This window comes from Humulus lupulus, chromosome 7 (genome assembly GCF_963169125.1).
Source record: "Humulus lupulus chromosome 7, drHumLupu1.1, whole genome shotgun sequence".
NCBI lineage: Eukaryota > Viridiplantae > Streptophyta > Magnoliopsida > Rosales > Cannabaceae > Humulus > Humulus lupulus.
In genome coordinates this window covers 106,531,299-106,819,656 of record NC_084799.1, presented here as the reverse complement: position 1 = coordinate 106,819,656, position 288,358 = coordinate 106,531,299, and the positions used below count along the sequence as shown (strand labels likewise).

The window sequence follows — 288,358 nt, the reverse complement described above, 5'->3', positions numbered from 1 at the left end:
AATACTTCTTCTTCAATCTATTGGTCGTAGATTCTCGCTTCCCCTTTATTCTTCTCAGATTTTCATGCACGATCCTTGAGGAGGTGAAAGGCCAATAGAAGATGACCTTCTCACACTGTTATTTGAGGATCAAGAACAGCCATCACTTTTTTTCTCTAAATTCCCATCTTCACAGCAAAACCCTCCGACCAGCCCTCCGACCAGTCAACCTAACATGGGTCGCGTGAAATACATTGCTCGTAGAAAGAAGAAAACAACCAACTCGCCTTCTAACCAACCTGCCACTTGCGTCGAGGACCCTTCAACTAATCCTCAGCCTATAAACTTTGCACTACCTGACATTCAACCCAAAGCCAGGCCTCGCAACGGCCCTCGAGCTGAAGACAAAGTTGAGTGGTATCTTGCACCTCCTAGTGTTATATCAGCCAGGATGGTAACGAAATATCTCAAGAAGTACAACCTTCCTGGGATTACATTAATTGAGCCTACACCCGACCAAAGGGTAAAGTTGCCTCGGGGGGCCTTCAGCGCCTGGTCGAGGTTTCATATCGAGGCAGGGGCAATCCTGCCCTTGCACAACTACTTCTGAGGGGTGGCCAACTACTTTGAGGCCGCCCCTTTCCAAATAACACCCAACAGATATAGAGTGCTATCAGAACTCTATATCCTCTACAACCACAAAAAATGGCTTGTGCCAACACCCCACGAGATCAATTACCTCTTTGATCTCAAATCTAACCCCAACTAGAATAATACGAGGTTCTTCCATTTTTGCCACCAGGAAACTACTCGTGTATTCCTGGGTAATGTTACCCATAAATCCAATGTGGGAAAATACTTCCTCATGACATACCTGGTCGCTGACAATCTGGCCTTCATGCGAAGAGGTAAATTTCTCAATTTCTGGTAGTGTGTTTTCTTATCAGTTTTTCCTTCACTATCCTTAGAGCATTAGTGTTGTATCTAGGCCCATGGTATCGAACAGACCCCACTCCAGAGATGGAGATCAGGGCTACAACACTGGCCAGCATGAAGAACATCAAAAAAAGCGTCAAGGAGCTGATTACTGAAATCAACCTTAGGCTGGTAGGCCTTCTGCCACCTCACTAGAAAGTGAGGGAGTCCACCGGGGAGTGCCACTGAAGAGGGTACCGGACTAGAAATCCCTGAGTAGCAGCAAGATGTGTCACAATCCCAAAGGCGATGACCAACGGGAGTGACCATCTGAGAACCACCCAGCAACACTCGAGCTGCTGCTACCCATGCCCAACATGGGAGGGAGAAACAAAAATTTCCGGAATACACTGGCACTATATCTGAATCCTCTGATGAGAACGGTATAGATCTCTCGCTTTTAGATGGCTTGCCCATCCCTTATCATCTATTCGATAGGGATGGGAATTTTAATTTTACAACCAGAAATTTTAATTTGGACTTCTTCGAGGCAAAGAGTGAGTGTAGTTGTAGTTCTATAGATAATATAGCGACCAATAATAATTGCTCGGGTATACTACTTAGAATTTCCCTTTCTATTATTTTATTGCTTCTTTAATTTCTTTATCTGATCATTTGTTTCTTTTTTGTAGTCATGCCTTCCAAAGAAGCCTTTGACATCTACACTAACATCGGTGCCAAAGCTCTTGCGAGCAGGAAGAGAGGAAGCAAACGACACCCTAGGGAGAGCAGTAGCGACCCCTCCAAGAAAAGGGCTCGAACAGAGGACCCTCCAGCACCAACACCTTCCAAGGACATGACCCCTCCTCCATCTCCTTGCAAAATGACTCCTCCAACTCTTCGCGACACAACTCATCCTGAGCAGTCAGGAAAAACTCAGGTCAAGGCTATCTTGAACACTGCCTATAGCTCGGCTAACGACAAGCTGCAAAAACTGTCAAGACACCATCGTAGCCAGGAAGCTTTCAGCAACATCCCCACCATGAAGACCAACCGGATTCTTAGTCGCGCGTTGAATGAAATACTCAGTGTAAGTTGCAACCTTTGTTGTGTTTTAGCTAACTAGCTCGCCCTTTCGCTTATACTAACAGTGTTACTTTTTCTTTGATCGCAGGGTGTTCTGACCATGAATACTGGTTGGTGTCGCTCTGAGGAGACTGATGCCAAGCATGCTGAGGAGATCAAAGCATGCAAGGAGAGGGCTAAAGCGTGCAAAGAGAAGGCCAAAGCATGTGAATAGCAGGTTGCCTGTCTAAGCGAAGAGCTGAGAAAGAGCCAAGAAGCGGTGGTCAAAATTATTGCTAGAAAAAAACCAGTTCAAGGAAGCTTCGGAGATTAATTTCAAAGAAGCGTCCAAACTTCAGGATGAGCTAGTGGCCTGCTGGCATGAAGTCACCAAGCTGGAGGGGCGAGTAAAGCTGCTCGAGGAAACAAATGCTCGGAACCTGGAGAAGTTCAAAGGGGCAACTTTCAATTGCTTCTACTATTCTAGAAGAACAATCCAGAGGTAAACTTCGACTACCTTCCTAAGCATGCAAGGCAACTCGAGCTGACGAGATGCGCTTCTTGCCTAGAAGAGGAGAAAGCCCGGGAATCTCCTGAAATCTCCTTGGCAACCGACATCGAGGGTGTTGAAGAAGAGGCGGGGACCACAATCAACCAGCAATCCCAGCCACTTCCTCCTGCTGCTCAGTGATTTATCCCATTATTTTTTATTTATATTATTTTTTTGTAACTGGGACATACGAACTACGGCTCATAGTGTCAAGACAATCTTTTGTTGCGTAGGGTAGCTTCCTTTTAATCATTAATTACATCCGAGCAGCAACTGCTCGCGGTGTAAAACATTTCATTTTGATATTATAATATTTTCTTTTTATTATAACATCTGCTCGTATGACCGAACTTAGCCTAACACTTTGTTTTCATCTTACAAAATCCCCAAAAATTTTGAAACATATTCTAAGTGGCGTAGTATGCTTTCCCTTATTTTGCTCGTGTGTTTACATATGCCTATTGATATGCCTTGCTCACTTAGTATCTTATATTCCCCCCAAGTGATCGAGGAGCTCAAGGTCCTTGGTCACTTGCCATGACCAAGTCCTGTTCGAACTTTACTTCTTGCACACTAGTAATAAAAACGATAATATAGCAAAACAACACACGTAATGAGCAAATACTTGTAATAAATACAATAATTGGCAAGAATAACTAGCTGTGCACAGTTCCTTTTATTTCTCGTAATAAATGGACAAAATCGTGTCTGTACGAGTGACCAAAAATTGATCTTACACTTGTAAACGACCAGTCATATAATTGACCAGCCCTTATCATAAACTTGTAAAAAGTGAAATTAATACAAGCCAGTTCTTTAAAAAGAACTGTTTATTGATAATACTTGCGTAGGTGTTCTCCATTCCAATAGCGAGGAATGAGATCTTCATTTAAGCGAGCAAGTTTATATGTGCCTGGTTTAAGAACTTCTTCAATCTGATACGGACCCTCCTAGTTAGGTCCGAGCACTCCGGCAGCTTGATCACGAGTGTTGAGAAAAACTCTTCTAAGTACTAAATCTCCCACGTTAAACTTTCTTTCTCGTACTTTAGAGTTAAAATATCGAGCCACCTTTTGCTTATAAGCTGCCGCTTGAAGCTGAGCTTGCTCGCGCCTTTCATCAACCAAGTCCAAAGACTCCATCAATAACTGATCATTAGTACTCTGATCGTATGCCAACCTTCTATGTGACGGTGGGTTTAGCTCAACAGGCAACATGGCCTCATACCCATAGGCCAAAGAAAATGGAGTATGGCCTATTGCTGTTCATGGGATATTCTATATGACCAAAGGACTTCTGGTAGTTGTTATGGCCATGCCCCCTTTGCTTCTTCAAGCCTTTCCTTCAGGGTGTCCTTCAGGGTCTTGTTGACGGCTTCAACCTGCCTGTTCGCTTGCGGATGAGCTACCAGTGAAAAACTCTTGATAATCACATGCCTCTAGCAAAAATCAATGTAAAGATCACTGTCAAATTGTGCGCCATTATCAGAGACAATTTTCCTTGGCAACCCATATCGACATACGATATTCTTGACAACAAAGTCTAATACCTTCTTGGTCGTTATGGTTGCCAGTAGCTCAGCCTCATCCCACTTTGTAAAGTAGTCAACAGCAACTACCGTATACCTGACATTCCCTTTTCCTGTGGGTAAAGACCCGATCAAATCAATCCCCCATACTGCAAATGGCCACGGGCTTTACATTTGTTTGAGCTCATTTGGGGCTGCCCAATGTATCTTGGAGAATCTTTGACACTTGTCACATTTTTGAACGAAATCCATAGAGTCCTCATTCATGGTAAGCCAGAAATATCCTTGCCTTAGGATCTTTTTTGACAAACTCTGCTCCCCAGTGTGATCTCCACAAAATCCTTCATGGACTTCTTTCATCAATTCCTTGGCCTTTTCCTTAGAAACACATCTTAACAGAAGCATCGAGTACCCTCTTCTATATAAAATTCTGCCAACCAGAATGAATCGAGTCGAATGTCTCTGGAGGGTCCTTGCTTTGTTTCTTTCTACTAGCGGCAGTCCTTGCTCAAGGTATTTTATGATAAGTGTCATCCATGTGTTTGTAGCTTGGATCATCAGTAAAGACTCTTTTGCTCGAATGCTTGGTGCTGACAAATGCTCCACTGGTACTATGTTCAAGGTGTCAGCAACCTTCGTGCTTGCTAACTTGGCCAAGGCATCAACATTTGAGTTATGATCGTGAGGTACTATCTGGAGGGTATACTTTTCAAACTGTGTCAATAAGTCCTTTGCTTTGTTCAAATAAGCAACCATCTTGAGACCTCGAGCTTGATATTGTCCTATAATTTGATTAACCACTAGCTGGGAGTCACTGTAAATCTCAAGTGACTTTATATCCATATCCTCGGCTAATCTTAATCATGCGAGCAGAGCTTCGTATTCGGCTTCATTATTGGACGCTGTAAAGTTGACTCTGCTTGCACAATGGAATCGATGTCCTTCGGGCGTGAGTAAGATCAAACATGCCCCTGTGTAGTGCTAGTTGGAAGAGCCGTCTACGTACAACTTCCAGGAAGGAGTTTGACTTTGGAGTCCAGTATCCTCCATCGGTTCGATAGTTTGGATTCCAGTGAATTCTGTGACAAAGTCTGCTAGAGTCTGTCCTTTCACAGCTGCTCGTGGAGAATAAGAAATATCGAACTGCCCAAGTTTGACTGCCCATTTTAATAATTGATCGACGACTTCTGGTTTCTACAAGACTTGCCATAATGGTTGGTCAGTGAGTACTACGATGGGGTGAGCTTGAAAGTATGGTCGCAACTTTCTAGAGGCCAGAATCAAGCAATAGGCTAACTTCTCTATGGGTGTATACCGCAACTCTGCTCCTACTAGCCTCTTGCTTACATAGTACACAACTTTTTGAACATGGTCCTCCTCTCTGATCAAAACAGCGCTAGCAGCATACTTTGTGACTGCCAAGTAGATGAACAAAGTTTCTTTTTCAACTGGCTTGGACAAGATTGGTGGTTGCAACATTTGGGACTTTAGCGTCTAAAAATCCTGCTTGCACTCTTCCATCCACTCGAACTTCTTATTGCCCCTGAGTAAATTAAAGATGGAACGCACTTGTCTGCTGACTTAGAAATGAATCTACTCAAAGTGGCAATCCTCTTGTTAGGCTTTGAACATCTTTAATTTTGGCAGGCGACTGCATCTCGATCAAGGCATTGATCTTTTAGGGATTAGCTTCGATACCTTGTGATTTTACTAAAAATCCCAAAAAATTTCCTGATCCAACCCCAAAGGAACACTTGAGGGGATTTAGCTTCATCTGATATTTGTTCAAGATGTTGAAGCATTCTCGCAGGTCCCCGATGTACTCTTTAGCCTTCTTCAACTTAACCAGCTTGTCATCAACATATACTTCAATGTTAACACCAATCAGCTCTTTGACCATATGGTTGACCAATCGCTGGTAAGCCGCACCAGCGTTTTTCAAACTGAAGGGCATTACTTTATAATAGTAGAGCCATGTGTTTGTTAGAAAGCTAGTGTGATCCTCATCAGGTGGATGCATACTGATTTGATTGTACCCAGAGTATGCGTCCATGAATGACAAAACCTCATGCCCTGATGTAGCATTGACCACCTGGTCGATCCTTGGCAGTGGGAGACAATCCTTCGGGCAGGCTTTATTAAGGTATGTGAAATCCATGCACGTCCTCCACTTTCCATTCAACTTGGGAACCAGTACAGGATTAGAGACCCAAGATGGATAAAATGCTACTCTAATGAATCTTCTCTCCTTCAGCTTCTCGATTTCATCTTTAACTCCTTCGATCTGTCTTTGTCAAGCAACCTCCTTTTTTGTTGCATTGGTGGAAAATTTTTGTCTATATTTAAGACATGGCTGATAACTACTGGATCAATCCCAACCATATCTTTATGCGACCAGGCAAACTCCTCCTAGTTCTCCTTCAAAAATTCCACCAGTTTTTTCTTCGTTGTTGTCTCTAAGATTTTACCGACTTTCATAACCCTTGTCGGATCTGCCTCTTCTAGTTGGACCTCCTCGAGGTCCTCCACGGGTCCCACATTTTCTTCAAAATCCCCAAAGCGAGGATCTAAGTCTCTATCCTCACTTTGAGAAACACCCTATTTGGTGACATGTTCACCTGCTGGGCTTGTACTTCATTTGCCAACAGCAACCTTTTCTCGAATTTTTCCCCCTATCCTCCTCTTTTAGCCTTGGTAATCAAGGAATTATAACATTCCCGCGCTTCATGCTGGTTTCCCAACACGCATCCCACTCCTGCGTCGGTTGGGAATTTCATGGCCAAGTGCCAGACCAAGGTCACAGCTCATAGGTCGACTAGAATAGGCCTTCCAATTACAGCATTATACACAAAAGGACAATCAACTACTATGAAAGTAGCAAGTAATGTCATGTTCGTAGGTGCTAATCCTGCCGTGACTGGAAGTCTGATCGACCCAGTTGGTGCGAGCCCTTCGCCGAAAAAACCATAAATGGTTTCATTGCATGGTTCCAAATCTTACACTGATAACTTCATCATCTCTAGTGAAGATTTATACAGAATGTTAACTGAGCTTCCTGTATCGACCAATACTCTCTTGACCATCATATTAGTGATCTGGACATCCACGAACCGAGGATCTAAATGGGGGAATTGAACATGTTGAGCGTCAAGCATCCGAGAAAGTTATCGATTCTTCCTCTATTCGAGATTTTTTGGGAGTTTGCTCCTCTATGTTCAACATTTCAATATCTTGGTCATGTCGTAAGGTTCGAGCATATCTTTCTCTCGCCTTTCCACTGTCAGCCACTAGGTGTGGGCCACCACAGATGGCTAGCAATGTACCAGCAACTGGAGCTGGCTGTAAAGGGGGCAAGCGTTGGTGTACAGGTGCCTCCTCATTGCCTCCTTGATCTTCTCGCTGAGAACCTCCAGTGGCTCACACATATCTCCTCAGGTATCCTTGTCTGATAAGGAACTCAATCTCATCTTTAAGCTGGTTGCACCCGTTGGTGTCATGACCATAGTCGTCATGAAAACGACAAAACTTAGTAGTATCTCTCTTGGAGATATCTTTCCTGTTTGGGGCTGGTCGCCTGAAGGGAACAGTGGTGTTAGTGGCCTAGTACACTTCTTCTCTGTTATTGACTAGGGTTGTGTAATTGGTGAACCTCGGCTCGTATCTGTTACTTTTAGGGCACTTTTTCCCAAACATTCATGGTTCGTGGTTCGTGGTTCGCCCTTTGTCCCCCATTTTTCCCATTATTTTTTCCGTTGCCATTGGGTTTTCCAGACCCATTGGCGACTTTGGTGGGATCTTCTTTCGGGCCCTGGTCGTCTGTGGGTGACTTCCCTTCGTTGGCAATGGCCTCCTTGAGCTTGATGTACTTGTTTGCTCAGTCCATAAATTCTTGGGTGCTCTTGACCCCATTCTTCCTCAAACTGTTCCAAAGGGATGAATGGCATCGTACTCCAGCAGTGAGAGCCATCATCTTTCCTTCATCACCAACTGTCTTAGCCCCAGCAGCGGCTCACATGAATCGTTGAGCATACCCTTTAAGGGTTTCTCCCTCCTTCTGGTGTATTTCGACCAGCTGATTGGCCTCGGTCGGATGTACTCGACCAGCATAAAACTGTTCGTAAAACTCCTTCACGAAAATTTCCCAAGACACTATGCTAGCCGGAGGGAATTTGAAAAAACACTCCTGAGCAGTCTCGGATAAGGTGGCTAGAAATATTTTGCACCAAGTGTCATCTGACACCTTTTGGATGTCCATTAGTATCTCGAATTTGTTCATGTGAGATACAGGATCTTCTAATCCAGTGAAGTTAGGCAAGACCGGTATCTTAAATTTGCTTGGAGTCTCAACCATCGTGATTCTTTGCACAAACAGAGTGCCATTTCTCCGGTCAAATTCAATATGGGATGTCCAGTTCCCCACTAGTTGCTGGACGGCCTGATTTAAAGCATCGAGCTGGGCCTCTACAGCGTCTGGCACTATTGGAGCGATTGGTGCTGGAGGTGCATACTCATTGTGTCTTTCTCTTCTGTCATTGAGAACATCCCTCAAATCTTCCTCCCTACGTCTTTCCTCGCTCGCGCCCAGTCGATCAAAGACGTTGGGCTGTCTAGGCTGCCCCCCAGCAATCTGGCTCATCGGTCGGTTCTCTCTTGGTGGAGGGTTCTGTTCTCCACCCCTCTCTTCTTCCCGCCGACCAGCATTTCCTCTGCCTGAATCTACCTCATTATAGTCATGGCCATCTCTAAATTGTGACTGATTACAGTGCGACATGCTGTTCGCACTATTTCCCCCTGCCCTTGCTGGCATGTCCCGACTGACAGGTGAAGGATTGCGTTAGTCGGTAGGTCCTCGAACATTATTATGCCATGGAGGACCCCTGACCGCAGAGCCTGATTCAACCTGCCTTCAGCTTGCAGAAGGATGTTGTCCCCTGTTTGGTGGGTTTGGCTCCTCAGCAGTATGGCATCTAGGGCTCTGGGGATGCTGCCCAGCCCTACTCTGCCTTTGCTGCTGGGGATTATCTCGACCAACGCGAGAGGGTGGTTGCTACTCAGGATCCTGGAATGGCCTAACCTGTTGAGAAGTAGGGGGTTGCTCCGGCCTCTGAGGGTTTGTCGGTTGAGGCGGAGTGTGATGATGTTGGTGATGATCTGATTGTGGACCTTGCTGTGGTTGCGTACTAGGTGGCTGATCCAATTAGGAATCCAGTGCAGGTTGTCCTCGAGCCAACTTAATGGCTGCCTCTAGAGCGGCAGTGGCATCCCTTTGCCGGTGGTCCATGTCGTCTTACCGCTCATTCAATTCTTGGCATTGCCTATCAATCTCCCTCTGCTGCAGCGCCATTGTTTCAGCCACATTTTCTTGATTAGCCCTCAGATTGGCTAATTCCTCTTGCAACACAACCAGAGTCGTCCTCAAAGTTTCAGAATCCATCTCCTCCTCTTCCAATTCCACTTGTAGCTCATCCTCAGCCACATTTTATGGAAGAGGTTGGGTTGGCGCAGTACCCGAGGTTTGCCCAGTCTTCCTAGCTGTTTTCTCCATTTGATCTTCTTGGAGGTCTTGAGTTTAGCTCGCAATGAAAGCACCAAAATGTTGACCCTAGATTTGTTCAACGAAACAAATTCAAGTAAAACGATAAAAACAAGATGAATTCAAGCCAAAAAGGTAAATGACACCAAAGTTTTAGAGTGGTTCGGCCCCAAGTAATGGTAATAACCTACATCCACTTAGTGTTCTTATTAATGTAGAACTCCAAAAATTGTGATCAATGAACTAGGGTTCACGAGTTTTACAAGCTTGGAGACAAATACAAATTTGGCGGATAAAAACACTATATTTCTCTCTCAAAATCCCCAAAGTCCCCCTTCTTGAGCCCTTTGAGTCTTATTTATAGGCTCAAAGAGTTCTTCATGGGCTGATGGGCTGTAATTACATTTAATACAAGCGTATCTAAATAATAATGGAAATCACAATTATTACATAAATGTGAAATTACATATGTGTAGAAAATATCTGAAATGCTGTGACCAGACTGGTCGCCCATAAAATATGTCGTCCGCTGAGTGAATTCTCTTTTGGTCGATGGTCGAACAGAACGTACTCAATTAAACGGTCACGTGTATCCCATGTGCATGTTAATTATGCCACGTCATCAGGTAAATCTTTTTTTGGTAAACAGATCCCATCACAACAAAACTGGTATCTACATGAAATTTCCTTTTGAGCCTCGATAAACCACAAAACAAGGCCATTCTTTGTTCTTTCCAGAGACGAGAACAACAAGGCCTAACCTAAGAAGTATAAGGACCTCCATAAACCAAACATTAATAAGACTGAACTTTACTATCCCCAGTCCTAAGAACAGTTAACACCACTTAATTAATGCTAAAAGAGGAAACAAAAAAATGTATACTTGATTTTTTTTTCTAAAAAAAATGTATACTTGATTATTAGAATTATTTGACGTATGCTTGATGACCAAGTATGCTACAGAGGTCTTCAAACTTTCACCATCTGACCATTGTAACAATTATATCTATCTAAATTATGATGACACTAAAAAAAAAGTATACAGACAAAATCACGAAATATTTTTATTTTTCAATTTATTAAAAATATAGGCCTATTGTTCGTCGTTGTGGGGTGCCAGTAAATTAGAGGGAACACAAAGCATGCAAATGGGCAATCCCTCCAAAAAATCTGAATCCACATCAACATTGTCGATGTAGGTTGCTAGAATAATGGGGGGAAAACTCGGCGCCAAATGGCTAATTCCTCCAAAATTCCAGGGTCTACAGCGATGACTTAAGGGACCCAAAAAAGAGGAGGGAAAGTTCACCGCCAAGAAAAATCTGCCAAAATTTTGTTTTCTATAGCAACGACATCTAGATCACTTAACTAAAATGGTGCAAGTGGTGTTCCATGATGACCATATAATACCTTATAGCAACGACATGTCGTCACTATAGAAGCCTTCGATATAACCCCCCATCTCAAGCCCTTCTTCCTCATTTTCTCACAATCTCTTAAATTACAGAGACGAGAAACCGTCCCTCTCCACCACAGACCATCGTCCCAGGGTGTCCCAGCCCCATTTTTCTCCCTTTCCTCCTAAGATTTGTCCATCTACACCCCATTCTCTGTATTGTGCCCCTCAAAATGTAGTTTTTATTACTATATTTGTGAATTTTTTATTTGGTTGAAATGGGTTTTTTTTTTTTCAGATTGCATTGGATCATCCCGAGTCCTTGGGTAACCCCCAGCCCAAGCCCTTGCCTTTGGTTACCCCCAGCCCGACCCCACCTTGGGTATTTTTTTTTTTTTTTTTTGTGATTGATTAATGTATTGATAAAGGGTTAATTTATGCTTTGTAATTGTGTAATTGGTTATTTTATAAAGTGTTAATTTTTTTCATTTCAAATTGGATGTTTGTTAATTTGATTATATTTGTATTTTTTTAAAAGAAATATTGTAAAAAATTAATTTGACATAAAAATATTTGATGGTTGTTTAATTTTTATTGTAATAAAATTAAATATTATGTTATAAAAAAATATTAGGTTAGATGATATAATATATATTTTTTGAATTGTATGCTAGTTAGATAAATCCATGTTAGAAGTTTAATGTTATTTAAGATTATAGTTTATAAAGAAATGATGATGATTTATTCAAAAAACTGTAAGATTTTGTATTATTTATTTATAATATGTTTTTTTGTTGATATGGGAATTTAAATCATTTTATTCAATTTTATGTATGTTTTGTGACTGGTTTTGTATTTTTTATGTAGATTTTAATTTTTGGGATAGGTTAGATTACTGTTGTTATGCTTTTGTACTCATCTGTGATAGGAGGCTCTTCTTCGGTCTCTTCAATGAGTATGTCTTGAGATGTTCTTGTGAGGATGAGAGGAGATTCCTTTGTGCATGTCATAACATCTCCTCCATTTTGGTGTTGAGGAAATGGTATTTGTTTCACTGCATTTTGATCTTTGATGATTTCTCCTTTTCTCTAGTCTTTAAAGAAAGATCTTTTTTAGAGTATAGCATCTCATTGTTAGGTGGTTAACTTTTTCATGATAATGGTAATGTAATTCATGTTGTTTTTATTCTAGAGTAGGAAAATTTGCAATAAGTGGTAAGGTTAATTCCTCGTCTCGAATCCATACTTCTAGCAAAGCAAACTCTTTCTTTGTTGCAAGGAAATTCTAGTGGTTTATTATTTTGCTTGGCTTTTTTGCGTACTTCAAAATTTTGTCTTTCTTGAGCTAGTGCTATGTCAACACCGCGTTTTGATCCCTTCCATGAATGGGGTGCTTGATCATTGGGGTTTGTTGGTTTGGCAATGTGAGATAGAATGGCCTCAGGGTTTCTTAATTTGGCAATAAGTTTTGAAAAATTATAGATAGCATGATTCTCAATATGCAAACAATACTCGTCAAGCATTCCTACGATGCACATCTTAACCAGATAATTTTTTGGCATAGTTTCGGCTCAATCAAGAGCCTTTTCTCATAATTTTTAACATAGTAAATAAGTCTTTTTTTCATGTTTTGTCTTCCTCTTGAAAGATCGGCTATAATCCATTTATCTTCAACCATAAAGAATTTGGAACAAAATAAAGAGAGTAAATCATCCCAGCTTCGTATACTCCCTGGTGGCAAGCTTGCATACCAAGAATAAGCCTGATCAAAGAGAGACTTTGAAAATTCTCAGATGCTTAGGTCAAAATCATGTCCATAGGATCCCAGATCATCAATAAGTTGGATAACATGTTCCTTGGCATTGCTAAATTTTCCATTATATTTTCAAAATTTTCAGCATATAGCCTCACCTATACAATTTGACTGCAACCTCCATGGGTAAGGTGGATGAAAACCAATAGAAGTCACAGTTGATGATGGCTTACCTCTTTTAGCCTTAAGAAAGAAAATTAGCTCAACCTTTGTAATAAATTCAGAGATAGATCGTGCTTCTTAACTGGTTTACCTAGCATTGTTGGGTATTACTTGGATACATTGTTCAGTAATATTTATGTTCCTCACTAGAGACCCATTAATCCCTCATTCCTCTAGCAGGCCAATTTTATTGGCGGTAGCTTCTTGGTACGTTTGTGCTAAAAGGGTACTTAGTAACTGCATCTTACCATCTTGAGCCCTTTGAAGTTTTTCAAGTCTCGCTTGCACAATGATGTTTGTATTTGTTAAATTAACATTGTTGTTGTTGTTTTCATTTTGCGGGTTCTTTGATTGATTATGAGTTTCTTGCTCGTGGATGTCTAGAGAGGAAGACATTTTGATATGGATAAGAGAACAAACTTGAGTACTTTCCTTAGTATAGATATAAATATGTAAACATATGTGTGTTTATTGAACCCTGAAAATACGGGCTAAATTGTCTTGTTCGAGGTACAGTTTTCGAGTAATAAATGAAGGTTACAAGACTCTAAAGATATTTCCTTAACTCCAGATTAAATAGCTCGAGATTACATCATTGAGTTGGGCTATCATGAGATCCTCCAGATCGCCCTAAATTTCTGTGATAGAGATCGAATAACACAGCGTTCAGATCGCCCTCATCAATCCTTGAGCATTACTCGGGTTAAATCGACCTAGCGTATAACCTCCAACTCACGGCAGTTCCGTGACGCGCATAAGGGTGAATCCCCACAGACTTGGAGATTCTTTATACGCAATTAATACTTTTAATCGTTATATAATAAATGTCTGATATCATGACAATTAGCATATTTAAGATATTTATGTATTTGGGAAGTTACTCGTTCTTGTAAATTACCATATATTGTACGGTTACCCAATATTGTTCACCAAAATTCCCTATAAATGCAGAGGAAATTGACAGTAAAAGGGACCGAATTTTGTATGCAAAAATTCTACAGAAATTGTCTTAAACAATATCTTCAAGAGTTCATAACACAAAATAATATAGACTCATGGACTAGATGGATTTTAACCACAGAACCACGTAAAATTTCCTATGTTCTAATTTTATGGTTTACAAAATTCTAATCTCCTTTATTCGGATTTCTTAATCTATTGTTGGCGAAACACCACATCAACAGTGTGTGTGTGTGTGTAACAGATTAAGGAAAATAATCCCCAGTAGAGTCGCCAAAATGTTCAGGGGTTCTAGCTGAACATTTAATAATGTGAACAATATTATAAATTATTAATTAATCAATTCTTAAGAACTAATAAATAAAATAAACAAAATACAAATTTATGTGGTTCAACAATATATTTGATTATTGCCTACACCCATTGTAGCAAATACTATCCTCTTATTAATAGGAGATTACCAAAGAAACAAAGAGTATATTCTCTATCGTATAGAGAGATTAGAAGGATTCTGATGGATTATGCAATGTTGGATGTATAAATATATGTATATATATATATCGATGTATATTTGTTGGGAAAACTTATACAGAATCTTAATTATTCTCATGTAAATCATATATTAAACACATTAATATAAGACAACCTAGAACATGTTTCTACAATTGAATTTAAACAGAGATGATGATAAGAACACTTACATTATATGCAACGGAATGAATGAGTCTTTCCTTCAGTTTCTCTAACCCTTGAATCCTTTCTATCGCAGGGTATCACTAAGAAACTGAACTGATCTTCAATTTCTTCACAGTCTTCCAAAGTATCCTTAGAATCACCTAGACTAGAGTGAGAAATTCTCAACACATGAGATAGATACAAATAGAAGAAGAATAGAAGAGAATATTGAGGCTTAGAAAAGGACTTATGTTGTAGAGAGAATATAAGACCTGGAGCATCAAAGCTAGATCTTCAGATCGTCTTTCTGTAATCCAATTTCAACTCTCACTTAGCATTTCTTTTATAGGCTCAATTAGGTCATTTATTTTAATTAAAAAAATCAATAGAATAATAGATAATATCAGCCATTAGGTCGAAATTCTCATGGGCTTTAGGCCCGTAAAGTTTCCCATTTAATTATAAGCTCGTTGGACTTAAAATCAAGGCTTGTATTATTTTTCTATTGATTTAATTAATTAAATAATTATTTAAATCCTTTATCAAATTAATTACTTATAATTTTAACCTTGATTTAAACTTATTTATTAATTTAGACATTAATTTATCTTAATTAATAAATCTTCCCTAAAATCTCTTTTCATCTCTAAATTGTATAACTCTATGAAACTGTAATGCCCCGAAATCCCTAATGCGGTTTAATGGCTGGATTAGTAGGCCGGGAGGGCAATAATTGTTTTATTATGCCATTAAATGATTATATGCATGTTTATGTGAATTATATTATAATATGATGTTAAATGCATGCATGTGGGTCTACATTTGTTTATAAGGGTATATTCGTAATTTGGCCCGTTGAAGGCATATTTGTATATTTTGGTGCATGTTTGTGATTAATTGTGAGGCCACATTATAATGTGTATTTGTTTGAGCTATTCGGCATGAGAGGATCTTTGAATATAAACTATCGGTTTGGTCATAACAGGCTTAAGCTCGGGGCTCGGGGTGAGTCTCGGGGTATTTCGGTGATTAGAGCGTTACCGGGAATTAAAGGGTAACGGGTTGTGAATTATTGGTATTTGATGATATCGGGAATTGGAGAACGTTAAGTATGATTAGGCGGGAAAGGACGGTTTTACCCTTGGGAGTCTTTAGAAACCTTTAAATGACCTAGGGGCAAAATAGTCATTTCACTCCTAAGATATATATCAGCTTTGTAGATAGTAGAAGCTTACCAAAACAGAGCAAGTTCTCCCCTTCTCCCGTACATCCTTGCTCCTTCATTTTCCTTTGCAATTCTTGACCTCAATTTGAAGAAACAAGCGAGGAAATCAAGGATTGGAGTTTATAAACTTAGTTCATCCATTGAAGAGGACACAAACCCAGCTTGAGGTAAGAATTCATCCATGAATTTAAGCTATACTCTGTTTTTCTTATGGTTTTTAGTCAAGAGATTTTGATGTGGTTAGTTGGGAATTAATGGAAGTTTTTTAGTAAGATTGCTTGGGTTTTGATGCTTGTATGGTGGGTAAGTTGCAGTATCAATTGGTGGCTTTGCTTGGTGATGTTGGGAGAGATTTTATAAGGTTTTTGAAATATGTTCGAAGGGGAAAAATAGAGGTTTTTGGCTGAGTTTTGAGTGGGGCCACGGCTCTGTTCTAGAGCGCCGCGGCCTAAGCTTGTTGAAGAAGAAGAAGGTGGTGCTGAAGGGGCCTAAGGGTTACGGCGCTTGGGGAAGGGCCGCGGCGCTTGAGGCAGGTGCTTGAGGTGGGTTGCCTCTGTTTTTGGCTAAGGGCCACGGCGCTTGGGGAAGGTCCGCGGCGCTTGAGGGCCATTTTGGCCAAAAGTGTGTTTTTGACTTAGGGATTCAAACCTTAAGCCTCGAGATCGTTCCTACTACCCGGTTTAGTAGGATTCAATGTCCCGGAGGCTAGGTCTTGGTCCAGGAACATTTTATTATTCATTTTATTGATGGAATCCCATAATTGGTTATGACCAGGCAACCGCTAAGGAACTAAAAGACAGATCATTCTCAAGGGTCGTTCTTTTATTCATTCTCGCTCGAATTTGAGGTAAGAAAACTGCACCCTATATGTGACATGAGTGGTTATTATAAAGGCATGTTGGTTGTTAAATGTGGACATTGATTGCATATTAAATTCTTAGCAAATCTTGCTTACTTGTGTATGGTACAAACTATTCAGAATCGCCACTGGTCACGTATTACTGACCTAAGAGTCACGAACGGCATAAGCGTTAAGAACGTAGAGCCGATAAAAGATTAGATCTAATCGATATCAGCGTTGAGTGACTCTAGGAGCACTAATGCTGGACCGACCCTAAGGTCGATGAAAATTATAAGCGCTTGACTAGTCTATGACTAGTTACTCAGAGCCAGGGCCAAAGGCCTAGATGACTGTTTGTCACATGGCTAAGGGAACGGAATCCCACCGTTGTGACTCTATGGTCACTCGATAGGGTTATGTTAGTGACTATTTCATCAGATACCTATCTTGTTTAAGCTAGTGAAAGGATCACTTATCTGAAAAGGGAACGAAACCCACCTTAGTGACTGTTACAACTGTCACTCTTCTATTTTGGACTGGAAGTCCTGAATGATTATTATGATCATTGTTGATATTACATTCATGCAGTTTTATGTTTTCTTGCTGGGCTTTGGCTCATGGGTGCTATGTGGTGCATGTAAAGGGAAAGAAAACCTCACCCAGCCTTGAGTGGAGAGCTTAGGTGGTGATGTGTACATATGCAGCCGCTTGACCACCACGGCCAAGGAGTTCTCAAAGGAACTAGGGGGTTTACCCTATTTTTGCTACTTAGATCGGCGGGTTGTAAATTTTACACAGCAGTGACCATTTTGCATTGTAAATAACTCGTAAACGTTTTTATGGGATCATGAACAGTTTTATGTTTTAAATAAAATATATCATTTCCTTTTGATTGATTTTCCACCTTAACCTATTAATAACACCTAGAAGCACGTTTTTAACCAAAGAACTCGGTTAGCGAGTTAAATTCACGGTTCAACATTCACCGTAACGGTCTTGGGGTAACCAGGGCGTTACAGAAACTATCCAAAATTGACTTGGTCAACTTTAATAATTCTAATTGATAATTAAATGAATTAATTGATACTATCTAGATGATTTTATCCAAGGTATAGTGGGGACCATAGGCCTATGAAATCAAGCTCCAATAAGTAATCATAAATTTAACAAATAAATTTACTAACTTATTAATTCCTCGTGACTCCACTAAAGACTCAGAATTGCACTCTTGAATTCATAGAACGCTCTATAAGCAATATAGATACGTTATTAATTATCCATTGTTACAATCATAATTGTCACTCAATCCTCTATAGACGCTCTACAATGAGATGGAACTAAAATACAATTTTATCCCTCATTGTATTTTATCCATAAAATACTTAGTTCCTTGTAAATGATATTTCACTAAACTAATATTAATTATTGAAATGAGATCTCTATCATTTAGCACCTTGAACCAAACTAAAAGGAAACCATCATTTTACTTCTTCTTCAGAAGCTATAGATGTCCACATCTATTATTAACACTCCCACTCAATTATACTACTGAGTTCCCAAGATGTAAGTATGGGCTAGTCTGTAGGGTAAGCTGGTAACGAACAAGTCAAAGAACTCAAATAATACAATCAGTTAGAATACTAACCACTCATAATTGAGATTGAATTGACCTATGATCAACTATATGATATGACTATAATAGACAATAACAATATGTTTACTTATCCTTTCTATTGTCAATATCGGTCCTGTCCGATGTAACAAATACATCTGATCTTATCTACTTTGCTAATGTTCTGGAAAGAACATAACACTGCGATGTGTAAGTAGATCATATCCTAGACTGGCAAGTTTGTGTAAATCATGTGCACTAACTAATCTTAGGACTAACTTATTTTGAACATATAATCATATTTATATTCCACTATGATTATGTCACTATAAATACGATTAGCTATATGCTCAGGATTTAATAGAATTTATATTAAACAAATAATCATGAAAATAAAACATGTGAGCAAAGTGATTGACCAAGTAAAAAAATTGATTTATATTTTTTTATTGATAATAAATGAGATTACAAAGAAATTGGGTTTTAATTAGGGCATAAAACCCCAACAAACTCCCACTTGCACTAATTGAAACTGTTGACGCAGTTTTTCGCCAACAATGAATTAAGAAAATAACAAGGTTGAATTAGTGCTTGATGATAAACCGAAATAAGAAAATAACTCTCAAGAACACCGATATTTTTACGTGGTTCAGTGGTTAAAATCCACCTAGTCCACGAGTCTATATTATTACTGCTTTTCTCTCTCTATTTTGACAGAGTTTCGGTATTACAGAATCATTCCCCCTTTTCCTGTCTAGTATTCTCAGTATTTATAGAGAAATTCCTTGGACATGTTTGGGTAATCGCATGAGTCAATCACGGATTTACATATTTATTACATTTAATATGAAATATTCCCATTTATATTAGGATATGATCTGATCATGAAATAAACAGTCTTCTAATATCTGGGACATTAAATATCACAGGTTGGCCATAAACGATCGTATACAGTATCCGGGTCTTCGGGGATCCGCGGACACGCCATATCTCCAGATTACCACAAGCTGGATATACCGTCGAGCTCGTACTGTGGAGGTCATGCCTTATAAATATTATAAGCTTTCCCTTATCAATTTATGCATCCCTAGCTCGGACAACCATCATGAAAATCGTGTTGTCTATGTGGAGAATACATTGACTCCCAGGCTATTTATTCCATGCATTTATTTGCTAGCCGTACACGGTCTGAGTGAAAGACTCGTGCTGAAATTAGGATACACAGAAACTAATGCCTTAATTCTAATAATCTCATTTCCTTAATATGCTTATCAAATGTAGCTTCTAGTAGTGTCTTTGTAAACGGATCTGAAAGATTGTCTTCAGATGCAATCTTCATAACCTTCACATCTCCCTTGTGGAACATATTCTTGAATTATGTGATACTTCCTTTCTATATGCTTACTCCTCTTGTGACTTCGAGGTTCTTTCGAGTTGGTTATCGCTCATGTATTGTCACAAAACAACACAAGCGGTTTATCCATATCCAGAATAACACCAAGATCTGAATAGAACTTCTTTAGCCATACTATTTCCTTAGCTGTGTCAGACGCAGCTATGTACTCATCCTCCATGGTGGAATCTGAGATCGCAGACTGCTTTACGCTTCTCCATATCACACCTCCACCCCCAAGAGTAAACATCATTCCAGAAGTAGACTTCCTGTCATCGACATCAGTCTAAAAATCTGAATCGGTGTAGCCTATAGGGTTCAGAACACCACCCTTGTAGACTAACATATAATCCCTAGTCAGTCTTAAATACTTTATAATATGCTTAACTGATATCTAGTGTTTCGGTCCTGGGTTTGACTAATACCTACTCACTACTCCCACTGCATAGCAAATATCTGGTCTAGTACACAACATAGCATACATCAGACTTCCAATTGCAGATGCGTAAGGAACTTTTCTCATTGCATCTTCCTCTTCGGGAGTCTGGGGAGACTGCTTCTTTGAAAGATGAATTCCATGGCGAGACGGTAGACGTCATTTCTTGGAATTTGTCATTGAGAAACGTTCAAGCAATTTATCTATGTAAGCTGCTTGAGATAGAGCTAAGAGTTTGTTCTTTCTATCCCTAATGATCTGGATACCTAGAACATAACTTGCTTCACCCAAATCCTTCATCTGGAATTGAGTGTTCAGCCAATTCTTCACATCTAACAATTTCTTAACATTGTTTCCAATGAGTAAGATATCGTCTACATAAAGATTCAGGAATACAACTATTTGATTTGCCTTCAATTGGTAAACACAAAGCTCATCAATATTTTGTTCAAAGCCATAGGTTTTGATTATTTCATCAAACCTAAGATTCCAGGAACGAGAAGCTTGCTTAAGTGCATAAATGGACCTATTCAACTAGCAAACTTTTCCTTCTTGTCCAACTACTTTAAATCTTTCTGGCTAATCCATATAAATGACTTTGTCAAGCTTCCCGTTAAGAAAACATGTCTTGATGTCCATTTGACAGATCTCGTATTCGAGAGCGTCTGCTATGGATAGGAGGATGCGAATGGACTTGAGCATGGCTACTGGACTAAAAGTTTCCTCATAGTCCATGCCTTCTCTTTGGGTATAACCCATTGCCATTAATCGAGCTTTATAAGTTTTGATATTTCCATCAACACCTCGTTTCTTCTTGTAGATCCACTTGCACCCAATGGCCCTAAAGTCACTAGGTGCTTCCACAATATCCCATACGGAATTTGAGTACATGGACTCCATTTCCTATTTCATGGATTCGAGCCATGGTTCCATTTCAGGGCTAGCCATTACCTGTTTGAAAGACAACGGATCATCGTCACTAGTGCACCAACAACCATATTGGTTTCATCATCAAAACCATAGTGAACTGGGTTCCTAGAAACCCTCCCACTACGACGAGGCTCTGTGACGAGGCTTCATTTACTTGCATCGGTTGGACATGAAGAGTGGGAATTTCATCATCAACTTGTGTTGATGATGATGGAACATTGGTTGGAGTCAATTCATCAACCATCTCCTCTAAAACTACTTTGCTACACGGTTTGAAGTTTTGGACAGTCATTTTCCAAAAAAGTAGCATTCGTAGAAGTAAACACTTTCTTTTCTGAATGGATATAGAAAAGTTCACCCCGAGTGCCTTTAGGATAGCCAACAAACATGCAAACTTCAGTTCGCAGTTCTAGCTTTCCTTCCTTTTTCCTCAGGACGTGGGCGGGACACCCCCAGATTCTAAAATGACGTAAGCTAGGTTCACGACCATTCCAGCGCTCTAAGGTGTTTTGGGGATTGATTTCGATGGTACGACATTTAGAATGTTGTTCAAAGTTTCAATTGCATGTCCCCAAAATGAAGTTGGCAGAGTTGAGTAACTAAGCATTCATCTAACCATTATAAAGTTATGTTCCGGTGCTCCGCTACACCATTTTGTTGCGGAGTACCTGGGGCAGTAAGTTGTGATAAAATCCCAAGTTTAGTTAAATGATCTTAGAATTTCATATCCAAATATTCTCCACCCTATCAGATCGCAATATCTTTAACGTTTTACCTAATTGGTTATGAGCCATTGCTAGGAATTCCTAAAACTTAAAAAATGTTTCTGATTTCCTCTGCATTAGGTAAAGACATGAGTATCAAGAGTAATTGTCAATGAAAGTGACGAAATACTCAAAACCACCCCTGGCTTGTACATTCAAAGGTCCACATGTATTTGAATGAACAAGTCCAAGTGGTTCGTTGGACCTATCTCTAACGCCCTAGATAACCAAGACCGTTACATTGTGTGTTTAAAATAGTGCAGGACTTGCAAATCAGTCTTTCAAATGAAAACGTGATCCTATAGTCATAAACAGGTTAGGTTTAAAAGATTTTGGTCATAAACAGATAATTCTCATTAAAATAATTGTTTAGTACATGGGATCCCAAAACAGGGTTTAAAGGACATATTTACAAAAATCCCAAAATTATAAATAAACAAGGCCACTCTAATGGAAAAATATATATTTTAGGTTTCTGTCCCTGTACAATCCCTCGACCGTGGTGGCTGAGCAGCAGACAGTGTACACCTCACCCCCAGAGCTCTCCAACTCATGGTTGAACCATCAAACCCTTGCCTTTACCTACACCACGTAGCACCCGTGAGTCGAGGCCCAGCAAGAAAACTATAATACATAGCATAATAAATAATAGTAATCAGATAACTCACAGATCATTAATCAAACACTCAATAGACCACATCGTTCACATAATAAGTGATATTAGTCAACAAACCAATAATTAACCATCCAGGTAATAAACATGCCATAATTGTCAGATTAACATCAATAAACATATCATACAATATCCAGGGTCGACGCCTTTAGGCCGCACCCTCTATTTAACCCACTGACTCCGGCTCACTTAGGTCGAGCTCAGTGATTATATTATTAACCTCAGCTACCAGCTGCCGAGTCGAGTCCTTGTGCGCCAATATTAATTCCGGCACTCTTAGGCCGTTTATTTCATGTTCACATGGCATAATACCATCATACAACATTGCATACAAATATAGGGAACTATTAGTTCCAACATAATCACACAACCAGGTGCAGTTTTCTTATCTTTAATTTCCGAGCGGAGAAAGTGAAACAGTTTCGAGCACGACCCTTAGCTCCAAGCCTTGGCGATAAACCTAGTCATAATCCATAAACGGTACTTTGATGAGTTCAAACTCCAAAGGACCATTCCGGGACCACACACACGCACTCGGGACCCCAAGTTCCACCAAATGAGGTGGTAAACCCGTCCCCCGAGCTCCCAAGCAAAAACCCTAAGAAAATACCCAAAAACTAATTTCAAGAGGCTGAGGAGCACTACAGCGCTACAAGGTGGGTGCTACAGCACTATAGACAGAAACCCAAAACCCCCAGAAAACACAGTCTAGCACTACAGCGCTAGTACTAGAAATGCAAATTTATGGGTTTTTTTTCTTCGAACCTCCCCAAGCAAAAGCTCAAAAAATCCACTCCAAACCTCAACTAAACTCAAAATTGAACCTACAATACACTATAGTTCAACCAAAACACCCACATAACACCAAACCTTGCCTAACAACTTCATCAAACACAAAAATCAAACTTGAGCTCTAAAGTTCAAGAACACCATCTAAAACCAGAAAACTCAAAACAAATAAGGGCCAAAAATGGTTACCTCAGTTGGATGATTCCGACCCTAGCCTCTGGATTTTCCCTAACAGCCACCAATTCTTCCTTTCCCTCCAGCAACCACCAAAAATCAAACCTCTTTTCCCCAAATACCTAGAACACCATAAAAACCAAGGTAAGAACTCAGGAATTAAACTCAACAAACTTAAAGGCTTGACTCCTTACCTCAAAAATGGCTGAATTCTCCAAATTCCTCTACTGGATTCTCTGGTTGGCTAGCCTTAAATCCACAAGCCTTCCCTTCATCTTTGTCGAAGCCAGAACCAATCTAGTTCCCAGCCAAAATTTTGCAGCTCTTCACCTTAGCTCAGAAATCCTAGTCAAATACCTAAGCTTTTTCCCTTCTTTTCCCTTTCTAACCTTTGAACTAATTGAGAGAAAGAAAGAAAGAGGAGAACGTGAGGAAGAAAGAGCAGGGAGGTTCCACCTCTTTCTGCTTTATTCCACTTAATTCAGAACATATCCTCTAACATCCAAATGACTCACTTGCCCCTCTACCCATTTAAATCTTTCAAGAGTGCCTAAAGGGTAATTTAGTCATTTTGCTCCCAGTTCCCATTAGCTCCTTGAGTGTTCCTATTATTTACCACTTAAATCCTGTCATCTAGTTAATCACCAATTATTTACCCAATGTCTAAAAATTCCCAAATTATTCTCCAAATTCCAAAAATACCCCCAGGCTCCCCCGAGCCGAGTATAAATCCCCGTCGTGTCTATTTCGCCAATCTGCTCACTAGGACCGTCTCGAACCATATGCTGCAAATATATCCACATAATAATGTGGTCTCAACAATTAATCACATAAAATTACATTTATGCCCTCTACGGGAGAAAATTACAAATATGCCCTTATAAGAAAAACAGGGCCCACATGCATATTTAATACTCATAAACATGCACTTAATCATTTCCTCGTAATCATATAATCATGAATTAAATCATATATTCACATAATTACCAATTATGCCCTCCCGGCACACTAATCAAGGCCCTTAAGCCTTATTAGTAATTTTTGGGTCGTTACAACTATCCCCTCCTTATAATAATTTCGTCCTCGAAATTTACTCAAACACATCAGGTAACAAATCTCATACCTCTGACCATAACTCTAGATTCCAATTCTTTACCTTTAACCCTGCAATAACACTCTTACCAGAGTGACAATCTTGTTCCATAAGATCTTATTTTATAAATGTAATCTTATTAACCTTTCCTTACTCAATAATTATGCTAAAACCCCAAGGTCGGCTTATCTAATCAGCAGTCATTTTCCTATCTTGTCATTGACATCAATACTACCCATAAGCCACCACCCATACCAGGGTAAGGCAAACTGGTAGGCCCTTTGCCTAATCCTTGGTACGATCTCGGGATCCTTCTCAATTCAGAAATCCAAAAGTCCTTCTTTCTTTCTCAAGGTGTCGTACTCTTCCTTGTCTGCAATGCTTGGAGAATTTCAAGTCTCCCGTTCTGGAATTTTTGTGTTCCGATACTTGAATCTTGCGAACTATTATGTCCTTTCAGGTAGGCAGATCCTTCTGCTTTAATAATTCCAACAACTTCATTGGTTTCCCCCAAACCAATACTGAACCATGACACTCATTGCTTTTTATTTCCTTACTTAGAACCAGCACTTCTTACTTTCTATTTTTCCATATCTTATGTCGTGTCACCTTAGTCGTAATCCCGCATTCTTCACTGTGACAGTTCCATCAAGGGACTATACTTTTCTTAATATTTCCCAAATACTTGCACCTTCAATGCATAATTCAATAAAATAACCACTAATTCTTCGGGTTGCCATTCTATCCATAGACAGTCCATAATTCTAGGTTCCAACCTTACTCCCTTTGTTCTCTATTTCCTTTCCATAACTTGGAAAATTTAAGGGCCTCAACCCAGCATTGTCAATTACCATACCACGTCACCCGTTTATACGAACCCAAGTGTGTTAACTCAGTCTGCTGAGTTGCAACCTTTCATATCCAATCTTCTTACTCGTAGTCTAGTGTAGTCCATTCCTACGGTTCATCACTATACCTTTTTACCTTCCAGTATACGAATATCAGATCTTGTTATCCACTTAAGCTCCCTGACTATCATATGCTTAAGGAGGTAGTACAATGTCCATTTAGGATCTCCATCCCAACACCAGGTTCCATCAGATCACTCATCCGATCTTCATCCCTTAGTTCATGCTACGATGGTAGGATTCTTAACCATTCCCACAAGATTCTCTTTTTGAATTTCATTGTCCATAGGGATATATATCGGTCCACAACCAATCACAAGTGCTCAATCAATCTCAATCATTACCTTACTGTAATCCATGGCGTCCTACCCAACTAACACAAAACTTCCCAAATAAGATATCAGCTTCCAAATTAATTCTCCCTTGTACAGTCAAGGGTTTCTAACATGAATCACCCATTAAGTCTCACCGGATCCTGGTCTCAGGGTTATTCCTCTACAAATGACCAAGCGCTCAAATCCCTTACACTAGGCATTCACCGTCAACTCAATATTCCCTGTATACCGACCATGTTCCCATTTTTTCACCTACCGCTAGGCTCAAACCATCATCCATTCGGTCTATATCTGGGCGCATCTCAGACTTTGATGCATCGCTTACAGTTTCATGTCTTAACAAAAATAAGGTCCTTCGTATCCACTCGTTACATAGAGATTCCTATATCACAGAGTGCTAACCAATCCTCATCAGGTCTTCTAAAAATCTAATACAAAATCATCCATTCAGTCTAACCTTAGGTTCTTCTATCATTCCAATCTCCAGTGTAGTTGTCTTCAAAGATACTTCAGGTAGTAGATGACATGTCCACTGGTCTCGTTGTGCTTCTTATCCCTCAGACATTCTTCAGTAACTTTTCTGTGGCTTCTGACTAAATCTCTTCATACCTGATCCCTTCTCTTCTTGTAGCGTGACCTTGAATACCCTTGGCGAGATCGAAACTGACACCTTCTGGAGCCTTACTTGTGATCCTGCTTCTTTAGTCTTAACATCACCAGTGTAGTAGGCGTTCGCATTCCGCTTCTAACTGGGGAGTAGTCCAACACATCCTTAACGAACCTAGATGTGACTTGTTCATATCATTCATGTACTCTCTGCTTGTCGAACTTACCTGTGTTGTTGAAGTTTAAATCAGCTAAGAACCTTAACTAATAATCCATCACACCCCACTGGGTACAAGTAATAATTCCTGAAATGTCTCTTTCCTTGATCCTCAGCTGGTAATAACTAGATCGAAGATCAATTCCTGAAGACATTGTCCTGTCTTGTAACTGGGCATTTAAACTCTTCATCCTTAACATGCGATGTCAGCGAATCCCACGATACGATGCTCCGTCTAATCCACCCCTAAGTCAGATACTTCTTCAACTGAACCAATAATTCTTTCTGCCAAACTAATACCATTCTTCATATTGTCCCTGATACCAAATCTGCCCACAGCTAAATCCTGAAGCGTACCCAACAACTCCTTACATACTCATCTGAATCCCTACCGACCACTTCAGTTTCCATTCAGTCCAACTTATATAATTCAAGTGATGTCCCTCGCAATCCATGGTTGTCTCTTAACAAATTAGCTCTTACTCAGGCTCATAACAAGGCTCTCATATGACGAGCTTAATTACTTTCACTTCGAACCTCTTTATTAGTTACGTTCAAGTTCCTCTTTTAGAAGTTCCTAATTCATCCCCAACAAGAACTATTATCTCAATCCCCTCATACAATAGCCTTGAGACATAAACTTCACATCTAAACCTTTCTTGAGAGATACGCAACACTGACCTATTTTCGCTCGTTATATAACCAAAAATGTGAACTATCAAGTCAACTGGTCACCTCCGCAGAACTAGCCTCGGGCTTCAATTGTAGCAAGGCATTCTAATCTTCCATTCTTTAATCCTGGGCAATCCCAAGTCCAACCCAACGTACTAAACCATTCCATGTAGATAATGTATCCCTACCTAGCATCCTTCCAAATGGTGTCTCCTGCTTCCAGTGCATATAAAATAACTTCATTAGATCTCAATACTATCCTGACGACTATCTTGTAAACTAGACCCCTTCCTATCAAAACCAGCTGCCATAGAACTATCAGGGGTCTTTCTATTTTTATTAATGAGCATCTGTCTTTACTACATTCCACAAATGGAAATACCATCATCTGCATTTCTTGCCCTACAACATTCGCGCTCTATACATCATTCCTTATATCTTAAATAACATGGTCCTCCCTGGTGCCCAAGCATAGATAAACATCGCGTGCACTGGAGCGTCCCTGATGCTCTGGGCCATCCCAGAGTTAAATCCTTAAATGAATCATCATTTCCGGCTACATCCGCTAGTATCAACTTCCAAAGCGGATCGACTAACTCACCAAACTTGTTGACATACTCTGTCGTTGTCTTACCATTTTAAACCACGTTCATAAACTCATTAGTCCTTGCAGCTCCAACTACTTCATAGTAACCTCTTCTATCAAATCACTGTCCGACTTCCTCCCAACCCATCATGCCAACACTTAGGGTATGGGGTACCATTTCTGGGCATCCCGCTGCCACAACTTCTTAACACAACCACTCTGTCACGACCTATCATCTTCATATAATCAAGGATGGGATTAACTATGCCCATCCATTAATCAATCCTCAAGCATACCCAAACCCTTCTCAAAACTAGAGGATAATGCTTCTAAAGCCTTCCATATAATAATTCCAATCTGTCTTCACCCTCAGGTTAAACAAACACTGGTGCCTTTACCATCAAGGTATACAAAGAAGCTCTTTTCCCCAGCAAAACCCGTTGTTTCACTCATCTAATTCCCTCTATCAGATCTAACAGCCTTTCTCACAAATCAGCAAACATCTGCTACAACTTACAAGGGAAGTGGAGGATTCCAATCCTTGCTATCACCTGTAACCCCCACTATAACATTACCAGGTCCACTTAACCATTCTGAGCACAACAATCTGAATTCATCCGCCATCACCGACTAAACCCCTCAACCCTGATGCTCATACCCAGAACCATCCCACGGCCAAGTCTAAACTGTTGGGGTTTTATTCCCTAATTAAAACCCAAATTCTTTGTAATCTCATTTTATTATCAATAAAAGAATAGAAATCATTTTTTGACTTGGTCAATCACTTTGCTCACATGTTTTATTTTCATGATTATTTGTTTAATATAAACTTCTATTAAATCCCAAGCATATAGCTAATCTTATTTATAGTGACGTAATCACAGTGGAATATAAATATGATTATATGTTCAAAAATAAGTTAGTCCTAAGATTAGTCAGTGCACCGGATTTACACTGACTTGCCAATCTATGATATGATCTACTTACACATTACAGTGTTATGTTCTTTCCAGAACATTAGCAAAGTAGATAAGATAAGATGTATTTGTTACATCGGACAGGACCGATATTGACAGTTGATAAGATAAGTAAACATACTGTTATTATCTATTCTAGTCATATCATATAGTTGACCATAGGTCAATTCAATCTCAATTCTGAGTGGTGTGTATTCTAACTAATTGTATTATTTGAGTTCTACGACTTGTTCGTTACCAGCTTACCTACGAACTAGCCCATACTTACATCTTGGGAACTCGGTAGTATAATTGAGTGGGAGTGTTAATCATAGATATGAACATCTATAGCTTCTGATGAAGAAGTGAAACGATGGTTTCCTTTTAGTTTGGTTCAAGGTGATAAATGATAGAGATCTCATTTCAGTAATTAAATTAGTATACTGAAATATCATTTACAAGGAACTAAGTGTTTTAAGGATAAAATACAATGAGGGGTAAAACGGTATTTTAGTCCTATCTCATTGTAGACCGTCTATAGAGGATTGAGTGACAATTATGGTTGTAACAATGGATAATTAATAGCGTATCTATATTTGTTATAGAGCGTTCTATGAATTCAAGAGTGCAATTCCAAGTCTATAGTGGAGTCACGAGGAATTAATAAGTTAGTAAATTTATTTGTTAGATTTATGATAACTTATTGGAGCTTGATTTCATAGGCCCATGGTCCCCACTGTACCTTGGATAAAATCATCTAGATAGTCTCAATTAATTGATTTAATTATCAATTAGAATTATCAAAGTTGACCAGGTCAATTTTGGATAGTTTCACAGAGTTGTGTAATTTTGAGAAGAAAAGAGAAATTATGGCTGATTTATTAATTAAGATAAATTGGTATCTAAATTAATAAATAAATTTAAATCAAGGTTCAAATTATAAATAATTAATTTGATAAAGGATTTAAATAATTATTTAATTAATTAAATCAATAGAAAATAATACAGGCCTTGATTTTAAGTCCAATGGGCTTATAATCAAATGGGAAATTTCACGGGCCTGTAGCTCATGATAATTTTTACCTAGGGCTTCAAAATGGCTGTTATTTTATTGATTTTTTAATTAAATTAAATGGCCTAATTGAGTCTATAAAAGGAGTGCTTAGAGAGAAGATTTCAGAGACGGCAGATAAGTCACAAGTCAGATTTTCTGATAGTTTTATATTCTCTCTAAACACAAGTCCTTTTCTAAGCCACTTTGTTATTTTCTCTTCTTCTCTCTATATCTATCTCATGTGTTGAGAATTTCCCACACTAGTCTAGGTGGTTCTAAGGATACATTGGAAGATCGTGAAGAAAATAGAAGATCGGTTCAGTTTCTTGATAATACTCTGCGACAGAGAGGATACAAGAGTTAGAGAAACTGAAGGAATGACTCTTTAATTCCGCTGCGTATACTGTAAGTATTCTATTCTTTGTTTCTCTTTAAATTCAATTTTAGAAACATGTTTTAGGCTATCTCGTATTAATTTGTTTAATATTAGATATACATGAAAATAAATAAAGATCATGTATAAGCTTTTTCCAACATAAACAACCACAATAATCATGCACACATAAAGCATAATAAACACCAATCTACAATACAATGCATTTAGTTATCAAATTTCATTGCTACCAGGTACATTCACACTTACCATGATATCTGTATACCAATAAACATGTATAAAAATATAAGTTCAATTTAAAAAATTTACCACCTACCATCAGTACGCAAACCATTATCCACATATTCATCCACATACAATAGCAATGCTAATCATCACGCCTCAATATCATCACAAAGCAGTCAAGGGCCAGGCCCTATCAGAATCTCATGCTCCTTATTAACTAAACAAATTAATGCATTAAGCATATAATCTCATGTATTCAATTACAAAACCCTAAGTCGAGCTTGTCTTTAGCGGCAAGTGTACATGTCCAGCCAGTCTTCAGGAACCCTTAAACCTAGACCGCTCTGATACCAAGTTGTAACACCCTGGATAATCAAGACCATTACACTGTGTGTTTAAAATAGTGCAGGACTTACTAATCAAGTCTTTCAAATGAAAACGTGATCCTATAGTCATAAACAGGTTAGGTTAAAAGATTTTGGTCATAAACAGATAATTTTCATTAAAATAATTGTTTAGTACATGGGATCCCAAAACAAGGTTTAAAGGACATATTTACAAAAATCCCAAAAGTTATAAATAAATAAGGCCACCCTAATGGAAAAATATACATTTTAGGTTTCTGTCCCTGTATTGTAGAGTCTCAGAACTTTACTTAGCTAGTTAGATAGTAGTATTAGTAGTAGTAGCTAGTAGTAGTTATAGTATGATAATTGTTGTGGATTTTGGTTCAAGTCGGGACTTAATTGAACACTCGTAGCAACACTTATAGATGTTATAATTTTAACCTATAGTTTAAGAATATTAATTATAACATAAGGTTTGATTAATATAGTTGATTATAAAGATGTCATTTATTATACTATAAGGTTTAGATGGAATTAATAAGATCATGACGCTTGTCGTGTGTAGGTTTATTTAAGGATTTAATTATAGTTTAAATAAAAGAAAGTTCAAGAAAGCTCTAGAATCTTCCAAGACCATTAAGAGCATGACATTTGTCACAATCTTGTTTATTTGAGGATTTAAGCATTTTAAGTGGATAATTCAAAAATAGAAGTTTCTAGAAGCTCTAGACCCTTCCAGAACTTGTTGGAATCTCGTATTACTTAGTCAAACCTGATTAATCAATTCAAATTATGCTGAAAAAGTGCAATTATGTGTTTAATATATTCACGTGTGCCGATATATCGCAGCATAGGAATCGATGTATCGCCACACGGGGAATACGAAAAACATGTCAACTTCGCACAAACGAAACCATAAGCACTCGGGACATAGGGCCAGGCGATATATCGCCTATGATGGGTGATATATCGACCTTAGGGCCATAATTTCAAATGTTATTGAAACCGAGCTTGATTCATTCCTTAACGTCTTGGCTAGCCTCTGAACGTTTTGACCGAGTCTTCAGCACCTATTGACTGAATATTCATTTAATATTCATTATTTTTATTCAAGCTAAAAGGAGATTGTTCCACTCCTTGAACTCTATAAATAGGACCTAGTACCCAGCCATTTTTCTCATTCTTCAAGCTGTGTTCTGAGCCTTCAAGCTGCTAAAGTTACTATAGAGTGATAAACACTTGGGTTGGGATAAAAGCTTTATAAACACTTGGGAAGTGAGATATAGAGTGTGTTTTCAATATCGAGGTGTAGATCGATTCTAGTACATCCAAAGGTATTCTTATTCTCAAGTTCATTTCTGTATGGTTCTTTAGTTTTCCTTAGTTTTCTTTACTCAAATCCTAACTCGTTGTTTTCGATTCTTGGTTAGGCATATAAGTTCTTTGAACTTATAGTTTCTTTTCGGTAAGTCTCTTGTTGGTGGTTTAGTTCTCTTCTTTCCATCTCTTGTCTTTAGAAATACTCACCATTTTTATTGTTGGTTTTAGGAGTGTTCCAAATCCCATCCTTGTTCTCAAATATCCCGGTGTTGGTGAGGAAAATAGGATAGTGCTTATGTTGTAATATGTTATGATATGTTATATGATTATGTTTTTATATTGCTTAGGGGCTCATAGTTGCTTAGCTAGCAAACCGCAATGTATTTTGAGGCTCATTGTTGTTACCTAGCAAGCCCCAAATGTGTTTATGTTGCTTAGGGGCTTATAGTTACTTAGCTAGCAAACCCCAATGTATTTTGAGGCTCATTGTTGTTAGCTAGCAAACACCAAATATTTACCATGATCATGGGTTAGAGTTGTGATATATGTTGTATAGTATATGATTTTGATTTAGTCTTATGTTATGTTTTATGTTGTATGATTGATTAGTAGATTTTCCTTGCTGGGCATTAGGCTCATTCCTTTATTTTTTTTATGTATGCAGGAAAATAGTAATGGCAGCGGAAGGATTCATGGTAGCTTGGCTTGTGTATTAAGGATGAAGGGATTCGATGGACTGCGTGAACGATTCGAGGACGACGTTATTTTTTTTTAGTCTCTTTAAATTATGTTTCTTTATGTATTTTCCGCATTTATCTTTGTAAACAATTTCCTTTAGTTTAAAGTTATATTTTATTTCAATATTTACTTTGGAGTTTTTAATAAAATTATGATTATTTCTTATGTATGATTTCTCAAAAATAGTGGCTATGTCTAGTAGTTTTAATGGTCCAAGGTCTTAGAATTAGTTGGGTCATTACATGTACAATCCCTTGACCGTGGCGACCGAGCAGCTGACAATGTACACCTCGCCCCCAGAGCTCTCCAACTCATGGTTGAACCATCAAACCCTTGCCTTTACCTGCACCACGTAATACCCATGAGCCGAGGCCCAACAAGAAAACTATAATACATACCCATAATCAATAATAGTAATCAGATAACTCACAGATCATTAATCAAACACTCAATAGACCACATCGTTCACATAATCAGTGATATTAGTCAACAAACCAATAATTAACCATCCAGGTAATAAACATGTCATAATCATCAGATTAACATCAATAAACATATCATACAATATCCAGGGTCGACGCCCTTAGGCCACACCCTCTGTTTAACCCACTGACTCCGGCTCACTTAGGCCGAGCTCAATGATTATATTATTAACCTCAGCTACCAGTGGCTAAGCGCGCCCTTGTGCGCCAATAAAAATTCGGGCACTCTTAGGTCGTTTATTTCATGTTCACATGGCATAATACCATCATACAACATTGCATACAAATATAGGGAACTCTTAGTCCCAACATAATCACATAACCAAGTGAAGTTTTCTTACCTTTAATTTCCGAGCGGAGAAAGTGAAACGGTTTCGAGCACGACCCTTAGCTCCAAGCCTTGGCGATAAACCTAGTCACAATCCATAAATGGTACTTTGATGAGTTCAAACTCCAAAGGAAAATTCCGGAACCACACTCGCGATCTCGGGACCCCAAGTTCCACCAAACGAGGTAGTAAACCCGTCCCCCGAGCTCCCAAGCGAAAACCCTAAGAAAATACCCAAAAACCAATTTCAAGAGGCTGAGGAGCACTATAGCGCTACAAGGTGGGTGCTACAGCGCTATAGACAGAAACCCAAAACCCCCAGAAAACACAGCCTAGCGCTACAACGCTAGTACCAGAAATGCAAATTTCTGGGTTTTCTTTCTTCGAACCTCCCCAAGCCAAAGCTCCAAAAATCCACTCCAAACCTCAACTAAACTCAAAATTGAACCTACAATACACTATAGCTCAACAAAAACACCCACATAACACCAAACCTTGCCTAACAACTTCATCAAACACAAAGTTCAAACTTAAGCTCTGAAGCTCAAGAACACCATCTAAAACCAAAAAACTCAAAACAAATAAGGGCCAAAAATGGTTACCTCAGTTGGATGATTCCGAATCTAGCCTCTAGATTGTTCCTAACAGCCACCAATTCTTAAATCAAACCTCTTTTCCCCAAAACCCAGAACACCATAAAAATCAGTGTAAGAACTCAGGAATTAAACTCAACAAACTTAAAGGCTTGACTCCTTACCTCAAAAATGGTCGAGTTCTCCAAATTCCTCAACTAGATTCTCTGGTTGGCTAGCCTTAAATCCACAACCCTTCCCTTCAGCTTTGCCCAAGCCAGAACCAATCTAGTTCCCAGCCAAAATTTTGCAGCCCTTCACCTTAGCTTAGAAATCCTAGTCAAATACCTAAGCTTTTTCCCTTCTTTTCCCTTTCTAACCTTTGAACTAATTGAGAGAAAGAAAGAAAGAGGAGAATGTGAGGAAGAAAGAGCAGGGAGGTTCCACCACTTTCTGCTTTATTCCACTTAATTCAGAACATATCCTCTAACATCCAAATGACTCACTTGCCCCTCTACCCATTTAAATCTTTCAAGAGTGCCTAAAGGATAATTTAGTCATTTTGCTCCCAGTTTCCATTAGCTCCTTGAGTGTTCCTATTATTTACCACTTAAATCATGTCATCTAGTTAATCACCAATTATTTACCCAATGTCTAAAAATTCCCAAATTATTCTCCAAATTCCAAAAATACCCCCAGGCTCCCCCGAGCCGAGTATAAATCCCCGTCGTGTCTATTTCGCCAATCCGCTCACTAGGACCGTCTCGAACCATATGCTGCAAATATATCCACATAATAATGTGGTCTCAACAATAAATCACATAAAATTACATTTATGCCCTCTACGGGCAAAAATTACAAATATGCCCTTATAAGAAAAACAGGGCCCACATGCATATTTAATACTCATAAACATGCACTTAATCATTTCCTCGTAATCATATAATCATGAATTAAATCATATATTCATATAATTACCAATTATGCCCTCCCGGCACAATAATCAAGGCCCTTAAGCCTTATTAGTAATTTTTGGGTCGTTACACTATCACCCTTTGTAGAGAATGGACGCTTGGTCAGTTTGCTTTCTAGACAAGATTCATAGACAGGTAATTGACCTAAGGTGAATTCCCTCAAAGGCCCGTCCTTTGTAAGTCTTTGAATTCTATCATAGCCAGTGTGACCTGGTCTCAAATGCCTTAAATACGTCATGTTATCGTTATCAGTCTTTTGACGTTTATTGGTCCTAGGTTTAGCTACTTTGAATAAATCATTGTTAAGAGTGAGGGGTTCATTAGGTCACAGAATATAAAGATTTTTTTCCAAACATGCAATACACAATTGTGATCCATTGAAAGAAATAGATATATTATAACTTGTGAAAGTCATAACAAATTGTTCTAATTGCAACATGGAAACTAAAATTAAATTTCTACTAAAATCTGGAATAAAAAATACATCTTTTAAAATTAAATATTTATTTCCAAACTTCAGGCGAGCTCTTCCTCTAGCTTGGACCGTAACAAACGCTCCATTCCCAACTCTAAGATTTGAGCCACCTTCATCCACTTCCTCCCATGATTCAAGAAGCTGTAAAGATTTACAAACATGGTTAGTAGATCCAGAATCAATAATCCAAACGGATTTATCATTCTCTAAAACACATGTTTCTAAGATATATGAACTATAGTCATTGCCTTTGTTTTTCGCTGCTAGAAACTTGGGGTAATCCTGTTTCCAATGCATATTCTCTTTGCAATGAAAACACTTACCTTTACCTTTCTTATTTTTCTTTTTCTTCCCCTTAGGTTTCTATGCACTAGGTTGTGCACTCGTCTTTGCAGCCTTTGCAGGCCTAGGGTTGTTGTTTTGTCCGTATTTCCTCTTGTTTCCAGCTTTCAAAGATGAAGCTTGGTTAGCTTCAGCCTTAGCTAGATCAGCAGCAGCAACAGTAGTCTTCTTTTCTCCTCCCTTACTTGGTCCACCCATGATAGACTCGAAAGTCTAAAGCTCGTTCATGAGCTGCGTCAGACCATAGTTGAGTTTATTCATCACATAGTTTGTGGTAAACAAAAGGAAAGTTGGAGAGAGACTATTGAGGATTAAGCCGACTTGAGTCTCCTCATCTATAATTGCTCCATGCAGTTTAGCTTCCTGAAAGAAGTTGGTCATCTTGATCAGGTGATCATGAACGTGTTGAGATGGTGCCATCCGAGCATTGGCATATTTCTTGGTGGCCTCAAAACGAGTCTGCACAGACTTTGCACCAAACATGTCTTGGAGCTGATCCATGATTTCATAGGCCATCTCACATTCTCCATCTTTGTCTTGAGAGTGTCAACCATACTAGTCAACATGTAGTATTGTGCCTTATTATTAGCCATCTGCCAACACTCATATTTGTCTCTTACAGACTTGGTAGCTCCTTCAACTGGAACTTCTGTTGATTCCTCAATCATGATGAACTTGGCGTTGTCACCAATCAACACTATGTTGATATTCTGCTTCCACTTAAGGAAGTTTTCTCCAGTGAGTTTCTCCATCGAAAGTTGAGAAAGGATGGGAGTAGACACAAGCATGCTTAAAACTACCAATTATCAATAAAATAGAAATCAATCACTTTTCCTCAATAAGTCTTCTATTCACTCTAATTTCAAGAAATAGCACAACATATACCATAAATATGTGAGATATGGAAAAAAAATCAAAATAATCATATCTCTATTTCTCTATGTTTTTAACTATTCTATGATATCATTGTCCCGGTTGGCAAGAGTCAATAAATATCATTAGTTAAATAGAGTTGTAAACTCATTTAATAATGGACACCATTATTAACAACCTACTATTCGATCAAAATAAAGAAAACAAAATCTCTAATTTTATAAGCTAGACTCACGGTTTCAATAATCAATAGATTTAGTCCTAGTAGTCACCATAGGGGTGAGTCTAGTAGAATTTGTCCTAAAATTATCTATCTTTTGAAATCTAACCTTGTCAAAATAACTAATGAACCCTTCAAAGCATCTCGAGGCCCCATTAAGTTATTGACCTTGTTAAACCAAGGATGGAGATCGAATATAATTCTTAAAATAAGAACATTATAAAAAATAGTATTTTTATTATTAATTTTCGAAAATTAATGACTATGATTCTCCAAAAAATTGTAAAATTAAATTTTTAAAACCAAAGTCCTATATTCTTCTATTAATTCTAAAGTGTCACATTGAAACAAATTCAATTAAATTAGAATTAATTTGTTGCTAATCAATATTTAGGTTTAACTATTATAATGAACTTATACAATTAAGTCCAACTCAGGAAAATGAGTCTTAACAATTGGGCTTGTATGGAAGAGGATTAGGTTCAATATGTCGTTCCCACTACTAAGGCCCTCATACTTTCATACAAGGTCCAAAAGACAGGAATTTAACATTCATTTTATTAATTGTTATTAATTGATTAGGCCCACTATAGTCATGCAAAGCAAATGGGCCTTCACAAATAGAACCACCCACAAGAGAGGAATTTAAACTTTACATTTTCTACTGAGCCCAAATAAAACCTATCATTTTATGAATGTTTTATTTAACAAAATCCATATATTAAGCAAACATATGGGTCACTATATGCATCTAAGCCCAATTGCAAAAAATCACATATGGTGCAAACAGACATGCTATAATTGGATGGGCCTAATCATGTTACTATATGAGCAAGTCTATGAATTTATGCAAAATTACCACAATTTATTTCATTTTCAAAAATATCACAATTAATTTTCTAGAATTTATCCAAAAATTCGAATTAATTAATTTTTTGCAAAAATAAATAAGTCAATTTAAATTAAATTTATCAACAATTAACAAAAAGTTAATTTAAATTTAATTTATGAACAATCAACTTAGTTTAGGTCATTTTGAAAAATATTAATTTAATTTAAATAGGATTTATCAACAATTAACCAAAGTTAATTTAAATCTCATTTATTAAAAAATATTTTATTAATTGGTTTGAAAAACGTGATATTTTTACAAATTTAACCAGTTATAAATTTTTAAAACAAATATTATCTGCTATTTTTTAAAAAATATCTTAAACAATTAAACAAATTCAAATATCTATAAAAATATCTAGTCAACAAATTTTCAAATTTCAAATTATTTAAATATTAAAATCCATAGAATAATCAGATATGTTTATTTTCAAATAAAAGATTTCAAAAATATCTTTAATATCTGATAACTTAATTATAATATTTTGATGTATTAAATTATTTAAAATTAATTAGTTAACCTATTTTTAAATTTGAATTTGAATCTTTGTAGAAAATATCTATTTTTTTAAAGACCAAACAACAAAAATATCGTATTTCAAAAATAATTTTTTTAAATAATAGAAAAAATCTGATATTTTTGTATTAACCCATTAAAAAATACATTCAAAATTCTAATTTTAAGAAAATATTTATCGCAGGTCGTGGCCAGTGAAAAAATGGTCGTGGCCAGAGCCTAAAAATTTAAGAAAAATTAATCGCAGGCTGCGGCCAAAGCCCAATAAAAAATTAATAAAATTTTGCGTAATTTTTCAAACCAAAAACGTTTTCTAAATAATTTTTACCATGTTTTATATAAAATAAAGCATTTATAAAAATTAATTGCGTATAAACACAACAAAATAGCACAAATTTGCTAATAATCACATAAGAATCAATATGCTTCATAAAAAAGCGTGAAATCCATCCAATTATTCAACACATCAAATAATTCAATTTTTACTATGTTCATGCATGAAAATAAAGATTACCAAAGGCTCTGAGGCCAGTTGTTGGGAAAACTTATACAGAATCTTAATTATTCTCATGTAAATCATATATTAAACACATTAATATAAGACAACCTAGAACATGTTTCTACAATTGAATTTAAACAGAGATAATGATAAGACCACTTATATTATACACAACGGAATGAATGAGTCTTTCCTTCAGTTTCTCTAACCCTTGAATTCTTTCTGTCGCAGGGTATCACCAAGAAACTGAACTGATCTTCAATTTCTTCACAGTCTTCCAAAGTATCCTTAGAATCACCTAGACTAGAGTGAGAAATTCTCAACAAATGAGATAGATACAAAGAGAAGAAGAATAGAAGAGAATATTGAGGCTTAGAAAAGGACTTATTCTATAGAGAGAGTCCAAGACCTAGAGCATCAAAGCTAGATCTTCAGATCATCAGTCAGATCATCTTTCGGTATTCTAATTTCAACTCTCACTTGGCATTCCTTTTATAGGTTCAATTAGGTCATTTATTTTAACTAAAAAATCAATAGAATAATAGATAATATCAGCCATTAGGTTGAAATTCTCATGGGCTTTAGGCCTGTGAAGTTTTCCATTTAATTATAAGCCCATTGGACTTAAAATAAAGGCTTGTATTATTTTCTATTGATTTAATTAATTAAATAATTATTTAAATCATTTATCAAATTAATTATTTATAATTTGAACCTTGAATTAAACTTATTTATTAATTTAGACTCTAATTTATCTTAATTAATAAATATGCCTTAAAATCTCTTTTCTTTTCTAAATTGTATAACTCTGTGAAACTATCAAAAATTGACCTGGTCAACTTTGATAATTCTAATTGATAATTAAATCAATTAATTGATACTATCTAGATAATTTTATCCAAAGTATATTGGGGACCATGGGCCTATGAAATCAAGCTCCAATAAGTTATCATAAATTTACTAACTTATTAATTCTTCGTGACTCCACTAAAGACTCGGAATTACACTCTTGAATTCATAGAACACTCTATAAGCAATATAGATACGCTATTACCTATCCATTGTTACAACCATAATTTTCACTCAATCCTCTATAGACGGTCTACAATGAGACGGGACTAAAATACCGGTTTACCCTTCATTGTATTCTATCCTTAAAACACTTAGTTCCTTGTAAATAATATTTTAGTAAACTAATATTAATTACTGAAATGAGATCTCTATCATTTAGCACCTTGAACCAAACTAAAAGGAAACCATTGTTTTACTTCTTCATCAGAAGCTATAGATGTCCATATCTATGATTAACACTCCCACTCAATTATACTACCAAGTTCCCAAGATAAAAGTATGGGCTAGTCTGTAAGGTAAGCTAGTAACGAACAAGTCAAAGAACTCAAATAATACAATCAGTTAGAATACTAACCACTCATAATTGAGATTTAATTGACCTATGGTCAACTATATGACATGACTATAATAGATAATAACAGTATGTTTACTTATGCTTTCTACTGTCAATATCGGTCCAGTTCGATATAACAAATACATTCGATCTTATCTACATTGCTAATGTTCTGGAAAGAGCATAACATTGCAATGTGTAAGAAGATCATATCGTAGATTTGCAAGTCAGTATAAATCCTGTACACTGACTAATCTTAGGACTAACTTATTTTGAACATATAATCATATTTATATTCCACTGTGATTATGTCACTATAAATTCAATTAGCTATATGCTCGGGATTTAGTAGAAGTTTATATTAAAGAAATAATAATAAAAATAAAATATGTGAGCAAAGTGATTGACCAAGTCAAAAATTAATTTCTATTATTTTATTGATAATAAATGAGATTACAAAGAAATTGAGTTTTAATTAGGGCATAAAACCCCAACCATGTTATGGTAGGATAACGTTGGTGTAGGTCTGATTTTATAGCAAGCTTATTTGAGAGAAGCTAGACTATTTAATTGGGTTGAGAGAAGCTGGCTTATCTAATTGAGTGAAAAAGAGTAGGCTGAATATGATGATTGCTAAATCGTTGATTTTCTTTAGGTTGTTTATCTTCTTTTTTAACACCATGTTTTTATAATTAAGAAACTTTGAAAATAGTATTTTTGAAAACTTCAAGTGGTATTTTTGGAAAAAAAAAATTGAAGGACAGTAACAAAGTTAAGAAGAATATTATAAATCACTTGCAATTGAAATGACTAATTACTTTGCTTATTTTTTTTTGAAATGATGAAATTCTTCATTGAAAGACGACTAAAGCGTCAAAGATCATACAGGAGACCAAACATTAAGGCCACAAACAGACTAGCAAATCAGGCCACCAAACAATTGCATTATCTAAGGGCAGAGCTAGTTTCGTAAGTGAATGTGCAAAAGAAATAGAATTGAATTGCACTTCTAATACATTTATGTCCTGTATAATCCTACCAAAATCAGAAAAGGAATTATTACTATTATGAAGAGCTTGGCCGACTCTAATGCAATTTGTCCGAGCAATGATGTGAGTATACACCAGCCATAAGCAAAGAAGAAGTCCCTATAGCATTGTAGATACTTCAACCATATGTGGAGGCATAGTTGAGACTTGGGGGATAGAGGAAGACCCCAAACACCAACCGTCTTGAGCATGGATGACTAGTCCCAATCCAATTTTCATCTTATCATTATCCACCCCTGCATCTACATTCAAATATACAACTTGGCCATCACTTGGTGGGATCACGTTAGCTTCCAGCCACAACCATTAGAATTTTTTGCTTCCATCCCAAAGGGTGTTGTCGATTACGCTGCTTGGTAACAGGCCAAGTATTACAGTGCCCAACTAGTGACAAATTCATCCACAATCAAGAGTTTTTCATGCACATATTTATTTCATCTAAACCACTCTCCAAAGTAGGATAATTAACATCTCCATTTCATGTCTAGAAAGAGTTACCATGCATTCAAGAAAGAACTCATAAAAGTCATAAGAAAGAGGCTTAATGAATCCCTGAATAGGCCAAGAGCTTTTAATATTTTCCAAAGTTTGGCATCCCCATACAGCATGGAAGGTGTACTCACAAGCATCCTTACACATGGGGAAAAGTTTACTTGTAGATATTCCATGTATCGCAAGATTATTACTGGTAGGAAAGAAATTCAAGGAAGCTTTCCAGATAAATATTTTAACCTTTGGTGGCAACTGAAGAGACCATAGAAACTTCCACAAAGGCAATTGACCTTTTGAAGAGGACACTTGACCATACCCCAAATCTCGAACAACCTTCCAATACCCATTTTTAACCATCTACATGCCTGAATCATTATAATGCCAAATCAATCTATCAGAAGCTGGAGTAATGGAGCACGGGATTGATACAAGCTTCCTCAACTGAGAACCACTTGACAACCAGCTCAAAGTTCCACCCTCCCAAAGGATGCTTCAGATCACTCACCTTTATCAAATTTTCAGCGCAATGGAAGGAGAGTGTTCGCCCCACTTCAACTTTCGGTATCCAGAAATCCTTCCTAATCTATACCATGGTACCATCATTAATGCACCACCTAGCTCATGTCATAAATAACTCACGCCCCCATATCACACTTCTCTAAAGATAAGAAGCACTCTGAGACAGCTTAACATGGAGAAAAGATGAATTAGGGAAGTAGATGCCTTTCAACACCTTGTTGGCAAGTGAATCAGGACAATTGTAAATTATAGTTGCTTGCTTAGCTAGAAGAGCTTGGTTTAATAGATGAAGATTCTTGAAACCTAGCCCCCATCTGACTTATGCCAACACATTCTTGACCAGGTACACCAGTTCATTTTTTCATCTTGTCATTGCCTCCCTACTAGAATCTTGCACAAAGCCTATGAAACTCAACCATTAAAGCAATAGACAGTTTAAATAAATTCATGGCATAAGCTGGAATAGCTTGAATAACTGATTTAAGGAGCACTTCCATTCCTCCTGCTGATATTAGTTTTGATTTCCAGCCAAGTAGTTTACTCAAAACTCTATCCCAAATGGACTTAAAGAGACCACTTTTGCTTCTACCAGCAAAACAAGGCAAGCCCAAATACTTTTCAAGAAAACTTGGCAGTTTTCCTTTCCCCTTACCTACACCACATAGAACCCGTGAGCAAAGGCTCAACAAGAAAACTTAAACATGTGCATGAACAGTAAATACATATTCCAGATACAAATCTAGCATGCCCAGCAGTAATAACCTAATCATGCATGCATACAATTACATATAAATTATCATTGGATCATTTTGGGGCCCGCTGCCCTGAATAGATGACCTTAGAGTCACCTAGGGCCCTTTCCCTTAGCTCTGAGTAACTAGTCATAGAGCTAGCCAAGCGCTTTGTTTTCCAACGACCATAGGGTCGGTCAACGTAATAGTACATCCCTGATTGGGCCTAAGCCTCTCGACCAGCTCACAACGCGCTATTTCCGCCCATGACTAATAAGTCAAGGCCTTAACCAGATATTCAGATAACCAAACAAACATATACATATAAGCATACTTCAAACAATACAAGTATGCATACATATTATTCATATATCTCAGTCAATTAAATACAAACATAGTAATAACCATGTTCCTTAATGTGGTCGAACCCTAATTACGAAGACAATGCAAACAATCATTAAACAGTTATCTAGACACTAAACATTCAAGCATGCTTAATCAACGAGCACAAACATAACTTAATCATGCTCGTTCTCAGGGGCTCGAGCCCTATTCATAGTTATAATCAACAATCGGGCCAAGCCCTATTCACATATATAATGTATTAGGTGTAGCTTTCTTACCTCAAACTCGAGTAAAATGTATATAAAGAACGACCCTCGAACACGATCCCGGTTCTAACGCCCTAGCGATAACCTAGTCATAACTATAATACAGAATCCCATTAAAAATGAGCGAATAAAGGCTTCCGAAACGATCCCTAACCTTTGGGACGTCAAATTCTACTAAACTGGGTAGTAGGATCGATCCTGAGCCCTTAGGTTTGAGTTCCTGCACTCAAAACCCTCTCGAGGCTCAAAAACACGTCAAGCGTCGCGGCTCAAAACAAAAAAGTTGCGAGCTGCCCCAAGTCAGAGAGCCCAAGGCTCTCCTCTATTTCCACACGTGCCACGGCGCACCACTACAGACGTCGCGACTCAAATGGGACGACCACACCTGCTTCTCCCTGAGCTCATGAGAGTCGCGACGCCCCAAGAACAAGGCCGGGGCTCCACATGAAAACTCATAAAATTCCTTGTTTTCTTCAAGCCAAAACCCAGCAGAAACCTATCCAAACATAGCTAAATCCCCAAGGTAAAGTTCCCAATCGACTCAGCACCTCAAAACACACAAAAACCCAAGCCTAAACTTTGCCAAAACCTCATCAAATCCCAAAATTCAGAACTGAGTTTCTGAACTCCAGAACTTAGCTAAAAACCAAAGAAATAGAGAAATTCAAGGCTGGAAATCATTACCTCAGTTGCCCCTAAATGATTATAATCTTCTTCCTAAGCAATCCCAAGCCTAAGCTAGCCTCGATTCCTCCTAAATCGTGAGAACTCCCAAGGAATATTGAGAGAGAGCGTGTGAACGAGAGAGAGAGATAACTCCTCTGTTTTTCCTGTGTTGTTTGGTTATGAGAGGTTACTTAGAGTTCAAGTAACTCTAAATAAATCTCGAGGCTCGGGGTATCAAAAACGCCTTTGAGGGTAAATTGGTCAAAATCCCCAGAATTCCCTCCTAATCTCACTAACTCCGAATATATCCTCGAATATTTATTCCCATTACCTGATAACCCAAAAATGTACTAAATACCCAAAATACTCCTTGACTCATCCCGAGTCGGGTTTTAGGTCCCGTTGTGACTTTCCCGTTAATATACTCCCTAGGACCGTCTCATGCCGAGTAACCCAAATATACCCACATAATAATGTGGTCTCACACATATATCACATATATGCACATATATTCCAAATATACCCATAACATGGAAAATTAAGAAAATTGTCCTTCTAATAAGAAATAGGCCCACATGCATATTTAATACACCTAAACATGCATATCTAGTCATATTATAATATAACTCACATAATCATATAATGGCATGCATATACATCACATATACACATAATTTTCCATAATTTTCCATCATGGCCCCCTAATCAAGGCCCTAAGCCTTATTAGGTAATTTAGGATGTTACAACTATCCCCTCCTTACAGAAATTTTGTCCTCGAAATTTTACATGAATGACTCGGGATACTGATTCAGCATATCTGCCTTCAACTCCCAGGTTGCTTCCTCGACCTTGTTGTTCCTCCATAATACCTTAACTAAAGGTATAGTCTTGTTCCTCAAGACCTTGTCCTTCCTGTCTAAAGTCTTTTTTGGCTACTCCTCATAGGATAAATCTGTCTCATGTTCCAAATTCTCGTAACTCAACACATGAGTCCCATCTGATACATACTTCCTCAGAATGGAAATATGGAATACGTTGTGCACACTAGACAGTGTAGGGGTAAGGCCAACCTATAGGCCACCCGACCAATCCTCTCCAGGATCTCAAATGGTCCAACAAACCTAGGGCTCATCTTGCCCTTCTTCCCAAATATCTAAATCCCTCTCAGTGGTAAAACCCTAAGGAAGGCATAGTCTCCCACGTGGAACTCCATGTTCCTCTATTTTGGGTCTGAATAACTATTTTGTCTACTCGGAGATGGAAGCATCCGAGCTCTAATCTTTTCAATAGCCTCAATGTGTTAGGAATAGCTTATACAGGATCTTTATTTATTTTCATGTATATCTAATATTAAACAAATTAATACGAGATAGTCTAAAACATGTTTCTAAATTTAATTCAAAGAGAAACAAAGAATAGAATACTTACAGTATACGCAGCGGAATTAAAGAGTCCTTCCTTCAGTTTCTCGAACTCTTGTATCCTCTCTGTCGCAGAGTATTATCAAGAAACTAAACCGATCTTCTATTTTCTTCACAGCCTTCCAATGTATCCTTAGAATCACCTAGACTAGTGTGGGAAATTCTCAACACATGAGATAGATACAGAAAAAGTCCTCTGAACTGCCTCAGAACCCAAATATTTTCTCTCACCCAGCTCACCCCAGTGAATGGACGATCTACACTTCCTACCATACATCATCTCATAAGGTGCCACTCCAATAGTCGACTGGTAGCTGTTATTATAGGAAAACTATATCAGAGGAAAATATTTACTCTAGGACCCTTCAAAGTCCAATACGCATGCTCTCAGCATGACCTTCAGTATCTAGATAGTCCTTTCAGACTGTTATACTGAACATCAGCTGGTACCCATCACTTTCTGTAAACTTCCCCAAATACTTGGAAATAAAGATAGGATCCCTATCAGACACGATAAACCTCGGAGTCCCATGAAGGCGTAAAATCTTTCTCACATAGAAATCTGCATACTGGTCAACTATGTAATTCATCCTCACTGGTAGAAAGTGAGCTGATTTTGTATACCGATCCATGATGACCCAGACTGAATCGTCTTGGCTCACTATCCTGGGCAATCCTACCACAAAATCCATCGTAATGTCCTCCCATTTCCATTATGGGATATCCAGAGGCTGCAACAACCTTGCTGGTCTCTGATGCTCTGCCTTGACCTGCTGACAGGTTAGACACTTCATGTAACGACCCAAATTCGCTAATAAGGCTTAAGGGCCTTAATTAGTGTGCCAGGAGGGCGTTAATGGGATAATTGTGATTTAATGAATAATTATATGTTTAATAATGTTTATGTGATAATTGACTATAATATGTGGTAATATGATATGTGATATATGTGAGAACCACATTATTATGTGGACAGGTTCGTTGAGCACGACTCAAGACGATTCTAGGGTCAGATAGCGTGAAAAGACACAATGGGGTTTAAGATTTGACTTTGGACAAGTCGGGGGTACTTTTTAGATGGTGGATAGAGATTTGGGTTACCGGGACATGAAAATAAATATATGGAGATATATTTGAGGTTAGGATGTCTAGGCGGGAACAATGGGGGATTTTACCATTTTGGCCTCGGGGACGGTTCCGGCACCCCGAGCCTCGGGATTAACTTAATAGATAAGTTAGACTTAAGGAAGCCTTTAGAAGAAAAATAAACCGACTAAACACTTAGGCTCTCTCTCTCTCTCACGCTCAAGGAAACACAAATAAAAACACAAAGGAAACCAACGGAAACTAGCTGGGATTTCTGAGTTTGGTGGTGAGAATTTGGAGGTCTAGCTCAAGGATTTATCAAGCACTAGAACAGGGATTAAGGTAAGCATCTAACTCTGTTTTCTGTGGTTGAATTATGAGTTTTAGCTGGGTTTTAGTTAAGTGATGAAACAAGTTTAGGTGTGATGTTCTAAGGCAGAATTAAGAGGGGAAACTTGGGAGCTTAGCTTGGTCACAGCTTGGTGAAGTGATTCTACAGCAAAGGTGAGTTTCAACTCCTGGTTTAGAGGCTTTAAATTGAGTTTGATGGCTGGTTTGTGTGTGTTTTAGCACTTGGGTTTCAGAAATTGAAAGGAAGAGATTGGAGTACATTAGGCTGTGTTTTCTTGGGAGTTATGTTGTTTAGGTCATGCTAAAGAGGTTGGGAATTAATTGGTTAAGTGTTGGAGAGTTTTGGGATGGTTTAAGGTAAGGTTTTGAGCTTTAACATGGTGTAAAATCTAGGTTCGAACGGGAGGGTCGCGGCTCTGTTCTAGAGCGCCGCGGCCCTAGCATGCAAAGAAGACAAGGAGGTTCGGCCAAGGGGGCGCGCCGCGGCGCGTGTGTGGTTCAGTGAGGGAGTGGGCTCTATTTTGAGGAAGGGCCGCAGCTAGGCTTAGGGGGCCGCAGCCCTTGGTTGCACACTTGGGATTTTGAGGGTTTTAAGCATGGGAGAGTGGTCTTGGGTGCTTGGGTTTGGTTTCACCACCGTTCTTGGTGGAATTAGGAGTCCCGGGAGTTAGTTTTGTAACTGGAAACCTATATTTGATTATTTATGAAACCCTATGCTTTGGTTGTGGCTAGGTGATAAAAGCTTAGGCTCGGGAATGGATCGTGCTTGACGGGCGTTGCTCGTAATTCGATAATCGTACAGACTAAAGGTAAGAAAACTGCACCTGGTTGAATATATGTGACGGGACTAAGGGCTCCCTATTGTAGAAGCTTGAAAAGATGGTATTATGCCATGCAAGCCATTTAGTGAACCAACGGCCTAAGGGTGCCAAGGGTTTCACTAGCGCACAGGGCGCGGCTCGGACACTGGTATCCAAGGACAGCTTATTATGCACTGAGCTTGGTTTAAGCGGGCCAGAGTCAGTGGGTTAAACAGAGGGTGCGGCCTAAGTCGTCGGCCCTGAATATTATGTGATATGAATGTTATGTGTGATAGAATGTATCATGGATTGGATTGTATATGTTGATTATCTGTTGTGGAATATCTGATAAGTATACATGCTTACTGAGCTATTTGTCTGTTGTTATTGTTTGAGTTACCTATGATGTTTTCTTGCTGGGCCTTGGCTCACAGGTACTACGTGGTGCAGGTAAAGGCAAGGGAAATTTAGATCAGCCCTGACTAGAGAGCTCAGCGAGCGGAATGTACATAGCCAGGTGCTCGACCGCCACGGTTGAGGTCTAGGCAAGGACGTGGAACCTAAAGACCATCTGTTTTGCCTTAGTATGGCTAGCAGTTATTTATGTACTTTTGGGAGTCTGTAAACTTATCTTAACTTTGTTTTGTATGGGATCCCATGTTTACCACAGTTTAAATATATGAAATGAGTCTTTTGAGACCAAAACCTTTTTAACCATAGATCTCACATGTTTAGAAACACATTTTCAAATTAATGACTTGATTAGCAAGTCCTACACTTTTAGAAGTACGCAGTGTAACGGTCTTGGCTATCCAGGGCGTTACACTTCACCACGTACTCAGTCACATCCATCTTCATCCCAGGCCACCAATATAAATTTTTTAGATCCTGGTACATCTTCGTGGTGCCTAGATTTAGAGAATAAGGGATAGTATGAGATTCATCCAAAATCTCCCATCTGATCCTTGTACCTCAATAAACCCATGTCTGACATTGTATAGTCCTTAGCTACTCCATCTAGGATGTCCCCTCTGATCTTTCCTAACTGTGGATCACTCAACTCCTTCTCCTTGATCCTCTCTAAAGGAGTATTCTGCAGAGTGATGTTGGCTAACTGGCCCACCACTAGCTCAATACCTGCTCTAGTCATATCCTCTACCAACTCCCTGGATATCTGCCTAACACTATACAATTGTCTCGGACCCTTCCAGCTTAAGGCATCTGCTACCACGTTGGCTTTCCCTAGGTGATAGAGGATCTCACAATCATAATCCTTCACCAGCTCTAACCAATGTCTCTACTCATGTTCAAATCATTATGAGTGAAGAAGTATTTCAAACTCTTATGATCTGTGTATATCTCACACTTCTAACCATATAAGTAGTGTCGCCACACCTTTAGTGCAAAAACTATTGCTGCAAGTTCTAAATCATGTGTGGGGTACCTCTGCTCATACTCCTTCAGCTGACGTGATGCATAGGCAATCACCTTCCCTGTCTGCATAAGGACACAGCCTAGGCCCTTCCTCAAGGCGTCACAATAAACCAAAAACTTGTCCTAATTTGTAGGAAGACTCAGAACTAGAGCGGAGATCAAATTCTTCTTTAGTCTTTGGAAACTGTCCTCATACCTGCCTAACCATATGAACCTCTGATTCCTGCGTGTCAACTCTGTTAGTGGTGACACAATCTTGGAAAACCCCTCCAAAAAGAATTTGTTTTAACCTGCCAATCCCAAAAAACTTCTGATCTCTGAAGCATTCTTCGGCCTTGGCCAATCTCTGACCACCTCAATCTTCGCTGGATCCACCATAATTCCATCCTTACTGGCTATGTAACCTAAGAAAGTCACATGTGGCAGCCAGAACTCGCACTTCTTGAATTTCGCATATAGTATGTGCTCTCCCAGCCTCTGTAGTACCAATCTGAGATACTGCTCATGCTCTGTCTCTGACTGAGAGTATACCAGTATATCATCGATAAGGACGATCACAAAATGATCCAGGTAATCTTTGAACACCCTGTTCCATAAATGTTGTTGGGGCATTAGTTAGTCCAAATGACATCACCAAAAACTTATAATGCCCATACCTAGTGCGAAAAGTTGTCTTCGGTATATCCTCCTCCCTGATCCTCAGGTGGTGATAACTAGATGGAAGATCTATCTTGGAGAATACCGTCCCACCCTATAATTGATCAAATAGATCATCAATCCTTTGCAGAGGATATATGTTCTTGATAGTCAACTTGTCCAGTTCTTTATAATCAATACACATCCTTAGAGAACCATCTTTCTTCTTCAAGAAGATAACTGGTGTGCCTCATAGCAAAAAACTGGGCCTGATAAAACCCAAGTCTAGTAACTCATGTAATTGAACCTTTAGTTCCTTCAGCTCCGCTGGAGTCATCCTATAAGGTGCCCTAGACACTGGCTCTATCTCTGGCGCTAGTTCAAACACAAACTCTATCTCCCAGTGTGGAGGTAACCCTGGCAGATCCTCTGGAAACACATCCAAAAACTCACAGACTAATCTAGTCTATCCTGGTCCCACTGGCACGACCTGAGTGGTATCCACCACACTAGCTAAGAATCATATGCATCCCCCTGCAATAGTTCTCTAGCTCTAAGTACAGATAACATAGGTATATGGGGTCCATGCACAGTGCCAACAAATACAAAGGGATCCTCACTCTCATGCTCAAAGGTTACCATCTTCTTCTTGCAATTGATTGTTTCCCCATACTTCTCTAACAAGTCCATACCCATAATTATACCAAAGTCACAACTCTATCAAGTCAACTAACAACTCCCTGCCATCCACTGTCACTGGTAGTGATCTAACCCATCTCTTGGAAATCACTATCTCCCCAGTAGGTAGAATAGTACCAAACCCCATAGGATAAAAGTCAAAAGGTCTACATAGTCCATCAATAATCCTACTAGCAACAAAAGAGTGTGTAGCACTAGTATAAAGGGTTCTAGCACTAGAAAGCTGACCTATAACCACCGAGGGACTAGCCTTGGCCTCTGCATGGGTTAAGGTGAACACCCAAGCTAGCGTCAGGTTGTCCACCTTCTTGGGCTCTTCCTTCCTAGCTTTCAAGAAATCCTTATTCAGGTGTCCCACACTCCCGCAGACAAAGTAGGCCTTCACTCGACATTCCCCATTATGGCACCTCCTGCACCGAGTACACTCTAGGAATGCTTTCCAAGTTTCACTGCCAACCTAGCGGCCTATCTGTATGGCTCGTGGCCTCCTATCTGGCCTGGTGCTGCAACTGTATCAAGAGTCTTTCTCTTTTGGTCACTAGGGCCTCCACCCCTACCAAAGCCTGCAAAAGGAGGTCCTGACCTCCTAGAATCCCTTTTGGCCGCATTCTCGCGCCAAATCTTGTTCTCTGCACTCTCAACTGTAAGCGCCTTCTCCACAGCCTGTGCATAAGTAGTCACTTCTGGCACAATGGTGATACGAACATCCTGGGCTATCACAGGTTGTAGCCCTTGGAGAATCCTCTCTCTTCTGGTCCCATCAGTGGGCACCAGATCTCCAGCAAACTTTTCCAATCTGTAAAACTTTAAGACATAATCAGTCACTGGCATGTTGCCCTAGAGTAACTTAATGAACTCTTTAGCCTTCGCAGCTTTAACTGCATCGTTGTAGTATTTCTCATTAAACAGAGTTCTGAATTCCTCCCATTCCATAGTATTTACTGCCCTGGTCTGGGATACCACCTCCCACCATATTCGGGCTTCCTCCCAAAACATATAAGTGGCGCATGCCACTCTCTCATTACCACCTACCATAATGAATCTAGGATGGTTGTTATCATAGCCATCCACTGCTCAGCCTTCAGTGGGTCTGAGCTGCCCTCAAAAATCGGAGGGTGCTACTTCTTGAACCTTTCATACAGGGGTTCTCATCTATCTCCCCCTGCTTAGGGCTATACTGCCCCTGGTACCTCTGGCTGTAACACTGCCGGTATTGTGGGCTGTAGGTTCCCTACTAGAACTTGTTGCTGTCTCAAGAGGCGAATCTCATCTTCCTGCCTTTGTAATCTAGCTTGCATATCAGTAAGCACTTGTTGCCAGTTCTCTGCAAGTGGCCATGGGGCCTGGCCCTGGTCATTCTCTTCCCTGGCTTGTATCTCTTGGCCAGCCAACCTATTTGACCTTCAAGGAAGCATACTGATAACTATCCCACTCTGCAGTGATCAAATCAGTCGTTAGGAAAGTAATAACTATACCTCTTGCTGCTTGACGGTCCAAGACCGAACAAACAAACAAATGCAATGCTAATAAGCATGCCAACACGTAATACATTCAATCATCGTGCTATAAGCACTTCCTGATATTCATCAGCAAATAACAATGCTAATAAGCATTTCTAGCATTCATAAGTAATTAACGATGCAAATAAACATGTTCAAGCATTTATACACGTATAGCAATGCTAATAAGCATATTCTTTACTCCATGCCAATAGTAACAGTGTTAATAAGCATTTCCTAGCCTATATGCAAATAACAACACTAATAAGTGTGTCCTGACCTACATGTCCATATAACAGCGCTAATAAGCGGTTCCTTTGCATTCATAAGCAATAACAATGCTAATAAGCATATATTTATCATTCATGCAACAATCAAAGGCCAGGCCCTATCAGAATATCTCATGCTCCCTAATCAGGCATGCAGACAAGGCGTATACATTTATTTAAATAGGTAAGCACGTAATCACATAAGTAGTTACCAAACCATGAGTCGAGCTTGTCTTTAGTAGCGAGTGTATATGTCAGACCAATCTTCAGGAACCCTTAAACCTTGGCAACTCTGATACCAAGTTTTAACGTCCTCCTAATCCAAAACCATTACACTTTGTACTTTAAATAGTGTCAGACTTACTAATCAAGTCATTTGGTTATAAACATGTAACTAAGGTTAATGTCAAGGGTTAGGGTTAAAAATTTTGGACAAAGGAAACGTTAACTTTTCATTTAAAAGTTTAATACATACAGGGGATCACAAAATGTTACAAACATATGTTTAAAAGGGGTATATACAAATCAAAAGTTACAACCAGCCGGCCTAAGCGGCAAAATAAGGGATACAACCCTAGTTCATCTGAGATATCCTCGGTCGTGGGGGTTGAGCTGCCGCATATGTACACGTCGCCACTGAAGCTTTCCAGCTCATAGCTGGTCCAGTTTTCCTTTCCCCTTACCTGGACCACATAGCACCCATGAGCAAAGGCTCAACAAGAAAAATTTAACATGTGCATGAACAGTAAAAACATATTCCAGATATAAATCTAGCATGCCCAGCAGTAATAACCTACTCATGCATGCATACAACTACAAATAAATGATCATTGGATCATTTTGGGGCCTACTGCCCTAAATAGATGATCATAGTGTCAACCCGAGGCCCTATGCCCTAGCTATGTGACCAGAGAGTCACTTACAACCCTTTTCCAACGACCACGTAATAGTACGTCCCTGATTGGGCCTAAGCCTCTCGACTAGCGCACAACGCGCAGATATTTAGATAACCAGACAAACAGATATAGATAATCATACTTCAGACAATACAAGTATGCATACATATTATTCATATATCTCAGTCCATTAAATACAAACATAGTAATAACCATGTTCCTTAATGGGGCTGAGCCCTAATTACACAGACAATGCAAATATTCATCAAACAGTTATCCAGACACGGAGCATTCAAGCATGCTTAATCAACAAGCACAAACATAACTTAATCACACTCATTCTTAGAGGCCCGAGCCCTATTCATAGTTATAATCAACAACTGGTTCAAGCCCTAATCACATATATTATGTATATGGTGCAATTTTCTTACCTCAGGTCTGAGTGCAATGTATATAAAGAACGACCCTCGAGCACGATCCCAGTTTCAAGCCCCTAGTGATAACCTAGTCACAACCATAATACAGAATCCTGTTAAAAATGAGCGAATAAAGGCTTCTGGACTAAGTCCTAGCCTCCGAGACGTCGAATTCTACTAAACCAGGTAGCAGGATCAATCCCGAGCCCTTAGGTTTGAGTTCCCGTACTCAAAATCCTCCCGGGGCTCAAAAACCCTTCAAGCGTCGCGGCTCAAAACAAAAAATTTGCGAGCTACCCCAAGTCAGAGAGCCCAAGGCTCTCCTCTGTTTCCACACGCGTCGCGGCGCGCTACTACAGACGCCGCGACTCAAATGGGATGACCCCATCTGCTTCTCCTTGAGCTCATGAGAGTCGCAGTGCCCCAAGAACAAGGCTGCGACTTGACATGAAAACTCATAAAATTCCCCGTTTTCTTCAAGCCAAAACCCACCAAAAACATATCCAAACATAGCTAAATCCCCAAGGTAAAGTTCCCAATTGACTCAGCACCGCAAAACACACAAAACCCAAGCCTAAATTGGCCAAAACCTCATTAAATTCCAAAATTTAGAACTGATTTGTCAACTTCAGAACTTAGCTAAAATCCAGATAAATAAAGAGATTCAAGGCTGGAAATCGTTACCTCAGTTGCCCCAAATGATGCTAAGCTTCTCCCCAAGCAATCTCGAGCCTAAGCTAGCATCGATTCCTCCTAAATCATAAGAATTCCCAAGGAATATTGAGAAAAAGTGTGTGTGAATGAGAGAGAGAGAGAGAGAGAACTCCTCTGTTTTTCCTGTGTTGTTCGGTTATGAGAGGCTACTTAAAGTTCAAGTAACTCTAAGTAAATCCCGAGGCTCTGGGTACCAAAAACATTCCCGAGGGTAAAATGGTCAAAATCCCCATAATTCCCTCAGAATCTCACTAACTCTGAATATATCATCGAATATTTATTCCCATTACCTGATAACCCAGTAATGTACTAGATATCCAAAATATTCCTTGACTCACCCCAAGTCGGGTATTGGGTCCTGTTATGACTTTCCCGCTAACTTTCTCCCTAAAATCGTCTCGTGCCGAGTAACCCAAATATACCCACATAAGAATGTGGTCTCACACATATATGCACATATATTCCAAATATACCCATAACGGGCCAAATTACAAAAATTGCCCTTCTAATAAGAAACTGGCCCACATGCATATTTAATACACCTAAACATGCATATCTACTCATATTAATGACACACGTATACATCACATACACACATAATTTTCAATAATTTTCCATCTTGGCCCCCCTAATTAAGTCCCTAAGCCTTATTAGGTAATTTGGGATGTTACACGAAAGGCCTTTAGCACAAATCAGAAATAGGAAGCGTGACAGGGGATCACCTTGTCGAATACCTCTGGAAGGTACGATATTTCCTCTAATTTCACCATTTACATTTAGCGAATAACGAACAGGGGAAATGCACTTTTGAAGTAATAAGATCCATTTCTTTTGGAAACCCATATTCTCCATAACACCACTCAAGAAGGTCATATCTACTCGATCATATGCTTTTTCCATGTCTGCCTTGTATGCTAGAAATTCCTTCCTTCCTTTTTTTCCTTCTTTTAATAGCATTCAATCATTCAAATCCCACCAAAGCATTATCTGCTATTAGTGATCCTAGAATGAAAACACTTTGTTGCTCTAAAATACCATTTCTTAGAACCTCGTGCAATTGATTAGTCAACACCTTTGCAATGATTTTGTAGAAGACAATGCACAAGCTAATCAGTCTAAAGTGTGTGGTTTTCAGAGGCTCATTCACTTTGGGAATTAACGTAATGATGGTATCATTCATGCACCCCACAGAGCCACTTCCATTAAAAAATTGAAGGCAAGTTTTACACACATCTGCTTCTACCACCTCCCAAAACTTCTAATAGAAACCTGCCCCCGTGCCATCCTTCCTCGGGCTGTTCCTGGGGTTTATTTGAAACAACGCAATCTTCACCTCTTCATTTGAAAAGTCACATAACAAAGTGCTATTCATGGCTTGCGTTACCCTAGTTGGAACTCATGAAGAACAAGATCTAAGGTCTCTTAACACGGTTGGACTGAAGTGAAAATATTCACATAGTATCGTTGAAACACACAAGCAATGCCCTTCGGGTCCTCCACCCATACATCATTTTCATCAAAGATACAATTTATGGTACTTTTCCTTCTTCTCTAAGTTGCACTACAGTGAAAGAAGCCAGAATTCTTGTCTCCCAGGCACAACCAAGAGTCTTTTGCTCGGGATGCCCACTACTACTCATCTTTATACATAAGAAAATCTAATTCCTTCTCTGTCTTTTTGTACTTTTCCCACGAATGAGCATTGAGTGATCAGTCCAAAGCACCCAAAGTTTTCTTTTTCTCATTAATGGCTACTCTGGTTCGTTTATAGATGCTATGGTTCTAATATGCTAGCAACATCATCTTCTTTTCCTTTAATGTTCTCAAGAGAGGCGCATTTAGTAGGATGCCATTTTTTTTTACTATTTCCACACAATCATCTTCATCTGATCAAGCCATTTCAAAAAAGAATCTATGCTTGATACGAGGATACACCCTTTGATCTCCATTCAACGTAATCTGAGTGAGGAGTGCTCTATGATCTGAGCCCCAAAGTTTGAGATGAGAATCATAAGACGTAGGAAATAAGTCTATCCAATCCTTGTTGCATAACATTTGATCAAGACATTCTTGTGAGAAGGATCCAACATTGTGTCAATTACACCAAGTAAATTGAGCCCCTTTATACCTCATATTAAAGATACCAATGTTGTCCAAAGCTTGGCGAAAGTTATTCATGAGAAATTGGGGTTGTAATGGTCCGCCACTCTTTTCGTGATTGAACAACAATCCGTTCAAATCTCCCCCACATAACCAAGGTCCTTTATAATCATGAGCCAGATACTTCATAAGGTCCCAAAACATGTATCATAAGCTACTATATGGCTGCCCATACAAGCCAGTAAATCTCCATCGAATAGTGTTATGTGAGGTAACCATAACATATATATGACTCCTTGTATAACCAATCAACTCAACGTCGACATTTTCGGTCTAGAACAAACACAAACCACCGCTTCTCCCTACTTTGTCAACCATCAACTTACCCACAAAATCCAGCCTTACTCGGATAATCTCCAATGCCGACTGGTTAGAAAGAGTTTCCGATAGAAAAATGATATCGGGGGCGTGTTCCTGAACATGGGAATGAAGAATTTGGAACGTCCAATCATTTTCGAGTCCTTGGACGTTCAAAACTAGGCAATTTATAATGCTCAGTGGTCTTGCTCCGTTCCAGGAACCATTGTATCATCTGTAACCAGAGCACCATTCCCAACCGATTCTGGTAAAAGAGATGGAGCCAAAGAATTTTGTACCGCCTCTGCCACACACTCAAGAGTAATCTTAAGAGGCCCAAGAAACTCTTTTGATCCTTTTTTAATGGGGTTTTTTCTTATATACACATAAATTGTCCAATAATAACATTTATATGGGTACACGAATTTTTTAAACTTTTATACGGTACCAAATATTTTTTTACAAAAATACTACCTACTCTTAAATAGGGTCTCGCACGTGAAGGACTTCTCCTACGCTAATCGCCCATGACAGCCAACGAAGATCAATAAAAAAAAAACTCTATGAACGCTGGTGACGAAGCTTCGAAAAGCAACAATAATTCAACCCACAACAAGATCTGGGTGAAAACTGGAAAATAATTTCATAAAATATACTACAAATTAAACAGGCAAACAACGAGACCCAAACTTTCAATTTCAAAAAATTGAATTATCAAAACCTTTTAGATACCTTTTGATCTATCAGTTTTATTTGTAGATACTTTGGTTGCTATCTAATTGTTTTGTAATATTTATGGAAAACACTGACTTGAAATACTGGGAAATATAATGAGGACAGGGAGGTTATTTTGAAATTTTTATTTATCAAAACATTAATATTGTGATGCTGTTGTGTTGTGTTTACATTGCTACCACAAATAATAGATAAATAAAATCAAAACAACATTCTAGCAATAAAACAACAACATTAAATCAACTACACAGCAACAACAAAACAAACACAAAATATTAAAGGAGGTAGAAAATAACTTATAAACAATCAACATAACCATTAAAAATCTAGAAAAACTCCTGAGTCAGAAAGGAATTCACCACAAGTACTAAGCTTGTAAAACTACATCTTGTCACTCATTTCCCTATGCACTCTACTATCGCTCCATTTATTTCATTTTTAGTTTCTACACATTTAGCCATTATTTTCAGTGATATTAAAGTGCATAGGTATATAAGTGGATTGATTGTGTAAGAAAAAAGAAATTAAAAATATGAACTAAAAATAAAATAAAATAAAAACGGGAAAATGTAAAATAAGCTGCTAGTGTGGAAGATTGTGAAAAAAACTGTATTGAAAAAATGATGAAAAAGTATTGAAATTTGTACAAAATAACTATAAAGTGTATATGGTAGGGAATAGTGGTGTTAAAAAAAAAAAGCTAAAAATGATGTAAGCCGTATAAAAAAAAGGCAACAAAGTTAAAAATGAAATAAAATAGGAAGATTTACATTCACACACTTTATATTATAAATAATTACTAATTTTTTATTGATATTTTAATATACCCATATTATAATATTTATTAACTTAAATAATAAATATTCAAGTTTTATTTACTTATTTAGTATACCCACTACTTTTTTAATATAAACTAATTTATTAATTCAATAATTATGTGTATAATATACCCAATTAGAAATATTAATTTACTACATTTCCTTAATTAATTGCTTTGCTAATTATGACTAAGTCAATTTTTTCCTTATTTTCTTTGCTTTTTACGACTGAGTTTTCAATCCCTAATTTTTGAGTTCTATGTTTTTTTAAACAATTTATAAGTAGTAAATTTTTATTTTGAATGAACAATGTTCCATGTTTACTTCAATATTAAGAATTGATTTATTTGGATACTATTTGGTATTCTATATTTTATTTTGTTATCATTTATTAGTTTAGCTCCTAAAAAAATCACATAAACCACTAAATAGTATCAAAATAATAGTTACTTTATAATCATTATTATTCTATTTCTCCATTACTTTGTGTTGTAGTATACTACTACATAATTAATAAAACAATACTATTTAGTATCCTATAGAATTTGTTTGTTTGTATATCTTATAAAACATTTACTATTTAGTATCTTATCGAATAATATATACTACCATATTTAACTACTTATTGGAGATATCATATACAAGCTAGTATATACAATCAGATATTTGTTGATATCATATGTAATTTGGTACTAATTGGTATCCAAAATAACTTGTTATGAGCTAATATGCAATCTGATACTTATTGGTATCATATGTAATTGTGTATTAATTGTTATGCACTTTGGTATATATACTAGTTGGTATCCAAAATAACTTATTATGATCAGCTAGTATACAATATGATATTTATTGGTATCTTATGCCATTCGGTACTAATTGGTATCCAAAATAATTTGTTATGAGTTGGCATACAATATTTGTATGATATCCATTGGTGTCATATGCAATTCGGAACTAATTGGAATCTCTTAAATAACTTGTTATTGTGTATAGTATGCAATCAAAAACTACATAATATCATACTATAATATATAATTACATGATATATTTTATAATGTGATAACGTATTTCCACTTTAAAACGATTAATAAGGAATATTTTATTATATTTAATAATTGTTTTAATGAGTGTTAAATGTTTTGGAATATGTTATTAATAATGAATGAGGATATGAATTAGTTATGGGAGATATTTGTCATGAATATAAAATTTGTTATATTTAATAATATTATAGTCCATTTGGGTATATTATTTTTCTTATAACAAACTTGTAGTTATTTTGTTATAGTGGTATATTATTGTAAATTTCCCAAAATACCGCTCAACCTAATTAATGTAGGGAAAATTGCATTCTCCACGGTAATTGAAAAAAAAATTGATTTATACGGTAATGTAAACTAATTACTAAAATACGGTGATTACTATACCTTCCCTAGACTAAAATACCATCATAACAAGACTGAGGTCATGGTATACCCTCATTTGCCAACAACCAAAAAATCAGCTGACACACATCCATTAGTCTAACTAATCCATTGACCTTGGGTCGGAGGAACTATCTTCCCTCAGCCCAGGAGAGGTTGGGGTTTTCTCTAATATCAACTATCTTCTACTTTTTTATTTTATTGTCTTAGTATCGTACATAAAATTTCTAATTAAATATGTCATTTTTCACTTTTTTTTTCTCTCCATTAATATTACTTTTTATATTTAATTTATTTACAGTCCTATTTTTATTTAAATTGATATAAATGATCTTTCAATTTTATTATATATATTCATAAATTTTTGTAACATATATTAATAGTAGTAGGATAGATAGTGATAAAAAATATTATATTGTTTTGAAAATCATAGCTAGTCAAATCTCAACACTCAATGTTAAACTAAAATCTTAATCTAGTCAAAGTTTAAGCTTTGTTGTAAAAATATATTTTAAAGTTAAAAAAATAATTTTGTAAATTTTTGTAACAATCATGTTAAATAAATTTATAAATATTTATGTAAATATTAGTTACAAAAATAAACTTCTTGATTGTGAAATTAGTTTTGCAAACTATTGTTACAAAAATGTAAAACTTATATATAAAATTATTGTAATTCACTACTCTCTAACTGTATTTTTATATAAATATATATATATATAATAAAGTGTGTTTATAAATAATGAATAAATTAAATTTATATTTTTAAGTTGTATAATATAAATTTGATGTTTACTGTAATTTTTTGGTACAATATTATAACATATAGAAAATTATAATATTTCTATGTAAATTTTGGTTACGATTTCTTAACTATAAATTATTTTTGTAAATGTTAGTTACAAAAATATATTTCCTAGTTATGAAACTAGATTTGTAAACTATTGTTACAAAAATAAAAAATTAGTTACGATTTTATTCGTAAGTTTTATGTACAAAATAATACAATTTTAAAACTAATTTTTGTAAATATTATTTACAAACACGTACAAGATATTTACAATTTTTTAACAGATATTTACAAGTTTGTAAACGTTGATCACAAAACATTATATTTTACTGCTTTTATTTAAGATTTAAAAGTCACTCCGTATTTACACTTTTGCCACTCCGTGCTTTTATCTAAAAATTCCATATTCTTATAATATACCGTATTTTTCATATTTTTTTTAACTTTTAGTACATTTTTGTAGATTTCCCATTAATGTATATATTAGGCTCATTTAGGTGCTCTTTCTAAAAAGCCCTTTTTTACATCTTCTTTTTCGACTTAACTCCCAAAGCTTCTTGAAAGCTAGCATGTCCTCTCTTTTTCTTACTCAAAGCCTGAGACGAAGCCATTTTTTAAGAGGAAATTAGATTGTGTGCCCAGTTTTTCAGTGTGTTATATATTTTTACCCATATATCAACTTTGTTTTATTTATACCCAGTTTTTTAATCAGATTTCCCATAATACCCTTTTATAAAAGTTAAGTTCTCTCCATTTTTTCCCACGTTTCCTCTCCTTCATTCTGTTTTCAAAGTATTCATTCCGAGCCCCCCCGATCACCAACCCTTGCTTTCTCTCTGCCGAGCCCCCCCGATCCCCAACCCTTGCTTTCTCTCTGCCGAGCCCCCCGCCCCCCGATCACCATCTTCAACATTCCTCTGTTTCCAGCGTCGAAACTCACCCAGCATTCTAACGGCAACGCCAGAGCCCATTGCTTGAAGTTGTTGTCCAAGTACAGACCTGTTCTTCTTTTTTCAAGGACACAGTCGTTCTTCTGTCTTGATTTTGTTTCTTTTGAGGTTTGTTTGTTTCTTTCTCTCCATTGGTTTGATGAAAGTTTCATTAATTTTTGTATGAATAATTTATGTTCTTATATGGTGTTTTTATTGTTTGTTTTGATGAAAGTCATCATTGTCTGAGCCGCTCACCCTGTGCAATTGATTGTTGAAGCTTGATTTTCTTTAGGTATGCAAATGAGTTTTGTTTAATTCTTTGCACCCCATATGTTTGATGAAAGTTCTATTAAATTTTGTATGTATATTTCATGCTCTTATATAGTTTATCTTATAGTTAGGTATGTAAAATAAGTTGTTTAATATGTGGCACTCCATTTTTTTGATGAAATTCCTCATTAAAACATCAAATGAAAAATTTCCATTCTTATCTGGTGTTTTCATTGCTTGTGTTTATTTTGATGAAAATACTCATTGATGTTCATTTTTTTTAATATATTTTTTCTTGGTTTTGTATTATGTATACACATTTATGTGTATGGAAATGTATAGGAGTAGTACTAATCATTTGTGTCTTTGATGAAAAAACAAAATATCAATAGATAAATTGATGTTTCTATCGTAAACTCCTAAGTAGTGTTTTTAAGGGTAGAATGAGATATGTGACTAATAAACTGAATAATATTGAGCTAAATAGAATTATTAGCTAAGTTTGAGCATTAGAAAGAGTGAGTTAGAGTGTTTTTAGCACCAATTACACATTTTCTTAAACGAACTGTACTAAAGGAATGTTATAATACAAATGAAGAATACATCCAAAGTCTTGAAAGCTTACCCCAGAACCATTGCATAAAACCATTGCATCTGTTTGTTTGTTCTTCTTATCCTGAGATGTTAAAAACTATAGTCAGAAATACTACAAGAAGAAATTTGAGAAAATTTCATCACTATTTAGTATGCATCTTTGTAAAATTACCAAGGATATGCTTCCGGCCATCCTTCGCTTGTAGAAGTGCTTTTCTCATAATAGGTAAAGTAATTCCAGCCACCTAGAAAAATATGGTCAAGTGTTACTTCTTGTTATTACATACACATGACCAGTGTGAGAATACATCAAAATTGCATAATTTAGGCTTTTATATTGAGAGAATTATTGGAATAGAACAATAGGATGAATATTGACTAACCTTAATGTCCATCTGAAAAGCAGTTACACCATCTTCATTTCCTGCGACCTGTAATCGTTGAATTATTGGCTACATTCCACTTGTAAAGTTTGGATCCTACTAACAGTCACAGGCTTTATAAACTTATATTTATTAGAACATTTTTCGATGAGTTTAAGTAAGTTTAAATATAGCATACAAGTTCAATAGAAATTTAAACAACACTTCAGCAAAAGACCTTAAAATCCATATCTCCAGAGGCATCTTCAGATCCAGTTATGTCTGATAGAATAATTGGACTACCATCGCCACCAAATTCTTTAGTGTCCAGAACCAAACCCATCGCTATGAAGAAGCAACAAAGATAGCTTTCTTCATATTTTGTGATCGTGAAGAGGAAGCAACAAAGCTAGCTTTCTCCTTTTTTTGAATTGGTTGAGAAGAAGAAGAAGCAGCAATAGCTTTCTTCTTCTTTCTATTTTGAGATGGTGAAGAAGATTTTCCTTTCATCTTTTAGTCTATCACTTGCATTGACTTGAATAGTAGTAGTAGTAGAAGAACTAGTACTAAAAACTATCCTACAAGTAGGTATTTTTCAAGTTATATTAAAAAATTTGTTTCTGAAATTTTTTAAGGTCCATATTAACTGTTTAGATTCTGTAAATAGATTTATTTAGGTGAAGCCTAGTTGAGTAAAGTTGAATGTATAAACATTTTAAATGTTAGTTAGCATTTCAATAAAGAATAGTTTAAGGGGGAAAAAGAGCGAGCATTCTCTATAAAATCGTAAGGATGAATACCAATTTTTAAAAGAAAAAAATTTGCAAATCGAAATGAAAAGAAACAAATTGAATGTCAAGTAGAAAATCATACCAGATTTGAGTAAAGGATTTGAAAGGCATTATAGAAGGTCTGATCTATCCATCAATATAGTCAGATACATGGTGGGATTAGATTTTGGACCATAAAAGTCCATTGCTTTTTGCTAGTTCTTTCCAGCAACAGATGCATACTACTTGCCCCATACGAGACTGTTGCCTTCACATTTACCAAAGTTTCTTTTCTTGTGACCTGTCTCTATAAACTTCAAACTACAATCCCTCTGGTAGCAGGCTAGCAAAATATAAGCATATGCAGTCTCTTGTTTGTCGAATTCTTCTAGTGATTCATACGCAGACAATGCCTCTCTAATGGCATCATTAGCTAGCCTTGTAAAATAAATATTGAACTTCTAAATTGGGCAATGAGTTTCAAAATACAGAAATTGAAATTCTGAAAAGCTCATTTTCTTGTAAAAGGGCAATCAAAGTTGAGTGGCTAAAAAGTTAAGCGATTAATATGAGATAGAGTTTTTAAACCTTTATGCTTTATAGGTTGTGTTTTAGATTTTTAGCCAAGATTTTTTCATTTTAAGTTTTGTAGTTTACATTTTGAAGAGTTGTAGTTTAGATTTTAAGCGTTGCAGTTTACATTTTAAAAGGACATGATTTGGAATTTAAGTGTTGTAGTTTAAATTTTAAGCATTATTTTAAATTTAAACCACTAAGCTTTAAATTTAAACAATGAGGCTTAAAATTTAAACCACTTGCCTTAAAATTTAAACCACAAGCCTAAAATGACTTAAAATAAGATCAACTAAACTTAAATGGCATCAAAATTTAATCCCCAAGGTTTAAGTTTTAATCCTTTAGGCTTACATCATAAAAATACTCATTTAATCTATATATTGTAATGTGTGTATCTAATACAAAATCTTTATAATTTTAAAACAAATGGCTTAAAATTTAAACCACAATTTTATAAATTTGAACCATAAGGCTTAAATGGCATCAAATTTAAACTACAATAAATGACATCAAATTTATCATTTTATATTGTGTGAGCGATGTTAAGTTATTCTCTATAAAGAAAAGATAGCCGCGGCTCGCTAAAATTGCAATTAGTTTCTTGTCGCTGAGCGCCACGGCGCCAAATTGCAATAAAAGTCTACCTTCGCTGGGAGCCGCGGCACTACATTTCCAATAAATTTCCTTGTCTGCGCGCCGCAGCTCAATAATAGAGTGCCGCGGCGCGACCCCGAGCCCTCTACTTTTTATATACTTTTCTAGATCTCATTTATTCATTATTTCAAAACATCATATTCCATTTTAGGGTTCAATCATCTTTTCCGGGTTTAGAACTTTTGTGTGCCATCTTGGAAGAAGATTTTCAAGTAAGTATATGTATTATAATTCTTATATTAAATCTTGTATGAAGAAAATTCTTTGTTTAGAAAAAATCTATGTTATGATGTTAGTTATTTTAGGGGTGTTTTGTTGTTAGTAGAGGAACTTTTATATTGGTTTAAGTTGTTGTTTGTTTCTTAGTTTTTGTTGATTACTGCATTTTATGTTTAAGTTTTTGGGCATTGCATTGTTGGAAATCAAGTATTGAAGGTTGTTTTATTAGTGTGCCCACCAAGTGTTTGTGAAATTGACTCAATGATGTTCTATGTCATAATTTCATTATTTTTGGCCTAGATAGAAAAGGTTTAAGATGCAACGTTGTGGCATAAGGAAACGAAAAGAGACAAACATGTATTGAATGAGAAGAAGACATTTGAGTTTTCTAGATTATTTAAACCAAAGAAAAAAAAAATTAAAAAAAATTGTTTGATTGAATCGTATAAAACAACATATATGATATGAGACTGGGAGTATTATTTGAGGTTAATATAGAATCTCTTTCACTGATAAATTAAAAATATTTTACATGAATGTATTCTTTAAACCAAAGAAAACATTGCTTCTTTGATTTCTAAGGTTCGAAGCATTGAAACTAATAAAAAAACAAAAAAAATGTTCATGTATTATAATGAATAATAATAAAATGTCTTTTAGTGTAGAAACTAAGAACCCATTTCATGTATAAAGCTGCAATAGAGAAATTAAAAACATTAGTATTTCAAAGATCAATCATGATAAATAAGAATTCGTAATATATGGTCAAATTTTCAAGAATCATTCTAGCAATCTACTTTCTTTACTTCCAAATTACATTTTATGATATTTTCTAAGCAGAAGATAATAATTGTAAATTATATGAAACATAATTATGTTTAGGAGAATTATATGTTGTGAGCTCATTGATTGCTTGTAGAATTATATGTATTGGAGAATTATATGTTCTGAGCATACGATCTGTCTCCACCTTATAATTACACATTAAAGCCCATTGCTTGCTTTTTATGTCTTGGAGAATTATATGTTGTGAGCTTATTGCTTGCTTTTTTTATCACCCCTAATTTTTAAACCTTTATGCTTTATAGGTTGTGTTTTAGATTTTTAGCCAAGGTTTTTTCATTTTAAGTTTTGTAGTTTACATTTTGAAGAGTTGTAGTTTAGATTTTAAGCGTTGCAGTTTACATTTTAAAAGGACATGATTTGGACTTTAAGTGTTGTAGTTTAAATTTTAAGCATTATTTTAAATTTAAACCACTAAGCTTTAAATTTAAACAATGAGGCTTAAAATTTAAATCCCTTGCCTTAAAATTAAAACCACAAGCCTTAAATGACTTAAAATAAGATCAACTAAACTTAAATGGCATCAAAATTTAATCCCCAAGGTTTAAGTTTTAATCCTTTAGGCTTACATCATAAAAATACTCATTTAATCTATATATTGTAATGTGTGTATCTAATACAAAATATTTATAATTTTAAAACAAATGGCTTAAAATTTAAACCACAATTTATAAATTTGAACCATAAGGCTTAAATGGCATCAAATTTAAACTACAATATATAAATTTTATGCATTTAGGCTTAAATTATAGATCAAGTATATTTAAACCTCTAGTTTTGAAATTTTAACCACTAAGCTTTAAATTTAAACCACAAGACTTAAAATTTAAACCACTTTCCTTAAGCACATATTTTTTATAATGCCTATAAAGCGTGACATACACATTTACTAAGATCCTAATGCACACGATGACTCTTCTCAAGTGCATTTGTCTGCCATGTAGGTATACCAATAAAAAATTTCTTTCATCCATATTTAACTAATAAAGCTAACAAACACAAAAATATTTTTAATTAGTAGAGATTCAACCTAGCTAATTGAAAAGATAATTAGATTCAATATTGATCAGTTATGAATACCTTATACGTTTTGATTGTCCAAAGTACTTATTTTCTTGTTTCTTTGCCTCGAAAATCATTAACTACCAAAAACAAAAATTAAAAGCATTAGCACGTTAATGCAGAATTTAGTTAATAAAAGCTTATGCAAATATCTCAAGCAATAAAGGAAGAAAACAAAGAATTGCATTTTTCTCATGTTTCTGCAATTGTGTACAGTCTCTTTGAGTTTTTCTTTGTCAAGAAATTGAAGTATGAAAAACACAAGCTAGTTCTCATCTTTACATTGACCTATTCTAGTCTTACTAATAAAAAGCTCTGCAGTAAAAGAACAAAATCAAAAACTAAACATAACCATGTTTGAAATTTAAGCTATCACAGCTTTTAATATATGCAAAAGACATCTTGAAATCAACAGTTACTAAACCAAAATCATAAATTAATAAACAAAAACTGTCATCTCAAGACAAATTTAAGTGTCAAGAGACAACATTACGAAAAGACTATTATAACATATTTATTTGAACCACAATTTGATAATTTTTTATCCATCAAGCCTTAATTATAAATTAAGACCTCTTAATCCACAATATTTTTAATTTAAACCACTAAGATTTAAATGTATACCACAAGGCTTAAAATTTAAACCACTTGCCTGAAAATTTAAACCACAAGACTTGGATAGCTCAAAACATGAGCCTAATGGTTTAAAATTTAGGCAACAATTTACAATTTTTTTATGCTTTTAAGCTTAAATTATAAACCTTGTATCTTTAAACCCCTAGGTTTGAAATTTAAACAAAAGGCTTGAAATTAGAACTTCTTGCCTTAAAATTTAAACCCCTAATCTTAAATGGCATCCAAATTTAATTCTCAAAGTTTAAGTTATAATCATTTAGCCTTATATCATAAACATTGTCTTTTTAACCATTATGTTTAAACTTTAAACCAACACCGTCTAAATTTAAAATTCTACCCTTAAAATTTGAAACAAATTTTTTTTCTTGGTTAAAAATTTAGACCCCAAGTTGTGTTTGGCAAAAAAATTTTGAACCTTAAGGCTAAATATCATCAAATTTTGATCCACAAAGCTAAATATCATCAATTTATGATCCATAATTTATGAATTTTTATCCATTCAGCTCTATTCATAATCAAAGCATCTTTTACCCTCAATGTTATTAATTTTAAACTATTACGCTTTAAATTTAAACCCCTAAGGTTTAAATTTATACCGCTTGCCTAAATCTTTAAACCACAATCTAAAAGGCATCAAATTTTGATCCACAAAGCTGAATGGTATATAATTTTTATTCATTAACCTTTCTTAATAATCCAAGTTTCTTTAAAGCACAATAGTTTAAGTTTAAACCAGTGAGCTTTAAATTTAAACTCTTAAGCTTTAAATTTAAACCATTTGTCTAGAAATTTAAACCAGAAAGCAATTGGCATCAAATTTTAAACCACAAGGCTAAATGACACCAAATTTTAATCACAATTTATAAATTTTTATGCATTAAGCTCTATTTATAATCCAAGCCTCTTTAAACCACAACCTTTTAAATTTAAACCCCTATTTTTAGATTTAAACCAATTGCTTAAAAAATTTGAACCACAAGACTAAATGCATCAAATTTTGATTTACAAGGCTAAATAGTATCAATTTTTGAACCATTATTTATAAATTTTTATCCATTAATCTCTATTTATAATCCAAGTTTCTTTAAACCAAAATGTTTTAAATTTAAACCCCTAATTTTTAAATTTAAACGACTCCCGTAAAAATTTAAACCTTTCTTATTGAATTATATGTTTTATCCATTGCTTGCTTTTTATGTCTTGGAGAATTATATGTTGTGAGCTTATTGCTTGCTTTTTTGATCACCCCTAATTTTTAAACCTTTATGCTTTATAGGTTGTGTTTTAGATTTTTAGCCAAGGTTTTTTCATTTTAAGTTTTGTAGTTTACATTTTGAAGAGTTGTAGTTTAGATTTTAAGCGTTGCAGTTTACATTTTAAAAGGACATGATTTGGAATTTAAGTGTTGTAGTTTAAATTTTAAGCATTATTTTAAATTTAAACCACTAAGCTTTAAATTTAAACAATGAGGCTTAAAATTTAAACCACTTGCCTTAAAATTTAAACCACAAGCCTAAAATGACTTAAAATAAGATCAACTAAACTTAAATGGCATCAAAATTTAATCCCCAAGGTTTAAGTTTTAATCCTTTAGGCTTACATCATAAAAATACTCATTTAATCTATATATTGTAATGTGTGTATCTAATACAAAATCTTTATAATTTTAAAACAAATGGCTTAAAATTTAAACCACAATTTTATAAATTTGAACCATAAGGCTTAAATGGCATCAAATTTAAACTACAATAAATGACATCAAATTTATCATTTTATATTGTGTGAGCGATGTTAAGTTATTCTCTATAAAGAAAAGATAGCCGCGGCTCGCTAAAATTGCAATTAGTTTCTTGTCGCTGAGCGCCACGGCGCCAAATTGCAATAAAAGTCTACCTTCGCTGGGAGCCGCGGCACTACATTTCCAATAAATTTCCTTGTCTGCGCGCCGCAGCTCAATAATAGAGTGCCGCGGCGCGACCCCGAGCCCTCTACTTTTTATATACTTTTCTAGATCTCATTTATTCATTATTTCAAAACATCATATTCCATTTTAGGGTTCAATCATCTTTTCCGGGTTTAGAACTTTTGTGTGCCATCTTGGAAGAAGATTTTCAAGTAAGTATATGTATTATAATTCTTATATTAAATCTTGTATGAAGAAAATTCTTTGTTTAGAAAAAATCTATGTTATGATGTTAGTTATTTTAGGGGTGTTTTGTTGTTAGTAGAGGAACTTTTATATTGGTTTAAGTTGTTGTTTGTTTCTTAGTTTTTGTTGATTACTGCATTTTATGTTTAAGTTTTTGGGCATTGCATTGTTGGAAATCAAGTATTGAAGGTTGTTTTATTAGTGTGCCCACCAAGTGTTTGTGAAATTGACTCAATGATGTTCTATGTCATAATTTCATTATTTTTGGCCTAGATAGAAAAGGTTTAAGATGCAACGTTGTGGCATAAGGAAACGAAAAGAGACAAACATGTATTGAATGAGAAGAAGACATTTGAGTTTTCTAGATTATTTAAACCAAAGAAAAAAAAAATTAAAAAAAATTGTTTGATTGAATCGTATAAAACAACATATATGATATGAGACTGGGAGTATTATTTGAGGTTAATATAGAATCTCTTTCACTGATAAATTAAAAATATTTTACATGAATGTATTCTTTAAACCAAAGAAAACATTGCTTCTTTGATTTCTAAGGTTCGAAGCATTGAAACTAATAAAAAAACAAAAAAAATGTTCATGTATTATAATGAATAATAATAAAATGTCTTTTAGTGTAGAAACTAAGAACCCATTTCATGTATAAAGCTGCAATAGAGAAATTAAAAACATTAGTATTTCAAAGATCAATCATGATAAATAAGAATTCGTAATATATGGTCAAATTTTCAAGAATCATTCTAGCAATCTACTTTCTTTACTTCCAAATTACATTTTATGATATTTTCTAAGCAGAAGATAATAATTGTAAATTATATGAAACATAATTATGTTTAGGAGAATTATATGTTGTGAGCTCATTGATTGCTTGTAGAATTATATGTATTGGAGAATTATATGTTCTGAGCATACGATCTGTCTCCACCTTATAATTACACATTAAAGCCCATTGCTTGCTTTTTATGTCTTGGAGAATTATATGTTGTGAGCTTATTGCTTGCTTTTTTTATCACCCCTAATTTTTAAACCTTTATGCTTTATAGGTTGTGTTTTAGATTTTTAGCCAAGGTTTTTTCATTTTAAGTTTTGTAGTTTACATTTTGAAGAGTTGTAGTTTAGATTTTAAGCGTTGCAGTTTACATTTTAAAAGGACATGATTTGGACTTTAAGTGTTGTAGTTTAAATTTTAAGCATTATTTTAAATTTAAACCACTAAGCTTTAAATTTAAACAATGAGGCTTAAAATTTAAATCCCTTGCCTTAAAATTAAAACCACAAGCCTTAAATGACTTAAAATAAGATCAACTAAACTTAAATGGCATCAAAATTTAATCCCCAAGGTTTAAGTTTTAATCCTTTAGGCTTACATCATAAAAATACTCATTTAATCTATATATTGTAATGTGTGTATCTAATACAAAATATTTATAATTTTAAAACAAATGGCTTAAAATTTAAACCACAATTTATAAATTTGAACCATAAGGCTTAAATGGCATCAAATTTAAACTACAATATATAAATTTTATGCATTTAGGCTTAAATTATAGATCAAGTATATTTAAACCTCTAGTTTTGAAATTTTAACCACTAAGCTTTAAATTTAAACCACAAGACTTAAAATTTAAACCACTTTCCTTAAGCACATATTTTTTATAATGCCTATAAAGCGTGACATACACATTTACTAAGATCCTAATGCACACGATGACTCTTCTCAAGTGCATTTGTCTGCCATGTAGGTATACCAATAAAAAATTTCTTTCATCCATATTTAACTAATAAAGCTAACAAACACAAAAATATTTTTAATTAGTAGAGATTCAACCTAGCTAATTGAAAAGATAATTAGATTCAATATTGATCAGTTATGAATACCTTATACGTTTTGATTGTCCAAAGTACTTATTTTCTTGTTTCTTTGCCTCGAAAATCATTAACTACCAAAAACAAAAATTAAAAGCATTAGCACGTTAATGCAGAATTTAGTTAATAAAAGCTTATGCAAATATCTCAAGCAATAAAGGAAGAAAACAAAGAATTGCATTTTTCTCATGTTTCTGCAATTGTGTACAGTCTCTTTGAGTTTTTCTTTGTCAAGAAATTGAAGTATGAAAAACACAAGCTAGTTCTCATCTTTACATTGACCTATTCTAGTCTTACTAATAAAAAGCTCTGCAGTAAAAGAACAAAATCAAAAACTAAACATGACCATGTTTGAAATTTAAGCTATCACAGCTTTTAATATATGCAAAAGACATCTTGAAATCAACAGTTACTAAACCAAAATCATAAATTAATAAACAAAAACTGTCATCTCAAGACAAATTTAAGTGTCAAGAGACAACATTACGAAAAGACTATTATAACATATTTATTTGAACCACAATTTGATAATTTTTTATCCATCAAGCCTTAATTATAAATTAAGACCTCTTAATCCACAATATTTTTAATTTAAACCACTAAGATTTAAATGTATACCACAAGGCTTAAAATTTAAACCACTTGCCTGAAAATTTAAACCACAAGACTTGGATAGCTCAAAACATGAGCCTAATGGTTTAAAATTTAGGCAACAATTTACAATTTTTTTATGCTTTTAAGCTTAAATTATAAACCTTGTATCTTTAAACCCCTAGGTTTGAAATTTAAACAAAAGGCTTGAAATTAGAACTTCTTGCCTTAAAATTTAAACCCCTAATCTTAAATGGCATCCAAATTTAATTCTCAAAGTTTAAGTTATAATCATTTAGCCTTATATCATAAACATTGTCTTTTTAACCATTATGTTTAAACTTTAAACCAACACCGTCTAAATTTAAAATTCTACCCTTAAAATTTGAAACAAATTTTTTTTCTTGGTTAAAAATTTAGACCCCAAGTTGTGTTTGGCAAAAAAATTTTGAACCTTAAGGCTAAATATCATCAAATTTTGATCCACAAAGCTAAATATCATCAATTTATGATCCATAATTTATGAATTTTTATCCATTCAGCTCTATTCATAATCAAAGCATCTTTTACCCTCAATGTTATTAATTTTAAACTATTACGCTTTAAATTTAAACCCCTAAGGTTTAAATTTATACCGCTTGCCTAAATCTTTAAACCACAATCTAAAAGGCATCAAATTTTGATCCACAAAGCTGAATGGTATATAATTTTTATTCATTAACCTTTCTTAATAATCCAAGTTTCTTTAAAGCACAATAGTTTAAGTTTAAACCAGTGAGCTTTAAATTTAAACTCTTAAGCTTTAAATTTAAACCATTTGTCTAGAAATTTAAACCAGAAAGCAATTGGCATCAAATTTTAAACCACAAGGCTAAATGACACCAAATTTTAATCACAATTTATAAATTTTTATGCATTAAGCTCTATTTATAATCCAAGCCTCTTTAAACCACAACCTTTTAAATTTAAACCCCTATTTTTAGATTTAAACCAATTGCTTAAAAAATTTGAACCACAAGACTAAATGCATCAAATTTTGATTTACAAGGCTAAATAGTATCAATTTTTGAACCATTATTTATAAATTTTTATCCATTAATCTCTATTTATAATCCAAGTTTCTTTAAACCAAAATGTTTTAAATTTAAACCCCTAATTTTTAAATTTAAACGACTCCCGTAAAAATTTAAACCTTTCTTATTGAATTATATGTTTTATCCATTGCTTGCTTTTTATGTCTTGGAGAATTATATGTTGTGAGCTTATTGCTTGCTTTTTTGATCACCCCTAATTTTTAAACCTTTATGCTTTATAGGTTGTGTTTTAGATTTTTAGCCAAGGTTTTTTCATTTTAAGTTTTGTAGTTTACATTTTGAAGAGTTGTAGTTTAGATTTTAAGCGTTGCAGTTTACATTTTAAAAGGACATGATTTGGACTTTAAGTGTTGTAGTTTAAATTTTAAGCATTATTTTAAATTTAAACCACTAAGCTTTAAATTTAAACAATGAGGCTTAAAATTTAAACCCCTTGCCTTAAAATTAAAACCACAAGCCTTAAATGACTTAAAATAAGATCAACTAAACTTAAATGGCATCAAAATTTAATCCCCAAGGTTTAAGTTTTAATCCTTTAGGCTTACATCATAAAAATACTCATTTAATCTATATATTGTAATGTGTGTATCTAATACAAAATATTTATAATTTTAAAACAAATGGCTTAAAATTTAAACCACAATTTATAAATTTGAACCATAAGGCTTAAATGGCATCAAATTTAAACTACAATATATAAATTTTATGCATTTAGGCTTAAATTATAGATCAAGTATATTTAAACCTCTAGTTTTGAAATTTTAACCACTAAGCTTTAAATTTAAACCACAAGACTTAAAATTTAAACCACTTTCCTTAAGCACATATTTTTTATAATGCCTATAAAGCGTGACATACACATTTACTAAGATCCTAATGCACACGATGACTCTTCTCAAGTGCATTTGTCTGCCATGTAGGTATACCAATAAAAAATTTCTTTCATCCATATTTAACTAATAAAGCTAACAAACACAAAAATATTTTTAATTAGTAGAGATTCAACCTAGCTAATTGAAAAGATAATTAGATTCAATATTGATCAGTTATGAATACCTTATACGTTTTGATTGTCCAAAGTACTTATTTTCTTGTTTCTTTGCCTCGAAAATCATTAACTACCAAAAACAAAAATTAAAAGCATTAGCACGTTAATGCAGAATTTAGTTAATAAAAGCTTATGCAAATATCTCAAGCAATAAAGGAAGAAAACAAAGAATTGCATTTTTCTCATGTTTCTGCAATTGTGTACAGTCTCTTTGAGTTTTTCAATTAAAAACTACACAGAACCATGTTTGAAATTTAAGCTATCACAGCTTTTAATATATGCAAAAGACATCTTGAAATCAACAGTTACTAAACCAAAATCATAAATTAATAAACAAAAACTGTCATCTCAAGACAAATTTAAGTGTCAAGAGACAACATTACGAAAAGACTATTATAACATATTTAACTATAGCTTAAAATATGAACCGCTCAACTTAAATGGCATTAAAATTTAATTCCCAAGGTTTAAGTTTTAATCCTTTTAGTCTCAAGAGATGATGCGTTCAACAAACAAGTTCTAAATAGGAAGAAGTGAGGTCAAAAGCAAGGAATGATCATCCTTTCTTCTTCATAATTGACAGAATAAAGAATAAAATAGCTCAGCCAATCAAAATAAAGAATATAGCCAACTAGATTCAAGGTTTAAAATACAAAAAATATCATATTAAACTAAAGTCGCTAGTTTTTAATTCTTTCCTAATTTTTTCTGTTCTCCTCTGGTATACACATAGGACAGTTTTATAATTATGGTTCCTGCCATAAGCTATCGAGTGCACATATCCTTTTCTGTTGCTTGCACTGCTTCTACTGCTTGCCCAATCACTCTTGCAGCTGCAGTTTACCAGAGAACATGAACTACAGTTCTTCATATACTGCCCGAGCTTCTTTTTGAGCCTTTTAACTTCTTTAACAACCTCAGATGCTACTTTCAACTCTCTAGTAGAAGATTTTGACTCAGAGTTTTGTCCCACCAACAATGTGTCTGTTGGTTCCTTAAAAATTTGCAAACATTAGTAGATTAGTAATTTTTTTTTGGTAGTGATGGAGGGGTTTGGGGTGAGGCTTTTTAGACTAGATTAGTAGGTATTGGACATATGGAGGTGGAGATTACACAAGTCATTTTCCAACTTCTATTTTCAACTTTAGGTGGGAAACAAACATAATAAAATGCCTGATGACACTTTCAACTCCTCATTTTATTCAGTCCTTGTTTTGCTCATGTCAGAAGTGGACATTTATTGTCATCCATGTTTGACTGTTAATGCCTCTATGGAATGGAATCTCTACCTAGCCACACACTCTATCTCCTTCTGCTTCTTGCTTTGCCAGTGTCAAAAAAAACTCTCCCAATCTCATGAAAAATAAAATAAAACCCCTAAAAACCCTTCCCTCAATACTGTCTAATAGATGGAGCCACACTTGAATGAAATCAACAGAATAAGAAGAAGAAAATGAAAAGGGAGAGGCATATATTAAGTTATTAGAACAAATATTAATACTGTACTTAAATTGATTGTTCAGTTGTTAGTGATCATGCTCATGATTTGGTGGTTAATCTCCACGACAAGATAGAGACTTCATTTTGGATGTTTTGTTATTCCAATATTTGTATTGGATACACATTTTCTTTTGAACTCTATTATTTGCTTTTGAATACACACTAAAATTAATTCTAGGTCTTTGACCATAAATGTTGTTTTTTTTATTACCTTTCGAGATTGAATGGTCAAGTTGAGGTCTTGAAAAATATGAACATTTTGTCTATGAATACTTGTTTCTTACTTTTCATTTGTTCAAGTACTTTTATTATGCAAAATAAAGAAAAATTGAGTAGCTCAAATCATTGTATGTCCTATATGTGCTTTAATTTTGATATTTTTCTACTAGCAAATTTTTTATTATTGTTTATGTTTCATGGCATCTGTTTTGATTGAGCATTATTTATTCAGAAATGTTAGATACATATTTACTATTATTGTTATTTTTTTATTAATTGTTTTTTTTTATTTATGCATATTTCAGAAATGTCTTCGAAATCTTCAATTAACACAGATAAGAAATCATTATCAATTGTTCATCCAAAATCAAACGAAATGTTTCAAGTAAGTATTTTTTTTTTGTTTTTTACGTATTTAAAAGTTTTATCATCTATAAATTTATCTATTTTTTTAAAAAAAATTGTTGCTATTAATACTTCTTTCTATAATTAACATATGTTTTTCATTTTCATTTATTTGTGCAGTATTTAAACGAAGATAAATTACTTTTTGTGCATTCCAATATTCGAGCTCAATGCTATTGGAGTGATATTGGATGCATACAAAGTTTTCTCAGTAATGAAGAAGTACAACAGCTAAAACAATCTTGCCTTGGGTTCATTCTAGATTTGGATCCATTGCTTGAACCATCGCATATGATATTGCATTCTCTTCTTCTACATGAGGATGGCAGCTCTAATGGGAATGAGCTTCATCTAAATTTTGGAGGTAACAAAACAAAATTTGGCATTGAAGAATTTGGAATTATAACAAGTTTAAATTGCAATGAAATTCATGTTGACATGGGGTTAGCAATGATAATAATCGATTACTTGTTAAATATTTCGGTGGAAAATCATTAATATCTAGAAATGAGTTGAAAGATTTCGTTAAATCTAGAAAGATAGATATTGATGCTGAGGATGCTGTGAAATTAGTGAAAGTATATATTGTGGAAAATATATTAGGTAGTAAAAGAGGAGATAGGTTAGTAGACAATTTTGTCTTGAGTTTAGTAGATGATGTTCAAAAGTTTGAGGCATATCCTTGGGGTCGCCGTTCTTTTAACGAAACTATAAAATATCTCACAAGCGCCCTAGATTCATCAAAGACAGGATATGAGCTATGTGGCTTCCCTATAGCCTTCCAAGTTTGGGGTTTTGAGGTTATTCCTTTGTTGGCCTCATCGTTTGCAATTCATGTTGGTTCAAAGTTCCCCAGAATTTTGAACTGGAAGACAGGGAAGAAGAGTTGTCATTTAAAGACAATTTGGAATAAAGTTTTCAAAAAATCAAAGGTAAAAAATTTGTTTTTATTTCTTATTGTTTTTAACTTTCTCTCTTATTTTTTAGAATTGTTGTATTAATTTTTTTTATTTTGTTTTATGTATAGGTTTATGCTCCTTTAAACTTTTCTAATGATGAAAGAAATTCATTTCATCATGCTATGCTTTGTGTCTCTTCAACTTCTAAAAGAGGGAGAGAAGAAGATTATCATAATTCAAAAACCAAAAAGACAAAAAGTTATAGTTCAAGTAGTTCTAATGAATAAATTATTTCTTTGTTGAAGGTTCGTTTTTTTTTTTTTGTCTAGTTTGCATTTTGAAAATATGTTTTTTGCAATTTCTTATATATTTTAGTTTTTTCTGTGTTATTTATTATATATTTTTGCCCTTCTCAAGAAATGAAAGAAGATAATATTTCTATGTTTAAGGTTCGTTTTTTATTGTTTCCAACTTTTGTCCTTGTTTTTGTTTTTTGTCTAGTTTGCATTTTGAAAATATGTTGTTTAAAATTTCTTATATATTTTAGTTTTTCCTGTGTTGTTCATTATATATTTTTTCCCTTCTAATTTTTTTCAGGAAATGAAAGAAGAAAATACTTCTTTGTTGAAGGTTTGTTTTTTACTGTTTTCCAGCTTATGTTTTTGTTTTTGTTTTTTTTGTATAGTTTTCATTTTGAAAATATGTTCTTTACAATTCCTTATATATTTTTGTTTTTTATGTCTTGTTCATTATATTTTTTTGCCCTTCTAATTTTTTTTTTCAGGAAATCAAAGAAGATCATATTGTAATGAAAAAAGACATTGCTGATATGAAAACAAAGATGAATGACATTGAGGACGGAATGAAACGTTTCTTTGATTTTATGGAGGTTTTTATGAAGAAACATGATGCAAAGAAGGAAGTTCCTGGTGAAGGGCAAGGAGAAGGAAAAGAGGAGAAGGTGAAGAACAAAGATCAGAAGTCTTCTTCTCAAGAGGAGAAATTCTTATTTGAAGATGATTTGCATGAAAGTATGAATGACTTCAACACTGTAGAATGTGTTGCTCCTTTAGCAATTATCCCGGTATGATTTTCAATCTATCTTTGAATTGAAAAACCTTTTATTATTTTGTGTTTTATGTTTTTACAAAATGATTGCTTATTTTTCTTAAGTTGTCTGTCTAATTCTTATTTTTAGGTTTCCAATGTTGAACCAATACAAAATGATCTTGAAGAATTTTCAACAAAGAAATTTGATATTGGCCATGACAAAGATTTTGAGACGACTCCAACTTTTAATATTTTATCCCAATCATCAAATGACAATTATGAGGTTAAGAAAAAATACTCAAGAAAGAAAAGGGAAAGGAAACCAAGTAAATTTGTTTCTTCTCCATATACTCATAATTTGTCAGCAATTGTTTTTGGATTGTCCAATGAACGAAGAAAAAAGAAAGAACATTTTGTTGGACGATTTCCTTTCGAGAGCGAATTTGATGATATGCCTTCAACGGAGTTGGAAGAAAGATTCATGTCATGGTACAAGCTTGGCCTTAAGAAGTATAGGTAAATTGGTTTACTTATTGAATATTTACGTTAATTATATTGTTTTATATATTAATACCATTGGTTTTTGTTTTGTTTTTTTTAGGACTAAAAAAGAACCCTTCCATCCATTTTATGCCACAATGCCTGGGTTTGTATATGGCGATCAATACATTAATTATAAGAAGTGGTTCTATGATCTATATGACAAGAATGGCCTCCTTGATGATAGTGTAAGATTAAATTTTTTTTTTATCCTGTTTTATACTTTATGAAAATTTGTATTCTTTTTTATACTTTTTATGATTTTTTCTTGTCCTTTGTTTTTTCTTATTGCAGCATATTTCAATATCACTTTATTATTTGAGAAGGAAGGCTATTTGTCATACTTGCTTGCCTTCATTTCAAAACTGTACTACATCGGACTATATTTTTCATGCATTTTTTAGGCAAGTAACGGTTAGTGAAGAAGAAATAGAAAATTATAATTGGAATAAGGAAGTGATTATAATAGATAGAATATTTGGCAAATCAATGCCATGTGGGAAGTCATGGTTAGAAGTCGATTTTGTATATCTGCCATTTTTTATTTTAGGTGAAACTCACCTAAATCATTGGTGCTTAGGTGTTCTTGACATTGATAAAAGAAAAATCTGTATTTATGATTCTTACTACCAAGATGGTGAAGAAAGCGTAAGAAATCATGTAAAGAAATATTGCCAACTTCTTCCGTATATTTTCGACTTCTTACGTTTCCATGAAAAAAGAAAAGGATATACTTCAGGTTGTGAGGAGTTCCAGTATTCATGGGTACAATGTCCAGATCAAGTTAATATGTAAGTTTTAAATTATAAATTACTTTTATTATTTGTGGTTTTTATTTATAATTAAAAATCTTCTGATATGATTTTATTTTTTATGTTTGCAGGATTGATTGTGGGATTTATCTCATAAAGTTCGTTGAATTACTGATGGCAGGGAAATCAGTTTTTGAAATTGGACCAGATAATGTATTTTCTATGCGGAAGAAAATGGCAATAGAATTGTGGATTCATGGTAACATCAAGCACATGAATGAAGGATATGAAACTCCCACTAATGATGTATGCATACATTAATTATAGAAATGCACCATTGGTTTTAATTTCAAAGATTATAGACTTTAGAGTTTTTCATTTTGCTAAAACTTAGAGCTTTGTAATTTCAAAATGTAAATAAACAAAACAAAAAATTCTTATAGTAATTCAATGGAAATTTTTGCCTATTTATCTTTCATTGAAAAGTATAATTGCTGTTTATTAATTGTTTCTGAAAAAATATAAATATCTATTATAATTAAAGTATAATGTTTGAAATTTAAACCACTTGACAAAAAGTGTTGAACCCCACGGCTAAATGACATCAAATTTTGAAGCACAAGGCTAAATAACATCAAATTTAATCCAACATTTATAATTTTTTATCAATTAAGCTCATTTTGTAATCCAAGTATCTTTCAACCACAATGTTTTTCATTTAAACCCCTAAGCTTTAAGTTTAAACCGCAAGCCTTAAATGACTTAAACTACGAACCATTAATCTTAAATAGCAATTAAAATTTAATCCACAGGGTTTAAGTTTTAATCCTTTAGGCTTAAATCATAATAATTATAATCTAATTAACAATTTCATTCAAAATTTAAATCCTTATCCTTTAAATTTAAGTAAATAGGCTTAAATTTTAATCCAAGTTTCATTATTTGTCAAAATTTTAGAGCTCATGTTCTGATTGGCAATGAAAAAAAAAATTATATTTAATAGAAGTTATATGCTCTGTGCGCCGCGGCTCTAATAAAATAGAGCCGCGGCGCACAGAGAAAACACGATCAAATCTTTCTTTTTTTCCTGGGCGCCGCGGCCCTATTGTTTCGCAATGTCTGTGCGCCGCGGCGCATTCCCTAGGCTTTAAGCCACAATATTTTCAACTTAAACCTCTAAGTTTTAAATTTCAACCCCAAACTTTTAAATTTAAACCACCTTTTTAAAATTTTAAACCACAATATAAATGGCATCAAATTTTGATCCCTAATGCCAAATGGCATCACGGATTTTGATCCACAAGGCTAATTGGCATCAAATTTAAACCAAAATTTATAAATTTTAATCCATTAAGTTCTATTTATAATCCAAGTCTCTTAAAACCCCTAATTATTAAACTTAAACCGTTAGTCTTTAAATTGAAGCCACTTGCTTAAGAATTTAAGCCACATACCAAATGGAATAAAATGTTGAACCCCTAGGCTAAATGACAGCAAATTTTGAACCAAAATTTATGAATTTGTATCCATTCAGCTCTATTTATAATCCAAGTCTCTTTAAACCACAATATTTTAAATTTAAACCCCTAAGCATTAAATTTAAACGCCTAAGCTTTAAATTTAATCCACTTGCTTAAAATTTTAAACCACAATATAAATGGCATCAAATTTCGAACCACAATGCCAAATGGCATCACAGATTTTGATCAACAAGGCTAATTAGCTATTAATAAATTATCTATTATATTATATAATTAATTAAATATTTTTTATATATATAAATATTTTTTTAACTGAAAAATCTATTAACCAAAACAAAAATATATAATAAATTTATTAAACTAATAAAAACTACTTATTCAAGTAAAAAAACTACTTATTAATTTTTTTTTTAATTTTTTTAAAGACAACTTTTATTTTTGAAATTAAAAACCCTAAAACTATAACCTACTTTCCCACTCTCTTTCTCTCCATATTTCTTTCTGCCGCCTATCTCCATATTTCTTTCTCTCCATATTTCTTTGAACTCCCTCAGTCGCACTCTCTCTCATTGATCGACAAAGGCTCGGGGGCTGCGAGGGTCTGGACGACGCAGAGGCTTAGGGGTTGTGAGGGGCTGGACCGACAGAGGCTTGGGGGTTGCGAGGGGCTGGACGACGCGAAGGCTTGGGGGTTGTGAGGGGCTAGACTGACAGAGGCTTGAGGGTTGCGAAGGGCTAGACGACGTGGAGGCTCAGGGGCTGGACGACGCAGGTGCTTGGGGGCTCATTGGGACTGGACGACTCAGAGGCTCGCTGACTCGTTGGGATAGACGATTTAGAGGCTCGGGGCCTGGATAATGCGGAGGTGTGTGCAGGTAAAATCTCTGTCTCGTTATCTCTCTTTCGTTTTCTTCTGCAAGATGTGGGCTGACCTTGGAGAACCATTAGCACATGTGTATGTTTCTTATTTGTTTTAGATTTTGAATTTTGAGTTGCATCTCCTACTTGTTGTGTTTGAACACAAAAGTGCTTGAGATTGATTTTAGCAAGTGCTTCATATGTTGTCTGTTTAGTGGGTTTGAATTTTTGTGATGTTATCCGAATTTGGAAATCCAAAATTTCCATTAGTTCATTTGGAAATCCAAAGATCAATCATGATACATAAGAATTCATAATATATGGTCAAATTTTCAAGAATTATTCTAGCAATCTACTTTCTTTACTTCCAAATTACATTTTATGATATTTTCTAAGCAGAAGATGATAACTGTAAATTATATTAAACATAATTATGTTTAGGACAATTATATGTTATGAGCTCATTGATTACTTGTTGAATTATATGTATTGGAGAACTATATGTTCTGAGCATACGATCTGTCTCCACTTTATAATTACATATTAAAGCCCATTGCTTGCTTTTTTATGTCTTGGAGAATTATATGTTGTGAGCTTATTGCTTGCTTTTTTGATCACCCCTAATTTTTTTTTAGGCAATTCAATATTATATATATATGAGTTATTATAGATATAAATATATGTCTATTTGAAGATTATTCAATGTTTTGACATCATTGTTTTTGGTATTGTATTTTTTAGGTAATTTTGAAGAAATAATTTTTGTGTCTTATCTTGTGCAAATGGCTCCTAAAAAGAAATCAAAGGTATCTACTGAAGCTTCTACTTCTAGGGATAAAAATCCAAAGTTTAACTCAGATAAGTTTGTTAGTGAAGAAGCTGAGAAGAGATTTGATAGTATGCGAGCAAAGAAAGTATTGGGTGAACGAGGCATGGAGTTCGATTCTAGGCTAAAACATGATCCAATTTACAATAGTATTCTTGTTAATATTGAGCAGAGGGGGTGGAAGACTTTAGTTCAAGTACCTTATGGAGGAATAAAACAATTGGTAATAGAATTTTATGCTAATATTCCGGACTGCCGCAAAAATAAATGTTTTGTTCGTGGAAAATGGGTGCCTTTCGATATTAATACTATAAATGGTATTTTCAAGTTGGTTACCTTAGATCCTGAGGAGGATGAGTATGTAAAATTTATAGAAGGACAAATTGATTTTGGTGCAGTGATAAATCGCTTGTGTAAACCAGGCTCTCAATGGGTTATGTCTAATGGGAAACCTCGACATTTGATGAAAGCAGATATGACAAAAGAAGCCACTGCTTGGACTTATTTTGTGTGTGCAAATCTTCTTCCAGTTTCTCATGTATCCTCTATTACTGTTGAGCGTGTACTACTTATTTATGCTATTATGGAGGGGTACACAATTGACATTGGCAAAGTGATCAATAGTAGCCTCAGACGTTTTGGACGGGGAGGCACCACAGGAGGTTTGGGACATGCGTCCACTGTTACAACGTTGTGTCAAAATGCCGACACTCCATCATGGACAGATGACCTCATTGTTAGGGCTCTTCCTACTATTACTGCTGTTATGGTGAATGCATATGGTGAACAAACTGTTAAACGCTTAGCAAGAGCTAATTTAGCAGGTGCCATACCAGAGGAGAATGAGGAAGAAGAGATTGAACCTATGGCAGAGGATGCACATGTTCGTATCACTCCCCCTACAGATCCATATATGCAGTTCTTAGCTCAACAAAACTCTCATCTCATTCAACAAAATGATTTTATATATCGGCAAAATTCGCATTTGATGCAGTACTATGCCCAACGTAGTCAATATGATGCGGATCACACTACCCATATCAACTCTTTGCTTGGGCGCTGGGACCAAAATCAACAAGATCCTATCTTCTTTCAGCAGCCACCACTTTTCCCACCATTTGATTCCCAGCCACCATATCCTCAACATCCCCCGCAGCCCCCATACTAGTTTGTATATGCTCATTGATTTGTTTTATTTACTTTTTATAACTAATGTAGGTCTCTCACTTTAGATGCCTAGGAGGGCAGAAGCTAATGTAATGACCTGAATTTAAAATATATGATATGAACAATTTATGCTTGTTATTAAATATCATTTTTTTCTGTCTAGTAACGGTTGGTCCAAAATTCTCTTTCTATTTTTATCAGTTGCCAAGAAGATCAATTCCCAGAGACCACTGAGATTTTTCCCATTCACATGTTGTGTTATTATTTTATTTCTCTTGTTAGGCCAATTCATTTTCAAAACAGCTAAATTCTGCTCCAAGTTAGGTCTGATATGCTGGAGTATGTTGAAAAATGCCATGCCTGCAACCCCAGATTTCAAGTTTCCTAAAACAAGTTAGCTGTTAGCATCCCAAAAGCTCAAGTGGTTGTGCCAGAAACTGAGTTATATATTTATGTTATGTAGATATTATTCATCCTCTTTGAATCTGCTTTCACTTCAGCTTTATATCAATTCAGAATAAAGCTTGATAATTATTCAAGCTTGATAATTACTAAAAAATGAAAGAAAGAAAGAAAAATAATTTGAAGTGAATTTGAACTATTTTGTTATTTACCAACATACAATACCATGCTTCGATTTTAGATTCAAAAAGGTAAAAAAGCAGTTAAACCCTAAAACCACAAACCAAATGGCATCAAATTTTGAACCATAAGGCTAAATGGTATATAATTTTCATTCATTAATCTCTTTTAATAATCCAAGTTTCTTTAAACCACAATGATTTAAGTTTAAACCAGTGAGCTTTAAATTTAAACCGCTAAGATTTAAATTTAAACCACTTGCCTAAAAATTTAAACCATAAACCAATTGGCATCAAATTTTGAACCACAAGGCTGAATGGCATCACATTTAAATCACAATTAATAAATTTTTATCCATTAAGCTCTATTTATAATCCAAATCTCTTTAAACCACAACCTTTTAAATTTAAACCCCTAAACTTTAAATTTAAATCCCTAACTTTATATTTAAACCTATTGGTTAAAAATTTTAAACTACAATGCTAAATGCATCAAATTTTGAATTACAAGGCTAAATGGAATCAAATTTTGAACAATAATTTATAAATTTTTAACCATTAAGCTATATTTACAATCCAAGTCTCTGTAACCAAAATGTTTTAAATTTAAACCCCTAATTTTTAAATTTAAACCCCAAACCAAATGGCATCAAATTTTGAACCCCAAAGCTAAATGGAATCACATTTAAACCACAATTTGATAAATTTTTATCCATTAAGCCTTAATTATAAATTAATTCCACTTAATCCACAATATTTTAAATTTAAACCACTAAGATTTAAATGTATACCACAAGGGTTAAAATTTAAACCACTTGCCTGAAACTTTAAACCACAAGACTTGGATAGCTCAAAACATGAGCCTAATGGTTTAAAATTTAGGCAACAATTTACAATTTTTTTATGCTTTTAAGCTTAAATTATAAACCTTGTATCTTTAAACCCCTAGGTTTGAAATTTAAACAAAAGGCTTGAAATTAGAACTTCTTGCCTTAAAATTTAAACCCCTAATCTTAAATGGCATCCAAATTTAATTCTCAAAGTTTAAGTTATAATCATTTAGCCTTATATAATAAACATTGTCTTTTTAACCATTATGTTTAAACTTTAAACCAACACCGTCTAAATTTAAATTTCTACCCTTAAATTTTGAAACATATTTTTTTTCTTGGTTAAAAATTTAGACCCCAAGTTGTGATTGGCAAAAAATTTTTGAACCTTAAGGCTAAATATCATCAATTTATGATCCATAATTTATGAATTTTTATCTATTCAGATCTATTCATAATCAAAGCATCTTTTACCCTCAATGTTATTAATTTTAAACCATTTCGCTTTAAATTTAAACCTTAGGGTTTAAATTTATACCGCTTGCCTAAATCTTTAAACCACAATCTAAAAGGCATCAAATTTTGATCCACAAGGCTGAATGGTATATAATTTTTATTCATTAACCTTTCTTAATAATCCAAGTTTCTTTAAACCACAATAGTTTAAGTTTAAACCAGTGAGCTTTAAATTTAAACTCCTAAGCTTTAAATTTAAACCATTTGTCTAGAAATTTAAACCAGAAAGCAATTGGCATCAAATTTTAAACCACAAGGCTAAATGACACCAAATTTAAATCACAATTTATAAATTTTTATCCATTAAGCTCTATTTATAATCCAAGCCTCTTTAAACCACAACCTTTTAAATTTAAACCCCTATTTTTAGATTTAAACCAATTGCTTAAAAAATTTGAACCACAAGACTAAATGCATCAAATTTTGATTTACAAGGCTAAATAGTATCAATTTTTGAACCATTATTTATAAATTTTTATCCATTAATCTCTATTTATAATCCAAGTTTCTTTAAACCAAAATGTTTTAAATTTAAACCCCTAATTTTTTAAATTTAAACGACTCCCGTAAAAATTTAAACCACAAACCAAATGGCATCAAATTTTGTATCCCAAGGCTAAATGGCATCACATTTAAACCACAATTTGATAATTTTTTATCCATCAAGCCTTAATTATAAATTAAGACCACTTAATCCACAATATTTTTAATTTAAACCACTAAGATTTAAATGTATACCACAAGGCTTAAAATTTAAACCACTTGCCTGAAAATTTAAACCATAAGTCTTGGATAGCTAAAAACATGAGCCTAATGGTTTAAAATTTAGGCAACAATTTACAATTTTTTTATGCTTTTAAGCTTAAATTATAAACCTTGTATCTTTAATCCCTTAGGTTTGAAATTTAAATCACGAGGCTTGAAATTTGAACCACTTGCCTTAAAATTTAAACCCCTAATCTTAAATGGCAACCAAATTTAATTCTCAAAGTTTAAGTTATAATCATTTAGCCTTATATCATAAACATTGTCTTTTTAACCATTATGTTTAAAATTTAAACCAACACCCTTTGAATTTAAAAAATATTGTTTTATTGGTTAAAAATTAAGACCCCAAGTTGTGATTGGCAAAAAAAAAAAAAAAAAAAATTTATTTTGTTATATGTGTTCACTGTGCGCCGCGGCCCATATATTTTTGAGCCGCGGCGCATAGCGACATAAAATTTCAGCATTTTTAACCCACCCTAGCGCCGCGGCTCTATCCTTCCTTTTTATGCGCGCCGCGGCGCGATAATTAGATCAAAAACTCGCGGCACATTATTCGCATGCCGAGAGTGTGTTGTATTATAACCCCTTACGTATTTGTATTTGTATTTGTATTATTATTATTATGTTTTCAGTGTTTTCACAAACCCAAGTTCAGTGTTTTCCCAAATCATTCTTAGCTCTAAACTCATTATCTTCTTCTCCATTTTCAACATTTCATTTATAGCTTTGGTTTGACCCTCCCTTTATGAGGACAACCATTATTGTTTTGATCGTCCATATTCGAAGCTATTAGAGTATTTTTGAGCTGAAGTTGAGCTTCTAACAAGGTATTTTCAATGTTTTCTTGCAAATTTATTCTGTGTCTTTTTTTTTAATCTTAACTGAAAATTAAAATTTAACAATGTTAATAGATGCAAGTAAGTGTAAAATATATTCTGTTTTTTTTCGTTGTATATATATATATGTATTCATTGTTTCACTTAACTTATCCATGCATCCAATAATGATTATTTTAATGCTTTGATTTTAGTTCATTATCATGCATTGTATCTGTTTGACAAAATACTTCAACTGAAATTCAATTGTATAGTATTAAGAATAAGAATTTTATTACTCTTTTGTTGAATTGATTTTCATGCCTTGTAAGTGTTTCACAAAATGTCTTAACTAAATTGCAGTTTGTATAATCTTGAGAATATGCGATTTTAATTCAATATTATTATATTTATAGGACATTAAATTCCATGATTAAATGTATGAAAATGTCTTCAATATTATGTGTTTTGTTTGTTCTTTTATATATATATATATATATATTTTAAAGCTGGAAGTGTTATTTTAATAACATGTTGTTTATATCTTTTGCTTGCTTTTTATGTAAGACATGGCAAAGAAAGCTCGTATCAAGAAGAAGAATAGGAAATCAGGTTATTATCATAAAAAATTGAATGTTTTCAAGGTAATTTTACATTGTTTATATATGTTTCTTTTTTTGCTTTAAAAAATAAAAGAAGATAATGTTTTCGATTTAATTATTTGTTTTCTATTTTTTTTATTTTTATGTGCAGAATTTAAGTCCAAATAAGCTGATTTTTGCTAAGAATCAAATGAAAGTTAATTTTCAAGATCATCAACTCAATTTCCGTTTTATCGAGAATTCTCTAACTGATGCTCAATTTGAAAAGTTAAAGGATTCATGCTTGGGATTTCTCTTAGATATTAATAGTAACCTAAAACTTTGTTCCATGATTGTTCATTCTCTAATTCTTCAAGAGGAGGGTAGCTCTAGTAGACAAGACATCCGAATGAACTTTGGAGGGAAAAGAGCAAAATTTGGAATTGAAGAATTTGCTCTAATAACTGGTCTAAATTGTTCCCAACTTCCTACTGATGTTGATCATAGTGTTCAACCCAATAGATTAATAGAAAAGTATTTCTCTGGGAAATCATCAATCTCAAGAAATGACTTGAAAAACCTTCTCATGTCTTCAAAATTAGATGACGAAGATGCCGTTAAGATAGCTAAAGTACATATTGTGCAAAAAAATTTAGAAAGTAAAAGAGGTGACAGGTTTGTTGATGATTTTGTTTTAAAATTGGTTGATGATGAACAAAAGTTTGAGAATTATCCATGGGGTCGTCGTTCATTCAATGAAACTATTGGGAGTATTTCAAGTGTTTTGGATTTGCAAAAAAACAATTATGAGTTGTGTGGCTTCCCTGTGGCTTTCCAAGTGTGGGGTTATGAGGTTATTCCATCATTGGGATCTTTGTTTGGCGCTCGTGTAAGTTCAAAAATCCCTAGAATCTTAAATTGGAAGTCAACTAAAGTGAACAATCTCCGATCAATTTGGTCTAAAGTTTTCCAAAAATCAAAAGTACGTATTCATATATATATTTATATTTTTAGTATTGTTCTTCAATTAATTTCAATTGTTGTACTGTTAACAATTTTGTTTTGTTCATTGATTTTCTTATTTTTATGTATATAGGTTGATTATGTTTGTTTGTCTCCATCTAGTGCGGAAAAAGAGTCATTACACCTTAATGGTATGTTTACTGACACAGTAATTCTTGAAAGAGGAATATACATGGATGCAAACAATCACCCCTCAATGATGAGTAACAAGACAAAAAGTAGCTCAATTGATGAAGAAATTATTTCAATGTTGAAGGTATATTTATATTATCTACTATTTTTTCATAATTTTATAATGTATGTTCTTTTTTTTTTTTTTTTGTTTAGGTCTTGCGGTTTATATTTTAGTATATATATATATATATATTTTTTTTTTCTAATTTGTTCTATCACCTATGATTTTTTTCCTAGGAACTCAAAGAGGAGATCATTGAAATAAAAAAAGATGTTGTTGAAATTAAAAGTGGGATTGGTCAGATTAATATATGCATGGCACAAATTGATGAGAGAACGAAAGATACAGATGCCATGAAGAAACAAATAAAAGATTATGAACAACTAATTAAAATATTTGTCAAACACAATGATTTAAAGAAATGCATACATGACGAAGGAGAACAAGTGAAAGAGAGAAGCAAAAAACGTTTGAAATATGTGCAAGATTCCAAAGTTTCAGAGAAAACTAGAAAGTTATCTGCTCAAGAGGATTTGCAAGCATGCATAAATGATTTGTTAAGTGGTGAAATTCTTCTAAGTAGTCCTGAATGTGTTCCTCAACCAAAGGTACAAATTTAAAATATTATATATTTTTCAATAAAGTTTTGTGTTAATTTTCATTTAATTATCATGTTTTTAACTTTCATCTTTTATTATTTGTAGGAATGCATGAATTTTGCAAGCAACGCCCCTATTGAACAAAGAGAAAATTATAATAAGAGGAGCATACATGGCAACCAACCACCAAATATTTCTAAAATTTTAGAGAAAATAAAAAAACCTTCTACACTGTTGAGATCAACTGGCGAGATTGTTCCTAGCAATCCAAAATGCATTCCTCCTTCTTTGTCAATTGTAAAAAGTGCCCCACAAGTATAAACTTTGAATTTGATGATTCTTGCGTAATCATGTATTAATTTTTTTTTTTTTAATTGTAGTTGCTGATTTTTTTGATATGTAGGTTGTCAATGAAAAATTCTATCAAAAGGAAGAAAATATTGCAAAGAACTTTAGAGGAACAGAAGAACAAAAAGAAGTGAAGCAAATGAAAAGTGATCATGATGATTCAAGTGCAATCATGGCTTCCCCACCATCCATGACAACTATTGTGGAACCAAGTGAATTGCTTTGTTCTTCCATGAACTCTTTAGAAGCAAAGAATACTTGTCATTTCTTAGGCAGATTTCCATTTGAGAGTGAATATGAAGTTATGCCTGTTCCAGAAGCAATTTCGTTCTTCTTGGAGTGGTACACTCATGGTATGAATAAGAAAAGGTAAATGAATTGTCTTTGTGTTTTCTTTTCAATTTTTTTTTATTATTTTATATATATCTTTTTATAAATGTTTGTTGATTTTGTAGAAGTAAATCATCTCCATATGCTGCATTTCATGCCAAATTAAAATCACATTTATCATTGGGAGGAATAGAAATTGACAACAAAAAGTGGTTCTTTGATTTGTGTGATGCAGAAGGTCTCATCAATAACGATGTAAGATTTTATACTATCTAGCATTTATTATTATATTGTTCATACTTTATATTGTTTTCATTTTCAATTTTGTTATGTTATAATTGGATTATATATTTTATGTTTTTTTTATATTTTTTTTTTGCAGCATATTGATATATCTTTTTACTATTTGCGAAAGAAGGCATTGTCTCATACTTGTTATCCTTCATTTCGGAAATGTACTACAACAAGTTGTGTTTTTGATCACTACATGACCCTAATTAGTTGTGATGAAGCTCATTTAAGGAAGATGATTTCAGATGTAAAAAAAAATGATCAACATAAAAGGATAAAGCATCCATGTCCCAAAATGAAGGCTATTATTGATTTCATTCTGGGAAAGATATTGAAATTTGGAAAATCATGGTTTGAAGTTGACTTTGTTTTCATGCCATTTCTTATTCCACAAGGAAGGGGGATTTATTTAGATCATTGGAGCTTAGGTGTTTTACATATAGATAAAAAGATTATCTATATATATGACTCATTTAATAGTCCCAATAACGAAGATGTTGAAACACACGTGAAGAAATATTGCAGAATTCTTCCATTCATTTTGGATTATTTGGGCTTCCATGAAAAACGTAAACATTATGCACCTATGTGCGAGGATTTTAGGTTCTCATGGGTTGAATCTCCTTTTCAGGATAACACGTGAGTTTGTTAAGATTCAATTAATTTGTATGCTGAGTTTTTCTTTTCTCCTCAATTTTTTCTGTTGAATTTTGTTTTTACCAATTTGCAGGTTTGATTGTGGTATTTACGTGATAAAAATGGCTGAGTTGTTAATGATGGGGATGTCTCCATTCAAAATTGGTCCAAACAATGTTGTTGATATGAGAAGGAAGATGGCCTTAGAATTTTGGGATCATGGGTACAAGAGGAAGCACGGTCATGAAACTCCAGCAGAGAACTTGTGTTATGTATGAACACAATAACAAAATATGATTCTCAATACTTTTTGTTTTAAGAATGTTTTTAATGCTCACTGACCCTTGAAATCAAGAGTTGTGGAACTCTGAGTTTTTGTGCTTGATATCATAAACTTACCATATGAGTTTAGCAATGAGAATTACTTCACAAGTGGTACTAATCTTTAACATATGAGTTATAATTAAAGTCTCTTTAAACCACAATGTTTTAAATTTAAACTACTAAGTTTTATATTTAAACCCCTATCCTTTAAATGTAAACCGTTTGTCTAAAAATTTAAATAGCAATTATTTTTCTTGAACAATAAACATTGTAAACTCCTAACCTTTAAATTTAAACCACTTTCCTATAATTTTAAACAATAATCTAAATGGCATCAAACTTTGAACCACAAGACTAAATTGCATCAAATTTTGAACCACAATGCTAATTGGCATCAAGTTTTGAAAAATAAAATATAAATTGTTATCTGTTAAGCTCTACTTATAAATCAAGTCTCTTCAAACCACAATGTTTTAAATTTTGAACCACAATGCTAAATGGATTCAAATTTTGATTCATAATTTATAAAGTTATATCCATTAAGATATATTTATAATTGAAGTATCTTTAAACCACAATGATTTAAATTTAATCCAATAAGCTTTAACTTTAAACCCCTAAACTTTAAAATTAAACCTCTTATTTAAAACTTTAAACCCCAGACCATATGGCATCAAATTTTGAACACATGGCTAAATGGAATCAAATTTTGAACCATAATTTATAAATTTTTATCCATTAAGCTATATCTATATTACAAGTCTCTTTAAACCACTAAGCTTTAAATTTAAAACACTAAACTTTAAAATTAAACCTCTTTAATCGCGATTTTAAAAAATTTATCCATTAAGCTCTATTTATAATCCAAGTCTATTTAACTAAGCTTTAATTTTCAACCGTTTTGTTTTAAACTTAAACCACTTACCTAAGAATGTAAACCTCAAACCAAATGGCATCAAATATTGAACAACTAGGGTAAATGGTATCTAATTTTGATCTCAAAATTAAAAGTTTTATCCATTAAGCTATTTTTATAATCCAAGTGTCTTTAAACAACTAAGTTTTCAATTTAAACCGTTAAGCTTTAAATTTAAACCCCTTACCTAAGAATTTAAACCCCTAAGTTTTAAATTTAAACCACTAAGCTTTAAATGTAAACCACTTTCCTAAAACTTTAAACCACAATGCAAATGTCTTCAAAATTTGAACCACATGGCTAAATGGAATTAAATTTTGAACCACAAGGCTAAATGGTATAAAATTTTTATCCATTAAGCTCTATTTATAATCCAACTCTATTTAACAAACTATGTTTTAAATTTAAACCTCTTAGCTTAAAATTTAAACCCCTATGTTTTAAATTTAATCCTTTAGGCTTAAATCATAATAATTATAATCTAATTAACAATTTCACTCAAAGTTTAAATCCTTAGCCTTTAAATTTAAGTAAATAGGCTTAAATTTTAATCAAAGTTTCATTATTTGTCCAAATTTAGAGCTCATGTTCTGATTGCCAATGAAAAAAAAAATTGTATTAATAGAAGTTATATGCTCTGTGCGCCGCGGCCCTAATAAACTAGTGCCGCGGCGCGCAGAGAAAAGAAGATCAAATATGTCTTTTTTCCCTGGGCGCCGCGGCTCTGATGGTTCATAGTGTCTGTGAGCCGCGGCGCAACCCCAAGCTTAAAACCACAATATTTTCAATTTAAACCTATAAGTTTTAAATTTAAACCCCTAACTTTTAAAGTTAAACCACCTTCTTAAAATTTTAAACCACAATATAAATGGCATCAAATTTTGATCCCTAATGCCAAATGGCATCACGGATTTTGATCCACAAGGCTAATTGACATCAAATTTAAACCAAAATTTTTAAATTTTAATCCATTAAGTTCTATTTATAATCCAAGTCCCTTAAAACCCCTAATTATTAAACTTAAACCGTTAGTCTTTAAATTGAAGCCACTTGCTTAAGAATTTAAGCCACAAACCAAATGGAATAAAATGTTGAACCCCTAGGCTAAATGACATCAAATTTTCAACCACATACATAAATGCCATAAACTATTGAACCAAAATTTATGAATTTTTATCACTTCAGCTCTATTTATAATCCAAGTCTCTTTAAACCACAATATTTTAAATTTAAACCCCTAAGCATTAAATTTAAACCCCTAAGCCTTAAATTTAAACCACTTGATTAAAATGTTAAACCACAATATAAATGGCATAAAATTTTGAACCATAATTCCAAATGGCATCACGGATTTTGATCCACAAGGCTAATTGGCATCAAATTTAAACCAAAATTTATAATTTTTAATCCATCAAGTTCTATTTATAATCCAATTCTCTTTAAACAACAATGTTTTTAATTTAAAACCCTAAGCTTTAAATTTGAACATCTTTTCTAAAAATTTAAACTACAATCCAAATCGAATCAAATAATGAACCCCAACGCTAAATGACATCAAATTTAAACCACAATCTATAAATTGTTATCAAATAAGCTCTTTTCATAATCCAAGTCTTTCTTAAACCTCAATGTTCTACATTTAAACCCATAAGCTTTAAGTTTAAACCACTTGACAAAAAGTGTTGAACCCCACGGCTAAATGGCATCAAATTCAAGGCTAAATGACATCAAATTTAATCCAAGATTTCTAATTTGTTATCAATTAAGCTCCTTTTGTAATCCAAGTATCTTTTTAACCCCAATGTTTTTCATTTAAACCCCTAAGCTTTAAGTTTAAACCACTTTGCCTAAAAATGTTGAAGCACAAGGCTAAATGGCTTTAAATTTTGAACCATAATTTATAAAAAAAAAAAAAAAATCCAATAAGCTCTAATTATAATTCAAGTTTATTTTAAACCACAATGTCTTAAATTTAAACCAGTAAGATTTAAATTGAAACCCCTAAGCTTTAAATTTAAACCACATGCTTAAAATTTTAAACCGCAAGCCTTAAATGACTTAAACTACGAACCATTAATCTTAAATAGCAATTAAAATTTAATCCACATGGTTTAAGTTTTAATCCTTTAGGCTTAAATCATAATAATTATAATCTAATTAACCATTTCATTCAAAGTTTAAATCCTTAGCCTTTAAATTTAAGTAAATAGGCTTAAATTTTAATCCAAGTTTCATTATTTGTCAAAATTTAGTGCTCATGTTCTGATTGGCAATGAAAAAAAAAATTATATTAATAGAAGTTACATGCTCTGTGCGCCGCGGCCCTATTCCAATCTGCCTTTTTTCCCTGGGCGCCGCGGCTCTAATGTTTCGCAGTGTCTGTGCGCCGCGGCGCAACACCAAGCTTAAAGCCACAATATTTTCAATTTAAGCCACTTGTTTAAAATGTTAAACCACATTATAAATGGCATCAAATTTTTATCCCTAATGCCAAATGGCATCACAGATTTTGATCCACAAGGCTAATTGCCATCAAATTTAAACCAAAATTTTTAAATTTTAATCCATTAAGTTCTATTTATAATCCAAGTCCCTTAAAACCCCTAATTATTAAACTTAAACCGTTAGTCTTTAAATTGAAGCCACTTGCTTAAGAATTTAAGCCACAAACCAAATGGAATAAAATGTTGAACCCCTAGGCTAAATGACATCAAATTTTGAACCAAAATTTATGTATTTTTATCCATAAATTTTTTGTTTCATTCTGAGCGCCGCGGCTCTAATGTCTGAAGGTTCTGTGCGCCGCGGCGGGTAAAATGGCACTTGCCTAAACGCTTTATAATCCAAGTATCTTTAAACAACAAAGTTTTAAATTTAAACTGTTAAGCTTTAAATATAAACTACTTGCCTAAGAATTTAAACCACTAAGCTTTAAATTTAAACCACTTTCATAAAACTTTAAACCACAATGCAAATGGCTTCAAATTTTGAACCACATGGATAAATTGAATCAAATTTTGAACCACAAGGCTAAATGGTATCAAATTTTTATCCATTAAGCTCTATTTATAATCCAACTTTATTTAACCAACTATGTTTTAAATTTAAACCCCTAAGCTTAAAATTTAAACCCCTATGTTTTAAATTTAAACACCTTGCCTAGAAATTTAAACCGCAAGCCTTAAATAAATAAGATTAACTGATAAATTTGTCATAATTTAAAGATGATAATCTATCATCTTTTATAACCTTTTTCTATCAAATTCATCTCTCACTAATATCAATTCCTATTTTTCATAAATTAAATAGGTAATAATATAATAAAAAAACAAATGTACTTTAATAAATGTATAAACATTCTTATCCACAAGTCCACAACGCAACAAATATGTATAACATTGCATCTTTATAGTCTTTAGACTGCAACAGATAACAACAGTTTATGCTTTCATGCATAATGCACTGTTCTCAAGGACAATAATCAATCTCAATGATCATGATATGTATGCAATTCACAACTCAATGTTATCCTTATTTTAGAATTGGTTGGCTTTTACAATTCTTTCTATTATGCCCCAATATTCCGCAATTTCCACACTTGACTGTTCGAACATGCTTGGGAAATTCTCTTGTTGATGGAAATCTTTTTTTCTTGGGACGTCCTTGTTTTACTTTGAATTTTGGAGCTTTCATGCTATCTCCTATAATTTCATCTGGGACACTCCAATCATCTTTATCTGGAAGAGGATTAATTGATCCTGCATATGTCTCTTTCAAAACAGAATTTTTATACCAATTTGAGCAAAATTTGTACTTGTCCAAGTACTTGCTTTCAATTGTTGCAATAGCATGTGCACATGGAATTCCCTCTAGTTGAAATTCATTACATGTGCACATATGTTGTTCCAAGTCGACAACAAACACTCGATCACCATATGTGGCACTAGATTTCATTGCATCAATTGCATCTACCTGTGAAACAATACAATTATTAAGCAATAAATTTAAAATCCTAACAAAAAGAAAATAAATGTAACTTTAATAACATACCTTCATTCGAAATGCCACATCAAGTTTGATTTCCATTTCATCATTTGCCCATTTTGTCACCTCAACAAATTGGTTAATTGCTGCTTCTTTTCTTGTTGAAAACCATCTTTGAAGCATCTCTCTTATAGCTTCTATTAACGACGTTATAGGCAATTCTCTCGCATGCACAATTGCTGCATTTATAGATTCGGCAATGTTACTTGTAAGAATGTTATACCTCTTCGTTGGAAAGAATGGCCGAGCCCATTTTTCTGGTTTTGCTTCCAAAAGATAAGTAGTCATTTCAGGGCTAATTTTCTGTAATTCAGCCATGGCAGAATAATATTCTTGAGCTGAGTACGCTCTTGAAGCAGTTTCAAATATGGCATGCACATGTAATCCCCTAAACTTAGTCCTTAGATTTTGCTTCAAATGATAAAGACAAACTCCATGATATACACCAGGATACACGTGTTCAACTGCATTTTTTATGCTTTTATGCCTGTCAGATACTATGCATAAGTTTTCTCGTTCTCCTATTGCTTCTTTTAGTCTTGTAAAGAACCATATCCATGCATTGTCATTTTCTGAATCCCCAATTCCAAAGGCGAGAGGAAAAATTTGATTGTTTCCATCTTTAACACAAGCTGCATACAGTGTACCTCCACATTTCGTCTTTAAAAATGTTCCATCTACCACTATAACTGGTCTACATTGCTTCCATCCATCTAATGAAGCCCCAAAAGCAATAAACATGTATTTAAACCTGTAAAATTTAATTAAAAAAACAACCAATTCCTAGAGATGTAAGATATGGATTGTAATCAGTAAAGCCTTTAATATAGGAATGCGAATCATAAATATTATTCATACCTGTTTTCTTCATCTTTACATACTCGTGTGATAGTTCCTGGGTTGGCCAACTGTAGCATATACAAATATGAAGGCAACAATGCATAACTTTCCTCATTTGACCCTCTAACATCATCAGCTGCAAGTGTTTTTGCTCTCCAAGCTTTATTGTATGTTACACCTACCCCATGTTCATCTCTCATGTCTCTTATTATTTGCCTTGGTCGATAGGTTGATCCTGGGTCACGAAACTTCTCTTTGAAGTAACTACTGATGACTTTTGCACTTGCTTGTCTATTTTAAAAATTTCTGTGATTTAAGGAGCATGTGTGGTGTTTATGGTATTTGATAACTCGAAAGTATTCTGATACTTTTGAGCTTCTTGCACGTACATACCAGCCACAATTCTCATCTATGCATTTTGCCCAAAATGCTTCTGAACATGATTTTTGAATTCTGTACTGAAAGTGTTTCTTGATGGCTATTTTCGCAAGTGTATGTTTTAGATCAGTCTTATTCTTGAAAACATAATTGAGTCTTATGTCTTCAATCTCCATATTCGGCAACACATGGAGAGGTGATTGAGCTTCTTGCCCGTGTTCTGTAAATTTGTTGGATTCTTGTGTTGAGGCGCTCTTCATTTTGCTAGTGCTTGCAGTATTTGTATTGGGGTCTGTGAGAGTCAAACTTTGACTTGTTGCATTGCTTGCTAAAGCAGATGGAATGCTAGCTTCTCTTGGCAAAGAAATGGTTTGATTTCTCTGTTCTACTTCAACGATGAGAGGACATTTTTTCAACTCTTCCACAGTCTTGTTCAAGTTTAGATAAACTTGTAAATTCTCATCACTTTCTATCTTCATTCCTTTGCTTGTATCCATATTTGCATCAAAAATCAAGTTTGTTGAAATCAATCTTTCATTCAATCTGAGCTCTTTGTATATCTTGTTTACCAATTCCTCATACTTGATATCTTTTTCCACCATCAATATTTTCACTTCATGATCAATGTATTTGTTGTTTGCATTCCATCTTCCGTTAAAAACTACAAATAACATTATCTTATCCATTCCCTGCAATAAAAAATAACACAACCATGAGAGCTTATTGCTTTATCTTGGATAGAAATTAAAAAAAAAATCAATTCAATATACTTTTTCCCTTAACTTCACTCATCTCAAGGCAAACACAATTTTTGCAAAACTAAGTGTCAATAATATTTGTGACTCAATAAGAAGAATCAAAGTAATGCAAAAGATGTTTTATCGTGAAGATGAAGATAATAATGTTATTTTACAACAAAATTTAAACCTCAAACATTCAATGGCTAAAAATTTAAACTAATACTTTCTTAATTTACAACATTGTTCTTAAAATTAGGATTCAATGTGCTGAACAACAAAAACATATTTTTTAGGATGCTGGAAATAAACTTAAAATATGAACAACTAAACTTAAATGGCATCAAAATTTAATCCACAAGGTTTAAGTTTTATTCATTTAGGCTTAAATTATAAACATACTCTATTTTAATCTATATAATGTAATGTATGAATCTAATATAAAAATTTTATAATTTTAAACCAAATGTCTTAAAACTTAAACCACTATTTATAAATCTAAACCACAAGACTTAAATGACATCATATTTAAACTACAATTTATAAATTTTTATTCATTTAAGCTTAAATTATAAACCAACTATCTTTAAACCCCTAAGTTTGAAATTTAATCCATTAAGCTTTAAATTTAAACCACAATGCTTAAAATTTAAACCACTTGCTTTAAAATTTAAACCGCAAGCCTTAAATGGCTTAGATCAAATGTTTCATGGCATTTTGTTTGGTAAATTGTAGACACCCCAGCTAAGTTTGAAAAGTTCAGCTACTTGGCTAAAATCAAAGCTTGAAGGTTCCAAGAAAGAATTGAAGGCTAAAGAAAATTATTTGAGCAAGCTGGAAAGGAGCTATGCAAAATTTAATGACTTGCTTGTTGCATAGACAAACATACTAAAATCAAAAATTGAGAAATACTGAAGATAAAATAATTCATGCCAATTCAAAACCCTTTACTTTGGGTGATAAGGTTAGATTGCTTGTTCACCTACAATGTGCAATAACATATGCCAAAGCTAGTAAAGACAAACAAATCCTTCTGTATTCTACAATAGCTGAGCAGTGAGGGCAAAGAAGCCAGACAAAGGAGTTTTCATTGGAGGGGCGGGAGATTCTACCACTGGAGCATTTCTGTGAGAAGTGTCAGAAGGCATTGAAGAATCAAGAAAGTAAAAGAATCAAGGGAAAGCTGAAGAAGAGGATTAATGTTTTTGGCTCATAGCATTTTAAAGAATAGAAAGTGTTTGATAAAAGCTCTGATCAAGTAATGGATTGAGCTTTTGAGCTTTGTATAATATCTTTATCCAAACCCAGCCAAATGTAAACAGAACAAACTCAGAATAATACACCAAAACAATTTTTTAACAACTTTATCCAAACACAGTTGTTCATTTATGTAAACAGTTATATAAAAACAAACTCTAAATTCATTTAACAGAACCTTAGTATAATATCTAACATAATCATGCCAATCAACGAAAGCTTTCATTGAGTTCAAGCTACAGACCTTCAACTTTAATGTCAGAATAAAATCTAATTTATATGTATGATTGTACAGTTCAAAAAAAAATTTAAAAAATAAAATTTGTTTGTTTGTCAAGGAGTAGCTGTCGAACATGAAAAACTTACTCAAGGCCAAAGACAAATACTTGAGTTTCATTTGTATTGAATTTTATAAATATATGGTGATGATGGAATGATGACAATTGTATTCATTATGTATAAGAGAGATATATATCACAGACATTTTCACAAACACATAGCATACATCACAGTATATACGGTAAGAATTTATTTCGAATAAAGATGCAACAAAACATACATTAACAAAGGCTATGAATCTATAATAATCATTTATATATTACTGAAATATAAACATATATTAAGCATAGTTCACGTGAAAAAGTAATGAATCAAACTTCAAACAGCTCTTATGTCAATATCTCAGTAAAAAAAAAATCCTATTCCTATAACTATACCAGCAGTGGAGGCGCAGTGGAGGTGTGGTGGCTTCGTGGTGGAGCTGTGGTGGCAGAACCGTGGTTGTAGAACGTCGTAGAAGGTTATGGTGTCAATGACTCTATTGATGACAATGGCAAAGCTGCAGTGGACGTGTGGTGGCGTTGTGGTGGAGTTGTGCTGGTTTCGTGGTGGAGTTGTGGTGGTACAGTGCTGATCATGGAGGCTAGGATTGATTGGCAAGGTGTTAGAGAAAATGGTAATGGTCAATGGCATTTTTGGAAGTGTGGGGGAAAAAATGGGTAGAATTAAACAAAATATAATTAGAGGATAATTTTAGTTAACTAATCATATAAGTGGCGAGTTTTCAACAAATCCCATATTTAGGAGATGTTATAATGCTATTATTATGTTCTAAATAAAAATAAATAAATAAAATACAGACCTAATCATAATCTGGAAGAGAAAAGAAAAGAATAAAAAAAGCCAATACGACTTGGCATCTAAAATTAGCTAAGCAACGAACAAAATCTAACAATATTGGTTGAGCATTGCTTCCTTTTTCTTCTTGTTGATCTCCTCAGGTTTTGAGACTTGCATTCTTTGGCAACAATATACAGACTGGCGAGTTGCAGGGCCACACACAATCATGGTCGTCCAGAGTCCAGGGATGCTTGCCAAGTAATGGATTCAGGTAATTGAGCCAAATGGGTTTCCTGAGGTGCACATTCCTTTTTTCTCTAATTCTTAAAGGATTTATGAACCCACTTTTTTCAGCTTGCATTCTAAATGTTTGGTGAAATGTCTATGTGAAAGCAAAATTGATATCAGCGTAAATAAGTGGTGGGAAGTGTTCTTACTTCTTAGGCATCGGTAATTTATTGTTTTATTTGTAATGACCACATTTAATGTTTAACATGGATGCAACCATTTAATATATATACATATATGGATATATATATATGTATATATATTCTGAAAAGTTGTGCTTAGCTTCTTCTTTTTTGTTGAATTAAAAAAGAAACAATACAATGTTAGCGGTTCGGTGGTCTATCTCAAAAATTTAATATTTTGGTCTTAGGAAGTTATTGGAATAATATTGAACCATAATTTGATGCTATTGGTTGTTGTGCGTCACAGCTGGCAAGTGAGAGCATATACTACTAGTTTTTTGGTACCGACAACCCGTTATTATGCTCTTAAGATTTATGTTTCAGCTTCTTCACTACGATGGATAAGTTAAGGAGTATGTACTATGATTGATATTTTTCAATTTAATTTTTTAGTTTGAGAATATTGAGCTAACGTTAGCTACAAGTGCAATTATGAGGAGTCTACTCTCAACCCGCAATCCCTCTTGGAGAGGCTTTTCATCATCAGCATCTTGTTTGCTTAAAGTTGGAGATTCATTAAAGCAAACAAGAATTTTCTCAAATGAAGATGTAGTGGAATATGCTAAGGTTACTTTCGACTATAATCCTGTGCATTTCGATTCGGAGTCTGCTCGAAATGCTGGATTTGAAGATAGATTAGTTCATGGGATGCTTGTTTCTTCCTTGTTTTCTCGAATCCTATCCTCTAATTTTGTAAGTCAGAAACTCAGATGTCTCCATTAGATTTTTTATCTTTGACCTTTATTGTATTTGTTTATTCAGATTATTAAATTATTTTGGTTACAAACAATGAGTTCAACAAATAAAATTAAATGAGACTTAGTTCATTAGCACAAGATAATTCCAATGTGAGCTATTTCTATAAAGCTGGACGCTAAAGATCCATACGCATGTCTTCTTGTAGACATATCAGTAACCCATTGTGATATTTCTAACTATTTTGGTTTCAATTCACTAATTAGCACCACTTGGAAAAATATTCTTGGGAACTGTTTGATGTGAAATGTTTAGGAACGTGATCCTATAAAAACTACCTAATCTCTTTGCTATCATGGTGACGAATTTTAGCCAGGAGCTATACATGTTTCCCAGAGCCTGCATTTCAAGTTGCCAGTCTATATTGGAGAAGTGATTGTAGCTGAGATGCAAGCTTTTACCTTAAGAAGAATCAATAACAGATACCTGTAAGTTCCGTCATCAGCTGCGAAAGATAATTTCTTTAATATCATTTGACATTTGTGTCTAAGTACTTATTTCACTGCTCTTTATGTGTGTGTGTGGAACAGAGCAAAATTCAGTGCGAGGTGCTTCAAGAATGGAGACCTTCTTGCTCTTGATGGTGTGACAGTGGCCATCTTACCTACATTAGCTATGGCGCAAGTGCATCCTTCAGGATGATAAAATGAGAAAGGTGGTATAATTCAAGTGCCCAAAAATGGAACTCATCACTAGGCATCTTGAAGTCAGCTGTACCAAAGCTCACGAATGAAGCACTTTAAGCTGATGATTATGATATCATTGCCAAGGCACTTCACTATGATTTGCTCCTTTTACCCCCCACATTTTGAAATTTGTTTGGCCTGTGAGAGTTAAAACTTACAGAATGTACCAAGTCTAGGTAATCTATAGTGCTGGATTTTCAAGTTGTAAACATCACACTAGAAGAATTACCACCACTACTGATATATGGCCTTTAGCAAAGGGTTAGTCATCTACATTCCTAAAATTGGCTCAAAAATTCAAAGAAAATACCATTTTGGCGGATGGTCACCTGTCTAAATAGCAAATTTGACTTTTTGTTTTAGAAAACTTTAATAGTAATCCCACTAAAATGAATGATCTACTTGATTTTGGTCAATATTTGTATGATAAGATATTTTTACCTTGTTTTATTATAATTAATAAAATTTAATTATTTTTAAACTAATAATATTTAAATATATATAAAAAAAAGAACTTATTCGACACTTTTATAAAATTTATTTTTATTATTATTTTGCTTTTAGTTTCGAATAAAAATATGTAACAAATTAACTAAATTATATTAATCACAAGGAAACAAATATAAAAAGGTCTTGTTTTTTCAATAATATATTTTCATTTTTGTGCTATTATAATTAATAAAAATTTTGTTGTTTTTAAACAATATAACAAATATTAAAAAAATCTTTTATAAAATTTATTTTATATTTTTAGTTTAAGAAATTAAATTTATTATATTTATTATAATAAAACAAAGGTAAAAACTAAAAAGATCTTATTTGAAAAGAAAAGAAAAAAATTAATATAAGGTTAATTTAGGTAGATTTTATAAAACAAAGGATATCTTTGAAAAAAAATTAAAAACACAGTCAAATTTGGTATTCAGCTAAAATAACGCATGGGACTGATGGTATTTTCCTAAGAAATTATTATTGGAGTTCATTTCAACTATAAAAATTGATCCCATTTGTTTAATAGTTGAGAACTACCCGCTTTAGAAGTAATTAACTAAAATTAAACACTAAATATATTTAGTTAAATATTACTTATTACTATCATTAGACTTATCAAATTATCCTTATTTGAGCACATGGTTCTAAGTATTGTTGTACTGTGTATTATATGTGTCGGTTAAATTGAAAATACATTCTAATTATAGTGTGTCACCAACTATATTTATAGGATTGTATTCTAGGTGAAAAATTATTCTTTAAAATGTAAACATCAAGACTTAAAATCTAAAGCACAACTCTTTAAATTTTAAATCACAAAATTTAAAATGTAAACCACAATCCTTTAAAATATAAATCTCAAGACATAAAATCTAAATCATGACTATTTAAAAGACTTAAAATCTAAATCACAAGACTTAAAATTTAAATCACACATTTTTAAAATTTAAACCACTAGACTTAAAATTTAAACCACGACTTTTTAAAATTTAAGCCACTAGGCTTAAAATTTGAACCGCGACTTTTTAAAATTTCAAGCACTAGTCTTAAAATTTAAACTACAATTTTTTAAAATTTAAACCACAGGTCTTAAAATTCAAAACATGTCTCTTTAAACTATAAAACATAACATTTAAAATCTAAATCACAACTTTTTAAAATTTAAACTACAAGACTTAAAATTTAAACCATTAGGCTTAAAATCTAAACTATGTCTCTTTAAACTATAAATAATAACGTTTAAAATCTAAACCACAACTCTTTAAAATTTAAACCACTAGACTAAAAATTTAAACCATATCTTTTTAAACTATAAAGTATAATGTTTAAAAAATAAAGCACAACTCTTTAAAATTTAAACCATTATGCTAAAAATCTAAAACACGTCTCTTTAAACTATAAAGTATAATGTTTAAAATCTAATCTACAACTCTTTAAAATTTAAATCACATGACTTAAAATTTAAACCAAATATTTTTACATTATAAAACATTACATTTAAAATCTAAACCACAAGTTTTTAAAATTTAAAGCACGGGACCTAAAATATAAACCACTAGGCTAAAAATCTATATCATGTCTCACTAAACTATAAAGCATAACATTTAAAATATAAACCAAAACTCTTTAAAATTTAAACCACAAGACTTAAAATTTAAACCACTAGGCTAAAAATCTAAAACACGTCTCTTTAAACTATAAAGCATATGCTAAAAATCTAAACCAAAACTCTTTAAAATTTAAACCACAAGACTTAAAATCTAAATCACGTCTCTCTAAACTATAAAGCATAGCATTTATAATCAAAACCACAACTCTTTGAAATTTAAATCACTAGGCTAAAAATCTAAACCATGTCTCTTTAAACTTTAAAGTATAACATTTAAAATGTAAGTCACAACTATTAAAAATTTAAACCACAATGTTTAACATTTAAATCACTAAGTTTAAAATCTAAACAACGACCCTTTAAATTATAAATTTAAACTATAAAGCAAAACGTTTAAAATATAAACCAAAACTCTTTAAAATTTAAACCACAAGGCTTAAATTCTAAACCATAATCATTTTAAACTATGATGCATAACATTTAAAATCTAAACCTAAACTCTTTAATATTTAAATCACGACTATTTAAATTATAAATTTAAACTATAAAACATAACATTTAAAATCTAAACCAAAACTCTTTAAAATTAAACCACAAGGCTTAAAATCTAAAACGTGTCTCTTTACACTATAAAGCATAATGTTTAAAATTTAAACCACAACTCTTCAAAAAATAAATCACAAGACTTAAAATTTAAACCACTAAGCTTAAAATCTAAACCATGTCTCCTTAAACTATAAAGCATAATGATTAAAATATAAACCATAACTCTTTAAATTTTTAACTACAAGACTTAAAATTTAAATCACTAGGTTAAAAATCTAAACCACATATATTTAAACTATAAAGCATGATGTTTTAAATATAAACCAAAACTCTTTAAAATTTAATCCACAGGTTTAAAAATTTAAACTATGAGACTTAAAATCTAAACCGCGTCTCTTTATACTATAAATCATAACATTTTATATCTAAATCAAAACTCTTTGAAATTTAAACCGCAAAGCTTAAAATTTAAACTACTAGACATAAAATCTAAACCATGTCTCTGTAAACTATAAAGCATTACATTTGAAATCACTAATTAAATTGAGGGACATATTATTCACATATATTTATGAACAAAAGCTTCGAATGAAAGCATCATGAGGCAACATGTTTTGGAACACAAACCACCAAATCATACCATCAACATCAAGCTAATATTACTTGTTTTTTTTCTCTTATTTGGTGTGGTTTTTCTTTTCCTATTTTATATTTGTAATAGAACAAAAAGTAGTTCATAGTTCATACCATAAAGAAAAAAAAAGAAACAAGTTAACAAAACAGACAATTATTTTTTACTTAATTGGAAGTTACTGCTTATAATTACTCCTTAAGGTCTTGTAATGGAATTAATTACTCAGAGTTGGCAAGCCCCATACAGGTTGCCATAGACCCACAAGCTACCAAAGCTCTTGAACTTGTCATTAAAATATTGGAACCAAATTTATTAAAATAAAACTTGTGGTGATATATATGCAACATATTATAGTGAGAACATAGAATATTCCATGCCTAGTATATTATTTAGGACATTGTCAATAGTTACACAAGAACTAAGATATGCATAAATAGTAATAGAATTATATTAAGGAATATTGTAATAAGTCAATATTAATATAGGCATGGTGAGCAATCTTAAGTCAATCATTGATGTTGTTCTCAGACACATTTTGTCAAGCACCTTATGTGCTTTTGAAACAAAAAAATGATCAGAATAAAAGTTGTGAAACAAAATAATCTTCTAATAAATCTTTTACCTGACATGAACTAGAAATCAATCAATATATAAACCACAATTTCTATTCACATAAAATTCATCTTCTTTTATATTCTTCTTCCTCTGTTTTCTCATCTTTGATCAAAAAACAAAATTAGAGTCATCACCCACCTTGGCTAAGAGATGTTATTGTGCACAAACTTAACCAAAATTATTTCACAACAGAGTGAGCAAACAACTAGAAATTAGGATAAGAGAGAGCCTGAGAAATAGAGATTAAACAAGATAATTCTTAAAATCTATCAGCCTTAATAATCACAATGTTGATTAAGGTCTAGAAAATGAGGAATGGATGAAGAGAACTAAACTAAAGACCTTGTCTTGGAAAGCTTCGGCTGTGGTTTCCATTGCTGCATCTGGTCAGAATCCCCAAGCTCGTGGCCATGGCGGCAAGGATGAGGTAACAATCCTCCATTTCGCGAACGTGATAGCCTTAGGTTCGATTCGATCAAATCCTAGAAGCTCTGTCGACCATAGAGCAATGGAGAGAATCGGGAGAAATCAGATCATGAGAGAGAGGAAGAAATAATGGTGGGCTGAATGTGTGTTTCATACAGGAAGAAGAGAAAGAATGTTAAAACGAGAGGGGTACAATAAGTATGTCATTAGAAATTTTGGGTATTAAAGTAAGAGTTTAAAATAGTGGATAAAAATGAGAGGGGTTGTCTAAAATAGGGTAATACATGTCATTTTTACAACTTTCATCGATAAAAAATGCTTTAATCTTAGGGTCTTTTTCATAATTACCCGTTTTTAAACATACTTAACTAGATATATCCACCATCAATATCTTAACTAAATATACCCACTTTTAAAGCTGTGATTCCTATATTACCCTTACTCATACCGGTTTTATAGTTACAGCTTCTTCTTCGATCGAACGATTTCTCCTTCTCCCATAGATATTCCACCTCTAGCGATTTCCTCTTCACTGCACTGTTGTTCATCAAATTTATTCTTCTGTTCCTCTGCCACAACCACTTAAATCTGCTTGGTGAGTTCTTCCTCCTTGTTTGAGAATAAATTTCTCTCTTCCTCCTTTCAGAATTTTTATTTTTTTTTAAATTTGTTGAACTGTACAATCATACATATAAATTAACATTCATGTGTGTATAAAAATTTAGTGAAGTTAAATGAAATTGAATATTCCATATTATACATAAGTTAAAATGCCTTCTAAGTGTTTGTTAAAATTACTCAATAAAACTGTGACTATGATATTGCAAAAAATCTGCCATTGGGATCATTATCATTATCATTATCATTATCATTATCATTATCATGGAGAGTTTTTCTTCATTTTCACAAATTTATAGTGCTAGGAGTTTGTTGATAAAATGCCTCTATGTAAACTATAAATTTCTGGTATAAAAAAGAGTTTGTTGATCTTTGTTTATATGGTTTTCGGATTTATATGTTTTTATTTTAATGCTACATTTGGCTCTTTGATTTGAAATTAAATATACTGGAATAAATTCTTAAACTTGTCTGATGTTTGACATGTGTGCTGGCCATTTCTGGGATCATTATTGTTGTACCTATTTGTCCAAAATTGTTGGTTTAATTGATTTTATATTTTCTGTAGGTTTGTACTTGATAGAGCAAGCCTTGATCTAAGAAAACAAACACCTGCTGCCACCTTGAACAAAGAATTAGATTTTATCCTGACATTAAAGTTGAAGGTATGTAGCTTGAACTCAATGAAAGCTTTCGTTGATTGGCATGAATATGTTAGATATTATACTAAGGTTCTGTTAAATTAATTTGGAGTTTGTTTTTATATAACTGTTTACCTAAATGAACAACTAGGTTTGGATAAAGCTATTAAAAAATTGTTTTGGTGTATTAATGAAACTCTATAAATACAAAGCTCAGTAGCTCAATCCATTACTTTATCAGAGCTTTTATCAAACACTTTCTATTCTTTAAATGCTATCAGCCAAAAACATTAATCTTCTTCTTCAGCTTTCCCTTGATTCTTTTACTTTCTTGATTCTTCAATGCCTTCTGACACTTCTCACAGAAATGCTCCAGTGGTAGAATCTCCCGCCCCTCTAATGAAAACTCCTTTGTCTGGCTTCTCTGCCCTCACTGCTCAGCTATTGTAGAATACAGAAGGATTTGTTTGTCTTGACTAGCTTTGGCATATGTTATTGCACATTGTAGCTGAACAAGCAATCTAACCTTATCACCCAAAGAAAAGGGTTTTGAATTGGCAAGAATTATTTTATCTTCAGCATTTCTCAATTTTGATTTTAGTATGTTTGTCTATGCAACAAGCAAGTCATTAAATTTTGCATTGCTCCTTTCCAACTTGCTCAAATAATTTTCTTTAGCCTTCAATTCTTCCTTGGAACCTTCAAGCTTTGATTTTAGCCAAGTAGCTGAACTATTCAAACTTAGCTGGGGTGTCTGCAATTTACCAAACAAATGCCATGAAACATTTGATCTAAGCCATTTAAGGCTTGTGGTTTAAATTTTAAAGCAAGTGATTTAAATTTTAAGTATTGTGGTTTAAATTTAAAGCTTAGTGGATTAAATTTCAAACATAGGGGTTTAAAGATACTTGGTTTATAATTCAAGGTTAAATGAATAAAAATTTATAAATTGTGGTTTAAATATGATGTCATTTAAGCCTTGTGGTTCAGATTTATAAATAGTGGTTTAAGTTTTAAGACATTTGGTTTAAAATTATAAAAAAAATTTATTAGATTCATACATTACATTATATAGATTAAAATAGAGTATGTTTATAATTTAAGCCTAAATGAATAAAACTTAAACCTTGTGGATTAAATTTTGATGCCATTTAAGTTTAGTTGTTCATATTTTAAGATATTTAAGACTTGCGGATTAAATTTTAAGGCAAGTAGTTTAAATTTTAAGTCTTGTGGTTTAAATGTAAAGCTTAATGGTTTAAATTTCAAAACTAAGGGTTTAAATATACTTGATTTATAATTTAAACTTTGGTGGAGATATCAGCCCTCTTGAAAGGCTGTGGTACGAGATTTTGAGCCTCTCATATGCTCATTTGTAAATCTTTCATTGTTATTAATAAAGTTGTTCTTGAGAAATTTCATTATTTGATTTGGAAACTAAGATATAATTGTTATTACCTAAGAAAGATCTATCACATTACAAAAAATCTTATGCAAAGAATAACATCTATTTACTTTTGGAAGATCATGAACTATTTTTATTATATGTAATAAAAATGGTAACTAAAAACTATTATATGATTCTTTACAACTCTCTCGAAAGTGCATTCTTAATTCCTTTTATGGATATGTCATGAGTAAGTGAGTTTTAGCGATTTTCTTTGTTTCCCAACTACACAATATATATACTTTTTGCTATTCATTTTCTTGGTCTTATAGAAGTGCAAGATGGTACTTCATTGATTATGCAACATAGAGCATTAAGCTCTTCCTGACTCCAATCTGCAGAATACTTTGCATTCAGCAGCAGAAACTCAGATTCTTTCAGCTCTTTATCAGGCAATCTGACCTTATCACCCCAAAGTAAAGGCTTTTAAATTGTCAAGAATTATTTTATCTTCAGCATCTCTCAAATTGGATTTTAGTTTGTTTGTCTATGTAACAAGCAAGTCATTAAATTTTGCATTGCTGCTTTCCACCTTTGATCTCAGTCGAGTAGCTGAACTTTTTAAACTTACCTGGAGTGTCTGCAATTGACCCAACAGCTCTTTTGAAATTCCCACTGAAACCACAGCCATATTATCCACCACAAACAATTTTTCCCGAACATCTTCTGTTTCATCTCCCATGCAGTATACTTGTTCTTCTGATGAGACCAGCCTTTGCTTTAGCACTTCTTCAACTTGTCTTATTTCTGTCATTTTCTTTTTGAGATCCATTTCTCTTGCCAAAATCATTTCCAGCATCCTCAAAAATATGTCTTTGTTGTTCAGCACATTGAATCCTAATTTTAAGAACAATGTTGTAAATTATGAAAGTATTAGTTTAAATTTTTAGCCATTGAATGTTTGAGGTTTAAATTTTGTTGTAAAATAACATTATTATCTTCATCTTCACGATAAAACATCTTTTGCATTACTTTGATTCTTCTTATTGAGTCACAAATATTATTGACACTTAGTTTTGCAAAAATTGTGTTTGCCTTGAGATGAGTGAAGTTAAGGCAAAAAGTATATTGAATTGAAGTTTTTTTTTTTAATTTCTATCCAAGATAAAGCAATAAGCTCTCATGGTTGTGTTATTTTTTATTGTAGGAAATGGATAAGATAATGTTATTTGTAGTTTTTAACGGAAGATGGAATGCAAACAACAAATACATTGATCATGAAGTGAAAATATTGATGGTGGAAAAGGATATCAAGTATGTGGAATTGGTAAACAAGATATACAAAGAGCTCAGATTGAATGAAAGATTGATTTCAACAAACTTGATTTTTGATGCAAATATGGATACAAGCAAAGGAATGAAGATAGAAAGTGATGAGAATTTACAAGTTTATCTAAACTTGAACAAGACTGTGGAAGAGTTGAAAAAATGTCCTCTCATCGTTGAAGTAGAACAGAGAAATCAAACCATTTCTTTGCCAAGAGAAGCTAGCATTCCATCTGCTTTAGCAAGCAATGCAACAAGTCACAGTTTGACTCTCACAGACCCCAATACGAATATTGCAAGCACTAGCAAGATGAAGAGCGCCTCAACACAAGAATCCAACAAATTTACAGAACACGGGCAAGAAGCTCAATCACCTCTGCATGTGTTGCCGAATATGGAGATTGAAGACATAAGACTCAATTATGTTTTCAAGAATAAGACTGACCTAAAACATACACTTGCGAAAATAGCCATCAAGAAACACTTTCAGTACAGAATTCAAAAATCATGTTCAGAAGCATTTTGGGCAAAATGCATAGATGAGAATTGTGGCTGGTATGTACGTGCAAGAAGCTCAAAAGTATCAGACTACTTTCGAGTTATCAAATACCATAAACACCACACATGCTCCTTAAATCACAGAAATTTTGAAAATAGACAAGCAAGTGCAAAAGTCATCAGTAGTTACTTCAAAGAGAAGTTTCGTGACCCAAGATCAACCTATCGACCAAGGAAAATAATAAGAGACATGAGAGATGAACATGGGGTAGGTGTAACATACAATAAAGCCTGGAGAGCAAAAACACTTGCAGCTGATGATGTTAGAGGGTCAAATGAGGAAAGTTATGTATTGTTGCCTTCATATTTGTATATGCTACAGTTGGCCAACCCAGGAACTATCACAAGAGTATGTAAAGATGAAGAAAACAGGTATTAATAATATTTATAATTTGCATTCCTATATTAAAGGCTTTACTGATTACAATCCATATCTTACATCTCTAGGAATTGGTTGTTTTTTTATTTAAATTTTACAGGTTTAAATACATGTTTATTGCTTTTGGGGCTTCATTAGATGGATGGAAGCAATGTAGACCAGTTATAGTGGTAGATGGAACATTTTTAAAGACGAAATGTGGAGGCACACTGTATGCAGCTTGTGTTAAAGATGGAAACAATCAAATTTTTCCGCTCGCCTTTGGAATTGGGGATTTAGAAAATGACAATGCATGGATATGTTCTTTACAAGACTAAAAGAAGCAATAGGAGATCGAGAAAACTTGTGCATAGTATCTGACATGCATAAAAGCATCAAAAATGCAATTGAACAAGTGTATCCTGGTGTATATCATGGAGTTTGTCTTTATCATTTGAAGAAAAATCTAAGGACTAAGTTTAGGGGATTACATGTGCATGCCATATTTGAAACTGCTTCAAGAGCGTACTCAGCTCAAGAATATTATTCTGCCATGGCTGAATTACAGAAAATTAGCCCTGAAATGACCACTTATCTTTTGGAAGCAAAACCAGAAAAATGGGCTCGGCCATTCTTTCCAACGAAAAGGTATAACATTCTTACAAGTAACATTGCCGAATCTATAAATGCAGCAATTGTGCATGCGAGAGAATTGCCTATAACGTCGTTAATAGAAGCTATAAGAGAGATGCTCCAAAGATGGTTTTCAACAAGAAAAGAAGCAGCAATCAACCAATTTGTTGAGGTGACAAAATGGGCAAATGATGAAATGGAGATCAAACTTGATGTGGCATTTCGAATGAAGGTATGTTATTAAAGTTACATTTATTTTCTTTTTGTTCGGATTTTAAATTTATGGCTTAATAATTGTATTGTTTCACAGGTAGATGCAATTGATGTAATGAAATCTAGTGTCACATATGGTGATCGAGTGTTTGTTGTCGACTTGGAACAACATATATGCACATGTAATGAATTTCAACTAGAGGGAATTCCATGTGCACATGCTATTGCAACAATTGAAAGCAAGTACTTGGACAAGTACAAATTTTGCTCAAATTGGTATAAAAAATCTGTTTTGAAAGAGACATATACAGGATCAATTAATCCTCTTCCAGATAAAGATGATTGGAGTGTCCCAGATGAAATTATAGGAGATAGCATGAAAGCTCCAAAATTCAAAGTAAAACAAGGACGTCCCAAGAAAAAAAGAATTCCATCAACAGGAGAATTTCCCAACCATGTTCGAACAGTCAAGTGTGGAAATTGCGGAATATTGGGGCATAATAGAAAGAATTGTAAAAGCCAACCAATTCTAAAAGAAGGATAACATTGAGTTGTGAATTGCATACATATCATGATCATTGAGATTGATTATTGTCCTTGAGTGCAGTGCATTATGCATGAAAGCATGAACTGTTGTTATCTGTTGCAGTCTAAAGACTATAAAGATGCAATGTTATACATATTTGTTGTGTTGTGGACTTGTGGATAAGAATGTTTATACATTTATTAAAGTACATTTGTTTTTTATTATATTATTATCTATTTAATTTATGAAAAATAGGAATTGATATTAGTGAGAGATGAATTTGACAGAAAAATGTTATAAAAGATGATAGATTATCATCTTTAAATTATGACAAATTTATCAGTTAATCTTATTTATTTAAGGCTTGCGGTTTAAATTTCTAGGCAAGGTGTTTAAATTTAAAACATAGGGGTTTAAATTTTAAGCTTAGAGGTTTAAATTTAAAACATAGTTGGTTAAATAGAGTTGGATTATAAATAGAGCTTAATGGATAAAAATTTGATACCATTTAGCCTTGTGGTTCAAAATTTAATTCCATTTAGCCATGTGGTTCAAAATTTGAAGTCATTTGCATTGTGGTTTAAAGTTTTATGAAAGTGGTTTACATTTAAACCTTAGTGGTTTAACTTTAAACCTTAGTGGTTTAAATTCTTAGTAAAGTGCTTTAAATTTAAAGCTTAACAGTTTAAATTTAAACTTAGTTGTTTAAAGACACTTGGATTATAAAAATAGCTTAATGGATAAAACTTTTAATTTTGAGTTCAAAATTATATACCATTTAGCCTAGTTATTCAATATTTGATGCCATTTGGTTTGTGGTTTACATTCTTAGGTAAGTGGTTTAACTTTAAAGCAAAACGGTTTAAAATTAAAGCTTAGTGGTTTAAATAGACTTGGATTATAAATAGAGCTTAATAGATAAATTTTTTAAAATCCTGATTAAAATTTGGTGCCATTTTCCCCGCCGCGGCGCACAGAACCTTTAGACATTAGAGCCGCGGCGCTCAGAATGAAACAAAAAATAGCAATTATTTGTCACTGGGCGCCGCGGCTCTAATTGATATGGGCCGCGGCGCACAGTCACACCTAAACATAAAATATATAATTTTTTTTTTCTTTTTGCCACTAACAACTTCTGGTCTAAAATTTTTGACGAATAAAGAAATTAGGTTTAAATTTAAAAATAATTGGTTTAATAGAGTTTTATTATAAGTAGAGCTTAATAGATAAAAATTTGATACAATTTAGCCTTGGGGTTTAAAGTTTAAGGCAAGTGGTTTAAATTTAAAGCTTAGTGGTTTAAATTTAAAACATTGAGGGTAAAAGAGACTTGGATTATAAATAGAGCTGAATGGATAAAAATACATAAATTTTGGATCAAAATTTTATAATATTTATCCTTGGGGTTCAAAATTTGATGTCATTTAGCTTAGGGGTTCAAAATTTGATTCCATTTAGCCATGTGGTTCAAAATTTGATGCCTTTTTTATTGTGGTTTAAAGTTGTAGGCAAGTGGTTTAAATTTAAACCTTAGTGGTTTAAATTTAAAACATAGGGGTTTAAATTTTAAGCTTAGGGGTTTAAATTTAAAACATAGTTTGTTAAATAGAGTTGGATTATAAATTGAGCTTAATGGATAAAAATTTGATACCATTTAGCCTTTTGGTTCAAAATTTAATTCCATTTAGCCATGTGGTTCAAAATTTGAAGCCATTTGCATTGTGGTTTAAAGTTTTATGAAAGTGGTTTACATTTAAAGCTTAGTGGTTTAAATTCTTATGTAAGGGGTTTAAATTTAAAGCTTAACGGTTTAAATTTAAAACTTAGTTGTTTAAAGACACTTGGATTATAAAAATAGCTTAATGGATAAAACTTTTAATTTTGAGATCAAAATTAGATACCATGTATCCTAGTTGTTCAATATTTGATGCCATTTTGGTTTGAGGTTTACATTCTTAGGTAAGTGGTTTAACTTTAAAGCAAAACGATTTAAAATTAAAGCTTAGTGGTTTAAATAGACTTGTATTATAAATAGAGCTTAATGGATAAATTTTTTAAAATCGCGATTAAAGAGGTTTAATTTTAAAGTTTAGTGTTTTAAATTTAAAGATTAGTGGTTTAAATAGACTTGGAATATAAATATAGCTTAATGGATAAAAATTTATAAATTATGGTTCAAAATTTGATTCCATTTAGCCATGTGTTCAAAATTTAATGCCATATGGTCTGGGGTTTAAATTTTTAAATAAGAGGTTTAATTTTAAAGTTTAGGGGTTTAAAGTTAAAGCTTATTGGATTAAATTTAAAACATTGTGGTTTAAAGATACTTCGATTATAAATATATCTTAATGGATATAACTTTATAAATTATGAATCAAAATTTTAATCCATTTAGCATTGTGGTTCAAAATTTAAAACATTGTGGTTTAAAGAGACTTGATTTATAAGTAGAGCTTAACAGATAAAAATTTATATTTTATTTTTCAAAACTTGATGCCATTTAGCATTGTGGTTCAAAATTTGATGCCATTTAGTCTTGTGGTTCAAAGTTTGATGACATTTAGATTGTTGTTTAAAATTATAGGAAAGTGGTTTAAATTTAAAGGTTAGGAGTTTACAATGTTTCTTGTTCAAGAAAAATAATTGCTATTTAAATTTTTAGACAAACGGTTTACATTTAAAGGTTACGGGTTTAAATATAAAACTTAGTAGTTTAAATTTAAAACATTGTGGTTTAAAGAGACTTGAATTATAACTCATATGGTAAAGATTAGTACCACTTGGGAAGTAATTCTCATTGCTAAACTCATATGGTAAGTTTATGATATCAAGCCCAAAACCTCAGAGTTCCACAACTCTTGATTTCAAGGGTCAGTGAGCATTAAAAACATTCTTAAAACAAAAAGTATTGAGAATCATATTTTGTTGTTGTGATCATACATGACACAAGTTCTCTGCTGGAGTTTCATGACTGTGCTTCCTCTTGTACCCATGATCCCAAAATTCTAAGGCCATCTTCCTTCTCATATCAACAACATTGTTTGGACCAATTTTGAATGGAGATATCCCCATCATTAACAACTCAGCCATTTTTATCACGTAAATACCACAATCAAACCTGCAAATTGGTAAAAACAAAATTCAACAGAAAAAATTGAGGAGAAAAGAAAAACTCAGCATACAAAGTAATTGAATCTTAACAAACTCACGTGTTATTCTGAAAAGGAGTTTCAACCCATGAGAACCTAAAATCCTCGCACATAGGTGCATAATGTTTACGTTTTTCATGGAAGCCCAAATAATCCAAAATGAATGGAAGAATTCTGCAATATTTCTTCACGTGTGTTTCAACATCTTCGTTATTGGGACTATTAAATGAGTCATAGATATAGATAATCTTTTTATCTATATGTAAAACTCCTAAGCTCCAATGATCTAAATAAATCCCCCTTCCTTGTGGAATAAGAAATGGCATGAAAACAAAGTCAACTTCAAACCATGACTTTCCAAATTTCAATATTTTTCCCAGAATGAAATCAATAATAGCCTTCATTTTGGGACATGGATGCTTTATCCTTTTATGTTGATCATTTTTTTTTTACATCTGAAATCATCTTCCTTAAATGAGCTTCATCACAACTAATTAGGGTCATGTAGTGATCAAAAACACAACTTGTTGTAGTACATTTCTGAAATGAAGGATAACAAGTATGAGACAATGCCTTCTTTCGCAAATAGTAAAAATATATATCAATATGCTGCAAAAAAAATATATAAAAAAAACATAAAATATATAATCCAATTATAACATAACAAAATTGAAAATGAAAACATTCTAAAGTATGCACAATATAATAATAAATGCTAGATAGTATAAAATCTTACATCGTTATTGATGAGACCTTCTGCATCACACAAATCAAAGAACCACTTTTTGTTTTCAATTTCTATCCCTCCCAATGATAAAGGCGATTTTAATTTGGCATGAAATGCAGCATATGGAGATGATTTACTTCTACAAAATCAACAAACATTTATAAAAAGATATATATAAAATAATAAAAAAAATTGAAAAGAAAACACAAACACAATTCATTTACCTTTTCTTATTCATACCATGAGTGTACCACTCCAAGAAGAACGAAATTGCTTCTGGAACAGGCATAACTTCAAATTCACTCTCAAATGGAAATCTGCCTAAGAAATGACAAGTATTCTTTACTTCTGTAGAGTTCACAGAAGAACAAAGCAATTCACTTGGTTCCACAATAGTTGTCATGGATGGTGGGGAAGCCATGATTGCACTTGAATCATCATGATCACTTTTCATTTGCTTCACTTCTTTTACTTCTTTTTGTTCTTCTGTTCCTCTAAAGTTCTTTGCAATATTTTCTTCCTTTTGATAGAATTTTTCATTGACAACCTACATATCAAAAAAATCAGCAACTACAATTAAAAAAAAAAAAAATTAATACATGTTTATGCAAGTATCATCAAATTCAAAGTTTATACTTGTGGGGCACTTTTTACAATTGACAGAGAAGGAGGAATGCATTTTGGATTGCTAGGAACAATCTCGCCAGTTGATCTCAACAGTGTAGAAGGTTTTTTTTTTATTTTCTCTAAAATTTTAGAAATATTTGGTGGTTGCTTGCCATGTATGCTCCTCTTATTATAATTTTCTCTTTGTTCAATAGGGGCATTGCTTGCAAAATTCATGCATTCCTACAAATAATAAAAGATGAAAGTTAAGAACATGATAATTAAATGAAAATTAACACAAAACTTTATTGAAAAATAGATAATATTTTTAATTTGTACCTTTGGTTGAGGAACACATTCAGGACTACTTAGAAGTATTTCACCACTTAACAAATCATTTATGCATGCTTGCAAATCCTCTTGAGCAGATAACTTTCTAGTTTTCTCTTAAACTTTGGAATCTTGCACATATTTCAAACGTTTTTTGCTTCTCTCTTTCACTTGTTCTCCTTCTTCATGTATGCATTTCTTTAAATCATTTTGTTTCAAAAAAATTTTAATTAGTTGTTCATAATCTTCTATTTGTTTCTTCATGGCATCTGTATCTTTCGTTCTCTCATCAATTTGTGCCATGCATATATTAATCTGACCAATTCCACTTTTAATTTCAACAATATCTTTTTTTATTTCAATGATCTCCTCTTTGAGCTCCTAGGAAAAAAATCATAGGTTATAGAACAAATTAGAAAAAAAAAAGAAAACAAAATATACTAAAATATAAACCGCAAGTCCTAAACAAAAATGAAAAAAAAAAGAACATACATTATTAAATTATGAAAAAATAGTAGATAATATAAATATACCTTCAATATTGAAATAATTTCTTCATCAATTGAGCTACTTTTTGTCTTGTTACTCATCATTGAGGGGGGATTGTTTGCATCCATGTATATTCCTCTTTCAAGAATTACTGTGTCAGTAAACATACCATTAAGGTGCAATGACTCTTTTTCCGCACTAGATGGAGACAAACAAACATAATCAACCTATATACATAAAAATAAGAAAATGAATGAACAAAACAAAATTGTTAACAGTACAACAATTGAAATTAATTGAAGAACAATACTAAGAATATAAATATATATATGAATACGTACTTTTGATTTTTGGAAAACTTTAGACCAAATTGATCGGAGATTGTTCACTTTAGTTGACTTCCAATTTAAGATTCTAGGGATTTTTGAACTTACACGAGCGCCAAACAAAGATCCCAATGATGGAATAACCTCATAACCCCACACTTGGAAAGCCACAGGGAAGCCGCACAACTCATAATTGTTTTTTTACAAATCCAAAACACTTGAAATACTCCCAATAGTTTCATTGAACGAACGACGACCCCATGGATAATTCTCAAACTTTTGTTCATCATCAACCAATTTCAAAACAAAATCATCAACAAACCTGTCACCTCTTTTACTTTCTAAAATGTTTTGCACAATATGTACTTTAGCTATCTTAACGGCATCTTCGTCATCTATTTTCGAAGACATGAGAAGGTTTTTCAAGTCATTTCTTGAGATTGATGATTTCCCAGAGAAGTACTTTTCTATTAATCTATTGGGTTGAACACTATGATCAACATCAGTAGGAAGCTGGGAAAAATTTAGACCAGTTATTAGAGCAAATTCTTCAATTCCAAACTTTGCTCTTTTCCCTCCAAAGTTCATTCGGATGTCTTGTCTACTAGAGCTACCATCCTCATGAAGAATTAGAGAATGAACAATCATGGAACAAACTTTTAGGTTACTATTAATATCTAAGAGAAATCCCAAGCATGAATCCTTTAACTTTTCAAATTGAGCATCAGTTAGAGAATTCTCAATACAACGGAAATTGAGTTGATGATCTTGAAAATTAACTTTCATTTGATTCTTAGCAAAAATCAGCTTATTTGGACTTAAATTCTGCACATAAAAATAAAAAAAAATAGAAAACAAATAATTAAATCGAAAACATTATCTTCTTTTATTTTTTAAAGCAAAACAAGAAACATATATAAACAATGTAAAATTACCTTGAAAACATTCAATTTTTTATGATACTAACCTGATTTCCTATTCTTCTTCGTGATACGAGCTTTCTTTGCCATATCTTACATAAAAAACAAACAAAAGATATAAACAACATGTTTTTAAAATAACACTTCCAGCTTTAAAATATATATATATATAAAGAACAAACAAAACACATAATATTGAAGACATTTTCATACATTTAATCATGGAATTTAATGTCCTATAAATATAATAATATTGAATCAAAATCGCATATTCTAAGGATTATACAAACTGCAATTTAGTTAAGACATTTTGTCAAACACTTACAAGGCATGAAAATCAATTCAACAAAAGAGTAATAAAATCCTTATTCTTAATACTATACAATTGAATTTCAGTTGAAGTATTTTGTCAAACAGATACAATGCATGATTATGAACTAAAATCAAAGCATTAAAATAATCATTATTGGATGCATGGATAAGTTAAGTGAAACAATGAATACATATATATATATATATACAACGAAAAAAAACAGAATATATTTTACAGTTACTTGCATCTATTAACATTGTTAAATTTTAATTTTCAGTTAAGATTCCAAAAAAAAACACAGAATAAATTTGCAAGAAAACATTGAAAATACCTTGTTAGAAGCTCAATTTAAGCTAAAAAATCCTCTAATAGCTTCGAATATGGACGATCAAAAAAAGAATGGTTGTCCTCATAAAGGGAGGGTCAAACCAAAGCTATAAATGAAATGTTGAAAATGGAGAAGAAGATAATGAGTTTAGAGCTAAGAATGATTTGGGAAAACACTGAACTTGGGTTTGTGAAAACACTGAAAATATAATAATAATACAAATACGTAAGGGGTTATAATACAACACACTTTGGGCATGTGAAGAATGTGCCACGGGTTTTTGATCTAATCACCGCGCCGCGGCGCACATAAAAAGGAAGGCTAGAGCCGCGGCGCGCCGGTGGGTTAAAAATAAAGCAATTTTATGTAGCTGTGCGCCGCGGCTCGAAAATATATGGGCCGCGGCGCACAGTGAACACATATAACAAAATATATAATTTTTTTTTTTTTTTTGCCAATCACAACTTGGGGTCTAAATTTTTAACCAATAAAACAATATGTTTTAAATTTAAAGGGTGTTGGATTAAATTTTAAACATAATGGTTAAAAAGACAATGTTTATGATATAAGCCTAAATGATTATAACTTAAACTTTGAGGATTAAATTTGAATGCCATTTAAGATTAGGGGTTTAAATTTTAAGGCAAGTGGTTCAAATTTCAAGCCTCGTGATTTAAATTTCAAACCTAGGGGTTTAAAGATACAAGGTTTATAATTTAAGCTTAAAAGCATAAAAAAATTGTAAATTGTTGCCTAAATTTTAAACCATTAGGCTCATGTTTTAAGCTATCCAAGTCTTGTGGTTTAAATTTTCAGGCAAGTGGTTTAAATTTTAAGCCTTGTGGTATACATTTAAATCTTAGTGGTTTAAATTAAAAATATTGTGGATTAAGTGGTCTTAATTTATAATTAAGGCTTGATGGATAAAAAATTATCAAATTGTGGTTTAAATGTGATGCCATTTAGCCTTGGGATACAAAATTTGATGTCATTTGGTTTGTGGTTTAAATTTTTACGGGAGTCGTTTAAATTTAAAAATTAGGGGTTTAAATTTAAAACATTTTGGTTTAAAGAAACTTGGATTATAAATAGAGCTTAATGGATAAAAAATTATAAATAATGGTTCAAAAATTGATACTATTTAGCCTTGTAAATCAAAATTTGATGCATTTAGACTTGTGGTTCAAATATTTTAAGCAATTGGTTTAAATATAAAGATAGGGGTTTAAATTTAAAGTTTAGTGTTTAAATTTAAAAGGTTGTGGTTTAAAGAGACTTGGATTATAAATAGAGCTTAATGGATAAAAATTTATAAATTGTGATTTAAATTTGGTGTCATTTAGCCTTGTGGTTCAAAATTTGATGCCAATTGCTTTATGGTTTAAATTTCTAGGCAAATGGTTTAAATTTAAAGCTTAGGAGTTTAAATTTAAAGCTCACTGGTTTAAACTTAAACTATTGTGGTTTAAAGAAACTTGGATTATTAAGAAAGGTTAATGAATAAAAATTATATACCATTCAGCCTTGTGGATCAAAATTTGATGTCTTTTAGATTGTGGTTTAAAGATTTAGGCAAGCGGTTTAAATTTAAACCTTAGTGGTTTAAATTTAAAGCTTAATGGTTTAAAATTCATAACATTGAGGGTAACATAGGCTTTGATTATGAATAGAGCTGAATGGATAAAAATTCATAAATTATGGATAAAAAATTAATGATATTTAGCTTTGTGGATCAAAATTTGATGATATTTAGCATTGTGGTTCAAAATTTTTTTGCCAATCACAACTTGGGGTCTAAATTTTTAACCAATAAAAAAATATGTTTTAAATTTTAAGGGTAGAATTTTAAATTTAGAGGGTGTTAGTTTAAATTTTAAACATAATGGTTAAAAAGACAATGTTTATGATATAAGGCTAAATGATTATAACTTAAACTTTGAGAATTAAATTTGGATGCCATTTAAGATTAGGGGTTTAAATTTTAAGGCAAGTAGTTCAAATTTCAAGCCTTTTGTTTAAATTTCAAACCTAGGGGTTTAATGATACAAGGTTTACAATTTAAGCTTAAAAGGATAAAAAAATTGTAAATTGTTGCCTAAATTTTAAACCATTAGGCTCATGTTTTAAGCCATCCAAGTCTTGTGGTTTAAATTTTCAGGCAAGTGGTTTAAATTTTAAGCCTTGTGGTATACATTTAAATCTTAGTGGTTTAAATTTAAAATATTGTGGATTAAGTGGTATTAATTTATAATTAAGGCTTAATGGATAAAAATTTATCAAATTGTAGTTTAAATGTGATGCCATTTAGCTTTGGGGTTCAAAATTTGATGCCATTTGGTTTGGGGTTTAAATTTAAAAATTAGGGGTTTAAATTTAAAACATTTTGGTTACAGAGACTTGGATTGTAAATATAGCTTAATGGATAAAAATTTATAAATTATGGTTCAAAATTTGATTCCATTTAGCCTTGTAATTCAAAATTTGATTCATTTAGCCTTGTAGTTCAAAATTTTTAACCAATAGGTTTAAATCTAAAGTTAGGGGTTTAAATTTAAAGTTTAGGGGTTTAAATTTAAAAGGTTGTGGTTTAAAGAGATTTGGATTATAAATAGAGCTTAATGGATAAAAATTTATAAATTGTGATTTAAATTTGATGCCATTCAGCCTTGTGGTTCAAAATTTGATGCCAATTGGTTTATGGTTTAAATTTTTAGGCAAGTGGTTTAAATTTAAATCTTAGCGGTTTAAATTTAAAGCTCACTGGTTTAAACGTAAATCATTGTGGTTTAAAGAAACTTGGATTATTAAAAGAGGTTAATGAATGAAAATTATATACCATTTAGCCTTGTGGTTCAAAAATTGATGCCATTTGGTTTGTGGTTTTAGGGTTTAACTGCTTTTTTACCTTTTTGAATCTAAAATCGAAGCATGGTATTGTATGCTGGTAAATAACAAAACAGTTCAAATTCACTTCAAATTATTTTTCTTTCTTTCTTTCATTTTTTAGTAATTATCAAGCTTGAAGAAATTTTCTGTTCTGAAATTGATTTGAAACCTTTATTCTGAATTGATATAAAGCTGAAGTGAAAGCAGATTCAAGAGGATGAAATAAAATCTACATAACATAAATATATAACTCAGTTTCTGGCACTACCACTTGAGCTTTTGGGATGCTAACAGCTAACTTGTATTAGGAAACTTGAAATCTGGGGTTGCAGCATGGCATTTTTTAACATACTCCAGCATATCAGACCTAACTTGGAGCAGAATTTAGCTGTTTTGTCATGAGAGAACACCACACATATTGGAAAAATGAGCTATTCCAGTTCATATCATAAATATTAAATTCAGATCATTACATTAGCTTCTGCCCTCCTAGGCATCTAAAGTGAGAGGCCTAGGTTAGTTATAAAAAGTAAATAAAACAAATCATGTAAAAATGACCACAATTGCATTCATACAATTAACTAATGCTTGTCATTTTCAAATGAAGTCGTTTTCAAATGAATCTTCATGTGAAGAAGATGAGGTCATCATCTTCATGTGAAGAACTTCCTTTAGCCAAATGACTTCAGCAATAAGGGGAGATTCAACTCCTTTGAACACTTCTTTAGCACCCTCAATCAGCTCACCATCTTCATTCCTTGCTATCCAACCTATACCGAAACAGCCAACAAAATCAAACAAAGCAGCATCAACAGTGATTTTGATTCTTCCTTGTCCTGCTTTAATTGATTGCACCAATTTATGAGATTCACTGAGACTACCAAACAGATCCATCTCAATATTGTGTTGGGCAGTCTTCCAATAAGCAAAATAAGCTCTAGCAAAAGCCATTATCTCCTCTGCTGTCATCCTTCTTTCCACGCACAACACTTCATTTCTAGCTTTCCAAAACATCCAACAAACACATGCCAATCAAGCAAGAGTTATCCAACCTTTTATTGCTCTACACAGAAACTACCAAGCTAAGAACATCAGGCCAAGTTGGCCCAAAAAATATCTGATAAAGCAACAATAGATTGAAAAGATTAGCTTTCTAACCTATAGTGCAGCCATTTAATGAAATACAAAACCAGATTGAATTCTTCTTTAGTCTAAATCTGCTGCATAGTCAGATTCAACAAAGCCAATCACACTTGATGCATCAGTTTGGGGACCAATATTAAACTTGTAGTAGAACAACTCTTTAAATATCTCATTAGCCACTTGACAGCTTTAAAAATGCTCAATTCCTAGATTACTCAAAAATCTGCTAAGAATACTAACCCCATGACATGATGCTTCCAACTATGCATAAATGTATAAGGATATTTAAGAACAAGCATAAATGTATGGTTTTATTGCAATTATATTTTTTTGGTCTGTAGAGTATTTGGTCACTGAGAATGTCAGGGTTTTTAATCTTTCTTCTCTGTTTTATATATAAAAGGAAATCAGATAAAACCATACATTCAGTATAATTTGTTTTTGTTTTTTCTTAAATTAATCATTTCAACTCAAAAATTTTGCTGCTCCTACTACATATGCTGCAAGAGTTTCTGATCAACTTGCATTTGTACAAATGTTTACACAAATTAGGTTATCTTGGGTATTGACAACTCCATCAAATATGGTAAATTATAACTTTAATTGTTTTGTTTTATAATTGTTAAAGCAGCGAACTACATCATATTGGGAGCTATATATTGGTATATACTTGATGTTGGTTTTGTCTTCATGATAATCCTATGATGCCTTTGGCCCAATCTGGTGAGGTTTGAATGTTAATAATGACTGCACTCTGGCCAAGAATGTGTCCCACAACTGCTGGGGTTGCTGTAGAGGATTTGTCTTGTTTACTGATACATTTGGTCTTTCAATCTTTGCTTGTGAAGGTTTTAGCAATCAGATTCAACTCCCATGCTGGTAGATTTTTTAATGGCTTGTGGAATTGCTTTTTTTATTCCCTTAACAGATTGGGATTATTCAAGCCACAACAAACATGGTAAAGACATGCTCAAAACTCTTGACTTGAAAAAATTAACCATGGATTTGGTTTTGAATATAACTTGTTATTCATTACAGAGTGGATCATTGGTTACATATATATACCCTGGGAGGCCTCTTTCTAATGTGGCCTTCAAGACCTGTCAGTCGTTATATTAGCATGTCAGAAGCTCTTATGTTCCTTGGTGACTTCAAATCAGTCCACTACATGAAGAACACCCCAAACTCATGTTTGTTGTTCAGGTAATAACAAGTTCAAGAACAACTAGTTTGATCTTTCTTGTCTTTTGTCTTTTGTTTTACAATGGTATGTTCATTGATCTTTAGTGGATTTTAGTTCATATATCTTCATTGTTTAGTTGAGACTTTTGTGAGCATTGAGTGTGGTTGAAAAAGGGGTTCTCGGGTTTGCTATGTAAGCAAAAACATAGTACTGATAAGTTTATACTCTTGGTATTGGGATTCATATTAAGTTTATCTAGGTATCTCAAAACTCTAATTAATCTTGAAACAAAAGGGTATAGTAGTACTACTAGATAAGAGAAAAAGAAAGTTGAAAATGAATTGGCCTAACAAGAGAAGTAAAATAATAACACAACATGTGAATGGGAAAAATCTCAGGGGTCTCTGGGAATTGATCTTCTTGGCAACTGATAAAAATAGAAAGAGAATTTTGGACCGACCGTTACTAGACAGTTAAGAACAAGCATAAATTGTTCATATCATAAATATTAAATTCAGGTCATTACATTAGCTTCTGCCCTCCTAGGCATCTAAAGTGAGAGACCTACGTTAGTTATAAAAAGTAAATAAAACAAATCAACGAGCTGACCAATAAACTAATATGGGGGCTGCGGTGGATGTTGAGGATATGGTGGCTGGGAATCAAATGGTGGGAAAAGTGGTGGCTGCTGAAAGAAGATAGGATCTTGTTGATTTTGATCCCAGCGCCCAAGCAAAGAGTTGATATGGGTAGTGTGTTCCGCATCATATTGACTACGTTGGGCATAGTAATGCATCAAATGCGAATTTTGCCGATATATAAAATCATTTTGTTGAATGATATGAGAGTTTTGTTGAGCTAAGAACTGCATATATGGATCTGTAGGGGGAGTGATACGAACATGTGCATCCTCTGCCATAGGTTCAATCTCTTCTTCCTCATTCTCCTCTGGTATGGCACCTGCTAAATTAGCTCTTGCTAACCGTTTAACAGTTTGTTCACCATATGCATTCACCATAACAGCAGTAATAGTAGGAAGAGCCCTAACATAGAGGTCATCTGTCCATGATGGAGTGTCAGCTTTTTGACACAACGTTGTAACAGTGGATGCATGTCCCAAACCTCCTGTTGTGCCTCCCCGTCCAAAACGTTTGAGGCTACTATTGATCACTTTGCCAATGTCAATTGTGTACCCCTCCAAAATGGCATAAATAAGTAGTGCACGCTCAACAGTAATAGAGGATACATGAGAAACTGGAAGAAGATTTGCACACACAAAATAAGTCCAAGCAGTGGCTTCTTTTGTCATATCTGCTTTCATCAAATGTCGAGGTTTCCCATTAGACATAACCCATTGAGAGCCTGGTTTACACAAGCGATTTATCACTGCACCAAAATCAATTTGTCCTTCTATAAATTTTACATACTCATCCTCCTCAGGATCTAAGGTAACCAACTTGAAAATACCATTTATAGTATTAATATCGAAAGGCACCCATTTTCCACGAACAAAACATTTATTTTTGCGGCAGTCCGGAATATTAGCATAAAATTTTATTACCAATTGTTTTATTCCTCCATAAGGTACTTGAACTAAAGTCTTCCACCCCCTCTTCTCAATATTAACAAGAATACTATTGTAAATTGGATCATGCTTTAGTCTAGAATCGAATTCCATGCCTCGTTCACCCAATACTTTCTTTGCTCGCATACTATCAAATCTCTTCTCAGCTTCTTCACTAACAAACTTATCTAAGTTAAACTTTGGATTTTTATCCCTAGAAGTAGAAGCTTCAGTAGATACCTTTGATTTCTTTTTAGGATCCATTTGCACAAGATAAGACACAAAAAATATTTCTTCAAAATTACCTAAAAAATACAATACCAAAAACAATGATGTCAAAACATTGTATAATCATCAAATAGGCATATATTTATATTTATAATAACTCATATATATAATATTGAATTGCCTAAAAAAAATTAGGGGTGATCAAGAAAGCAAGCAATAAGCTCACAACATATAATTCTCCAAGACATAAAAAGCAAGCAATGGGCTTTAATGTGTAATTATAAGGTGGAGACAGATCGTATGCTCAGAACATATAATTCTCCAATACATATAATTCTACAAGCAATCAATGAGCTCACAACATATAATTCTCCTAAACATAATTATGTTTCATATAATTTACAGTTATCATCTTCTGCTTAGAAAATATCATAAAATGTAATTTGGAAGTAAAGAAAGTAGATTGCTAGAATGATTCTTGAAAATTTGACCATATATTACGAATTCTTATGTATCATGATTGATCTTTGAAATACTAATGTTTTTAATTTCTCTATGGCAGCTTTATACAGGAAATGGGTTCTTAGCTTCTACACTAAAAGACTGTTTATTATTATTCATTATAATATATGAACATTTTTTTTGTTTTTTTATTAGTTTCAATGCTTCGAACCTTAGAAATCAAAGAAGCAATGTTTTCTTTGGTTTAAAGAATATATTCATGTAAAATATTTTTAATTTATCAGTGAAAGAGATTCTATAGCAACCTCATATAATACTCACAGTCCCATATCATATATGTTGTTTTATACGATTCAACCAAACAATTTTTTTATTTTTTTTTCTTTGGTTTAAATAATTTAGAAAACTCAAATGTCTTCTTCTCATTCAATACATGTTTGTCTCTTTTCGTTTCCTTATGCCACAACGTTGCATTGTAAACCTTTTCTATCTAGGCCAAAAATAATTACGAGACCAAAAATAATGAAATTATGACATAGAACCTCATTGAGTCAATTTCACAAACACTTGGTGAGCACACTAATAAAGCAACCTTCAATACTTGATTTCCAACAATGTAATGCCCAAAAACTTAAACATAAAATGCAGTAATCAACAAAAACTAAGAAACAAACAACAATTTAAACTAATATAAAAGTTCCTCTACTAACAACAAAACACCCCTAAAATAACTAACATCATAACATAAATTTTTTCTAAACAAAGAACCTTCTTCATACAAGATTTAATATAAGAATTATAATACATATACTTACTTGAAAATCTTCTTCCAAGATGGCACACAAAAGTTGTAAACCCGGAAAAGATGATTGAACCCTAAAACGGAATATGATGTTTTGAAATAATGAATAAATGAGATCTAGAAAAGTATATAAAAAGTAGAGGGCTTGGGGTCGCGCCGCGGCACTCTATTAATGAGCCGTGGCGCGCAGACAAGGAAAGTTATTGCAAATGTAGTGCCGTGGCTCCCAGCGAAGGTAAACTTTTATTGCAATTTGGCGCTGCGGCGCTCAGCGATAGCAAACTAATTGCAATTTTAGCGAGCCGCGGCTCTCTTTTCTTTATAGAGAATAACTTAACAATGCTCACACAATATAAAATGAGTTAGATCAAGTAAACAGTTTTATAACATAAACCAATATTTTAGATCAACACACATATAATTATAAAAAGAGCTTATTTGATAACAATTTATAGATTGTGGTTTAAATATGATGTCATTTAGCGTTGGGGTTCATTATTTGATTTGATTTGGATTGTAGTTTAAATTTTTAGAAAAGATGTTCACATTTAAAGCTTAGGGTTTTAAATTAAAAACATTGTTGGATAAAGAGACTTGGATTATAAATAGAACTTAATGGATTAAAATTTATAAATTTTGGTTTAAATTTGATGCCAATTAGCCTTGTGGATCAAAATTCGTGATGCCATTTAACATTAGGGATCAAAATTTGATGCCATTTATATTGTTGTTTAAAATTTTAAGCAAGTGGTTTAAATTTAAAGCTTAGGGGTTTAAATTTAATGCTTAGGGGTTTAAATTTAAAATATTGTGGTTTAAAGAGACTTGGATTATAAATAGAGCTGAATGGATAAAAATTCATAAATTTTGGTTCAAAAGTTTATGTCATTTATGTATGTGGTTGAAAATTTGATGTCATTTGTTGAGTCTAGTTTTTATTATGTTTTGGTGATGTTTTTAGTAGTCTTTTATTTTGTTTTTCCTTCATTTTGCGCGGGTTTATGCTTTGTTTGGTTGTTTTTGTGAATGTCAAGAAGAATTGAGCATGTGGAAGAAAATACCAAAGAAAAGGAAGAAATAACTGAGTTTTTCATCATATTTCGATCAAGAATGGTTTTTAACACAATTTGGAAGTGTTGGTGAAAATTTGGGATGAAAACTTGAAGAATTGAGAATTCCCTTAAGAGCCACGGCATGAGCAAAGGGGAGCCGCAGCTAGGTGGGAAACAGAAGCATTGTTTTTCAGGAAGTCTTCGGGCTGCGGCATGGCTAGATAGAGCCGCGGCATGGATGGACACTCTGCCCAGAAAACGATGATGCGGGCCGCGGCATGGCTTCAGAGAGCCGCGACATGGAAAGGGCTTTTTGCCCAGGAATGTGGACACGGGCCGCGGCATAGTGTATGTAGAGCCGTGGCCCGCCTCTTTAAAGTTTGAGATCCTAGGTTTTAATGACGAAAAGGAGAAGGAAAATGGACGTACGGACGAAGGAGGAGTTCTGGTTTTGGGAGGCTGAAGCTTAGAGTATTTTTTTATATGTTTTTCTTCCTGATGTTATCTTTAGTTTTTGTTGTGATTAGTACTATGACTATGAACTAATTTTCTGTTTAGGATGTTCAATTGAATCTCTTGAATTTCTGTTATGACCTAATGCAATTTTAATTTCTTTCTTCTTCAATCTTCTTCAATTCCTTATAACCTGTTCTTATAGATTGATTATTGATTGGCCATCTTTAGTCATATATATATATATTTTTTTAAGTCAAAATCTGAGAAGTGAGATTTAATTATGCTTTGGTTATATTGGACATAATTTTGATTTAGAACGAAAGTATCTGAATTAATTGTGTAACTGTTATTAAGTTGTGGAATTTAATGCTACCTTTGTGGTTCAATTTACCATAGAAATATAGGAAATTGTCACCTAGGTTGAGTTTATAATTCATAGTATGATTATAGGCTGCTGTTTCAACGTGTTAATTGAATTAGGTAAAAATAAGAAGAATTCATACTTTGCATTAGGGAATAATAGGAAGGATAGTTGATGAGATTGAATATCCTAATTGTTTCTCAGTGATTAAATTAAAAGTTTTACTATTAGTTATTATTCTATTTAATTGTCGATTATTATTTCTGCACTTTATTGGTTCTTTTGCTGTATTTTACAAAAATCAAGAATTTCAATTCATCAAATAGAAAAAGAAATTAATTGACTGGTAATTGATAACTCAGTCCTTGAGGACGATACTTGGTTTTACCATTTTATTACGAGTCTGCGACTGTGTGCACTTGCATAGCAAAATTATCGCAACAAGTTTTTGGCGCCGTTGCCGGGGACTGAAAATTATCAATATCAGTCTAATTAATTTTTATTCTAATTTGATTTTAATTTCTCTCGTTTCTAATCTGTTTAGTTGCTTAATTTGTCTATCTCAGGTGAATTTTGGTATATGCGTGGCAGAAAAGGAAAGGACACACTTGTTCCTCTGAATCTTGAGATTGAGAAGTCTTGCAATCAAATCAGAAAGAAATTTGAAAGAAGAAGAGAGAGGCCCATAAATCTGTAAAGATGGCACAGATTGAAGGGGATGGCAGGAATGTTCAAACTCCTGGAGTTGTACGAGGGGTTCAGGCTCAACCCAATGCTGAGAGGAGCCTGCGAGATTATGTGCTACCCACTCTGACGGGAGTACAAAATAGTATATGCCCACCAACTGTAGAGGCCAACAACTTTGAAATAAAGCCCGCTATTCTACAAATGGTGCAATCTTCTGTGCAATTCAATGGGTTACCCTCTGAAGATCCTCACACCCATTTGTCCAATTTTCTGGAGTTATGTGGGACCTTCAGATATAATGGAGTGAGTGATAACGCAATCAAGCTCAGGCTTTTCCCATTTTCTCTAAGGGACAGAGCAAAAATTTGGCTGAACTCTCTGCAGCCAAACTCTATCGTCACCTGGCAAGATCTAGCTCAGAAATTTTTGTCCAAATTCTTCCCTCCGTCCAAGGCTGCTAAATTGAGGGGAGAGATAAATAAATTTTGCCAGAATGATGGAGAGTCATTGTATGAGGTGTGGGAAAGGTTTAAGGAACTCCTGAGAAGATGTCCTCATCATGGCATTGAACAGTGGATGCTAGTACAGAATTTCTACAATGGTTTATGTCCGACAACCAGAACCATTATTGATGCTGCAGCGGGTGGCACTTTTATGAGCAAGAGCGCAACTGGTGCATATGAGCTGCTAGAGGACATGGCTACAAAAAACCATCAGTGGTCTGAGGAGAGATCATCAGGAGTTAGAAAGATAGCTGGGGTGCATGAGCTAGATGCAATTACTGCTTTAACAGCGCAAGTAGCCTCTTTGACCAAGCAGTTGCAACAGAGCAGTGTATCTGCTAATGCGGTTCAGATGGCAGTGAGGTGTGAAATGTGTGGTGGTGCTCATTCTGTTGATCAGTGCCCTATCTGTATGAATAATAACACCCCTATGGATCATGCCCAAGTTCAAGCGGTGGGAAATTTTCAGAGGCCACTCAATAACCCATTCTCCAACAACTACAATCCTGGGTGGCGAAATCATCCCAATTTTTCGTGGAAGAATAATCAAGGCCAACAACCTCAGTTTCAGGGCCAATTTCAGAATAACATGCCTCAGCCACCTATGAATCAAGCTTCGTCATCCATGCAGCCTAGGCCTCAACAATCAATGCCTCAACCTGAGAGACCTAATGAACTGCAAGCTGCCCTGTTGACTCTTACTAATACACAGACTCAATTTATGACTGAGACCAGATCCTCCATTCGAAACCTTGAGACACAGGTTGGGCAGTTGGCCAATATGCTCAATAACAGACCCCAGGGAAACTTGCCTAGTAACACTGAAGTCAACCCCAAGGAGCAAGTTCAGGCAATCACTCTGAGGAGTGGGAAGCAAACAGAGCAGCCTAGACCTCCACAGGCAGTGGTTCAGAAAAAAGAGATGGGTGCACAGTCTGATTCAGAAAGGGTTACTGAAGACCATCAGAAGTCAGAACAGAGTCCCCCAGTTGTCATTGAGCAGCCAGTTAGAGTTCCATACCCTCAGAGGCTTAGAAAGACTACCCTTGATAAACAGTTTTCTAAGTTTCTTGAGGTGTTTAAAAAGCTGCACATAAACATTCCTTTTGCGGAGGCCTTGGAGCAGATGCCCAGTTATGTTAAGTTCATGAAGGATATTCTGTCAAAGAAAAGGAGAATGGAGGACTATGAGACTGTAGCACTCACTGAAGAGTGCAGCGCTATTTTACAAAGGAAGTTACCCCAAAAGTTGAGAGATCCGGGGAGTTTCACCATACCTTGCACCATTGGCAAGTTTGAATGCAAGCACGCCTTATGTGATTTGGGGGCAAGTATCAATCTGATGCCCTTATCTGTGTTTAAAAGACTTGGTTTGGGGGAGGCAAAACCAACAACTGTCACTTTACAGCTCGCAGACCGATCGTTAACACATCCACGAGGTATTATTGAGGATGTTCTTGTGAAAGTGGATAAGTTCATATTTCCCGCTGACTTTATTGTTCTGGACATGGAGGAGGACACATGTAATGACCCACTAATCTAGACTAATTGGACCATTATCGAAACTATACATAAAACTTACATTTTTACGAAAATACCATAATTTATTGAGTAACTTGAAAAATAAGAGTTATTTACAAAATAAACAGAATACTAAGAAGGATTTTGGGATCCCATTGTCTTTAAAACAAAACATGGTTTAAAATAAAGGACATTACATCATAATGCGGAAAATACACATAAAAACCATAAAAACATAAAAGGAGACTATATCATCGAATCGAATAACGCTCGGCCCCTTGACTCCATTCATCATCGATACACATCCTCCAAGCGTCACGAATCTTTCCGCCTCTAAGCTTATTTTCCTGCACATAAACAGAAAGGAGTGAGCCTAATGCCCAGCAAGGAAAATCTAACACAAAACCATATACATAATTTCATAAGAAAACATAAAGACTTAACATAATACATATAACATACACTTATTATAATGGCCATTATTACTTGGGGTCCCATAGACTAAACAAGCATATGCCCATGGGATTAGTGGGGTCCTACTAGCTAAGTAGGTCATATGCCCATAACCCATTTGGGGTCTTGTTAGTCATATGGGTCATATGCCCAAGCCTACAAACATACACATATACATATCATAACACTTTTAATAACATAAAACATATAGATAACATAAGCACATAACATGTTGATTCTAGCCTATTTTCCTTACCAAAGTTACCGGGATTATGGACTGAGTTGGGACTTTTGGAACACTCCTAAAACCATAAGAAAGAGTGAGTCTAAGAAAGGAGATGAAATGAAAGAGATGGAAAGACTAAACCATAAGAAAAACATACTTACCGACTTATATGCTTAAGAGCTTGGATTCCCTAACCAAAATAAGAATAAGGTTAGGGGACTGAGTAGAAGGTTTTGAGAAAGGAAATAACATAAAATACAGAAAGGAACTAGAGTTTTGGGTTTACCTCAAAGATTGCAAGATCAATCTAACCTTCACCGAAATACTATAGAACTCACTTCCCAAAGTGTTTGATAAGCTTATGATGTTTAAGCTTATAGTTTTTCCCAAACCAAGTGTTTACACTCTCACACTCACTTAACACTAGCAGCTTCTGAACTTAGAGCAAATGGTGAATAATGGCTGGGTACTAGGTCCTATTTATAGAGTTTGGGAATGAAAGTATCTTGATTTTACTTGAATAAAAATAATGGCTTTTTAGGTGAAAATCATTTGAATAATCGTTCAGCAGAGGCTGAAGACTCGTTCAGAAGATGCTGGACTGTTGAAGGAGTTTGAATGGCTGAAAGGAAAAGAATTCAAAAGTATTTGAAAACATGCTGGTGGAGGCGATATATCGCCCCCTATAGGCGATATATCGCCTGGACCTTTGTTCCCGAGGCGACCGTGCATCGATTCGTGTTTTCCGTATCTACGTGCTGCGATATATCGCCCCCTATAGCTGCGATATATCGGCATACGCTGAATATTTAAACACGAATTTACACATTTTTAGCTGAGTTTGAATGGAGTAAACAGCCTTGACTAAGCCCTCAACGTGCTCAAAGCTGCTGACTGACCTTATAACATTCAAACTTTTACCCTTATTTAATTTAATCCTCAAAAATACTTAATCCTTAATTACCATTCAAAACATGTGCTTAAAATCCTATTGGTTGATGTCTAAACCTTATAATATAATAATATAATCCTTAATATCAGTCACATTAATCAAACCTTAGGTTATACTTAATATTCTTAAACTATAGGTTAAACTTAGAAAATCTGTAAGTACTACTATGAGTGTCCAAATAACTCCCGGTCTGAACCAAAAATCCATAGTAACAAAGATAACACTAAACATACTATAATACTACTAAACAATTAGCTAAGTAAAGTTCTTGGACTCTACAACACAGATGTCCCTATTATTCTTGGTAGGCCATTTCTAGCCACAGGCCAAGCTCTTATTGATGTTCACAAAGGAGAGCTTAAGCTGAGAGTTCAAGGAGATGAGGTGGTCTTTAATGTCTTCAAGTCTATGAAGTATCCGGTGGCTAGTGACAGTTGCTTTAGTGTGGATATGATAGAAAAGGCAGTCTCCAAGAGAAGGATGAGCAGTGATGCCTTAGAGGCAGTATTATTGGGTGATGAGGGTGATGATGATGAGGACGCTGAGATCAGAGAATGTGTCAACTGGATCAATTCTTTCTTACCATATTGGAAAAAGTTCCAAGAATTAGCGGATGCGACTGATAAACCGCTAACCTCTATTCAGCAGCCACCACCGTTGGAATTAAAGGTTCTCCCAGATCACTTGCAATATGCTTATTTGGGAGAGAATGAAACTTTACCGGTCATTGTGTCAGCTGACTTGTCAAAGGTAGAATTGGAGAAACTGTTGAGGGTTCTAAGGAAGCATAAATTGGCCATTGGGTGGACCTTGGCAGATATTAGAGGAATCAGCCCAGCGATAGTGATGCATAAAATCTTATTAGAGGAGAATAGCAAGCCATCCATAGAGGCTCAGAGAAGACTCAATCCAGCCATGAAGGATGTAGTATTGGAGCAGATTCTTAAATGGTTGGATGTTGGGGTGATCTACCCAATTTCTGATAGTGCATGGGTGAGCCCTGTACAAGTGGTACCTAAGAAGGGTGGAATGACTGTAGTGAAAAATGAGAACAATGAACTCATTCCAACAAGAACTGTAACGGGGTGGCGGATTTGTATAGACTACCGCAAGCTCAATAAGGCAACAAGGAAGGATCATTTTCCTTTGCCTTTCCTTGATCAGATGCTTGACAGATTGGCAGGCCATAGCTACTACTGTTTCTTGGATGGGTATTCTGGGTATCATCAGATCGCTATTGCACCAGAGGATCAAGAGAAAACAACCTTCACATGTCCTTATGGCACATTTGCTTTCAGGAGAATGCCATTTGGACTGTGCAATGCCCCTGCAACATTTCAAAGATGCATGATGGCCATATTTTCAGACATGGTAGACCGGTGTATTGAGATTTTCATGGATGATTTCTCTGTGTTTGGCTCATCATTCGACCTCTGTTTGGGTAATTTGGAGAACGTGCTGCGTCGTTGTGAGATGGCTAATCTGGTGTTGAATTGGGAGAAATGCCATTTTATGGTGAAAGAGGGGATCGTTCTTGGCCATAAAATTTCAAGTGAGGGAATTGAGGTAGATAGAGCGAAAATTTCTACCATTGAAAGGCTGCCTCCACCAGTTTCAGTCAAAGGAGTTAGAAGTTTTCTTGGTCACGCTGGGTTCTATCGAAGATTCATCAAAGATTTCTCAAAGGTGTCTAAGCCTCTCTCGAATCTGCTTATGAATGGAGTTGTCTTTGATTTTAATGACGAATGTTTGAGGGCGTTCAATTTCTTGAAAGAAAAGCTTATTTCTGCTCCAATTGTGATAGCTCCGAATTGGGAATTGCCTTTTGAGTTGATGTGTGATGCCAGTGATTACGTAGTGGGGGCAGTTCTGGGACAGCGGATTGACAAGGTATTCAGGTCTATTTACTATGCTAGTCGGACTCTAAATGATGCTCAGCTGAATTATTCCACTACAGAAAAAGAGTTGCTAGCTATTGTGTTTGCTTGCGACAAATTTAGACCATATCTGATTGGCAACAAGGTGATTGTCTACACTGATCACTCTGCCATTAAATATTTGATGTCAAAGAAAGATGCCAAGCCCCGCCTGATTAGATGGATTCTGTTGCTTCAAGAATTTGACATGGAGATTCGTGACAAGAAGGGCAGCGAGAATGTGGTAGCTGATCATCTCTCTAGACTTGAGGTGGAGGAGACTGAAAGCAAGAAAGCAGTGCAAATCAATGATCACTTTCCTGATGAGCAGTTGTTTGGGGTAAGTAAGACATTAACTGTCTCGTGGTTTGCAGACATAGTGAACTTTTTGGTTGCAAAAATTGTGCCTTCTGAAATTTCAAAGCAGCAATTAAAGAAATTCTTTTCTGAGGTGAAACACTACTATTGGGAGGAACCTATTCTCTATAGGCACTGTGTTGATCAGATTATCAGAAGGTGTGTTCCTGAAGAAGAGATGCAGTCCATTCTTAATCACTGTCATACTCAACAATGTGGAGGGCATTTTGGAGCATCAAGAACGACGGCTAAGGTATTACAAAGCGGTTTCTATTGGCCTTCATTATTCAAGGATGCCAATGTTTTTGTCAAGGCTTGTGATAGATGTCAGAGAACTGGCAATATCTCGAGGAGAAACGAAATGCCTCTATAAGGGATTCTTGAGGTGGAACTGTTTGACGTATGGGGCATCGATTTCATGGGGCCTTTTCCACCGTCTTACAACAATGAATATATTCTATTGGCAGTGGATTATGTATCCAAATGGGTGGAGGCTGCAGCAACTAGAGCCAATGATGGTAAAACTGTGCTTAATTTTCTGCATAAACATATGTTTACTAGATTTGGCACTCCCCGAGCTCTGATAAGTGATGAAGGGAAACACTTTGTGAATAAGCAACTGGATGCATTGCTGGCTCGTTATGGAGTTTATCACCGAAAAGCTTTGCCTTACCATCCTCAATCAAATGGGCAAGCTGAAGTTTTGAACAGAGAAATCAAGAGCATCCTGGAGAAGACCGTTGACAGTTCGAGGAAGAATTGGTCGAAAAAGTTAGATGATGCGATTTGGGCATATAGAACTGCATTCAAAACACCAATAGGCATGTCTCCTTACAGGTTGGTGTTTGGTAAAGCGTGTCATCTACCGGTTGAATTGGAGCATAGGGCATTCTGGGCTATGAAAAAGTTAAATTATGATTGGAGTGCCGCTAGTGAACGAAGACTGTTGCAACTGAATGAACTTGACGAGTTCAGAAATGAGGCTTATGAGAATGCCAAGATTTATAAAGAAAGAACAAAGGCTTGGCATGACAAGAACTTAATCAGAAGGGAGTTCCAACCAGGGCAGCAGGTACTTCTGTTCAATTCAAGACTTCGACTGTTTCCTGGCAAATTGAAGTCAAGATGGTCAGGGCCATTCACTGTAGTTCAAGTTTTTCCTTATGGTTCTGTAGAAGTTCGGGGCAACTCAGGTGATTCCTTTAAAGTCAATGGTCAGAGATTGAAGCCCTACTTGGGTGGTAGTTTTGATCAAGCGAAGTCTATCCTCCTTCTAAAGCCTCTCTGAAGAGGGGTTCAGCGTCCGGCTAAATGACGTTAACGACAGCGCTTGTAGGAGGCACCCTATATTTTTACTTGTTATTTATTTTACTTTTGTATTTGTAAACAATGGATATTTGGTTTATTTTTGGACTTTTAGAATCGTGAAAAACGTGAAAAATGAAAAAAACTTTAAAAAAAATCAAAAAAATCAAAAAAATAAAAATTCCTTAAGGGCCGCGGCATAGCCATATGATGCCGCGGCATTGGGGGTTCCAGAGGCTCACGAATTTGGCAGTAAAGGGGCGGGCCGCGGCATAGATGAGGAGGGCCACGGCATTAAACCCAAGATTTCCCAAAATAATGAGGCGGGCCGCGGCATATGTATGAGAGAGCCGCGGCATTACATCCTGGCGATTCTATGCGGGCCGCGGCATAGTCAAGGTAATGCCGCGGCCCTAGTCCGAAAATTGGGATGAAAAGCCCTAAATCAGCCATTGTCTCATTCATTCACTCTCACAATATACATCACACTCCAAACATCTTTTTCTCTCTAATTTTTTTTTAGACTTCCATCAGTCAAGGAGACCACAAGAAGGATTTTTGTGCCATTCAAGTAAGTGTATCTTCTCTAGTCTAATGCTTTTGATTGGAGATTAGATTGCATTGTGGTGTTGTGGATTGTTCTTTGTTGTTCTTGTGAGAAGATTAAGGGTTTTGCCAATTATTGATTGTGGGAATTATTGTTTGAGGCTATTGATTGTGGGAATTAGTGTTTGGGGTTGTTGATTGTGGTAATTAGTAAGTTTGGGGGAGAGTGACACCAAAAAGGAAATTATACTCAAGTTCTTGAGAGCATATTTGGGGGTTTAGTTGGTTCTTTTTGAAAGAAACTATGGGTCCTAAGAGAAATCCCCCTAGAAAAACCTCCTCCAAGAAAGCATCCTCATCACGCACTCAGCCACCACCAACACCATCTACCCCAGCTGAGTATGACACTAATTTATTTGTTAATAAGGACGCTGCCGAGTTGTTTAAAAAGATTTATAAAAGATCGGTGGTAAGGGAAAGGGGGTTTGACTTTAATGAGGCCCCTGCTGTACAACACCCTGGCTATGAACTTATCAAAGCTGAAATAGTGCGACGTAAATGGAATTTGTTTTGTGACTCGACCTATGTGGATTCAGCCAACTACTCTATTATATATGAATTTTTTGCCAACTTTTCATATCAAGATGCAGAGCAGAATAATTTTGTCAGGGGCAAATTGGTGCCTACAACAGCCTATGCATTCAAACAATTACTGGGTCTTCCCTCTTTTTCTGCACAAGAGGATGAACACTGGCAGTTGGCCCATTTCGAGGAGCCAGACTATGATGCGGTGGCTGCGGTCTTGAGTATGGAAGGGGCACGTTTCAGTTATCATAATGGGAGGCCCAAAGAGTTGTTCAGGTGGCAGCTAAACCCAGTTGCGAAGGCGTGGGTTTATTTTGTGAGTGCACGTTTATTGCCGACGTCTCATCTGTCTTCTGTTGATCGAGAGCGTTGTTTGTTAGTGTATGCTATCATGACCCAAAAGAAGGTCGATGTGGGCCGCATTATTCGCTATAGCATTCGCAACATCAGTATATTCAACACTACAGCTGGTGTCGCCCATGGTACCTTCCTCTCGAATTTATGCAACACCTATGAGGTACCAACCTTTCCCAGCGATCTAGTCCGGAGGCCAATGGGAGCAATCAATCAGACCTTGTTTACGGCCTTCCCTCCAGCTTCACTTACACAGCCTGCCTCTACTCAGCCAAATAAGCGCAGCCGGGCTGATGAAACAGGGGATCCGGATCAAGCTGAGGAGGAGGAAGTAGAAGAAGCAGGTCCCAGCAACCCACCTGAAAATTTGGCAATTGGAGGACCGATTGATGAGCACACGCAGCGTACGCATGCTCGATTGGATTACATTATTCAACAAAATCAGTATTTAATCCAATCGCAGCAAGCGCAAAATCAGCACTATAATGACTTTATGGTGCAACAAAATGAATATGGGCGGGCTCACATTGAGGAGTTGAATACTTTGGTCACGAGGTGGACTATGAGTTCAGCTGATGAGAATTATTTCACTCCACCGCCACAGTACACTCCATATCAGTGACCACCTCCACCACCTCCACCGCCATACTGATGTGGCGTCAGGTAAGTTCTCTTCCCTTGTTCTTTTCTTTATCACATTGGGGACAATGTGCATCTTAAGTTTGGGGGGAGCTTATTTTGTTTTATTTTTGTTTTCTGCGTTGTTTAGTTTAGTTTTCTTTAGTCTGTTGTGTTATTTTCTGTGGTTAGTGTAAATGTTAAACCATCATTCTTGTCTGTAGTTGCTTTGTCTTTGCTCGTGAAAAGGAAATTGAATTCAACTGTGTGCTTGGTTCAATTGTTTTAGAGTTGAATTTAAAAAGTTTTGTGGGAAATTTTTAATATGTTTTGAAAAGACAACATTTTGGATTGTATTATATGTGTTTGACTAGGGTTGGTGGAATGACAATTTGAATCTAATAGAACTTGCATTATTTGGCTTTTGAGGCGAAATTCTTGGTGACATGTGTTTAGAAAAGTGATTTAGGCAATTTTATTGGATCGATTGTGCCTTTCAAGCCGACCTTGAGTTAATTATCCTTAGTTACCCTTTTGAGCCTTGAACTTGGTTTTTGTTCTTGATCATACTATTTGAGCCTAAATTTCTTAACTTCTTTATTTTTTGTTTTCCTTTCCTTTTGTTATCATAAGCATATAATCTGTGGGAAAGAAGAAGGAAAAATAGTAAGAAATTGGTATGATTGGAATATAGTATGATTGTAAAAAAAAAAAAGAAGAGAGAGAGAGAAGTCTTTGAAAAAAAAATAATAATATCACTTTGTCATACTCCTTGATCATATATATATATAGAAAATAATAAGTTTGGGGGAGTGTGATTTGAAAAAAAAAAGAAGTGATAAGTCTAAAAAAAAAAAAAAAAAAGAAGAAAATAATGAAAAGTGTTGTAATCTCTCTCTAATTGTATAAAAGAGTGATTTTTGGTGTGGTAAAGAGAAATTTGGTGGGTTTCAAAGTTTTTTTATGCTTATGGTAACGACTGAGCCTAAATGAGAATTTCATCTACCCTTACCTAAGCCTAACACTATAACCTGTGAAAGTCCTTTTGATTTCAAAACATGTGTTGTTGACATTAGTGGAGAAGGTCAAGTAATGCAAGCATATTGTAGAGTTGGTTTGTGGAATTGTCTGGAATGAGTTGAGCATATATGATAGAATCTAAGTGTTGTAGTCATTTTCATGATATATTATTGATTTCCCTATTTGAATTGTATAAGTTGGACTTTAAGGCAATTGAGCTGAAATTCTGGTTATAAATATTGCAATTGAGATTTCATGAGTTTTGGCAAAGCAGTGTAGATGGTAATGATGGTTTAGCTTGTTCGTTTGTGTGTGTTTCTTTTTGTTAGTTTAACTTGGTCTTTACTCGAGGGAGAGTAAAGGTTAAGTTTGGGGGATTTTGTTGAGTCTAGTTTTTATTATGTTTTGGTGATGTTTTTAGTAGTCTTTTATTTTGTTTTTCCTTCATTTAGCGCGGGTTTATGCTTTGTTTGGTTGTTTTTGTGAATGTCAGGAAGAATTGAGCATGTGGAAGAAAATGCCAAAGAAAAGGAAGAAATAACTGAGTTTTTCATCATATTTCGATCAAGAATGGTTTTTAACACAATTTGGAAGTGTTGGTGAAAATTTGGGATGAAAACTTGAAGAATTGAGAATTCCCTTAAGAGCCACGACATGAGCAAAGGGGAGCCGCGGCTAGGTGGGAAACAGAAGCATTGTTTTTCAGGAAGTCTTCGGGCCGCGGCATGGCTAGATAGAGCCGCAGCATGGATGGGCACTCTGCCCAGAAAACGATGATGCGGGCCGCGGCATGGCTTCAGAGAGCCGCGACATGGAAAGGGCTTTTTGCCCAGGAATGTGGACACGGGCCGCGGCATAGTGTATGTAGAGCCGCGGCCCGCCTCTTTAAAGTTTGAGATCCTAGGTTTTAATGACGAAAAGGAGAAGGAAAATGGACGTACGGACGAAGGAGGAGTTCTGGTTTTGGGAGGCTGAAGCTTAGAGTATTTTTTTATATGTTTTTCTTCCTGATGTTATCTTTAGTTTTTGTTGTGATTAGTACTATGACTATGAACTAATTTTCTGTTTAGGATGTTCAATTGAATCTCTTGAATTTCTGTTATGACCTAATGCAATTTTAATTTCTTTCTTCTTCAATCTTCTTCAATTCCTTATAACCTGTTCTTATAGATTGATTATTGATTGGCCATCTTTAGTCATATATATATATATGTTTTAAAGTCAAAATCTGAGAAGTGAGATTTAATTATGCTTTGGTTATATTGGACATAATTTTGATTTAGAACGAAAGTATCTGAATTAATTGTGTAACTGTTATTAAGTTGTGGAATTTAATGCTACCTTTGTGGTTCAATTTACCATAGAAATATAGGAAATTGTCACCTAGGTTGAGTTTATAATTCATAGTATGATTATAGGCTGCTGTTTCAACTTGTTAATTGAATTAGGTAAAAATAAGAAGAATTCATACTTTGCATTAGGGAATAATAGGAAGGATAGTTGATGAGATTGAATATCCTAATTGTTTCTCAGTGATTAAATTAAAAGTTTTACTATTAGTTATTATTCTATTTAATTGTCGATTATTATTTCTGCACTTTATTGGTTCTTTTGCTGTATTTTACAAAAATCAAGAATTTCAATTCATCAAATAGAAAAAGAAATTAATTGATTGGTAATTGATAACTCAGTCCTTGAGGACGATACTTGGTTTTACCATTTTATTACGAGTCTGCGACTGTGTGCACTTGCATAGCAAAATTATCGCAACATCATTTAGCCTAGGGGTTCAAAATTTTATTCCATTTGGTTTGTGGCTTAAATTCTTAAGCAAGTGACTTCAATTTAAAGATTAACAGTTTAAGTTTAATACTTAGGGGTTTTAAGAGACTTGGATTATAAATAGAACTTAATGGATTAAAATTTATAAATTTTGGTTTAAATTTGATGCCAATTAACCTTGTGGATCAAAATTCGTGATGCCATTTAGCATTAGGGATCAAAATTTGATGCCATTTATATTGTGGTTTAAAATTTTAAACAAGTGGTTTAAATTTAAAGCTTAGGGGTTTAAATTTAAAACTTAGAGGTTTAAATTGAAAATATTGTGGTTTAAAGCTTAGGGGTTGCGCCGCGGCGCACAGACACTATGAAACATCAAAGCCGCGGCGCCCAGGGAAAAAAGACAGATTGGATCTCGTTTTCTCTGCGCGCCGCGGCACTATTTTATTAGGGCCGCGGCGCACAGAGCATATAACTTCTATTAATATAATTTTTTTTTTCATTGCCAATCAGAACATGAGCTCTAAATTTTTGACAAATAATGAAACTTGGATTAAAATTTAAGCCTATTTACTTAAATTTAAAGGCTAAGGATTTAAACTTTGAATGAAACTGTTAATTAGATTATTATTATTATGATTTAAGCCTAAAGGATTAAAACTTAAACCTTGTGGATTAAATTTTAATTGCTATTTAAGATTAATGGTTCATAGTTTAAGTCATTTAAGGCTTGCGGTTTAAATATTTAGGCAAGTGGTTTAAATTTAAAGCTTAGGGGTTTCAATTTAAAGCTTAATGGTTTCAATTTAAGATATTGTGGTTTAAAATAGACTTGAATTATAATTAGAGCTTAATGGAATTTTTTTTTTATAAATTATGGTTCAAAATTTGAAGCCATTTAGCCTTGTGTTTCAAAAATTTTAGGCAAAAGTGGTTTAAACTTAAAGCTTAGGGGTTTAAATGAAAAACATTGGGGTTAAAAGAAACTTGGATTACAAAAGGAGCTTAATTGATAAAAAATTATAAATCTTGGATTAAATTTGATATCATTTAGCCTTGTGCTTCAAAATTTGATGCCATTTAGCCGTGTGGTTCAACACTTTTTGTCAAGTGGTTTAAATTTCAAACATTATACTTTAATTATAATAGATAATTATATTTTTTCAGAAACAATTAATAAACAGCAATTATACTTTTCAATGAAAGATAAATAGGCAAAAATTTCCATTGAATTACTATAAGAATTTTTTGTTTTGTTTATTTACATTTTGAAATTACAAAGCTCTAAGTTTTAGCAAAATGAAAAACTCTAAAATCTATAATCTTTGAAATTAAAACCAATGGTGCATTTTCTATAATTAATGTATGCATACATCATTAGTGGGAGTTTCATATCCTTCATTCATGTGCTTGACGTTACCATGAATCCACAATTCTATTGCCATTTTCTTCCGCATAGAAAATGCATTATCTGGTCCAATTTCAAAAACCGATTTCCCTGCCATCAGTAATTCAACGAACTTTATGAGATAAATCCCACAATCAGTCCTGCAAACATAAAAAATAAAATCATATCAGAAGATTTTTAATAATAAATAAAAACCACAATTAATAAAAGTAATTTATAATTTAAAACTTACATATTAACTTGAAATGGACATTGTACCCATGAATACTCGAACTCCTCACAACCTGAAGTATATCCTTTTCTTTTTTCATGGAAACGTAAGAAGTCGAAAATATACGGAAGAAGTTGGCAATATTTCTTTACATGATTTCTTACGCTTTCTTCACCATCTTGGTAGTAAGAATCATAAATACAGATTTTTCTTTTATCAATGTCAAGAACACCTAAGCACCAATGATTTAGGTGAGTTTCACCTAAAATAAAAAATGGCACATATACAAAATCGACTTCTAACCATGACTTCCCACACGGCATTGATTTTCCAAATATTCTATCTATTATAATCACTTCCTTATTCCAATTATAATTTTCTATTTCTTCTTCACTAACCGTTACTTGCCTAAGAAATGCATCAAAAATATAGTCCGATGTAGTACAGTTTTGAAATGAAGGCAAGCAAGTATGACAAATAGCCTTCCTTCTCAAATAATAAAGTGATATTGAAATATGCTGCAATAAGAAAAAACAAAGGACAAGAAAAATCATAAAAAGTATAAAAAAGAATACAAATTTTCATAAAGTATAAAACAGGATAAAAAAAAAAATTAATCTTACACTATCATCAAGGAGGCCATTCTTGTCATATAGATCATAGAACCACTTCTTATAATTAATGTATTGATCGCCATATACAAACCCATGCATTGTTGCATAAAATGGATGGAAGGGTTCTTTTTTAGACCTAAAAAAAACAAAACAAAAACCAATGGTATTAATATATAAAACAATATAATTAACGTAAATACTCAATAAGTAAACCAATTTACCTATACTTCTTAAGGCCAAGCTTGTACCATGACATGAATCTTTCTTCCAACTCCGTTGAAGGCATATCATCAAATTCGCTCTCGAAAGGAAATCGTCCAACGAAATGTTCTTTCTTTTTTCTTCGTTCATTGGACAAACCAAAAACAATTGCTGACAAATTATGAGTATATGGAGAAGAAACAAATTTACTTGGTTTCCTTTCCCTTTTCTTTCTTGAGTATTTTTTCTTAACCTCATGATTGTCATTTGATGATTGGGATAAAATATTAAAAGTTGGAGTGGTCTCAAAATCTTTGTCATGGCCAATATCAAATTTATTTGTTGAAAATTCTTCAAGATCATTTTGTATTGGTTCGACATTGGAAACCTAAAAATAAGAATTAGACAGACAACTTAAGAAAAATAAGCAAACATTTTGTAAAAAGATAAAACACAAAATAATAAAAGGTTTTTCAATTCAAAGATAGATTAAAAATCATACCGGGATAATTGCTAAAGGAGCAACACATTCTACAGTGTTGAAGTCATTCATACTTTGATGCAAATCATCTTCAAATAAGAATTTCTCCTCTTGAGAAGAAGACTTCTGATCTTTGTTCTTCACCTTCTCCTCTTCTCCTTCTCCTTGCCCTTCACCAGGAACTTCCTTCTTTGCATCATGTTTCTTCATAAAAACCTCCATAAAATCAAAGAAACGTTTCATTCCGTCCTCAATGTCATTCATCTTTGTTTTCATATCAGCAATATCTTTTTTCATTACAATATGATCTTCTTTGATTTCCTGAAAAAAAAATTAGAAGGGCAAAAATATATAATGAACAAGACATAAAAAACTAAAATATATAAGGAATTGTAAAGAACATATTTTCAAAATGAAAACTATACAAAAAACAAAAACAAAGACATAAGCTGGAAACAGTAAAAAACGAACCTTCAACAAACAAATATTTTCTTTTTTCATTTCCTGAAAAAAATTAGAAGGGCAAAAATATATAATGAACAACACAGGAAAAACTAAAATATATAAGGAATTGTAAACAACATATTTTGAAAATGCAAACTATACAAAAAAACAAAAACAAATACATAAGCTGGAAACAGTAAAAAACAAACCTTCAACAAAGAAATATTTTCTTCTTTCATTTCCTGAAAAAAATTAGAAGGGCAAAAATATATAATGAACAACACAGGAAAAACTAAAATATATAAGAAATTGTAAACAACATATTTTCAAAATGCAAACTAGACAAAAAACAAAAACAAGGACAAAAGTTGGAAACAATAAAAAACGAACCTTAAACATAGAAATATTATCTTCTTTCATTTCTTGAGAAGGGAAAAAATATATAATAAATAACACAGAAAAAACTAAAATATATAAGAAATTGCAAAAAACATATTTTCAAAATGCAAACTAGACAAAAAAAAAAAAACGAACCTTCAACAAAGAAATAATTTATTCATTAGAACTACTTGAACTATAACTTTTTGTCTTTTTGGTTTTTGAATTATGATAATCTTCTTCTCTCCCTCTTTTAGAAGTTGAAGAGACACAAAGCATAGCATGATGAAATGAATTTCTTTCATCATTAGAAAAGTTTAAAGGAGCATAAACCTATACATAAAACAAAATAAAAAAAATTAATACAACAATTCTAAAAAATAAGAGAGAAAGTTAAAAACAATAAGAAATAAAAACAAATTTTTTACCTTTGATATTTTGAAAACTTTATTCCAAATTGTCTTTAAATGACAACTCTTCTTCCCTGTCTTCCAGTTCAAAATTCTGGGGAACTTTGAACCAACATGAATTGCAAACGATGAGGCCAACAAAGGAATAACCTCAAAACCCCAAACTTGGAAGGCTATAGGGAAGCCACATAGCTCATATCCTGTCTTTGATGAATCTAGGGCGCTTGTGAGATATTTTATAGTTTCGTTAAAAGAACGGCGACCCCAAGGATATGCCTCAAACTTTTGAACATCATCTACTAAACTCAAGACAAAATTGTCTACTAACCTATCTCCTCTTTTACTACCTAATATATTTTCCACAATATATACTTTCACTAATTTCACAGCATCCTCAGCATCAATATCTATCTTTCTAGATTTAACGAAATCTTTCAACTCATTTCTAGATATTAATGATTTTCCACCGAAATATTTAACAAGTAATCGATTATTATCATTGCTAACCCCATGTCAACATGAATTTCATTGCAATTTAAACTTGTTATAATTCCAAATTCTTCAATGCCAAATTTTGTTTTGTTACCTCCAAAATTTAGATGAAGCTCATTCCCATTAGAGCTGCCATCCTCATGTAGAAGAAGAGAATGCAATATCATATGCGATGGTTCAAGCAATGGATCCAAATCTAGAATGAACCCAAGGCAAGATTGTTTTAGCTGTTGTACTTCTTCATTACTGAGAAAACTTTGTATGCATCCAATATCACTCCAATAGCATTGAGCTCGAATATTGGAATGCACAAAAAGTAATTTATCTTCGTTTAAATACTGCACAAATAAATGAAAATGAAAAACATATGTTAATTATAGAAAGAAGTATTAATAGCAACAATTTTTTTTAAAAAAATAGATAAATTTATAGATGATAAAACTTTTAAATACGTAAAAAACAAAAAAAAAATACTTACTTGAAACATTTCGTTTGATTTTGGATGAACAATTGATAATGATTTCTTATCTGTGTTAATTGAAGATTTCGAAGACATTTATGAAATATGCATAAATAAAAAAAAACAATTAATAAAAAAATAACAATAATAGTAAATATGTATCTAACATTTCTGAATAAATAATGCTCAATCAAAACAGATGCCATGAAACATAAACAATAATAAAAAATTTGCTAGTAGAAAAATATCAAAATTAAAGCACATATAGGACATACAATGATTTGAGCTACTCAATTTTTCTTTATTTTGCATAATAAAAGTACTTGAACAAATGAAAAGTAAGAAACAAGTATTCATAGACAAAATGTTCATATTTTTCAAGACCTCAACTTGACCATTCAATCTCGAAAGGTAATAAAAAAAACAACATTTATGGTCAAAGACCTAGAATTAATTTTAGTGTGTATTCAAAAGCAAATAATAGAGTTCAAAAGAAAATGTGTATCCAATACAAATATTGGAATAACAAAACATCCAAAATGAAGTCTCTATCTTGTCGTGGAGATTAACCACCAAATCATGAGCATGATCACTAACAACTGAACAATCAATTTAAGTACAGTATTAATATTTGTTCTAATAACTTAATATATGCCTCTCCCTTTTCATTTTCTTCTTCTTATTCTGTTGATTTCATTCAAGTGTGGCTCCATCTATTAGACAGTATTGAGGGAAGGGTTTTTAGGGGTTTTATTTTATTTTTCATGAGATTGGGAGAGTTTTTTTTGACACTGGCAAAGCAAGAAGCAGAAGGAGATAGAGTGTGTGGCTAGGTAGAGATTCCATTCCATAGAGGCATTAACAGTCAAACATGGATGACAATAAATGTCCACTTCTGACATGAGCAAAACAAGGACTGAATAAAATGAGGAGTTGAAAGTGTCATCAGGCATTTTATTATGTTTGTTTCCCACCTAAAGTTGAAAATAGAAGTTGGAAAATGACTTGTGTAATCTCCACCTCCATATGTCCAATACCTACTAATCTAGTCTAAAAAGCCTCACCCCAAACCCCTCCATCACTACCAAAAAAAAATTACTAATCTACTAATGTTTGCAAATTTTTAAGGAACCAACAGACACATTGTTGGTGGGACAAAACTCTGAGTCAAAATCTTCTACTAGAGAGTTGAAAGTAGCATCTGAGGTTGTTAAAGAAGTTAAAAGGCTCAAAAAGAAGCTCGGGCAGTATATGAAGAACTGTAGTTCATGTTCTCTGGTAAACTGCAGCTGCAAGAGTGATTGGGCAAGCAGTAGAAGCAGTGCAAGCAACAGAAAAGGATATGTGCACTCAATAGCTTATGGCAGGAACCATAATTATAAAACTGTCCTATGTGTATACCAGAGGAGAACAGAAAAAATTAGGAAAGAATTAAAAACTAGCGACTTTAGTTTAATATGATATTTTTTGTATTTTAAACCTTGAATCTAGTTGGCTATATTCTTTATTTTGATTGGCTGAGCTATTTTATTCTTTATTCTGTCAATTATGAAGAAGAAAGGATGATCATTCCTTGCTTTTGACCTCACTTCTTCCTATTTAGAACTTGTTTGTTGAACGCATCATCTCTTGAGACTTAAAGGATTAAAACTTAAACCTTGGGAATTAAATTTTAATGCCATTTAAGTTGAGTGGTTCATATTTTAAGCTATAGTTAAATATGTTATAATAGTCTTTTCGTAATGTTGTCTCTTGACACTTAAATTTGTCTTGAGATGACAGTTTTTGTTTAGTATTTGTTTATTAATTTATGATTTTGGTTTAGTAACTGTTGATTCCAAGATGTCTTTTGCATATATTAAAAGCTGTGATAGCTTAAATTTCAAACATGGTTCTCTTTAGTTTTTGATTTTGTTCTTTTACTGCAGAGCTTTTTATTAGTAAGACTAGAATAGGTCAATGTAAAGACGAGAACTAGCTTGTGTTTTTCATACTTCAATTTCTTGACAAAGAAAAACTCAAAGAGACTGTACACAATTGCAGAAACAAGAGAAAAATGCAATTCTTTGTTTTCTTTCTTTATTGCTTGAGATATTTGCATAAGCTTTTATTAACTAAGTTCTGCATTAACGTGCTAATGCTTTTAATTTTTATTTTTGGTAGTTAATGATTTTCGAGGCCAAGAAACAAGTACATAAGTACTTTGGACAATCAAAACGTATAAGGTATTCATAACTGATCAATATTGAATCTAATTATCTTTTCAATTAGCTAGGTTGTATCTCTACTAATTAAACATATTTTGTGTTTGTTAGCTTTATTAATTAAATATGGATGAAAGAAAATTTTTATTGGTATACCTACATGCCAGACAAATTCACTTGAGAAGAGTCATCGTGTGCATTAGGATCTTAGTAAATTTGTATGTCACGCTTTATAGGCATTATAAAAGATATGTGCTTAAGGAAAGTGGTTTAAATTTTAAGCCTTGTGGTTTAAATTTAAAGCTTAGTGGCTAAAATTTCAAAACTAGAGGTTTAAATATACTTGATCTATAATTTAAGCCTAAATGGATAAAAATTTATATATTGTAGTTTAAATTTGATGCCATTTAAGCCTTATGGTTCAAATTTATAAATTGTGGTTTAAATTTTAAGCCATTTGTTTTAAAATTATAAAGATTTTGTATTAGATACACACATTACAATATATAGATTAAAAGAGTATTTTTATGATGTAAGCCTAAATGATTAAAACTTAAACCTTGGGGATTAAATTTTGATGCCATTTAAGTTTAGTTGATCATATTTTAAGTCATTTAAGGCTTGCGGTTTAAATTTTAAGGCAAGTGGTTTAAATTTTAAGCCTTATTGTTTAAATTTAAAGCTTAGTGGTTTAAATTTAAAATAATGCTTAAAATTTAAACTACAAGACTTAAAGTCCAAATCATGTCCCGTTAAAATGTAAACTGCAACGCTTAAAATCTAAACTACAACTCTTCAACATGTAAACTGCAAAACTTAAAATGAAAAACACTTGGCTAAAAATCTAAAACACAACCTATAAAGCATAAAGGTTTAAAAACTCTATCTCATATTAATCGCTTAACTTTTTAGCCACTCAACTTTGCATGCCCTTTTATAAGTCAATGAGCTTTTCAGAATTTCAATTTCTTTATTTTGAAACTCATTGCCCAATTTAGAAGTTCAATCTTTATTTTACAAGGCTAGCTAATGATGCCATTAGGGAGGCATTGTCTGTGTATGAATCACTAGGAGAATTAGACAAACAAGAGGCTGCATATGCTTATATTTAGCTAGCCTGCTACCAGAAGGATTGTAGTTTGAAGTTTATAGAGATAGGTCACAAGAAAAGTAACTTTGGTAAATGTGAAGGCAACACTCTCGTACGGGGCAAGTAGTATGCATCTGTTGCTGGAAGGAACTAGCAAAAAGCAATGGACTTTTATGGTCCAAAATCTCATCCCACCATGTATCTGACCATATTGATGGACAGATCAGACCTTCTATAATGCCTTTCAAATCCTTTACTCAAATCTGGTATGATTTTCTACTTGACATTCAATTTGTTTCTCTTCATTTCGATTTGCAAATTTTTTTCTTTTAAAAATTGGTATTCATCCTTACGATTTTCTAGAGAATGCTCGCTTTTTTCCCCCTCAAACTATTCTTTATTGAAATGCTAACAAACATTTAAAATGTTTATACATTCAACTTTACTCAACTAGGCCTCACCTACATAAATCTATTTACAGAATCTAAACAGGTAATATGGTCCTTAAAAAATTTCAGAAACAAATTTTTTAATATAACTTGAAAAATACCTACTTGTAGGATAGTTTTTAGTACTAGTTCTTCTACTACTACTACTATTCAAGTCAACGCAAGTGATAGACTAAAGATGAAAGGAGAGTCTTCTTCACCATCTCAAAATAGAAAGAAGAAGAAAGCTATTGCTGCTTCTTCTTCTTCTCAACCAATTCAAAATAAGGAGAAAGCTGCTGCTGTTGCTTCCTCTTCACGATCACAAAATAGGAAGAAAGCTAGCTTTGTTGCTTCTTCAACATCTCAGGATAAGAAGAAAACTAGTGCTGCTGTTGCTGCTTCTGATGATGATGGTTTTACTGACACTATAATTTCTTGGTCTCTTAATGATGTTTTCAATCATAGCCTTTTCACCAACAAGGTTCGGTTTTGATTTTTTTTGTTTTTTTTCCATTTAGTTCTCTTACCTTTCAATTAGTTATGATGAGAATTGAGATTTTGACAATTTGGTTGAGTGGGTTTTTGACTATTTGTCTTCACTGTTCATCTATACTGCTACAATCAGGTAGGTGAGTCTGCCTAAATCTTCAGAAAAGGAGGGAAAAATAAAAAAAGCCTTTTAATTTTATTTGTGTGTATGTGTATACAGTGTAAACATCAAATTATGTTTATTATAAGATTTTTCAATGTTTTTCACTATAGTTCAGAATTATATAAATAAAGTTTTCCATTGCTGTTTGTTTTTGTTTTCCTTCTTACCGTTCCCTATATAATTTTAAGCTTGCTAGATCTCTTTCCCTACCTTTCGTTTAAGTTGTGTCAAATTGGATTATTAATGGTGTCATTATCCTCAAAACTTCTTTTGTGTGCATGTGTGGATTTTAATAATATCATTTACAACATGTTTCTTGTGATATAATACTCATTTCGACTACTGAAAAATTAGCGTTAGCAATAGCTATAGACTTGCCGGAATCTGTTGAATTCATAAACTAAGTCTTCATTTTTTTAGGTGGAAAAGCTTCCTGCATCATTTCAATCAGTTGAGCATTATTTGAGGTCTTATGTCAACCCTATATTGGAAGAAACTCGAGCAAAATTGCACTCAAGTATGGAAATGATACATCGAGCACCTTTTGCTGAAGTAAAGTCTTTCGAAGAAGCTAAACCAAATGGGAAAAATATATACCAAGTTCGAGTTAATTCTTGGATAAACAACTTTAGTAATGGTGGCAAGGAATCTTACAAGACTTTTCCTGGTGACATTTTTGTTCTAGCAAATGGTAAACCAGCAAATGTTAGTGATTTACAAAGAGTAGGCATGTCATGGAGTTTTCTCTCTCTGGTTGGTACCAATGGGGGTGTAAATACCACTCAGTTCAAAGTCAAGGCATCAAAAGAGTTTAAGGATGAGGCTCTGAAGCAATCATCATCGCTCTATGTCATTTTCTTGGTGAATGTAATCTCTCACATAAGAATATGGGAAGCATTGCATATGACACCCAATCTTAAGATGATTCATAAAGTTTTATGCAATGGTTCTGGCGTAAGCTTTCAAGACTTTTGATGTATTCTTCATTTGTATTATAACATTCCTTTAGTACAGTTCGTTTAAGAAAATGTGTAATTGGTGCTAAAAACACTCTAACTCACTCTTTCTAATGCTCAAACTTAGCTAATAATTCTATTTAGCTCAATATTATTCGGGTTATTAGTCACATTTCTCATTCTACCCTTAAAAACACTACTTAGGAGTTTAGGGTAAAAAAAAAAAAAACTCCTCACTTTAAATCAATTTCTAACGCCAGCTACATCGGATATGTCATTCTTTACAACTCACTCGAAAATGCATTCTTAATTCCTTTTATGGATATGTCATGAGTAAGGGAGTTTTAGCGATTTTCTTTGTTTCCCAACTACAAAATATATATACTTTTTGCTAGTGATTTTCTTGGTCTTATACAAGAGCAATATGGTACTATATGGAAATGGCTGGAGTGCTTACATAAACTGGGGAGAAAATTATTCAGAATGCTTGCATATTGGTTGAAAAGATTGGAAAGCCACTTGAGTTAGATGGTACAGATGGTATCTGGTGTGCATTTCCTGGACTTTTCCAGAGAATTTTACTTTCAAAACTAAGTATGTATAACTCTTAGTATCATCTTAGTAGTACAAAGGCCATGAGTTTGAGCAATTTTTGGGGTGCATTACCTACATTGTATTTAAGTTGACGATGTACTGGTCTTGTTTATCTAAAGATGCTGACTACTCTATGGGAAATAAATGTTTCAGATTTGAAGAAGAAGCTGACCATTTTGATTTACTTTATTACTATAATTGGCAATAAATGTCAAAATGGAAGGAATGGTCCATGACAAAAGCAAATGTTGAAGTTTTCCCAAACTGCCTATCTACTCTCTCCATTAGATGGTGCCTTAATTTCACATTATTACCACAATTGAGGATAAGTGAAAGAATTTTAAAATCTGGTTAAAAATTAAAGATGTCCTCTAACAATGGGTACTCCGTCTAATTTTTACGATAGAATCATCAATTTATCTATTGATATTTTGCTTTTTCATCAAAGACGCAAATGAGTAGTACTACTCCTATACATTCCCATACACATAAATGTGTATACATAATACAAAACCAAGAGAAAATTTATTAAAAAAATGAACATCAATGAGTATTTTCATCAAAATAAACACAAGCAATGAAAACACTAGATAAGAAGGGAGATTTTTCATTTGATGTTTAATGAGGAATTTCATCAAACAAATGGAGTGCCACATATTAAACAACTTATTTTACATACCTAACTACAAGATAAACTATATAAGAGCATGAAATATACATACAAAATTTAATAGAACATTCATCAAACAGATGGGGTGCAAAGAATTAAACAAAACTCATTTGCATACCTAAAGAAAATCAAGCTTCAACAATCAAATGCACAGGGTGAGCGGCTCAGACAATGATGACTTCCATCAAAACAAACAATAAAAACACTATATAAGAACATAAATTATTCATACAAAAATTAATGAAACTTTCATCAAACCAATGGGGAGGAAAGAATCAAACAAACCTCAAGAGAAACAAGCTTCAATAATCACTTGAAAAAGGAAGAACGGCTCTGTACTTGGAGAAGAGCTTCAAACGATCCACAAAATCAAGACAGATGAATGTTGCCGTTAGGAAGAACGACTCTGAACTTGAAAAAAGAAGAACGGGTCTGTACTTGGACAAGAACTTCAAGCAATGGGCTCTGGCGTTGCCGTTAGAATGGGGGGTGAGTTTCGACGCTGGAGACTGAGGAATGTTGAAGATGGTGATCGGTGGGGGGGCTCGGCAGAGAGAAAGCAATGGTGATCGGGGGGGCCTCGGAATGAACACTTTGAAAATAGAATGAAGGAGAGGGAACGTGGGAAAAAATGGAGAGAACTTAACTTATAATATATAAGGGTATTATGGGAAACCTAATTAAAAAACTGGGTACAAATAAAAAAAAGTTGAAACATGGGTAAAAATATATAACACACTATAAAACTGGGCACACAATCTAATTTCCACTTAATCTTATGTTAAAAATTATGTACCAGACATTCAATTTAATCACACCCATGAATGTTCAACGCATTACCACGTCACTTATGAAATATCACTGCCATTTTATGAGGAAATTACATGTTAGATGAGATTTCAATAGATTGTGCAAAAATATGATTTTTTTTTATGAGTTTAGTTTCCCATATTTTTGTATAAAAGTTTATTTGTCATAATTTTACTCTTAATCAAGTTTTATTAATTTGGAAGCGTATGTTTGTAATTTGATTATTTTTTTAGCTTATTTGATTTTTTTATATTAAATTTTTCCATGGTTGTTTTGCAAATTTTTTATTATTATTTTTTTGTAATATAAATTGTGTTTGTTATTATTTTTTTATTTATTATAATTTTTTTTTCCATTTTTTTAGGTTTTACGTTTTTTTTCAAAGCCTAGGTGAGGTAACTAGTTACTTAATTGATTTTCAGAGTTATGTAAAAAAAAAATCCTACAACTAGGTTAAATAACATTTATCCAGATGGGTAACCCGTTACTTGTTTGATTTTTCACAGCTTTGTAAAAAAATAGTCTTAGAGGTTAAATAACATGTATAAGGAGAGGTAACCAGTTACAGTGAGATGAGTAACCTTTTTCCATAAGAAGGGTAACCAATTACCATAAGAGGGGTGACGAGTCACTCATATTAGAAATGAAAAGAAACATCACATTTGAAGGAAAAAAAAGAAGAGTAAGTATGATTAAGTAAGCTAGGTAATCAGTCACCATAAAGAACCCAGAAATATACATACACATTAGAACATAAAGATAATCAGTTACTTCCTGAAATATAAAAAGAAAAAAAAAACAGAACTGACCACGAATCAACCTCCTCCCTCACCTCCAACCACCCCCAGAACACCCCATCCCCTGCGCGCAAAACCCCGTCGCAACCCCAGCCATCCCTGTCGTTTTGCGCAACTCCGAGCACCACGAATTGCACTCAGCCCAAGCGCCACCCTTCTCCCTTGCCTCCGACCACCACCAACACATCCATCACCTCAACCTATCCTCGTCGTTTTGGATTTGGGGGCTCACAAATGGAGTCGCAAAGAGATGCGCTGATTGGGACTGTGTTCATCGATGGTGCGACTGAGTGTTCTTGGCTGGGTTTCACGAAGGTGCGCGCCTAAGGTGAATCGCAGGTGGTGAGAGTAAGTGGCCGGAGATGATGGTGGAGATGGTGAGGCAAGCGAGTGGAGGACAGGGAGGTGGTGGCTAGGGCAAAATGAAAGAGAAGATGTGACTTGGCTGAAGTAGTTTTTGCTATGTTAATTACCATAATACCCCTCATTTTGCTGAAGTTTTTTTGTTTAATTTTGATTTCCAATATGTGATTAGTTTTCCATAAACTGAATTTTTGTTAATTAAATTTTTCCATATAAATTAATAAAAGTTTAATTCCCATATTTTTGCACATTGATGGCTAAAAAGACATTTTTTAAAAAGTCCCCCATTTTATTGCCTGTCCCCGTGTATACAAATATTTCTAGATTTAAAAGATTCTGGTATCAAAATTCTTCCTTGTAAAAAGATCTCATTCAGCTGCTACATCAGGGAATACATTCAGTGCACTGAGAAAGGGAAAAAAAATCAATAGAAATTCAATGTGCCTGATATGGTGACAGGTGGGTTGATATGGATGCAGGTAGCCTTCCCATGGGAGAGCAATTCAGGTAGTGCATTGGCTTCCTTGGCGGAAACACCCTCAGCAGTCCATATGGTAACATGGGGCCACTGGTTTTTCGAGACTACCCGTTCACCCTCGACAGAGCCGAGGTTAGCTTCAAATGCAGCCATTTTGTCAGTGAAAAGTAAAGCACTAAATTCTACAGGGACTTTCTTGTTGAGGAAGATGCCGTAGTTAGCAACGGCAGTTACACCATGACTTCTCTTATGAGCGAGAGTAACGTGAGCCTTCATGAGGTTCTTCAAAAGGTTGTTTCCAAGAACAGCTTTTGCCTCAGGATGCTTTTCTAACAACTGTTAGGAAAAAAAAAATACACATGGAATCAGGCATTGTCAAAAGACTAAACGTAAAAACAATCGGAACCTTGATAGTAACATCGGAAGTCTCATATCAAATCTATGCCCATGTACAAGAAGGCCTACAATAAACGTTCTGCCAAGACATCCGTTTATCTTCAATGTTGTCATACAAGCACAAGTTCCATGATTCATAATAGTTGGCTAGCGTGTCAATCAACCAAAGCAAGCTAATAAGGTTTCATTTCGGTTTTATTTACCATGCAATGCGAAAGACAGCAGACAAATTTTCACTTACATTATCAAGTAGACTTTTCATTCCCGTAACAGGTAGACTGACAGCTGCATAAACAATGTTTCCAACCGTCCTCTTTCCAGTGTCTGGCGTTTTATATTCACCTTTTGATATCTTTCTCAGTTGTTCCAAAACCTCCTTGACAGCAAAGTCAAATGGAACCTGGGAAATAACATGATAATAATAATTATTTAGGTAACTAAGAAATCAGTGTCTCCGTCAAGTAACTTTCCAGAAATGGTCATCACTACCACTGTTGCTAAATCAAATGGATTGAACTCAGTGCATGATCTTCTATAAACAACAAGAGGCTAAATTGGACAATTTAACAACAAAGGAGAGATTAGATACTGACCTGAATTGAATTAAGGTATTCAGCATTGCCAAGTAAAACCTCCCGCAATTGTTTCTCCCATTTTGCCCATTCATTAGCATAAGTTCCTTTTGTAGATTCCAATCTAAATAAACCTTATCAACATTAGTCATGTTTATGCCACCAAATAAGGCGAAGTTGTGACAGACGTATAAGAGAGTGTTTTAAGGCACTAAGAGGCTTCGCTTTAGTAGGTTTTCTTTTTTCAGACAAATATCTAGTGCTATAATTATCAATAATTTCCTCCACACATCTTTAAACAAACAATTAAACGGCACATCAGAATTTTAATCCAAATTATAAGCATGAATTTTAAGAGCTCATACACAAAGAAACAACATGCACAGAGGCACTTGAAACAATGAATTATTTTTCTTTTATTTCATTGGATCTTTTCTCATTAAACTTAAGAATAGCTCCTACGTTGTTTGATCATGCTTCACTACAATCCGATACCATATCATATTCTACAAAGTTTGAGAAGGAAAATGTAGTATAACCAATACATGTTGGGCAATATGCATAAATAATTATTTCATGAAAGATGTTTTATTAACATGAAAAATAAAAAAGATATTAGAAACTCAATAAAGAAATGCTAAAGATTCTAAAAAAATGTCTCAAAAGATTTGGTTTACAATCGTAAGCTTCAATTGTAATATTCTACATTTATGATTCTTTCAAACTGACTGCACACATGTTGATCAATGCAGAAGTTAAAACAAATGCAGGTAGTTGACATAATATTTCTATCAGCAGATAAGATTTAGTATTTTGGGACTGGAACCCAAACTAAACAAATAATGACAATAAATTATCAAACATGCAATGAAATTATAGTACCTCCCATGTCTGTTGGAGTGAAGATTGTAAAGATTTATCCCTTCCTCTAGAATCGACTTTACAGAATCAGGTAGGGGACTCCTGTATATGTACAAGGACACATCAAAATATTGCTGAAGTTGTGAGGTGCAGAAACAGGAAAAAGATTTGAAAACATGGCACTACATTTTTACTTTCTAACATATAAGAATCTTCTTGTTTATGGAAAGAAAGAAGGGAAGAAAAAAAAGTGAAAACAAGAATAAATGGTACATTAGAAATTTATAAATACGATTTTGATATGATTTTAGTAATAGTCTAGAAAGAAAAGACAAGTGAAAAAAATTATAAGGTTCCAGCAAATTGGAAGTATGCAGTTGAAATGTGAGAAGCAAATACAACAATACTGTATAAAAGGTTCCAGAAAATAGGAAATATGCAGTTGAAATATGGGAAGTATTGACAGCTAGCAAATCATGGATCCACTGTGTGATAAGGGCTGGCAAATCTCTTGTATTTTAGTTTCTTTCCTTAGTTAGAATATTACCGTTAATTGTAAATATTCTGCATTTATTCATTTTATTCTGTATTTGTGTATATATACGGTGTACCTCAATGAAGAAAATCAAGTTTTTTTCCTCTCAATCAATTGTCTCTCTACTTTTCTCTATATTTCCGTAGGGTATCAGAGCCAGGTTTGTTGTTCAAAGTCTAGTCATCTTCTTCGGCTCTGGCGGCATCACCTCCGACGAAGTAGATCTTTTCAGGTGGTAATCACCCTCTTCAGGCAAAATTCTCCATTCAGATCCCAAGTTGTTTTTTTTCTCACGTGTCCAAGGGTTCATCATTTACCATCAGTCCAGCCCATTCTCTATTATTGGTCCAGCCCAATTCCAAACAGCCAGGGACATTTTTTTCTCTTCTAAAACGATGTCAACCAGCGAAGAAGTAACGTCTGAGACAACTGGTAACACCACTTCACAGGTCCATACTCAATCCAGCGGCTCCATGGGATCTCTTTACAGCCAGGACAGTGGTTCCATTCAGATTACAACTCACAAGCTTGAAGGTAAAAACTATTTGGAATGGGCACAATCAGTCAAAATTGTCATATGCGGTTGCAGAAAACTTGGCTACATTACCGGTGACCTCCCTGCTCCTTCATTGGATGATCCAACTTACAAGGTATGACAAGCTGAAAATTCTATTGTTCTTGCCTGGCTAATAAATTCCATGGATCCAAAAATTAGTCGTAGGTATCTTTTCTTCAAAACTGCAAAAGAAGTATGGGATGCTGCTAGAAAAATGTACTATGACCTTGGGAATACCTCTCAAATATTTGAGATTCGAACCAAACTCAAAGAGATCAAACAAGGTACTCAAACTGTGACTCAATATTTTTCAGATTTACAAGATTTATGGCAGGAACTCGATCTCTATTTGGAGACCACACCATTATGTAGTGCGTGTAGTATAATACAACGAAAAAATTTGGAAAAAGAAAGGGTATATGAGTTTCTGAATGGGTTGAACAACAACCTTGATGAGGTTCGAGGACGTATCATCAGTCGCCCTCCTCACCCTGATACTGAAGAAACTTTTTCTGAGGTTCGTCATGAAGAGGCACGACGCCGAGTCATGCTTAACACTTCAGAGTCCCAATCTCTGGAAGGATTAGCTCTTGCTGCCAAATCTGGTTCACGTGACAAATTCAATCCTGATCTGAGGCCAAGCCGTAAGGGAGAAAGACCTTGGTGTGATCATTGTTAACGCCATGGACGTACTCGTTCTACCTGTTGGGAAATTCATGGAAAACCAGCCAACTGGACTCCTCGACGTTACAGTGACAAGAAGGCATACCAAACTCAGACACAAGGCACCAATGACACCCCATCCGACACCACTCAAGGAACCACTTCATTCCCATTCAGTAAGGAACAACTTGCTCATTTATATACTCTTCTGAATCAGTCAGCTCTCAATAATACCAGTGGCTCTGGATCTCATAATGCATCGTGCTCTATTGCACACTCTGGTAATTTCTCTTCTACTATGAAGTTTTTTCAAACACCATGGATAATCGATTCAGGTGCTTCTGATCACATGGCTGGTTTATTTCACTTGTTTGAATCCCACTCTCCATGCTCTAATAATTCAAGTGTCAAGATTGCCGATGGCACTCTTTCTCCAATCGCGGGAATTGGTAAAATTAAATTTTCGAAAAACTTAACTCTGAATTCAGTCCTTCATGTTCCTTCCTTACACTGCAATTTAATATCTGTTAGCAAGTTAACTACTGATAATAGTTGTCTTGCTAAATTTTTTTCCAATTCCTGTCAATTTCAAGAACTATCATCGGGGAGGACGATTGGCAATGCTAGGATTCATGGTGACCTTTATTTCTTTGAAGATCATCAACAAATAAAACAGTAGCCTAGTCTGTCCTCAAGTTTATCTCATTCTGTTTCTACTTTCAATTATGTTTTTGTTTCAAATAAAGACAAAATTATGTTATGGCATTATCGACTTGAACATCCAAGTTTTTCATATTTAAAACATTTGTTTCCAGCTTTGTTTTTAAATAATAAAATCGAGTCTTTCCAATGTGATATTTGTCAATTTGCTAAACATACTCGGACTGTCTTTCCTTAGAAACATTATTTACCAACCAGTCCTTTCTCGTTAATTCATAGCGATCTATGGGGACCTTCCAAAGTCACTACTTTCAATGGTCATCAATAGTTCATCACATTCATCGATGATCACACACGTCTCACTTGGGTATATCTACTAAAACACAAGTCTGAAACTCAAAGTGTATTTCAAAATTTTCATAAGATGATTCGAACACAATTTCAGACACCTATTCATATATTGCGAACAGACAATGGCACAGAGTATTTTAATTCTGTCTTGGGAACCTATCTTTCCCAAAAAGGAATCATTCATCAAAGTTCCTATGTCAATACCCCTCAACAGATTGGTGTGGCTGAACGAAAAAATCGTCATCTCTTAGAAGTGGCCCGGTCCCTAATTTTCACTATGCATGTTCCTAAGTATTTTTGGGGAGATGCCATTCTCACCGCTGCCTATCTTATTAACCGCCTTCCTAGTCGGCCTCTTCAATTTAGGACACCTCATTCTGTTCTCCTGTCGTCCTATCCTTATATTTCCTCCAACCATCTTCCTGTTAAAACATTTGGGTGTACAACCTTTGTTCATGTTCATCCTTAAGATCGCACTAAACTTGATCCAAGAGCGATTAAAACTATCTTTCTTGGTTATTCTCCCACTCAGAAAAGCTATAGGTGTTATTGTCCTCTCACAAAGAAATCTTACGTCTCTCGAGATGTCACATTCTTTGAAGATACTCCTTACTTCTCTCCCACTTCGCTTCAGGGGGAGAAAAACACTCACGATGAAGCTCAATGGTCATGGGGGTTAGAAGTTCCTACAGTCCCCAGACTCAACAAAAAAATCAACAGCTGACTTAAAATCTCAAGATCTTGGTCCATCTTCTGAGTCAAATTCTAAGTCACAAAGTCTTGTTCCATCCTCAGAGTCAGTTGAAACAAATATAGATATACATCCACAAAATCAACAGGAGTTGCGTGTTTATTCGAGGCAACAAAGAAATAACCAAATCACGAATCCGCAGCATAGTCAAGAGACCAATCCAGTGATAGATCCTCCTGTTCAAGATGTGACAGGTGATTTTCCCTCAAACACTATTTCTGACCTAGACATTCCTATAGCATTGAGAATAGGAACTAGGTCTTGCCGTAAATATCCTATCTCCATTTATATTTCCTATTCAAATTTGTCATCTTCTTTTAAAGCTTTTACTTCTAGCTTGTCATACATTGTTATTCCTACGAATATTGATGAAGCACTCGAAATTCCTGAATGGAGAACAGCTGTCCATGAAGAGATGAAAGCTCTTATAAAAACTGAGACTTGGGAATTAGTGAAATTACCACCTAAAAAAAGAGTGGTAGGATGTAAATGGGTGTTCACAGTCAAGTATAATGCGAATGGATCTATCGAAAGATACAAAGCTCAGTTAGTTGCAAAAGGGTTTACATAAACCTATGGAATTGACTACACTGAAACCATCGCTCCTGTTGCAAAGCTCAACACTATCAGAGTCTACTTTCATTAGCAGCCAACCTGAATTGGGAGTTACATCAACTAGATGTAAAAAATGCCTTCTTAAATGGTGAACTAGAAGAAGAAGTCTACGTGGTTCAACCCTCTGGTTTTGAAGAAAAATCTCCCGAGATTGTCTGCAAACTCAAAAAATCTCTCTATAGCCTGAAACAATCTCCTCGAGCATGGTTCAATCGGTTTGCAAAGGTAGTCAAGGGTCTCGGCTACACACAGGGTCAAACAGATCACACTCTGTTCATTAAACACTTAGGAAAATGAGAGATGACTGTCTTGATTGTATATGTTGATGATATAATAGTCACTGGAAACAATACCAGGGAGATAAATTTGATCAAAGGTTTGTTGGCAAAAGAGTTCGAAGTCAAGGATCTTGGAACACTGAGATACTTTCTAAGTATGGAAATTGCTAGGAGCAAAGGAGGTATTTCTGTATCACAAAGAAAGTATACACTTGATCTTCTAAAAGAAACTGGAATGCTAGATTGTAAGGCTAGCAAAACTCCAATCGAACTAGGAAACAAAGACCGAATGTTTAAAGGAGAATCAGTAGACAAAGGGAGATATCAACCGTTAGTTGGAAAGCTCATTTATCTCTCACATACTACACCAGACATTGCTTTTGCAGTAAGTCAATATATGCATGATCCATGCCAAGGTCCCCTCAATGCTGTGTATCGCGTGTTGAGGTATTTGAAGCAAACTCTTCAAAGAAACGTCGAAGTATTCACTGATGCAGATTGGGCCAGATCAATTGATGACAGAAAATCTACATCAGGATACTGTACTTTACTATGGGGCAACTTGGTAACATGGTGAAGTAAGAAACAGTCTGTTGTTGCAAGAAGCAGTGCTGAAGCTGAATACAGAGCCATGGCTCATGGAGTGTGCGAGGCAATTTGGATAAAAATACTACTGGAGGAATTAAAGATTAAATATGAAGCTCCCGTCCACCTTTACTGTGACAACCAATCTACTATTAGTATTGCTCACAACCCGGTTCATCATGACAAAACAAAGCACGTGGAAGTATACCGTGACTTTATTAAGGAGAAAATTGATGGAGTTATCAAAATTGAGTATGTGCACACTGATCAACAACTGGCAGATATTCTTACCAAGGGATTATCTGAAAAAGTATTTGATCTCCTTATGAACAAGCTTGGACTCATCAATATCTATAGTCAAGCTTGAGGGGGAGTATTGACAACTAGCAAATCATGGATTCACTGTGTGATAAGGGCTGGCAAATCTCTTGTATTTTAGTTTCTTTCCTTAGAATATTACCGTTAATTGTAAATATTCTGCATTTATTCATTTTATTCTGTATTTGTGTATATATACTGTGTACCTCAATGAAGAAAATCAAGTTTTTTTCCTCTCAATCAATTGTCTCCCCACTTTTCTCTATATTTCAGTAAGAAGCAAACACAATCATTCTATAAATAAGGTTCTAGCAAATAGGAAACATGCAATTTAGCATCAGATCAAGATTTATGCTTCAATTTTCCTGACTGAAGACAGAAACATGTTTGCATTACAGACTATTGCTCTGTATAAAGCAAAATGATCTTATGTGGAGCTTTTTTTGTGGATACTATGCCGATCTCCAAAAAGAAGCAGCATATCTCGTCTCTGCATCTCTACATCCTTTTGCTATTAGTCTCAAATCCTACAACGCATAGTGTTTTCTTTCCTCTACCAAGAATCCTCGCATTTCTCTCTAAACTCAGTTCCTTCCAATAAAAGAGTGTAATGATATGTGAAGAGAATTGTATATTGTATTGAAAATATAACATCTATTTATACACAACTAGAGAAGTTATTCTAGAAAACTAAATCAACTAATTAATCCTAATTGTCAACTAATAAATCGCTAATATGCACACTATTACACAGCTAATATTCACACTATAACACTCCCCCTCAAGCTGGAGCATAAATGTTAATCATGCCCAGCTTGTTACAAAAATAGTCAACCCAAATCCCATTTAAAGCTTTTGTAAAAATGTCCCCTAGTTGTTCTCCAGTCTTCATATATCCAGTAGAAATCAAGCCTTGTTGAATTTTCTCACGAACAAAATGACAATCAATTTCAATGTGCTTCATCCGTTCATGAAACACAGGATTAGTTGCAATATGAAGAGCAGCTTGGTTATCACGCCACAATTTTGCAGGTACTGAAGTTTTAAGTCCTGCTTCAGTCAATAGTTGATATATCCACATTATCTCACACACAACTGTGCCATAGCTCGATTTTCTGACTTTGCACTAGATCGTGACACAACGATTTTCTTTTTACTCTTCCATGAGACCAGATTCCCTCCAACAAAAATACAATAACCTGAAGGGGATCTTCTATCTACTTTGGAACCTGCCCAATCTGCATCTGAGAAACACTCAATATGAGTGTGTCCGTGATTTGCATACACAATACCTCGTCCTGGTGCTCCTTTCAAGTAACACAATCTGCTCTAACGCTGCCAAATGATCAATTGTTGGGGATGACATAAACTGACTCACAACACTAACTGAGTAGGCAATGTTTGGTCGAGTCACTGTAAGATAATTCAACTTCCCAACCAACCTTTGATACTTTTCAGGGTCTTCAAATGGTTCCCCATCTCCTGTAAGGTGCAGATTTGGAGTCATTGGAGCACTACAGGGTTTTGCCCCTAATTTTCCTGTTTCAGTCAATAAGTCAAGGACATACTTTCTTTGAGATAGAAAGGCACCTTGTTTACTTTGAGTGACCTCAACTCCTAAGAAATACTTTAACACCCCCAAATCTTTCGTGTAAAATTGAGTATGAAGGAAAAATTTAAGAGGAGATTTCGCTAGTATCATTTTCGGTAATAACAATGTCATCCACATATACAACTAACAAAATGATGCCAACTTCTAATCGTTTGTAGAACACCGAAGGATCAGACTTGCTTTTCATCATACCAAATTTCTCAATAGTCTGACTAAACTTTCCAAACCAAGCATGAGAACTTTGTTTCAAACCATATGAAGAGTTTCGAAGATGACAAACTCGCCGTGACTCCCCCTGAGCAACAAACCCAGGAGGTTGCTCCATATACACCTCCTCCTGAAGATCACAATGAAGAAAAGCATTATTGATATCAAGTTGATGTAAAGGCCAATGATGAGTAGCTGCTATTGAAATAAACAACCGAACAGATGTCAACTTTGTAACAGGAGAGAAAGTTTCAGAATAATCTACTCCATAAGTTTGAGCATAGCCCTTGGCGACAAGACGAGCTTTCAATCAAGCAACTGACCCATCCGGATTGACCTTAACTGTGAAGACCCATTTGCAACCGATAGCCCGTTTCCTTGAAGGTAAATCGACCAAGTCCCAAGTACCATTATCTTCTAAAGCATTCATCTCCTCTAGCATTGCAGTATGCCAACCAGGATGAGATATGGCTTCATGAACAGTCTTAGGAATAGAAATAGAATCAAGGGAAGCAATGAAAGAGCAAGAGGAAGACGACAAGTTATTATAAGAAACAAAAGAAGAAATGGGATAAGTACACTGGCGTTTACCTTTGCGTAATGCAATTGGAAGATCATTGCTCGGGTCCAGATCTGATGACGAAGGAGTAGGTGCAGGACATGAATCAAGAGGTTGTCGCCTGGAGTAAACTTGATGAATAGGAGGCTTCACAAGAACAAGTTGCGAGATTGGTGATAGGTCCGAGTCAGGAGAAGATGTGATAGAATAGACCAACAAATCATCGTCCTCCTCCTAACGAGTGGGAACGGGTAGAGAAGAGAAATAAGGTGCATCTTCGAGGAAAGTGACATCAATGGAGACCAAATATTTGTTAAGACTGGGACAAGAACACCGATAGCCTTTCTGAAGATGGGAATAACCAAGGAAAATACATTCCAAAGACTTGGGATCTAATTTAGTGACATGCGGACAAACATCCCGAACAAAACAAGTGCTACCAAATATCTTAGGGTCAACAGGAAACAAAGACTTTTGCAGAAAAAGAATTTTGTAAGGTATCTCATCTTGAAGAACAGAGGACGGTATTCGATTAATGAGAAAACATGATGTGGAAACTGCATCAGCCCAAAACGGTTTAGGAACATACATTTGAAATAAGAGAGCTCGTGCAATTTCAAGAAGGTGTCTGCTTTTACATTCCGCCACACCATTTTGGGATGGGGTATCAACACAGGAAGTTTCATGAAATATGCCATTCTGAGTCATATAAGATTGAAATAATGCAGATGTATATTCTTTGGCGTTATCACTTCGCAAAGTACGAATTGAAACATTAAATTGAGTTTTAATTTCAGCACAAAACAGGGAAAATAGCTCTGAACGACTTTTCATTAAAAATAACCAAGTTACAGGAGAATAATCATCTACAAATGTAACAAAATACCGAAATCCAGGTTTAGACAAAATAGGAGAAGGACCCCAAACATCAGAATGAACTAATTCAAAAGGAACACTAGCACGTTTATTGACTGTAGGACTCGAACTAAGACGATGATGTTTTGCAAATTGACACGACTCACAATTTAAGGAAGACACCGTACTATATTGAGGACAAAGCTTCTTTAGTAAAGGGAGAGATGGATGACCCAATCGACAATGAGCCTCGAAGGGAGAAGGAACACTCGAGCAAGCAATAGAGCTGGGTGGCGATGTATCAAGAGTGTAGAGGCCTCCAGATTCATGTCCTTTACCAATAATCTTCTTCGTCATAAGATCTTGAAATAAGCAATGATTAGGAAAAAATGAGACAACAATTGAGATTACGAGTGAGTTGACTGACAGAGAATAAATTAAAGGATAAATTAGGTAAATGTAAGACAGAAGACAAAGACAGCAAAGCGGTAGGATTGATGCTGCCAGACCCACGAACACACGATGGTGACCCATCGGCTAAAGTAACTGTAGAAGTAGAAGCAGAAGACTGAAATGAAGTAAAGAGACTAGAATTACCTGTCATATGATCTGTGGCACCAGAATCAATGACCCATTTTGAGGATGAGGAAAGAAGGCACGCATTAGTTTTACCTGAATCAGTAATAGCAGTGATAGAAGGAGATGAAGACTTAAGTGATTCCAGATACTTGGAGAACTTGACAAACTCATCAGCAGAGATAAGGATTGATTTGTCAGAGGTATCACTATTAGATGCAACATTAGCCGAGTGTTTATGCTGGTTTTTAAACTGTAACTTTCTACACTCAAACTTGGTGTGGCTCGGTTTTTCCAATAGTTGCAAATAATGCCTCCAGAATCCAACCTTCGAGTGTCAAATCCTTGTGAACTACCTCCTTTGTTTCCACTTGGATTAGAGGATCTCCCAGGCGCATAATTATTATTGCGACTTACCAAGGCACAATTAAGCGAAACGGGTGGTGTTATTTCCGTGCGGAGGACACGACTAAAGACATCTTGTAAAGAGGATATATCAGTCCCAGAAAGAACTTGTGCCTTAGCAGAGACAAACTCAGAGGAGAGCCCAGCTAGAAAGCTCATAATAGCCATTTGCTCTCGTTGTTTTTATTGAACCTTCACGTCGGTACTAAATGGCAGCAACACATTAAGCTCCTTATACGTCTTTTTAAATGCCATAAAGTAGTTTATAAGTGACTGATCTTGTTTTTCCACACGTAAAATGCTTTGCAAATCTCATACATACGAGAGAGATTCCCTTTCACCGAATACAAAAATTCCAAATATCCATTAGTTCTTTAACAAACTCACAATGATTGATCAAGCCAATTACCTCACTATCAATGGAATTTCGAATCTGAAGGAATAAGCGAGCATCCTCCCTGAGCCATGCCTGTCTCGATTCACCTTTGTCTTTAGGAGGATCATCAGTCAAATGGTCATCTTTGTTGATACTTCGTAAATAAAGCCGAATAGTCTTACTCCAGTCCAAATAATTCGAACCATTCAGTTTATGGTCCGTGATTTTAGACATCACAGGAACCACATCAGATACCACAGATTTTGTCTCAGCCATAACCTCAAAAGCAAATATGGAGAAAACAAGTAAACAAAGCCAAGAAAAGGAACTTTCTATACACAAGATCTGAACAAAAACAGACATGAAAATGACCGGAGAAGAACACAAACTGGGCAGAAAAGTGCCGAGAAGGACGTGGGGACCAACTAGAGTCGAAAGCACGGTGGCTGAACGGCGCACGCGCGTGCACGTGCCGGCGTGTGGGGACTAGGCAGCGGGCTACGGCGGCGCGTGGGCTCCACTCGCGGCGATTCTGGACCTCGGACGGCGGGGTCTGGTTGGTCGGCGACTGGGCAGTCCTTCTGTGCCGGTGGTGAGAACAAAAGAACACTCTAAATAGGGTTTCTGAAATAGGAACCTTAAAAATGAAAGAAAATTAAACCCTAATTGCAAACCCCAATTTGTGAAGAACTCTAATTTCGAATTTCGAATCTCAAACCCAGAACCTGGCTCTGCTCTAATACCATGTAATGATATGTGAAGAGAATTGTACATTGTATTGAAAATATAACATCTATTTATACACAACTAGAGAAGTTATTCTAGGAAACTAAATCAACTAATTAATCCTAATTGTCAACTAATAAACAGCTAATATTCACGCTAAAAAAACAAAAAAAAAGTAGTATAGTACTAATACCACAATTTCATATTTCACCTGCAAATAAACTAGCAAAATAACTTCTTTTAATAAGAGAATTAGGGGACAAAATCTTTGTTGGAACTAAAATTACCTATCAGATTTTAGCAATGGCATCTTGATTATTGAGCCAAATCTCTCGACTAATTCACCATCAAACTCTTTCCAATTCTGAAAAATGACAATCAAATAGCATAGAACATCAACTAGAGGTCCATCTACATTGCCATTGCAGAAGCAAGAAAGAAAAACAAGGAAAAAAAAAATGAAATCATGCCTTTCCCTCATAAAGGTGATAAAACATAAGCAGCACATATCCGACATTTGGAGATGCCTTGTCCAAATTTCCCTAAAGAATTAAAAACACACTTAGATCTAGAAATATAGTAATAATTTGAAAAACAACAAGGGTAGCTCAAGCAGCATGAACTACATACTGGATGATTAACACGTTGAAGCACTCGATACATAAACACTGCTAATGCGTCAAGAGAGAATGGATTTGAATCAGTTCCTGTCATTTTACGAACAAAAATGGATAATCTTTAAACAAGAGCAGATAATACCACATATAAATCACCCAAAATACAATATGCTACAATTGAAGTGAAATTAAGGAACTAATCCATATATACAACTATACAAGCATCTATATGAATGAAAAGTTGCAAAAGAAGCAAAATCAGATTTTCCAAAACTTCCACAAAATGATTCAAACCCAATTTCAAACAAACATTCAGGTATTAAAAATCGATAATGCTCGTGACTTCAATTCTGTCCTTGGACCATATTTGCAATCGCATGGGATTGTTCATCAAAGTTCCTTCGTCAACGCACCACAACAAAATGGTGTAGCCGAACGCAAAAATCGCCATTTACTTGAGGTAGCTCATTCCCTACTGTTGACAGTTAGAAGAAAATAGATTTTAATGTTTTGATCTTTGGGATTCCTAGGAATAGGAATCGATTCCTATTTCTATATTTAATGTAATTATTTCTGTATTTCCTATATATACCTCTAGTCCTAGCTTGTACAAATAGATCAGTGAATAGAAATATACTACAAACAGTTTTTTCCTCACCATTTCATCATGGTATCAGAGCAATAAGGCTCGATTCTGTCCCACTCTCAGTTTTTCCTCCATTTTTTCTGGCAGTCGTCCCTCCTTCCAGTCGCAAACCAGTCTAGCGACACTCCAGGCCTCCGGCGAAGTCATTCGGCATCATCTTCAGCATCTCGGCCAGTCCAATCCGGCAGAAGTCCGGCGGCGCTACAGTCGGCCCCCCGTCGCCCTCAGAAGCTCTCGGCGCTTCAGTCGACCCCGGTAGCCCTCAGTCGCTCCTCTCTCAGGTCTCTCTCTCACAGCAACATTTCTCGGTTCTCTCCCTCACAGCCAGCCCAATATGTCGAATAGTGAGGAAGTTACCTCTCAAAATATTGGGCCTCACTCAACCCAGCCCAATATTGGGCCTCCCTCAACCCAGCCCAATGAAGGTAACTCTAACCCCAACTCAGCCCACACTCAGCCCAATGGGTCTATGGGCTCTTTTTATAACCTTGATAGTGGTTCACTTAATATTACAGCCAATAAACTTGATGGAAAAAATTATTTACAATGGGCCCAATCTGTCAAACTTGTTATTTGTGGTCGTGGTAAACTAGGATACATTACTGGTGATCTCCCTGCACCTCTTTTCAATGATCCTACATACAAGGTATGGCAAGCTGAAAATTCTATTGTACTTGCATGGTTAATTAATTCAATGGACTCAAAAATCAGTCGCAGATATCTGTTCTTTAAGACGGCTAAGGAGGTGTGGGACGCTGCTCGAAAAATGTATTCTGACCTTGGTAACGCCTCTCAGATTTTCGAAATCCGTACCAAGCTTAAAGAAATCAAGCAAGGTAATCAAACTGTTACCCAATATTTTTCCGACTTACAAGACTTATGGCAGGAGCTCGACTTGTATCTGGATACCACACCTCTATGTGCTAATTGCACTACAATCCAGCGGCAGCAGTTAGAGAAAGAACGAGTTTTTGAATTTCTTACGGGGTTAAACAGTAATCTTGATGAAGTTAGAGGTCGTCTGGTGGGTCGTACCCCATTTCCTGACACTGAAGAAGCCTTCTCTGAGGTTAGACGCGAAGAAGCACGTCGTCGTGTCATGCTCACTACTCCTGACCTGCAGCCCATTGAAAGCTCAGCTCTAGTATCAAAATCTGGCCCTCCACCACATGCCAGATCCACTCCCGACCCTCGACCTAATCGTAAGGGTGATCGGCCTTGGTGTGATCACTACCAACGTCACGGTCATACTCGATCTACTTGTTGGGTTATCCATGGTAAACCACCCAATTGGACCCCTCGCCGCCAAAATGAAAGAAAGGCCTATCAAACTCAAACTGAGAGTAGCAATGATCAGAATAGTGCCGGTACCCCTTCATTCAGTAAGGAACAACTTGCCCACCTATACACTCTTTTGAGTCAATCATCCATCAAACCCAGTTCCGGTCCTGAGACTCATAGTGCTTCTGTTGCACACTCTGGTAATTTTTCTTCCACCTCCAACACACCATGGATCATCGATTCAGGCGCCACTGATCACATGACAGGTTTACCACATTTGTTTGATACTTATTCTCCATGTACCACTAAATCTAGTGTCACAATTGCAAACGGCACCCATTCTCCTATTGTTGGAATAAGCACTATTAAATTATCTGCTGACCTCATTCTTAAATGAGTACTTTATGTTCCTTCTTTGAAATGCAATTTAATCTCTGTCCAAAAATTAACCAGTGATAATCATTGCTTCGCTAAATTCATGTCAAATTCTTGTCAATTTCAGGACCTATCATCGGGGAGGATGATTGGCAGTGCTAGGGTTCATAACGGACTTTATTTCTTTCAAAAGCAACATCCAGTTAACGAGCTCTCTTCTCTACTACGTTTGGGTTCAAGTTCTACTTCTAATTCTTGTTCAAGTTCATCGTTTGTTTCAAACTCTGTTTCAAAAACAATTATGTTATGGCATTGTCGACTTGGGCATCCAAGTTTTTTATATTTAAAACACTTATTCCCATCGTTTTTTGTAAATAAGAATATTACTGATTTTCATTGTGATATTTGTCAATTTGCCAAGCACACACGAATTTCGTTCCCTCACAAAATATATACACCTTCCAACCCATTCTCTTTGATTCATAGTGACATATGGGGACCTTCCAAGGTCAATACTTCTCATGGGAAGCGATGGTTTATCTCTTTTATTGAAGATTACACACGTCTCACTTGGGTCTATCTTCTTAAAAGTAAGTCTGAAACATGCCAAATTTTTCAGAACTTTCATCAAATGATCCAAACACAGTACCAAACATCTATAAGAATACTCCGTACCGACAATGGTACTGAATATTTCAATACCACTCTTGGTCCCTATCTTCTCAAACATGGGATTGTCCATCAAAGCTCGTGTGTTGATACTCCGCAACAGAATGGAGTTGCTGAACGCAAAAATCGTCATCTCTTAGAAGTAGCTCGTGCTCTTATGTTCACTATGCATGTCCCTAAACATTTTTGGGGCGACGCTATCCTTACTGCTGCTTATCTCATTAATCGCCTCCCTAGTCGCCCCCTTCAGTTCAAAACACCATATTCTCTTCTTCAATCTCTACATCCTCACATCTCTACAAATACTCTACCTGTTAAAGTATTTGGTTGCACTGCTTTTGTGCATGTTCACTCCTACCATCAGAGTAAATTTGATCCTAGAGCCATTAAGACTGTGTTTTTGGGTTACTCTCCTACCCAAAAAGGTTATCGATGTTATTGTCCCATCACCAAAAAAACATTCATCTCATGTGACGTCACATTTTTCGAGGATACTCCTTACTTCACTCCCACATCGCTTCAGGGGGAGTCCAACCATCACCAGCAAGAAGCTCAGTGGTCGTGGGGGTTAGAATTACCCTTAACAACTCTTTTTCCATTTACCTCTCCCACTCCACTTTCTTCTGAACCAGATATCCAGACTCTCTCTCCTGAACAAGAAAATCCACCAACCTCTCCTAAAAACACTGAACCAGAAGGACATCCTCAAGACCAAAACGTACAGAAAAAGATTCGGGTGTATTCCAGGAGAAATAAACAAATTATGAATCCTCAGCACAGTCAAACGCCCAATCCGGTGATGGAACCGCTTCCCTCAAAAGATCTAGGTATTCTCCCATCTAACAAACAGTCAGATCTAGATATTCCTATTGCAATAAGGAAAGGAACCAGATCATGTACCCAACACCCAATTTCAAAGTTCATTTCTTACTCAAAATTGTCATCTCCATTTAAAGCTTTCACCTCGAATCTATCAAATGTTGTGATTCCCAGGAATATCGAAGAAGCTCTTGATTCTCCTCAGTGGAAAGCAGCAGTGCTTGAGGAAATGAGAGCACTTAAACATAATGGAACGTGTAAATTAGTAGAGTTACCACCAGACAAGAAGGTAATAGGGTGCAAATGGGTGTTCACCGTCAAATTCAATGCAAATGGATCTATTGAGAGGTACAAAGCTCGATTAGTTGCCAAGGGGTTTACTCAAACTTATGGAATTGACTACACGGAAACATTCGCTCCAGTTGCCAAACTCAACACTATCAGAGTTCTTCTCTCACTAGCGGTTAACATGGATTGGGAATTACATCAGCTTGATGTAAAGAATGCATTCTTGAATGGGGAACTTGAAGAAGAAGTGTATATGAGTCAACCTCCGGGATTTGAAGAATCTCTCAAGACAACCACAGTTTGCAAACTGAACAAATCTCTCTACGGCTTGAAACAATCTCCCCGAGCATGGTTCAATCGTTTCCTGAAAGTTGTCAAAGGGCTTGGATACATACAAGGCCAGACTGATCACACTCTCTTTGTCAAACACTTAGGAAGTGGAAAAATTGCGGTACTAATCGTATATGTTGATGACATAATTATCACTGGTAATCACATTGAGGAGATAAACTCAATCAAAGAAATGTTGGCAAAGGAGTTCGAAGTCAAAGATCTCGGTGCTCTCAAATATTTTCTGGGTATGGAATTTGCTAGAAGTAAAAAAGATATTTCCGTGTCCCAGAGAAAATACACTCTAGATCTTCTAAAGGAGACAGGAATGCTCGGAAGCAGACCCAGCAAAACTCCAATTGAGCTCAGAGATAAAAAGAAAATGTTTGAAGGAAGTCCAGTTGACAAGGGGAAATACCAACAGCTGGTAGGAAAACTCATCTACCTCTCACATACTAGACCCGACATTGCTTTTGCAGTGAGTCTAGTCAGTCAATACATGCATGATCCGTGTCAAGGACATCTCAATGCAGTGTATCGAATTCTGAGATATCTCAAGCAAACTCCAGGAAAGGGTCTTTTTTTCAGGAAGACAACTGAGAGAAAGGTTGAAGTGTTCACAGATGCAGACTGGGCTGGTTCAATTGATGATAGAAAGTCTACATCTGGATATTGCACAATAGTATGGGGGAATGTAACCACATGGCAAAGTAAAAAGCAAACTGTGGTTGCAAGAAGCAGTACAGAAGCAGAGTATAGAGCCATGGCTCATGGAGTGTGTGAAGCTATATGGATCAAGCGTCTACTAGAAGAATTGAAGATTAAATATGAAGCCCCTATTCAGCTCTATTGTGATAACCAATCTACTATCAGCATTGCACATAACCCTATACATCATGACAGAACCAAACACGTGGAAGTTAACTGTCACTTCATCAAAGAAAAAATTGACAGAGGAGTTATCAGCATTAGATATGTGCATACTAATCAACAGCTTGCTGATATTCTCACAAAGGGACTATCTGAACAAACATTTGATTTTCTTGTAAACAAGCTTGGACTCATCAATATCTATAGTCCAGCTTGAGGGGGAGTGTTGACAGTTAGAAGAAAATAGATTTTAATGTTTTGATCTTTGGGATTCCTAGGAATAGGAATCGATTCCTATTTCTATATTTAATGTAATTATTTATGTATTTCCTATATATAACTCTAGTCCTAGCTTGTACAAATAGATCAGTGAATAGAAATATACTACAAACAGTTTTTTCCTCACCATTTCATCACCTACTTTTTTCATCCAAAGTTATAAAAAAATTATAGGGTGACGCTGTTCTCACAGCCACCTATCTCATGAATAGAATGCATCACGAATCCTAAAGTTCAAAACTCCACTGCAAATCCTTCTTGAATCATATCCTCACTCACAGTCTCAAATTCCCCTTCGCGTCTTTGGCTTTGTTGCATTAGTCCATGTTCACTCCTCACACTGAAGCAAACTCGATGCCCGTGCCACCAAATGTATCCTTCTTGGCTACTCATCCAATAAAAAAGACTACAAATGCTACTGCCCAATTTCCAAAAAGTTGTTCCACTCCATGGATGTCACTTTCTTTGAAGACCAGCATTATTACACCAATTCTACAATTCCGGGGGAGAACCATAGTCTGGAATTGTAAAATTGGGACTTTATTTCTCTCATTGACAATACAGTTGATTCTCCTCTGAATACTTCTCCTCACAACACAATTCTTCCAAGAACATCACCAACTCCTTTCGTTGCCTGTACTCCAAACTATTTAGTTGAATCACACGAGCCAAGAAATTTTCATTCAATCTCTTCAAGTCCTATCCACATTCCAAGCAAAGAGGTCCAACCTCATCATTCACCAAAATCAAATGAGCTAAGAACTCCTCATCCAATCTCTCCAAGTCCTGTCCCCATCCCAAGCAAAGAGATCCAGGTTTACTCAAGGAGAAAGAAACAACTAGCAAGCATTGAACATGCCACTACACAAACTCAACAAGGTCAAGAATATGATCCGATCCCATTCATCCTTGAAAAACATAGGAAGACGCTAGACCTGAACCTATTATGGAAGAAAATGTGTCAGATGATCTGAACATCTCCATTGCTCAAAGAAAGGGGGTACGCTCTTGCACTCAACATCCCATTCACAATTATCTGAGTTACTCAAGCCTATCTCCTACATACACAATGGAAGAACTTAGCGCACTCTAAAAGAATGAAACATGGATCCTCACAGATCTACCTCTTGGCAAACGCACAGTTGGCTGCAAATAGATATTCTCAGTCAAGCATAAGGCGGATGGAAACATTGAAAGATTCAAGGCCCGTGATAGGCCACCCTTGACCTGTGTGTATGCTCGGAGAGGGGGAAGGCAGGTGGAGAGGGCCAAGTCAGCAAAGAATATGATAGCAGGGGTTTAGCAAATTGAATTAGTTATGTAAGCTAGTTTAGTCTTTGGGAGAGTGTATGTGAAGTTTGTGTACTCCTGAGGAGTAGTAGAATAAATAGTAAGTCATTTGTATTGGGTGTGGAATAGCTGAGTGTTGTTGCATTTGGAGAGATACAGGCTCTCGAACTCCAGTTAAATACCAATTTCCATTTTCTTCTTTGTTTGGTTACTGAATTTCTTCCATTAGTGCTCTGTTTACTTACCTAATTGGCAGGAATACCCTATCAATTGGTATCAGAGATTTCCGATCCGCAGTGGCCAAGAAGTTAGAAGTGGTGGTGGAAGCTTTGGATGGAAAATTTTCAGAACTCCAGCAGGAAGTCCAGTCGGAATTGGCAACGGTAAAGGCAGATTTGGGTTCACTGAAGGATGGGTTAGCTCGTATGCCAGCCATGGAGAAAGCCCTACAACTGATTGTTGCCCAAATGAACCAACACACTCACAGGGATGTAAGCGAGTCTTCAGCAGTAAGTGTCGACCAATCTCGCCAGGCTGTATAAGGCGATACGGCGACGGGAGGACACCCAGTTAGGTCGCAGGAGGGCCGATGTGCACAGATCCCATCGACGGTACACTTCGAGCACCTCTCTTCTAGTCCCTTCTCTTCTAGTCCCTGGTTTGGCCGAGATTACCGTCCCCCTAGAATTGAGCTGTCCTTGTTTTCAGGTGACAACCCCGAAGGCTGGATATACAAAGTGGAGCGATACTTTTTATTGTCCAAAATGTCTGAGGCCCACATTGTAATGCCCCGAAATCCCTAATGCGGTTTAATGGCTGGATTAGTAGGCCGAGAGAGCCATAATTGTTAAATTATACCATTAACTGATAATATGCATGTTTATGTAAATTATATTATAATATGATGTTATATGCATGCATGTGGGTTCACATTTGATTATTAGGGTGTTTTGGTAATTTGGCCCGTTGATGACATATTTGTATATTTGGGTGCATATTGTGTATGAGATCCCATTATTATGGAGATATATTCGAGCTATTCGGCATGAGACGGTCTTATATTATAAATTAGCGGTTTTGTCATAACGGGGTCTTTTATTGGGATATTGAGTTATGAGGATGTTATTTAATGATAAATTGGGAGTTATTGAGATCAGGAGGAAATTCTAGGAGTTTTGACTGTAATGTCCCCAGGGGTGTTTTGGGACCCCGAGCACTAGGTTTTATTTGAGGTTACTTAAGCTTGAAGTAGCTTGTTAGATAGAACTGTATGTTAGAAAACCTCTCTTTCTCTCCCCGATAGTTCATTTTACCATTCGAAGTATTTTCGAAGACATCTCGAGTTGTAGGAGTCGGATTCAAGCAAGGATCGAGGCATAGCGATCCTAGGGAAGAATAGAAGCTTATTAGCCGAAGGATTTAGTTGGAAACTGTGGAAAATATATTCTAATATATTATTTCTTTAAGAGCACTGCCATTTAAATAGGCACTTTACAAACTATAGACTAATTTGGTATTAAATACCAAATATTCTAGGGTAATTACAATGGTACTAAATCAACCTAAAATCCTCCAAATAAAAGGAAAAAAATATATTGTGTACAGATTGATTTCCCATTCTTGAGGGATACCAAATTAATTAAAATAATAACAGAAAATAAAAAACAATATTTTCTACAGAAACAACTCAATTGGAGGTAATTCAAGTTTTAAGTTTTTAAAATTTTTAAGCTTAGAATTGGACTTTGTGAATCGTTGAGCTTTTGGTTCGTTTGAGCCCCAGGATTTGATGGTTTTGGATCATTGGGAAGCTTGGGAACTTTGATTTGATGATTTGGAAGTGTTTAGGTATGTTTTTGGAGGGTTTGGGATGATGGAAAACGGGTTTATGGCTGGTTTTGGGTTGGGGGCCGCGGCCCTAGCTCGAAGAAGCTGCTGGGGAGGTTTTGGCTTGCTGGGCACCGCAGCCCTTGCTCTTGGAGTGGCTGGGGGCCGCGGCCCAAGGTGTTAGGGTCGCAGCCCTTGGACAGGTTTGATCCCGTTTGAGTGTTTTGGCCCCAGGAACTTGGTTTTAGGCCTTGGGATGGTTCCTACTACCCGGATTAGTGGGGATTGATGTCCCAAAGGCTAGATCTTGGTTGGGAACCTTTGATGTTCATTTTATTGATGGTGTCCCATATTTGGTTATGACTAGGTGACCGCTAAAGGACTAAAAGTCAGATCGTTCTCAAGGGTCATTCTTTTATTCATTCTCGCTCGAATCAGAGGTAAGAAAACTGCACCCTGTATATATATGACATGCATGGTTATTCTTGATGCATGTTGGATGGTTAAATGTGACATGCATGGTTATTGTTGAGGCATGTCAAGTGATTAAATGTGATGCATGTGATGCACGAGAAATATGTGATTAGGGCATACTATGAATATTGATTATAAGATTGATCAGAGCTTGAGTCTCTGTAATTGTGCATGATTATAATTATGCTTTTGATTACTAAGTGAGCATGCCAAATGCCTTATATTTGAATATTTGACATATGATATATGTCTGTTTGTATTACCTAAATGAGGAAGCACTGACTTATTAGTCAGGGATTGGCAATGGTGTCAATATCAACTGTGAAGCTGTGACTCATTAGTCAAGTTCGGCAGTGGTATTGAGCACTGGTCACATGAGATTGACTTATAAGTCAATTACGGCCTTAGAGTGTTTAACGCAAGCTGATAAAAGATTAGTTCTAATCGACATCTGCATTGAATGACTCGAATGAGCATTAATGCCGGACCGACCTCAAGGTCGATGAAAATTAAAAGCGCTTGTCTAGTCTAAGGGCTAGTTAATTAGAGCCAAAGCCAAAAAGGCTAAGGTGACCTACATGTCACATGGCTAGGAGGGTATGGGACATCAAGAGATTGACTTATTAGTCATCTAAACAGAGTGACTTATTGGTCACTAATACCGAGCGTGACTTATTAGCCACCTATACAGGGTATGACTCATTAGTCATCCATACAGAGATTGACTTATTAGTCATCTATACAGAGCGTGACTCGTTAGTCGCCTATAAAGAGTGAGACTCATTAGTCTCCTATACCGAGTGTGACTTATTAGTCACCTAGACAGAGATGGACTCATTAGTCATCTACACAGGGTATGACTTATTAGTCATCCATACAGAGTGTGACTCATAAGACACCTAAGCAGGGTGTGACTCATTAGTCACCCACTCCGAGATTGACTTATTAGTCATTTATCCAAGAAGCAGGTCCTCAGGGAATGACTCATTAGTCTTCTATTCAGATGCAGGACCCCATAATCATTTATTTGAACTTATTTGCATGTATGACGGAAGCTATTATTGCTAGGCATGCACATTATAATTCGATGACGTGTTATTACTGTTCATGAGCATGTTGAGTTTTCTTGCTGGGCTTCGGCTCACGGGTGCTATGTGGTGCAGGTAAAGGAAAAAGAAAGCTGGACCATCCTTGAGTTGGAGAGCTTAGGTGACGACGTATACATACGCGGCTGCTCGACCGCCACGTCCGAGGGTTGAAAGAGGAACTAGGGTTAAACCCTATTTTGCCGCTTAGATCGGCCTGTTGTAAATATTTTCTTGTAATAAACCTCTAAATTATATTTTTGGGATCCCAATGTATACAATAGACTTTCTAATGAAACATTATATCTTAACCAAAATTTTTAATCCCTAAACCACTAATCATACTTGGTTACACGATTTTGGCCAAATGACTCGATTGGTGAGTTAAGCACTGTTTACAAGGCACACCGTAACGGTCCCTAGAGTTTAGGGCGTTACACACATGCTCGAGACAACCATCATCAGCCTAGAAGGAGACGCGTTAAAATGGTTTCAGTGGGAGAATCAAAGGCGACCAATTACATCGTGGGGAACCTTGAAGACTTTACTTCTCTCCCGTTTCCGTGCCCAGCCAGTTGGATCTTTATCAGAGGAGTTTTTATCTGTGAAGCAAGAGTCGACGGTGAAGGACTATCGGCTTCGTTGGGAGGCGTTGGCCTCTCCGGTACCCGATACCCCAGAACATATTTTGGAAGGAAACTTTGTCAAAGGGCTCAGAGAGATCAGAAGTGCTATTCACATCCTGAAACCCATGGGCTTGGCCCAAGTGATGGACGTGGCCCAACGAATTGAAGAAAGTCATTAGATGCTATGTTGGCCGACCCCAATTAATCGTTCAGCTTCTCACAAGCAAACCTTGAGCCCTATCATTCCAACCCGATCATCCATTTCAGCTTGGACTCCTAAGCCACCATCGACTTTCAGCTTCAACGCCAGCACCGAGTACTACAGTAGTCAACATGAAGAACCCACATACACGGAGAATCACTGAAGCAGAATATCAAGATAGGAAGGCAAGGGGAGTGTGTTTTAAGTGTGAAAAGAAGTGGCATAGAGGGCATGACTGTGAGCAGAAGGCGTTGCAAATGATTTTGTTGATGGATGAGGAAGAAGGCAGCCCACAAATAGAGTCACCACCAACAACCCCGGAACCGTTAGAAGATATTACAAGTGAAGAGACTTTGGCCACTCTATCAATGAACTCGTTAGTTGGAATTACTTCAGCTAACACAATGAAACTAGCAGGCAAAATTGGACAGCACTCAGTAACGGTACTCATAGACAGAGGGGCAACACACAATTTCATTTCAGAAGATATGGTGAAGGCAGCCAACATACTAATCATAGCTATATCGTGCTACGGTGTGTTGTTGGGGACAGGAGGCAAGGTTCGCACTGACGGGATATGTAGCTTGGTGGAACTTGATTTGGGAACTATTAGAGTGGTAACTAATTTTCTTCCACTTGAATTGGGTGGGGCGAATGTCATTTTGGGAATCAAATGGCTAGAAACCTTGGGCAACATGCAAGTGAATTGGAGAACTATGGTGATGAAGTTTGAAGTTGAGGGTTCTTGGATCACTTTGCAAGGGGATCCTAGTCTTTGCAAATCTCAAATTTCTCTCAAGGCCATGATTCACACTGTGCAGCAAGAAGGAGAAGGCTTTTGGATAGAGTTTGGGGCTTTTGCAGTGGAAGAGGAACCAAAAATTTGTTCATTACCACCACCTGTCGCTATCATTTTGGAGAAATTTGGAGCGATTTTTGAGATGCCGCAAGGGTTACCTCCTCCTCGGGCAAGGGAGCATTCGATATGTTTGAAGGAAGGAATGGGACCAATTAGTGTTCGGCCTTACCGGTATGCACAAGCTCAGAAAGATGAGATCGAGAGATTGATGACAGAAATGTTAAAAGCGGGAATCATACAACCTAGCACAAGCCCTTTTTCAAGCCCGGTGCTCTTAGTGAAGAAAAATGATGGGAGTTGGCGATTTTGCGTGGATTACAGGGCCTTGAATCGGGCCACGGTGGCTGACAAGTTTCCCATACCGGTCATAGATGAGTTGCTAGATGAACTCCACAGTGCCAAGGTCTTTTCTAAGCTAGACCTTAAATCGGGATACTATCAAATCCGAGTTTGCACCAAGGATGTGGAGAAAACAACCTTCCGTACACATGAAGGGCATTACGAATTCCTAGTGATGCCTTTTGGTCTCACAAACGCTCCCGCTACCTTCCAAGCATTAATGAATGAGGTATTTCGAGATTTCTTAAGAAAGTTTGTGTTAGTATTTTTTGACGACATTTTGGTATACAGTGCCACTCTTGAGGATCATGAGCAACATTTGGAATTGGTTCTTGGGCGATTACGACAGCACCAATTATATGCAAATCGCAAGTGTTTGTTTGCTCAAGACAAATTGGAGTATTTGGGCCACATTATTTCAGCTGTGGGAGTGTCAGCTGATCCGAGGAAAATAGCTACTATGGCCGAGTGGCCTATACCAAAAACCTTGAGGGAATTACAGGGTTTTTTTGGGTCTCACAGGGTACTATTGCAAGTTTATAAAAGGGTATGAACAAATAGCTCGACCCTTGACAGATCAATTGAAGAAAGATGCCTTTGGTTGGTCAGAGGAAGCGCAGGCCGCGTTTATCAAGTTGAAAGAAGCAATGTGTTCAGTACCTGTATTAGCTTTACCGGATTTTTCTATTCCTTTTGTGTTGGAGGCCGATGCGTCGGGTAGTGGATTGGGCACTGTGTTGATGTAGAATCAGCGACCCATCGCCTTCTATAGTCAGGCCTTATCATTTAGAGATCGGACCAAGTCCGTGTACGAGCGAGAATTGATGGCGATTGTCTTAGCAGTGCAGAAATGGCGCCCTTATCTATTGGGTCGCAAATTTTTAGTTCGAACGGATCAACAAAGTCTTAAGTATCTCCTGGAGCAAAGATTTGTCGCTTCTGAGCACCAAAAGTGGTTGACATAGTTGTTGGGGTACGATTTTGATATTGTTTATCGACCTGGCCTTGAGAATAAGGCAGCGGATGCTCTTTCTAGGGTGCATCGAGAGGTGTACTTGGCCACTATATTGGTACCGACACTCATTTCTATTTCGGACTTACAGGCTCATGTGGGGGCTGATCCATCATTAACAAAGATCATCCAAGAACTCAGGCAAGGCCAAGATATAGGCAGGTACTCATTGGCTCAAGGTTGCCTAAAATTTCGAGGTCGATTGGTTATTCCATCATCTTCACCATTCATACCGTTATTACTCCAAGAATATCATGGCAACAACGTGGAAGGCCATTCTGGGGTATTCAAAACATTTCAGAGGTAGGCAAAGGATCTATATTGGGCGGGAATGAGAAGAGATGTTCAAAGGTTTGTGTCGGAGTGTGCCATATGTCAGCAAAGTAAGTATGTAGCCCAATCTCCCACCGGTTTGCTTCAGCCACTGCCCATTCCAGAGAAAATTTGGGAAGACATCTCAATGGACTTCATTGAGGGATTACTGTTGTCCAACGGATTTGATACAGTCTTTGTGGTAGTTGATCGGCTTACCAAGTATAGTCATGTCATCCCTCTTCGCCACCCATTTTCAGCCATTACTGTCGCCACGGTGTTTGTGAGAGAAGTTGGAAGGTTGCATGGGATTCCAAGGTCGATTGTGTCGGACCGTGACAAGATGTTTCTGAGCCTATTTTGGAAAGAGTTAGTTTCGCCTGCAAGGAACCCAACTCAAACATAGTACCGCCTACCATCCGCAGTCTGATGGGAAAAAGGAAGTCGTAAATAGGAGCCTTGAGACATATTTGAGGTGTTTTGTGAGTACAAAATCAAAGCAGTGGGTAAATAAATTGGTTGCCGTGGGTAGAGTTTTGGTATAATACATTGTACCACACGTCTGCTGGAATGACACCTTTTTTGGTTGTCTATCACAGAGATCCCCCTCCAGTTGTGAGATTTGAGCATGGGAGAACAAAAGTTTCAGCAGTGGAGAACTTGAAGGAAAGAGATGAAGTATTGGAATTACTCAAGCTGAACCTACAACGAGCACAACAAAAGATGAAAATGCAAGCTGACAAGAAGAGACGTGATATTCATTTTGCTATTGGGGATTTGGTTTATGTGAAGTTGAGACCATATCGACAAAGGTCAGTGGCAAGGCATTGTAATGAGAAGTTGGCATCGGGTTTCTTTGGCCCTTATCCAGTGGTAGGACGTGTAGGGACAGCGGCATATCGCCTGAAATTACCTCCAGATTCTGTAATCCACCCAGTGATTCATGTGTCACTCCTTCGGGCAGCCTTGGGACCTTACCAACAAGCTTCTGAGTTGCCTCCAGAGTTGGCGGAAGACCTTAAGTGGATACTCACACCTGAAAATGTGCTGGATGTACGCCCAAGCACACACAAGGCTCCCCCACAAGCGCTGATCAAATGGGTTAACCTTCCCGAATTTGAGGCCACTTGGGAAGATTTTCCAGTACTTCAACAACAGTTTCCTAGTTTTCACCTTGAGGACAAGGTGGGTCTTTGGGCAGGGGGTATTGATAGGCCACCCTTGACCTATGTGTATGCTCGGAGAGGGGGAAGACAGGTGGAGAGGGCCAAGTCAGCAAAGAATATGACAGCAAGGGTTTAGTGTATTGAATTAGTTATGTAAGCTGGTTTAGTCTATGGGAGAGTGTATGGGAAGTTTGTGTACTCCTGAGGAGTAGTAGAATAAATAGTAAGTCATTTGTATTGGGTGTGGAATAGCTAAGTGTTGGTGCATTTGGAGAGATACAGGCTCTCGAACTCTTGTTAAATACCAATTTCCATTTTCTTCTTTGTTTGGTTACTGAATTTCTTCCATTAGTGCTCTGTTTACTCACCTAATTGGCAGGAATACCCTATCAGCCCGCTTGATGGCCAAAGGGTTCACTCAATCCTATGGCATTTATAAGTTTGGAGGAAAAAATATATTCTTTATTGATACTAAAACTGATAATACACATAGGTATTTATAGAATACATAGTTGACTAATAGCTAGGGAAAATCAGCACCATATAGGGAAGGAAATAGCTGTACAATCTATTCCTAGAAAGTTTCTAAAAAATATAAGGAAAAAATAATTTCTAATTAAATCACATTTTTCTACACTTCCCCTCAAGTTGGATTAAAGATATCAATCAATCCCAACTTGCTAATACAAGATTCAAAACTTGGTTTGAACAATCCCTTCGTAAAAATGTCAGCGGTCTGTAAAGACGTTGGCACAAAGGGCAAACAAATAGATCCTGCCTCAAGCTTTTCCTTGATGAAATGACGATCAATCTCCACATGCTTTGTTCGATCATGTTGGACGGGATTATTAGCAATACTGATGGCAGCCTTGTTATCACAATAATTCGCTGTAGCAAAATCACCTCACATAGTCCGTTTGCTATTGCTCCGAATTCAACCTCAGCACTACTCCGAGCAACAACACTTTGATTCTTGCTTTGCCATGTAACCAAATTTCCCCACACATAAGAACAATAACCAGAAGTTGACCTCCTATCTGCTACAAACCCAACCCAATCTGCATCAGTATACGCTTCAATAGCTCGGTTACTACTCTTCCTGAATATAAGGCCTGTACCAAGTGATCCTTTGAGGTACTGAAGATTCCTGTAAATTGCATCCATGTAAACCTTCTTGGGAGAATGCAGAAATGGGCTCACCAATCCTACGGAAAAAGCAATGTCAGGCCTAGTATGGGATAAGTAAATCAGTCTCCCAACCAACTTTTGATACCGAGTTATATTAACTCCTTCCTCACCATTACCTAGTTTCACATTGGGATCAACTGGTGTGTCAATAGGTTTGCACCCACTCATCCAAGTGTCTTTGAGTAGGTCGAGAATGTACTTCCTCTGGCTGACTGCTATTCCTTCCTTTGAACGGGCAATTTCCATTCCCAAAAAGTATTTAAGACTCCCAAGGTCTTTAATTTCAAACTCATCTACTAAGCACTTCTTTAATATGTTCATCTCTTTTACATCATCTCCAGTTAAGATTATGTTGTCAACGTACACAATGAGAATAACAATTTTTCCCTCACCATTCCTTCTAAAAAACAAAGTGTGATCAGTCTATCCTTGAGTGTACCCTTGCTTCTTTACTGATTTTGTGAACCTTTCGAACCAAGCACGTGGTGATTGCTTCAACCCATAGAGAGACTTCTGTAATTTGCAGACTTTGGATCCAAACTTTTCCTCGAAACAAGGAGGGGCATCCATGTATACCTCTTCTTCAAGGTTGCCATTCAAGAACGCATTCTTAACATCCAATTGCTGCAGTTGCCACTCCAAGTTTACAACAATGGAGAGCAATACTCAGATAGTATTAAGTTTTGTTACTGGGGCAAATGTCTCTGAATAGTCAATACCGTATGTTTGAGTGAACCCCTTGGCAACTAGTCTTGCCTTGTACCTTTCCAGAGTTCCATCAGACTTAAATTTTACTGTGAAGACCCATTTGCAACCCATCGTTTTCTTTTCCTTTGGTAACTCCATCACTTCCCACGTCCGATTCATTTCCAGAGCTTGCATCTCCTCTAGGACAGCTTCTTTCCATTCTGGAACCTGTAAAGCATCTCTAATACTCTTTGCAATTTCCACATCAGTGAGTTGAATACTGAAAGCATGAAAACAAGGAGACAAATTTTTATAGAAAAAAAATTGGACATTGGATACAAAGGATGCTAGTGCATTCCCTTGTTCCTTTTCAAAGGGCAATAGGAATATCTAGATCATACATAGTAGGATTTTCAAGAATGGAGTCAGAACCTGAGTTTTTTGGAACTGCACTTGGGGTCTCTTCATGGCTTTGCCAAAGTGTTTCAGACAATACTCTAAACTTTGGTTCCCTTCGTGTAAAAAATCAAACAAACCTGTTTGTAGTGTTATTTTCAGTTCTATCGGGACTAATATATGTTGGAGCCATGTTTTCATTATTTAAAACTCTTGTTGAAACATTTTCATGAGAATCCATCCCCTTTTCAATTTCAAGCACATCAGTATTTTTTATTAATTCATTTTCTCCAACTTGATTTTGATTATTACCTTGAGAAAGATTTTGATTTTAAAAAAAGGTAGTAGAATCAGAGTTTGGATTTATGTTTCCGACAAAGTCTGAAAAAGGAAGAACTGATTCTTTAGAAAAATAAAATAAGTCAACAGAATTTTGAATGTGAAAATCCAAATTTTTTCCTCCCCTCTAGCAGAATCTTCCTCTTTGTGCTCCCCCTGAAGATGAGACCTAAAATATGATTGTTGTTCAAAAATCTGAGCATCAAATGTCACAAAATATTTTTTAGTCAAGGGATTATAGCACTTGTATTCTTTTTGTGTGGGAGAGTACCCTAAAAAAGCACACTTCTTCCCTCTTGGGTCAAATTTTCCTTGATTTAAATCTTTATTATGAATGAAAACAGTACATCCAAAAATTTAAATAGATAAAGAGTGTTGAAGTCTAGGCTGTGGAAAATGTTTGAAGAACATAGTCACGGGTTTTTCAAAATTCAGTGTTTTGGAAGGCATCCTATTGATGAGATAGGTGGCTGTTAGGATGGCATCACCCCAGAAAATTTTGGGCACTTTATGTGTAAACAACAATGCTCTAGCTACCTCAAAAAAATGACGATTTTTCTTTTCAGCAATACCATTTTGTTGAGGGATACCTACACAAGAGCTTTGTTGAAAAATACCATGAGTAGTAAAAAAATCTCCAAGAATTTTTGTAAAATATTCCCTACCATTGTCACTACGTAACACTTTAATTTTTGTGTCAAATTGAGTTTGTATCATGTTATAAAACATTTTAAAAATTCCTTCAACTTCAGATTTTTGTTTCATAAGATAAACCCAACTCATTCGGGTACGATCATCAATTAAAGTGAAAAACCACCTCTTTCCCTTTAGGAGTTAAAAATTTTGAAGGCCCCCAAATATCACTATGAACAAGTGAAAATGGTTTTGATGGTATATAAGAATGAGGAGAATAAGTAGAACGATGCATTTTTGCTAAAGCAAAAATCTCACATTGAAATAAGGATGGATCTTTGTTGAAAAACAATCTAGGAAACAAGCGTTTTATATAATGAAAACTAGGATGTCCTAGACGAAAATGCCATAACATAATATATGTCTTATTAGAACCAGAAATAACACCAAAACATTGAGAAGTTGAATTTTGAAGAGATCCATCATCAAAGTAATAAAGTCCACCACTTAGTCTAGCATTGCCAATCGTCTTCCCCAAGGCCAGATCTTGGAATTCACAGTGAAAAGGATGAAAATCAGCATGATAGTTTTGATCACGAGTTAATTTACTGACTGACAGTAAATAACAAGACAACTTGGGGACATGTAACACATCCTTTAGTATTAAGGATGAAAAAAAATTTATGTCACCCGTCCCTACAATGGCTGAAAAAGAGCCATTAGCCATTTTGATTTTTTTATTTCCTGCACATGGATTATAGGAATGGAAGAGACGAGAAGAACTAGTCATGTGATCTGTAGCCCTAGAGTCTACGACCCAAGGTTCAAAAATATTAAATGAAAAGAACGACAAACTACCTTGATTGGCATAGGAACATGAAGGAGAACCTAAAAGTTGTGGAGAATTAAAGAGTTTTAAGAGATGTTCTATTTGCTCCGTGGTGAATGGATATTGACTGGGATTCCTGGAGGCAGAATTGGGCTCTGCAGAGGTTTCAGAAGCGGTGTTCAGCACCTTGTTGCTTTCCTGTCTCCTTTTCCAGCCCGGTTGCCAATTTGGTGGTTTACCATGGATTTTCCAACATGTCTCATTCGTGTGCCAGTGGCATTTGCAGTGATCACACCAAGGTTTCTTCCTTTTATCAGATTCAGAATCATGGCCTTTCGTGACTAGAGTCGATCCCTCATGTTCTGATTTTTGAGAGATAGCTCCTCCCATCACTCGTTTGCGTCCTTCTTCCTGTCGCACCTCAGAAAATACTTCACGAATTGATGGAAGTGGACGCCGCCCTATGATCCGACTTTTGACATCAGCAAACCCTGTATTAATGCCTGCTAAGAACATAAAAATTCTGTCAATTTCCGCACGTTTCTTAAATCAAGCCAAATCTTTGGGATTTTCCCACTCATCATTGTAACAAAGGTCGAGTTCCTGCCACAGTGCCAACATGTTGTTGTAGAACGTTGTGACATTTGAGTCGCCTTGTTTGGAGTTCCACAACCATATCTTCAACTCAAAAGCTTGGGAATGGTTTTCCACATCAGAATACGTCTCACGCACCGCTTCCCATATTTCTTTGGCAGACATAAAAAGATACAACTTCCTAATGGATTCCTCCATAGAGTTAAGAAGCCAAGTGGTAATTAGAGAATTTTCTGATCTCCATCTCCGAAATGTAGTATCATATTCCTTTGGTTGAGTCTCCTCCCCTGTCAAATAACCTAATTTTCCCCTACCATCCATAGCTAATTTCACAGATTGGGCCCATTCTAAGTAGTTCTTATTGTTTAACCTAACAGTAGTGATTTGAATGGAAGCATTGGTGTTGAAATCAGCAGTATTTTGGGTGTTTTGGATGGCAGGAGATGCGGCTGTGGTAGGGGATGAAGGTGGAGTTTGGTCGGCCGAATTTTTGGACATGGTGGTCTGATTTCAGTGAACCCTAAACCTAAGCTCTGATACCATTTGGAGGAAAAAATATATTCTTTATTGATACTAAAACTAAGAATATACATAGGTATTTATAGAATACATAGTTGACTAATAGCTAGGGAAAATCAGCACTATACAGGGAAGAAAATAGCTGTACAATCTATTCCTAGAAAGGTTCTAGAAAATACAAGGAGAAGATAATCTCTAATTAATTCACATTTTTCTATAGCATTGATTACTAAGAGACGTTTGCTCCTGTTGCTAAGTTGAACACCATTCGAGTTCTCTTGTCGATTGCAGTATACAAAGAATGGCCTTTATTCCAACTTGATGTAAAGAATATATTTCTTAACGAAGATCTAGTGGAAGAAGTATACATGGATATCCCTCCAGGATTTGAGGGCAGAATCACTAAGGGAAAGGTGTGCAAACTCAAGAAATCCCTTTATGGCCTCAAGCAATCCCCTCGAGCCTGGTTTGACAGGTTTACGAAAGTTCTAAAGGGAGATGGCTATACTCAGTGCCAGTCAGATCACACTCTGTTTGTAAAACATTCAGCAGGGGGAAAACTAACGGTGTTAATAGTTTATGTTGATGATATTGTGGTTACAGGAAATTTCATGGAGGAAATTATTCATCTCAAGCAGCTCCTCTCTAGTGAATTTGAGATAAAGGATCTAAGACAATTAAGATACTTCCTAGGGATGGAAGTAGCAAGATCCAGCCTTGGCATCTCAGTCACTCAACGAAAATATGTCCTCAACCTCTTACAAGAAACAGGGATGATTAGATGCAAGCCAGTTGACACACCGATGGATCCTACTACCAAACTTGGAGCACGGAATAAAAGTTGATCGAGGAAGGTACCAACGTCTCGAGGGAAAATTAATCTACCTAATTCACACTTGGCCTGATATAAGCTTTGCTGTAAGTGCTGTTAGTCAATTTCTCAACAGTCCCGCAAAGGAACACATGGATGTTTATCGGATTCTTAGGTACCTCAAAGGAACACCAGGAAAAGGGCTAATGTTCAGAAAAGCTTTTCACAGGGATCTTAAAATCTACACAGATGTAGATTGGGCAGGTTCTCTCACTGACCGAAGATCCACTTCTGGATATTGCTCCTATATTTGGGGAAATCTCGAATCTTGGCGCAACAAGAAGCAGCAGGTATGTGGCTGAACACATGGAATTTGTGAAGGAATGTGGCTGAAATGCTTGCTTGAACTCAGAATCCGCCTTGAAGGCCCTATAAATGTTTTCTGTGATAATCAATCAACTATAGCAATTGCAAAGAATCCAGTCCATCATGATAGAACTAAACATGTCGAAATTGATCGTCATTTCATCAATGAGAAGATTGAAGGCAAGATCATCACCTTGAAGCATGTTCCCTCAAGACAACAGGCAGCTGACATCTAACCAAAGCTCTCCATCACCCTAATTTCAGTGAACTCAGCTCCAAACTAGAAATGTTTAGCATATATCATCTAGCTTGAGGGGGAGTGTAGGAAATCAAGCTAGTTATTGGTTGTCATATGTTGATAGCAAAGAATTTATGTTTCCAATTGTTGTTTCAGCTTCCTCGTATATAGGAATTCCTAGTTATTGTATTTATTTTTTAATATGAAGGGTCTTAGTTGTTTGTTGTATATATAGCCTAGTTCTATGTTGTAAAAGATAGAGAATACAGAAATAAAAATAATTTCTCTCATACTATTTTCTTCAGATTACTATTCCAAAAGAATGAAGAAAGAGGAGTTGAGGCTTTTACAGATGTAGATTGGGCAGGTTTAGTTGAAGATAGAATATCAACAACTAGATATTGTACTAAAATATGGGGGAACTTAGTCACATGTAGGAGCAAGAAACAACCCGAGGTAGCTCGCAGTAGTGTTGAAGCAGAACTGAGGGCTCTTGCTCAAGGAGTATGTGAACTATTATGGAACAAACGAATATTTGAAAAATTGAAGCCTCAACGAATTGAGCCTTTAAAGTTGTATTGTGACAGTAAGTCAGTAATCAACATAGTGCATAATCCGGTTCATCATGATAGGACCAAACATGTTGAAGTGGACAGACACTTTATCAAAGAAAGAATCGATGGAAAAGAGCTATGTGTTGTGTATATTCCTAGCAAACTGTAGCAAGCTGCTATGTTAACCAAAGGCTTGTCGAAAGAAGTTTTTAACGAGCTAGTTTGCAAGCTGGGCATGTGGAATCTTTATGCCCCAACTTGAGGGAGGGTGTAGAAAATATCATACATTTTAGCATTTATTCATTATTGTTACTATAGGAAACTAAGTAGTGTAATTGTACAAATTACTATAATTAGATTATTCTATTGTAGGTTAATTGATTTGCCCTAGAATATCTGTAATTACTTTTGTATATTTGGTATTATGTACCAGATTTGTTAGAGTTGTACGTGCCGATTTAAAGGCATTATTCTTCATGAATAAAATCATCCAAGTCTTATTTTCCAAACCTGCAAATGGGTGGGAGCGGGGTGCATTAAACCCAACCCGCCATAGTGGTGGGTAGGCTAATGTTACACGAAAAAAAAAATCTAATATTTCTTTCTTCTCAGACACTCGTGTAAAGATTTCTGCCTCTTGAATCTCAGCTATGTTTTCAACTTTCAGATGCTTAAATTCCAGTTGAGTTTGTTGTGGTGTGGCTTGTTGTTATTCGAAACTCCTTTGGTTGTATTGTTATTCTTGACATATAATAATACATTAGTATCATTTTCGAAAATAAAAATCACCAATAAAAGTGTCAGAAGCAACAAAAAACCTTCAGAATCAGGTACAATGGGAACTGCAGAGGCCTTGGTGCTGCGACACATGTTTTCAATCTGAAAAAATGAAAAGCAGCAAGAAGGTCATCATGAAGCAATTTCGACAAGTTACAAGTACACTACAAATGCTAGGCCAAAAGGAATTCTGAAAATATATCAAAAAATCATATGAAAGTCATCATATATAAGTCAATTAAATGTTTATTGCTTTTATATTAGAAATCTTTATTACTAAGTTTATATTCACCATTACAGCGGCTCAAAAGGGAACACAACTGTCATGTTTTATTTAAGACAACAGTTTCGTATTTGGATCCCATTGTCACATCAAGTTTCACACAATCACTTCTACTTTTCATCCCCAAGAGCATATCTTAGAAACATTCATCTGACATTTTACAAAATTAATGTATTAGTATCCCAGAAGAATTGTGTTAGGTCCCAAATAGATTCACACATAACACATAGAACACTAAAAGAACAATGACTAGATAAATAGCATAGTATAGCTAATAAACCCAGTGGTATTCGAGAGACCACCACTCTCCCCAAAGAGTTACTACTCTTAATCTCAGATTCATACAATGGATGTACTCTCTATCTCCACAACCCTATTTAAATATACTCAGTATGGGCTCTTGCACTTCCCAAACCACTTACCCCTTTATTATTCTTGATTACAAAATATAACCCACCATCCCCACTACCTTATTAATGTTTAATGTCTATTTGCTAACTCTTGGGTTCCGAACATTACCAACCGCCCAAAATTCACCTTGTCCTCAAGGTGAGGAAAAGAAAGCTAACTTTGTTGCAAGCAAGTCTTCGTTCAGTTTGGAGATCATATTCTTTATGTTGAACTATAGATATTGTAGATTTGTGTGAATAATACTTCTAATCTGATTTTATTGATGAATAGTATGGCCTATATATAGGCTGAATACAAAGAGCTAGACAAAAAAATACAACCTAAACATAGCTGTCAATTACAATCTAACTTAGCTGTAAATTACAACCTAAAAATAGCTGTACAAAATGTATTTACAAAGATATTTCTACACTCCCCCTCAAGCTGAGTTGTATATGTTATGCAAACCCAGCTTGGAATTAAATTCTTCAAAACTTGTTCTTGGTAGTGCTTTTGTTAGAATGTCGGCAATTTGTTTCTTTGTAGGAATGTAGTTGAGCTCAATGATCTTTGAATTCACCTTCTCAGAAATGAAGTGTCTGTCTATTTCAACATGTTTAGTTCTATCGTGGTGAACTGGATTTTTAGCAATACTAATTGCTGCTTAACTATCACTGCTTGACTATCACTGTACATTTTAAAAGACTTAGGAGAGTCAAACCTCAATTCATTCATGAGTCTTTTGATCCACATCCCTTCACAAATACCCAAGGCTAAAGCACGATATTCTGACTCTGCACTACTCCTTGAGACCACAGACTGTTTTTTACTACGCCAAATAACTAAATTACCCCATACATAGGTGCAATAACCACTAGTTGATCGTCTGTCAGTCATCTCTCCAGCCCAACTAGAGTCTATGTAAACTTCCAAGTCTCGGTTGTTGTGTTTTTTGAAGTGCAAACCAAGACCTGGTGTCATTTTCAAATATCTTAGAATACGATACACTGCTTCCAAGTGCTCCTCACAAGGACTGTGCATATGTTGACTAACAACGCTGACAGGGAAGGCGATATCAGGTCTGGTATGAGAGAGAAAGATTAGCTTTCCTACTAATCTTTGATAGCTCCCCCTCTCTACTGGAGTTGAATCCTCTCTTCGATTAACTTTCAAGTTTGGATCCATGGGAGTGTCAACCGGCTTGCTCCCAATCATTCCAGTTTCCTTTAGAAGATCTAGGATATACTTTCGCTGAGATATAACAATTCCTTCTTTCGATCGGGCTACTTCCATACCAAGAAAGTATTTGAGGGTTCCTAGATCTTTGATTTCAAATTTAGAGGCAAGAAGTCTTTTGAGATCTGAAATTTCTCCTAAGTCATCTCCAGTTAAGATTATGTCATCCACATAGACAATGAGAATTGCTAGCTTCCCAGTTGAAGAGAACTTGAAAAATAGAGTATGATCAGCCCGACTTTGAGTATATCCATGTTTGACAACTAACTTTGCAAATTTGTCAAACCATGCTCGAGGTGACTGTTTCAAGCCATAAAGAGATTTGAGAAGTTTGCACACTACTCGACCACTGGAGTGTTTCTTCATACCTGGTGGAATTTCCATATAGACTTCTTCTTCGAGATCCCCATTCAAAAAAGCATTCTTCACATCCGACTGATATAAAGGCCACTCACAATTTACAGCAAGCGATAATAAAACTCTTACTGTATTAAGTTTGGCGACAGGAGCAAAGGTCTCCTGATAGTCAACACCATATGATTGAGTGAATCCCTTGGCAACTAATCGAGCCTCGAATCTGTTGATACTCCCATCTGAATTATATTTGACAGTGAAAATCCACTTGCAACCAGCTGTCTGTTTTCCTTGAGGTAACTCAGTGAGAACCCAAGTACCATTTTTCTCAAGAGCATTCATTTCTTCATCGACTGCAGTCTTCCATTTTGGATCTTTCAAGGCTTCATAAATATCTGTGGGAATCTGAATAAGATCAAGAGAAGAGACAAAAGCTCGGTACATAGGTGTTAGTTTCCCATAAGCAACATACTTTTCAATGGGGTGATTGGTACAAGTTCTAACACCCTTTCGATGAGCAATAGGTAGGTCGAGATCATCAATAGTAGGAGAAACTAACTCATGAACCACAGAATCCTTACCTTCATGATTTTCGAGGTTGAGAGGGCTTTGATGAGTGTTTGAGCAGTTCTTGTCTTGCATGTTGACCTCTATATTTCCAACTTTTCTCCTACTATAAACACGAAGTTCTTTGTTACCTATATCAAATTGTGCTTGAGTTTGAGGTGGTGGTAAAGTTGAAGGAATGTTTGTGTTTTATGAGGAGAAAGGTGAGAGCGGATTGACTATAGAGGACGGGTTGGGTGTGTTTTCTGGACTGATATCTGGTTGGATAGGAAAAGTGGGTAAGGAAGGACTAGTTGATTGATCTGGTTGGATAGGCAAAGAGGGCAAAGACTGAGCACTTTGATGTTTGTGTGTCACAACATTGGGTTGAGGAAATGCAGCTTGATGATCCTGAAGAGTTTCCCAAAGCTGATATTCATGAGAATGCTCCCCCTGAATACCAGATTTGGGAAAGAAAGATTGATGTTCAAAAAAGGTGACATCCATAGTGTTATAGATCCTTTTTGTAATTGGGGAGTAACATTTATACCCTTTTTGAGTGTTGGAGTACCCGATGAAGAGACACTTGTGAGACTTTGGATCAAGTTTGGTTCGTTTGTGATCATAAATATGGACAAAAGTCGTACATCCGAAGACTTTAAATGGAAGATCGGAGGAGAAAGCTAAGATATGAGGGAATGTGGCAAGTAACAGATTTCTGGGAGCTTTGAATTGTAGTACACGGCTAGGCATACGATTGATGAGATAGGTGGCTGTGAGTAAGGCTTCCCCCCAAAACTGTTTAGGAACATGATTTGAAAACATGATGGATCTAGAAACTTCAAGAAGATGTCTGTTTTTTCGCTCAGCCACTCCATTTTGTTGCGGAGTATCAACACATGAACTAATGTGAACAATACCTTGATCTAAGTATGGACCAAAAATGGAGTTAAAATATTCCTTTCCATTATCAGTTTTCAGGATTTGGATTTTTCGGCGAAATTGATTTTGAATCATGGAATGAAATTTTTTAAAAATAGAAGCAATATCAGATTTTTCTTTCATAAGGAATGTCCATGTTGTCCTAGTATGATCATCAATAAAGGATACAAACCATCTAGATCCATTAATATTAGTTACTCGTGAGGGTCCCCAAATATCACTATGTATCATCGAAAAAGGTTGTGAAGGTTTGTAAGGAAGACTGGGATAAGAGTTTCGAGTATGCTTAGCAAGTTGACATACTTCACAATGAAAGAATTTTGGTCTTTTGTGGACAAATAACTGAGGAAATAGTTTTTCAAGATAACCAAAATTTGGATGTCCTAGTCGAAAATGCCACAACATAACACGATTTTCATTCGAAACAGACACAAAATTGGAAACAGAATCTAAATTGGAATGATTACCACAACTGGATTTGTGAACTTGTTTACTTTTAGGAGAATCCTTGAGAATATAGAGCCCATCATGCATTTCAGCACTGCCAATCACCTTCTCCGAGCCCTCAACCTGAAATTCACAAAGATTTGGATAGAATTTAGTTACACAATTCAGATCTCGAGTAAGTTTGCTTATTGAAAGAAGATTGCAATTTAGTTTAGGGACAAATAGAACAGATGAAAGGCGAAGTTCATCTGATAAAGTTACTGAGCCGGTCCCTATCACTTTTGAGAGAGAACCATCGGCAATTCTGACGGTGTGGGATTCAGCACATGGTTTGAAGGTGCTAAAGACTTGTAAATCACCCGTCATGTGGTCGGAAGCTCCTGAATCAACAATCCAAGTACCTTTGTTGGAGGTTGCAGTAAATGTGTGAGACGTAGAACCTTGATGACACATTATGCTGACATTTGCCTCGGTTGAAGATGGATTTGGCTACTGCATACACTACCCAAGAGGTGTTGGAGTTGCATTGATATTGTCCTTTGAGAAGTGGCTAACTTCCAAGTCTTGAAAATAGAGGACTTTATGAGAAGAATTGGTGACAAGAGTAGCTGATTGAGGAGTGGGTTTGGCTGATTGGAGAAGTTGAGGAGAAGCCATTGATTTGAGAAGGTGATATGTTTGAGATTGGCTTTTAGATGAGGAGTTGGCTGTAACAACCATTGATAAGAACAGGGAAATGCAGCAAGGAGTGCCGAGGAAGACGCTGGAAAAAGCTCGCCGTCGGGGTGCTACACGCGCCTACACGCGCCACGCGTGTGGGAGATGGGGCCGGAGATGGAGGCGGCGCGTGAGGCTCACGCGCGGCTCTGCTGAGTGCCGGGTGCAGGAAGCTTCCTGTGAAGGAGGTGAGAGTAGAAGATTGCCCTAAAATAATTTTCTAAGGTTGAGCTAAAAAGTGCAAAACCCTAATTTTTTTACTGAAAGAGGGCAGAAAAGATTGGAAAGAGTTTTCAATTTTTAGACTACTAATGGCTCTGATACCATGTAGATTTGTGAGAATAATACTTCTAATCTGATTTTATTGATGAATAGTATGGCCTATATATAAGCTGAATACAAAGAGCTAGACAAAAAAATACAACCTAAACATAGCTGTCAATTACAACCTAACTTAGCTGTAAATTGCAACCTAAAAATAGTTGTACAAAATGTATTTACAAAGATATTTCTATAGATATCAACAGATCCATTTTCACAGGTTCTAAGACTGACATGTGATACTTTTGTTGGAGACCCCATATTCTTTTGGACAATTCAGCCTCAATTTTGTTGGCTGGGTTCTTCACAAGATTTTGGGTCATCTTTTTTCCTCTGTCAAATAGATGGCGCCTGTATCATGCAACCTTCCCTGACGTAACAGCAGAATCTGGAGACTGGAAACCATGAGATCTCCTCTTCACGATGGCTAGCACAATGAAGTCGACTTTGCCAGAAGAAATCCCCACCACACCCACAGCGAACCAAGCAGCAGCTGAAACTACTGTTGTCGCTGCCTCCTGCGGTGCCAATGTTTCCTCACGACTCACTTGAATGAAGACAAAAGATTGTGATTCAGTCGCCGATTCCGACAGAGTATTGTTTTTCATCAGAATTTTTCTTCCCCATCTAGTCTCTAAGTTTTTCTTTTGTTGTCAAGGATAACTATGGATAGTGAATCATGCTTACCTTCACCATTTGAAAAATCTTGGTTTTCTAACACCCCATCACCACAACCACTTTTGTTAGATTCGGAGACAGATTCTTTGAAAGTGGGCTGGTTCTGAAATATCTCAACATCTCCACTATTGCAGTGAGGAGCTTTACCCATCGTCATCGCTAAAAGTCTCGGTATACCTAGTCCATCGAGTTTACAATGAATAGATTCTAGCATATCCAATATAACAGGAATTCAAGTCATATTCAAATTGATTTTATCAAGTTGTTGGCTCCATGTCTGAAACGATTCCTCCTTTGTCTTTGGCTGTCCGCTGCGAGCTTCCAAAACTTGCTCTGCCATGGCCAAGATCGATGCTCTGATACCACTGTTAGGTCCCAAATAGATTCACACACAACGCATAGAACACTACAAGAACAATGACCAGATAAATAGCATAGTATAGCTAATAAACCCAGTGGTATTCGAGAGACCACCACTCTCCCCAAAGAGTTACTACTCCTAATCTCAGATTCATACAAGGGATGTACTCTCCATCTCCACAACCCTATTTAAATATACTCAATATGGGCTTTTACAATTCCCAAACCACTTACCCCTTTATTATTCTTGATTACAAAATATAACCCACCATCCCCACTACTTTATTAATGTTTAATGTCTATTTGCTGACTCTTGGGTTCCTAACAAATTATTTGAGGTAATTCTTATGAGTTCTAGACAGAGCAAATTACCTGCCTCCACACTTCTTCATTTGGTGCATTCTTGTCCGCAAGCATAATAGAGTATGGTTTTTTCCTGCGTTCATCAGCAACCTTCTGCCAATACTTTCCTAAAGAAATAGAATACAAATACATAAGCATGTATTTCACACCAGAAAAAGAAATCAAATGTACTAAGCATCATGCCTCTAGGAAACAATTTCCAAGCATGCAATACAAAGACCAGTCATAAAATTTAAAATTTGAAGTATTCGGATTACTTCATTATCATCAGCTTCCAAAATTATTAAGCTCCACTTTTTCTTTGAGTCGAAAAGATAGTTATATTCCATTAAGCACCACTTTTTCATGAATCATGACACCACATAAAGTGTTTAATAGTCAAGTGTTAATATCATAAATATGTGTTTATCAACATCGATTTGGACCTAAAGTTAAATCTTCCAACTTCCGATATCATAAAAGTAATTATCAAAGATTCCACATCAAAAAAAAAAAGATTTGACAACTAGCACAGTTATCTAAAAAAAACTAATAATAAAATAGACTTATTAATTTATTCAAATTAATGACTAAAAGGCAGAAAAAATTATTAGAGATAAAAATAAGTGCAAACAATCATGAAATAATCATACCTTTGATTAGATCACCCATCAGACTTTGAATAGGTCGATCATCACCAAGTCCTCCTGGAACATTTAGTAATTCCTTGCAAAGTGCTGACTTAGCACAACCAGGTATACCTAAAAAATGACCATCAAATGAGGAGTCAAAATAAAATGAGTGAGATCTGTCACAACTTATGCAAAGTAAGGAAGAAACTAAAAATTCCAGCAACAAAAGAGTTAAAGCCTGGGCAAAAAATAAAGAACCACCAATAGCTGCATTGAAGATACATTTATGTAAAATAATTTCAGATAAAAGGAGATAACAGATGACATGTACTTCACAAGGAATTCTTAAAATTCCAAGTTGGTAAGAAACTAAGAAAAAGAAGACCCACATGAAACATGACATATGATAGACGACCGGAAATATCACTCAAAAATCTATAAAATGGACACAAAGTTGCTAATTTGTTAAACTACACATGAGTGACGAAGCATATTATTCACAAGTGTATAGTTTTAATCTTGTGATTCAATCTTTAAAAGTGATGTAATAAGAAAAAGAAAATGTTAATAGAACAGCAATGCAAACAAACAATATTCACATAGCTGGATGCAGTTTAATGGATTTACATCTCCCTTCTGAAATTGTGTATGGTGCATGTAAGCTTCCCTTAAGAGCATATTATAAAATTCCTTAGCTATCTACAGCAAGTATGCAACAACATGACTTACCTGGAAAGAATACAATTAAACCTTCATCTTTTGGTACTGAGTCCTTAACAGAAGGACTGGGGCTTGATGGTGTTACCTCTCGCTCAATCTCTAGATCACCTTCTTCATCCCTGCCTTTCTCAATGATGGCCAAGAAATCTTCAGCACTTACCAAGTTACCAGCAGATCCTATCAGAGCCTGATTCTGAGGACTTCGCTTTGCAAACTCTTCAAGAAAAGGCTCAACCTCACTAAGATATATTGATGATGACAGCTGTTTGTTTCCACACTTCCTTCGTATATAAACAGCCCTGTAAATAAAGTGCATAGTTCAATTATCTGAAATAGTAAATACGATGCCCCAATATTCACAAAAGTCCTTTCCAAGTGGTTTTCCCTACATGGTGTGTTCTATGTAAGAGGTATTCTGAGTCAACCAATTGCAAGGGCTTTATGGGCTAAGTTTCTGGCTGAATTCAGACTGTAATGGATTGTTCCAAGGGCAACAGAAAAGAAGTGGATGGAGGGGGCTTCTCCGCTAGTGTTTTGTTATATAAGAATAAAGGAAGTTTAGGCTAGGGAGGCAGAGTGATATGAGTTGGTGGCCCACGAATTTGTATTAGGCTGTTAATTAAAAAAAAAAATTGAAATAGTTGAGTATTGGACTATTGGCTATTATGTGGGTTATTTGGCTGAATAGGAACAATAGAATTTTTCAAGAAAAGGAGATGAGCTGGACCACATCTGGGAGAGAGTTAAACTTTGGGTTGCTATATGGCTAAAGCATGTCAGAGAATTTGTTTTCTTCTCTCTCTCAGATTTCTGAAGGAACTCGGAATGTTTGTTATAGTTTTAGGTTTGCTTTTCTTTTGTAATTTTGGTTTTACATGCTTCATCCTCTGATCTTGAGTCATTTTGTAAGCTGTGACTGTGTTGCGAGTCTGGTTTTCGGCACACTGCCTTAGTTCGCTTGTAGGTTTTTGATATAACAAAATAGTTCTCGTCTCTTATCAAAATTAAAGAAATTGTCAGAGCAAAACCGCAAACAGAAACCACGGTATAACAACTAAACCATACCAAAAAAAAAAATGTTACCACTCATCAAGCATTTTACTCAGTTCCCTCTGCTTTCCTGCTGAAGTTCCCCATATTTTCATTTGCCTAAAACACAAAAACAAACATCAAACTGTTTACTAAAGCAATCCTCAATTGGTTTAGCATATTATCCTTACATATCAAGGATGGAATGGAATAGGATGGCGTAAGTGCTAGAATACTTGATAAAATTACCTTTTACAAGAACATCATCATCAACATTTTAGCTCAACTAGATGTAATCGTGTAAGAAAGAGAAGAGTGGAATAAAAAGTTATTATAATGAAAAAATGGTGCAAGTGCTAAAATACCACAGCAATATCACCTAAAGAACAAGGAAAACACATTATCTCGAAAAGATAATTTTCCATCCAAGAGAAATTAAGAAAAAGGTGAAAATTCTTGAATTCCTTTGCCCCTGAAGTCTTTCTCTGACAGTGAAACAGCCATTGGAGCTTACCTCAAGTAATAGGCCTTATAAGCAGCTGGTCCATCTTTAAAGAGAATTGACATGCCATTGCGAATCAAAAAGGTCCGTAACTGCAAAAAGAGAGATAAGCATAGCTAGTATAAGTTTCCAGCTCTGCAGAGACCCAGGCAATGGAGAACAAAACAAGGAATATAGAAATTCAAGTGAGCAATTAATATAGTGATATTTCCATGTATTAGTCTCTAGACAAACCTCCTTACATTTAAGGAAGTTGCATAGTATTCTCAAAAGTATTTACTTCTTGTTTTTTTTTTTGCACTAGCTCCACCAATCAACCACTTGAACTAGCCTCAAATAACAAAAGTACTACTCTCACAAATCCAGCTCATGTATGGTTGATATTGAATAATTTTATAAACAAACAAATGAATGTTGGCTCATATTACAGATAAAAATACAAATATTTCAAGTCAATCATATTTATATCATGTAATTAAATTTTTAGAGTTTTTTTTACTGTTCACGAATGCCTATTTTATATAAAACTTTTACCTTGTATGTAAGAAATTTCATTTTGATCATTAAGTTTGCATCCTCATCAGCTAATCCATCCTTTTCTAATGCACTGCTGCTAGCATTTTCTACCATGATGGCACTTTTTTTAGCAAGTTCAGCAGCTCTCTCCTTATTTACCTTGAATAAGTTAATATCAACAAAGAAACCTGGGAAAAATATGAAAAACATCAATTATGCAATTACACAACTACTTTTTTCCCAAAAATAAAATAGGAAACAGAAGAACGTCTCAGCTGTCAAGATTTTATGTACTCAATGCACATATGCATGCATTAATATTGGCTAACTAAGAATCTTGCACATGAAAGGAAAGGTTTGCAATGTATTGGTGCATATCTAGTCTCAATTAGCATTTCTTATTACCCTGCATATACCACATCTCTCTTTTTAATAATATATACAACATGTTTCTTAAAAAAATTCCAGAATTTTAGGTGATAAGTTAAATGACAATTAAGACTTTATACCACACAAAAGTAATATTCACCTCGATATAGTGGCCACAATCCTGGTTTGTACCTGAAATGCCACAACTAAAGTTTAGAAAGGTGGAATCCACATCACCAATAACAGGAGCAATAATTTAAAAGAAGTCTTTGATAAAAGAAAATAACCTAGCATGTAGGTCGAACTAAACAAATACCTCATTTCTTTCTGATACCGTCGAAATGCAGAGTCACTGTGAACATGAATGACCATCTTATAGAAAAGGTCATCACTTGATACAGAATCGACTTTGTGGTAGTTATGATAACATTTAAAGGCAGCAGGGAATCGTTTTTCTCTCATCAACCGAATTATTTCCTGGTTCAATTAAAACCATAATATCATCAGTGTCGTTATGAAACACCAAAATCAACAGACGAAAAATTAATCTCAAAAAAAAAGATAGAAGTCTAAAAAATATAATAATAGAACAAAGCTATACAAGCACAAATGAAGTGCAAATGATTTGCCACACTAGTTTCAAGATGCTGAGGCAGCCATTTAAAAACAAAACAATTATTAATAACTAAAGATCCAGCCAAAATGTGGTAATTCTAATATTTATCAAGTCCATGGAAAATTATGCAAAAAATTATACATAGACCAAGTAATCAAATAGTAGCAGTAAAATTAGTGGCACAACATTCTTTGAAATGTTTCAAAACGCATCCCAACCTGCAATTTGGTAGTTGAGAAATCAGCAGGGTGAGACTGTAAAAATTTTGAAACAACGGATTTATCTGCACTTCTTGAATGGGCATCACCAGCGTCACTTCCAAGCCAATCTGAATGGTCGGGGCAGAAGGAGTTTCCAATGCTCTGGAGAAGTGCCTTTACTTGCTGCAGTATGATTGGACATGCACTTATAATTATTTACTTACAAAATCTTTAGCGAAAGATGCTGATAAACATTTTTCTGGGAAGCACATTACCTGTTTTTCATCAGACCGATTTGCTGCACAAATATCCCTTAGACTTGGTCCCAAATTAAGGCAGTCTGTAACATAAACCAAATATTAGTACTTTACCTTAGTTGATTAAAAGTTTCTAGGTCGAACATTTACTACCATCTGCAACCCAGTCTTACATAAACAACACAAAAGTATCTTAAATATGAAATGATTCATGAGACTACTCAAAATTTAGAATGCACTATCACATAAGAATAGCATATGGACTGGAAGAAATAAGAATTGTAAGCTACTAGAAAGATCCAAATTGATTAAAAAGGCTACATAAAAAATGAAAAGTCAGGCAAAAAAATAAAATAAAAAGCGTACCTCCCTCAACTGGTGGATGAGGAAAATCCTTCAATACTTTCTCCATATGTTTTGAGCTCTCGTGACTAACAATACGAGCCACAAGACCCTCCAGTATTTCTCCCTGCACCTTGACATGATCTTTTGAACCTGCATATAAATTAAAACTTGGTTATGTACCCCAAAATAGCTCATGAAACGTAGCATACTCGAAAGGTAAGGCATTTTGCATTGCCTAAGGCATGTAAAAAGGATATAACAGATCTGTTTGGTAAAAACATATAAGTACTGTGATGATGAAGTGCAATTGCTACTTCACCGTCATTTTGGCCACAAAATGGCAGTCCTAAAATAGCTCATGAAACAGAGGCACGTTATCTTACTACACAAAAGGTAAGGCATTTTGTATTGCAAGGCATGTAGAACAGTAAAAGGATATTCAGATTTGTTTAGTAAAAGCATATATCTCTCATGTATTTATTTTATTTTTATATTTTAAGCAAAACTACTTGTTTTATTGATCATATATTAAAATACAAGAAAAAGGGATAAATCCCCAAACCAAACAATTAAAGGAAAATTACAAGACAAAAATTAAAATCATGAAATAAAATTCTATTCTCTCAACCAAGCCAAGAAAGGAATATCTTTAAAATCCTTTTCGTTATGTACCCACAATGCTACATTCTGTTTAATTTTATCACATATCTTCTCCCCATCACTCTCTTCTTCAAATAACTATTTCTTTCCGGCCATACCAGCAAAAAATCTGCTGCTACAGCTGACTGCCAAATCTTTTGTTTAACTGGGCTCCCTTTAATCAAAGACATCAAAGCTTCCTTGCACATTTGATGGTGTGCACCATATCAGAATAAATACCTGCAAAAGCCTATGCCAAATCTACATTGAAAATGTAAAATGTAAAAAGAGATGATGAACTGTCTGCAAAGTACACACCAAGCCAACCCCATGACAAAGACATATAAGGTTTTCTTTTCTAGAACACTTCACGAACATTCAACCTACCTCACGTCAATTGCCACAAAAAAAACTTTACTTTGGGGATTGCAGCAATTTTCCTAAGTTGTGGGGCCCACAAAATATCTTCAACCTCCTCCACACTCCTCAAAGTATCAAAAGCAGATTTACATAAGAAAATTTTCGAATTATCACCTAACCATACCCTGCAGTCATCCAACAATCGGCATAACCTCCTAATTCCCAACTTCTCCAATAGACGGATCAATTATGGAATTACCCTATTATTTAATGTTCTGGAAAGAAAAAAGGAAATTCCAGCTAACCTTCTCTCCCTGAAATTCTGAAAAGCTGTGATATCTTTTTGAACAAATCCTAACCAGGTTAGGAAAACTAGTTAATAATGATTCACACCCACTCCACACATCTTTCCGAAACCTAATAGTCCTTCCATTACCGACTTTAAAAGACACCACCCTTGAAAAATCATAGCAAGATGTTATTCCTTTCCAAGGGCTTCTATATGTCATATTAGAACCTGAATTTGTGTCCCACTGGTTAATGCAAATTTTGCACCTTAAACCATAGGGGTGTCTTTTTCTTAAGGGAATCTCCACGGCCATTTCATTAAGAGCGATTTATTCCTCAAAACCAAATTACTCCTAGGCTTACAAGCTATCTCCCATGAAAGCAAATAATCTCCTCCTTCCCAAAAGAAACTCCTCATTATTCTCTCCAACTCTTTCACCACTTTAATAGGGACTTTAAATAAAGATAGGTAGTATATTGGTACTGAAGATAATACAGATTGTATAAGGATAGGATGAAGTATGACGTTTCCAACCTTGAAGTCTATTGAAAACCTTACTAATTGCCAGTTCTCAAAAACTTGCTTTCCTTGGATTATCTCCCAATGGCATGATTTACATTAGTCTCTAACCATATATCATCCACATTAATCCCCAATAAACTGCTTCTGTTCATATTGATCTTAAGCCATCAAAAAGCATTAAAAGCTCCTAATATCTTCACCAGATTTTCTATTACCACCCTTTCTACTTCTAGGAAAATAGTGAATCATCTGCAAATTGTTTATGGGAAATTTCACTTTTTATCTCTAATAATACCTAATATTACCAAAAAATCCCAACATTAATAATATTTTCAAATTAATGCTAAGCTTTTCCCTCCTACCGAAAATACCCTTCCCATTCAATCTCAGCCTTCTCTCTCTCAGTCTCGGTTTCTCTCTCTTTCAGTCTCACAAAAATCCCCCAAAAACCATCGAACCCCCACCTCCGTCGAGCCGTCGAGCCGCCATCTCCGTCGAGCCGTCGAGCCCGCATCTCCGTCGAGCTCCCACCTTCTCCGTCGAGCCCCCACCTTCTCCCATTTCTCCGGCGATCTCGAGCCCACTGCAAACTCCCATTTTTCTGTCAAACCCGAGACCCACGGAGCATATTTCCTTCAAAGTTTAAAAAACTAAGGTAAAATCTTGAACCCAAGTCCATATTTGCTTTATATCGTTGTTGAATCTGTGATTTGTGGAATGGGTTGTCCGATTTTGTGGGAAATTTTTCTGGGTTTGAACCAGTGGCTCGATAGGTTCGATTATGGTTCGATAGTAGGCTCGATAAGGTAGTTTGAACAGTTCGATGATGGATCGATTATGGCTCGATATGAGCTCGACATGAGCTCGATAAGAGCTCGGTAGGATATGTTGTATTATATTACAAGGGCTCGATAGGTTCGATAATGGTTCGATATGAGACTAGACTGTAGCTCGATGGTTATTTATCTAGACAGACAGATTTTTCATAGCTCGATAGGTTCGATAATGGTTCGATATGAGACTAGACTGTAGCTCGATGGTTATTTATCTAGACAGACAGATTATTCTTAGCTCGATAGGCTCGATGCTAGCTCGATAGGCTCGATAAATTTAGGTTGTTGATATTTCTCGATGGAACTCGATAGTTTTTCGATAGTGCTCGATAGGGTATGTTTCAGCTCGATGATAGCTCGATAGAGATCGATAGAGCTCGATGACAACTTATTTCAGTGTTTTTTTGAAATTTTTTTTATTCTGTTTTCTTACAAAAAAAATTTCATGTGTTGTTACAGATGCCTAAGTTGCTTGTTCCGTTCAGTGATCACTTTCCTGGTCGAGTGACATATCGGGGTAGTAGTACTTTAAATCACATCAAGACCAGGTTTTTGGAGCTCGGGCTGCTTGAAAGGGCTAAGGAATCCCCTTTTAAGCAATTCTTTTTGGCTTCGGAGTTTAATTTCTCCGGAGTCTTGGTGCATCAACTGTTGCTGAGGAAAATCGCCAGCAACAACGAAGATGAGGTGCATTTTTTCTTGGGGTCGAAGTCTTGTAGATTCGGCATGGGAGAGTTTGCCCTGGTGACGGGGTTGGATTTCAGTGCCTTCCCGTCACCAGAAGAGTTGGAAGGGCGTAATCTCAGCGATCGGTTGATAAAGGAGTATTTCAACGATGCTGAGAAAGTAAAGCTGTCACAGGTGGACCATGCTTTCAAGACTTGTACGGTTGTGGAAGATGTGTACAAGCTTGGTCTATGTCTGTTTGTTGAGGGGGTTCTGAATGCCATTGAGGGAAAACTGCACATTTGGCGAGATATTCTAAAAATTGTTGAGAATGTAGAGTACTTCTTCAGCTATCCATGGGGGAAGTACTCTTATAGGAGGCTATTGCATTCTTGTAAGAAGGACATGGTGAAGCAAAAGGCCAACTATGATGCCAAGAAGGATGCCAAGGTGCAGCAAGAGTCCAAATACAGTATGTATGGTTATGCCCCCGCCTTACAGTACTGGGCATATGAGGCTATCCAACAGCTTGCGGTGGAGCTTGTTGTGAGCTCGGGAAACATGTTCCCGAGGATGCTTAGCTGGTCGCATCGGAAGAACAAGGATTTCACCAAGTCCGTCATCGCACCGATATTATTGAAGAAGAATGTAAGTTATGTTGTTTTTTTTTATCTATATGCTTATATTTTATCATTATTTGAGTTAACCAAATGTTTTATGTTGTTTGCAGTTAATTGTTCTTCCGATGTTGAAGCCTCGGCCAGCAGAAAAAGACTATTACTTGTCTTTGACTGAGGGAGATCTTCCCCTTTATCCTGGGCTTGGCCAGGATCCCTCGGAGACTGATGAGGAGGAGGATGCGACTTTTGAGAAAATGGCAGAGAAAGTTTCTCAGGCTGCCGAGGCAGCCAAGATATTTATTGATGCTGCCCCGGGGGAGGAGGTTGCAGGTCCCACCCCTCCTATTCCCCCAGCCTCAGCCTCAACCCCAGCCTCAACCTGTGCCCCAACATCAGCCCCAGCCTCAGCCCCAGCATCAACCTGTGCCCCAACATCAGCCCCAGCCTCAGTGTCAGCCCCAACACCAACCCCACCACCAGCCTCAGCCTCAGCCCCTGAGCTGGCCGACTTGATTGAGCGGTTGGACAGAGTCGAGGGTCGACAGGAGACCCTCTTGAAGAACCAGTCAGTGATCTTGGACGTACTCAGTCAGATCCTGACATTTGTTAAGGAGAAACCGAGGGGGTCCAATGAAGATTCAGAGTCAGAGTCATTGGATCTTCCGCTAGACTATGTTGATGATCCAACGACGCCCCCTACCATCATTGTGACACCAGATGCTGAGACTCCGGGAGTCGTTATTGTCAACCCTGAGGATGTTGCTGGGGTTCAGTTTCAGAGGGCTAGACGCCAAAGACGCAAGCCAGATTGGTTTGAGGACTATACGGATCCCACGAGGAAAAGACCTCGCACTGCTGCAGCTGCACCAGCAGACGAGGCTACACAAGAGGCTACACATGTGCTGGACCCTCTCAAGAAGCCAGATCCCAAACAGTATAGGACAATGTGCAAGTGGCTTCTTGGAGACATGCCCAACAAGACCCCGCGGGATGTAAAGACTGGGAGTCACGGTCCAGCATGGTTTCTGACGTTGAAGACACCCCAGTCGTGGCTCAATGATGGGGTAAGCAATTTATACCTAATTATGGACTATTTTCAATTTTACATGTTTTATTTTTACTGACTCGATGTGAGCTCGATAGGAGTTCGATAGTAATTCGACATGGATGTTAAAATAGGGGTTGTTCTTTACTATTTCAGAGTGGCTCGATGTGAGCTCGATGGAGCTCGATAGGTAGTTCGATAGGGATGTTAAAATAGATTGTTTTTTTACTGTTTTAGAGTGGCTCGATGTGAGCTCGATATTAGTTCGATAGGGATGTTAAAAGCTCGATGTGAGTTCGATATGAGTTCGATAGTGAAAATTCCCTTAACAAAGTGGCTCGATGTGAGCTCGATAGAGCTCGATAGGAAGTTCGATAGGGATGTTAAAATAGGTTGTCTTTACTATTTCATGATGGCTCGATGTGCGCTCGATAGGTAGTTCGATAGGGATGTTAAAATAGGTTATTTTTACTGTTTCATACTGGCTCGATGTGAGCTCGATAGGAGTTCGATAGTAGTTCGACATGGATGTTAAAATAGGGGTTGTTCTTTACTGTTTCAGAGTGGCTCGATGTGAGCTCGATGGAGCTCGATAGGTAGTTTGATAGGGATGTTAAAATAGATTGTTTTTTTTACTGTTTTAGAGTGGCTCGATGTGAGCTCGATATTAGTTCGATAGTAGTTCAATAGGGATGTTAAAAGCTCGATGTGAGTTCGATATGAGCTCGATGGAGCTCGATAGGGAGTTCGATAGGGATGTTAAAATAGATTGTCTTTACTATTTCATGATGGCTCGATAGGTAGTTCGATAGGGATGTTAAAGTAGGTTATTTTTACTGTTTCAGACTGGCTCGATGTGAGCTCGATAGTAGTTCGATGGTAGTTCGATAGGGATGTTAAAGTAGTTTGTTTTTTTACTGTTTCATACTGGCTCGATATGAGCTCGATATGAGTTCGATGTGAGCTCGATGGAGCTCGACATCAGCATTTTATGATGGTTTTTGCTAATTTTTTTATCGTACTCTCTTTTGCAGCATATTGATGCGGCAGAACACATGCTTCGTATGCGTCGCAAGTATTTTCCCAATATATATCGACAGAATGCAGTTGTGATGAACAGTTATTTCTCACAAGTGATACCTGCCCGATATGATCAGTTCAAGAAAACAGCCGACAAAACAAAGTATTATTGGGATGCTGACATTATGTCCATGTTGACCGGCATCGAGCAGCAGTTTCTGGCATCTTGGGGAGGAGTTGAGGATGTATATTGGTGCCAGAACTATGGACAACAACATTGGTTTGCCATTGAGGCTTCCATTTCTAGTTGGACTCTGACTGTTTACGATTCAGACAACTCGGTGATTAGTGACGCAAAGCTTGAGGATATTATGAGTCCATGGTGCTTTATGCTACCTTCTCTGTTAATGCAGAGTAAACTGTTTACTGATAGCTTGATGTTGAAGATTCCATCAGCAGGAAATAGGCCGCATCAGTTCACATTGCGTCGCAAACAGAAACACGAGCTCCCTCAGTCAAAGAGAAGGTAACAAACATCATCTTCATACTAATTTTGTTTCTAACTAAATTTATAGTAATGTGCACTTAATATATTTTTTTTTTTTACAGTGGGGATTGTGGTGTGTATGCTATCAAGTATATTGAGCATCTAATGGTCGGTCTTCCATTGGAAGCTATCTGCGATGAAAATATGGAGGTGTTCAGGAACAAGTGGACCACAGACTTGTGGTATCAAAATTTGTTACCTTGATGATTGTATATATACAGGGTCTTTACATGTACAGTTTGTTGTTCACATTTTTTTATAATTTTCATGGGCTGTTATCGAGCTAATATCAAGCTATATCGAACTGTTATTGAATTATCAAAATTTGTTACCTTCATAAAAAGAGTTTATTAATACAACAAGTTCAAATGGGAAAAAGGAGTTTAAAGCCTAGCTTTGCCATAAACATAACTTTTCAGAAAAATCAAATAAAAAGAGTTTATTAATACAACAAGTTCAAATGGGAAAAAAAAGTTTAAAGCCTAGCTTTGCATGTAGCCCTGTTGTGGCCAAGACCACCACACATGCTACCCTTGCGATGACTGGGAATGATTTCTCCATTCGATGGAGTGCGGTTTGTCTTCCTTCTTCCCACCTTATTCTTCTTCGGTCGACCAACTGGTTGTTTTTCAACGGGAACCCCAACTTGCATTTTCTCTATGTTCTCGGGAACTTCCCAATCATCCTCATTGCCAGTTGGGTAAATTATTTCTTTGTAAGACTCCCTCCACATCTCAGTAGTGTAATATGGTGAACACAGTGAGTAAATGTTGACATTGCGCAACATGGCCGCAGCCACACCATGAACACAAGGGTAACCCATTATTTGAAACTGACCACAAGAGCATGATTTGGTCATCAAATTCACCTCACCATCACCTTCTGGGTCTACCACATGAAATTCAAACTGTCCAAGAGGATGGACTTTCAAGTACCTTGCATCATCCGCAATGCCTGAGACATCTTTCTCATATGTTGTTGCTAATTTCGATGTGCACTTCTCTACCTCCTCACGACGCGCGGCAAACCATGACTGAATTGTGAAACGAATGAATTCCACAAAAGTAGTGACTGGGAAGGTTCTTGCGTCTCTGGTTTTGTTGTTGAAACTTTCAGCGTAGTTGCTTGTCATTACATTGTATCGATTCCCAGGAAAGTATACACGAGTCCACTTATCGAAGCCAATACCCTCGAGATATTGAGCTATGGCAGGATCCATTTGCTTTATATTATTGAAGAACCTGTGAAATTTTGACTTCCGAAATGCATATGCCGCATTATACATCTCCTTGTGACAGTGATCGGTCTTGAACTTAGCGATTACATTCATACTTATGTGATGGTAGCATGCGCCGTGGTAGGCATCGGGGAAGACCAACTCAAGAGCATGAATAATGCTAGCATGCCTGTCTGAAACAAAAGACAGATTATCAACAACTCCAATGGCTTCCTTCAATTTCATCATGAAATACTTCCAAGAAGCATGATTCTCACTGTCAACAATCGCGAATGCAATTGGATAAATGTGGTTATTCGCATCTAATGCGACAGCACACAACATGTGGCCACCGTACCTTGACTTTAAGAAAGTGCCGTCCACACATATAACAGGACGACATGATGTAAATCCTCTTCTACAAACTCCGAGTGAGAAGAAACAGTAAAGAAAGCGACCGTCATCTGTGACAAAATCAGTAATTGTACCTGGATTCTTTTGCTGCAGCATGTACAGGTAAGAAGGTAACTTGGAGTACGATTCTTCAGGTGTCCCCCTAACATAACCGAGTGCCTTCTCTCTGCATCTCCAAGCCTTAATATAACTCATATCGATCCCAAAATTATTCTTCATATCCTCCTTTATGCTGTTTGGTGGATAGCTAGTGCCATCAGTAGCATATTTGTTCTTGATAAGGTGCCCAATGACAGAAGGTGCTGCTTGACGGTGGTCTTTTTGTCGCAATTCTAGTGAGCAAGTATGTACACTATTATAAACAGTGATCTCAAACATCTCTGATCGCGCTACTTTTTTCCCTCTTATTCTCCAACCACAATCAGGATCCTTGCAGGTGATATACAACACATCAGTACCAGACTTCTTAACCATAAACTCAAAATTATTCTTCATTGCAAAGAGAGCCGCTTTGGTTTTCAATTCCATCTTGTTCTCAAATGTCTTCCCAAGATGTAATTCCCCCAACGCTATACCGGATGAGGGTGATTCAGAACGACTACAAGCTATGATATCTTCTTTTGTAAACATGGGAGCACTCCATTTTCTGTGATCTTCTGTTGAACATATTGAAATGTTCCTTGTATAGTTATATTCTGTTCCACCATGACGACTAGAGCTGGTGCCAGGTGTTCGGCGTCCTTGACTTGGTGGGTTCGTCCGTGCAATATGACGTATTGGTTGTTCTTGTGCTTCTTCTACTTGCAAATGTTCAGCTAATAGATCATCATCCACCGAATTGTCTCCTAATTCCTCATTGTGTTCGGCTACCGGATCGTCATTCACATAGGGGTTGTACTCATACTGGTTGTCCCTCAGGTCACCAATAGGAAATCCTAAAGTACTGGCTGCTCCCTCAGGTCCGGGAGTGGAATATGGGTCTACAATGACAATCTTTTTAACAGGAGTGACACACAAGGCCAACCTTTCTTTAGATGTTACTCCTATGAATGCACGGACATCAAGATCACTTTCAACATGAACGGGTGTAAACGGTTGGTCGCCACAAGTGTAAGGAACCTCCAATTTCAACTCATACATCTGTTTATCAACTTTAAGTTCCTTGTGCAATATGTCAAGAAGTTGCAAGTACGTTACAGTATCCTCCATCGGTATCACCGTGCATTGAGGGTCCTTGAAAATCCACTTATTCCCTTGTAATTCCCAAACACCATTGTAGGATACAAAAACGTAGACAATAGAGCCTGTGTTGGAAAAAAAAACATTAACATTGTCAGGAAAACTGTCATTTTTCCAGAAATGCAATAAAAAATAACATTATCGAGCTTTATCGAGCTATTATCGAGTTGGAATCGAGCTACCATTTCTCAAAACAGAACACAAACCTAACCAAACCCTCCATCGAACCCCTATCGAGCTATTATCGAGTTATCATCGAGCTACCATTTTTCAAAACAGAACATATACCTAACCAACCCTCCATCGAACCCATATCGAGCTATTATCGAGTTAGCATCGAGCTATCATTTCTCAAAACCGACCATAAAACACAACCAAACCCTCAATCGAACCCTATCGAGCTCATATCGAGCTACTATCGAGCTCACATATTATAGATCCATTCGACCCCTTATCGAACCCTTATCGAGTTTCCATCGAGCACTAAACCGAACCTATCGAGCTATTATCGAGCTAACATCGAGCTCTTACAAAGACCTTCTTCTACATACCATCGAACCGTTATCGAGCTTCTATCGAGCAAAAAAATTGCAGAAAACCCAGAAAAACACAGATCGCGGAATCTCTAAAAAAATCCCGAAAAATACACCAATATAGGCTCAGATCTGTTCAAAATAGCCAAAAAAAATGTAAACAAATAATACCCAACACAAAATGTAAAATCTCATTACCCATGGTTTTTCTCCTCCAAAAACTCTCAAAATAGATGTTGCCTTTGATATTAACGAATTCACAGAAACAATGGAGATAACTAACAATGATTTTGACAAGAAAATTATACAAAATTGTAGGTTTTATGGAGATTTCGTGAGAATTAGAGAGAGAGAGGGAGGAGAGTGGAAGAGAAGGTTTTGTGAATTTTTGATATAATGGGATGGGTATTTTGGGTATGGGAGGAAAGTTTAGCATTAATTTGAAAATATTATTAATGTTGGGATTTTTTGGTAATATTAGGTATTATTAGAGATAAAAAGTGAAATTTCCCATTGTAAATAGGTTACTGAAACTTTGTTTCTTCCCACTCTGAACTTATCCACTAGTCTTAACTCCTTAGATCCCTAAACCTTACCCCTCGGTCTCCCATTAATGGAAACTGAATAATATATAAATCTCAAGCACCCTTCTATCCACTTCCTCCCAAAGTTCTTTTTTTCCATCATAAAATCTAAAACCTGACATTCAACAAGATCATAGGCTTTCTCAAATCCACTTTATAGATTACTCTTTTTTTGCCTATATTCTTGCACTAACTCATTAGCAATTAAAATACCATCTAACATTTGCCTACCAGCCACAAAAGCAGTCTGTGGTTCTTCTATCGTACTTCAATGACAACATTTTTGAGATTTTCTTAGTATTTAATTTATTTAGCAATGTACATGCCTAGCTCTACATTTTTTATGAATTCCATTATTATGCCTACATATCCACAAGTACTATGTGTATTCTTTTGAGTGATCCAGATAGAAAACTGGAGAAATAATCTGAATTATTTGTTAGTGTTTTATAGTTCATTAGTTAGTGTTTTACAGCTAAGATGTAATTAATGTATACATTAGTTTATACCTAGAATATACCTTTGTATTCTGCCTATTTAAAGGCTATTCCTATATTTTTATTTTTTGAAAAAGAGACAGAGGTCTATCTTAGACTGACCTGGCCTCCTCTCCTCTCAAATATATTGAGAGCCCGGAGGAAATCCGTGCATCACACAAAAAAAAAAAAAAAAACAAGACCAAACAAAAAGCACGAAAAACACCCCACACTCCCCAATAGCCGTTAAAGCCACAAACTACCCCACTCCCTACATAGATACAAAAAAGAAACCCCCTCAAAACCTCTTGATCTATACACCCAAGTAGCAACCCAAAACTTGATCTTATCCCAAATAATCTCCACTGAACAAAAAACGACTTCAAAAATCCTACTATTTCTTTCAAGCCAAATTGCCCAAAAGGTCGCCAACAGAGTACTCAGCCACAAACGAGCCACCCTCTTACCTCCCTCTAAATGGCACAGGAACAATTGAGAACAGGAGGAGGGCATACACCAAAAAGACCCCAAACTCGGCAAGCACTTTAAAACACACCTCCCTAGCAAAACTACACTCCAGGAATAAATGTCAAGCTGACTCCCCTTCATTCTTACAGCACACACACCAATTTGGCGATAAAGAGTGAAAGGGTCTTCTCCTCCACAAGTTAACATGGACATTTAATTTATCAATGAAGAGCAACCAGCCAAATACTTTAACTTTGGAAGGAGAAACACTCTTACACAATTGCTTAGCCCAAATCTCCTCCAGACCCAAATGAGCGTAGCTCAATCTTTGAAAGGCAGACTTACAAGAGAACATTCCACTAACGTCTGGAATTCAGAGCTTGCTATCCTCCAAAATCGACGACAAAGCAACATGTTGAAGCAATTGTAACAACGGAGCCAAGCTAGAAACCTCCCTATCAAACAAATTCCTCCAGAAACGCAGGTCCCACCCTAGACCACCCGAACTCCCTTCACCTCCCGAGACAGCTAAATCTTTAATCGAGCAGTTGTCGGCCAAGGACAACAAAAATAAATCAAGGAATTAAGACTGTAAAGAAACATCACAAATCCAAACATCCTCCCAAAAGTGAATCCTATACCCCTTCCCCACCTTGAAACTGACCAACTAACTATAATCATCATACAAAGCTGAGATATCTCTCCAAGGACCTCGAACTGAACAACCTCACTCTACCAGTATCCCAATGGCCACCACCTGCCCCATGCCTACTCTTCACCACCCTATGCCACAGGGTCTTCCTCTCTAAAGGGAACAGCCATAACTATTTCATAAGAAATGCCTTGTTCCTCATCTCCAAATTTCCGATACTAAGACCACCATGGCTAAGAGATTTACAAACTTCTTGCCAAGAGACAAGGCGATCAGCCACAGAATGATCCATTCCTTACCACTGAAAGTCTCACATCAACTTCTCAAGAATCCCCATCACTATCTTAGGAATACGAAAGAGCGACATGTAATACACCGAAATAGAAGACAAAATTGATTGAATAAGAGTCAACCTGCCACCCCTGTGACAGAAAAATACTCTTCCACCCATCAAACTGTTTAGCACACCTCGAAACAACAAGCTCCCAAAAAACTTTGGAGTGAGGGGACGCCCCCAAAGGTAAGCCCAAATACTTCATAGGCCACTGACCCACTTCATAGTCGATCTCTCTGGCTCAATGGTCCACTATCCCCTCAACCAGGTTAATTCCCAACAACTGCCATTTCTGCAAATAAATAGATAACTCATACACAACACTAAATACCTTCGGGATATCAAGGAGCACTAATAAGGACTCCTCATCGTTAACAAAGATCGTATCGCCAGCAAACTAAAGATGGCTAACCTCAACTTTATCATTGCCCACTATAAAACCTCTAAAGGCCGAAATGCTTTTAGCCTTATCAACCATTCTTCCTAGGACATCCACCACCAATGTGAACAAGGAGACAAGGAACCCCTTGACAAGGGCCCCTTGAACCCTTAAATTTTCCCCCTTGATGAAGGCCCCTCGAACCCTTAAATGGCTGTGGCGGTTTTCGTTGGAAAACAGCTATTTGTGGCATAGAGTGGTGAAGAGTAGGTATGGGGGGGATGGAGGTTTTTGGGATACTGGTAGAGGAGGGAGTTTGTCTGTTCGTGGTCCCTGGAAAGATATTTCGTCTCTTTATGAGGAGTACTTACAGTTGGTTAGGTTCAAGGTTGGGAAGGGGACCGAATTTGATTTTGGGAGGATGTTTGGATTAACGATGTTCCTTTAAAGCTTCAATTTCCAGACTTATTTACGATTTCCATGGTCGGTAATTGTTTGATTAAGGATTTGGTGGTTTTTGGGGGTGAGGAAGGTTTGGAAATCCTGGGGTAGGATTTGCGTTTCAGAAAGAATCTATTTGATAGGGAGATTCCCAATCTCACTCAGTTGCTACAGCTGTTAGAGACGGTGACTTTGCCGGCAATTTTAGAGGACAGGAGGGCATGGACCCTGATAGACTTCCCCTCACTTATGTGTATTCTAGGAAGCACAAGAATAATACCAATGGGGTTGCAGCAGGGGATAAAAACTAAGAGTTAGTTATTTGAGTTGTATTAGAGTATGGGTGAGTGCATCGTATTTTCCTAGTCTATTCGAAAAAAAAGGCTGGTCTGAGAGAGGAGAGGTTGTCAAGTATTTTGTAAAGGTTTAATATCTATTTGGAGAGAACCAAGCTCTCGAAATCTTGGTAATCAATACAATTCAGAATTTTCTTCTACCTTTCTTTTCCTTATCTCTACTGTTTTATGCCATTTTGACAGGAAGTTCCTATCAAATTGGTATCAGAGCCGTAGGATTCAATGGGGCCAAAGAAGGATGCTCAAGTCGACGTGATGGAGGAGAAAATGGAGCTGGTTCAAGCGGACCTCAGGCGAGAAATCACAGAGGTGCGATCAGAATTTCATCAACTTCCCAAGGATATCGACCTGATGAAAGAAGATGTTCAAAAGATTCCATCCATGGAGAAGAAGCAGGACTTGTTGGCTGGCCAGGTGTCTAAGATATTCCAGCTGCTTCAATCACAGGTTCGGCCATCAATGGAGACCACCGCTGCAAGTATAGATCAGGAGAAGCAGGCTGAGGATGGAGAGTTCCATTCCAAGTCGGCTCAGGCGTCACCCAGTGTTCAATCGATGCCGAGAACGACACCTACAGCAAATCCGTTTGCTCCGACGTATGGACGAGATTATCGACCGCCGAGAATGGAGCTGCCCTTGTTCTCAGGAGACAACCCCGATGGCTGGGTGTTTAGAGTGGAGAGATATTTTCCTCTGAATCACTTAACTGAGATTTAGATGTTGGAGGCAGCCATTATTGGATTGGAAGGAGATGCTCCGACTTGGTTTCAGTGGGAAAACAAACGGCGACTGACTGGTTCTTGGGCAGCGATGAAACACCAGCTGCTTTCTCGGATCTGGGCGATTCTGGTGGGCTCGATATCGGAGGAACTTCTTTCAATATGGCAAGAGGCGACGGTGAGGGAGTACAGGGTGAAGTGGGAAGCATTGGCGTCTCGGGTCCCCGATGTACCCGAACATATTCTAGAAGGGAGTTTTATTAAGGGTTTGAAAGAAGAAATTAAGGCCTCAATCCATATACTGCAACCCACGGGCCTAGCCCAAATTATGGAAACGGCCCAGCGAATAGAGGGCCAACAATTTTTTGCTGCAGCTCAGGTTACGGCCCAACCCACGAAAAGCCCAAACACTAAACCCAACCTTAGCCCACTCACCTCCTCCAGATCCACGATTAACCCATTTAGCCACAAATTGTTTTCCCTCGTTTCATCACCTTCATCTATCGCATCGTCTTCTCCGACCACGGTCACCACCAGAACGATGCCAGCCTTGCCGTCCTCCCTTCGGATGTCTGAAGCCGAGTACCATGAAAAGAGAGCTCGTGGGGTTTGCTTCAAGTGTGATAAGAAATATTATCGTGTGCATCAATGTGAAAAAAAATCCTTACAAGTCATGTTAATTACTGATGAGGAAGACCTCAACTCGCCTACCAATTCACCGCCAGCGAGTCCAAACTCGGAGGAAATAATGGCGACCGAAGAAACACTGGCCATGTTATCACTTCACTCACTAGCTGGTTTCTCATCCTCTCATACCATGAAATTGGCTGGCCGTATCGGACAGCGACCAGTCACGGTATTGATAGATAGTGGGGCTTCTCATAATTTCATATCTATGGATGTTGTTTCGGCCTCTGAAATACCAATCACTACCACTTCTTGTTATGGAATCTTGCTGGACACAGGTGCTAAGGTTCGTACGAAGGGAATTTGTGCTCAGGTTGAATTGGATTTGGGGTCCCTCAAGGTAGTTATCGATTTTTTGCCCTTGGAACTTGGCGATATGGATGTGGTTCTTGGTGTCAAATGGCTGGAAACATTGGGGAACATCTAAGTTAATTGGAAAACCATGGTAATGAAGTTTCAAATGGGCGGAGCTTGAGTCACTTTACAAGGGGATCCCAGTTTGTGTAAGTCACCAATAACTCTCAAGGCTATGTTTCACACAGTGGAGCAAGAGGGTTATGGATTTTGGGTGCACCTTGGAGTTTTGGCAGCAGCACCCCCGGAGCTAATCGAGCGTCTACCTTAGACCGTACTTGACCTTCTCCATCAGTACAGCTCAGTTTTTTCTATGCCTCCCGGGTTACCTCCGACACGTTCCCGAGAGTAGCTGATTACCCTTCGAGAAGGGGCTGGTCCGATTTCGGTTCGTCCATATCGATATGCTCACGCACAAAAAGATGAGATAGAGCGATTGGTCTATGAAATGCTTCAATTTGGTATTGTACAACCTAGTACAAGTCTGTTTTCCAGTCCGGTTCTCTTGGTGAAAAAGAAAGATGGGAGTTGGAGATTTTGCGTCGATTACCGGGCCTTAAATAGAGAGACGGTCGCTGCTAAATTTCCTATCCCTGTCATTGATGAATTGTTAGATGAATTACACAGAGCTCAAGTGTTTTCTAAGCTGGACTTGAAGTCCGGTTACCACCAAATCCGTGTAGCTGCTCGGGACGTAGAGAAAACAGCTTTTCGTACTCATGAAGGACACTATGAGTTCCTTGTCATGCCATTCGGTCTCACCAATGCTCCGGCGACATTTCAAGCTCTCATGAACGAAGTATTTCGGGACTTTCTACGAAAGTGTGCTGGTGTTCTTTGATGACATACTTGTGTATAGTGCATCCTTGGAGGAGCATTTGCAACACTTAGAGCAAGTGTTGGCCAAGCTGCAACAACATCGCCTTTATGCCAATAAAAAAAAGTGTATGTTCGCTCAATCTCAAGTGGAATATTTGGGTCACATCATTTCAGCTCAAGGAGTATTAGCCGATCCAAGCAAGCTGCAAGCTATGACTAGTTGGCCGGCCCCAAAATCCATCAAAGAGCTGCGGGGATTTCTCGGTCTCACTGGTTATTATAGAAAGTTTGCTAAGGGGTATGGAGAGTTAGCATGACCTTTGACAGATCAGCTACGCAAGGATGCCTTCTGCTGGTCCCCAATAGCACAAGAAGCTTTTGACAAGCTCAAAGATGCCATGTGTTTCGTGTCGGTGTTAGCTCTCCTTGATTTTTCAGCACCATTTATGGTGGAGGCTGATGCTTCCGGATCAGGTTTAGGGGCTGATCTCATGCAAAATTAGCGCCCAATCGCCTTTTACAGCAAGGCTCCATCCCCGCGGGCGAGCGCCAAGTCAATTTATGAGAGAGCTGATGGCCATTGTGCTCGCAATTCAAAAATGGCATCCATACTTGTTGGGGCGAAGGTTTTTAGTGCGTACGGATCAGCGTAGTTTAAAGTACTTGCTGGAACAATGATTGGTGGCTTCGGAGCATCAAAAGTGGCTAACAAAACTGCTCGAGTACGACTTTGAGATACAATATAGGCCAGGATTAGAGAACAAGGCAGTAGACGCCTTATCTCGGATTCCTCACGCACCTGCCCTTGCTGCCATTTCTGTTCCAAGTGTGGTGTCTATTCCAGATTTGCAAGCTCATATTGCATCCGATCCTATGCTTGGCAAGGTGGTCCAGGATTTAAACTCAGGCCGCGATGGTGGGGGGTATTCGTTGCATCATGGTGTTCTTCGCTTTAAAGGGCGGCTGGTTTTGCCCTCTACTTCACCATTTATTCCTTTGTTCCTTCAGGAATATCACAGCAGTAATATGGGAGGACATTCGAGTACTTTCAAGACATTTCAAAGAGTGGCTGCAGACTTGTATTGGCCTGGTGTGAGGAAGGATGTCCAGAAATTTGTTGCGGAATGCTCAGTTTGCCAACAGAATAAATACATGGCTCAATCCCCAGCCGGGCTACTCCAACCACTCCCTATTCCGACACAAGTTTGGGAAGATATTTCCATGGATTTTATAGAGGGGTTACCACCTTCAAATGGCTTTGATTCAATTCTCGTGGTGGTGGATCGTTTAAGCACATAAGATCATTTTATCCCTCTTCGCCATCCTTATTCTGCCATTACAGTTGCTGAGGTGTTTACTCGTGAGATTGTGAAGTTACATGGTGTGCCTCGCTTGATTGTTTTGGATAGGGACAAGATCTTCCTTAGTGCTTTTTGGAAGGAGCTCTTTCGTTTGCAAGGCACTCTGCTGAAACATAGTACCGCTTACCACCCACAATTAGATGGACAAACTGAGGTAGTCAACCGGGGTTTAGAGACTTACCTCCGCTATTTTGTTGGGTCTAAACCTCGTCAATGGTCTAAATGGCTCTCATGGGCTGAGTATTGGTACAATACTTCGTTTCATTCTTCAGCTGGCATGACTCTTTTCCGAGCTCTTTATCATCGTGACCCCCCTCCACTGATTCGCTTTGAAGTAGCCACAACTCCGGTCTCAGCAGTAGAACAGCACCTACACGAGCGGGATGACATTCTTTCCTTGTTGAAAGAAAACCTTCAGCGAGCTCAGCAGCGGATGAAAGTTCAGGCTAATCGTAAACGTCGGGATGTTGAGTTCAAAGTTGGCAATTTGGTTTATGTGAAGCTTCGACCATATCGTCAAAGATCGGTGGCCAAACATCACAATGAGAAGTTGTCTCGTTTTTTTGGCCCATTTCCAGTGCTGGCACGAGTTGGGGCAGCTGCCTACCGCCTCAAGCTCCCACCACAGGCTATCATCCAACCTGTTTTCCATGTCTCTATTCTACGGGCAGCACTCGGGCCACAACAGCAGGCTACTAGTCTTCCTCCTGGGTTGACAACAGAACTGGAATGGATATTGGAATCTGAAGATGTCCTTGACTTTCGTCCGGGAACACACAAGATTCAGCCGCAAGCTCTCATCAAATGGGTCAACCTTCCTGAATTTGAGGCTACTTGGGAAGATTTTCAGGTCATACAGAAGCAATTCCCTCATTTCCACCTTGAGGACAAGGTGAGACTTTTGGCCGGGGGTATTGATAGTCCTCCCCTTACTTATGTGTATTCTAGGAAGCACAAGAAGAATACTAGTGGGGTTGCAGCAGGGGATAAAAACTAAGAGTTAGTTATTTGAGTTGTATTAGAGTATGGGTGAGTGCACCGTATTTTCCTAGTCTATTAGAGTGAAAAGGCTGGTCTGTAGAGAGGAGAGGTTGTCAAGTATTTTGTGAAGGTTTAATACCTATTTGGAGAGAACCAAGCTCTCGAAATCTTGGTAATCAATACAATTCAGAATTTTCTTCTACCTTTCTTTTCCTTTTCTCTACTGTTTTATGCCATTTTGACAGGAACTTCCTATTAGACCCCTAACACTAGTGAGATATTCTCTTGCAGGTATGCCTTTTGGAGGTTAAGTTATGCTCACTTGGGTTCGGAAGAGAAGTGGGCAAAGTCTTTGTAGAAGAGTGTCTCTCCTTCAAAAGTTAAAGTGTTTGGTTGGCTGGTCTTCAAGAATAGTCTAAATGTTCACGACAACTTGCAGAGGAGGAGACCCTATCATTGTTTATCCCGTAGTTGGTGCATTTGTTGTAAGAATGCAGGGGAATCAGCTAGTCACTTATTCGTGGAGTGTCATTTTGCAAGGGAGGTGTGGGGAAAGGTCTTAGCTGAGTTTGGCGTCCTTTGGTGTATGCCCTCTAACTGTTCTCAATTGTTTCCGAGTCGTTTAGGGGGGGTTCCTTCTTCGATCTTATTAGAGATTGGGGAAATTTTTGGCTTTAATTTTTGGGGGTGGATGCCTGTTGTGGGGTTTTGGTGTTTTGTTTTTGTTTTTGTTTTGTAACCAGGGTTTTCCTCTGCCATAAGTAAGGGCTCTCAATTTTATTGAGAGGGGGTCAGTTTCAGGCCTCTGTCTCTTTTTCAAAAAAAAAAAAGAACCAAATCAATAAAGATTTGGAATTATATAAATTATTTGAAATATAGTCTTAATTATTTTTAATTATCAGCAAAGATATTTGTTCCCTAGTTGAGATAATTTTGTTCCTGATTCTTAGAGATTAGAATAGTTTAGAATATTTTGTAGAATATTGACAGATGTCATATACCATGTATTTGCCTATTTAAAGGCTCTAATTCTATCAAAATAACACATCAAATTTTTTCCTCGGAGTTTTTATGGTATCAGAGGCAAGTTCTTCCCAAGCCCTTTTAGCTTTTGTTTAGGTCTCAATTAGCCACAGAAAAACATGTATGAAATTTCTGAAACCACTACTGCCATCCCTGTTGTTCTCAAAGCCACTTCTCAAACCGCAGCTACTAAAATAGTCCACTCTGTCTAGATCACTACCATACGACTGAATGGGGCAAATTTCTTGCAGTGATCATAATCAATGAGGATGTAAGTGCATGGGAGAGGCAAGATTGGTTATCTAAGTGGAGACATTAAGACGCCTAAAAAACTGGCCCCAACTATGATGTTTGGGATGTTGAAAACTCCATGATTATGGCCTGGTTAGTCAATTCTATGAATGAAGATATTAGTGCTAACTATATGTGTTTTTCCACAGCAAAAGAATTATAGGATAAGGTGACCCAAATGTATTCAGATTTGGGAAATCAGTCCCAAATATTTGAACTGCAACTGAAATTTGGAAGAACTCAACAAGGAGATGATGATGTGACAAAGTACTTGAATTCTCTGATGAGAATGTGGCAGGATCTTGATTTGTTTGATGACTATGAATGAGAGAGCACTAAGGATCTCGCTCACCATCTTAAAAAATGGAGGATGATCGGATCTTCAAATTTCTTGCTGGCCTTAGAGTCGAATTTGATGAGGTTCGTGGACATATCATTGGTAGACGTCCCTTACCGCCAATAGGCGAAGTGTTCTCTAAAATTAGGCGTGAAGAAAGTCACCGGAATGTCATGCTAGGAAAAAAATCAGGTGAACCACTTGAAAATTCTACCCTAATTTCTGATGCTAACACTGCTCGTTTCTCTGAAAAACAACCATCTTTTTATGGTTGAGCACGTGTTTGGTGTGATTATTGCAACAGACCAAGGCATACTCGTGAGACATACTGGAAGTTACATGGCAAATCGACTGATTGGAAGAGCACTAAAGGTGGCGGAGAGAAGAACCGTCCAACTCCAACTACACACGAAGCCTCTTATCTGAACTAAATTTTCAGCAAAGAACAGCTTGAACAGCTTCTGAAATTGCTGAATTCAGATCCACAATCTAGTACTCATGTTGCTCTGACACAAACAGGTAGAAATTTGAATGCTCTTCCTAGCTTTCTATTATTTGCACCTTGGATCATCGATTCTGATGCCTCCGACCATGACAAATAATTTTACATTTTTTAACTCCTATTTTCCTTGTTCTAGACATAGCAAAGTTTGCATTACAGATGGTAGTTTTTCACCAATCGCGGGAAAAGGATTTGTAAAAATATCCAATAATATTGAATTAAAATTTGTTCTTCATGTTCTTAAATTGTCTTGCAACCTTCTCTAACTGTCGTGTTGTTTTCTCTGATTCTACTGTGAGTTTCAGGACCAGATTTCGAGGAAAACGATTGGCAATGCTAAAATGATCAATGACCTCTATTATTTTGATGATTGTCGTGAGTGCAGACAAGTTCAAGGTCTAAGTGGTAGTACTAGTTCTACATATGAAACAATAATGCTTTGGCATCAACGGTTAGGGCACTCTAGTTTTCTCTATTTCAAACATCTATTTCCTAGTTTGTTTATAGGTGCGGATTTAAAGTCTCTTTCGTGTGAACATTGCTATTTATCTAAAAGTCATCATAATTCTTATAAACCTAATGGATATCGCATGTCTCGTCCTTTTAATCTAAGTCACAGTGATGTTTGGGGACCTTCAAAGGTTACAACTTTGTCTGGAAAAAAATAGTTTATCACTTTCATTGATGATCATACTCGATTGTGTTGGGTTTATCTTATGAACGCTAAATCTAAAGTCGAATATTTGTTTAAAGACTTTCATAAAATGATTGAAAACCAATTTCAAAGTAAAATAAGCATTCTTCGTACTGATAATGGCACTGAGTATTTTAATCAATACTTAGGACCTTTCTTACGGTCTAAAGACATTATTAACCAGTCCACATGTCGTATCACCCCTCAGCAAAACAGTATTGCTGAACGAAAAAAATGCCATTAACTTGAAGTAAGTTGAGCTCTAATATTTTCTATGAATGTACCTAAGTAATTGTGGGATGAAGTTGTTTTAACTTCTAATAAATAGAATGCCTAGTCGAGTTTCGAACTATCAAACCTCCTTGAGTTGTTTTCAAAAGAATTTTCCAACAAGTAGCTTAACCTCTAAACTTGATTAAAAAATATTTGGTTGCATGGTTTTTGTTAATATTCCTTCACAATTTCGCTCCAAGTTAGATCCTAGAACAGAAAAATGCATTTTTTTGGGATATGCTTCAAAATAAGGTTGTTTTTCAAGAAATATTATATTCATGCTGACTTTTGTTACTGGATTCCAGCATTTATATCATTTTTTATTTGAAGCATACCAAAAAAAAAATACATTTTTCTACTCTAAGATCTAACTTGGAGCGAAATTGTGAAGGAATACAAAGGGGAGTGTTGAAAATCATAACCAAATCAACAAAGATTTGAATTATATAAATTATTTGTAATAAAGTCTTAATTATTTGTAATTATCTGCAAAGATATTTGTTTCCTAGTTTAGATAATTTTGTTCCTAATTATTAGGGATTAGACTAGTCTAGAATATTGACAGAGGTCATATACCCTATATTTGCCTATTTAAAGGCTATAATTCTATCAAATTAACATATCAAATTTTTTCCTCTGAGTTTTTAGTCACCCATTTAAGAACACGGAGAAGGACGTAGAAGACAGGCAGCCACGCATCCACCTCCACCACACTTCTCCAAACCCTTTCTTATCGAGGACAACGTTCAAAAATCCCAATCCACACAATCGTAAGCTTTCACAAAATCAATTTTGAACACCCACCCCTTCCTTCCCTTACTCCTGTACTCCTCCACCGCCTCATTAGCAACCAATACTATGTCCAAAATCTGTCTACCCTCCACAAAAGCTCCCTAAGTTTCCGCTATCGTGTTCGAAAGAACTCCTCGAAGTCTGAAAGCCAACACTTTTGAAATAATTTTTTATAGACTAGTGACCAAGCTGATAGGCATGTAATCCCTCACACGACAACTATCGATCTTCTTAGGGATTAGGCAAATATAGGTCTCATTGGCTCTCCCATGAATTACTCCATCTTTGAAGAAACCATCATAGATTTCCTAAAGATCACTTTGCACACTGTCCCAATTGTCTTGATGAATTGCCATAGAAAACCCATCAGGGCCCGGGGCTTTAGACCCATCACAGTCAAACACCGAACGTCTGATCTTCTCCTCGAAGAAGGGTTGCTCAATAAGAGAGGCCAAGAAGGACGGAATAAGGCCCCAAGAAAGTCCCTCCACACCAATCCAATCTCTACGGACCAAGGAGTACCAAGAAGAATAAAATCCCACAACAGCCTTTTCAATATCAACATCTTTATCAAGAATAGTGTCGTCCTCTTGCTCAATCCTGCAGATAAAATTCTTAGCTTTTCAAGCACTAAGAATACTATGAAAAAGCTTGGAATTAGCATCTCATCTTTGGCCCATTGACCTTTAAACTTTAACCAAACACTTCTTTCTTCTTCAAAGACATTTTGCTGCCATTCTTTCTTAATTGATCATCATTTCATGACTGGTCAATCTCAACAGTTCATTACTTAATAGTCTTTGTCCAGGTACTAGTAAATAAAAATTGCTGATGGCTCTCTATCAACTGTAGTTGGTAAAGATTTCGTTTATCTACCTCCTCTCCTTACTTTTAAAGATGCCCCCCATGTGCCAAATCTATCTTGTAATCTCCTCTCAATTAGCAAACTTACCCTTGATCAAGGTTGTATTGTAAAATTCTCACCCTTATGTTGTGATTTCCAGGAATTGTCCTCAGAGAAGACGATTGGAAGTGTGAGCGAATGTAGCGAGTTGTACTACTTTTATGTTGACCCGTCATCTACTCAAGGTAATAAAAGGCTGCATTCTGGTTGTACTGCCTCTAATATTGATATTATGAGATGGTATTACCGATTAGGACATCCTAGTTTTTCCTATCTGAAACATCTGCTTCCTAGTCTGTTTCAAAACAAACACTTGAGCATGTTTAAATGTGAAGTGTGTCAATTTGCAAAACATTCTCGAAGTATTTTTCATTCTCGCCCCTATAAGGCATCTCATCCTTTCAGTCTCATTCATAGTGACATGGGGGGGTCATCCCGCGTTACAAATATCTCTAATACCTGTTAGTTTATATCCTTTATAGATGATCATACTTATTTAACTTGGGTATTTCTTTTAAAAGACAAATCTGATGTCGTTGCCACTTTCAAAAAAATTCATTCAAGATTAAAAATCAATTTCAAGCTAATCTCCAAGTTCTGCACATTGATGATGGTACAAAATATTTTAATTCAATCTTAGGCGATTATCTTATCTCCAATGGCATTGTCCATCAGAGTTCATGTGTTCGTACTTCCCAACAAAATGGGATTACTGAAAGGAAAAATCGACATCTGTTAGAAGTTGCTAGGGCTCTCATGTTCTACTATTCCTAAGATTTTTTTGGGAGAAGTTGTTTTGATAGGAGCGTATTTAATCAATAGAGTGTATTCTCGTGTCTTACAATACCAAATTCCAATTTCTTCTCTTCTTAAGATTTATCCTCAGACTCACCTAATCTCAGATATTCCACTAAAAACGTTTGGTTGTACAGCCTATGTTCATGTTTTAGGACCTAATCATACAAAACTTGATCCTCGTTCTCAAAAGTGTATTTTCCTTGGGTATTCTTCCACCAAAAAGGGCTACAAATGTTACAACCCTCTCACTCGCCGCCTGAGTGTCTCATCAGACGTCACATTCAATGAAGAGCAACATTTTTATCCCAACACTATGCTTCAGAGAGGGATTGTAAGTGATACTCACTGCTAGGATACTTGTTTACTAATGATAGGACCTGAATTCAGTCCACCCATTGAGTCTAATCCGCCAATTGAGTCTAGTCCACCCATTGAGTCTAATTCGCCAATTGAGTCCAACTATGTGCTAAATTCTGAACAAAACACTCCTGAAATGGAAAAGACAGACCAAATAAATGCAGAAAAAGAGTTGACAACGGGACAAACATGAAGTAATACCGCCAGCTACGGATCTTGTCTCCCATAAGCCTGAACCAATGACAAATCCCAATGTAAGTGATTCCTTGTGCCCAATTTCATTTGATTCTAATCCTAGTTCGAGTTGCAAAAAGGAGGGGAGTGAGGAATTGTACTTTACATCCTATATCTAAGTATGTGTGCTATAGCATACTCACACCAAAATTCAGAACCTTTGCTGCCAAAATTGAGAGTAATTCCAAAGAATATTGATGAAGCCTTGTCCATTCCTGAGTGGGACAATGCGATTGAAGAGGAAATAGGAGTGTTGGAAAAAAATGCAACCTGGAAAATAGTTGCTCAGCCGAAAGACAAGCATGTGGTAGGATGCAAGTGGGTATACAAAGTTGATGGTACTATAGAAAGATACAAGGCAAGACTGGTTGCAAAGGGGTTCACTCAAACTTACGGGGAGGACTACACACTAAGATTTCTCCTATTAATAGCTGTTAATCTTGATTGGCCATTGCAACAACTTGATATTAAGAACGCCTTTCTAAACGAAAATTTAGTGGAAGAGGTCTATATGAAGATTCCTCCTAGCCTCGAATGAAAATATGGAAAAGAAACAGCATATCACTTAAAGAAATCTCTTTATGGCTTGAAGCAATCACCACAAGCATGATTTGAGGTTCAATCAAGTGATTAAGAAGCATGGGTACAAACAAGGTCAGTCGAACCATACTCTATTCTTCAAACATTCACAAGATAGTAAGATTGTAATTCTTATTATCTACGTTGATGATATGATTCTAACTGGAATTGACCTTAATGGAATGGAGGAGCTTAAAAGACCACTAGCCCAAGAATTTGAGTTAAAAGATCTTAGTCAAATGAGATACTTTCTAGGTATGGAGTTTGCAAGAACCAAGCAAGGGATTTCAATCTCTCAACGTAAGTATGTTATTGATCTACTCAAAGAGACTGGTATGCTCGGATATAAACCAGCAGCAACACCAGTGGAACCCAAAGGGAAGTACAAGAAGAAAGAAAAGGAGAAAACCTATGACAAAGGAATGTATCAACGACTAGTGGGAAAATTGATCTATTTGTCTCACCCCAGACTTGACATTGCATTTGCAGTTAGCTTGGTCAGTCAGTATATGCACAACCGTTTAGAAGAACACTTGGAGGCAGTTTACAAGATATTACGACATCTAAAGAAGACACCATGAAAATGTCTGTTGTTCAATAAAAATGGAGAAAGAGGCATAGAAGCTTTCACAGATGCAGATTGGGCAGGTTCAATTGATGACAGAAGATCAACATCTGGATATTGTACCAAGGTATGGGGAAACCTTGTTACTTGGAGAAGCAAGAAACATGTTGTCGCAAGAAGCAGTGCCAAAGTTGAGCTTAGAGCTCTTGGTCAAGGAGTATGTGAAGTGATCTGGATCAAACGAGTTCTTGAAGAACTACAACTTCAAATGAGGAATCCTTTGAAACTATACAGCGACAATAAATCAGCTATTAATATAGCACACAACCCGGTTCATGATGTGGAGGTGGACCGTCATTTCATAAAAGAAAAAATTGAAGAAAAAAAACTATGCGATGTTTATCTGCCAAGCAAACAACAAGCTGTTGATTTGCTAATAAAAAGTTTATCAAAAGAAAGCTTTGATGAGCAATTGTGCAAGCTGAGCATGTACCAGCTTGAGTGAGGGTGTAGAAATAATATGAATTATTTGTTAGTGTTTTACAGTTCATTAGTTAGTGTTTTACAGCTACGATGTAATTAATGTGCAAATTAGTTTATACCTAGAATATATATTTGTACTCAGCCTATTTAGAGGTTATTTCTTTAGAAATGAAAATAACAATCAAGAGTGTATTTTTCTACAAAAACAATCAAATATCATGGGATCCACAAAAATATCTTGGAACCATGTCAAAAAAAAAAGGCACATACAGTTTATGATTTTTTATTTGTAATTATGATAATCAATAAGAGGAAAAAGAGGACAAAGGTCCAGCATTCTACAGTAAGTCATGTTCAATACTTTCCTCACTTTTGGTAGGCAAACGAGGGTTGGGTTAAATTTTAAAGAAATTTCAGTTCAACAGTTACCTGCTACAGATATATCTGCAACTTCATCAAGAGCCTTGCATACAGGTGTTGCAGTTCCTTCTTCACAAAGCGCATCATAGGCAGCAAAAAATGACGTGACGGATTTCCTTAGTTGTGAAAGAGAGAGTAATCAGAACACAAACTATTAGATCACATATATTAACAGCATTTTGAACTAGTAATCTCAATGACAGGGATTGTTGAATTTTACCACTTTTGATAGACTAGTACTAATTGTCAAATGAAACAAAACCACTAAAGCAGGTAAATAATCTCAAGATGGAAATTAAAGAGGTAAAATAAGGATAAAAAAAATGACAAGGGGTGTCAATCCTTGCAATTAATACTTCAAATAGAAACAATTAGATGAGAGCATTTAGGAGTCAAATGAGACCTAGGTTTTTGGCATGGTACAATGCTGCTAATCTATTTGTCTGATTATGCTTGTAGCCCAATTGCAACAAATAGCATACATTGCTTTGCCTAAATAGAAATTAGAGCACTGGGGTGGGGAAACGAAAGTTTTTTTTCTGAAGTTGAAATTAGTGAATTGAAACCACTAGCAAATCAAACTTAATTCGGTAAAAAGAAGATCCCCTGTGTACATTACAGCTGTTAAACCATATTTTATTTTATGGTTGCTAAAAAAATTATAGCAATCACCTTGTGGAGAACAACCAGATATGATTTGTTGGAAGGCGCCAGTTTCTACAGAAAGCAATTATATCAGGAGTTGAGTAAAACTTCGGCTTCCCATTGCCCAATTCTGTCACAGCTGTCACAACCACTGCTCCAAAAAAATTGTAAATTAAGTTAAAGAACTGACAGATGTTTCATATCACCATAAGTTTCATGTACAATTCAGCAAAAATTACATATAAAAAGGTACTAATTAAACATATGAGAAAATCACTGTACCATAGTCTTCTCGAGGACGCTGTCCATGGTCACCTAGAACAGCAGTAACCAATTCCATTGATATGCACATACGGTTCCTCTAAAAGAAAAGCCAATATTAACTTTGGTTTTGGAGAGTAGTAATGTATGAATAAAGAGAAGTGCCAAGCCATAACCGTGGTTAAAGAAAATCAGGTAAAAAAAATGGTACACAAAATGTGAGCAGCTGGACAGGTTCATTAGAAAATCAGCTAAAAAAGAAACTTTCTAAACAAACCGATGAATAACTTAATAAAAGAATAAAAAAGAAAGGACACATATTATAATGCAACCACAAACAAAAAAGTAAATGCTAGTGACAAAGCACAAACAGCAGGCTATGGATAGCATCAATGTTTAAAAAGGCTAGTTTAAGCCTCAAGGAATTTTTCTTGGTGAAGAGAGGCGTAAGCCTCAAGGCGTATTGAGGCACCGAGAGGCGTATTGAGGCGTACGCCTCAAATCTTATATTAAAAATCTACTTTTAAACTGTAAACTTCTAAACACTAATAATCAAACTAGTAAATCATTAAAACAGACCATAACACTAAAAATTAAGGAAAAATTCTAGCATCCTCAAGTGACTTCATGTGGTATTTTCTAACTGTTATATGAGGTGAAAAGAATTGAATTCTCTTGCTTTTCATTGAAAAAAATTATACATATTTATATACAAACTAGTATAGCTAACTTAGGAAACAATGTCAATTAGGATCTCTACAATTAATTTAATTGATAACTAATTGACAACTATATTCATGCTGTAACACTCCCCCTGAAGCTGGAGCATAAATATTAATCATGCCCAGCTTGTTACAAAGATAATCAACCCGAACCCCATTCAACGCTTTTGTGAAGAGATCCCCTAATTGTTCTCGTGTCTTCACATACCCAGTAGAAATCAAACCTTGCTGAATTTTCTCGCAGACAAAATGACAATCAATTTCAATATGCTTAGTACACACCAAGTACTGAAGTTTTAAGACCTACTTCAATCAAGAGCTTATAAATCCATATTATCTCGCACACAGATTGTGCCATAGCCCTATATTCCGATTCTATATTGGATCTTGACACAACATTCTACTTCTTACTCTTCCAAGAAACCAAATTTTCACCAACAAAAACACAATAACCTAAAGTAGATCTTCTATCCACTTTGGAACCTGCCCAATCTTCATCTGAAAGACATTCAATATGAGAGCGACCATGATTTGCATATAAGATACCTCGTTCTGGTGTTCCTTTCAAATAACACAAAATTTGCTCTAACACTGTCCAATGATGAATTGTTGGGGATGTCATAAACAGAATGACAACACTGATTGAATATGCAATATTTGAACGAGTTACAGTAAGGTAATTCAGCTTTCCAACCAACATTCGATATCTCTCAGGATCCTCAAATAGTTCTCCATCTTTCCTAAGGTGCATGTCCAGCATCATTGGAGCACTACAAGACTTTGCTCCCAATTTTCCTATCTCAGTTAACAAGTCAAGAACATATTTTCTCTGAGATAGAAAAACACATTTCTTACTTCTTGTGACTTCAACACCCAAGAAATACTTTAGCATCCCCAAGTCCTTCGTATGAAACTGGGTATGAAGGAAAGACTTGAGAGATAAGATTCCCACAGTAATCACAATATCATCCACATACACAACTAAAAGTATGATACCAGCTTCTGATTATTTGTAGAACACGGAATGATCCGACTTACTTTTCATCATGCCAAAATTTTCAACAACCTGACTAAAGTTACCAAACCAAGCACGGGGACTCTGTTTCAAACCATACAGAGACTTTCAAAAGCGACAAACTCGGCCATCGGCCATACTCCCCCTGAGCAACAAAACCAGGAGGTTGCTCTATATACACCTCCTCCTGAAGATCACCATGAATAAACGCATTCTTTATATCAAGTTGATGCAAATGTCAATTATGAGTTGCTGCCATTTAAATAAACAATCGAACAAATGTCAATTTTGCAACAGAGGAAAAAGTGTTGGAATAATCTACTCCATAGGTTTGAGCATAGCCCTTGGCGACAAGATGGGCTTTCAATCGAGCAACTGACCCATCCAGATTAACCTCAACGGCAAATGCCCATTTGCATCCAATAGCCCGTTTCCCTTAAGGTAAATCGACCAAGTCCCAAATACATTGCCATAAAATAGTTTATGAGGGACTGATCTTGTTTTTCCACAGTAAAAGGCTTTGCAAACTTCATACACGCGGGAGAGATTCCCTTTGCTAGAGTACAAAAATTCCAAATAATCCATTAGTTCTTTAACAAATTCATAGTGATTGATCAAGTCAATTACCTCACTATCAATAGAATTACGAATCTGAAGGAACAAATGAGCATCCTCTCTGAGCCATGTAAGATCATCTTTCTCCTTCGGATCGTCTTTAGGAGGATCTTTCGACAAATGATCATCTTTGTCTATGCTCTGCAGATAAAGGCTAACAGTCTTACTCCAATCCAAATAATTTGAACCATTTAGCTTATGGTCCGTGATCTTAGACATCACCGACACCACATCTGTCACAATAGACGATTTGTTCTCAGCCATAAAGCCTAAACAAAAAGATAAGGCAGCAACCACTAGAACCAAGGTAGAATCACAACAAAGGACCAAGAACAAACCTTGACAAACTCAAATGCAGAAGCTAGATGGACGAAAGCAAAGTACAGACAGACCAGGGACGCAGAGGAGAACAACCGGTGAGAAAACGATGGCCGGAAAATGTGCCATGTGCCATGTGCCACGCGTCGGCGTGTGGAGAGTGTCGTGGCGGAGGACGGCAACACGTGGGGCTCACGCGCGGGGCTTCTAGTCACCAAACTCCGGCAAACGGCCGATCGGAAGGTGGACTTCTTCACAGGACAGACGGTGAGAATAGATTATTTCTCAAAATAAGTTTTCCGAGATGGAACCCTAAAAGACAAAACCCTAATTTGTGTTTATAAACCCAAAGACAATCTCAATGTTGAAAACCCTAAATTCGAACCCTAATGCTCTGATACCATGTTATCTGAGGTAAAGAGAATTGTATTCTCTTGCTTTTCATTGAAAAAAAAATGATACATATTTATATACAAACTAGTATAACTAACTTAGCAAACTATGTCAATTAGGATCTCTACAATTAATCTAATTGATAACTAATTGACAACTATATACATGTTGTAACACTAACTAATGCTAGGATGTTATAAATAAATTACTATTCCCAGCACTATTTTTTGGCCCAATACTTAGAAAAGTCCCTTTTGTTGAACCAAACTCAATAATGTCATTGTTATTAAGCTAGTTTTGCTGGGCACAGAATACAAATAATAAGTGAGGCACCCAAAAAAGGGACGCCTCAAACAGAGAGGTGTAAGCCTTGGGGCTTTTTTGATAGCCTCACTTTGAGGCGAGCCTCAGAAAAGCCTTTTTAAACCATGGATAGCATACAGCATGTAATGTGACGATTGAGAATATTAAAAATTCCAAATCTAATGAAGAAAGAGATTCTAAAATGTATTACGTTGACGATACACATTTCTTTTTACATTGACGGTGAAAATGCAACAAGCAGTAATAATAATTCTTGCACTTATGTCTTATTGTTTAAATTACATAATAACAATATACATGTAAAATTTCAAACAAATATTACCTCAAGATATTCATTAAACTCTGCTTGTTTTTTGGCTGCCTCAGCTCCCCAAGCTTCCTGAAACATCCGACCAAGAACAAACACACCCACAGCAGTGTATCTACAATAGAAAGATGATGTCATGCAAAACACATGTTAACTTTAAATAAACAAGAATAGGAAGAAATGAATCTGAGTTTATGATGAAAGCATAGATCACAGTGATATCTCTATTCTCTACATCTTTATCAATAATCTAATGTGCCAAAAGTTTTTCCAAAACATGCTCAGTTATCAGATAAACTTGACTATGCTATCAATGGAAGAAGTGTGAAAATACACTATAAAGTCCTGATTTGAAGGACTATATTACCGTAGTTATTAAGAGTTATTTGGCCATGATTTGTGTTTACTTGTTTCCAACTTAGATGTAAATAAGTTGTAATTGTAATTAAGGATTATATCCCTGATTTTCAGGTATTAGGAGATCAGATTTTCTGGGTTTAATCACAGTTGTTACAACTGTGTACCCTATGTGTCTAGATTCTATTTTGTTTTGATATAATAAGAATTTCAGAGTCTTCTTTAAAATCTTTAAGTAACAAGTGCTCCTATCATTTGGACCAAAGAAGAATTGTATATTCCTTTCTTTTTTATTTTTCTGATTTGAAAGAATATTGTGTGATTTAGCTTTGTTGTTAGCTAGTCTTCAGTTTTAAAAGTCCCCTTCCATTAATAGTAAAAAGTTTTATCTAATAATTCCTTTTTATTGGAAGGAACAACATGAAGAAGAAAAAACACACCCACACATACCCAACTTTGGTTTTATACAAGCATTGTAGATCTGGCCCATTTGATCAAGATGTATTCTCCAAACTCAAAAAACAGCCATTGACATTTAAATGGACATAAATGAGCTGACTCAAGAACTCACATGGTTTGTCATTGTAAATTTTGGTTGTAGAATAAGGCTTCAATCTATAAGGTGATGTGGCAATCTTACAATTCTTTATTGTTAAGGAATTTAAGAAGCTTGGGACAACAAAATAAAACAAACGAAAAAGTTTATCGTATTGTGTGCACTAATTCACTATTTGATGTCATGGTGAAAATGAAGTGAGAATTTCAAGACACTCTGATCTCTGGGACCCAAGGCATTCTCTGTAACAAGTTCAATGATCAACCATTTCTGTCATTTCAATTGACTACTAACCTGTATTTGGTCTCTAATAAGAAGTAGGAAAAAGTAATTTTATATCAAAGTTTCTGATATATGTTTAAAAAATTTATCATCCTCCTGAGTTTATAGTTGTTGTTTTTTTCTTCTTCTTCTTCAATAAACCTTAAATCTGTCATCATTAAAAAAGAAGACAAAGTACATAATATATTCCTTCCTGACAAAATAACATGGAAAGCATTTAAACTTTATGTGTGAAATAAAAAGAACATAGACAGGCTCAAAAGCAGAAGGTTTGCATAACCATACATATTGCCAAAGCTGTTTTTCGCATATGCTCCACCCTCGTTACCAGCATACATAAATAAAGAACCGGAGTGTTTAAGTGAAACCTGAATCAGTTCAAATGTATCAAAGTAAGATTAACTTACTAAAGCAACTAGTACAATTTATACAACAACAAAACCAACTAGAAGCTATTCAACTAAATATCAATATATCAAAGAATACAAACCAATACTAACAGTAAAGCCACAAAGGCAATCCAACTTAGAGATCTAAATGATTTCTATTTCTAGCTAAAGCAAAAACTCAATGAAACCAGTTACCTCCATGGTAGCCAATCCTTTTGATACCATTTCTATCATCCTTGTCCGAACCTAAGAAGATGAAAACCTTATCAAATCAATCGAACTAAACATTCATGATAAGTGCGAGTTGGAATAGATATTTTCATTGCCAAAAAGAGCACATAACAATAACAAACACATAGTGAACTAATTAACGCAGACAGCAAGAGCCTTCAAATACAAACGTATCCAGCATGCATACAAAAGAAACTTACAAAATTGGCATTAATAGAAGTTCCAATTTACCAAATATGGTTGTGAATGAATATCTGAAACATTCAGGGTATGCAACTACACTTCCATGATAGAAAAGGTAAAGAAAACAGAAATTACCTCCTGATCAGACTTCTCATTTTCAAATTTGGGATAGAAAGTAGCTCTTATCTGTGCTTGTACATAAGTAGAGTTGTCCACTGTAAAACTTTCCAACAAATTACCCTTGAAAAACTTACTCAAACCAATGCTGTTTTTTTTAGTAGTTGATGTTTGTCCTACCCCACTGCCCGGGTTGAGAACCACAGTTTTATCAACAGGTTTTTCTTTAACTTCTACTGCAGCGCCTCCACTCGCTGTTCCATAAGATTTGGGCTTCCAGATTGCTTTTTGACCTTGCAGGGGCACCTGATTTGCCTGGTGAACATTCCCAATCAGCACAGTCTGAACAGACGCATTGGTTGGTCCACTGCTTCCACTGACACTCAACCCATCAAGTCTCTTAGTTACATCTTCAACAGAAGAAGCCGATGAAACCTCTTTATCTGCAGCTAGCAACTCGGGTTTCGACTTTTCTCTCCATTGCTGTTCCTTGTGATTATCCGTATGCTGAAATATTACATCCACAAAAATCAAACAAAGAAAAGACACATAACATTCTTACTCTTTCATCAGCACAATGTACAGCCACAGGCTCTAGACATGATCACGAGTACTGGCATTGAAACATCATTAAGAAAATACAGTCCAGAATCCAAATTTCCCCATTGATCGATTAGTATTACATGATAAACCATCCAAGCAAGTCCGTAAGAAAGGCAAAACCAATTAGAAAATTACAGACACCCCCACTGTTAATGCAACGAATACAAAAACAAATTATCAACAACTTCAAGGATAAACTAGCTAGAAAAAGTTCGGGAACGATCATCAAAGGAATGGCGACGCAAGTCGAACCTCACAGACTTTATCCAAAACAAGCAGCAACAAAGTAAAATTTATTCATAGAATCAACTACAAAAGCTCATAAAAATGAGGGAGAGAGAAAAACGGGGTAAGTACCTGGCTGTGATACATGGGAGAAGAGAATGTGAAGGAGCGAGGTAAGGTTACGTAAGAAGGAGATGAGCGGAGGAAAAGGAGGTTTGTGAATTTGAGAAAAGTCGGAGAAGAAGATCGAGAAGGGAGAGGGAGAGAAAGAGTGCAGAGAATTCTCTGCGATGCCGACATTCAATTACTAGCGTAGGCCCGCAACACCAGTTGAAGAAGAAGAAGAATATTATTGTAAAAAAATAGAGGTGCGTTACATTACTCTACACTTCGTGGCTATTGAAGGTGGCTGCTGTGCTGTGTCCGTACGTACCTACATTTTATCTCCCTTCTCCGTCAAGCGGGAAATAATGGCTTTTTGACGTTAAAGTGGAAAGCGGCGACTTGTCAAATGAGGACAAAGGGTTACTTCATGTCACGTTTACTTTCTATGCAACATATTTGGACAAATGGTAATTAAAAAAGGAAAATTTTATCTTATATGCAATGCAACTTACTAAAAAATTTTAATATGCCAACATAAATTACTTTCCCAAATATATGATGTTACACTCAAATTTCGAAATTAGAAGTTTTGGTCTCGAAAGTCAGGCTCGTAAAGTGTAAGCTCGAAATATGCAAACTGGCTATGAGATCAGCATTAATGAGAGTCGAGTTTGACAGTATCGTTCAATATTAAAACGACGATGTCGTAAATGGTAAGCTCGGAACTACGAGATCTCGAAGGTGTTTCAAGGTTACGAGACAAGCTCGAAGCTACAGTGACAAGGATTCAACACTTGTTTAATTTTCCTAGTCTGTTTGTATAAGCGACAGTTAAGAAGGATCGAGTCTGGGCACAGCAAGCTTGGAGGAGACGACCTTGATAAAGTTATTTAATAAGATCGAGGGAAGCCGAGCTAGCGAGCTCGTGATGATTTGCTGATCTCGAAGATATGTAAGTCGAATGTTCGAGATCAATAGCCAAATGTAGATGCGGTTACTGTTTAAGAATCCCTATTCTATACCTAAGGAATCAGTTGTAATCTGTTAATAAATCTTGAATATCAATGGATTTATATGCGTATTATATATTCATATGCATTTAATTGTATTTATTTTTTATTTTTGAATCATAACTCCCTTAAATGTGACGGGAGATATTCTGTAAACCAGACTATAAATAGATTGGAGAAATTCATTTGTAGACACATGGAAATTGGCACTGGGAATACTTTGTCGAATTGCTTCCAAAATGCTTTGAGAGAATTCCATAGATGAATAATATCGACTCGTGAACTAGGCAGATTTTAACTGCTGAACTACGTAAAAAATCGTGTTTCCTCTTTATTTTCCTGATTTTGTATTTAGTGCTCTTCATTTCTAAGTTGACGAAAAACAACGTCAACATATGACAATTTTAATATTTTAGACAAAAATATCCCCAGCATTCAAACACTCATTTTCTCTCTCAATCCGAATTTTCTCTCTCTAACTTCTCTCATTCTCTCACTCTCTCTATCATTATAATCTTGTAGATCTCGAGAAAATACCAAAATTAAAAAAAAAAATCATCGGAAACTGACATTTAAGTAAAAAAATATGACCTCCAAAGTTTTCGTTAAATTTCAGTGTAGAGCCTCGAAATTGCATCGGAAAAAGTATCATTTTGGACAAAAATCAAGTTTTCATGATTGCATCGCAACAACATTGAAACACCATCGATTTTGCATCAAAACACCATCAATTTGGCATCGAAACACCATCGATTTTGCATCGAAAAAGCATCATTTGGCCAAAAAACAAGTTTTCATGATTCCATCACAAGAGCATCGATTTTGCATCGAAATTGCATCGCAACACCATAAAAAAACATCTAAATTGCATCAAAACGATGCCTTTTCGATGCCAAATCGATGCAATTTTGATGCTCTTGCGATGCAATCATGAAACTTGATTTTTTGCAAAAATGATGTTTTTTCGATGCAAATTCAATGCAATTTTGATGAAAAATCGAAGATATTTCGATACTCTTGTGATGGAATCATGAAAACTTGTTTTTTTGGCCAAAACGATACTTTTTTATGCAAAATCAATGGTGTTTCGATGCAAAATCGATGGTGTTTCGATGCTATTGTGATGCAATCATGAAAACTTGATTTTTAGCCAAAACAATACAATTTTGATGTTCTGCACTGAAATTTGACGAAAACTTTGGAGGTTCATATTTTTTCACTCAAATATCTGTTTCAGATTTTTTTTTTTTAATTTTGGTATTTTTTTCGAGAACTAGAAGATTAGAATGAGAGAAAGTGAGAGAATGAGAGATGTTAGAGAGAGAGAGTTCGAATTGAAAGAGAAAATGAATGTTTGAATGTTAGGCGTATTTTTGTCTAAAAAATTGAAATTGTCATATATTTGAGATAGTAACTTATGTTGGTATATTAAAAAATTTCACTAAGTTTTTATGCATATAACATGAAATTTCCCTTAAAAATATGTTAGGCATATTAAACATTTGAAAATAATGTAATTTCTTAGTACTCTACCCAAAATATCCCATCTTTTCCTTTTTCTCTCTTTTCACTTCTATTTTCCCTTTCTCTCTCTTTCGGTTCATTCGCTCTCACCTCATGGTACCACCGACACCACCGACACCACCACCACACTAAATATTGCATTTCGAATAGATTTGGACATGATTTTTGAGATTTTTTTACAATTTTTTTCATATCTAAAACTCAAAAATCTGAATAAAATTGACATTGCTCGATAATGGTTCGATGGTGCTCGATGCCAGCTCGATGAGACCTTCAAAATTAAGATTTTCATGAAAAAAATGACTTTTCTCGATGGTGGTTTGATGGTGCTCGATGGGCTCGATACGATTCTTGCAAGAGACATAATTTTTCACTCAGGTGTCCGTTTAGAGTGATTTTTTTTTATTTTGGGTACTTTTTCAATATCTACACGTTTGACATGCTCATATGCACATTTGTGAAGTTTAAAACTTTAAAACACGTCTTAAACATGAGTTATGTTTTCATTTTTGTATTTTTTTTCAAATGTTACACTTCACAAATGTACATATGAGCATGTCAAACATGTAGATTTTGAAAAAAAATACCTAATATACAAAAAAATCACCCAAAATGGACACTCGAGTGAAAAATTATGTCTCTTGCAAGAATTGCATCGAGCCCATCAAGCTGACATCGAGCAACATCGAACCACCATCGAGCAAAGTCATTTTCTCCATGAACATCTTGATTTTGAAGGCCCCATCGAGCTGGCATCGAGCACCATCAAGCAATGTCGATTTTCTGCATATTTCAGAGTTTAAGATCTGAAAAAATCGCAAAAAATAACTCAAAAATCATGTCCAGATCTGTTCAAAATGTGTGGTGGTAGTGTTGGTGGTGCCGTGAGGTGAGAGAGAGTGAACCGAGAAAGAGAGAGAGAGGGAAGAGAGAAGTGAGAAGAGAGAAGAGGGAAGAGAGGAAGGGATTTTTGGTAAAGTGCCAAAAAATAGCATTATTTTGAAATCTTTAATATGCCTAGCATATATTTTAATTAGCACCCAATATTAAGAATAGAAAGTGAAATTTTCCTACTATAATCACAATAAATCGATGAAGAATTGATGGGGGATAAAATATAGAATAATTAGAATCCTATTATATTGTTTACTTGGCAAAATGTCCTATTTTTTAAGTTATTTTGCATTTTGTTCTAGTTTTGATCATTTTTTTGTAAATGGTACTCGGATACTCTATACATTGATTTTGTCAAAATTATAAGACAACTAGTCAAAATTTTAGAGATAGGCTATCTTGCAAAAAAATATCAAAACTAAGCCAAAATACAAAATGACAATCATTGCTCTGCTTAAATTGACTAAATTATTTTTTTTATTAAAAAAATATAAAGTAGTTATTTTGTGAAATATATTTTCAAAGGGAAATTTCACTTTTAATACTTAATGATGCCTAATGTTACCAAAAAATCCCAACACTAATAATATTTTCAATTTGATGCTAAACATTCATCTCATACCCAAAATACCCCTCCCATTATATCAAAAAATCATACAACCTTCTCTTCCCTCTCTCTCTCCTCTCTCTCTCTCATTCTCACGAAATCATCCATAAAACCTACAAATTTGTATAATTTTCTTGTCAAAATCATTGTTAGCCATCTCCATTGTCTCTGTGAAGTCGCTAATATCAAAGGCTATATCTATTTTGAGAGTTTTTGGAGGAGAAAAACCATGGGTAATAAGATTTTACATTTTATATGTTGGGTATTATTTGTTTACATTTTTTTGGCTATTTTGAAAAGATTTGAGCCTATATTGGTGTATTTTTCGGGATTTTTAGAGAGATTTCGCGATCTGTGTTTTTCTGGGTTTTCTGCAACTTTTTTGCTCGATAGCAGCTCGATAACGGTTCGATATGAGCTCGATGGTATGTAGAAGAAGGTCTTGTATGAGCTCGATGTGAGCTCGATAGGTTTGGGTTTTAGTGCTCGATTGTGCTCGATGGAAACTCGATAAGGGTTCGATTGGACCCTACAATATTTGAGCTCGATAGGTTTAGGTTTTCTCGATATGTGCTCGATAGGGTTCGATGGAGGGTTTGGTTAGGTTTTATGTTCGGTTTAAGAAATGGTAGCTCGATGCTAACTTGATAAGAGCTCGATGCTAACTCGATAAAGCTTGATTATAGCTCGATAAAGCTCGATAATGTTCTTTTTTAATGTATTTCTGAAAAAATGACAGTTTTCCTGACAATGTTAATGTTTTTTTTTCCAACACAGGCTCTATTGTCTACGTTTTTGTATCCTATAATGGTGTTTGAGAATTACAAGGGAATAAGTGGATTTTCAAGGACCCTCAATGCATGGTGATACCGATGGAGGATACTGTAACGTACTTGCAACTTCTTGACATATTGCACAAGGAACTTAAAGTTGATAAACAGATGTATGAGTTGAAATTGGAGGCTCCTTACACTTGCGCAACCAACCGTTTACACCCGTTCATGTTGAAAGTGATCTTGGTGTCCGTGCATTCTTAGGAGTAACATCTTAAGAAAGTTTGGCCTTGTGTGTCACTCCTATTAAAAAGATTGTCATTGCAGACCCATATTCCATTCCCGGACCTGAGGGAGTAGCCAGTACTTTAGGATTTCCTATTGGTGACCTGAGGGACAACCAGTATGAGTACAACTCTATGTGAATGACGATCCAGTAGCTGAACACAATGAGGAATTAGGATACAATTCAGTGGATGATGATCTAGTAGCTGAACATTTGCAAGTAGAACAAGCACAAGAATAACCAATACGTCATATTGCACGGACGAACCCACCAAGTCAAGGACGTCGAACACCTGGCACCAGCTCTAGTCGTCTTGGTGGAACAGAATATAACTATACAGGGAACATCTCAATATGTTCAACAGAAGATCACAGAAAATGGAGTGCTCCCATGTTTACAAAAGAAGATATCATGGCTTGTAGTCGTTCTGAACACCCTCATTCGGTGTAGCGTTGGGGGAATTACATCTTGGGAAGACATTTGAGAACAAGATGGAATTGAAAACCAAAGCGGCTCTCTTTGCAATGAAGAATAATTTTGAGTTTATGGTTAAGAAGTCTGGTACTGATGTGTTGTATATCACCTACAAGGATCCTGATTGTGGTTGGAGAATAAGAGGGGAAAAAGTAGCGCGATCGGAGATGTTTGAGATCACTGTTTATAATAGTGTACATACTTGCTCACTAGAATTGCGACAAAAAGACCACCGTCAAGCAGCACCTTCTATCATTGGGCACCTTATCAAGAACAAATATGCTACTGATGGCACTAGCTATCCACCAAACAGCATAAAGGAGGATATGAAGAATAATTTTGGGATCGATATGAGTTATATGAAGGCTTGGAGATGCAGAGAGAGGGCACTCGGTTATGTCAGGGGGACACCTGAAGAATCATACTCCAAGTTACCTTCTTACCTGTTCATGCTGCAGCAAAAGAATCCAGGTACAATAACTGATTTTGTCACAGATGACGGTCGCTTTCTTTACTGTTTCTTCTCACTCGGAGTTTGTAGAAGGGGATTTACATTATGTCGTCCAGTTATATGTGTGGACGGCACTTTCTTGAAGTCAAGGTACGGTGGCCACATGTTGTGTGCTGTCGCATTGGATGCGAATAACCACATTTATCCAATTGCATTCGCGATTGTTGATAGTGAGAATCATGCTTCTTGGAAGTATTTCATGATGAAATTGAAGGAAGCCATTGGATTTGTTGATAATCTGTCTTTTGTATCAGACAGGCATGCTAGCATTATTCATGCTCTTAAGTTGGTCTTCCCTGATGCCTACCATGGCGCATGCTACCATCACATAAGTATGAATGTAATCGCTAAGTTCAAGACCGATCACTGTCACAAGGAGATGTGGAATGCGGCAAATGCATTTCGGAAGTCAAAATTTCACAAGTTCTTCAACAATATAAAGCAAATGGATCCTGCCATAGCTCAATATCTCGAGGGTATTGGCTTCGATAAGTGGACTCGTGCTTACTTTCCTGGGAATCGATACCATGTAATGACAAGCAACTACGCTGAAAGTTTCAACAACAAAAGCAGAGACGCCAGAACCTTCCCAGTCACTACTTTTGTGGAATTCATTCGTTTCACAATTCAGTCATGGTTTGTCGCGTGTCGTGAGGAGGTAGAGAAGTGCACATCCAAATTAGCAACAATATATGAGAAAGATGTCTCAGGCATTGCAGATGATGCAAGGTACTTGAAAGTCCATCCCCTTGACAATTTGAATTTCATGTGGTAGACCCAGAAGGTGATGGTGAGGTGAATTTGATGACCAAATCATGCTCTTGTGGTCAGTTTCAAATAATGGGTTACCCTTGTGTTCATGGTGTGGCTGTGGCCATGTTGCGCAGTGTCAACATTTACTCACTGTGTTCACCATATTACACTACTGAGATGTGGAGGGAGTCTTACAAAGAAACAATTTACCCAACTGGCAATGAGGATGATTGGGAAGTTCCCGAGAACATAGAGAAAATGCAAGTTGGGGTTCTCGTTGAAAAACAACCAGTTGGTCGACCGAAGAAGAATAAGGTGGGAAGAATGAAGACAAACTGCACTCCATCGAATGGAGAAATCATTCGCAAAGAGCGCAAGTGTATCATGTGTGGTGGTCTTGGCCACAACAGGGCTACATGCAAAGCTAGGCTTTAAACTCTTCTTTCCCATTTGAACTTGTTGTATTAATAAACTCTTTTTATTTGATTTTTCTTGAAAGTTATGTTAATGGTTCGATATGAAAATGATATTGCTCAATAACAATTCGATAACAGTTCGATATAGCTTGATATTAGCTCGATAACAGCCCATGAAAGTTATAAAAAAAATGATAACAGTTCGAAACTGTACATGTAAAGACCTCATGTACAAGATTATCATGAAGGTAACAAATTTTGATAATTCGATAACAGTTCGATATAGCTTTATATTAGCTCGATAACAGCCCATGAAAGTTATAAAAAAATGTGAACAAGAAACTGTACATGTAAAGACCCTGTATATATACAATCATCAAGGTAACAAATTTTGATACCACAAGTCTGTGGTCCACTTGTTCCTGAACACCTCCATATTTTCATCGCAGATAGTTTCCAATGGAAGACCGACCATTAGATGCTCAATATGCTTGACAGCATACACACCACAATCCCCACTGTAAAAAAAAGTAAATATTAAGTGCACATTATTATAATTTTAGTTAGAAACAAAATTAGTAGTAAGATGATGTTTGTTACCTTCTCTTTGACTGAGTGAGCTCATGTTTCTGTTTAGGACGCCATGTGAACTGATTCGGCTTGTTTCCTGCTAATGGAATCTTCAACTTCAAGCTATCTATAAACAGTTTACTCTGCATTAACAGAGAAGGAAGCAAAAAGCACCATGGACTCATAATTTCCTCAAGCTTTGCCTCACTAATCACCGAGTTGTCCGAATCGTAAACAGTCAGAGTCCAACTAGAAATGGAAGCTTCAATGGCAAACCAATGTTGTTGTCCATAGTTCTGACACCAATATACATTCTCAACTCCTCCCCAAGATGCCAGAAACTGCTGCTCGATGCCGATCAACATGGACATAACGTCAGCATCCCAAGTATACTTTGTTTTGTCGACTGTTTTCTTGTACTGATCAAATCGGGCAGGTATCACTTGTGAGAAATAACTGTTCATCACAACTGCATTCTGTCAATATATACTGGGAAAATACTTGCGACGCATACGAAGCATGTGTTCTGCCGCATCAATATGCTACAAAGAGAGTACGATAAAAAAATTAGCAAAGACCATCATAAATTGCTGCTGTCGAGCTCCATCGAGCTCACATCGAGCTAATCTCAAACAGTAAAGAACAACTCTGTTTTAACTCCACTATCGAACTACTATCGAGCTCCATTGAGCTCACATCGAGCTAATCTCAAACAGTAAAGAACAACCCTATTTTAACTCCACTATCGAACTACTATTGAGCTCACATCGAGCTAATCTCAAACAGTAAAGAACAACCCTATTTTAACTCCACTATCGAACTACTATCGAGCTCCATCGAGCTCACATCGAGCCAATCTAAAACAGTAAAGAAGAACCCTATTTTAACTCCACTATCGAGCTCCATCGAGCCAATCTGAAACAGTAAAGAACAATCCTATTTTAACTCCACTATCGAACTACTATCAAGCTCCATCGAGCTCACATTGAGCCAATCTGAAACAGTAAAGAACAACCCTATTTTAACATCCCTATCGAACTCCTATCGAGCTCCATCGAGCTCACATCGATCCTGTAAACTCCCATCAAACTCCTATCGAACTCCTATCGAGATCATATCGAGTCAGTAAAAACAAAACATGTAAAATTGAAAACAGTCCATAATTTCTACCACTATCGAGTCATTAGGTATAAATGGCTTACCCCATCATTGAGCCACGACTGGGGTGTCTTCAACGTCAGAAACCATGTTGGACCATGACTCCCAGTCTTTACATCCCGCGGGGTCTTGTTGGGCATGTCTCCAAGTAGCCACTTGCACATTATCCTATACTGTTTGGGATCTGGCTTCTTGAGAGGGTCCAGCACTTGTGTAGCCTCCTATGTAGCTGCATCAGTGCGAGGTCTTTTCCTCGTGGGATCGGTGTAGTCCTCAAACCAATCTGGCTTGCATCTTTGGCGTCTAGCCCTCTGAAACTGAACCCCAGCAACATCCTCAGGGTTGACAATAACGACTCTTGGAGTCCCAGCATTAGGTGTCACAATGATGGTAGGAGGCGTGGTTGGATCATCAACATAGCCTAGAGGAATATCCAATGACTCTGAGTCTGAATCTTCATTGGAGCCCCTCGGTTTCTTCTTAATAAATGTCAGGATCTGACTGACTACGTCCAAGATCACTGACTGGTTCTTCAGGAGGGTCTTCTGTCGACCCTCAACTCTGTCCAACCGCTCAATCAAGTCGGCGAGCTCAGGGGCTGAGGCTGGTGTTGGGGTTGGTGTTGGGGCTGATGTTGGGGCGAAGGCTGAGGCTGGGGCTGAGGCTGGGGCAATAGGGGGGTGGGACCTGCAACCTCATCCCTTGAGGCTGGGGCAATAGGAGGGGTGGGACCGGCAACCTCCTCCTCCTCCAGGGCAGCATCAACAAATATCTTGGCTGCCTCGGCTGCCTGAGAAACTATCTCCGTGATTTTCTCAAAAGTCGCATCCTCCTCCTCATCAGTCTCCGAGGGATATTGGCCAAGCCCAGGATAAAGGGGAAGATCTCCCTCAGTCAAAGACAAGTAATAGTCTTTTTCTGCTGGCCGAGGCTTCAACATCGGAAGAACAATCAACTGCAAACAACATAAAACATTTGGTTAACTCAAATAATGATAAAAGATAAGCATATAGATAAAAAAAAACATAACTTACATTCTTCTTCAATAATATCGGTGCGATGACAGACTTGGTGAAATCCTTGTTCCTCCGATGCGACCAACTAAGCATCATCGGGAACATGTTTCCTGAGCTCACAACAAGCTCCACCGCAAGCTGCTGGATAGCCTCATATGCCCAGTGCTGTAAGGCCGGGGCATAACCATACATACTGTACTTGGACTCTTGCTACACCTTGGCATCCTTCTTGGTATCATAGTTGGCCTTTCGCTTCACCATGTCCTTCTTACAAGAATGCAATAGCCTCCTATAAGAGTACTTCCCCCATGGATAGCTGAAGAAGTACTCTACATTCTCAACAATTTTTAGAATATCTCTCCAAATGCGCAACTTGCCCTCAATGGCATTCAGAACCCCCTCAACAAACAAACATAGACCAAGCTTGTACACATCTTCCACAACCGTACAAGTCTTGAAAGCATGGTCCACTTGTGAGAGCTTTACTTTCTTAGCATCGTTGAAATACTCCTTTATCAACTGGTCGCTGAGATTACGCCCTTCCAACTCTTCTGGTGATGGGAAAGTACTGAAATCCAACCCTGTCACCAGGGCAAACTCTCCCATGCCGAATCTATACACTACTACAAAACTATACTTAGACAACGTACATGAGACAACGGTTTTTGTAGAACTGTCTTCTCGTGATGAAAATAAACAAGTGATGACAGACTCTCCAAAACTGTCGTACCATGCAAACTAATATTAACATGAAATGATAGTTCTTGAGAGGCCGTCGTAAAGTGCCTACTTTAAACATGAGACAACTGTTATAATAAAATGTCGTCTCAATGCAACACACTTTTTATTTTTAATTTTTCAATAATAATGGAATTTGAATCTTCTAACATTACATCATTATTATAAGTTTATTGAAAAAATGTGAAAAAGGTAAAGCTTAAAATAAAAGGTAGGACTTGAGCTAAAAAAAAAAAGGCGGGACTTAAAATTTTAAGCGGCTAACCAAAATGGCATTACATCTCTCTCTCCTCTGTTTCTTCTCTCACCCAATTCTTTCTTCAATCTTTATTTGATCTTTGACCATAATTCCAATTCACACCACTTATGTTCTATCATCATATCTCTTTTTCTCTTGTTCGTTCAATATCTTCATCTTCCATGTTCGATATCTCTCTTCCTTGACACCAGTTCTATCCTCACACTATGTTTGCCTTGTTCTCTGGGTACTTTGAAAAATTGAAAGATCTGAAACAGAGAGAGGAAGCATTCTTAGATTCTTTCCTCTGAACACCTTACGTGTATTTATATATATATATAGGATTTAACTTGGGTGTATAAATTATGACATGAATTGATATAAAATTATCTTTGATTTATGAATAGTAGATCCCAGACCACCTATTTGATTTATTTATATCTATTGTTTTATCTTTAAATATATTTTTTTGGTAAGGTACAAAGCTCTGAGCTCGGATTTGGGATTGGGATTTTAAGCATCAATTACATTTTTTTTTAATGTTTCAACTTCAATTATTTGTTTTAGATTTCTAGGGCGCCCCCTAATTCCCCCATCTGGTTCTCTCTGCCATCTCCTCTTCTCTCTCTCATTGTCAATAGGGGAAAATAATGTTTAAGTTGTAAGGAAACTCTTCCCTCAATCATAAGTTTTCTTTTTCGTTTATTTTTTCTTCAAATAACTAAGTCTTAGGCTTTTACAGTTTATGTGCCTTTTTTTTGCAGATGGATTGATATTTCATTATTTTATCTTTAGTGGATTTCTCTTAGTAAATCATTCTAATGTTATTCTATTGATGAATTTTAGTCGTAGTTTGAAGGTCTTTGCCTTTTGGTATCATTCTATGATACATTCTACTACTAAGCCCATCGTCTTCCCAACTCATTTTTCCGCAAATCAAACCATTACTTTGTTTTCTCTACTCCCATTCTCAAATCCGGCTCTATCAGGTATATACCCATCTCTCTTTTTTTAAGTATATATTTTCTTTATATTTGTTCTTTTTCTAAAAAAAATCATGATCTCTTTTTTCCCTTTCCTCTTCTTCTTCTTGTTACTCTGTTCTTTCGGTGTCTCCATCTCATTTATCCGATTTCTCCTAAATTTATTTAAGAAAGGTAATAAATTTTCAATCTTTCATTGTGTTTGCCTCATATAACTTATTTCTATTTCTGTTTGCTCAAATTTGTTTAAGGCATTTCTTTTGGGTAGATTTCTACATATACATATTGTGCTTTTGAGTTTTCGGTAGATTTCTACATATACAGTTTGTGCTTTTGAGAATAATAATTTTACTATGTGAGTTTTCTTTTTTAAATTACGGATCTTTTGTCTTTTGGTCCATTGTTACTGAAGGTGTATTTGCAATTATTCCTTGGTCACTCTTGCTGAGAGAGATATGTAATCTTGCCCTTTGTTGCCGAAGTTTACATGACCTTGGAGAAAATCTTGCTTGCTTCCTTCTTCAAATTATATCTAGGTAACATTCTTATTATCTCTCTTCTTGTCTTTTAGAACCTTTGTTTGTAACTTGATAAAAGAGATGCATATAAGATATCTAGACAAAAATGTATTTTTCTATGATGTACGAAATAGACCACAACAAAACAAAGGGGGAGATAAAAGAAAAGAAAAACTTGCGTCTAAGTAAAAAAAAAATCATTTACAATATATAATCTAATATACTATAATATTGATTTCCTTTTTCGTAGAATGCCTGATGTTCCAAGCCAAGGCATGCATTATCATGCACCTTATAGTTTTTTTGGCTAATATTGTAGTATACAGATTTTGCATATAAATATATATATATATATTGTTGCTTTCGTAGATTTGCTTTGAAGGCCCTCTTTGGGTGAGGGAGCATATTTGTATATATTTTGTTTTTGGTTTGAATAAAACATTCTCTCTATTTCACTTAGAAATGTTTTTGAGCCAACCACATGATGATAAAAGAAAGGAAGAACATAGCCCCCAACAAAGCATTTTTAAAGCCAATATTTATTATTAGTAGAAAGGAGGAAAAACATAAATAAAAGAATAATTTTTCTCTATAGTTTTGATAGTAAAAGTGTTGATGTGTCTATAATTTTACTTTTATCGTAAAATTTTGACCATAATTGATAAATCTCAATATTCTTTCTTGTATTACCACATTAATGAAGGCACTTGAAATGCTTTTACTTTGCTGCAACCAACTTTTTGCACAGTGATATTGTATGTATCATAAACTTCAAGTTGAAAGTAACAAAAGGAATATGACTTTATTCAACTTATATAATACATTAGAATCTTGTTGTGTACTCTTGAGTTAAAACTGGAATTTTCTTAGGTTTCTTTGCTTGATTGTTATGCAACTGGGCTCACTTGCGTTTGGTGTCCTAGCTGGTTCTATGTTGTGTGTTGGCTTTATATTACATTAATATGAGAGTTGTTGATAGTTTGTAAAACTTTTTAGGTGAGGAGGATACACCTATTGGAGTTACGCTTGTTTGGAGACATGGACTTGTAGAAGAGGTGATACTTCTTGTTAATTACGATCTATTGGTTATCCTAGTCTACTTCAAGTTTAATATATTTTATATGCTATAGATTTGGGAAGCTTAGTATATGAGCTATGTAAAAACTTACATACACTTTGTATTGGCAATGCATAATGGAGAAAGGGATTTCTTTGCCATTTAGGTAGTTTTCTTATACACATTTGATTTGTTGTCATTGTCTTTCATAGATGGGACATAGTAGCAGAGAGGTTAGGCTTCATGCTTGTATTTGGAGACCTAGTGTGGATATTCACTTTTATTAAGGCATGTATTGATGTATTTGAATTGATCATAAATTAGATGATTCCCACTAGTCATAATTATTCCTTTAATATATATATATATATATAAGCATAGAATTTACTATGATATTTTTGAGTTGTGTATGTATCAAATGCACATGTAATTATCAAAGGCATATATTATACTTGATTGGTTTAAATAATTTTTGTTGTCTTAAAATATAATTACAATGTTTATTGAGATTTATACATATTTTTGAGGTTATTTGTTTGATTTTGGTCTTATTTGACTAGTAGGTTCATGATGTGAAAACCAACTAAATTGGGGAAGATATCATGCTCCTTTGCCACATCGACCATGAAAATGTAAGGATTGTTAAGAATTAAGACTAGTTTCTTAAGCTTTTAGCCATTTGATAATTGTAAACTTTGCAGAGACTAATAGTCACTCATTAGTGACACAATGCATTTTCTTCTTCTTATTGACAACAAGCAACTTATGATTTGTATCAGTGACTATGTTATTCTAAGTAAATTTAGTTTGTGATTTGCATTGGGGTCACTCGTAATTTTTACAAATGTTGTATTCTATTTTCCCCTTCTCTGAAGCTACCTTCAAAAAAAGCTTGTTCTTTTCTTGACATATTGAAAATAAAACATATATTATTAACTTTGTAGATAAGGAGAAAGCAAGCTCCCGAGATCATAATATCAGTGCATATTTTTTATTAGGGAAAAAGGGTCATTCTACTCCTTGTTATACTGTTTGATGCCATTTGTTATTTATGGGTGTCTTTGTATGTGCTTATATATGATATCTTTCTGACGAAGGTAAGAAACTAAATGTGATTATGAGTGAAATGTACTAAAATCTTTACAATTGTCACATGCATAAAGTTTTTTTTTTGCTGATAATACTCATTGTATGATGATTATTTTCTTATATAGGTAGAGGAATTAGCACTTTGTCTAGTTTGATGTTTTCCATCTGGTTTCTAGAATTTTAATAAATGTAAATGGGTTTTATTGTTTGTGAGAAAAAGCAACATATTCTTATTTATGGAGGCAATGCATTTGCTAATTTATTCTATTTATTTAGTAGTACATGTACTGGTTCGGAATGAAGGCAACAGTGGACTTTCTAAATTATTCTATCTACTATTTTATAGATGTATGAATAATATTATATATATAAATCAATAACAATTGAAAATAATTGAAGATATTTCATCTTATTAACATATGATATAATTTGAATTAAGTAGATATGGCATATGAATTGTATTGAAGGAACTCTTGATCCCTGTACTAATGTTTTGCTATTACTTTTTAAGATTGGAACAGCCATATATGTGTTATTGGAACAACCTCATATGCATTAAACATATGTCCTACCTACAATAACAAAAGTGAAGAATTGAAACCTCATTGTTCTTGCTCTTGAAAATTTTAGGGAATAAGGTATGGATTGCTTCAGGGACAGTACTGCAGACTTGTGTACTACTCTAATTAGCGTGCAGAAACAATTGTGGAACAACGATTAATTATTTTATATCAATCTCTCTAGTGTGTATGGTGCTGCATGCTTGATTTTTTCTTTTACAATTGTTGACTTTACTTGTCCTGTATCTACTCTAACAAAGGAGTGGAAAGTTAAAGAGTGTGTCTGTGTGTGTCTTTCTTCAAAAGATAGTGCAACAAAAAGAGGTCCAAAACAATAAGAATCAGTTTTCATTGATTTGCTATTCATAAGAAAGCTTTAATGGCTCTATTTTTAAATTCTCAATACTCTAATAATTAAAGTGTTAAATGTGCACTATATTTGGGCTCTTATATTGCTTCTTGAAGCTAGTGTCATGCTTATTTATATATATATATATATATTTATATCTTGACCACTATAATAGTGAGTTTTGTTGTTCTTACGGTTAATGTAATGCCCCAAATTTCCTAATAAGGTTTAGGACCTTGATTAGGAGGCCGGGAGGGCCATAATTGATTTATTATAGTATTTAATGATTATATGCATGTTTACGTGAATTATATTATTATATGATGGTGGATGCATGCATATGGGAGAATTTATTATTGTGAGGGTATTTTGGTAATTTGGCCATTGTGGGCGTACTTGTTTATTTTGGGTGCATGATTGTGATTAATTAGTATAGCCACATTATAAGGTGGATTGGTTCGAGCTTATCGACATGAGACGATCATGGGGTGTAAGTGTTCGGTCTAGTCATAACGGGTTTAAGTTCGGGGCTCGGGATGAGTCTCGGGGTGAATTTAATGATTAGAGCATTACCGGGAATTAAAGGGTAATGGGATATGATTTACTGGTATTTGGGAATATTGAGAATAGCGAGAATTGGAGAGCATTAATTATAATTAACGAGATAGGCGAGAAAGGACGGTTTTACCCTCGGAAGACTTTAGAGGGGTTTATTTGGCTTAGGGGTATTTTGGTCTTTTGACCCTAAGGATATATATGACATAAAGGGCTGTAGAAAATAGAGTAAAAACAGAGCCTATCCTCTCATTCTCTTTTCCATCCCGTACAAGATTTCCCCTTCTCTTTTCTTTGAATTTTGAGAGCCCAAATCAAGAAGTTAAGCTTGGAAATCAAAGGTGGCAGCTAGGGAACCTGTAGCAATCATCTAAGGGGATTCAAAGCTGTGTCTGAGGTGAGTTTTAGCCTTTGAGCTCAGGTGATACTCAGTTTTCTTCTTTGGTTTTGCAGCTTTGATCTCTTATTGGAAGTTTGGATTCAAAGGGGTTTTGATGGGTGATTAGATTGGGTTTTGATGAGGGGAGGTTATGGGTGGTGTCTAGAGGTTTGAATGAGTGTTTGGAAGGGGTATTGGACTAATTTGAGGGGCTGGTTCTAAGGGAAAACGCAGGGGCAATTCTGAGTTCGCGTGCTGGTTTTAGGCTGAACTGGGCTCGGTGCCGCGGCACAGCTTTTGCGTGCCGCGGCCCAAGCGTGTCTGGCAGATGGGGCTTGGGGGTGTGCCGCGGCACAGCTTTTGGGGGCCGCGGCCCTTAAGGCCAAATTTGCTAAAAATTGGTTTTTAGCTTAGGGATTCTTACCATAGGCCTCGGGGTTGGACCTAGTACCCGGTTGGGTATTATTTGAGGTCTCGGGGGCTGGGATTTGGTTTGGGAACCCTCAGTTATCATTTTTATTAATGATACCTTATATTTGGTTATGACTAGGTGACCGCTAAAGGACTAAAAGTTGATCGTTCTCAAGGGTCGTTCTTTTAATCGTTCTAGCTCGGCTTTGAGGTAAGAAAACTGCACCCTGTGTATATGTGACATGCATGGCTGTTATGATGCATGTTAGTTGATTAATGATTATGACATGTGTGGTTATCATTGATGCATGTCGGTTGATTATTATGTATGTCATGCATGGCTATTCTTGATGCGTGTTGGTTGACTATTAAACGTGACATGCATGGCTGTTATTGGTGCATGATGGATTGCTGGATATATTGCATACGATGCATGAGATACATGTAATTAGGACATGCTTTGTATACTGGGTATGATATTGTTCAGAGCTTGAGCCTCTGTGGTTGTGCATGGTCTTAATTGTATTGGTATCTGCTAGTAAGCATGCTAAATACTTTGTTAATGGATATTGAACATGTGATATACGATTGGTGGCATGTCTTACTCGTGAACGACACTGACTAGTCAGGGACCGACTCTAGAGTCGAGAATCATGCATTGAATGACTCATATGGGGTATTAATGCTAGACCGACCCAAAGGGTCGAAGAACTTATAAGCGCTTGCCTGGTCTATGACCAGATGACTATAGCCAAGGTATTGACCCCGGTGACCGTTTGCCACATGGCTAAGGGACGTTGTCCATAGTTTCGACTCCAGAGTCGTGAGGAAGGTTATGTTGGTGACTAATTACCTTGCACCTGTCCTAATCAAGCTTAAGTCGAGAATCATGCATTGAATGACTCATATGGGGTATTAATGCTAGACCGACCCAAAGGGTCGAAGAACTTATAAGCGCTTGCCTGGTCTACGACCAGATGACTATAGCCAAGGTATATGACCCCGGTGACCGTTTGTCACATGGCTAAGGGACGTTGTCCATAGTTTCGACTATAGAGTCGTGAGGAAGGTTATGTTGGTGACTAATCACCTTGCACCTGTCCTAATCAAACTTATGAAAGGATCACTTATCAGCTAAGCCCTGGTGACCCTATCGTCACATGGCTAGAAGGAGCGATGCTCATTATTGTGACTTTTGGCTATTGTCACCTATTTGTTGGACTGATAGTTCTGAATGATTATTATGATCGTTGTTGATATTATATCATGTTATATTGTGTTTTCTTGCTGGGCTTCGGCTCACGGGTGCTACATGGTGCAGGTAAAGGCAAGAGGAAGCTGGACCATCCTTGAGTTGAAGAGCTTAGGTGATGATGTGTACATATGCAGCTGCTCGTCCGCCACGGCCGAGGTTTAAAGTGGAACTAGGGTTGAACCCTGTTTTGCCGCTTAAAACGGCCTGTTGTAAATATTTTCTGTAATAAACTCTGAGACTTATTTTCGGGATCCCAATGTATAAATTAAACGTTCTAGTGAAACGTTACATCCTAACCAAAGTTTTTAATCCCTAAACCGCTAATCATACTTAGTTCACGATTTTGGCCAAATGACTCGATTAGCGAGTTTAGCACTGTTTACAAGACACATCGTAACGGTCCCTGGAGTTTGGGGCGTTACAACTTGGTATCAGAGCGAGCCAAGGTTTATGGTTCCTGAAGACAAGCTGGGCATGTACACTCATCACTGAAGATAGCTTCACTCAGGGAATGGTAAATATTTCTGTAGCTATGTGCATAGCTGTTTGAATAAAATGTGAATGCTTTACCTGTACATTATATTAGGGAGCATGAGATTCTGATAGAGCCTGGCTCTTGACTATATGATTATATGCTCCGTGAATATATATGTAAATATGACTGTGATCATATATTTGCCTGCTCTGTGAATATATATGTAATGGTGTTATTGCATGCTGGAGTTGAGGCATGGTTTGAGTATTGGAAGAGCAGGGATTATGAATAATTTATGAATGCCATGGGCATGTTTGCAGCACTACAAGTGGTCTATGATTGTGGTGTGGTAAGGTTTATCCCGTGGGAAAAGCCCTTGATATGGTTATTGTGGCTAATGGATCAAGTTATTGACTGCAGATTGAATCAGCAGGTTTATATTCAAGGCAGGTTATGAGGCCTGGTGGTAGTTATACAAGGGCTGGGAGTTATAGCCAGGGTATCAGTTCTTCGTCTGCATCCTTGAATGTTCAGCAGATGCTTACAGACTTGCAATTAAGATTGCAGAGGCAGGAGGAGGAGATCAGGTATTTGAAGCAATAGCGGAGTTTGTTGGGGAGTACCTCTTCCTTTGCTTTGCCAGGGGTGGCATCAGTTTCAGCTCAGCCTAGGGTTGAGAACAGATGGGAATTTCTCTGTGGAAGATTCCTGAAGTTTTATCCTCCAATCTTTGAGGGAGGCCTAGATCCATTCAGAGCTGAGCAATGGATGGGCATGATCAGCTCCATTCTTGATAGTATGGGACTGGTGGGTCACGATAGGGTGATCTGTGCTACACGTGTACTGCGGGATGATGCCCGGACATGGTGGGAGGTAGTATCCCAAACACGAGACACAGCTGTGATGGACTGGAAAGAATTTAGGCAGCTGTTTAATGAGAGGTATTACTGTGATGTAGCTAAGACTGCCAAGATGAATGAGTTTCTGAATCTTGTTCAGGGTAATGCATTAGTGACCGAGTATGTTACTGAATTTGATGGGTTGGCCAAGTTTGCCTTAGACATGGTACCCACAGATATGGCTCGGAAGGAAAGATTTATTCAGGGGTTGAATCCTGGAATAGCTCAGGGCATTAGAGTTGCCCCAGTGCATGAAGTCTCTACCTATGTTCAGGTGGTAGAGAAGGCTCTTACTGTTGAGAGTATAGTAGTTGGGCATCAGAGTGCTGGAGAGCATGGAGCTCAGATAGTGGTATCTCCACTTATTGGATCAAGTAATAGGGAAGGTCGGAAGACATATCCGATATGCACTCGGTGTAAGAGGCATCACCTTGGGGTATGCCGAGCAAGGGCATGTTTCTCATGCAGGATGTTTGGACATTGTAAGAAGAATTTCCCAATGCGGAAGAAGAATGAGCAAAAGGGGATAGACAGCTCGATTCCAACTCGAGTGTTTATTCCAGGGCAATCAGAGTCTGAGACCGAGACTAGTTCCTCGGGGATGACAAGTCAGTTTTCTAGTTCTAAGCTGTGGATTATGTTGTTTGGCTTTGGCGCTATGATATTCTTTTGTTAGTACGTATATAGAGAAGGGTATATTGATGGTAGATATAGATCACATGGTTATGTTGTGATGGGAAAAGTAATACGGTATTGGCAACTTAAGAGATAAGTTGAGTTATGGCAAGGACTCACCGTTGGTTCCATGAGTTAGTTATGACTAACTATGGTTGATCCAGGGTTTGGATTGGTTAAGTAATTAAAGAGCAGTCTTGAAAGGCAAGGAAAGTGTAGTAACTCTTGAGCTTGAGAGCAGAAAGTCTTGTGACAATTGGCACTGTGCATGGATTCGATATGTTTGTGATACCGGATGTGAGGGCTGGAGTTTGTGCAGGGAGGTGCATGGAACTCTTAGCCAATGTGGTGGATACCACTTGGATTGTACCGGTGAGATCGAGACAGACTGGATTAGTCTGTGGGTTCTGAGTATGGGTTACCAGATGGTCTGCCAGGCCTTCTTTTTATTAAAAGAATATTAGATTGGTGATTGATTTAATACCAGAGATGGAATCAGATGTAAACACTGTTTTGAGTGGCTCAGTGGAATTATAAGAATTAAAGGTTTAATTGCTGAGTAAGATGAAATCCTCTGAAGTGGATCTTGGATCTGGTTAAGACCAGTTAGAGATCAAAGTGAGGAAATCAAATAAAGAGTTGTGTTGGTATCAGATTAGAGCAATGCGAGTGCTGAGCATATCTTGAGAATTGTTTGATACTAAGTGTTTGTGAGTCAGATGAATAGAGCATTCAAAGGTTTATTTGAATGGGATTTATGATCATCTTGGACGATGGAATAGTGGTGCTTTCTCTGCGGAGAATTGCCAAGAGTGAAAAGTGCCTTGGGGACAGGAAGGTCCATGGATAGTAAAGATATTTCAGGTGCCTTGGGAAGAAAGTGCTGGGTCTGTATGGACCAGGATCAGTTGGTGGATTGTTATGACATCCTAGTGATAAAGAAAAGTGTTTGCCTATGCAACATGTTGATTAAAGAATCTGTCCAGAACTGGAGTAAAGTTTCTGGTAGGTCAGGTGGCCAGTTTATTGTTTGAGGTTATTATCTCAAGAAAGATAAAAGGAAAGATGGTTAAGTGAGCCACAAACGGGCAAGATTGAATGGAAAGCTTTAGCTGGACTAGCTAAAGGTTGTCTAGTGACAGACATGAGCTTATGGTGGTTTAGAGATCGGATCTGGGGTCCGGTGGGCATTGAGATTAACTGAGAGATTTCGGATGAATCTCATGTTATTCTTTTATTTGTTTCATTCAGGCATCATGGAAGGGTAACATGATATGGAAATTTTATAGTGATGGCCTGAGATGAAGGGACATCTATTAAGGCATGTGTAAAGCTCTTACCTGTTAGCAGATTGAGGCAGAATATCAGGAAACAGCAAGGCCATTACAGCCTTTGGGTATTTTATAGTGGGAATAAGAGAGCATCGTGGTGAGTTTCGCGGTGGGATTCCCAGGTTGATGGATTGGTATGATTTGGCATTAAGACATTGTGGACTGGTAGTCCAAGTGAGTTTATTTTATCAGTAAGGATAGAGAGCCTTCGTGAACTCAAGGTCTATCTTATCAGATGAAGACTTTATTGTGACTTCCAGGTTATGGAAGGGTTAAGAAGGCGATGAGTATACAAATGGAACTCAGTGCAGATTGTTACTCTCAGACTGGTGGCAAATCAGAGAGAGAGGGTTGTCCAATTATAATTGGAGGAACATCTTATAATATGAGTGAGGAAATATATGTATGTATCTGGATCCTGAGGTGGTTCAGGGGAGTTATAAGATTGCTGGAGCTTGAATTTTGGTTGCTCATTTCTCAGAATAGATGGAAAAGAGTTATTGAATTGAAAAGTAGGAATATGGAATTCCAGGTAGGAGAATGTGTCTTCTCTAAGGTATCACTATGGGAAAATAAGTGAGGAATTAAAACAAGTTAAGTTCTAGTTTGTTTCAGCAGTTGGATCTTGACTGGGTCTGAACAGAGTGACTCTGAATCAGTTTTACTTTTGGCACTGACAGTCGTATACAGTGAGTTGTGTACTTCCATGCAGTGGACATGGGTTAAAGAACTTATGAGTTGAATTATAAGAATCTGAAAGTTAGGTTAAGTATTCCGGTAAGGAATAGCCAGTTCAGATTATGACATAAGTAATGAGGTTCTATTGAGCATAATGTACCTTGGGTTAAGGTAAGGCTATCGAAATACTGAAGTCAGGAAATGGCTTAAGGAAATTTATATCCAGTGAGCGGAATTCTAGTTCCGAGCTGTTGAGTAAATTTCGAGGACGAAATTTCTATAAGGAAGGGATAGTTGTAATGCCCCAAATTTCCTAATAAGGTTTAGGACCTTGATTAGGAGGCCGGGAGGGCCATAATTGATTTATTATAGTATTTAATGATTATATGCATGTTTACGTAAATTATATTATTATATGATGGTGGATGCATGCATATGGGAGAATTTATTATTGTGAGGGTATTTTGGTAATTTGGCCATTGTGGGCGTACTTGTTTATTTTGGGTGCATGATTGTGATTAATTAGTATAGCCACATTATAAGGTGGATTGGTTCGAGCTTATCGACATGAGACGATCATGGGGTGTAAGTGTTCGGTCTAGTCATAACGGGTTTAAGTTCGGGGCTCGGGATGAGTCTCGGGGTGAATTTAATGATTAGAGCATTACCGGGAATTAAAGGGTAATGGGATATGATTTACTGGTATTTGGGAATATTGAGAATAGCGAGAATTGGAGAGCATTAATTATAATTAACGAGATAGGCGAGAAAGGACGGTTTTACCCTCGGAAGACTTTAGAGGGGTTTATTTGGCTTAGGGGTATTTTGGTCTTTTGACCCTAAGGATATATATGACATAAAGGGCTGTAGAAAACAGAGTAAAAACAGAGCCTATCCTCTCATTCTCTTTTCCATCCCGTACAAGATTTCCCCTTCTCTTTTCTTTGAATTTTGAGAGCCCAAATCAAGAAGTTAAGCTTGGAAATCAAAGGTGGCAGCTAGGGAACCTGTAGCAATCATCTAAGGGGATTCAAAGCTGTGTCTGAGGTGAGTTTTAGCCTTTGAGCTCAGGTGATACTCAGTTTTCTTCTTTGGTTTTGCAGCTTTGATCTCTTATTGGAAGTTTGGATTCAAAGGGGTTTTGATGGGTGATTAGATTGGGTTTTGATGAGGGGAGGTTATGGGTGGTGTCTAGAGGTTTGAATGAGTGTTTGGAAGGGGTATTGGACTAATTTGAGGGGCTGGTTCTAAGGGAAAATGCAGGGGCAATTCTGAGTTCGCGTGCTGGTTTTAGGCTGAACTGGGCTCGGTGCCGCGGCACAGCTTTTGCGTGCCGCGGCCCAAGCGTGTCTGGCAGATGGGGCTTGGGGGCGTGCTGCGGCACAGCTTTTGGGGGCCGCGGCCCTTAAGGCCAAATTTGCTAAAAATTGGTTTTTAGCTTAGGGATTCTTACCATAGGCCTCGGGGTTGGACCTAGTACCCGGTTGGGTATTATTTGAGGTCTCGGGGGCTGGGATTTGGTTTGGGAACCCTCAGTTATCATTTTTATTAATGATACCTTATATTTGGTTATGACTAGGTGACCGCTAAAGGACTAAAAGTTGATCGTTCTCAAGGGTCGTTCTTTTAATCGTTCTAGCTCGGCTTTGAGGTAAGAAAACTGCACCCTGTGTATATGTGACATGCATGGCTGTTATAATGCATGTTAGTTGATTAATGATTATGACATGTGTGGTTATCATTGATGCATGTCGGTTGATTATTATGTATGTCATGCATGGCTATTCTTGATGCGTGTTGGTTGACTATTAAACGTGACATGCATGGCTGTTATTGGTGCATGATGGATTGCTGGATATATTGCATACGATGCATGAGATACATGTAATTAGGACATGCTTTGTATACTGGGTATGATATTGTTCAGAGCTTGAGCCTCTGTGGTTGTGCATGGTCTTAATTGTATTGGTATCTGCTAGTAAGCATGCTAAATACTTTGTTAATGGATATTGAACATGTGATATACGATTGGTGGCATGTCTTACCCGTGAACGACACTGACTAGTCAGGGACCGACTCTAGAGTCGAGAATCATGCATTGAATGACTCATATGGGGTATTAATGCTAGACCGACCCAAAGGGTCGAAGAACTTATAAGCGCTTGCCTGGTCTATGACCAGATGACTATAGCCAAGGTATTGACCCCGGTGACCGTTTGTCACATGGCTAAGGGACGTTGTCCATAGTTTCGACTCCAGAGTCGTGAGGAAGGTTATGTTGGTGACTAATCACCTTGCACCTGTCCTAATCAAGCTTAAGTCGAGAATCATGCATTGAATGACTCATATGGGGTATTAATGCTAGACCGACCCAAAGGGTCGAAGAACTTATAAGCGCTTGCCTGGTCTACGACCAGATGACTATAGCCAAGGTATATGACCCCGTTGACCGTTTGTCACCTTGCACCTGTCCTAATCAAACTTATGAAAGGATCACTTATCAGCTAAGCCCTGGTGACCCTATCGTCACATGGCTAGAAGGAGCGATGCTCATTATTGTGACTTTTGGCTATTGTCACCTATTTGTTGGACTGATAGTTCTGAATGATTATTATGATCGTTGTTGATATTATATCATGTTATATTGTGTTTTCTTGCTGGGCTTCGGCTCACGGGTGCTACATGGTGCAGGTAAAGGCAAGAGGAAGCTGGACCATCCTTGAGTTGAAGAGCTTAGGTGATGATGTGTACATATGCAGCTGCTCGTCCGCCACGGCCGAGGTTTAAAGTGGAACTAGGGTTGAACCCTGTTTTGCCGCTTAGAACGGCCTGTTGTAAATATTTTCTGTAATAAACTCTGAGACTTATTTTCGGGATCCCAATGTATAAATTAAACGTTCTAGTGAAACGTTACATTCTAACCAAAGTTTTTAATCCCTAAACCGCTAATCATACTTAGTTCACGATTTTGGCCAAATGACTCGATTAGCGAGTTTAGCACTGTTTACAAGACACATCGTAACGGTCCCTGGAGTTTGGGGCGTTACAGTTAATCCACCTTTTGATGCTGCTATAGTTGATTATTCCAATATATATATATCCATCTACAATTTAGTTGTTAAACATCATAGGACAACATGTTCTCCATGATAAGTGTTTCCTAAGTAATTGTTTTGTTGGTCATATCTCTGAAAATTGAGTGCTTCTCAATGCATCTTCATTTGAAGCTCTGTATCCTTTTCTTTTCCTTCAGGTAGTTAGTGTGGAGCCTTCTGAAATGATCGTCAAATCAGGCCTAATTAAGGTTATTAGCAATGTATTGGTATTTCACTTTTGGTTCTACAAGATAAAAAATTTATTGAAGCTTTGTGCCACTTTTGTTAACTACATGCAAGTTATCTCCCAAACATTTTGGATATTAATTTTCTTGATGAGGTTATGAAGGTACCATACTAATACCAGAGAAATAAGTCCTTAGAAATTTGCTTGTTATTATTAATATAATAATATTTTTGTACTTGCTTTCTTAAAAATTTTACTAAGCTTCACGGATTTGTTAATTCTATGTTGCACCAGATTTTCAATTTCTATCATTAGTTCTCTCACAGTTGTTTTGCAATCAGTATCCAAAATCCCTTTTGTATTTTGTCATAATTATCTTCACTTTCATTTTAAAAATTATTTGGAAAAGCCATACTGTAGCATTTCAATTTTGTTCTTTTTGGTATGTATAGATTTATATTTACATGTTTGTTTGATTTTTTTTTCTTTTTCGAAATATTTAGATCAAATTTTAATTTTGTTTCTTATTATTGAAATAGAACCAACTATCTAATAATATGTGGTGAAATAAAAAATGCAGATTACCAATGATGAAGTTGTTCAAATGGTAAGGAAGTTGGCCTTGGGGGATGATTTACGAGTTAAAAACTTCAGCATGTAAGCATTTTTCCTTCTCTTGCACTTGTATAAAGTATGTAATTTTTATAACAAGATGATATACTTGTCCACAAGTTGTTATTTCTTTAGGAGTTGCTGCAGTGATTGTATCAAATTTAACAAGATATGAGAATTCTGTTAATCAGTTATGAAAGGATCACATATCAAAAGAAATCAATTAGTTTAATATTGTAATTCTTAGTTTGTTATCACTTACATAGTTAAGATAAATACAAATTTTGATTTTGTTGCAACTTTAGTTGTATAACATATTGATTTATATTGTAATTCTACAAATTTTTTTTAATGAATATAGTAGTTTTAAAAAGGAATTTTTTTTTTGTTATTTTATGCTATATGGGACGACGGTTCGAAAACCACTGTCATCTCATGTACTGTAGTAGATGACGTTTGTGTAGGAATTGTTGTCTTATTATATTGTAGGAGACGATGCTTGTGCAAGAACTGTTGTCTCATGTATTGTAGGGGACGACGCTCTTATTTAAACTGTCATCTCATGTTTTACATGGTATGACATTGCATGAGACAACGGTATTAGAACCGACGTATGAAAGTCCATACAACGGTTTTAAACTGTCATCCCATGTTAATTTTGTAGTAGTGATAAGACTTCAACCCCAAGAAAAAATGCACCTCATCTTCGTTGTTGCTGGCGATTTTCCTCAGCAACAGTTGATGCACCAAGACTCCGGAGAAATTAAACTCTGAAGCCAAAAAGAATTGCTTGAAAGGGGATTCCTTAGCCCTTTCAAGCAGCCCGAGCTCCAAAAACCTGGTCTTAATGTGATTTAAAGACTACTACCCCGATATGTCACTCGACTAGGAAAGTGATCACTGAACGGAACAAGAAACTTAGGCATCTGCAACAACACATGAAAAAAATTTGGTAAGAAAATAGAATGTTAAACATAATCAGGAAAAAATTCAAAATAATTTCATCAAAAAACTGAAATAAGCTGTCATCGAGCTATAATCGAGCTGAAACATACACTATCGAGCCAGTGTCGAGCCTATCAAGCTAAGCAAAATATGTCTACATAAATAATCATCGAGCTAATTATCGAACCATTATCGAACCTATCGAGCCCTGTTTATTAATACCACAGATCCATCGAGTCTACTGTCGAACCCTTATCGAACCTATCGAGCCCTTTTAACATAATACCACAGATCCATCGAGCTCTTATCGATCCACCATCGAACCATTCAAACTACCCTATCGAGTCCACTATCGAACCATAATCGAGCCTATCGAGCTAGTTTCATATATTACCCATGGATAACATCGAGCTTCTATCGAACCTTATCGAACCTATTGAGCCCTTTTAACCTAATACCACATATCCATCGAGCTCTTATTGATCCACCATCGAACCATTCAAACTACCCTATCGAGCCTACTATCGAACCATAATCGAGCCTATCGAGCTAGTTTCATATATTACCATGGATAACATCGAGCTTTTATCGAACCTTCATCGAACCTATCGAGCTACTGGTTCAAACCCAGAAAAACCTAGACCAAAGAACTACCATACCCATTCCACACCACCAGATTCAAAGGAATCAAAACAACAAAAATAATCACGAGGGTTCAAGAATATACCTTAATGAGAAATGGGTTTGATTGATGGGTTCAACGGGTTCGACCGGTTCGACGATGTGGGTTTCGAGCTTCTTTGTCGCCATTGGCTCGATGGGTTCGACAACCGATGTCGGAGAAGAGAAAATGGAGCCTGAGATCGACGGTTTCCTTCGTTTTTGGGGGTTTTTGGGTTTCCTTCGGATTGGGTTTGGGAAAAAATGAGAGAGTTTCTACGGATTGGGTTTGGGAAAAAATGAGAGAGGTTTCGGGATTGAGAGACTGAGAGAATGAGAGAGTTTGTGTGGGAAAAAATTTGAGTGGAAAAAAAATGAGAGGGGTATTTTTGGTACTCGTTGAAAGTTTAGCACAAATTTGAAAAACTTATTAGTGCTGGTATTATTTAGTAATTATACCCACTATTATGCATAAATAGTGAAATTTCCCTTTTCAAATGATAAAATTGTCTTTTAATTTTTTATTAATAAAAATTAAAATATAAAAAAATTATTACCCTCAATGGCATTCCTTAGCTAATTAGGGAATAATTATTCTCATTCTTTTTTTCTTTATCCAACAAAGTTCTCTCATTCTTATTTTAGTAAACATGTGAATGTGAATCATTATCGCATAAGTGATTCTCATTCACCTTAAGTGAACATGCCAAAGAGATTGGTCTAGACTCTCTGGCATGTTTAATTAAGGTAATGATAATTATTTGTATGATAATAATTCTCATAGAATGGTCTGTTTACTTAATACAAATTATTTGTGTGATAGTAATAGGAGAAATTAGTGGGACCACATAAATTAAGGAGAAAAGAAATAAAATCCTTCCCCCTTCATTTTCTCAAGGAATGACATTGGGATAACCACATGTGTTGGGGGAGAGTGAGATAACACTACCTCAAAAAATAAAATCTACACAAAATTTGGATTGACAGAGACTTAAAAAAGATTGAGAAAGAACATGCAAACCCAAGTAGAACAATGGCGTTCTTCAACTATGATGAAGCTTCAAAACCTTAGGCAAGACCACCACTTTGAGCAAACCAAAACACAAACCAATGCTTATACACATTGCAAAACGTTGTCCTAATACTCTATTTCCCAGCCACCATAGATGCTTGATGCCTTCTCTTGAGAAAATGAGGATTGAGATTGAGATTGAACAAGCCTTCAACTCTCAAAGTCAAGCACCTTCTTGGAGAAAAACTAGAGATTCTTTGAGCTAGAGAGAGAGAGAGATGGTAGAGAGAGATCAAGTCTTCCAAAACACTATTTTGACCCTTATATAGAGTAGGCACTGTCGTTAGGTCTAACCATTAAGATTAGACTTGAAAAACACGTCATTATGATAATTTTACATAATTTCACTCACTACAGTAGACGACGCGTCGCCTGCATGCAGGCGACGCGTCGCTTGTTAGGGTTTCTTGAAACCCCTAGGCTTCAAGCGATGTTTCGCCACTTGGGTGGCGACGCATCGCCACCCTCTCTAACTTTGGACACTTCCAAAGGTCCTAAAAATGCTCTAAATGCTACCAAAAAATTTGGGAACCCTTAGATACTCTCATGTATCACTTTGGTCTCAAAATTGCATTTTATAAGTGCCATTTATTCACATCTTCATTATCTGAATTTTACTAAGTGTTTATATCTTCCTTGTATTTTAACACTTATCATTTGTATTTAACCAATCATAACAACATAAATACCATTTATTCACACTTAATACACATAATTACATTTTATTTCAAAAAAATGAGATCTATACTCTGTTGTCCGTGTTTTCACCATCAGACACATGGCAATTAGGAGTAATTAATGACAAGGCAATTCATGAGGTACTCGAAGTGAATTCTTCCAGGAAACCTAAACCGGCCAAGACGTGGATGTCTCCAAGTGAGGCCACGCCCTATCTGTCTTTAAGGCGAGGATGTCTCCTCCTGCCGGAGTCGAGGGGGGAGAAACCAGCCTTCCACCACTGCAAGACCTCCCTAAGATGGTGGAAGACTATGACGAAAATGCCAAATACGATGGCATGGACGACGAGTATTATGAGGAGGTATACCCCCAGCCCATGGACGCGGAGGAGACGCCAGAAGTGGTGGCGCTCGACGACCAGTTGGCCACTCAGCAGCAGAAACTCGACACCCAAGAGGGTAATATCGTCGCCCTTCAGGAGATGGACAATGCCATGAGGGCTACTCTGGCGGCCCAAGGGCTGCGAGTGGACCCCCTAGCGAAGTACCGTCTAGGCATCCAGCTGGTGTGCCCCCTGTGCACCCAGCTGGAGTGCCACCTGTCGACCCAGCCGGTATGCCTCCAGGGCACCAGGCTGATGTGGTGCAAGATCCTCCAGCTGGCGTCCCCCCCGTGCACCCAATTGGAGTTGGAGCCCCACCTGTGCCACATGATCTTGGCAAGGGTAAGATCGACGACAATCCTACTGTTGGTATTACATGATCAAATCAAAGGTGTGCATCGGAATATATGGACTCATTTTAATAAGTATTAATACCGGTCAGGATCATATACATATATAAACATTAAATCACATACAAAACAGATCATAGATTACCTCTTGTAGCCTATCAAGTGTCATTGAATCTTTTTGTATAAAATCAACGATCTTCCTATCCAGTAATATGAAAGGTCACACCTTGATCTTCCAGACTAATCCTCAAACACACAAGGATGTGTATGTGCATGTAGGATTCAAAAAGTTGATTTATGTGACTCTCTAGATGTACTCAACACATGAGATCTAGAAAGGTTTGACTAAGAGAAGAAGTTTAGAATAGTTTTCAAGTTTGGATAAAACTATCGCTTTTTAGAGAGTATATTTTTCATTTCATAAAAATAATGAAAAGCTTCTTTTGAAAGTCACGTACTTTCAGACTTATATAAAAATATTTAATCTAATTAAATAATATTTATTTTATTAAAAATAAAATTCAAATTAAAACTGATATGATATTTATATTTAATTATTTATTTAAATCATACTTAAAAAGAATAATTAAATAACTGATTAAGCAAAATTATTTGAAATTCAAAATTCAAATCCTAGAGATAAAAATCCCTGAGTTAGGCACCACACACTGTCATTCAGTGTGTGTCGCCCAACCCTATTAGGGTTTACCTAATTTTCTCATTTGTTTGTTTAATCAACTTTTTAGACAATATATTTATCCCAACATAAATATAAGTTAATTCAAAATTAATTTTATCTTAAAATATCAATTTTAAATCAAATAAATAAATATTATATTCTAAATAAGATATTTATTATTCTTTCTCTTTATATTAATCCAAATAAGATTAATATTAATTTTAACATATAGTTTTTCAAAATAAAAACTATATAGATAAATAATTAATTAATTCACAATTAATCAATTACCAATAATTATCACATAATTATTTCCTTGCTCTGGAAAATTAATTCATTCGCAATTTAGTCATTCTCTCTACAAATCTTTCTTTTGACATCCTTACCCTTAATAGTGTATGATAGAGGTGATCTGAGGACCATGGACCTATAATACGAAGCTCCAATAAACCAGATTATTAATCAAACTCTTTAATCTAATATTCTTATTTATTAATTCTATGATTACTCCACTATAAATATGGAATTGCACTCTATGTATTTATAGAATTATATTTACAGAGTTTTCTCATGTAATCCATTGATATAATCAATATATGTAGTTCTGTCCTCCATTATTAGTTCGTTAATTAGAGCTGGTCAAAATTACCGTTTTACCCTTCTAATTACCTCTTGATCCTTAAGTACCATTAATTCACTAGCGAATAATTAATCTATAATCTAATTATAGATTTGAGCTCAATAACTATTAAGTTCTAGAATTAACCCTTAAGGGAACCAATATTTGATCCGTTAGGAAATCATGGATTCCAATATTGTAATTCATGTTCACATCCATCCATGATATTGAATCTCCAAAACAAAAGTCATTAGCCTCATTATTCTAAGAGATCTTAACGAGTGAATCAAAAAATCCAACAAACACAAACAAGAGTTCATGAATACTCAGGATTTAGACTGATCTACAAATGATCATCTATTATGATAAGAATTAAATCTTTATGTCAAACGACAAGTTTATAAAGATAATTAATTCTCATCGGTCCTGTCATATATAATCTCTATTATATAAAACACCTTTACTAAGATGTCTATCCACATCAGTATTCCAAATCTAGATTACTCGCATCTCGTATGCTTAGCAAACCGTACTAGTAACCATTCATTAGAAATTTCATACTTTAATATGTTACTGACTATTTTATTCATTATATGTGATCTTAATTCTCTCGTACTAATACAAGATCGTATTCTCATGAATGAATAAAATTTTTATTGATATTATTATATAATTAATTCAAACAATAATTATAACATTTAAATATAATAAAATTGTACTTTTATTTAAAACCAATAAAATGTATTTACATGCTTTTAAGGCATTAATCCTAACACATGCTCCCATGCAAAAGAAGGCTCGTTGGAACCCCGAAGATAAGGCTAACTAGTGAGGGTAAAGCCTAGGTGCCTAAGGACACTGACAGGATATCAGCGCTCGTGGAGTCCAGGGAGTTCTGCCTAGGCGCACCAATACAGATCGCAAGAGGCCCAGAGGTGGTGTCCCCCCAGCACCTTGCCATCACCATAGGAATAATAGTCGAGGAGCCAACAGGCGAAACACCTACGTTAATTGAGAGCGCGACATCAACATCTCGATTAACAATGAAGATGTCAATTCCGATAGAGAAACGGAAGTATCATACCCCAAGGGTAGTGGTGCATTCCGAGGCCAAACTAACCTCTGAGAAGGTCCGAACGCTTGTAGGTGTAACAAGGCTTTCGGATGCGAACCTGGGAGGAAGGACTAGTCAGACCTCCGGGACAACCTCAATGCCTGAAAGAGGGATAACACGGCACAGAGTGCCAACCCAGATTGTGACTCCCTCCCCGCGGAGTTAGAGAGCTCGAAGAGGATAATGCTCAGAATGGCCTAACGTCAGGGCAATGACTCCGACTCGGAGGATGAGGACAGGGAGCCATGTGCTCCTCACATTGTAGAAGCCTTATTACCGTGAAGCTTTAAAATGCATGCCATCACATACTATGATGGCAGTACGAATCCCATTGACCACCTTTAGAAGTTCAATAGGTTGATGTCGGTGCATCGCATCTCCAAAGATGCCAAGTGTCATGTGTTCCCGATAACCTTGACAAGAGCAACAGATGAATGGTTCAAGAAGCATAGGTAGGGATCCATTCATTCATGGCACCAGCTGTCGGCTTCACTCCGAAGACAATTCATAACTTCTTGGAAGGTGAGCTTTGAGGTCAATGCTTTGGCCAACATAAAGAAAGGACCCTTCGAGACCATCAAAGCTTACATTAAGCGCTTCAAGGAGGAAGCTGCGAGGACCAAGATGGTTGACAACGACCAGTAGCTAATGGCCTTATAGGCCGACATCCATGCAGGGTCCCCATTGTGGGATGACCTCTAGCAGAGAGGGTGTTGAAGGCTCGACGACTTCATTTGTCGAGCACAAGAGTATATCAATTGGGAAGACGCCCAAATCGGAGCATTTGGGGGGCCCTTTGACTTTTTAGCTCCGATGACACCAGGCCCCATGGCCTCGGGGACCCAGTATCCATCCTACGCTCCAGTCCAACCAAGTGTGGTGGGAGCCCAATCCAGTTCAACTGTCTTGCCAGATGGCTTTAGTGTTGTGCAACCTGCTGGTTTCAGTGCAGCTTCGACAAGATATGGAGTAGCGCCCACTGGATACAATGCTTATTAACCTGTATTCAGTGCTAGAGTTGCTGCTCCATCCCAGTCCACCACACCCAACCAAACCCCCATCAGCAGTAGACGCGGGGGTAAAGGCAAGAACAGAAAGCCCAAGGGAAATGGGACAGTGCAGATAGGACAGAAAATTGCCCCCGACGAGAAGTATGTCTCGCAGTACTCTGAGTATATCGACCTAGTGGACTCTCGGGAGAACATCTTTGTGGCCATAGAATAACACGTTCATTACTGAAAGCCACAACCCATTCGGAGAGATAGGGAAAGGCGAGATCCCAATAAGTTTTTCCATTTTCATAGTGATGTAGGGCACCACACAAATGAATGCTGCCAACTCAAGGATGAGATCAAAAATCCCATCAAACTGGGACACCTTCACCAGTATGCTCGAAAGGGAGCACGCCAGGCTCACGCCCCAGCCACGGTGACTCCCGCACAGCCCGCAGCCCCCCAAGATCTGGGTGCGGTGCTTGCAGCTCCACAACATCAGATAGTCCACGGGCCTCCCCTAGTGAATGGATGAGTGGGGACCCACTGGGGGGGCATCTTTCAAGGCTCGCAGAATAGGTATGCGCGAGCCTTAAACCATGACGGTGAAGTGTTGGAATTAGCCCAGTTGCTAGCTTAGACACTAAGGATGACCGACCAAGTCATCACATTTTCCGAGGACAATGCTCGTAGAGTGCACTTTCCACACCATGATCCTTTGGTGATCGACAGCTAGGTTTCCAATAAGATGGTGGCTTGGATCCTGGTGGACAACAGGAGTTTAGTGAACATCCTATTCAAGTCAGCCTATGAGAAGATCGGGTTGACCACAAGCGACTTGTCCCCATGCACCTCAACTCTATATGGGTTCTCGGGGGAAGGTCTCATACCGATGGGCTAGATCAAGCTGCATGTGACGCTTAGAGAGGTGCCACGCTAAGCTTTTAAGTACTGCACCTTCGTAGTGGTAGATTTCTCCTTGGTATATAAAATCATCTTAAAGCATCCGACCTTGGTGGAGTTCGGGGCGATTACCTCCATTCAGCATCTATGCATGAAGTTCCCCTCGAACTCAAGGATTGGCACAGTCTGAGGATACCAAAAAGAGGTGAGGCAATGCTACAATGTGTCCCTCAGGCAACCAGTAATGGTGGTAGAGGCATTAGTTCTTGAGCAGCCTCTTCCCGAGGAGGTGGAGGTGCATGCAGTTCGGGTTGATGAAACCAACGAGTTGGACCCGCGAGTTTAGAAAGAGAGGCCTATCGAGCCCATGGAGGAAGTCAAAGAAGTGGCCCTTGATGCCTCCATCCCCAAAAGGAGGACCAAGGCTAGAAAGAATTTGAAGGCAGAAGTCTGAGAAGCACTGGTGGGCTTTCACCAGGGAAATCAGGATGTTTTTGCCTGGTCTCACTCCAACATGAATGGCATTGACCCAAATATCATTTGTCATGCCTTGAATGTCAATCAAAACATCACTCCGATTCAGCCAAAGCGGAGAACGTTTGACTAGACCAGGGCGGAAGCCTTAAAGGCGGAGGTAGATAAGCTACTAGCAAGCATATTCATTCAAGACGCCCAATACCCCAAGTGGGTATCCAATCTGGTCCTCATACCCAAGCCACATGGCACTTGGAGGACCTGCATAGACTTCTTTGACCTCAACAAGGCTTGCCCTAAAGATTGTTTTCCACTTCCAAAAGTAGATTAGATGGTCGATGCCACCATTGGGTACGAGCTCTTGTCCTTCATGGATGTGTACTCAAGCTATAACCAGATTTCCATGCATGTCGTGGATCAAGAACACACTAGCTTCTGAACAAATAAAGGGGTTTACTGCTATAAAGTGATGCCCTTCAGGTTGAAGAATGATGGTGCCACCTACCAAATACTCGTGAACCGTATGTGCAAGGTACAGTTGGGACGAAAGATGGAGGTTTATGTAGACGACATGCTGGTCAAATCTAGAACAACCCCTGACCACATAAAGGACCTGTCAGAAGTGTTTTCAGTGCTTTGTAGGTTTGGGATGAAACTAATCCCCAGAAGTGCACTTTTGGAGTTGCCTCAGGGAAGTTCCTGGGCTTTATTGTTAGTGCACGAGGGATAGAGGCAGACCCCGAGAATATTAAAGCCCTGTTAGATATGCTATCCCCCCAAAAGTATAAGGATGTTCAGAGCCTCACTGGGAGCATCGCTGCCCTTAGTCCCTTTGTTTCCAAAGAAATTGACAAGTGCATCTTGTTCTTCAACATACTTCAAGGAGGTGAGGGGTTTGAATGGACGGAGGAGTGCGAACATGCATTCCAATAGCTGAAGGTGCATATGGCAAATCCACCAATCTTGTTAAAACCCATAGATGGAGATCCCTTCCTACTTTACATGGCTGTCTTAGAGAATTCCATCAGTGCCGCCTTAGTACGTGAGAAAGGCCGCGTCCAACACCCCGTGTACTATGTGAGCAAGAGACTTCTTGAGTGGAGTCCAGGTACCCGCTCTTGGAGAAGCTGACCTTTTGCCTAATGGTAGCTTATCATAAGCTAAGACCCTATTTTTAGGCACATCCCATCAAGGTCCTCTCGAACAATCCCTTACAGCAGGTCCTCCAAAAGCCGGAGTCATCTGGAAGTCTCCTCAAGTGGTCGGTCGAACTTAGTCAGTTTGACATCAATTATCACCTGAGGACATAAAGGGGCAGGCGCCTACGGATTTCATCACTGAGTGCACTGGAAACCACAAGGGACCTGGGGGTGGTCCGGTGATTGGGCCCACGTGGAAGCTATACGTAGATGGATCGTCAAATGAAAATGGTGCCGAAGCGGGCCTTATTTTGGTATCCTCTGAGGGGCACAAAGTTCATAACGCTTTGAGATTTGGGTTTGACGCCTTAAACAACGAAGCAGAGTACGAGGTGCTCATTGCTGGGCTCTGAGTAGCACTTGAGCTCAAGACCAAGAGCCTCAAGATTTTCAGTGACTTGCAGCTTGTAGTTGATCAAGTACTTGGGGAGTACCAGGCTTGGGGGACAAGAATTGTTGTTTACTTAGCAAAGACCCAAGAAATGCTACACAACTTTTGAAAATTCACCAATCGATAAGTGCCATGGGAATAGAACTCTAACATTGATGCCGTGGCCAAACTTGCAACCACCAAGGATGCTGGGCTAATCATTGTAGTCCCCATTGATCATTTAGCTTCACCGAGCATCTCAGCTCCCGAGGAAGTAGAAGCAGTACAACCCCAGGACGGTTGGATGGAGCCCATAGTGAAATATCTTGTCTCCGGGGAATTACCGCATGATAAGAAAACAACTCAGAAGCTGCTTTACCAGGCTCCATGGTACGTTGTCATGGACAAAAAATTGTATAGACGAGGATATTCGTTGCCCTTGCTCCAGTGTGCGTCCAAGCAGGAAGCCAATCTGATAATCTGTGAAGTGCATGAGGGCTTTTGTGGGGACCACGCTGGGGGGCAGAGCCTCGCCAATAAGATCTTGAGACAAGGATAATTTTGGCCCACCATGAACGGAGTTGTGATGGACTATGTCAAGAAGTATGACAAGTGCCAACGCTGTTTGGGGGATTAACCTTATCGGGTCATTACCCACGGGAAAAGGAGGAGTGACGTATGTAATAGTGGCAGTTGACTACTTCACAAAGTGGGTCGAGGCCGAGCCACTCGCTACAATCACTTATAAGAAGGCACTGGACTTCGTCATCAAGAACATCGTTTGCCGCTACAAGCTCCTGAGGAAAATAGTCTCCAACAACGGTTGCAGTTTGACAGCGAGGTATTCACAGACTTCTATCAGCAGCACGGGGTTATGAAAAGCTTTTCCTCTATGGCCCACCTGCAAGCAAACGTTCAGGTAGAAGCAGTGAACAAGATGCTCAAAGTCACCTTGAAGAAAAGACTTGAATAGGCGAAATACGCTTGGCCCGAGTAACTGCCTAGGGTATTGTGGAGTTACCGCATCACTACCAAGACCTTCATTGGCCACTCTCCATTCTCTCTGGCCTATGGGTATGAGGCCATGCTCCTGGTTGAGGCAGAAATCTCCATGCACGACGAGATACGTATGATCCGACCATAAATCGCGCTTTACTTTGAGAATCCCTGGACCTTGTGGGGACCTCCTGAAGCTTCTCAGCTTTGAGTAGCGTCCTACCAATAGAAAGTAGTAGATATTTCAACTCTATGGTGAAGGATAGAAAGTTTGGGGTCAGAGATCTGGTGTTGCGAAGAGTCTTCTTTGCCACCCAAGAACCTGGTGCGGAAGTGCTAGGACCTAACTGGGAGGGCTTATACCAAGTTAAGAACATTGTATGTCTGGGGACAGACAAGTTAACCCGACTGAATGGGGAATCAATACCCCCCGCATGGAATGTCGAACACCTTCGCCGGTATTACTAGTGATATGGGCAATAAATTTATTTATTTGTGTAATCTCCTTGTAGCCTCCGAGCACAATTAATGGAAACCGTGTAGACAAACACGATAATTTTTTTTTGTTTTTGTTTCAAGAGATCCTGCTTATATTTGTTAGTTTTCTTTATTTTGCACGTAGTACTCATAGAGCACCCGCTTGCTGGCCTGGACAAGTGAACATAGACTAGTCTCCGATCACTTGGGGGGCATGGAGTTAGGGGAGCCTCGTAGAGTACCATGCCTCGTGGAAGATGACCTAGGAAACTAAGCTTGTCAAAAGCAGAGTAAGCCTAGTGTCAACACCCCGAGAGTAGAAAAACCTAGGAAACTAAGAAGTCTTGAGCTAACAAACTAAGCATGTTCAGAGTAGAGTAGGCTTAGCAACTATAGACTGAAAACTAAGAATCCTAGTAGCGCGAGAACGGACTTGGGTCACCTCCCACGAACATTGCGCACGAGGAGCACTGACCAAGTCCTTTGATCTCAAGATGCGAATGGAAGACCAAGTCCTCTATACTTGGTTCTAAGGCATGGACTTGGGTTACTTCCAGTGGATGTTGTGCCCGGGGAGCACTGATCAAGTCCCCAGTAAGCTGTGGGTGAGAATAGAATTGGGAGGTCGATAACTTGGGAAGCTAAGATAGTCGACGAGTGAAGCGTCCCTAATGTCATAAGACCCCATAGCTAAATGGCCTGGTAAATACCTAGTGCCAAAGAGATCCAAGTAACGCTTTTCACGAGCCTTAGCCAGCTCCTCCTCCACTGGATGGGTGCGACCCACGACGTCTTCTAATATCTTGAAGGGGTATCCTCCAGAGCGGATATCTTTGACCGCTCGGTGGCCAGCATAGTCTCCATCTCATGGATGCGGGTCCTCATATCCTCCACTTCCTTCTAGAGTCACGAATGCTCCTCCAACGGGACCGCAGTTTCCCAGAACCGCTCTAGCTCTTTCTGAGCCTGCACCAGTTCTTGTCGAGCTTCCATTAGTGCAAAGGATTGCATCGTTATGATGTCCCCGAGCCGTTGATTGAAAGTTGTAGTCTACCAAGTTAAAGTATTGAATAAGTAAAAAGGAGGCGATGAAATAAAGTATACCGAGATAAACACTTGAATACTTACCCTTACAGAGGAGTGGTGACTAGAAACTATCAATGAAACCTCATTGTCACTACCACACCAAGTGAAGCTGTGAGACAACATCTCACACAGGGACTACGCTATCCCTTGAAGAAGCTCTGCGGCGAGCGGAGCTGTAACGTCCCAAATTACCTAATAAAGCTTAAGGCCTTGATTAGGGGGCTAGGATGGAAAATTATGGAAATTATCTATTTATGTGATATATATGTGTATCATTATATGATTATGTGAGTTATATTATAATATGACTTGATATGCATGTTTAGGTGTATTAAATATGCATGTGGGCCCATTTCTGATTAAAAGGGAAATTTTCCTAATTTGGCCCGTTATGAGTATATTTGGCATATATGTGATATATGTGTGAAACCACATCATTATGTGGATATATTTGGGTTACTCGGCACGAGACGATCCTAGGGAGCAAGCTAGTGAGAAAGTTACAACGATACCAATACTTGACTCGGAGTGAGTCAAGGAGGTATTTTGGATATTTAGTACATTACTGGGGTATTGGGTAGTGTGAATGAATATTTGAGGATATATTTGGAGTTAGTGAGATCAGGAGGGAATTCTGGGGATTTTGACTATTTTTCCCTCGGGGACGATTTTGGGGTACCCTGAGCCTTGGGGATTTACTTAAGGTTACTTAAGCTTGAAGTAACCTGATAGAAATAGAAACACGTTCAAACACACTCTCTCTCTCCCGTTCTCCTTTTTGACGCTCGATAGCATTTTCGAAGGAAATTCGAGTTTTAGGGCTTGAATTCAAGCAAGGTTAGAGTCATAACGATTCTAGGGAAGATTAGAAGCTTAACAATATGAGGAATTTAGTTGGAAAGCAACATAATCAGAGGTAATCTAAGTTTTAAGTTTCTGAGTTTTGTTTCCTTAAGCTTGGATTGGGTTTTATGATTTTGATGAGTTTTAATCCAAAGGAAAGGCGGGTTTTGTTGTTTGGGACATCCTACGGATGTTCTGAGATTGAATTGTGGGTTTGGTACGGTTTTGGGTGTGTTTTGGGAGGATTTGGATCTGAGAATTCTGGGTTTGCGGGGTTGCGTCGCAACCCTGTTCTTGGGGTGCCGTGACCCTCATGAACCCAGAAGTTTGGCGGTTTCCTGATGCGAGGTCGTACCACGACGCTTGTTAGGATACGCCACGACTTATGTTCAGTGAGAGGAGAGGCTGGGGCCTTTGACTTGGGTGGGTCACAGCTCAAAAGCTTGGGGCTGCATCACTTAAGGAATTTTTGGGCCTTGGGAAGATTTTGAGTGCGGGAACTCAAACCTAAGGGCTCGGGATCGATCTTACTACCTGGCTTAGTAGAATTCGATGTCTCGGAGGCTAGGACTTGGTTCGAAAGCCTTTATTTACTCCTTATTGATGGGATTCTATACTTTGTTGTGATTAGATTATCACTAGGGGCTCGGAACCGAGATCATGCTCAAGGGTCGTTCATTCTTAACCCGTGCAGGGACCAAGGGTAAGAAAACTGCACTCGATATGTGATACATGATTATGGCTTGGTCCGAATTGTTGAATAGGAATATGAATAGGGCATAAACGCCTGAGAATGTGCATGATTATGATTATGCTTGTGATCGTTGATTAAGCATGTTGAATGCTTTGTATTTGCACATCTAATATATGACATATGCCTATCTGCATTATTTGATTGAGAAAGGCTTGATTTATGAGTCAAGAATGGCAATAGCGCGCTAAGCGCTGGTCAAAAAGCATTGACTTATAAGTCAAGTGCGGCAATAGCACGCTAAGCGCTGGTCAATATAGTTAAGCCTAACCAAGAGCCCATCATATGCTTGTCTGACCCAATGGTCATGGAAAACTCAACGCCAAGTACACTAAATCAGCTCCAAGACTGGTTATACAGAAGATAGGGCAATGGGCCCCGGGGAGACTTATTTGTCCCATATCCTAGGGCTGGGCCCCGAACTTGACTTATGAGTTAAGAACAACATTATCACGCTGAGTGCTGGTCGAAAAGCATTGACTTATAAGTCAATGACGACAATAGCATTGAGTGCTGGTCGAAAAACATTGACTTATAAGTCAAGGACGACAATAGCATGGAGAGCTGGTCGAAAAGCATTGACTTATAAGTCAAGGGCGATAATAACGCGCTGAGCGTTGGTTGATATGGTTATACTTAATTAGGCGTGTGACATACGCTTGACCGACCTATTGGTCGTGGAAAACTAAAGTTCCAGGTACGCTGGGCTAGCTCCAAGGCTGGTTATACAGAGGATAGGGCAAAGGGCCCCATGGTGACTTATTAGCCCATATCCTAGGGTGCTGAGCCCCAGTATGATTTATTAATCATGTATTTTGGGAAACGAGTCCCAATATGATTCATTGATCATTTATCTTGGGATATTGGCCCTATATGACACTGTAGTCATTTATATGAATGGTATGCATGCACGAGTAGGGTTAATACTGCTAGGCATGCTTATTGTGATTTGGTAACATGTTAATATCTGCTTATGAGCATTTTAAGTTTTCTTACTGAGTATTGGATCACGGGTGCTTTGTGGTGCATGTAAGGGAAAAAGAAAGCTAGAACATCCTTGAGTTGGAGAGCTTCGGTGACGATGTGTACATATGCGGCTGCTCGACCACCACGCCCGGGGTTTTAAAGAGGAACTAGGGTTAAACCCTATTTTTGCCGCTTAGGTCGGCAGGTTGTAACTTTTCAATTGTAGTTAAGCATTTTAAATGTATTTTGGGATCCCATGTTTGGAAGTAAACGTTTTAGTGAAATGGTTGTATCTATTGACCAAATTTTTTAAACCCTAAACCATTAATCACTTTTAATTACATGGTTATGGCCAAATGACTCATTTATCAAGTTTAGCACTATTTAAAATACACAATGTAACGGTCCCTGGGTAGTAGGGCATTATAAGAGTGGTCATTCTTCCTACTCTTGACATGAGGAGAGGCTTCAACTTCTTGCGGCTGGGAGGAGCAGCAAAATCCTATGGTTTATCCTCGCGCAAGAACTTAGCAAGGAGTTTGAAGTCCTCATTGCCTTCGTCAATTTGGGCGTTGTAATACTCAACGACCCACTTGTGCTTCTCGAAATCTTCCCCTTCACAATGCTCCGAGAAGATTACCAATTGAGGCGCCCTGACCGGAGGAGAGTCAAACACCTTCAAAGGGATTTCCTTGCCCTTCTTAGAAGGGGATCCCCCATCTTGAGGGGGGAGACCTCGAGGTCAATGACCTCACCAGGAGCCACTATCCTCGGGGTGAGGAACCGTGGAGGCAGCTGCAGGAGCTGCTGGGGCCACCGAGGATGGAGGCATGGACACCGTGGTTGGTTCCTCCTGGAGGTCAAACTGAGAGGGTCCTATCACCCTCTGATGCTTCGACCTGACCAATTAAGACAGGCCCATGCTTTCTGCACAAAGGAAACAAACCGCTTAGACCCTCAGAAGGGAAGTAAAGCAATGAAAACAAATAAAAATGCATGTGAGACTAAGTATAAATCTCCTCGGGATCCCCACCATGATCAGGCTCCTTAGAGTGGAGGACGGAATGAGCGAATTCGTGGATGAGCTGACCCATCTCTTGCATCATATTGGTCTCGTATTGATAAAACCAAGTGGCATACATAGTCTTCATCTAGCTAAGAGGCACGAAACCTTGGGGTGTCTCTTCCTCCTCGGAAGGTGGAGGAATACATCGATGAGGACCTGATAGTCTTGGTACTCCTCCTCGGACCAACGATGTCCCGAGATTTTCCCACACTCGTGGAGTGAGGGCAAAAATAAAGAATGGTTGGGGCTAGTTCTGTAGCGTCCCAAATTTGCTAATAAGGCTTAGAGCCTTGATTAGCGTGCTGGGAGGGCAATAATTGATTTAATTATGTTAATAGGTGAATTTGATGATTTTGTGATTAGAAATGCATGTTTAGGTGAATTAAATATGCATGTGGGTCCCATTTATCTATTAGAGGCATAGTTGTAAATTTAGCCCGTTGAGGGCATAAATGCAATATTTGTGTATATTGTGATTAATACCACGAGTGAGTGGTGATATATTTGTGATGGATGATCTGAGACGTTTCTAGGGAGTAGTTTAGCTAGAAAGTCACAACGGGTCGAATACCCGGCTCGGGAGGAGCCTAGGGGTATTTTGGGAACGTATTATGTGTTTGGGATTTATTGAGTAACAGGTAGTAGTTTAGTAATTATTTGGACATGTCGAGATTAAATGGAGATTTATGGGAACACTGAATTAGCGAGATTTGACAATTGACGAAATTGCCTTTTGTTGCACTTGAGAATTTAGATGAGCTTAAGGGGTATTTTGGACATTTGGCTAGGGATAGATTCAAATACTTGAGCTGCTAAGATGTTAGAAGGAAAAACAGAAGGGGGATAACATTAACTCTCACACACTCTCTCTCAAAGTTGGTTCCCACTCTCTCTCTCTTTGGTGTTTGAGAATTTTGAAGGAATTTGAGAGTCTTAAGCTGAAGAATTGAGGGAACTTGCTTGTTGTGCTTAAGGGAAACAATTTAGGGGAGGAGATACCACCAAGGTAAGGGTTAATCTAACTTGTTTTATTGGTTTTTGCTGTTGAATTCTGCTGTAAATAGAGGCTTGCATGGAAGTGAGTTTTGATTTGAATTTTAGTGTTAGTGAGGATTAGGGAGCTGTTCTTAGGTGGATGTGATGTCTAGGTTGTGTGGATAAGGAATCTAGGTTCAATTATGAGTTTAAGAGATGTTTGAAGTATGAAAATGGGGTTTAGACTCGAGGAAAATGTAGGAAATAGGGAAAATTTCTGGGTTTCGGGCTCGAGCCGTGACCCTGTTCTTCAGGCGCCGCGACCCATGTGTGTCGAAGAGGCTGGAAAGCCTCTGTTTGCCTAGGCGCGCCGCAGTGCAAGGTTTGGGTGCCGTGGCCCACGTCCCTGAACAGAGAGGCTTTTTGCCTCTAACTTGAGCGTGTCGCAGCCCTTAAGGGGCTAGGTTGCAGCTGAAATGCAAATATTGGCTATTTGAAGGATTTTAGCTCGGGAACTCAAATGTTAAGGCTCGGGAAGGATTTTAATACCCGGATTGTTAGAATCTGAGGTCCCGGAGGCTAGATTTATATTCTAAAGTTATTTATTGGTTTAGAACTTGATGGATGGCTATTATGAATATGTTGTGACTAGGTTTTCAACGAGGCTCGAGTTAGAGGACTATGCTCGAGATTGCGGTGCTCAGACAGCTTGGGACACATGTAAGAAAACTTTTGTACCCATAGAGCGGGGTATGACCCTATTGTTTGTATTGTAGGGCATGTCCCTATTGATTGAATTGCAGGGCGTAGCCCTATTGTTTATGTTTAGTATATGTTTAAATATTTGTTGATATTATGCTATGTAATGCATATTTGTGAGTGAATGGTGGAGGCCGGGAACGGCGAAGGCCGATAACGGCAGGAAGCTAAGTATGGCAAGGGGCTGGGAATGGTGTTGAGCATGCGGAGTGAAGGTCGTTAGGGCGAGATCCTCCTAGGATGCTGGAGTCATCCTCTCGGTGAAGACCGTGAACCCAGGGCCTGGTAAAGCGCCTGGGACGGCATGGCCGCTATATGTTTAGCCTGTTGGCTGCTTTGTTATATACTGTTGATAGATATGCATATGTTATCTATTTTGTGTTGAGTTTTCTTGCTGGGCTTCGACTCACTGGTACTCTATGGTGCAAGTAAGGGCAAGGGAAAAGTCGACCAACCATGAGTATGGAGAGCGTGGAGCGACGGGTACATGTTCGCTGTACCTGGCTGCCACGACCAGGGTTATTTTGGGAAGATGTAATGTATGGGTATAGATTTGTCGCCTAAGTCGACCTTAAATGTATTTCGAGATGTAAAGTATTTTCTAAACAATATTTTGGTATCCCAATTGTATAACTCTTTACATTTTCAATGGATGACCACATTTTTATATTAAATACCATTAAACGACTTTTATTATAGTTTAGCTACACTTTTAACCTAAAACCTCGATTAGTGAGCTAATGGCACATTTTTAGCTCACTTAGTAACACCTCTAAGGAAGTAGGGCGTTACAACTTGGTCTCAGAGCGAGCCAAAGTTTGTGGTTCCTGGAGATTGACCGAACATGTATTTTCGCTGCCAATGACAAGCTCGACTTAGGGTTGGTTGGTAATTATTGAATTATATGCTTGATTGTTTGTTAAGGTGCCTTGTTTGTGTGAATATTTTAATAGAGTATGATGAATGAGTTGACATATGCATGATGCTAGGGCATGGCCCCCTTGATTGTTGTATGCTATTTGTGATATGTGGATTTGTTGATAGTGGTTGGTTGATCAATTTGGTAGGTGGTTTTGGATGCTGTTATCATGCCTGATAAGCGACATCATTGGTTGCAGGCATATTGTGATAATGCCTCAGTGATCAATCAGACTCCACAAAAATATGGCCGAGGATGACAACCAGGGTCAGGACCCTCCACCTGCCCCACCGAATTGGCAACAATTATTTGCCAAGATGGAAGCTAGACTTCACCGAATGGAAGAAGAGCTTCGACTATTGAGGCAACAGACCCTTCCTCAGGGCATTGGATTGTAGGTTTCACAGGCTATGGCATCAGTGTCAGCCCAGCCTGTTGTGGAGAATAAATGGGAACCTTTGTATGAGAGGTTCAGGAAGCAGCATCCTCCCACCTTCAAGGGTGGACCAGACCCATTGCGGGCAGAGCAGTGGATGAACATGATTTCTTCCATCCTAGGTTTTATGAGGGTGGAAGGGAATGAGAGAGTAGCTTGTGACAGCTACATGTTGAGAGAAGACGCCCGCATCTAGTGGGATGTTGTGTCGCAGAGAAGGAATGTTGTAGTTATGACCTGGGAAGAGTTTGATAACATTTTTAATGAGAAGTGTTACAGTGTCCCAGTCCGAGCTGCGAAGGTTGATGAGTTTACCAATCTGACTCAGAATCAGATGTTAGTTATTGAGTATGCTTTGAAGTTTGTGCTGGATTTGGTGTCGACTGACATGGCACGAAGATATCAGTTTGTGTGGGGATTAAATGTCATGATCGCCCGTGATGTCAAGATAACTCTGGATCCGGGGACTACCACTTATGCACAGGTAGTGGACAAGGCCCTTACAGCTGAGGGGGCCGAGGATCAGATATGGAGAGAGGGCACTGCTAGGCGTGATGTTCGGAGGATGGTGCCTCCTTTCACTGGATCTAGTTTGGGTAGTGGCCCCAGTGAGTAGAAGAGAAAGGCCCCAGACTTTTTTGTTCCTCCTAGCTCGGATAGGAGGGCACGGGGTGCTTTCAGTGGCCGTCAGGGCGGGGGAGACAATTGGAGGAGTTTCCCAGTGTGTCATTGGTGCAGACGACTACATAAGGGAGAGTGTAGGATCAGGGCCTGCTTTACTTGTGGGAGTATCAATCATTTGAGGAAGGATTGCCCACAAGCCAGGAAGGAAGAGCTGAAGTAGAGCGACAGTCTCATCCTGCCAGAGTATTTACCTTGACCCAGATTGAGGCTAAGGCTAGCCCCTTGGTCATGACAGGTCAGATTTCTAGTGCTGGTTCTTCTTTTATTGCATTGATTGATTCAGGGGCTACTCATTCACTAGTTTATGCTAGAATGATAGATCAGCTGTGTAGACCTAGTGATTTGTATGCTAGGGGATTTCTAACTTTGTTGCCAACTGGGGAACTGGTAGTCTCTAGGAGATGGGTTAGAGCATTGCCAGTAGAGATAGACAGTAGGTGTAACGCCCCAAACTCTAGGGACCGTTACGGTGTGCCTTGTAAACAGTGCTAAACTCGCTAATCGAGTCATTTGGCCAAAAACGTGATCTAGGTATGATTAGCGATTTAGGGATGAAACATTTTGGTTAAGATGTAACGTTTCACTAGAACGTTTAATATATACCTTGGGATCCTGAAAATAAAGTTTCAGAGTTTATTACAGAAAATATTTACAACAGGTCGTTCTAAGCGGCAAAACAGGGTTCAACCCTAGTTCCACTTTAAACCTCGGCCGTGGCGGACGAGCAGCTGCATATGTACACGTCATCACCTAAGCTCTCCAACTCAAGGATGGTCCAGCTTCCTCTTGCCTTTACCTGCACCACGTAGCACCCGTGAGCCAAAGCCCAGCAAGAAAACACAATAAAGCGTGACATAGTCTTAACAACGATCATAATAACCATTCAGGACTATCAGTCCAAGCAAATAGGTGACAATAGCCAAAAGTCACAATAATGAGCATCGCTCCTTCTAGCCATGTGACGATAGGGTCCCCAGGGCTTAACTGACAAGTGATCCTTTCATAATTTTGATTAGGACAGGTGCATGGTGAATGGTCACCAACATAACCTTCCTCCCGACCCTAGAGTCGTGCAATGGACAGCGTCCCTTGGCCATGTGACAAACAGTCACCGGGGTCATATACCTTGGCCATAAACATCTGGTCATAGACCAGGCAAGCGCTTATAGTTCTCATTGACCTTCCGGTCGGTCCAGCATCAATACCCCATATGAGTCATTCAATGCCGACCTCGATTAGATCTAATCTTTAATCAGCCCGGCGTTCACAACGCACTGCCACTTCTGACCCTTGGGTCGGTAAAGCACGACCATTGCTCAGCCCGTGGTGAACTTAACTAATAAGTCACAGCCTCACAGACGGTTCTGACACTATTGCCGATTCTAACTAATAAGTCAGCACCATACACAGGTAAGCCATGCCACCAAACATATATCACATGTCCAATATCCATAAACAAGGTATTTAACATGCTTACTAACAGATACCAGCACAATTAGGGCCATGCACAACCACAGAGGCTCAAGCTCTGAACAATATTATACCCAGTATACAAAACATGTCCTAATCACATATTTCTCATGCATCATATGCAGTATATCCAGCAATCCAACATGCACCAATAACAGCCATGCACGTCACGT

At 36.4% G+C, this 288,358-nt stretch overlaps 6 protein-coding genes, 2 long non-coding RNA genes, 1 other non-coding gene and 1 pseudogene across 11 annotated transcripts; 4 read left to right on the top strand and 6 right to left on the bottom strand.

Moving 5' to 3' along the window:
- Window positions 1-62,925: 62,925 nt before the first annotated feature.
- LOC133789821 (uncharacterized) lies at window positions 62,926-63,465 on the bottom strand. The gene is made up of 3 exons (XR_009873725.1): window positions 63,354-63,465; window positions 63,137-63,184; window positions 62,926-62,998 (listed from the first exon to the last, which is right to left on the bottom strand). It is a non-coding gene; the product is annotated as an uncharacterized LOC133789821 (long non-coding RNA).
- A 32,966-nt stretch (window positions 63,466-96,431) lies between these two features.
- On the bottom strand, window positions 96,432-99,019 carry LOC133792051 (uncharacterized). The gene is made up of 5 exons (XM_062229958.1): window positions 98,349-99,019; window positions 97,974-98,219; window positions 97,122-97,866; window positions 96,744-97,043; window positions 96,432-96,491 (listed from the first exon to the last, which is right to left on the bottom strand). Exons 1-5 carry the CDS (start codon window positions 99,017-99,019, stop codon window positions 96,432-96,434), a joined length of 2,022 nt encoding a protein of 673 aa, XP_062085942.1.
- Window positions 99,020-101,484: 2,465 nt separating this feature from the next.
- On the top strand, window positions 101,485-103,846 carry LOC133788516 (3-hydroxyacyl-[acyl-carrier-protein] dehydratase, mitochondrial). Of its 3 annotated transcripts, XM_062226031.1 has the most exons (5): window positions 101,485-101,717; window positions 101,801-101,896; window positions 102,310-102,609; window positions 102,985-103,100; window positions 103,203-103,846. In XM_062226031.1, the coding sequence occupies exons 3-5, from the start codon at window positions 102,349-102,351 to the stop codon at window positions 103,312-103,314; spliced, it is 489 nt and encodes a 162-aa protein (XP_062082015.1). In that variant the 5' UTR covers window positions 101,485-101,717; window positions 101,801-101,896; window positions 102,310-102,348; the 3' UTR covers window positions 103,315-103,846. The 3 variants fall into 3 exon arrangements, with proteins under 3 accessions (XP_062082015.1, XP_062082013.1, XP_062082014.1); XM_062226029.1 differs by lacking the exon at window positions 101,801-101,896 and having other exon boundaries at window positions 101,486-101,717; XM_062226030.1 differs by lacking the exon at window positions 101,801-101,896 and having other exon boundaries at window positions 101,486-101,717; window positions 102,164-102,609.
- An 8,200-nt stretch (window positions 103,847-112,046) lies between these two features.
- Window positions 112,047-112,906, top strand: LOC133792050 (uncharacterized). The gene is made up of 2 exons (XM_062229957.1): window positions 112,047-112,582; window positions 112,690-112,906. Exons 1-2 carry the CDS (start codon window positions 112,047-112,049, stop codon window positions 112,904-112,906), a joined length of 753 nt encoding a protein of 250 aa, XP_062085941.1.
- Window positions 112,907-112,950: 44 nt separating this feature from the next.
- On the top strand, window positions 112,951-113,958 carry LOC133792049 (uncharacterized). The gene is made up of 2 exons (XM_062229956.1): window positions 112,951-113,433; window positions 113,512-113,958. The coding sequence occupies exons 1-2, from the start codon at window positions 112,951-112,953 to the stop codon at window positions 113,956-113,958; spliced, it is 930 nt and encodes a 309-aa protein (XP_062085940.1).
- A 12,246-nt stretch (window positions 113,959-126,204) lies between these two features.
- LOC133789820 (uncharacterized) lies at window positions 126,205-128,910 on the top strand. Its single transcript, XR_009873724.1, has 2 exons — window positions 126,205-126,360; window positions 128,695-128,910. It is a non-coding gene; the product is annotated as an uncharacterized LOC133789820 (long non-coding RNA).
- Window positions 128,911-132,411: 3,501 nt separating this feature from the next.
- Window positions 132,412-132,518, bottom strand: LOC133793188 (small nucleolar RNA R71). The gene has a single exon (XR_009874645.1). It is a non-coding gene; the product is annotated as a small nucleolar RNA R71 (small nucleolar RNA).
- Window positions 132,519-145,362: 12,844 nt separating this feature from the next.
- LOC133789819 (uncharacterized) lies at window positions 145,363-147,320 on the bottom strand. The gene is made up of 5 exons (XM_062227540.1): window positions 147,027-147,320; window positions 146,545-146,912; window positions 146,333-146,459; window positions 145,731-146,227; window positions 145,363-145,638 (listed from the first exon to the last, which is right to left on the bottom strand). Exons 1-5 carry the CDS (start codon window positions 147,300-147,302, stop codon window positions 145,449-145,451), a joined length of 1,458 nt encoding a protein of 485 aa, XP_062083524.1. The 5' UTR covers window positions 147,303-147,320; the 3' UTR covers window positions 145,363-145,448.
- Window positions 147,321-158,024: 10,704 nt separating this feature from the next.
- On the bottom strand, window positions 158,025-240,594 carry LOC133788514 (tRNA ligase 1). Its single transcript, XM_062226027.1, has 27 exons — window positions 240,272-240,594; window positions 239,330-239,818; window positions 238,976-239,026; window positions 238,677-238,759; window positions 237,212-237,311; window positions 233,524-233,602; window positions 233,269-233,392; window positions 232,606-232,712; window positions 205,812-205,940; window positions 205,464-205,528; window positions 205,207-205,371; window positions 204,689-204,849; window positions 204,533-204,564; window positions 204,022-204,191; window positions 203,500-203,579; window positions 203,040-203,105; window positions 201,966-202,255; window positions 201,258-201,365; window positions 200,635-200,732; window positions 194,030-194,090; window positions 171,322-171,398; window positions 171,162-171,233; window positions 170,979-171,055; window positions 160,085-160,165; window positions 159,224-159,326; window positions 158,872-159,030; window positions 158,025-158,570 (listed from the first exon to the last, which is right to left on the bottom strand). Exons 1-27 carry the CDS (start codon window positions 240,437-240,439, stop codon window positions 158,181-158,183), a joined length of 3,585 nt encoding a protein of 1,194 aa, XP_062082011.1. The 5' UTR covers window positions 240,440-240,594; the 3' UTR covers window positions 158,025-158,180.
- On the bottom strand, window positions 169,209-170,328 carry LOC133788515 (uncharacterized; annotated as a pseudogene).
- Window positions 240,595-288,358: the final 47,764 nt, after the last annotated feature.

Bases quoted from the DNA above. Each gene is read 5' to 3' on its own strand.
- LOC133792051 (XM_062229958.1), bottom strand. From the start codon at position 99,019: ATGGATAAGATAATGTTATTTGTAGTTTTTAACGGAAGATGGAATGCA. The intron at 97,044-97,121 runs GTATGTTATTAA...ATTGTTTCACAG, and splicing joins ATGTGGCATTTCGAATGAAG to GTAGATGCAATTGATGCAAT. The intron at 96,492-96,743 runs GTAAAACAAGGA...TATCTGTTGCAG, and splicing joins TGAAAGCTCCAAAATTCAAA to TCTAAAGACTATAAAGATGC.
- LOC133788516 (XM_062226031.1), top strand. From the start codon at position 102,349: ATGAGGAGTCTACTCTCAACCCGCAATCCCTCTTGGAGAGGCTTTTCA. The intron at 102,610-102,984 runs GTAAGTCAGAAA...GACGAATTTTAG, and splicing joins GAATCCTATCCTCTAATTTT to CCAGGAGCTATACATGTTTC. The intron at 103,101-103,202 runs GTAAGTTCCGTC...TGTGTGGAACAG, and splicing joins AGAATCAATAACAGATACCT to AGCAAAATTCAGTGCGAGGT.
- LOC133792050 (XM_062229957.1), top strand. From the start codon at position 112,047: ATGGAGATTGAAGACATAAGACTCAATTATGTTTTCAAGAATAAGACT. The intron at 112,583-112,689 runs GTATTAATAATA...TAAATTTTACAG, and splicing joins TGTAAAGATGAAGAAAACAG to GTTTAAATACATGTTTATTG.
- LOC133792049 (XM_062229956.1), top strand. From the start codon at position 112,951: ATGCATAAAAGCATCAAAAATGCAATTGAACAAGTGTATCCTGGTGTA. The intron at 113,434-113,511 runs GTATGTTATTAA...ATTGTTTCACAG, and splicing joins ATGTGGCATTTCGAATGAAG to GTAGATGCAATTGATGTAAT.
- LOC133789819 (XM_062227540.1), bottom strand. From the start codon at position 147,302: ATGAAAAAAGATATTGCTGATATGAAAACAAAGATGAATGACATTGAG. The intron at 146,913-147,026 runs GTATGATTTTTA...TCTTATTTTTAG, and splicing joins CTCCTTTAGCAATTATCCCG to GTTTCCAATGTCGAACCAAT. The intron at 146,228-146,332 runs GTAAGATTAATT...TTCTTATTGCAG, and splicing joins ATGGCCTCCTTGATGATAGT to CATATTTCAATATCACTTTA.
- LOC133788514 (XM_062226027.1), bottom strand. From the start codon at position 240,439: ATGTCGGCATCGCAGAGAATTCTCTGCACTCTTTCTCTCCCTCTCCCT. The intron at 194,091-200,634 runs GTAATTTGCTCT...TCATTTTTTCAG, and splicing joins ATGAAGAAGTGTGGAGGCAG to ATTGAAAACATGTGTCGCAG. The intron at 158,571-158,871 runs GTAAGTGAAAAT...TTTTCCTAACAG, and splicing joins TGAAAAGTCTACTTGATAAT to TTGTTAGAAAAGCATCCTGA.